This window comes from Callospermophilus lateralis, chromosome 1 (assembly GCF_048772815.1).
Source record: "Callospermophilus lateralis isolate mCalLat2 chromosome 1, mCalLat2.hap1, whole genome shotgun sequence".
Taxonomy (NCBI): Eukaryota; Metazoa; Chordata; class Mammalia; order Rodentia; family Sciuridae; genus Callospermophilus; species Callospermophilus lateralis.
The window spans coordinates 16,056,981-16,283,394 of record NC_135305.1 but is presented as its reverse complement, the minus strand read 5'-3'; the positions used below and the strand labels follow the sequence as shown (position 1 = coordinate 16,283,394).

The window sequence follows — 226,414 nt, the reverse complement described above, 5'->3', positions numbered from 1 at the left end:
GCAAGCCGTGTGATAAGACCCGCTCCCTGCTGCCAGAGAGGAAAGTCCACAGCTTGAGCAGGAGAAGAGCCACCAACAGCTGGCCCCCTCGACACACCAGGGCTGCAGCCTGGACTTGGCGCAGATATGCAGCAAGGTAACCCAGCCCTGGTGTGTCAAGGCCACCCAGTGCTCAGACAGACGGGTTCCAAACTGTGGGGTGTGGCAGTCTGTGATTCTAGAACATATCCCCTCCCCCCCAGACCATCAAAGTCAGTGCCAAAGGGTCGACCGGCCCACCTTTAGTGTTTGCTGGAGCAGACAGCAAGGAAGGACGTGGCCCAGGGCTGGGAGGAAGGCGAAGATTCCCTCCAAGGAGTAAAAGAAAGCAAGGGGTGGGGACAGGGAGGGGCTGTGGCTCTTCCCTTGGAACTCCCCCTGGAGGCCCTACGCTGTCACCTTCTGGAAGTTTCACTTCACAGCTTGCCAGATACCTGGCCTATCTGTTTCTGTCATGATAAAGACTAAAGCCCAGAGCTGGCCAGGAAAAGGCTGTGGGTCTTGTCTCTGTCTTCTCCAGCTTCACTTGTCTTCACACTGCTCCCCAGACTCCTGCATGTAGTTCTGAGCTCTCACCTACCCCAGGGCCTTTGCTTACGCTTTCCCCCTGGGTTTGGAACTTCCATCTCTTTCTCTTCATCTTTCATCCCCACCTCCCCCACAAACCTGTCATTCCTCCAGTCTAATAAGTATCCTCTCCCTGACCACCACCTGACCCCCAGTGACCCAGCCTTCCCTGACCATCACTGACCCCCAGTGACCCAAGCTTCCTCCCCTATACTGCCAGAGTCACAGACATTCGCAATTACTTGTTTAACAAATTTCTATATTCTCCTAAAAAAGTCATGAGGCTAGAATGATTCCGTGTTTTTCTACTCTAGCACCATCTAGCTCAATATTGACCACCGAGCATCTGCTTCAAAACCATTTCTCCATCTATGGAATCGAGAATAAACTTCCCCGACCTCTGGAAGCGCGGAGTCGGGTCCTGTTTTTCCTTTTGACACCAAGATGAGTCAAAAGTTTCCCCACTGTCCTTTCTATAACTAAGGCAATGTGTTCACAGAAAGAGACACGAGACCGTAGCTTCATACAGACCAAAAGCCCAGAGAAAGGCCCTGTGCTTACCCAAGTTCTCAGGGGAGAGAGTTCCACCCAGTGCTCAGGGAAGGGACCCCCAGCAGCCCCAGCCAGCCTGGGCCTCCTCCGCGGGTGTGGCTTGCCAGTGGCCCAGGGCCCAAGTGGGAGCACCCCTCCTGGCTGCTCCTCCGGAGGCGGTTCTATTGTATCAACACTGCTGCGGGTGAGGACAAACCTGCCCCACCGGCTCACCCCCACCCCCACTGTGCCCTCTGCAGTGACTTTGAGTCCCCACCAGGAAGCAGAACACTGTTTTCTGATGAGGGTGACTTGCCTTCAGCCAGCTGAGGGTTAGGGACAAAGTTTCTAGGGGACCTACAAGGGCCCTAGAAATTGTAAGGTCCAGGGCTGGGGTGTGGCTGGGTGACAGAGCGCTTGCCTAGCGTGAGCAGAGCCCGGGGCTACATCCCCAGCACCACAGAAAGAAAGAAAAACCGTAGGCATGAAATAATACTAAAAAGTGGCTTTAAAAAAGACTATGACCCACCGTCCTATTAGCTGTTTTCCAAAACATTCTATGTACTTTCAAAGGAAAAAAAAAAAAAAATCAGAGGAATACTTACAGGTGCCCAGCGTCTGAAATGGCCCGGGTAGAGAGACAGGCTGCACGTGATATCCACCCTTTCCTCAGGAGAACCACGGCATTCCTGTTTCCTTGGCAGAGAAGGTGAGGGCCAGAGTGAGACCCTCGGAGCCACTTTCTCTGGGCTCAGAGGCTCCTCCGCACCAGACGCTGCACTGACCTGAAGGAACCTTCCAGAGCAGCTTCCCAGGTGTACACAGAGCCCCTGCATGTGCTCACCCATAAATGAACCCCAAGTTGAAGGGGGCTGGTAAAGCGTTCTTTTACTTTTTGAGGTGGGGGAAATGTCAATACCTGCAAGAATGTACCAGGGCTTCTCTTGATGCTTTGACGGCAGCCCTTGTGGCTCTGGAACTTAGAGGTTTTTTCTTTGTCCCAACCTTCTCCATCCTGACCTCTCTGATCTTCTTTTCCCTCATCTCTCCTCCCTAATCTCACTTTCTCTGAATCACCTCTTTGAAAGACCCCCGTTCCTGCTGATGGGCAAACCCACAGCCTTTGGGATAGGAGGCCCCTGGGTTTCTCCTTTGGCAGCAAAGCAATAAACCTTTCTCCTTGTTCTCAGAACCGTGTCCTTGTTATTGGATTGGCATCAGGGACAAGGACAGAGCTTTGGCTATAAGAGTACAGAGAATATCCCCCCATGGACACATGGCTCCAGTAACTGTTGAAGTTTGTGTCATCTGTGCCTGCCCACTTCCTCACCTTCCCCATTACTTTGAAGCAAATTACATACATCATGTATTTCTTCCAAAATGTGAGGGTGGGGGATATGGCTCAGTTGGTAGAGTGCACGCACAAGGCCCTGGGGTCACTCCTCAGCACCACAAAAAAAAAAAAAAAGGAAGGGGGGCCTGGGGCTGTAGCTCAGTGGTAGAGCACTTGCCTAGCGCATGTGAGGCACTGGGTTCAATCTTCAGCACCACATAAAAATACATAAATAAAATTATATAAAAAAAATAGAACCATAACTTAGATTTTAGGCTGAGGATACAGCTCAGTTGGTAGAGTGCTTGCCTCAAAATATGTCAGCATATATCTCTAAAAGATAAGGATTTTTTCATAGAACACACACACACACACACACACACACACACGTCCTGGACACTCCTAAAATTCAGCAAGAATTCCTTAATAACAAATATCCCATCAGAATTCAAATCTCCTAGGTTGTTGAGTTTTTCATTTTTTTTAAACCCCTTGGGTGTTTTCTGTACATGATCATTGATTGACACTACTGCTTTTGAGAACACTGAAAAATCTAACTTGAGTTGGGGGGACAGCAGGGAAGAGCTGGGTGGGGACAGCTGGGCAGTTGTGGCCATCTTAACCCTGGCACAGTGCAGACTGGGGTCTCTGCGGAAGCAGGTGGTCTACTCCCAGGCCCTGTAAGAAAGGAATGGTTTGGGCCTGTACAGTGTCACACATCTGTAATTCCAACGACTCTAGAGGCTGAGGCAGGAGGATAGCAAGTTCAAAGTAAGCCTCAGCAACTTGGTGCAGCCCTAAGCAACTTAGCAAGACCATGTCTCAAAAGTAAATAAATAAAATGGCTGGGGATATAGCTCAGTGGTAAAGTGCCCCTGGGTTCAATTCCCAGAAAAAAAAAGAGAACAACAGCAGCAGCCCCACAACAGTTTGGGTTTCTTGAGAAACCGAGCTTGGCCACACCCACTAATCTGTCAGAGCAGATCTGCCTACAAGTCTGGATTGAACTGGACAAAGTCCTGAAGACGGAACTCAGGATTCACAAAGCAGATCAGCAAGATGAGAGCTAAGAACTGCAAAAGGAATCTCAGGGCTGGGGAGCCTCTCCCCTCTGTGAACTCTGCCGGCCAGGGAAGCATGAACTGAAAATCAATTCAAAATCAATGACGTTAGATCAATTTTAAATGTATAACTTTTAGAAGGAATGAAGTAGAACATTTCGGAACAGAGGGCTGGTAAAGCGTTCTTAGACATGACACCCAAAGTACAATCCATGAAAACAACACACTGACGAAGGACTGGGGGCGCGGCTCAGAGGCAGAGCTCCTGCCCAGCAGCAGCCCCACAAAAAACAATATATATATTGTTATTTATATTTTCTTATGAATAAATTTGCATATATATACACACATATATTAAGCAAGGGTCTTATATACAATATATATATATATATAGTTATAAATATATAGCAATATATATATTTATATAAGTGTGTGTATAAAATATATATATATTTTTTTATACACACACTTATATTTACATTTGTATATGTTTATACTTCATAAATGCATATTTATCTTTATATAAATACATATGCTGATATATTAACATACATTATATATATATATACATAGTTAAAAAAATCCTTTGGCTATTTAGAGGATGAAAAAATTCTTTAAGAGGATGGACGGACAAGCAAAAGATTGGAACAAAATATTTGCAAGCCACATGTCTGATAAAGAACTCAACTAGCATTTATGGAGTTCTCAAACTTCATCAGTAAAAGAAAATCAAACAATCCAACCAGAAAATGGGCCCAAGACACAGAGACATTTTACCCAACAGGATATACAGATGGTAATTGTATTAATTAGGCTTCTTCTGAGAAACAGGACCAACAGGGACACACACACACACACACACACACACACACTTTCTTAAGGGAATTGGTTCACACGATGAGGAAGGCTGAGAGTGCCAGATCTGCAAGCTTGAACCCAGGAGATCTGTCTGATGGCCAGAGGCAGGGGAAGATGTCTCAGTTGAGTCAGGAAGCAAATGCCTCTTCCTCCAGCTTTCTGTGGACTGGACGTTTTCCTCCAGCTTTGGGCAGGCCTAGTCTCTCCTAGTCTACTGGAGCAGATGCTAATCTCTTCCAGAACAGCCCCACAGATGCATCCAGAAATAATGCTTTACCAGCTATATGGACATTCCTTAGCCTAGTCAACACATAAAATTAATCATCACAAGTACAGCTTGGCACCCAAACACATCTTGTTAAGCCATAGTTGATGTCTATATAAAACAGTGGCTGGGGAGCCGGGGTGCAGCTCATTGGTAGAGCGTGCACTTAGCATGCATGAGGCCCTGGGTTCAACCCCCAGCACCAGGGTCATGATTCTGCCCAGTATGATATAACTAAAAATGCACTGAGCCTTTCCTGAAAGAGGAGGTGAACTCCTTGAGTGGTGTTTACTCTTTTCCTTGCATTCTGTAACTTAAACACCATAATATAAAGTTAAAGATATTTAAATACTGAGATAAAAATGTCGCATGACCAGGGAATAGAAGAGGAAAGAAAACAAAGACCCTTGCTTAATATATGTGTGTGTATATATATGCAAATTTATTCATAAGAAAATAAGGAGAGAATATTCATGACAATCACAGTGTTCTCTTCTAGTATGTGCTTTGTATTCCTCTTGTCTTCAGAAAGCACTCGGCTGCTCATGGTTCTTTACCTGGTGTATTCCTGAAGTGTGTGGCCCATTAGTGGCCCTGTCTGCAGGGGGCTGTCATGGTTTCCCATCAGCTTTAGTCTCAGGGCATGGTAAGGTTGAAAGACACCCTGAGTGACCTCCTGTATTCCAGACCTACCTTCTTTACTTTCGCTGTGGAACAGTGGTCCCTGGTCAACACTGCATCTCTCTTATTGGCCTGTCAACTCCCATGAGGACCCTAAATTGGTTATGTGTCAGGCTTAACTTCCAGTTCAACGGAATCATCGTGGTGTCCTCCAGCGGAAGTATTCTTCTTTCTGGAACTAAAACCTCAAAGCCAGCGGAGCACAGCGTCACAAGACCAAGAGGGGGATTTTTGCTAGTGGATCACTAGAAGTAATATAGAATAGTGCTGCTCCCATCTCCACCCTTGGCTCCTGAACTTGTGGGCCCTGGCTGTGGGGGAAAGGGCAATATGTATGGGATGCTGGTCAGAACATACTCAACCCCTGGAGAACCTTGCTTCCACCCTGTGAGGTCCAACTGGAGCTGTAACTGAGTCTCTAAAAGGCCACTCCACTGTTCTACTGAGCCAGCTGCTTCAGGACAGTGGAGCAGGGGAAGACGGGGAACTGCGTGAGCAGGAGCCCAGGGTGTGAAGCAAGCCCATGGTGTGAAGCGAGCCCGTGGTGTGAAGTGAGCACACGGTGTGAAGCGAGCCCCTTGCTCAGATGCGATGCTGGTTGGAGCGGAAGCTCAGTGGTATCGTGCTTGCCTAGCAGAGATGAGGCCCTGCGTTGAATCTTAGCACCACAAACAAACAAAACAACATAAAAATGCTGTGTGAAATACCACAACAGTAGACAAGGCTTTCTACCAGTCCACAGATGGTAGTTTTGGCAGAAGCATTATATGCAGAGAAGACAAACCCATATCAAGCATAAGCGTCTCTTCCAATAAGGACACAATTCTTCCCTTCCATGATGGATGTAGTCCAATGTAATCAAGCTGTCACCAGGGAGCTGGCTGATCATCCTGGAAAATGCCGCCATACCAGAGCTCAGTGCTGGCCTCTGCTGTGGCAGATGGGCACTCAGCAGTGGTCATACCCAGCCTGGCCTAGAGACTGAAAGTCAATGTTGCTGAGTCCATCCCTGCCGCCATGGTCACTCTGTTCATGAGAGTGGCTGGGGACAGAGCTGACTGGTCATCCTACCATTTTATCATTAAAATCCACCTGCACTGAGGTCACCTTTTGGTGAGCAGTCAGATGGGATGTTAATATTTTCATGCTTCTTGCCCATTCAGAGAGGCCTAGCCACACACCCCTTCCCCATATTTCTTTGTCACCAATTTTTAAATCATGCTCCTTCTGACTCCTGGATTATGCAGCCAAACCTGCCAGAGGATAAAGTCACACCTCTGGCCATTTGTCCTTTCACGCAAAGTACGGACCAGAGACACTGCTCCAAGTTCAGCCCTTCGAGATTTCCCTTCACTAATGTCCTTCAAGTATGTCCCAGAGAGAGGCTGTAGCACTGCAGCCGTCCCCTTCTGGTGATGTCTGCATGTTGTGCAGAACCGTCTGTAAACCAGTCTAGGTTATTCCCTTCCTCTGTCAGCTGATCACAGGGGACCCCCCCCTGCGAGGCCACAGGCTGAGAGGGGGGAGACAGCATTGTAGGAGTGAGGGCCAGGGGCATTTGGGACACTGCCTTGTGTCCTTGTGCCTTCAGGGCCTCTCATACCAGTCTTCACCACTTCTGTTTGGTGACGGACGTGGCGGTGCCTGCCCAACTTCATGGTTCAGCGAGTCACGTCATACTCAGGTCATTACATGGAGCAGGCAGCTTCATTCCAGGCCACTTGGTGGACCATGGTCAAACTTCAGCCTCTGCTGAGGCCTAGTAACAGGCCAAGAGTTTCTTCTCAAAAGGAAAGTAGTTGGCTTGTGGATAATGGCAGAGCCTTGCTCCCAAGTCCTAAGGGCCCATCCTGCTACTCACCTAGTGGGGACCTGCCAAAGGCTTCAGGTGGCATCCCTGTCTGCTGCTAATCTGGCTAATGCCACCCGAGTGGTGCACCAGCCTGCACAGCAGTGTGGGCCTGTCATAGAGCCTGTTCCTACTCCAGGCCCCACTCAAGACTAACGTTTACCAAATGGTAAATCAACGGAGCAACACTCCCAAATGAGGACGATTTTGCCTCCAGAATTCCAAAAGCCTCACCAATCACCGTGAGGGGTCACATACAACTTGCCCTTCGCCTCAGCTCCACATGCCCTATACCACTGGACCCCCAGAAATTTCACAGCGGTAGAAGGCCCCTAAACTTTACTTTGATTTATTTCCTGCTCTCCAATATGCAAATGCCTTATCAGTTGGTCTACACTAGGTGCTATTTCTTGCTCACCAGGTCCAGTGGGCATGATGTCATCAATGTCACGGACCAAGGCAATACCCTATGGAAGAGAAAGGTGACCAAGGTCTCTGCAAACTAAACTGTGACCCAGAGCAGGGGGGAGTTGAGAAAGGACAGTGAAGGTGTGCTGGGGGCCTTGGCAGCTGGAAGAAACTGCTTCTGGGGAGCCATGTACCCAGGGATGGGGAAAAGGATTTTCTATATAAAAATTTATCATTCCAGGAGGGTGTGTGTGTGTGTGTGTGTGTGTGTGTGTGTGTGTCTGTTGATTCTTTCAGATCCTCTATAAAGAGAAGTAATCTATGTAAACAAAGGTAGTTTAATTTCTTCTTTCGTTTTCTGGTCTGAGGGAATTGGCCAGGACTTCCCGTATGATCTTGAAAAGGAGAAGAGTGAGAGGCCATCTTTGCCTTGACCTCAGATTTTTAACAGGATAAAGGGCCATGAAGCCAAACTGGAGAACCACTAGCCCGAGGAGAGAGTGGAGGGGGTATTAGTGTACAGAGCGGCCCTGGCATACTAGAGACCGGTGGCTTAGAAAGCAGAAATGTACTGGCTCATACTTTGGATGGCTGGAGTCTGAAGAGGAGGTGTTGATGGGTTAGTTTCTCCCATGGACAGTGAGGAAGGATCTGTTCCATGTTCTTGCCTGACCCCTGGTGGCTTGCGACAATCTTTGGTACTCCTTGATTTGTGGAAACCTCACTCCAGTCTCTGCCTGACCTTCAGATGTGAGTCCCTGAGTCCAAATCCCGCCTCTTTATAAGGACACAGTCCTACTGGATTAGGGAGCACCCTATTATAGAATGAACTCATCTGACTCATTTCTTATGCGAAGACCCTGTCTCTAGATAAGTTCACATTCTGAGATACTGCAGGTTAAGACTTCAGCATAGGAATTTGGGGGACAGGGCACGATTCAACCTATGAGAAGCGGGGAAGTGATGGGAGTCCAGCTGAGCACAGGGAACTCCGAGGTTCAGGACTGCAGAGAGAAGACAGAAGACGCAGAGAAAGGAGGCTAATCGGAATGAGAACTCAGGAGAAGAGTCTCGAGAGCCACAGAGTGAGGCTGGGGTGCAGCTCCGAGGTCAAGCAGCTGCCTGCCATGTCCCAGGCCCTGGGTCCCACCCCCAGCACCATAAGAAAGAAGGAAAGGGAGGGAGAGAGGGAGGGAGGAGAAGGGAAGGAAGGAGTCATGGATGGTCCTGAAGAGGACTCGGAGCATCTGGAGGTGACTGGAGACCAGTGGACCTACTTCAATGGAGTGAAGGGGACAGAATTCAAAGAAGCCAGGAGTCAGGGAGTCAGTGCCGCTGAGGAAAAGATAGGTGCAGGAATCGAGGACAGACCACTCTCTCAAAATATCAGGCTGCAGAGAAAGAGGCGGGGAGGGCAGTGGCTGAAGAGAAAATGAAGCATCGCAGGAGGATTTGAGGGTTTCATTCAGAGGAAGAGAGAGACTGCGGATGATCCGGAAAGATCCGTGGATTTCATTTTCCTGGTAGAAAACAGGAACCCCCACTCCTCCTTGCCCATTACAGACATCTGAGACCCTCCCTTGGCACCCTGCAAAGATGCCCTCTGCTTCCTGCCTTGGCTCAATTTCGCGCGGGCCACGTTTCCTGCATCACCAACTCAGAAAGTAGGGACAGGACAAGTGTCGCCCGCTGCAATCCAGTGTCTCCAAAACAAAGGAAACCTCCCACACTCAGCACACGATCTCCAGAGGGAAGGAAGAGGGAAAAGAGGAAAAACAAGAACCAAACACATCCCGGCCCCAAAAAGGAGTTCCCGTGACTTGTGAGGAAGGAAGATCTAGCCCAACCCACTCTTCTCCAAAACCTGAGACCAAACTTGCCCGCATCCAGAGAGTACACTCCTGCTCCTTTAATTGCTTCACTGACTTTTAAAAAAGGCAACAATTCTCCTGTTAATCATTAAACACACACACACACACACACACACACACACACACACACACACATATATATTTTTCCAACTAAATCAGTACTTTGAAGGAAAAGAACAGTTAAGTCAAAGCATTAGGATTGAAGATCATAGAGTCATAGAGCTGGAGCAACCTTTTCTATCACCCCCAAAAATTGTTGGTTTTGATTTTGGGGTTTGATATCACAGTTCCCCCTCTCTAGGGAGGCTGCGGCATGCTGCCAATTGTCACCACTTCACACTGTCCTTCAGGTCTCTGTGAGGCCCTTTCTGCCCCCATGGACTTTCTGGAAAACAGATGTCGCAGAGCTGAGAGAGAGTGCTGCCCCCGCACCTTTCAAGTGACAATGCTTCACTCAGAGGGCGACTGTGCCCTTGCTCAGATGCTCATACCCAGGATTAGGAAGATACTGTGCACAAGAACAGGTTCAGCTGTACAGATCAACTTACAGGAGATCATCATCATTTAGAAAATGAAAGGGGTTAAGTAGAAAGCAAGCTAAAATGCTTGCAAGGAATTTAATCCAAAAATCATAATCCAGCTGGGCAACTTTTCTAAAAATGGCACCCAATGTTTCTGAACTCACTTCCAGCCACATTATCATTCAGATCATAAATTCTTTTTTTTTTTTCTTTCCAGTGTTGGGAATTGAACCCAAGACCTTGCACATGGTAGACAAGCGCTCAACCACTGAGCTACATCCCCAGTTCCAAACAGTGAATTTTCTCATGCACTTGAGCCTAACCCTATGCACCACTGGCCAGACACTGACCCCACCATTCATGATTCTTTACACTATAAGAAGGTGCCCAGGACAGAAGAGAATGAGTTGAGATTGCTAAAAAGAGAGGAACTCACATTCAACTTTCTCACTACTCACACACACATACACCGCCCCCACACACACACACATATTCCAATTCATTGACACTAACACTGTCATTGAGTTCATGTATCAGCACGTAGAGATGGAAATTATGTTCGCTGGAGCCAGGATCACCCCTGCCATATAAGTTGGCTCCCTCCAGCAATATGACTCTGGGCACTGGTACCATCCAGCATCCATTTGACCCTGACTTGTTTGCAGGTCTCTGTCCCTGGCGCACAGAACACCCCTGGTGGCTCTCTCCAACACCTCCTCAGCCTCCTGCCCCCTCCAGCTCCCGCCCCAGCCCATAGCTACCTGGCTTCTTAGCAGAGTCTCCTCCCGGGGGGCCCTTCCGCCAGCTTCTTGGCCAGACCTTGGTGGGGGCTGTGTCTTTCCTTCTCTTCAGAGTAGAGCTGCTTTACGTCGCTTTCATTGTCTCCTCACTTGCCACATCACACAGCAACTGGAAAAGAGATGAAGGCAAAGAACAGGTCATCCGACAGAGAGCAGAATACCTGAGCTGGTCTCGGATGGATGTCACCCACAGTCTCTCTAAGCTTCACACCTGAAGCCCTTCCCCAGTCATCTGCCTTTCCGTGATAATACTGACCGTAAACTACACTGTTGAGTTTCTTTTCAGTTTCCACCTCTACTTTATTTATTTATGTATGCCTGCTTAGATGCAAGTGGTACTGCACATCAACCCAGAAGCACTCCAACACCGAGCCACACCCCCAGCCCTTTTTCAATATTATTTTTTTTACTCTAAGACAGGGTGTCAATAGTTGCTGAGGCTGGCCTCAAACTTGTGATCTTCCTGCCTCAGCCTCCCAAGATGCTGGGATTACAGTCAACTTTCTACCTTCTTTTAAAAAAATTAAATTTCCTAGCTCATTTCTCTTTTTTACTCTATTTTACATCCTGCATTGAAGCAATGAATCCTTCTCTAATATAGACCACACTATATAAGCAATTATATATATTGGCATGCAATTGTAGTCACCTACTTAGTATATTGTCAGCATATGAAGGGTTATTTTGATAGTTCCTTTTCCATTGATGCTAATTTTTGTGTTCTTGTCTTTTCCTTGATTAGACTTGATTGATTTTTATCAACATTTGGCTGTTTTATTTCTTCTCTATTTCATATATTTCTGCTCCTACTCTTTTTTCCTTCCTACCATCTCATTTGATAATAATTTGATTGTTAATCTAGCTTCTTTCTGATACAAGTACTTTGTTATAAATGTTCATCTGTATACTGTTTTATCCCAGATATTCTGATATTTTAAGCTTTTATTGTCACTTAGTTCAAAGCACTTTTTATTTACTTTTCTTCCTTGACCTGAGAGATATTTATAAGTGTGCCATCTAATTTTGACTTTGTGTGTATGTGTGTGTGTGTGTGTGTGCGTGTGTGTATGTGTGTAGTGCTGGGGATTAGAACTCGGGGCCTTGTGCATGCAAGGCAAGCACTCTACCAACTGAGCTATATCCCCAGCCCATAAGTGTGCCACTTAATTTTGAAATAGTTGACATGTGGGGGTGGGGTTCTATATGTCTTAAGGTGATTGGTTTCTAATGTCATACATAAATCATGCAAGAAACACAGTCTGTAGGATTTCAAATTTTTAAAAAGTAATGGAAGTGCTTTTTTATATTGATTGTACTGGTTGCATACATTGTACTGGTTGCACACTGATCAAATTGCATACTTCAAATATAATATGTGCATTTTATTATACTTCAATTTTACCTCAATAAAGCTATGAAAAAAGTCCTGCATTGAGTAGGGAATTGTACCACTGGAAGAGAACTTGAGAACATCCAATCCACCTCTTCTAGGTTAGAGATGAACAGAATCCCAGCGAGGTGACATATTTACATGAGCGAACTGGTGACACAGCTGGAAGCAGAACATAAAAATCCTGACTCTTGGGGTCTTTTCATTTCATTGCTGTCCCTACCACCCTCTACTGTCAGGTGCCACACAGAACAGAGGCCCTCTGGGGGTCTCTTATCACCTCCAGTGAGTTCTGAGGACCCCAGACAAAGGTCTTCTCAAGAACGATTGGAGGCCAGGCACAGAGCCACACGCCGTAATCCCAGTGAGGCCGAGGCCGGAGGATCACAAGTTCAAAGCCTCAGCAAAAGCTAAGCAACACAGGGAGACCCTGTCTCTAAATAATACAAAATAGGGCTGGGGATACGGCTCAGTGGCCAAGCGCCCCTGAGTTCAATCCCCGGTACCCCCCACCAAAAAAAAAAAAAAAGATTGAAGACACCACTCCCCTGGGTTTTCCCCTTTGGGACTTCCCCCAACCCAGAGAGTCCCCACCATATCTCATGGGTAGTCCCATGGCCAAGGTTATGGGACTTCTCAATGGTCACACAGAAAGTGGCAAAGTGGAAACTGGAATCCAGGATCCCAACTCAGGTTTTTCTGTGTACCCTGGGGCCTGTGCACAGCATGGTCAAGAAGGTGGGGGAAAGAGAACCAGAGGGCAAAGGAAAGTCAGAGGCCAGAAAGACGCCGTAGGAAAGAAGTCAGGTGCCGGGAAGCAGGCCGGCCATCTTGAGTGGCTGTCTGGTCTCCTTTAGTTTCATGTGGACAAAACTGGAAGGGAAAACTGGCTGAGTGTTTATCATAAACATGGACCTTATTTCCCCAAAACCTTAGCTCAAAGTTACTCTTTGAGAACACACATCTCTGTTTACTAAACAAAAAATGAATCTGGCCACAAACACTGCTATGCCAACAGAACAGTTTGCCCAAATGACCAGACTGGCACTTGTCGGGAGCCCGAAACTGCCAATCACAGAGGAGACCTTCCTCAAGTGGTCTGTGAACTTCACCTTCAAATGCCCTTGCCCGTCTGATGCTAGTAACTCACTAACTTTTCCAGCAATTAAAACTGTCCCCTACAGGAACTGGCTGGCTTCCTTAAAAATCAGTGAGAAACCAGTCACCTGAGGTACTTGAGCAGCAGTCCAAGTAACAACCTGGAGAGGCAGGACCGGTCAGATGCAGCCATCCCAAACTCTAGCAGATCCCTCTCTTTCTAGGGCATTCTTGCCAGGTTAAGGATTAAGCCAGACGTCCTCTGAGGCTCCTTTCCAACATCAAGATCTGGCTGCCATTCTCCGGTTGCCTTTGGCTTTGTGTCTCATCTTTACATCCTGAACATTCCTGTATGCTCCTGCGCCTTCTGTGGTAGATCTTTAGCACCCCAAGAGCAGAGACTGTTGGCAAGCGGATTTCTGCACCATCTGCAACTTGAAAGTTAAGGGGTTTTTTTGTTTTGTTTTGCTTTTTTTAAATGAAGAAAAGATTCCTTGACATTAAAAAATGCTCTCAGACAATGAAACAGACACTAACGAGTGCCATCTACCTGTCCGAGGTGGCTGTATGGCTCTCCTGGGAAACAATCTTTTTTTCTCTCTCTCTTTTTCTTTTACATTGTGGCTTTATTAAAACACAATTTGAAATGTTTTTCAGGTTAGTCATACCATCACCAAACTTCATCACCAAAATCAAAGTCCACTGATTAGCACCAGCTCCTCGCCACAGAACCCAGAACACAAAAGGGGGTCAGGATCTTCTTCATCCTAAGTTTTACAGAGCTGGGGAGGGGCTTCTAGGAAACTATCTTTTTTAAAAAAAAATGTACTAACTTAATTTTATTTCTTTATTATTAAACAGAGGGGCTTCTAGGAAACTATCTTTTAAAAAAATGTACTAACTTAATTTTATTTCTTTATTATTAAACATTTACTATAGAAAATTTTAAAGACAAAATAAAAGTGAAAAGAAGAAAATAAAAATCACCCAAAATTGTAGCATCACATTTTGATAGGATGTTTTCCAAACATTTTTTTGTGTTACAAAAATGAAATTATACTGGATATGTAGACAAATATTTTTAATGCCTTGTATAATACAGTTTGTGTTTTCCCAATAATTCAATGTTATTCTTGATTTTTTTCCCTTTGTGGTGATGGGGATGGAACCCAGGACCCTGCACATGCTAAGCTACACCTTCACCATAGATACATTGTGTTTCAATCCATTATAAGCTGCTCCTAGGTGTGTTTTCTTTTTGTGGTACTGGGATTGAACCCAGAGCCTCACAAATACTAGGCAAGGACTCTACCATTGAGCCACATCCCAGCTCTTTTCATCTTTTTATTTTGAGACTGGGTCTTGGTAAGTTGCCCAGGCTGGCCTTGAACTTAGGATTCTCCTGCTTCAGTTTCTAGAGTAGCTGGGCTTGCAGGAAGGTTCCATTGCACCCGGGTCTAAGCTTTCATTTTCATAAACACTATAATGTTGAAATGGAGAACCTTGGGTGCACATTTTTGGTCTCATCTCTGGTAACTTCCTTGGATAAAGAAGCTCTAAAGGGCTGCACCATAGGATGAAAGGTCACCAAAATAAATTGAGGCCTGCAAAGCCTATCACTTAGCTATAAATCATCATAATTGCTGAGACTGGATTGACATGATGGCAGATTTGGGTTGCCCCCAAGCATCTGATTAAAGAACAACTACAATAAATTATTTCTACAGGAAGATCAGATCACCTTAAATTTCAAGTTAGTACTATGTACAATTGCATGGAGTTACAATTTTGAGCACAACAAAAAAATAACCAGGTTCACAAGAAAACATAACTACATGATTAAAAACCAGCAGAAATAATAGAAAATAGAAACACCAATAAGGGAGAAGGTGGCAGATGTTGAAGTTATTAGACCCAAATTTTAAAATAATTGTATTCACTCTGTTTGTGAAGATGAAAAATATAAACCAAATATCTTTGTAGATAACAAACATATATTTTTAAAAAATAAAATGAAAGTTCTGAAATTAAGAATAATTGGAATTAGGAATCCAGTGGGTGGCTGGGGGTGTGGCTCAGGAATAGAGCACTCCCCTTGCCCATGCGAGGCCCTGGGTTCGATCCTCCGCACCATATAAAAATAAATAAATAAAATAAAGGTATATTAAAAAAAAGAATCCAATGGGTAGTTACAAAGGTGGATTTGATACAGATGACAAGAGATTATCTAAAATATAGATAGGAGAAAAAATATCCAAAATAAAGCACAAGAAAACAAAAAAGTGGAAAACAAAGAATTAGAGGCAAAAGTTCTGTGTATAACTGGAGTCACCAAAGGAGAGATGAGAAGGATACAGGAGTAGAATTTGATGGCTGAGAACCTTTCAAAATTTCTGAAAGACATCAAGCTTGGGGCTGGGGATGTAGCTCAAACGGTAGCGCGCTCGCCTGGCATGCGTGCGGCCCGGGTTCAATCCTCAGCACCACATACAAACGAAGATGTTGTGTACGCCAATAACTAAAAAATAAATATTAAAAAATTCTCTCTCTCTCTCTCTCTCTCTCTCTCTCTCTCCCTCTCTCTTAAAAAAAAAAAAAAAGACATCAAGCTCCATATTCAATTGCCTACAAACCCCAGTGAGACAAATGAAAAGAAATTTATATCTGAGCACGTTAGAATAAAACTACTGAAAACCAAAGCCAAAACAAAAATGTTAAAAATGACCAAAGAAGAAAAAGAAACAAATTACCTACAAGGCTGCACCAGTCGGGCCAACAGTTCTCAACAGAAACAATGCGGAGAGAAAGAAAAAGAATGGTGGCTGGGCACGGTGGCACCCACCTGGAATCCCACTGACTCGGGAGGCGGAGGCAGGAGGATTGCAAGTTGCAGGCCAGCCTCCGCAATTTATCAAGGTCCTAAACAATTTCACAAGACCCCATCTCAAAAAATACAAAGGGCAAGGGATGTAGCTCAATGGTAGGGCCCACCTGGGTCCAGTCCCCAGTAACACACACACAAATTAGAATATCTTTAAAGCACTAGAAGAATATTTCTGCCAACCTTCAGTTCTAGACCCAATGAAAATATTTTTTAAGAGTAAAGGAAAAATAAAGAAATGCAGATAAGCAAAAACTGAGAGCACTGGGCACTCTGTGGGGGAATACAAAAAGCTGTTCTTCATGGAGAAGGGCCGCCATCACAGTTGAAAGACCAGTCACATGGAAAAGAATCGAGATCGATAAATTGATAAGTATGTGGATAGATCTAAATAAACCTTCATTTATAAAGGAACAATAATGACTTAATGGTAACTATGTATATAAATGGTGACTTAAGAGGTGTGGCATGTTTTTAACTTTAAGATGGCACATAAGCACTGTGCATTCGGTAGAAACCATCTTGGGAGGGTGCGTGCTGATCTCTTCCTGGACTATACCCTATGTCGTAGGATACTCCTGGAGAGCTGGACGTCAGGGATCCAGGCCAAGAGGAGAAGCGATGGACACTCCACAGTGTACTGTGTCCCTAAGCTAGGAAGTTCTGTAGGTTAGGGTAAAATCGATTTTCAAATTATGGTATTCTCAACTTACATGGTTTAATAGGACAGAACCCATTCAGAAGTTGAGGAGCAGCTGTTGAACGGATGTGGTAAGAAAGACTAAAAAACAGGAGTGGGAAAACAGAATTAAGTTCCAGGTCTTCAATTAATATATTAGATGAAGATGAAGAAATATATTCAATTAATATACTTGATGTCAAGGATGTATGTTGTAGCCTCTAAAAAATAAAAATAAAAAACAGAATCCAAAAATAGTGAGAAAAAAGGAAAAAGGAGCCAGGAACGGAGGTGTACACCTATAATCCTAGTGGCTCAGGAGGCTAAGGCAGGAGGATCTCAAATTCAGAGCCAGCCTCAGCAATTCAGCAAGGCCCAAAGCAATGTAGTGAGATCCTGTCTCAAAATAAAAAATAAAATGGCTGGAGATGTGGCTCAATGGTTGAGTGCCCCCAAGTTCAATCCCCTGTACCTCTACCCGCCAAAAAAGAAAAAGGAGCATAAGACAGATGGGAATACTGGAGAGCCTCTGGTAGGTTGATTTAAAGTTAAATGTGTCAGTAAATAGATTCAATATAAATAGATCAAATATCCATAAAAATCGTCAGACTGTGGGTTTTAAAAATCCAACACCATAGGGGCTGGGGTTGCAGCTCAGTGGTGGAGCACTTGCCTCACATGCACGAGACACTAGGTTCAATCCTCAGCACCACATAAATAAATAAATAAATAAATATATTTTTTTAATCCAACACTATACACATTTTTTATAAGAGACACAGCTGAAACTCCACAAAGATTTAGGAAAGTTAAAAGTCAAAAGCACTACCTGAGGTAACCTGGGGTGTTAAACGGTGATGTTTTATGGAAGGTTCAATTCACCAGGAAGGTGTCACCATTCTGTATTTGTGTGCACTTCAGTGACAGCCCCCGACACACACACACTTTTTTCCCTTAGTACTGCTCACTACACAAGGAGTCCATTTTATTTATTTTGAGAAACTATCTCACTAAGTTACTTAGGGCGTCACCATGTAACTGAAGCTGGACTTGAACTTGTGGTCCCCCTCCCTCAGCCCCCGGAGTCAGTGGGATTACAGAGGTGCACCACCACTCCCAGCGTGGCTCTTAAGTAGCAAAACAAGAAATCACTGGAGCATGTTTGCAGAAGGCAACGCAGTTCCGCTAGGCTGGGGTACAGGCCGTGGTCCCCAGCACCACACACAGTCAGAAATAACTAGAAGAGCCCCTCATGTGTGTAAAGTAAGACACACTTCTGAGAAGGCGGGGCAGGAATGAGATCTGTAGCCCAGGAGGAAGACAGCCTCAACCTCAGGAGGCTCCTTCCTTTTGGGTAATCCCTCCCTCGATCTGGGCCGCCTCCCATTGCCATTATGGAAAGCAAGTTGAATGAATTGCCCTAGGTCTGTCCAAACACAGTTCCAAATGGTCGGCTCCAGGCCTCGCTGGTTACTTTTATCAACACTCTGAAGGTCGGACTCTGGAGTTCTCTATTTTCCCTACCCAGGCATCCCTCGTTGTCTCCACATTCTACACCCATCCCTGGGTGGCAATGACTGAGGCTAAACCCCACGCGCTCAGGGCCCCACAGTCCGGGTCTGGTGCTTCAGCTCGCGGCATCCAGCGCCTGACGTTATTTTGTGAAAACACATCTGACAAAGCCACAAGGGGAGAACCATCAACCCCATCTGGGATCAGAAGGAAGAGGCAGCGTTGTGTTTGGGGCCTCGATCCTCCTCTGAATGGATTTTTAATTAAATGAAGACAAACGCCCCAAGTTCAAGGCCAGAGACGGACAGGTGGTAGAGGGGCCTATGGGAATCACAAAGGAAGTGTCTTCGTGTGGAAGAGCCTTCATAGACTTTGGCCATTGCAGGCTATGGGCTGTTTTCAGTCTTTTAACAGGAACCACAGATGACACTGGGGACAGTGAAGGCCCTGGAACCCCAACCTCTCAGCCACCCCACTCCAACTTGCACCACGGAGCCTGGTCACAGATATTATTAGCCTGGACTTTTTTTTTTTTTTTTAAGTATGTGTAACCCAATGCCAATCTCAAGCATTAAAAAAAAAAAAAAATCTTGAGAATGTTCCCGTAGAATGTCTAGCTTTGAGCAACACAACTTCCTGGTCCACCCTCCAAAGTAAACCAATGCAAAATGCATGAGAGGCTCACTGACAGAGCTAACTGCTCAGGGAGTTCTCAGCTGTGGACCTGTGGAAAACAGTTGATACTGGAGATGTTTGTGAAAGAGTCGCCTTGAGGCTCTCTTAGGGAATTAGTGAATTATTAGTGGGGTCAAGTTCAAGTACTTTCATCTGTTGATAAAGACAATGTTTGTCTTTTAATTGTTCTGCAAACAGCTAATCTCAAAGTCTCAAATCAAATAGCAATAATGAAAAGAAAGGAGGAGATACACATAATCCTTCCCCTTCATCTCCTCTGCGGGCAGAGAAGCATCCGCGGCTAGGATCTGGTAGGATGCTGCCAGCTCAGGTCACAGCTGCTATTCACACCACCTCCACAGCAGCCCACAGCAGGGTCATTTAAAATCCCTGGCTCTCATCTTTTGGGAGGGACATGCTCTGCTCACATCAAACACGTCCTGGGATTTTTTTTATGGGGCGGTAACGAGAGCTGTCGCTGTGGTTTTCATCTTGAGTCCATGAATCACCTGTGCCACCCTGTGACCCTCTTCATGCTGCCTACCAGAAGCTCAGGAAACACATGTGGCCTTCCGTGCTCTGAACTTGCTCGTGGACCTATTTCCTGCTTTCTAACCTAAATTTCTCCTTGCCTCGTTTCTTCTCATTGATCTTAATTTTATCTAGCTAGATTAATTGCAGGAACGCTTCCTTAAGTCCTTGGAGGATCCAGGTGAATAACTCAATGTATAAATAACATTATTATTCCCTAAAACTGCCTTCCTCCCCTTTCTCTGGTATTTTCAATGATGATCCTTCTATTAAAATGGTGGTTAAGGTTCCTAAGTAATTAGAATCTGCTCAACCTGAGCTAAGTGCTTGACATGAAATGCTTCATTAAGTGATTCAACAAACCCCAAGATAGGTGCTATTGTCCTGTTCCTTTTCAGATAAGGAAACTGAGACTTGGATGCATTCAGTAACTTGCCTAGGGCCACCAGGTCAATAAGACACAGGGCTAGAATTAGATCCCAGGCAGACCCCTACAAACATTGGACTCTTTCTGGATGCATCTGCACACATAGTCCAAATGTCACTTCCTTAGTGATCCCTTCCCTGCACCTCTCGGGTGCTCCTCCCTCTTTTATAGTCCCGTAACTGGGAGATTCCCTTGTTTGAGTCTTGCATCAAAATTCTTTCTTCTCTGCTTGTTCTCGCTGCTGGACAGTGCCCTCCTCCAGGGCAGGGACCATGACCCCGTCAGCTGTGAGTCCCAAGTAACTAGGCTGATGGCTTTCACACACAGGGTGAGTGTTCAATGCACAGTAGTGATCCCCACCCACCTGTGGTTTCCAGGTACCCACAATCAACTTCAGTCTAAAATACTGAATGGAAAATTCCAGAAATAACAATTCATAAGTTTTACATTACTCTCAGTACAGCATTTTGTTATAACTGCTGTTTTTTTTATTATTACTGTAATTTATAGATTGAACTTATACAGAGGGAGTTCAGTGCCACCCGGGGTTTCAGGCGTCCACAGGGGGTCTTGAGACATATCCTCCATGCGTAAGGGGAGACCACTGTACATGCTTGGGGCTGAAGGCAGAACTCCCTCCAAGTCACTACTCAGTGTAAAATCTTGACTTCGCTGCAGCCCCCAGCCCTGCATATAGAAGCTCAGCCTCCTGCTCTCCATCCGCCCAGTTCCCTCTCCTCAGCTCACCTACACTTACCTGTGCCATGGTCCCCTGAGCCCCTGAGCACTATCCTACCTTTGAGCCTTTGCTCACCTGTCACTCCCACCCCCAATGCCCTCCTCCCCTTGCCACCTCTCAAAATTCTATCCATTCTTCAAGGCCCAATTCGGATGTCATTTTCTTCAAGAAATATCCCATCCGCAGATGCAATCTCTTTACGCTGAGACTCAAAGTACTTTGTTCTAACCAACTCATTCCTGAAATGCTGCCCTGTATTTTAGTGATGTGTGCCTGTCATTTAAGCATTTTGAGGGCAAGTATCCATAGACCTGAGCAAAGCACAGTGCACATAGTAGGTGCTCGGTAAATACAAGACTGGGATAGGGAGTCCCCGCTACTCCTGCAAGCGGAAGAGGCAGCAAACTCCCCTCCAAGAAATACACTCATCTCCCCTCCAGTCCTCCCTTTTTTCTCAGTGGGGACAAATTTCATGTCAAGGAAGAAGGACATGCACTGCCCCTCCTCTGCTCCCCCAGCCAACATAGTTTGGTTTCCCTTCTAGAGAGGTGAGAGCAGGTGTGACAGGCCAGGTTTCCTTGGCTCCACCCCGTCCGTCCCTTTTCCCCCAAACACAGAGCAGAAGCTTGCCAGCTCCTGCAGCACCCGGCACTCTGCAGACATGGCCCACAGAGATGCCTCCCTCCGCAAGGCGCAGCACCTCACCTCTGCCCCGCGGGCCGCCCTGCTCCTCTGCCTGGGCTTTGCCTTCTTCCACTCGGCTTGCTGGGCAGGTAGAACTGTGAGCTTTATTCTTGGCCTCACAGAGGAAGGGGGAGGGCAGGAGGGAGGGAGGGAGGGAGGGAGCAGCAGGAGGGAGGGGGAGGGCAGAGGGGAGGGGGAGGGGGAGGGCAAGAATTCCTTGGCCAGGGTTGGTCCTGCAGGAAGCAAAGAGGAAAAAGGACTTTTTCACGGAGAAGGAGTAGGCAGGGGGTTAAGGGTGGGTGTGGGGTGGGGTGTCTTGGGTTTGCCTAAGACCAAGATCAAATACTTAACTCCTGGGCTGGGACAGGAGTAGCCACCTCTGTGGGCACTCTTCCTCTCTCTGTCTCACACACACAGAATTTGTCAGAATCTTACCTATCAGGGGACCAAACTGGTCTTCAGTGATAAATTTGGTTGCTGGTTTCCTGGTGGCTCCTCTTGCTCAGCTCCCCCCAGCTCCCCCCAGCTCCCCAGCTGTTGTGATTGGCAGTCTTCCCTCACATTCAGGTCTCACGTTCCTTACTGAAGCCCTGTCCTTCCTGGCCACTGTACTTCCTCTGCCACTTTCCCAAAGCCTGGAAGCTGCCAGTCACTGCCAGTCACTGCCCACCCGTCTCCTGCCTCCCCAGGGTACCTGTGGCGCTGGGCTAAGCCCCACCTCTCACTCTCCCAGGGGGCCTGCACCTGGGGGAAGGGGGGCCTCACTTAACTTTTGCTGTCGCCAGCTTTGATCTTGTCTGAGTTCCCTGTCTGCCCTGCACCCAGAGACTCTCCCGGTGCCAAAGCCAAGCCCCATCAAGTCTGCACCTCTCTCTCCCATCTTAGCATCTCTTGTGGCCACGGCCAGAGGGCTCAGTGTGGCTGCCCAGACCCACCAAGTCTCCCTTCCACCCTAGTTTCCCCAACTTACTAGCTGTGTGACCTTGAGCAAATTGCTTCTCTTCTCGGAGCCTGTTTCCTGTTTAGAACATGACAGTGAAACTGCTGAGTTACAGGGTTGTTTGTGAGAAGCAAATGAGATGGCTGCTTTTAAAGAATTTACAATAAGCCGGGCGTGGTGGTAACATGCCTGTAATCCCAGCTGCTCGGGAAGCTGAGGCAGGAAGATCTTAAATTCAGAGCCAGACTCAGCCACTTACAGAGGCGCTGAGCAACTTAATGAGACCCTGTCTCAAAATTTTAAAAAAGGGGGAGATGTAGCTCAGTGGTTGAGAGCTCCTGAGTTCAATCCCTGGTAGAAAAAAAGAAAAGGTAATTGCACACACAATGATTGTTAGCAAGTATGGTTAACAAGTTTGTCTTATTTCCCAACTTCCACCCTCCTCAAACATGGCTATTTAATTTTTCTCTGCTTTACCCTCACAGTTCCTTGCTCACGTTGCGGCTAAAAAAAAAAAAAAAAAAGTTGATGACCACGAGGCAGAGGCAGGAGGATCACAGGTTTGAGGTCAGCCTCAGCAACTTAGTGAGGCCCTAAACAACTTAAAGAGACTCTATCTTCAAATAAAACATAAAAAGGGCTAGGGATCTGGCTCAGGGGTTAAGCGCCCCTGGGTTCAATCCCTAGTACCAAAAAAAAATCTCCCTCAAACAAATAGAGCTCAGTGGTAGAGCACCCCTGGAGCTGATTCCTGGTACTAAAATAATAATAATAATAATAATAATAATAATAAAAAATGTAACTCCACTGAGCTGTTCTTCTTCCCAAACGGGGCAAGCCCCTGGCTGTTCCGCTCATAAGGGAGGAGGGTGATATTCAGGTACTTAGGAATTTTTACCTGAGCTACTCTGTTTGAACCATATAAAACTGCTGTTGTGAAATAATTTTTTATATATAAAAGTGGTAATTCATGGGCTGGGGTTGTGGTTCAGTGATGGAGCACCTGCCTCATACATGTGAGGCCCTGGGTTTGATCCTCAGCACCACATAAAAATAAATAAACAAAATAAAGATATTGTGTCCATCTATAACTAAAAAACATTTTTTATGTGGTAATTCATAACCTAATACTGGCAGTTAACTACATTTTCCCCCACTCACTTACTCTAGGCAGGAATATCACTACTCTAGGTTTAGAGGGGAGATGAAAGTCAGGGCGAAGGGAGTTAAAATTCCAATGTTGAGGAATAAATGTCTCCAAAACAAAGACCAAGCCCTGAGCCATTTAGTTGTAAATAATTTACAGTAACAATCAGATTTCATCAAGGTAATTTACCGTCCCTTAAGCAGGACCCAGGAGTTGCTTAGGGATTAGGTGGCATAAAGTCAGTCTGGGCAGCAATTTCATGGCTTTGGCTAAACAGCCTTCCTCCTTACTCTATGACAACAGGCACCTGAAGGACATGCTGACCCACAGTCAGTCGAGTGTTGAGAGTTTGCAAACATTTTTGTTTGGGTTTGATGTGATTTTTTACATTCCCAACAATGCAGATTGAATAGCAATATAATTTCCAGAAAGTTCTCCAAAATCAATGTCTGGGTTTTGATCTACCTAAATTAGCATTAGTGATAATAGATCTTTCTTGGATGGTGGGAATGTTCCATTACCGCATTGTGCTTCCAATATGGCGGCCACCAGCCACATGTGGTGATTGAAATCTGAAACATGGCTAATGTGAAGGGGAAGCTGGCTTTTTAACTTCTGCTAATTTTAATAAGTTTAAATAACCACAAGTGGCCAGGGGCCACTGTATCAGACAATGTGGGCCACCTGTCTTTCATTCTCAGTTGTGAAGGAACATGGCAGTGGCTTGTCTTCTCAACATGCTTACATTCATCTCCATCCCCCAAACCCAGTGGGTATTCTCTTCTGTCCAGATGGGAAAGGGTTAAACTTCCAGCTTCCTTGAGACAAAAGCGGCTCTTTTAGAATTCCTGCTTAAGTTCTTTTCTCTTTTCCTTTCTCCTTTTTTTTTTTCTTTTTTATTATTCTTTGCTTACAAGTTGAACAACAAATTTAGGCACTGCATATCTGCCAATGAGTTTGTAGGAGACACAATTCAGTTGACAACAGGGAGTTAGCTTTGTCGCATACAGACACCTACACTGGGAATTCTGTAACACTTTCACAATACTCACTACTGATTGACACAAAATCCCAAACCCTGGACTGACTTACACGACTGTTTAATTTTTGTTCCTCACCACGTGCCTGTGTAACAACTTCACCATCATCAGGAATAATGAATCAAGGTCAGATTTCAATGTTGACTTGTCAAGATTTTGAAAGGAATTGAAGTCGTTGTGAGAAGACATTCTAGATTGTTCCGTGATTGTTTCAATATAGACTGGAAAGGCCCTTTTATAGCTACATCTATTTGCACAGCTAAAAATAGAGTGTGGCAAGCTATTTATATAGCAGGCCTTTGGTCACTGAAGGGCAATGAAAAATGAAGATAAAGTGATAGGAAAAGGGGAGTGGATTCCTCGCTGGCTGGCTGGCTGCCAAAATGAAAAGCCCAGACGGGGGGGGGGGGGGGGGGGGCTTGAACAACAGGAATTCATTTTCTCATCGTTCTGGAGGCTAGATGGCCAAGATCAAGGTATCAGCAATTTGGCCTCTTGTGGTTGCAGATGACCTCCTTCTCCCTGTGACCTCACATAGCCTTCCTCCGTGCACATGCATAGCTGGAGTCCCTTCCTCTTCTCATGAGGACACTAGTCACGCTGGCACAGGACCCACCCATATGACCCCTTTAACCTTAATTACTTCCTTAAAGGACCTGTCTTCGAGTACAGTCACGTTGGGCATGAGGACATGAACATATGAATTTGGGAGGGACACAGTTCAGTCTACAGCAGGGAATTAGCTTCATAAAGCTTCAGTATACCTGCACAGGAAATTCTGTCACACTTCCACAGTACTACCGAGTGACACGATTCCAAAACCTATGCCTGGGAACAGTGTTTCCTTTTGCCTGAGACGATGTCCTGTCTTTTCTTTCAGAAGTCAGCAGCAGCAGCAACAACTCAACCTTGACCACCCACCACCCAGGTCCAGGGACCCTGGAACAGTGCCCCAGTAAGCTTCTGCCCTCACCCCAGAGCTGGCCCTGGAGCTGCGAGAGAAACTTGAGCCCTCCTGCTTTCCATTGGCTGGTGTTAGGTGACCAAGTGCCTCCCAGGCTTCCTGGGCACAGGGTGGCTCTGCCTAGTACCATCTGCAGAACAGGTCTAAAAGCTGTCCTGGCTTTGATCCCAATGCAGGCTTATGGTCTTTGGTGCAGGTGGCTGTAATGACCCAGTCCCTGGTGGGCAGTCAAAGATGCCCTGGGTTCAAATGCTTGAAAGAAGTTTGGAGGGGGAAGTCTACAAAAATCAGCTAACCTGAACAAGACAGGCACTTGGTTTGGTCCCCTTTACCTATTTCTGTTCATTCTCTACTTGAGTATTTCCAGTGGCAGGAGCTCGGTAACAAAGAAACACCATTACACATCTAATTAGTAGGAAGTTTTCCTTTAAGCCTGGTCCCTCTACGCTGCTGTCATTCAATGACCAAATGAGTTCACTCCTGGTCATTTATAAAGAAGGTAACGGGCAATCATATGAAGTGACAAGAATATGACTTTGGAGTCTATATTGGGTTTGAGTTCTCTTTCTGCCATCTTCAGACCTTGGGCAAGTTACAATATCAATTGATTCACACAAAATGGAAATAGTAATTGTACCTACCACAAGGCTGGGGGTCTAGAATGGTGGTTGAGTGCATGCCTGCTGGAGGAGGCCCTGCAGCACCAGAATAACAATATTAATAATAATAGTGCCTGTCATCTTGTGAGAAACATGAAAGGGAAATCGTAAAGACTTGGCATGGTGCATGGCATAGTCAGTGCTTATTAAATGTCAGCTCTCACGTTGCTCATGTTCTTACTGAGATTAGAGGAAGAGCTGGTGGAGCTGGGCTGATACAGCTTGCCATTCTCATCTCCCGTCCCCCAGATGTGGACTTCTGTCCCCAGGCAGCCCGGTGCTGCCATGCTGGAGTGGATGAGTACGGCTGGATCGCGGCTGCCGTGGGCTGGAGCCTCTGGTTTCTCACCCTCATCCTGCTCTGCGTGGACAAACTGATGAAGCTGACTCCAGAGGAGCCCAAGGACTCGCAAGCATGAGATGAGAGTCCCAGCCCTGAGAATGGCCTCTGCCATCACTGTGTGGGTCGCAGAGGGCGGGAGGAGGGCAGCCACCATTATTCTAAAGCCTTTCACCTTGAAGCCTCAGCTGCTTTTATTCATTCATTCATCCATTAATTTGATGCTGGGGATCAAATCCAGGGCTTTACACACTGCCACTGAGCTACGTCCCCAACCCCCCTTTACTACTTTGAAAAGGGAAGGAAAAAGAGAGAGGGGTCCAAACAAGCCAAGGCCAGCCAGCCCTCAAGTCCCACTCCAGAGGGTCTTGGCACCCCATGAACTCTGCTGGGGGAGTCCCTGTGGGCTTGCTCCTCTCTTAGCCAGGGCTTTCTTCTGGACACCCAAGGGAGTGCCCAAGAAACTGAAGACTTGGACTTCTAGAGAACACACTTGAAAACCAGGCGGTTGGCTCCTCTCTCTCCCTTCAGTCAAGGGCAGACGATGTGACAGGCACCCTGCCCCACACGCCCCCTCCTCCGTCACCCCCACCTCGGGCCCTCTCCAGCTCTCAGTCTTCCTTCCTATGTCCCCAGAGGCTGTCTGGTCCCACCCTTCTCCCTACCAGCTCCCTTGTTCTGCCTTCACGACATCTCCTGGGACATTCAGGAATGTCTCCTTCTGGTCCCACTGCCTGTGACCTGCCCGTGCTACTTGCCATTCCCATGGGTGGCCTTGGGCTCCCTGGAGCTGGGACTCTTGGACACTTTGCAATGCCTTAGGGGCAGCCACTACAAATGGGCTTCTTCGCGATTGTTTTACACATCCTTGCACTCCTAGGGTAGAGTTAGCTCTTTGTGTTTATCCAGTGGATGGATGGATGGATGGATGGATGGATGGATGGATGGATGGACAGACGGATGGATGGATGGATGGACAGATGGATGAACAGACAGATGGATGGACGGACGGACAAGTCCTTGCCATGGACAGCTATGGTCACGTCTCTGCACTCAGAACCTCCACTTCTCTCCAGGTGGCTGAAATAACTTATTTCTGAAGAAGCTGGTAGGGTCAGCACTCTGTCAGCAAATGCAGCCACGTCACTTTCCGTGAAGGGCGGACACTGCGTGTCCTGGTGAACTCTCCCAGTGGAGGGTGAACGGAGGGGAGGGAAAGGTAGTTTCGTCAGGAGGAAGAAAGGACAAATGATTCTTTATGAAACAACTCCTATTGTTTGTGAGAAAATATTCAGAAGGGATAAACATTATTTCAGAACATAGGAAAACGAGCCTCTGAGGGGAAGAGACTTTTTTAGAGGAAGCAAATAACTTAAAGCTGCTCAGTCCCTCTCTCAGAAAACCTAAGTAAACTTCCCTGAGAACAGAATCTGAAGGGACCGCCTGGCTCGTCCTGCACTCCGCAAAAGGCCCATAATTCCTGACCCCAATGTTCCATCAGTACAATGGGATGGGCTTACTGTCCCTGAGTGTCCCACAATCGTGTGGTTGAATGTGTCCATGGAGTCTGTGCTCTGCTGTGAGCACACACGTGTGCACAGTCCACTTTTTCAGTTATTCAAGGAAAAATTTCACAATGTGTAGTGGTTTATTTTCCAAGAGAGGAAAAGGTTCATTCAAGAGCACAGTCACATTTACCATCTGCAAACATTTAAAATACAGGGGCTGGGGCTGTAGCTCAGTGGAAGAGCGCCTGCCTCGCATGCATGGGGCACTGGGTTTGATCCTCGACACCACGTAAAAATAAATGAATAAAGATATTGTGTCCATCTACAACTAAAAATAAATTTTAAAAATACAAGATAATACAGTGTGACGTAGTGGTAAGAGTACTAGCTTTCAAAGAAGGGAAATTAAGATTTATGTCTGACCTGTGTGAACACACATGTCGTTGTTCCTCGCTGGGCATCAGTTTTCTAAACAGAAAATGTAAGAATTGGACCAATGCAGTATTTTCAGGTGTGGTTGCAAAAGCTTATGGAGCCATTTGAGCCACAGTGTGGAGGAGGTGGGCGGGAGGCCCATTGTCCCTTCAACCTGAGCAGACTGGCTCTTCTCTATCAGACCTGAGATGTCACAGCTGCTTGAACAAACAGAGGGGTGGAGCAGCAGTGGATGTTAGATCCTCTCCAGTCTGGAACAACATGCTGATTCCTAGACTATATTGAAGTGAAGTGGGTGTAGTCCCTGCCATATCACATTAAAATGCAGGCATTTATGGGGTACAGGGTGACATTTCAGCACAAGTATACATTGTGTACTGATCAAATCAAGGTAGTTAACATTTCCATATCCTATTTTTATTTTTTGGTGCTGGGGATTGAACCCAACTAAATTGCTGAGGCTGGCCTTGAACTTGCGATCCTCCTGCCTCAGGCTCCTGAGTCACTGAGATTAAAGGCATGAGATTATTTGCACAAGAGGAAGGACAGAGTGAATGTAAACTGCTCCCTTCTTGGAGACCGAGAGAAGGAAGACCATGGTGGATCTGAAAGGGTCCAGGTGTAAAGCAGCAAGCCCCACCCCATGGTAGATGGACTTTTCATTTTGAATTTTGTCTTCAATAGTCAACTTTACCCTCCACTCACACTCCAAACTATGATACAGCCTACACAGCATAGGGCGGATCTGTATCAAAATGTCCCGTGTAGAAAGACAATCTTAGACATTAAGGTGGAGCACAATTACCTGACTTTTAAAAATCACCATTTTTAATCCATTTCTTTTCATATGTATGATGCCCATGGATAAATAAACCATACATAATTTTCTATTAAAAGTTAAATGTTAGATACCAGGCAAGCTCAATCATAGATGATTCATAGGACAGCTTAGATTTGTCTTGTTTGGACTGTTATAAAAACTTTTCATAGATGGAGGGACTTAAAAATAGCAGAAACTGATTTCTCACTGTTCCAGAGCCTGGAAGACTGAGCTCGGGGTGAGGCTGGGCTGGGTCCTGGTCAGGGTCCTCTTCCTAGGCTCAGCCATCTTCTCACATGGTGGGAGGGACACAGGGACCCTCTGAGGACTCTCTCACAAGGACATTGATCCCACTGATGAGGCTGACCCCATGACCTAGTCACCCACAAAGGCCCCTCTTGAAATACCATCACATTGGGTGTTAAGATTTAACATGAATTTGGGGAGGGCACAACATTTTGTGTATGCCAGGCCTCATTCCACAAATGTATATGTGAGCATATTTGAAAATGTAAAGAAATAATCTACCTGATTTTGAAGAAGCTGTGCACTCACCCTCTCTTTCTCTGAACCCTGAAATCCGCATATATGTCCATGCAGTGTGATTCCAGGGGTCTTTGCCAGGCCAGGGTTGGAGCCTCCACTCTCCCACTGGGGACAGCCTCTACTCTACCTCTAGCCCACCCCCTCACTTCTTCCAGGGTGACTCTTCTCCCGCATAGTCAGTGATCAAGGTGCCCCCATTGAAAGTCCTTCTGGCTCCCCAGGCTGACGGCAGAATCCAGCCTCTAAGACGACCCCAGATCCTCACGTTTCTCTAGCTTTTCCTCCTGCGTATCCTTTAGGCAAACCCAATTCTGAAATATTCCAGTCTGTAAACATGCCAGGCCCTCTTCCATCCCTTCCCTTGTTCTTGCTGTTCCTGTGGCTGACACGTACCTTTTCCAGATGCAGATTTGCCATGAACCAAGAGAAGCTCAAACTCTGCATCTAACACTTGGTTCTAATTGCAGGCTTCCCTGTGCAAGGCACGCTTGCTACACAAACTACTTAAAAAAAAAATGATGATGACAAACAGTAAACAATCATGGCCAGACTGATAAAGAGCCACTGGTGAAGGAGGCGATACAGTCCCACAGATGCAAATGTGGAGTTGGGCGATTTCGGAGTGCACAAAGCCCATTTCTTTCACTAAAGCAATCATGGTCCATAGTGCAGTCCTCATATTTCATTTACCACATGCTCATTTCTATCAAGAAGGAAAAAGATCCAAAATTGCTGCATAAAAATAAGCAAACATTTCTGTTTTCACTGGTTAAACAAGTGGCTTCTATCCCAAATTTTGTATTGTTAGGAAGCAATATGTGAAAGACCAAGAATAAATCGGACTTTGGAGATGCTTGGATCAAAATGCTCATTTGAAAACTGATTTAAAAGCTGTGGAGCCATGAAGACACATGGAGGAAACTTATTTGCAGATTACTAAGTATTAGAAGCCAGTCTAAAAAAACTACATATCTGTGATTCCAACTATGCCTCATTCTGAAAAACGCAAAACTGTAGAGACAATAAAAGGATCAGTGGTTTCCAGGGATTGGAGGAGAAAATGGTAGACAGCAGAGCACAGAGACTGTTTAGCAGTGAAACTGTTCTGTATGATATTATAATGGTGAATACATATTATTGTAAATTTGTCCAAACTCACAGGCTGTACAATGAACCCTAGTATAAACTCTGGGCTTGGGGTAATGATTATGTATAAACACTGGTTTATCAACTGTAACAAATGTACTACTCAGGTACTGTCATGGGTGGTGGGGGCAGGGTGCATGTAGGAATCATCTGGAGTTTCCATGCAAATTTACTATGAACCTAAAACTGCTCTAAAATGTGAAATCTGCTTTTAAAATGGGATTTAAAAGCACCCAGGAGAGTCTTTTTTTTTTTTTTTTTAAGAGAGAGAGAGAGAGAGAGAGAGAGAATTTGTTTTAATATTTATGTTTTAGTTCTCGGTGGACACAACATCTTTGTTTGTATGTGGTGCTGAGGATCGAACCAGAGCCAAACGCATGCCAGGCGAGCGTGCTACCGCTTGAGCCACATCCCCAGCCCCCAGGAGAGTCTTAACACTCTGGGGAAGGGTGGAGTTTCAGGCATCAAGTTAAATATCTTTGAATTAAAAATCCTCAACAAAAGACTACAAATAGTAGGATAACTTGTATAGCTTACTGGCATCAAATTTTAATGCCTAAATTAGTTTGTCAATTCCATTCTTGAGATCACTTATTACGTCAGCGATTAGGGTAACCATGAGTGGTTCTTGACTCTTTAGGAGAACCATACTCCTTTATTTGGGGAAAACATATGGCACACCACCCATGTCAGGCTAGCCCTTCCTCCCATGAAGGTTTATTTTTTGCATAGCTGGCATTTGCCCCTAGATGCCTGTGCAGAGGTCATAGATCATTGAACCTCAGTTCATGTCACTTGGTCACACTGATCTCTGCGAGGCCCCTTTATTGTCCTGGATTCCCTCTTATCCCCATCCCCCTCATTCTCCTGCTGCCACCGCTAAGGCAATCATGGGGGTCCCTGTATGTGATCCTGTAAAAATGTACTGTAAGTTCGGGTGTTTCCACTTACCTAAATCAGATCTCACGCCGCATCTTAACTTTCATAACACTGCCTTGGAGGCCTACTGTGGCTGACATGCACTTGGTGACCTGTACTTCTGGCTGCCGTCCAGATGGTCCACTCCCCACCCCTGCAAGACAGACGCCTACACTGTCTCCAAGCCCCATTTCCACATCACCCCAGGATGAGAATCCTCACAAGCGCCCTTCCTGCATGTGCCTGTGATCAAACTTCCCTGGGAAATAATCCCACATGCAGTATCGCTGGTCCCAGGAGAAGCCATTATTTAAACTAAGCCCTATGGGATTACCTGCTTTTCAAAAGAACACACAGATGACTTCATTTAGTTGTCCAAGAAACTGAAATTGACTTTTCATTATTTCTTTCAGTCTCCCCCTTTCAAGACAATCATCCCCGTCAAGTCCACGCCTCAGCCAAGAACAACAATGCATAGCGTTGTTGGATACTGATTTATTAAATTCCATTTTACTTTAAATCTGAGATAGCATTGCTTTTCATTTGTATCAAAGTTAGCAATTTTTTTTCTTTTAATGTGAATTTTTAGAAAGATGGCTATAAGAAAATTCTTTTTTTTTTTTAAAGAGAGAGAATTTTTTAATATTTATTTTTCTTTAGTTTTCGGCAGACACAACATCTTTATTTGTATGTGGTGCTGAGGATCGAACAAACCCAGAGCTGTGCATGCCAGGCGAGTGCACTACCGCTTGAGCCACATCCCCAGCCCTAAGAAAATTCTTGAGTGTATGCATTTTAGTTGAATTAAAAAATAAAATGTGTTCCTATTACTAAGCTCCTGGATTTAGGTATATTTTCGCCTTCAGATATGCCAGGGTTGTGTCAGGTTTGTCAGGAAGAAATGAAAGAAGAAAATATATTCAAAAAGACAACTCTGTGACTGGCTCGTCTGAAATCATGAGTGAAATTGCCATATATATATATATATATATTAAATATTTTTTTAAGTTGTTGATGGACCTTTATTTTATGTATTTGTATGTGATGCTGAGAACCGAACCCAGTGCCTCACACATGCTAGGCAAGCGCTCTACCACTGAGCCACAACCCCAGCCCAGACTGCCACATATTTTTACCAGGAATAAACCAAAGGGCAGGTGGGCCTTCAGTTCTGAAAGTCTTCATGGCACAGAGCAAACAGCAGAACCAGGTTATGGGGCTGGATGACAGCAAGTCAAACACCAAACTGAGAGGAACCTTTGGCGTTGTGGTCTGTAAGGTACACACAGTGGATATTTCAGATAGACAGCAGAGTGCTCATACCAGACATCCAGGAGTTTTTAATAATTTTTAAATTATTTTTAACATTAAAATAATTTTCTCACACTTCATATGTTGTCGCAACAGCTACATTTTCTGGAAGACACACAGAGCCTCCAGCATCTCCGATTTGCAGAGATGACAACTTCCCACCTTTCTCTGAATGGAGACCACGTAAAAGGCCAATGGATCAAGAGGAGCACACAAAGCTTTCCCCTCCCAAATTTCTGAGGGCAACTTCCCTGGACAAGTCCTGGGAGGAGGTTGAGGGAGGCAGGTGGGTCACCAGGCTGATCTGTGGGGTGGGGAATTTGCATTTGTAAGGTAAATCGGAATCAGTGATGGGCCAAGAGTGATACCATTTCAAATCTTTTCCCCAGATTTGCCTTCCGGACACTACATGTCATGTAAGTTATCCTTATTTGCATCTGTGGGTTTTCATGAATTCCAAGGAGATAATGTGAGATAACAAAAGTCACATCAGTTTAGACTAAAAAGAAAAAAAAGCTGATGCTCTCTAGGATTCCAATTCTCTTCTTTAATCCTCATCAGCAAGTCTACCTTGGACACTGGAGTTGAAAGGGTCCTTAGAGGTCAGTGTGTTCTATTCTGCCTGCCCCCGCCACCCCACCCCATCTCTATCTTTCTCTCTCTCTCCCTCCCTCCCCCTACCTCCTCTCTCTCTCTCTCTCTCTCTCTCTCACACACACACACACTGTTAGGATGGCCTTAGGCTTGAGCCTAAGCAACTCCATTTTAAAAACTCCAGTTTAACCTGCAGTCTCACAGGCACACCCACAGCCCTCCCAGTATGGACTCAAACAAGTTACTTCCCCTCACCCTGATAAACAGAGGGAAGTCCTGGCAGGCTGTGAAGATCAGGGTGGAGACCAGATGATTCTGACCTCAGGGTAAATGATGTCACTGAGAAATCTGGTGGTAGCTGATAAGCACGGAAAGGGGGGGTCAAAAGCCCCAAAATTTAGTATACATGATAGAGCAAATGAACGGGGATTGAGCCAGCCGAAACAAGGATGCACTCAAGCTGGAGAGCCTGATGACATCCCATCACTTGTCATTGTTCCTGAGCCTCTGCGTGATCCTCACCGCTCTCAAACTCTACCGCCTGGACCTTGGTGACAGCCGTAACTCCTCTCTATGACCCCCTCCTCAACCGGTCTTCCACTCCACGCCAGGAAAACCCTGCTTTGGTTCCGGACATGATCACCACGGTCTGAGTGATTGTGCATCTGCTGGACTCAAAGCCTAAGGCTTGAGACTTTTGAACTTAGCATGCAGAGGAGATGCCTGTCATGATTAAGTGTGTTTGCAGTGATTAGAATTAATCTAGAATTGTTTGCTGTGAATTGATTATGTCTACTGCAGTGCCTAGCATTAAGAATTGTCCTTTTCTTGATTAAGAACCTATAGAGTGAAATTGTATTGAGTAATTTGAGTGAATAAAGCATTGAAAAGGGAAAAAGCGTGTGGACATTCTTTATTTCTCCCCTCGACTGCATATGTCACAATTTTGCCCCCTTGTCTCCCACACACATACACACACACACACACACACACACACTTTGAAATGCACCTCAAGAAGGAAGACCTGTTCATGTTTGGTGACCATTTATAATACTATTAGAAGATCTCTAAAAATCTGGATATATTGAAAATATCCACTGAGCATAGTGGCCCATGCCTGTAATCCCAGAGGCTTGGGAGGCCGAGGCAGGAGGATCACAGTTCAAAGACAGCCTCAGCAAATTAGCAAGGCCCTAAAAAACTTCAGCAAGACTCTGTCTCTAAATAAAATATATATAAAAGGGCTGGATGTGGCTCAGTGGTTAAGTGACCCCAGGTTCAATCCTTGAAAGGAAGAAAGAGAAAGAGAAAAAGAAAGAGAGAGAAATAAAAGGAAAGAAAATATCCATATTTTATGACCTATTTCTGATAATTTGCCTAATTAACAAATAATTCAAAGGAAAAATAACAGGATGATTCTCCGGAAAAATACCAGTTGCTTTCAATAATTTAGTCTTCTGGATAATACTATATACCAGGAAAAGACCCAAGTGCTAAACAAGGATATGGTCACAATGTTAATGAAAGACATCATGTGGCTATAAAAGATAAACATGAAAACTATGTGGAAACTTTTTTTATCAGTCAAATTATAAATATTTAAAAATATAAATATAGTCCTAGTGACAGTGCAGTAAGAATGTATCTTCAAACATTAGGGGTATAAAATTTCCCAGGATTTCTGAAAAGTAATTGATAATATGGAATAAAATCCTTTAAATTTATTCAGATCATTTGCCTCAATAATATTGGCCCTGGGAATTTATTTTAAAAAAGTAATCTGAAAATCAGACAATTTTATACAGAAATATTTAGTATATCATTATTTATAATAACAAGACATTGAGAACAGCCAAAGAGTTTATCATCAGAGGCACGATTAAATTATGGTAGATCCATATAAAGAAAATATAGAGAGGATATCTGTGTCTACACGTATGTAGCACAAAATGTTGGATGCCAATGTGCATTGAATGACATGAGAAAACGCTTACGACAGTGCTAAAGAAGAGAATGATAGAAAATTGTATATATAATACGTCCTCCAACTAGGGACATAAAATACATATAAATGAGATGGGATTTCACCAAGATGTTGGGGCTATCTCACACAGTCAATTTAGGAATTTTTTTTTTTCTATACTTGAACTCATTTTCCAGATTTCTAAAAAAATCATGACTCCATAATAAAATTGCATTAAAAACAAAAATTCCAGCATAATGGTATATACCTATAGTCCCAGCTACTTGGAAGGCTGGGGTAGAAGGATTACTCAAGCCCAGGAACTGATCTAGATACTGATATGTATTATATCTCTATCTATCTATCTATCTATCTATCTATCTATTAATTATATATACACACATGCATGTCTGGGGAAATGGCCTTTTGGGATATTCCATGACTTCAAAAAGTAAATAGCCTCCTTCTGAAATATTATCCTTTCTTATAAAAAGTCCCTAGGATTCCTCCTAAGAACTAAACTCCAAGCCGAGTATAAGCTTGTAATTTCAGGAGCTCAGGAGGCTGAGATAGGAAGATCATGAGTTCAAAGCCAGCCTCAACAATTTAGTGAGGCCCTAAGCAACTTAGTGAGACCCTGTCTCTAAATAGAACCCTTTAAAAAGGGCTGAGGATGTGGTTCAGTAGTTAAGCACCCCTAGGTTCAATGTCTGGTACAAAACAACAACAACAAAAAACTAAACTCCAATACCACAATGTGTAATATACATTAAAAGAGGTCAAATTATGTGCCCAAGATGGTGTGTGTGTGTGTGTGTGTGTATATAATAAAAGAAGCAAAGGTAAATTAAAACTTAGGTGCTGTCACTGCAAAGTTAATGCCTGATTCTTCTATTGTATACTGTATAATTATTACCGTTCTATGATGAAGATATAATACATTGTAATGCATTTTAGCAATTATTTTTAAATCATTCAAACAAAGCCTCCCACTCAATTCTATTTCTCAACATGTTTTTGTTTTTATCACCTTTCAAGCTGCCCAAGCCTGTGCAAACAGGAAGAAGCAAAAGTGGATGCACACCAGTCCTAACTGCAAAGCTACCACTCCATTCCACTGCTATAAACTTCATAATGTAAACCATTTCTACCTTACTGCTGCTAGGATGCACAATATCAAGAGACATTTTAACAATTATTCTCTAAGTATTCTAGCAAAACCACACCAGCTCCCCCCAGCCCCCGCCAGTAGTGGGGATTGAACCCTAATCAATGCCAACACTAATCCAAAAAAAAAAAAAAATGAAGTTGTTATTTTCATTTCTGACAAAGCTGACTCCAGAGCAAGGAAATTTATCAGGGATAAAGAGGAGCATTACATACTGAGGCAGGGGCCAACGCTCCAAGAAAATGTAACAATCCTTCATGTGTTTGTGCCTGAAAACGGAGCGTCAGAATACAGGAGGCGATCCTGATAGAACTGCAGGAGAAACTGACAAAGCCATTATTACAGTTGGGGACTTCAACAGCCCCTGATCAGAAAAGGACAAATGTATCAGGCAGAAAGTCACTAGGGACACAGTGGAACTGAAGAGCAGCAGCAAGTCACCTGGATTTGATGGACATTTATAGAACACTTGCTCTAACAACAGAATGCATGTCCTTCCCAAGCTCACATGGAACATTCATTAAGACAGAACACACCCAGGGCCATGAAACACTTAAAAAACTTAGTAGCATATCTCTTCGTTACTGTGTTACACCAAATAACACCATTAATCTAAAACGAATTTCACTAGTCATGGAAAACAAAGCAGAACTCACCTTATCAAATTAGTTAATTAATTAACGTACTGAGGAACCAGACTCAGGGGCTCTCTACCTCTGAACTACATCCCCAGCCCTATTTATTTATTTATTGAGACTGGGTCTTGCAAAACTGCTGTGGCTGGCTTTAAACTTGTGATCCCACACTCTACAGAATTTATTTTTTTAAAAAGCACAAAATCAGACAATTTCTTGTAAAATTATGTTCTTGCTTTTTGAAAAAATCGGAGTTTACAAATCCAAAGAAATAGTAACATATTCAGTTGAAATTTTTTTCCCAGAACAAAAAGTGGTGTCCATTTCTGATATGTGAGGCTGATCTCTTTGCCTGTGTTGCTTTCCTTCCTGTGCACAATGGGAAAACATTCAGATGCTAAAGGATTAATTTCTCCATTATGGGCTGAATCCCAGCCCTCTCTCTTTCTCCTGTCTTCTACGTTATCCACAGGCTTCCCCATTCCCATGGATTATCTCCCTCAGCACAAACACATCTGTTAGCTGTTATGGTAAAGTTGTTAGATTTAACAAATAAAAAATACGGATTCCTAGATAAGTTTGAATTTTGTACTGGGCATTAAACCCAGGGATGCTTTATCATTGAGCTAAGTCCCCAGCCCTTTTTCAATTTTTTTTTGAGGCAGGATCTCCTTAAGTTGCTGAGGCTACATTTTAACTTGTGACCCTCTAGCCTCAGCCTTCTGAGTTGCTAGGATTACAGACGTGCACCACCACGCCCAGCTCCAGGTTTGTTTGTTTTTTTAAGAAGACCAAAATTTGCTAAAATTTTGGTGCTGGTATCTCTGGTGGTAGAGTTATGATTGTTTTTATTTCCTGATTTGATTTTTATTTACTGATTTGAATTTTGACCAGGAAAAGCAGAATAAGGTGAAGTTCAATAGGCTAGTTAGTGTGTGATGCTCTGATTTAAATTTGGTTGTGTCTTTACAAATTTAACTTTACTTCTAATTTGTGAATCAAATTTGTCTCCCCAAGAAGCCAGAACGAACAATATCTAAGATTTAAACACACACAAGATCTTGAACCAAGTGTGTCCGAGTCAAGCTGCCATGCTTCTCTCTCTCACACCCAGCTTTAGGAAGATCCAAATCTTGTGTGATCTCATCTGGATTCTGCTAAAAATAGAATCCCCTACAGCTCTTCAAAAACAGCCACAGTGCAGACAGCAAGACCAATGCTCACTTGCACTGAACTGCAAGACCCCCATTAGTTCCTAAGACCCTTCTCCCCACTTTTTTCTTTTAAAGTTTTTGTTGTTTTGTTTTGGGTTTTTTTAAAAAATATTTTCGTTATAGATGGACACAATAGTTTTTATTTATTTATTTATTTTTATGTGATGCTGAGGATTGAACCCAGGACCTCACACATGCTAGGCAAATGCTCTACCACTGAGCCACAACCCAGGCCCCCTTCTCCCCACTTTTAAAGAACACTTTGCAGTAACAATTTATTTTAAAACATCTCAGAATTTTAAAATACCAAATGAAAGAAAACCACTGGTTTAAAGCCAGGTGTGGTGGTTCATGCCTATAATCCCGGCAATTCGGGAGGCTGAGGCAGGAAGATCTCTAGTTCAAGGCCAGCCTGGGCAACTTAGTGAGATAGTCTCAAAATAAAAGGGGCTGGTGATGCAGCTCAGTGGTAGAGCATTCTGGGTTCAATTAAAAAGGAAGGGAGGGAGGAAAGGAGGAAAAGAGGGAGGAGAGGCATACTACCACACCAGAGAGCCCAAATCCAAACACTTTCACTTAAGTGTATTGTTAAGATGCTGAGGGACCCATCTGTGACCAGGCTCCCTAAAAGAATGTCACAATATGCTTCAGATTTTACCCTTCTGAAATGCTATACTTTGGCGCCAATACAACAAATAAACTTAACTACACAAATGTGGTTTTCCTAGACTTGTGGCTGTAATTTTTCCAGGCTTAATACTAGGGATATCAAACATACACCACCCCCTATTTATTCCAGAATGGGCAGAAGGGGGCAGGAAGGCGGGGGCGGGAGGCCTGGCGAGGAAGAAAGTTACTGCATAAACAGGGTACTGCCCAGCCACAAGGCTCCATTAGTCTAGTGATCTGACTCAGGCACTGGACCAAAGGACCTCTTCCTGTTTTCTTTTTACCTTAAGCTGTGCTTGGCAGGTACAAAGTGGAAGAGGAAAGAGCAGGACAAGAAATGCCAATTGTGGTTCAAGTTCATATTCCTCCCAACTCAGAGTACTGGCTGTGGGCGTGGGACCAGCCTGACCTTTCTTCTGAGCCTCAGCTTCTTCTAGTAGCTTCCTGCTCTTCCCTCACTTTGAATATGTTTACATTCAGAACATGTGAGATCTCTGAGGGTAGTAAGTTCTAGAGTTTTAATCTAAAGCTATATTTATTAAAGCATAAAGATACATGAATGACAACCGTTATTTCTTCAGCTAGGCCTATAAAACATTGCATCATGTGACCATTATATACCAATGCATTTTCTTAATTCCCTCACTGTCTTCAAAGATTTATTTTTGGTTTTGTCAAATTTGCTTAAACTTCCAACACATCCTATTCTTGTTAGTTTTTCTTAAGCTCTTTTAACATCTCAAACATTCTTTAAGGTCTTTCTCATATTGCTTTATTTGCTCTAATTTTTTTCTGGTTCAATTTTCCTTTGGGTCGATCCCATGAGGGCTTATCTTATGCAAGACTCAAAACTGTTCATTGTGGTTTCAGTGATAGCAGGAGCTGTGTGTCCTGAGAGGTGCCAGACATTCTGGCTGTGGACAAGACCATATGATCCTGCAGCAGCCACATGGGATTTAGCCGGGACACATCAGTGAGAGAGAGAGAGAGAGAGAGAGAAAGAGAGAAAGAGACAGAGAGAGTGCACGCATGCAAATGCACACTAAAGACCAAACACAGGGCTTTGTGATGCTGGGGGTCAAACTGAGGGCCCCTTGTATGCTAGGCACACACTATACCACTGAGCTACACCACCCAAACTGTTTTTATATTTTAAAATCACTTTAGGTTTGGAGAAAAGCTGCAAAAGTTATGTACAGAGTTTCTGTACACCTCCATAGTCTCCTCTAATATTAAAGTCTTAATAACCATAAACAGAACAAACCCAGTAAAATTCCCTTTCTTCAACTGTTTAAACTACAGACGTCCTTGGATCTCCCTAGGGCACCCCCTCCGTTGGTGCCACTGTCCCAGGATCCTGTCCAGGGTTCCACAGTTCATTTCATTGCTGTGTTCTCCTGTGATCTGAGTTCCTTCTGTTTTTCTAAGTTGCCAAGGGTTCTCATATTCTCAGGTTTCATCAACAACTCCAAGTTTACCCTATAACCTTTTGAGATTGCACGGACTTTAACCTTCTCCTTTCTTTCTAAATCTTTTAATTCCAAAATAAATCAGATGCATCAATTCCATCACTGGGTAACAGGAAAACAGCCCAGAGTAGAAAGGCGTGGCACTAGCAACGTGAGTGGAAACTGATCTGGCAAACTCCATGATGAATGGAATACGTTCAACTTAATTCCTTGGAAAACAAAGGCAGCACTAGGTGTTCTCACCAGGGACACGGAATTAGAGAACCAAAAGGTCATCTCACCCAATTTTTCATGTTTTACAAATGAGAAAACTATCGTGTTGCAAAGGAAATAAACAGAAAATATCACTTTGACACCAATTCATAGCATTTATTGACATTTCCATTTAAAATGCTAGGAAAGCTGTAAAAATTGTAAACATGGAAACCAAACACTTGCATAAATTATTTCAAAAAATCTACAGCACATTAGAAAAACAGTGCAGCTAATTGAAGGGTAGAAACATAACCGACAAATAGAAGGGAGGGTTCAGTTACTAAATCATATACCCATACTGAGATTTAAGTGCCCGTTTGAGACCAGCAAACCATGATTGTCAAGTTCAAGTTGCAGTATTGATGCTACCGATAGCCCCAATTTTCTCTGCACAGTTTCATACATTAATATTCATGATCTAGGAAACAGGGTGCAGGAAGAATCAGAACAGACCTTCACTGAGGAGACAAGTGGGCACCCCAGAGCAACTCTACGGGGTGACCCCTCCTGTTAATTCTAGCCTAAGCTCCAGGTCCCCAGGTGAAGCTTCAGAGGAGGGCCGAGTGGAGAGCATTCCTACCCCCACCCTCTTTTCTGAACTGACTTCTTGGAACTTAGAGCAACTGAGCTAAGGCGTAAGCTGCAGTTCCCCTAGTACCCCCCTCCTCTTTCCCCACATTTGCCAGAGGAGCAGAACACGTGTCTGGCATGAACTTGTCCCTGTACCATTCCCAACCTGCACACTTTGGAGTCAAGTTGTGAACACTTGAAATCGGGTGGACACAAGAAAAGCGCATCCATGATGCTCCAAGTAGTCAGGGAAGGTGGTTCTGGGCCATCAGGGACAGTGAGATTAGAATCATTCCCTCCCTTCTCAGTCCCTACTACCTTTTAAACACAAAGTGGTGCCAGAGCAGAAAAGCCCGGAGTCAGAAGGCAAAGCAAGGAGCCTGGACCATTATCTACCCTGTGGGACCTTGAATTGAACTAAAGTGTTCCAGACGAAGACATCGATTGCTTATCTGTTTCCTAATTGCTTGTTTCCAAAGACACTATTTTTACCCTATACTTCAATGCTACTGTGTCCCCCACCCCTCACTGGGGATTAACCCAGGAGTGTTCTACCACCGAGATACATCCCCAGCCTTTTTATTTTCTTTCTTTATTTTTGAGACAGGGTCTCACTGAGTTGCTGAGGCTGCCCTCAAACTTGTGATCCTCTGGCCTCAGCTTCCAGAGTCACTGGAATTACAGGCGCACATCCCGGCGCCCGGCTCTGCTATACATTCTTGAGATATATGATCAAGTGTGCTGTCACACACACAGCATGGAATGAGTGCCATACCATGTCACCATCATTCTTCAAGTCTTCTCAACAGTGGACAAAGGAGTTCTAGTTCAAACATCAACAATTCCCTCCAAAAATATCAAAAGAAACCTGAAACGTGGGCCCTCCTTGCTCATTAGGTGACAAGTGTGAAGTCTATACATTTTGTGAGAATGTCACAGCAGTGGCTCATAGAAACCCCTCTCGCCAGTTACAAAAAATTCTGCAGCATGTTGGAGTACATGTGAAAACAAAGTTCAACGGACTGACCCACAGGAAGTGTTTGTGCTCACGCGGACTCTCTGTGGGCACCAAGGCAGATGTCCCTGTGCTCCTGCCTGGCGACCAGCTTTGGAGCCTTGCTCTGGAGGTAGAAATGACATGGTAAGAACTCCATGAGAGAACTCAAGTTAGCATGGGACTCTAGACCAGAGTGCCTCTGCCCCAGGCCCAGAACCTAACCAGCTGTCCTTCCAAGCGTCAAATTCATTCATATCTAAGACTGCAGGGTGCGAGGGCCATGAGCAGGGCGCTTAATGATTAACTCATGGAGTGCCGCCCACGCAGTCAGCCTCTGGGGACTGGTTTGGTTACTGGAGTGCTCTCGAAGAAGTCGTGCTAATGCAGTCAACATTGACCCTGAACATGAGAGACGGGAGACTCAGAGGGCGCAGTTACTCATTTCAGCCCAACCCTCCCCAGCAGACCTTCCCCTGAGCCCTGCACCACAGGTCTCATGCCCTGGAAAATCCGGTTAGCAACAACCCACTCCTTAAAAACCACGTGCCATCAAAATCAACACACACTCTGGCATTAAATAAAATTTGAGGAAAACGTGTAGCTATAAAAAAGGCAAATACATTTATTTAAAACCTGCTGTGCCCCACAAAGGATTAATGTTACTGAATGGCTAGCCATCAAGATCTGCTCTGAATCATTCTTAACACTATTTGCACACTTTACATTGGATCTTTAGCAGTTCTTGATATACTCCACTTCCTCCCCCTAACTGGAGATCTTCATCAGTAAATCTCCATTGGTTTGGTCATTTGCTCACTGTGTGACAGCAAATTTCCAGCACCATTTCCTCCTCTTCTGAATCACCCTAAAGAGTGCGGTTTGCCATACTGCAGCTGATCAGGATCAAGTTCATTTTTGACGCAGGCATACACTAATTTCTATATCCCTCCCCACTCAGGGCTCAGCCCACACATCTCACCCTTGGTTGGACAATTCCACTGTCTTCATCAAAGTGGGTTCTGCAGATGGTCTCTCCCCAAGATCTTATTGCTTCCAAATATGCAACTTCTATGACTTCAAGTACCCAAAGCACTTGTATACTCTGAATTTTATGGATCTTTAATCCATGTTATTAGTTTTCCCCCTCTTCCATCTTTTATACCCATCTGTACTATCTGACTTAGATTCTAAGATTTCAGAAGACCGGGCTCCATGGCTGCTGACCTATTTGGTACCGGAATCAGCAGAAAGTCAGTAGCAGAAAGATGATTAATAGATGCCCTTTGAAAGCTGGTGGGAGCAGGGAGGGGGAGTGAGTTTAAAACAAAACAAGAGTGAGGAACACAAGTCACACTGGGTTTCCAGTTTTGTCTCTGGATCCATACACGTGAACCCACCCACTGGCAGATCATGGCAGGTCACATCATCCATCCCAGGGCATTCACACAGGTAACAGTTTACATTTTCACAGTGCTTTATGCTTCCTCCTCAAGGGATGCCTGCACACAGGAACACATCATTTTCTTACAATTTGAGATCCTGGGAGGAGGGCAGGGGAGTCGTGTTCTTGTGGATTAAGAGGAAAATGAAGTTCAGAGAAGGAACCTGACACAGGGAGTTAGTTATAAAGTAGACTGCAAAAAAAATCACTTCTCTAACAATCTCCTCTAAAATGCTGACTCCAATTTATAGTTTGTTACAACTAGAATTTCTAAAACAGGAAAAAAATTACAGACATAAAATTTAAATTTTAGGGTGCTCCAATAAATGGAACTCCAAAGTTATGCATGATCAACAGAAGGACTTTTTTTTTTTAAAGTAGAAAAACACTAACCCAGTGTCTGAAGATGCACTGGGTGTGGTGCACCGCACAAGAGCCAGAACAGTGAACCTGGTGCCTGGTAAACTACTGCAGCAGGTGTTTAGAGGAAACAAGTGCAGACCAAGGGCGCTTCCCAGCAATGACCCAGTGCTGGCAGCCCACAGGACCCATCCATGCCACGCCACACACCACCAGCTCTTCGTTACATGTCATCTTTGGTCTTGACTTCTGTTCAAAGGTGTATCGGTTCTAAGAATACAGGCAGAATCCCCTTGTGGTAGTTGAAAGGCATCCATTCTGCTCTTGCAGTCACACCCTTGAAGCAGAGACCCGTTTTTGCAACGCACAGAGGAGGTAACCATTTTTAGGACACATTATATGTAAAACACTTATGACACCAAGCAGAACCGTGAGAGAAAAGGTCATTTATTCCACCTGCTGTCACAAGATTTGAACTTACTATAAAGTGTCTACCATAAAACTCTGCTTGGGTATCTAAGTCTGGATATTCTGAGTGGCATGAAAAGAGGATCCATTTTAGGGACAGTCTGGTATTAAGCCAGGACCAAGAGGTTAAGAAATCAACCCCAGAAGGGGGCCTTCTCTCCTACACTATTGGGAGCCTTTGGGGACTGTCTGACAAGAGGCTGCCAGTCCTTTATTGGATCGACTTACTGTTATGGTTTGGATATGAGGTGTTCCCTGAAAAGCTCATGTGTTAGGCAATGCAGGAATGTTCCGAGGTGGAATGATTAGACAGATCATGAGCTGAAACCTCATCAGTGGATTAATCCATTTGATGGATTAATACTTTGATTTTGGCAATACTGCAGATTGAACACAGGGGGATTCTACCACTGAGCTACATCCCCAGCCCTTTTTATTTTGAGACAAGTTCTCATTAAGTTGCCCAGACTGGCCTTGAACTAAGGATCCTTCTGCCTCAGCCCTCCAAGTAGCTGGGATTACAGGTGTGCACCTCCAAGCTCAGCATGAATTAATAACTGAAGGGACTACTAGTTGGTAACTGTAGGCAAGTGGAGTGTGGCTGAAGGAAATAGGCGCTGGGGACATGCCCTTGAGGATTATATTCTGTCCCTGGCTCCTTGCTCTCTGCTTCCTGCCTGCCGTGAGCTGAGAAGCCTCCCTTCACCACACCCATCCATCATGATGTTCTGCATCATCTTGGGCCCCCGTGGACTGAAACTGATGACCCCAAATAAACTTTTCCTCTAAATTGTTCTCATCAGGTGTTTTAGTCACAGAACAAAAACCTGACTCACGTACTTACCTTCCTGCACCCTAGTCTTTCAGTGGCAGGCAGGTGAACAATGGCTACACTTGAACTCCGCAGAATTGGCTTTCCCTGTGTCCCCAAACTCTAACTCCATACCACAAGCTTAACCAAGGATGGAGAAAGCATGATTATGGAACCAATGACTGTACTCTGGAAGCTTGTTCTAGCTGTTTCCAGGTTCTTAAAACTTGGTGCAGGTTTTGATTAAAGCACAGCCCTAAATTCTACCTTGTTATCTGTTGTTTAATCAAAAGTATTAATTCATCTGATAAAAAGAGGCTCAGAGTGGGAATCTCTTCTGTAAGCCTGCATTTCCTCTGAGTTTCACTCAGGCACCAGAAAACAGAACGTCACTCCCTTTCTAACTCTAATGTGGGATGTGGGGAAACTTCAGGAGCATGTTCTAAGAGAGATGACCCCCTCTCTCTGGCCCACAGTGCATGAGACAGTTTTAATAGTCACTCAACAAAGTAATAACACAATAAAATCAGAAATGAGGGGAAACTCTCTCCTTTCCCTTGTGGTCTCAAAACTCTTCTTGACTCTTCAGGGTCTGAATTGGACTCTGTTCCACTTCCGGGTCTTGAACACAGGGAACGCCGAATTACTAGGGATGGATTCACAATAATTTGGTGGTCCTAGGAATTGTTTTCAATAATGTCTGCTTACAGAAGACTTCTCATTCAAACATAATTTGTGAGCAGATCATGAGCAAAGTGCAAGGATCTACCAGTTAGGACTTCCTGAAAGCCTCATTCTGTAGGACTGGCCTCCATGGCATGTGCTGAAATGGAATGCCATCAGGAGTTGCACCTGCCCAATTATTAAACAGCAAATACAATTAAGAAGGTAAATCTAAATTTTGATATGTATTTTGAATAACCAAATAAATATTAAGCTTTCTCCCACCACTTGGGAGTTGCTTTTCTTTCCTTTTTTTTTTTCCCTCTAGAACAGAATGAAACCTCGACCCATTCTTCCATTGCAAAGCCAACGTTGCATTTCACAGACACAAAGGCGAAGGGGCCCTTGGGGCTGTAGCACCAGAAAAAAGGAGGAAGAACGCAGGCGATGGCTTCGTTTGGAGTCTTCAGGCTCTTAAACTATCATTTGGTTTCTCACTAGTAGCTTTTTTTTTTTTTTTTAAAATCTCCCAACAGTCTTAGTACTCTTTGTTGTTAATATTCCTATTAAAATAAGTTCCTATGGAGAAAAAGAGGGAAATCAAGCTGTTAATAAAATGTCTTCAAATCTCTTCTTAGAAAACAAAGCAGCAGGTACATCGTACATGTCAGTCTGAATCCCTTGGAATCGCTGGGTTCCTTCCAACCCGACACCATCTACACATTTTCATCTTTTGCCTTTAAAAAGGAGACTTAAACAAAATTGTTAGCTTAGGTTTCTGTTTTGTTTTTGTGAAGTGCTGCTGGCTTTTGGCCAAAAGTACATACATTTCAACTGACCCCAAGTGGCCACCAAATTGCCAATCTAGGAAAAGTATCCCGGGTGTTGTGTGACTGATGGCATCTTCTAAAATTGCCACTTGCTCCCTCACTCAGGCAGCTTGCCCAGGAGATGCTCATTCCGCTTACAAACACCCGCTCAGTTGATTTCCTTTTGGTCTTGCTTCCACGGGAAGCGGATACTTGGCCAACCTGCGGGCGAGGCCCATCAGCTGTGGAAGTTTTGCACGGCGCTCTGTTTCTGGGAGAGCCGGAGGAGCTCCTCGCGGATCGCTTTGATGAGGGAGGCTGAGGAGTGGCTGGGCTGGAGGTCTTCCGTGGAGCTGGTGGGGTAACCCAGCCCAGGGCCTTGCAGTCCCCGGTGAGGAAGGTTCCCGGGAGGAGCTGAGGGCTCCCTGCCCGAAGTCCTTGGCACCTGAAACAGCGGTGAAGAAGAATAATCTTGATGTCCAAGAACGTGAGGCTGAAAAACATGGCAAACGTTACTGCACTTCCCACGCGGCAACCAAAGGGAACATCAAGTTCAAGTTGGCATTGGGAAAGCTCATGGGCTTCCTCGCCCACCCCCCAGGGTCACTCGGCCCTCCCGCAGGGCCCTTGTGGCCTGATCGCCTGTGCACAGGGTGTGGAGTGAGTGGGTGAAGCGGGTGTTGGTGTGGGACTCGCCACCACAGGACAACAGGCAGGGACCTGGGGAGCTGGAAAGGGAGAGCAGGCAAGCACCCCATGAAGGTGAGAGGTCAGAGGGCAACACTCGAGAGCAGAGGGAGGTAAGACTGGGGCAAAGGGGTTGGAAAGAACCACTGCCTTAGCCTGGTCCGGAGTCCCAAGAGCATGTACCTGAGAATTCAGGGGGGACCACGGAGCCTGGGCCAGATCCCAAGATCATCTTGTGTCTTATCAATCTGTGGTCTTGTTGCAGTGCTGAGGTGCAAACCCAAGGCATGGGGCATGCTAGGCCAGCACTCAGCCGCTGAGCTGTGTCGCCTACCTATCTATCAGCAATCATCTACCAATCTCTCCATCCATCATCTATCTTCAGGTACTGGGCATTGAACCCAGGAGTGCCACTGAGCTATTTCCTAAGCCCTTCTCATTTTTTATTTTGAGATAGGGTTTAGGTCACCAAGACCAGCCTGCAATTTGTGATCCTACTGCCTCAGTCTCCTGAGTGGCTAGTCTTACAGGTATGTGGCCCCAAGGCCCAGTGTCTTTCCATGTCTTTTCAAGTGCAATTTAAAGTTAACTTATACACACAAAAGTAGACAATTGTTCTGCTGATGTCTGCAGAACACGGATTAATTTGACATTCATTTGACAAGAACAATTATGCTTTTCAGTGATTTTTTTTTTCATTTTTAAAATATCCTTCATAATTTTTTCAAGTGGAAGAAAAAACTTCACATCCATGCACTAAATTAGTGTATAGGTCAGTGTGGTATATCTGTGTACTAAAAACCTTAATGCTAAAAGCGAGGGAAATGTGGCCTCCTAGTCCTGAATTATTTCTTTCTACATTTCACTCCTCCATAGAGCAATAAAGAAATCCTTCAGAGTGAACATTATTGGATTTGATTGGAAAACCTGAATCCCCGTGGAGTACAATGAAGGCAGAAGAAAAAAATGTGTCAATAACTTTAAGCAAAGACCTACAATTGTAAGTTTAACAAATGTCTTTTGGGGAAAAACATACTCTAATGTGAATTTACTTTCACTACATAAAGCATCTAACCATGACTGGGATCTAGCATAGCTGTTAGGAAGGTTAAGAAATTCAATAAAAGCCGGAGCATAAAGATAAGGATAAAACCTAAAGTGATGGTTTGGCTTGTATTTTCAAACTTCATTAATTTATCCCTCGAGGATATAAAATTCTTGAGAAAAACAGAGAAGGGCACTTGTAGAAATTAGCTGTTCCCACACTGAGGGAGGTCTATGCCTTGAGACCCTGCTACCTCTGAGCTCACTCACGTCTGTCTACGCACAGGGGGCATGGTGGAAATGACATCAGCAAGCCCCATAAAGCATATGGTGAGATCAGGGAAATTCATCCAGTGATCACACCAAGACCACGTCCAGATTTAACCTTCAGGTTCAGACTTGCTACTTAAAGCCATGGAAGTTTGCCTCAAGAAAGTACGTACACTTTCCAAAAGGCTTTCCAAAAGCGGGAAAGAGTTTGCTACAAGCTACAGGCAAACACACAGCAAGGTGAAAACAGGGAGGGAGATTGAAAATGGATTCCCCAAGCAGCAGCAGCTAAATTTAAAGATTGTGTGAGAATTTTAACTGATGGCCCAAGTCCCGAATACTCACGGCCTCCCTTCGCCCTGCTTCCTCCTCCCCATATGCAGACCAGCCCGGTCCTCCATACTGGCCACCTCTGCTGGGCGGGATTTCCATGGGCTGGGCCCCGATTCTGCTAGCAATGCCCACCTGCGTCAGGTGCTGGATCTGGGAGCCTGGGAGGAACATGGTGCAGTCGCTGGTTAGCATTTATAGGAGAGGAAGGTTACGGAGGAAGATACCGTCCGCTCTGACCACTGGCCCCTTTAAGGACAGGGACGATGAGCAAGGTTCAAACAGTGCCAGCGCCAACTCCAGAAATGGCTTGTCCCACGAGAACAGCCCAGGAACTGCTCTAATTCCCTTTCAATACAGGGGCTAATGGTGACCCATCAAAGGTCTGAGGATGAAGGATTACAGAGGGCACTTCTGCTCTTGTCTATAGGGTGACACCCAGGGTGGCCCTACTGATTTTTTAATTATGCTGACTCAAAGGTTCTAGAGCCATAAAGAAGTTGACACCTGGTTCTTGTTGCTTATAGCTTTGAGATTCACAAGGAGCAGAATATCCAATATGCCTTTTTTTTTTTTTCCTGTTATTGGGGATTGAACCCAGAGGTACTTAACCACTAAGTCATATCCCAGCCCTTTTAATTTTGAGACAGGGTTTCACTACATCGTTTAGGGCCTATGCTTTTTCTTTTTCTTTTTTATTTGGTACCAGGGATTGAACCCAGGGGCACTTAACCACTGAGCCACTTCCCCAGCCCTTTTTATTCTTTAAACAGGGCCTCTCTAAGTTTCTGAGGCTGGCTTTGAACTTGCGATCCTCCTGCCTCAGCATCCCAAGCCTCTGGGATTACAGGCGTGTGCCACTGAGCCCAGCTGCTTTTTTCTTAAAAGGCGGAAATGTGTTTGAATTCAGAATGTTGAGGCCCTTTTACTCACAGTGTTTCCATAACTTAGCCATAGCACAAGCAACACCTCACACCTCACCTAGCCTGTGAGGGACACTGAGGTAGACCAGCTGACTCTGTGGCACTAACTCCCATACACGGGAAACCCGTAGCCTCGTGTGGCTCGGATGGTCAGATGTTAAATAACCTATTTCCTCGGACACCAACTTTTGGTATTTGGAAATATCCCTCCGCTGCAAATTAAAGGAGGAAAAAAGCCATCTTTATTTATTTTATCTTATTTTACTTCACTTTTTATAGCATTTAGAATGGAACCCAGGGCCTCGTGAATGCTAGGCACGTGCTCTACCACTGAACCACACTCCTGGTCCTAGAACATGATCTTCATGTGCTGTGAAATGAAATACTTATTTCCAAATGCTCCCAGGATCATCAAGTTCATCCGTGATGCTCAGGTTCTGAGAGTTCACAGAGGGGAAGGTCCCTCCATCTGTAAGCCCACTCCTACCCATGTTATCTAATTATCAGACCTTAACTCATCAGCTGCTTTTAAGAAAAGAATTCCCCGATGGTTTTATCTGGATACATATATTGGTAATTGAAAGTCAGGAAAAATTGTCCAGGCCTCTGGTGGAGCAATGAACTCCACTGGAGCACCTGTCCTTTACTGAGAACTCACAGCGGTACTGACATTATCTGGACTATCGGCACTGTCTACTTAGCAGGCACCGCCTGAGCAAATCTCGTGAGGAGCTGTGAATCTAGCCGGGTGTTCACAGTGGTTTCCAAAGGTCCAAACAACTATGCAGGGGGAAAGCACACACAGTGGCTGCCATCTTAATCCAGACATGATTCTGCTCCCTGCTTTGATCACTCAACAATACAGCACAGGCTCTCCCCTGACTCTGCGTGGAGCTCAGAGTTTGGGCTGATTCCAGCTCAGCCTCTGACAAGCCCGCTCCTGTGGGCCTGGCTTTCCAACATCTCCAATGCTGTGAAAAACCCAATCAGATTTATTTCAAGGATTGGAAGATATGAAATTTATCAAGCACAAATGTGGGCAAGGCAGCAACTGGTGATTTCTAAATTCCTCTTTTCTTTCTTTTCTTTTTTTGGAAACAGGCTGGTCTCAAGAGATCCTCTGGCCTCAGTCTCCTGAGTACTGGGACTATGGGACCTGCCACCTTGGCTAGCACTTCTTTTCTGGCTTTTTATATTTTCATCTTAAATAGCTGTGCAGTTTACTCAGTGATGCACTTACTGGGAATCCTAAAAGCGAATACTTTTTTTGCTAGTCTGAATAATGCTGTGATAAACATCTTGACACACATAATTTCCATCCAATGTTTTGAATTTAGGGGGATTTCCTTTCACTTTCTAGAAGTGAAACCACCAAATCAAAGATTCATGAGTCCTATTATCAAACTGCTTTTCAAATGTTTTAATGATTTACACCACCACTGAAATAACATAATAGTAATAATAATAAAGGCAAGTAGTATTTATTGAAAATGTATGATATGCTAAGCACTATTTGGGGCACTTTACATCTTTTATTTTATTTAATCAGCAAAATTTTATCATACCACCATCTTCAGAAAATGATTCATGATTGTAGTTATGCCTCACTGTGGTTTTAATCTGTATTTCTTAAGCTGTTTTCAAAACTGGAACCTCTTCCAAGTTTTCTTTTATAGGGTACACATATACACACACATATGCATCTTTTTCTGTTTTTTCTTTGTGTGTGTGTGTGTGTGTCTGTGTGTGTTACTGGAATTGAATCCAAGGCCTCATGCATGCTAGGCAAATGCTCTACCACTAAGCTATGACTTCAACCCTTTTTATTTGAGGCAGGGTCTTGCTAAGTTGCCCAGGCTGCCCTTGAACTTGCAATCGTCCTGCCTCAACCCAAGGAGCTGGGATTGTAGGTATACACCACTACATGTGGTCTATACACATCTTTAATTTTTTTTTGTATACTTGTAGATGGACAGCATGCCTTTATTTTATTTATTTATGTGGTGCTGAGGATTGAACCCAGTATCTCACACATGCTAGGCAAGGGCTCTTGCCACTGAGCTACAGCCCAGCCCCCACACAGCTTTCTCTTATGAATTCTTTCTTTCAATATTTTGCCTATTTGTCTTTTGTGGCTTGCCCATTTGTCAATTTATAGGAGCTATCCTCTATAATAAAAAATGACTTTTGGTTATAATATACCACAAACTTTCCCTAGGTAGTATTTCATTTTTGATATGTTCAGAAATACACATGTTTGATAATTTTTATAGCCAGAAAGATAATTATACTAGATCCCAACATATTCCCATTGTAAATTTTAATACAATTTCATCTCTTACTAGAAATTGTTAGAATAAAACTCCCTCTTCAAATGAGTGACACATAAAATTTCTATATCTACCCAGATTTTTAATAAACGATTAATAAATCTGAATTTTGTTCAGTATATATACTGGGCAGCAAGGCTCACATATGCAACATTTCACAAGAGAAATAAGACTCAGCACAAAGCATAGCATCTGTAAAGGATGAGAAGTCCCATATCATAACAGGAAACTTTTTTTTTCCTTTTCTTTTTTTTGTGGTACTGTAATTGAACCTAAGCGTGCTCTACCACTGAACTATATACCCTTTTATTTCTTATTTTGAGACAAGGTTAACCAAAGCCAGCCTCAAGCTTGTGATCTTCCTGCCTCAATCTCCTGAGTCACTGAGATTAGAGGCATAGACCACTGTGCCCAGCCATTATTTGTTTTGAGGACTAGCACACAATGCAAGATATAAAAACATCCTGAAAGACCAAAATGGAAAAACATCTCACAATTATTGTAAATTTGGAATTGGCCTAAACTACTTTCTTCTTTTTTTTTTAATCTTTATTTTGCTTATTGATTTTTACGTGGTGCTGAGGATTGAACCCAGTGTCTCACACGTGCTAGGCAAGTGCTCTGCTACTGAGCCACAACCCAGCCCCCTAAACTACTTCCTTGATAACATTAGAATGATGTATGTTCAGAAAATAAGAAAATAAATTATTTAACACATCATGGTTCCTCTCATTGAAGCCTCAGTCTTCCAAAAGGAGGGTGAAGAAATGAATGGAAAAAATAAAAGTGTGACTTTGAGGTTTTGTAATAGAACACAGTAAGATGATAGTGAACTTAAAAAATTCTCAAAGAATAGAGAGCTGTGTAAGTAATAGGGAGAGCTCAGATCTTATACTACAGATGTTCTAGAACACAGAACAGCATTCACAAATAGAGCTTACACAGTATCAACCACTCAGAAGTTCAAGTTCTATTAAATGGAATGGTCATTTGTCATTTGGGGACAAGTCTGAACCACAGGTAAACTGATGGGGCAACCCTTCCAACTGCCATGAGGAAATTCCACTCAGCCATGTTGGACACAGTCCACCACCAGCAGGTGCCCCCTAGGGGTCTGAAGGTGTTTTCTCAGGTGTTCCACTTATACTTCTATTGGACCAGTTAGGGACATTGATCATAAAGTAGAGCTGTCTTCGAAAACTGGGGGATTTACAGAGTTCAGAACAAGTTCTTCCCCAATATCAAGCATCTGCTGAACCTGAGGATGGGATCTGGGTTTGAAAATTAACATAAAACTCCCAGGAGGCTCTGAGACAAATGTATTTTTCTGTATTTTCTTCTTAACTTACTTTCTGAAGATAAATTTGTTCCTTATCTAACTGTGATTATTGAGGTCTATCGATTCAGAAATCATTTTTCATTCCTTTCTTTCTTTACTAAAATTCAGAAAGCTTCTCCTTTCTGAAAACATTTACATATGTCTCAAAACAGATAAAACCCAAGAACAGTTGGTCTATTAAAATACAGATGCTTATAATTCTTTCTAAAAAAGCAAAAATGAATACATAAAAGGAAATTTAATCACATTTCAATTGTGGTCTTTAAAAAAAAATCTGTACTAAGTAAACCATATTGTGCAAAATGCTTCTCAAATCAATGAAATAAATATATTTTAGAAGGTTTTACAATTTATTTTCTCTCTGATTTCAAAATCTCCAGAAATTGAACACTTTAGCATATATTCATTTAAGAACAGAAGTTGGAAACTTAACTTCCTATGTGGAGATATCCTGGCATAGATTTTTATTTTAATTTCATCGGGTAGTTAAAACAGATGCTGTTTTCAGGGATTTAAATTGCAATAATGGTAGAATAAGAAAACATGACTTCCACCACTGATTGATGGTAGAAGTGGTGCTGGTTACCCAGGAAGGGCATCAGAAGAACTCTCTAAACGAGGACTTAAAGAGGGGCAGACAGGCGTCCACACAGTGCCACGGTGGCTCCGACTTCCACAGGTGCTCTCTCTTGTCTGAGACAGCTGAGGGAGGGCTTAGTCATAGGGTCACAAAAGTGACAATAAGAAAAGGGAAGGAGATAACAGGGTTTGCATTCTAATCTGAAATCCAAAATGCTCCAAAGTCCAAAACTTTGACATGACATTCAAGCAGTTTCTGATTTGGGAGCATTTTGGATTGGGGATTTTCTGACCAAGGATATTCAACTAGTAAAGTCTATTAAATTATTAAAACACACGCACATGCACACACACAGAAACACTTCTGGTTCCAAGTATTTTGGATAAGGGACACTCAACCTGTACTTAAAAAGGCAGAAGGGGAAAGCCAAGGGCAGGGAGACTTGAGGAGAAAACAGTGGCTGTCTGCTCTCCAAAAGTGACCCAATAAAACGAAATCTCCCTCTAGCCACTGTCCAGCAACTCTGAGGGTGGTTCATTACAAGGCACAAATGCCCCTTCTTTTAAACTCAGTTTGATGCCGTCCTAGGGCTGCCACAGACCTCCCGTTCACTGGAGAATTTAGCCGTGCCTTCCTGGAGGGTGTGTGCCGCAGTTTCACTGTGACTCGGCTGATTCAGCCTTGGGGGGCTCTGCCATGGCCCTTCCCCTCCCCTGTCCTCATCTCTACCAGAACCTGAGAGAAAGGAGCTCTGGCCAGAGAAGAGACTACTCAACACCAAGACGCTGACCCTCTGGGAAGCCTAGCTATAGCCTTTAAATTTATTCCTAAAGTAATTCCCCCAGAAATGTAAGCTCAATCGCCACATTACCTGTGGTGCCCCCAACAGGCCGGGGCCGGGCCACCGATGGCATCTCTTCTGAATAGATCCCTCGGGCAGCAAATGGAGCTTCCGCTGACGACTGTGGCTGCTGGGGCTCAGGGGGTGCCAGCTCTGAAGACGGCAGCAACCCAGGGCCAAAACCCGGTCTGAAGGCAAAGCACAGGCATCAGGACTACGTTTCCCGAGCTGGCCTCTCCCTAGGCCCACCCCACCCTGCAGAAAATGCAGACTCCTCTGTCTACTTGCTTATCCTCCTCCAGCTCCTGGAAGGTGGGAGGCGGAAACCGCTCCCTGATGTGGATTTTATTATTCCACGGCCCTCTCTCAGTACTAAGCTGATGTTCACCAGTTTATGCTGGGTAATTGGATATATATATATTTCTTCTATTTAAAGAAAAAGAAGGGATGTTTTAGTTTCCAGACCAAAGAAAGGCACAGATTTCCAATAAAGCTGTGGTCCTCAGCCGTGGGTACCCATCAGCATCGCTGGGGGAGACCAAATCCTGGTGCCCACGCTGCACCCCAGACGCGGTGTAACCAAGACAAGGGCTTTGAAAACACTCCATAGGTGTGTCTATTGAGGGCAAAAACCCATGTTCTAAGGCAATTTGGTCTATTTTGTTCTCTGGATGTCTTTAAACTCATAAAAAGTATTGAGGAACTCCCAAGAGTTTCTGTTTATATGATTACATCTACCCACACTGATGGTATTATTAGAAATTAAAACTAAGAAAATGTTTCAATATTTTAAAAACTCATTTACAAAAACTACAAACCTATTACATGCTAGCATAACAATTTTATGAATTTAATTATATTCTCCAATCCCTCCCCGTCAGAGTAGTGAAAAGAGTGGCACTCTTATTTTATTCAGACTCTCTTAACATGGGACATCTGGATTCTCAAATATTTTACAATCAGTTGACGCATGTTATTTTAGAAAGCAAATCTGCCCTCGCAAAATATTTCTTAGAAGAGTATTTTAATAGCCTTTTTAGAAAGTACTTAAATAATACTTCAGATATTCTTCTTGAGACCACACCAAAACTTAAGTGGTAATTCCTTAAGGATTAGTTGCATTGCAGGATCTGAAACAATATCAGATGGCTCTGTCTTGACTTTGAGTGGATCTTCAACCCATGCATTTACCATTTGGAGAATACTAGTTCACTGAATTACAAAGACATTATGGACACTCACATGCCTAATTCTACAGTATCAAAAATTCCCCTGCTTCACTGGCACCACCACGCTCATCCAGAAGAGTGCTAGGATGCTCCCAAGTTCCACATGGCAGACAAAAGGTTCTAGTCTAATTTTCACTTGAAAGCTCAATTTTATCATTGACAAAAAGACTGTCAGTTGTTTTTCTTGAAGTAAGAAGTTCATTTCATTCATGTTCAACACAGTGATAAACTCCCAAGTCTGAACATGATGTTCATCAGTTGTTTAAATAGAAAGCGAGGAGGCAGTTGGTTCCATTCAGGCGCAAACAGCAGAGCAAGTGCTCTCCTCCAAGATCCCATATTCAGCACAAGGGCCTTGTTTGTCCAGTCAGTACCTCCACTTTTGCACACAGACTATGAAAGACTCAAGGGCCTACTTTGAATAAAATTAATTTTTACTACTTCATCAAGAACATACTAACATAAAACTGGCTTTAAAAAAAAACAACTGCATTTTATCTGCAGCTACCGACATGAGATTTTTCTCCTTAGTTCCCTTTAAAGCAATGTGTTACATTGCTTGATTTTTTTAAAATGCTAAATCACCTTCACATTGCTGGAATAACTCCAATTTGGCTGTAAATGATATTCTTCTGTACATGTTGCTCGATGTGTTTGCTAGTATTTGGTTTCATGGTCTTTCATGTCTATATTCAAGAGTGAAACTGGCCCTTAACGTTTCCAGTCTTGCAATGACCTTGTTCTTATGTCCTTGTCCTTGAGGTCCAATGACCCTGGTCTCATTAAGTGACTTGAGGGTAGTCTTTCTTTTTCTACTTTTTATTAGTTTGTACAACATTGGCCTTTCCCTCCATCATGTTTGGCAGAGTTCACTGCTGCAACCATCTGGACCTGGAGTTTCCTTTATGGGAAGAATTTTAATTATGATTTCCATTTTTTAATAATTATATGATGATTCAGATTTCCTCTTTCTAGAAATTTTTCCATTTCAAATTTATTAACAAAAATGTGTTTATAAAATCTTTTAAGATTATGTTAATATGTCTTTTTCATTCCTATTGATGATTTGTTACACAGATTACTTTATCAAGTTTGCCAGGAGATTTGTTTTCTATTTTACAGTCCATATTATTTCCTTCCTTCAATTGGATATTCTTTGTTAACTTCTTGAGATGTGTAGTTAGATTGCTGATTTACAGCTATTTTTTCCTTCCAAATACATGTGTTAAGGGTAACAATTCCTTCCCCCAAACATTACCATAGATGATCCTACAACTTTTGATATATCGTACTTTACTATTCATTTTAGAATGTTTTAAAATTTCTATTGTGATTTATAAGTATATTATATGTTATTTAGCAGAGTACTGAATAATTTTTAAATGTACAAGGGTTTTCTAATTATCTTTTATTATTATTTCTTAATTTTACTAGGATGAACAAATATATTTTTATTTAATTTTTTTGAAATTTAAGATTGGTTATGGCCCAAAATATAGTAAATTTTTCATTATTTTTGTGTGTATGTTGTACTGAGGATTGAATGCAGGACCACACATGTTAGGCAAGTGCTATGCCAATGAGCTATATGTCTCCCAGCTCTTAAAAACAAAATGTGTTTTAAAGAGGTATGCTGGGCATGGAGGCACATGCCTAAAATCCTGGCTACTCAGAAATCTAAGGCAGGAGGATCACAAGTTTGAGGCCAGCCTCAGCAATTAAACAAAGCCTTATTTCAAAACAAAATACAAACGTCTGGGGATATAGCTCAGAGGTAGAGCACTTACCAAGAATGTGGGAGGCCCTGGGTTCAATCCCCAGTACTACCCACCCCTAAAAAAAATGGTGTGTTGTGCAGTATTTAACATTCCATGTTTTATGTATATCAATTAGCTAAAACTGATTAATCATGTTCAAATCTTCTATATCCTTTCCATATCTTTATATTTTTGACATGTCTTTCATAAGTCAAATACCCCTTTTTAAAATCCAATATAATGATATTGGTCTTTTAATTAGAATATATAGCCATTATCATTTAGTGAAACCACACACACACACACACACACACACACACACCCTTGAATATAGATCTCTACCATCTTATATTGGCTTGCTGTAAGTTCTGCCAATTTCATGTTCTTTTTTCTCCTATTTATTATCTTCTTTTGGGTTATTTTAAAATTGTTTTCTTTCTTCTTATTATATTTAAGCATTTTTCGCACTGTTTTAGTTAACCTAAAAATTACACCAGAATTATTGACTTAACAATAGTCTAACACAAAGTGGTACTTTTATATATCTTCCCAGACAATAAAACTGAACTCCATATTAAGCATATTAAGTATAATTGTAAAATCTATGTTTGACAGCTCCAATATCTGGATCCCCTGTGGTTCTGCTTTTGTCTATTGCTCCTGATTTTATTTTCAACTGTGTTTTCTTTTCTTCTCATATGCCTGGTTGTGTGCGTGTCCCTGGGTGACATGTACTGTAGAAATAGTATAAGGCCTGGAGTGTATTAACCATTCTGAGGGGGGCACTCACATGTGTTCTGCCAGAGAGAAATCCCTCATTAAAATTCAAAGCTGAACATCAATCTCTGAAGGGACCAATCTGCCTATGACCCACCCTTTCTCCCAGGGCCTAAGGATTAGAACTCAAAACCTTGGGTGTTTATCAAGGTCCTCTCCTCCCCCCCCCCCAGCCCCCCAGGCCTATACACAGTCTCTTAGAGCTTCATCCACTTTCTCAGCATCTCAGCTGCCTCTTCTGGAGTCAGCAGATGCCACTGGGAGAAAAGTGACCCCAAAGCAGGGCTCACTTCTCTGGGTTCCCAGATCTTGGTCCCACACTGCTGCATAGCTCTGTTAGCCCTTGGAGTTTAAAAAACAATTAATATCTTATCTAGCTTTTCCAGGTGTTCCCAGCAGAAGGACTGGTTCAAACTCTCTAGCCCGTCATTACTGGAAGCAGAACTTAAATCCTAACTTTCCCCCCTCCTCTTCTGGTTAGATCAAGGGAACATATAAATCACTTTTACATCTCTGCTCATATTAGTTAAAAGACATGGGTTTACAGAGTTTAAAAAGAGCAGCCTACAAAACAAAGTCATAATACATTCTGTTCTGAAACCTTACCTTGGCAAAGGGCCAGAAGGGGGAGTCATCCCATAGTCTTCATATCTCTGGAAGAAATTCAAAAGGACATGAAGACTAACATTCAGTACTTATTATAAAGTGACAACAGCAAACTTATAAACTTGGGCTTGCAGGATCAACTTTCGGGAGAATTATTTTCTCATTAAAGCTTAGCATGCTCCTGGGGCATTCTGCCATCCAGCAAGGGTTTCAGTTTGGGGAACAGGGCTACCAGGCTTTAGAGAAGACACAACTCATTTCTAGGTCTTTTCTATATCAAAAACTAAGACTGTGAATAATAGACAGGTTTTCTGTGCCTGTTCACCCCTAGTCTCCTTCTCTATGAAATTTATCTTCTGCTAGAAGGTAGCTTAACTGGTCACGGTTAGTATGAAGCACACGCTCCCCGCCCCCAAATCCAGGGAGCGACCAGCAGCAATTCAAATATCTCCCAAACTAAACCATCAAATGCTGTACCATGTTTAGAATACTGTAAAAACAGAAAACCAGAAATTAGAAGGAAACCCAAGATTAGAGACTAGAAGATGAAGGTGGCCCCTTCGTTTCTGACCATTTCCTGGGCCACTGTGAACAACTGCTTGCCTGTAATCAGGAACTCCCAGGCCTGGCTCCTGGGGCTGTACTGATTCTAGATCTTTCTTTTTTAAGCTATAATTTTAGTTTTTCTCAAAAGTCCAGGCTTTTCCCCCCACTACGCTGTGCTGCCCAGATTTTCCCAACGGGTCTTTCCCCATTGGACAAATCTCTCCTCTTAAGAGGGAAAATAGAGGCCTTGGTGTTAAGAAGGTCATATGATATAAGGATGTCTATGATGGTTCTGGAGAGATGTGTAGATGGGAAACCGTGGTGGAACTGCGTCCCCTTCTGATCTTCTCTGACTCAATCCCCTTGGCGAGATTAGAACCTTGTAGGTTCCCAGCTGAGGAAGATAAACTAGAGGGGGTGACAGAGAAAACGGAAAGATGGCAGAAGAGCAGTTTTGATTCCTTCTCTGAATGACTAAAGAAAAAGCTGAGACTAGATGAAGATTAGCCGTGGTGCCCACCCACCTCCAGCATGGTTCAGGGTTTTAAAACACATTCATATGCATGTTTGTTTGTGTTGCTTTTTTTTTTTTTTTAATCAAGACTCATCACTTTCCCTATCAGGATTTCAGGAGATCTGAGTGATAAACCAACAGAAAAACCGTGGGGAAAAAGCTGCCCATTTTTATCCATGGTACTATTGTGGGTGAGGCATTTTAACCTACTGTCTTCAGAAAGAGGATGTTCTGTGCTGAGAGACAGGGAAAGTTAAAAAAAAAAAAAAAAATCCCTGACAGAATTACTGTGATTGTGTGTCAGGTATTTACTTTAAATGAGTCACACTTATATAAAAGGCTTGGAGGACAAAACTGAATTTTAAAGTTTTAATCAGCTATGTCAATACAAGTCTCATTTTCATTTCATTCTTAATCCATATAAAACACAGTCCAGTCAAATGTGAAAGGCGGGTCAAATGGCTGGAGCCTGGGACAGGCCTGAGGTGGAGCCACCAGGCAGCAGAGTCAGCTTGTAAAAGACCTTAGCTGGCACCGAGGCCTGCACAGCGGGTGACTCCCAGAGTGGAACTCCACTCGGGGCAGCAGGAACACCACATCCCAGCTGCCTGACTCACTGCTGCCTAACCCACACCGCCCTGCTGGTAAAAAGGAGCACAATGTCATCCAGGGGAACACAGAGGCTCACGCGGTGACTGAAGGCACCTGAAACCCACATTCCTGTGGTTTTCACTGTCAGAAGAAGCAAATAAAGGGTGGTTAGGTTCGTCCTGGCAACAAACTAGTAACTTTACCACCAGTTTATCAACATGCTGAAATGTATATGATTCTGGTTTTCCACTAGATTAAATCAATACCACTCCCATGGAAAAAATATCAGGGTGACGTCAAAAAGTCCACAATTAATTTTTTTTTTTTTAAAGTCCACAATAAGAAATATTAGAATGCATTTGAATTCATGGTTGAGATGGTAGATTAAGGCATTATCATGGAATCTTTCATCCCTAACACCCAAGAACCAGGAACAAATAATAAAAGTAGTAACACAAATCTGTCAAAAATAACTGCTAAAAATTCGTGCAAGTGAAAGAGAAGAATCATGCTATAAATGGAGAAAAGCCGCGGCCAAGGGAAAAAATGATTCTCGCAGCACAGTGTGGCTCCTGATCCCACCCAAGAGCAACCAGAGGTGCACCTCCACTCAGACAGGGGCTGACTGGGGGGCGACCTGGCAGTCTGGGGCTGGGAGCAATAGGATCAAGGAAAAGCCTGGGGGCAAGCAGAGGTGGTCAGCAGTGACCAAGTTCAGGTCAGAAAGTGAGATAAGGGCTTTCGTCTTGGAAATCTCAAGACTAAGCAAACAGGCTCTTGGCAGATCTTCCTCCTCATCCCACGAATGTCTCCGAGGTGTAAGTCCTGCAGCAGCTTGGCCTTCTCAAGACCCCAAAATACATTTCACTTGTCACGGGCAGGCGGAGCTGTCTGGACCCCTTCCAGACAGAGGCTGGGAAAGGATCAGGAAGCTCCTGAGACGATCCTGAGGAAGGTGGCGCCCACTAGTGGACAGATTGGAGAGGAAGCTCCGCTGGCTCTGAGTACTCCCAGGGCCGTTCTCTCTCTGTCCTTGTTAATGGGGGGGCTATCACATTTCAACTGCATCTCTCACCGCACAGCACCTGTCAGGTGTCCCCTTGCCTCAGTCCCCTGATAGAACCTTAATTCTGGATCAACCCCACTGTCTGCCTTCTCGGCCTCACACCTGGGTGTCCCATGCTGAACCACAAGGCCAGATGGAGAACTCTCACTTAGGCCACTATAATTTCCTGAGGGTCAACCTCAACAGGGACCTCAGGCTGTGTCTCCAATCTGTGATCTCTCATTCTCCACAACAGGCATTTTGGATCCCGACTCTCCCCCAAAACCGCCGCGCCCGCCACACTTCTTCCCTCCTTCTCAACAGACAGCTCTACCCTCCCCACGGGGAGCACAGAAGCCTTGAGATGTGGCTCCTCAGCTTCATGCCACCCAACCTCTCCTTCCTGCCCCAGTTGAGTTGGCAGAAATACGTCCCCTCGTTTCTAAACACAGTTCCTCCCCTGGTGCCCTCGACCCATGGCATCAATCTTCTTCCATGCTGGCTCCATGTAGCCAGCAATTAAACAGGTGGAACCTTCTAGATTCTTCCTCTCAACTCCATCCACACCAGTCTACTGGCTGGAGCCACTGACAATCACAAAGACTGCTCCACCAGTCTCCCAACCGTCCCCCTGCCTCTACTCTTGTACTGACATCACCCTGCAGCCCAACGGGGGACAAATCTTTCACAGTGGCTTACCTAGTTACGTCTCCCATCTGCTCAGAGCCCTTCAACGTGAAGGTGTCACCCTTGGGATGAGGTGGGCACTATGACTGTGGGCTTCTTGCTTTCTCTCTCCTGCCTCATGAACCACCCCTTCACTGCCCCTTCTGTATGAAATGCTAGAGCCAATTCCATTGTTAAGAACACATGGTGACTGGGCTACAGGGTGCCCAGATACCTGGTTGAACACTATTTCTGTGTTTACTGGGTGGACCCAGTAAAGAAAGTGGCTTCCCCCGTGCAGCTCATCTCAGCTACTCCACTGATGGCCTCAGTAGAACAAAAAGGGAGAAGAAGGTGAGGTGGCGCCCCCTCTGCCTCCTGATCCTGCTCTTGGAGATCCTGGTTTGCAGGCTTTCAGATTCGGCTCAGGCCTCAGAACACCCCTGGTTCTCCTGGTCCTCCAGCCTGCAGACAGCAGATCATGAGCTTCTCAGCCTCCACAATCAAGTGAGCCAATTCCTTATAATCAGTCACTCTTTTTATTTATTTATTTTTTCATATCGGAGATTGAACCCGAGGTCTTAACCACTGAGCCACATCCCCCGCCCTTTTTTACATTCTATGATGAGATTGGGTGTCACTGAGTTGCTCCGGCTTTGAACTCATGATCCCCCTGCCTTAGCCTCCTGAGCTGCCAGGATTACAGGTGTGCATCATTGTGCCCGGCTAAAATCAATAAATCTTAATCTCTCTCTCCACACACATGTCATAGGCTCTGTTTCTCTGGAGAATCCTAGCTAATATACATGTCAAGCACACTGGGGGAAGAAGTTTTTAACACCTTTATTGAGTTGTAACTAACATACAATAAACTGCACATATTTAAAGAATGCACTTCTATAAGCTTTGATGTAGGACTGTAACTGTGCATTACCACCACAATCAAGATAATGAACACAGCCCTCACCCCCAAAGTTTCTGGGTGCCCCTTTATAATCCTTCCAACTCATGTCCCCACCTGACACATTCCTGGGCAACCAATGATTGTTTTCTGTCACTACAGATTCGTATGCCTTTTCTAAACTTGTATTTCAACGGAATTGATTAGCATATATTCATTTTCTTTGGTCTGGCTTCCTCTACTTAGCATAATTATTTATGAGAGTCAATTAATGTTTTTGTCTGATTCAATATTTATTTTGGGGGGTGGTTCTGGGGATTGAACTCAGGGACACTCAACCACTGAGCCATATCCCCAGGATCTCATTGAGTTGCTAAGTACCTCGCCGTTGCTGAGGCTGGCTTTGAACTCAAGACCTCCTGACTCAGGCTCCCGGGCTGCTGGGATTACAGGCTTGAGCCACCATGCGTGGTTAATAGTTCATTTTTATTACTGAGTAGTACTCCATTATATGGACATACCACTTTTGTTTTTCCATTTCTATGTCTTCTTTGATGAAGTTTTTATTGGGTTGTCTGTACAATTTGAATCTTTTCTATTTATTGAGATTAGCTTTGTGGCCCAGAATATGTTCCATTTTGGTAAAAATTCCATGATTGAGAGAACGTATATTGTGCTCTTGTTAGCTGCCCTGTTCTCTATATGTCAATTATTTCAAGTTGGTAGTGTTATTCAATTCACTTCTATCTTAGTGATTTTCTGTATACTTGTCCTACCAGTTATTGAAAGAGGAGTATTGGAAATCTCCAATTTTAATTGTGGATTTATATTTATGTGTAATTCTATCTGTTTTTGCTTCATGCAAATAAACATTTAATATTTTGTCTTTATTTTGGGTTTTTTGTTTGTTTGTTTGTTTGTTTGTTTGTTTAATGATACCAAGGATTGAATCCAGAGGCACTTAAACACTGAGCCACATCCCCAGCCCTGTTTTGTTGTTGTTGTTTTTCTTATTTAGAGACAGAGAGTCTCACTAAGTTGCTGAGGCTGGCTTTGAATTTTCAATCCTTCTGCCTCAGCCTCACAAGCTGCTGGGATTATAGGTGTTTGCCACTGTGCCTGGCTGAGATTTTTTCTTCTTGATGAAAAGTGACCACCATGTTATTATGAAATGATCCTCTATGCTAGATAATATTCTTTACTATAAGATCTCTTTTGGCTGATAGTAATAAATCCACTCCAACTTTTCATGATTAGTGTTAGTATGGCATACCTTTCTCCATGCTTTCAACCAAGTTTGTACCTCTGTATTTAATGTGGGTGTCTTGTCGCCAAGCAATTGTTTGGATCTTGCTTTTTATCCACTCTGACAAGCTTTGCCTTTTCAGAGGCAAAGTAAGGGTCCAATTTCTTTCTTCTGCATTTGGAAATTCAATTTCCTCAGCATCATTCATCGAGGAGACTATCCTTTCCCCTACTGTGTCCTGGTGCCCTTGCTGAAGATCAACTGACCACATGTGTAAGGATTTATCTGGGCTTTCTGTTCTATTCCATTGATTTGTGTTTCGGTCTTCATACAGTATCATACTGCTTGGGTTACTGTAGTTTTGTCATATAACTTTAAAACAGGAGTGTGATGACTCCAGTCTTTTCTTTCTCAGTATTGGTTTAGTCATTATTTCCTTAATAATTTTTTGTCTCTCCCGCTCTCTGAGAACTCCAAATGTCATGTGTATTCGTCCACTTGAAGCTCCTGCACAGCTCATTAATCATGTTTGTGTTTTTCATTCCATTTCCTCTCTTGGTTTGACAGTATATAATTTTTATTACCATATATTCCAAGTCCACTAATCTTTTCTTCTGCAATACCTAACCTGGCGTTGATCTCACCCCGTATATTCTTCCTCTCAGATACGGAGTTTTCATCTCTTAAGTTTGATTCGTATCCTTTAATATCTTCAAGGACTCTAATTAACATGCTTGATCTTTCCTCTAGCTTCTTGAATATATGAAACTACATTAAAATAATCCTTTAAATACCCTTGTTTGCTATTTTTATCATCCATGTCTTTTTCTTGTTTCTGTGCTTATCTAGTTAGCTTTGATTGGATGCCAGACATTATTAATTTTACCTTATTGGATGCTGCATATTTTTGTTTCTATAAATACTCTTGAGCTTTGTTTGGATTCAGATTTTACGTTTGTCTGCTTTGTTCAGTAGAACTAGAGCGGCTTTAATCTGGGGCTAACTTTTCCCACTCCTGAAGCAGAGAAAAACAATACAAAGGTGTGGACACCACAACTATGAGGTATCTCAATCTAAATTGCTCCCATACCCCTTTAGAATATATGCAGTTGTTAAGTAGAAGAGCAATTACGTAGGGTGTACTCCATAAGCCTCACTGGATACAAAACAACTGCCTGACCCACTAGAAGGACCCCACTCTTGTGAGACCTTCGGAGAAAGTGGGATCATGTCCTAAAGGCACCTCTGTGAACTCTAGCTTTTCCTCCCTGGACTTCCAATCCATCTCCTCAGCTCAGGCAGACCCCTGACCTCTGCCTGGTCCCCCTCCCTGTGTGATGGCCAGAACAACAGTAGGACTCAACTTGCTGCTTGGCAATCCCTGTCCTTTGTCGCCTACTACCCAGTGTCACAAAAAACTACATATTTCATTCCGTTTTTCAGTTGTTTCAGTAAGGAAGACATCCAGGACCCATTCTTCCATCTTTTCCAGAACAGGAATTTATCCACAGGTCTTTATTTCTGTGTCTCTGCCATACTTCCCGCTATGTGAAAAATTATTCTCTGACGACCACTAATTATCCTTTAGACAGCAACTCAGATGCCATTTTATCCAGAAAAGTCTTCCTAAACTCCTCGAGATTCAGCTAGGTACTCTTCCACATTGCCTCCTCTCCATGGCACTGACAACAGTGTACTGGAATTACTGTTTTGGTTCCCACTGGAGTGCAAGAGCTAGAGCGGAGGGACCTGTGCTGTACACCACAATGTCCCCAACACCTAGCAGGGCCCCAGGCAGAGGTGCTCTGTAATGCACCTGCATGAAAATGCAAATGAGACCAGACAGCAACTGTACCCACACTTGTTTTATCACTGAGTTGTGTTCTGTATCAATCATTTCCTAAAAGATTATAATCCACCAGATGTAACCTTGAAGTAGTTTAACATCTATTATTAGAAAAAGCTAGATTTTCATATTAAAAACAAAAACAATGACACTGAATGGTACCCTCCCCCTGCCCATGGTACCAGCTACCCACGCTGCAAGCACTATGTCTCCCAGACCTGGAAGGAAACAATCTATTACCAAAGGCCTGAAAATTCAAACCAATTTCAGAGTTAAAAATTTTTTTACTGTCACTCAATAATGAGGTAGGAGTTTAAGGATATTAAGGTGATAGGGACCAGGTTATAAACCATCACACCTGAATAAGGGAAACAAAACTAGAAGGAGCCAGGGCTGGGGCTGGAGCTCAGTGGCAGAGCACTTGCATAGCACATGTGAGTCACTGGGTTCCATCCTCAGCACCGCATGAAAAATACACAAATAAAACAAAGGCCTGCTGTCCATCTACAGCTAAACAAACAAACAAACAAAAATTAGAAGAACCCATTATAACCTTTCCCAACTAATAAATTTAAGTTGTGGTCTATTAATTTCTCTCCAGAGTTAATGTTACCAATCGTCAGTCAAATCATTTCTTTTGAACTAAACAAAAACTACATGAACATTACTTTCTTGAGTGTTACTTTTTCTCCAAGTCATAAGAAGGCAAATTTGAAAGAACCAACAAAAAACGAGAAACATACACGAAGGGCGATGAAAAGGCAGAGGAAATGCTAAAACGTCAGCTCCCAAGGTGGGCGTTTGACATTTGTGAACAGTGCCCATGCCTGGACCGCTGCCTATGCTCCCAGACCCTCAGGGGGCCTCTCCAGGTGTTTGACCTCATACAAGAGGTTAAACAATTTGGATCCATTCCAAACTGCTCCAGTCTAAACTGGAGACGTGAGTGCAAATATGTTTTGACAGTTAAACTACCTCCATTTCATAACACAGCAAGGAAGATGCTTCTACAAAATCCTCTGAACTGCTCCACAAAATATCAGAGCAGCATAAAAGAACACTTCCAATATTAAGAATTAACCTAGCAGAAGATGATAAAAAGCAGGACCTATCATCCCAGTTTGAATTCTTATCAAATACAACCTGAGTTTTATGGGGAACCTGCAAGAGATGCAGTTAGGCAACAAAACTCCGTTATCTTGCCCAGGAAAGAATTCTAGCAGGTCAGAACTTACACTGCAGGGATTGTTGGCTGTCTGGGCTGGGCTGTAGAAGGACCCCCACTGGGTGGTTCGCCTTTCCTCGCGGGAAGGGGTGCTGTTCACAGGCAGGCTGGCTGGGACCCCCGACACTGCACCTGCTGCACCAGCCGCCTGGCTGCTGGGGGCCACGAGGGCAAAGGCGTCGTCCAAGAGGGAGTGCATGGTCTGGCGTGCCTCCTCGATGGATGGCTGGGGTGGGATGTACTGAGAGGCCGGGGTGAAGGGCAGGCCCGGATACCTGCCCAGTTCAGCTGAGGACGGTGTCTGCACATCTGCTGGGAGATCAGGATCAGACTACAGTGGGGAAATGACAAAGGAAGAAACAAAACACAGACATGAGCTTTTGTGGTGGCCCTGAAACAAAACCACAAGGCCCAAATGGAATCTATCGATTCTCCTGAAATTGAGGAAAAGATTTATCATAAGAAAATGTTTTAAATGACAGCCAAGGAATATGCATTACATTATATGAGGGATGCAGGGTTATATCAGAAAGAAAACAAAAATGTGGGAATATTCAACTCTTTTTTTTTTTCAACTAAACTGAACTATCTGAAATGTATTTTAGTACTTGAAAGTATACATTTTTACTGAAAGCCTAAACAGCCAATAAATATGATTCAAAGTGTACATTCTCTAAGAGACAGCACACCTGTACCACACACAACCTAATAGACTCAAACTTCATTAGTACATTAACATGAAGAACAGGAGAGACAAAAACCCCAAACCAGTGACCAGACCTTCAGTAGGAATAGTGATGAGGGGCCTCAGATCCCACTCATGGTATCCATTTCTATAGTAGTAGCAGGGAAAAATAATACAATATAATAATACAACAATAATACACTGCACCTACAAGGTATCTCCATCTAAATTGCTCTCATACCCCTTTAGAATATACAGAGTTGTCAAGTCTAGAAGAGCAATTACATAGGCTACATAGGGTGTACTTCATATGCCTTGCTATATACAAAACAATTGCCTGACCTACTAGAAGGACCCCACTCTTATAAGATCTACAGAGAAGGTGGGATTATCACCCTCCAACACAGTAAACTCTGAATCATGTACATTAAACATCACCAAAGAACCAGCAGGGAAACCATACTATGAAACACACTTGGACAACAACTCACAACAAACAGATATCCCAGAACACTTTGCCAAGAGAAAGGACCATAAGGACCTGACATAAAAGTAGAGAGAAATCCATCCCAACAGATACACAAATCTCAACATAGGAATACAATAAATATGAAAAAAAGGTAACATGACACCTAAAATTTGTAATTCAGCAGTAACTGACTCCAAAGATAGAGAAATGGATGAAATAACAGATAAAGGATGATTACAAAATAGATCAATGAATTTCAGGAGAACACAGAAAACAACTGGATAATTTAAGGAAATCAATACAGGGTATAAATGGAATTCAAAAAAAGAAATAGAGATATTAAAAAAGAACTAAATAAAAACCTTAGAAATGACAGGCACAGTGAATCAAATGAAAAATTCAGTTGAGAGTCTCTCTACATAATAGACCAAGTAGAAGACAGAATCTCAGAGCTGGAAAACAAAGTGGTTGGCCTTGAATATCCAAACAATAAAGCAGGAGTAGAAATTTTGATCAGAATATACAAGAATTCTGGGACATTAAGAGACTAAACTTGAGAATCATCAGCAGCAAGGAAGGAATAGAAATACAGGTCAATGGCATTGACAAGTATTTTAGTGAAATGATAGCAGAAATTTTTCCAGACCTTGGGAAAGAAAAGAATGTCCATATATGAAAGGTGTTTATAATCCCAAATAGAAAAGATCAAAAACATCCTCTCCATTATATGTTATAATTAAAATGCTAGATATACAGAACAAAAATAGAATTTTTAAAGCCTCAAGAAAAAAAATGTCAGATTACATTTAGAGATGAACCAATCAAAATAACATCTGATTTCTCAAAACTCTAAAATTGAGGAGGGCATGGAAAGATGTGTTTCAAGCCCTGAAGGAAAATAACTGTATAGCAAGATTACTATATCCAGCAAAGCTATCATTCCTAACAGAAGGTGAAATAAAACCTTCGAAGATGAGCAAAAGCTAAAAGAATTCACGACTACTAAGCCAGTATTACAAAAGACACTTAAAGAGTTCCTAAACACAAGAGAAGATTTCAAAAATAGCAGAGCTCAGGAAAGGATAAATCTCATTAGAAGACTATTTAAACAAAAGAGACTTAGGATTGAATTAAACAATAGAAGTAAAGCAAAATGGCAGGAAATACTAAACAGCTCTCTATAATAACACTGAATATAAATGGTCTTAACTCTAATTAAAAGACACAGACTGGCAAATTGGATTTAAAAACAAGATCCAACAATATGTGTTGCACACAAGAGATATACACCTCTCAGGCAAAGACATTCACAGGTTGAAAGTTAAAGGATTAAAAAGTGATATTCCCTGCAAATGCAGCCTGGAGCAAGCAGGAGTATCTACTCTTATATTGGGCAAAGCAGACTTCAGGGTAAAATTAATCAGAAGAGACAAAGATCACTTCATACTGGTAATGGGAACAGTCCAACAAGAAGATATAATGATAGTAAATATTGTGCCCCAAACATCACTGTACCTAATTACATAAAACAAACACTACTCAACATGGGCTCAAATCCCAAAACAATAATATTGAATGATTTCAACACACCTCTCTTACCAATAGTAGGTCATCTGGATATAAAATCAACAAAGACACTTCAGACATAAAAAAATACTATAAATCAAATGGAATGGACTTAACCCACATTTATAGAATGTCATACACAAAAGCTAAATACACTTTTTCCCAGCCTCTCATAGAACTTTCTCCAAAATAGACCATATTTTAGGCAACAAATACATACACAAAAAATTATTGACATAATTACTTGTATTTTATCAGATCATAATGGAATGAAATTAAGAATTAAGAGTAAGAAAAACTACATAATGAAATGAAATTAAAAATTAAGAGCAGAAAAAGTATATAAACACATGGAGACTGAACAATGTATACTTTTGCGGGGTCAGGCAGTACTGGGAATTGAGCCCACAGGCACTCTACCACTAAATCACATCCCTGGCCCTTTTTAGTCTTCATTTTGAGACAGGATCTCACTAAGTTGCCCAGGTTCACCTAGAACCTATGAATCCTCCTCTTTCAGCCTCTTAAGTAGTTTGGATTTCAGGCATGCTCTACCACACCCAGCTGAACAATACACTTTTGAATGATGAATGGATGATAGAAAAAAAAAATCAGAGAAGAAATTTTTAAATTCTTAGAATCAAGTGAAAATGGAGATACAACATATTAGAATCCTAGGAACACTATAAAAGCAGTTCTAAGAGGAGAGTTTATAATTGAATATCAATATAAAAAAATTAAAAAGACCCCCACATAAACAGCCTAATGCTGCATATCAAAATCCTAGATAAACAAGAACAAACCAATCCAAAAGTAATGGAAGAAGGAAACAATTAAGATCAGAGTCTAAATTAATGGTAAAGAGAATTTAAAAACAATACAAAGGATCCGTGTAATAAAGAATTGGTCCTTTGAAAAGATAAGTACAATTGATGAACCATTAGCCTAACTAACCAAAAGAAGGAGAAAGTCCCAAATTAATAAAATTAGAAATAAAAAAGGAGGCATCACCACCGACATCACTGGAATTCATGGGATCTTCATTAGGGGCTATTTTGAAAACTTACACTCCAATAAGATGAAAAATTGAGAAGAAATGGGATACATTTCTAGAAACATATGACCTACCCAAATTGAACCAAGAGGATCCCTAATGTAAAAGGTCCAGCCAACATCAAGCAATGAGACTGAATCAGTAATCAAAAGCCTTGCACCAAAGGAAAGCCCAGGACCAGATGGATTCTCAAACTCTATCAGACCTTTAAAGAAAAACGAATACCAACACTCTTCACCTTATTCCATGAAATAGAAAGGGGATGGGGGGCACTTCCAAATTTATTCTATGAAGCCAGTATCTCTTGAAACCTAAACCAGATAAGGACACCTCAAGGAAAGAAAATTATATACCAATATCCTTGAAGATCATAGATGCAAAAATCCTTAATATTAGCAAATTACATTCAACAACACATTAAGATTGAATAAAAAGATCAAGTGAGTTCATTTCAGGAATATGAGGATAGGTCAATATATGCAAATCAATAAATGTAATTCACCATGTAAATAGAATCAAGGACAAAAATCATGTATTGGTCTCAATAGAGACAGAAAACTCAGCACAACTCAGTACCGATTCATGATAAAATCACAAAAGGAACTGGGAATAGGAAAAAACTGATCTCAAAATCATTTACGTTATACACAATAAACCCAAAGTCAACATCATACTTAAAGGGAAAAAAAAAATGAAAGAACTTCCTCTGAAATAAGGAACAAGACAAACATGTCCATTTCACCACTCCTATTCAATATAGTACTTAAAATGTTGACCAGACTAATTAGTCAATAGGAGGAAATAAAAGGTATGCCAATAGTAAAGGTAAAAGTCAAATTATCACTGTTTACAGAGGATCATATCTGATCCCATACTTAAACAATACAAAAAGTTCCATCAGAATACTTCTAGAGTTAATAAACAAATTCAACAAAGTAGAAGGATACAAAAATCAACACAGAAAAAATGGTAGCTTTTTATACAATAACCTGCTGAAAAAGAAATTAGGAAAACAATTCCATTCACAATAGCTTCAAAAAAAAAAAAAAAAAAAAGCCCTTGGGAATAAATCTAACCAAGGAGGTGAAAGACCTCTACAATGAAAATTACAGAAGACAGAAGAAAACTAAAGAAGACACAAGAAGATGGAAAAACCTCCCTTGTTCATGTAAAATGATTAAAATGGCCATATTACCAAAAGCAATCTTCAGGTTAAGCTATTTCCAGCAAAATACTAAGAGTCTTTAGAGAACTAGAAAAAGCACCCCTAAAATTCATAGGATAGAATAAAAATCTCAGAATAACCAAAGCAATTTTAAGCAAAAAGAGAAATTCTGGAGGCATCACAATACCCAGTTTTAAATCATACTACAGAACTATCATAACAAAACAGCACAGTGCTACCCTGTAAACAGACATGTCAACCAATGAAACAGAATAGAAGGCACAAAGACAAACCCACAGGATACAGTTATGTGATCTTTCACAAAGAAAGTAAAAACATACATTAGAGAAAACAGAGTCTTGTTAACTAATGGTGCCAGGTAAATGGGATATCCAAATGTAGCAGAATGAAACTAGGTTCTTATCTGTCACTCTGCACAAAAGTCAACTCAAAATGCATCAAAGACTGAGGAATCAGACCATAAACTTTACTACTGACAGAAGAAAACATAAGGTCAACACTCCAACATATATGAGTAGACAATAACCTCCTCAATAGGACCCCTAAAGCTCAGGAAATAATACCAAGAATCTTAAAATAGGATGGAATGCAATTAAAAGCCTTTGCACAGCAAAGGAAACAATTAAGAGCATGAAGAGAGAGCCTACAGAACAGAAGAAAATCTTTGCCAGCTGCTTTTGTGACAGAGGGTTATATCCAGAACATAGAAAAAATAAGTTTAAAAACCTACACACACATACAAAAAAAAAAAAAACCACCATAATAAATGACCAAATGAACTAAACAGATCCTTCTCAAAAGAAGAAATATAAATAGTCAATAAATATATGAAAAAATCTTCAACATCTTTAGCAATCAGGAAAATGCAAATCAAGACTATAGCAACATTTCATCTCAGTTCAGTTAGAAAGGTCACAATCAAGAAAACAAATAGTAATTAATGCTGGTGAGGATGTGGGGAGAAAGGAACACTTACTTACACACTGTTGGTGAGACTGTAAATTAGTACAAGCACTATGGAAATCAGAGATTGGAGATTTCTTAAAAGATTAGGAATGGAACCACCATATAACCCAGCTATACCAATCTTTGTATTCATACCAAAGAATGAAAAGTCAGCATATTCTAGCAACACCTGTAGACCTATGTTCACAGCAACACAATCCACAAGATCCAAGTTACTGAACCTGCCTATATGTCCACTGATAGATACAAGGATAAAGAAAATGTAGCATATTTATATAATGGAGCTTTATTCAGCCATAAAGGATGAAATCATGTCATTTGCAGGAAATTGGATGGATCTGAAGAGCATTACATGAAGTGAAATAAGCCAGACTCAGAAAGTCAAGGGTCGTATTTTTTTCTCGTATGTGGAAGTAGAGCGGGGAAAAGGGTGGGGATCTCATGAAAATAGAAGGTAGACCAGGGAAGTAGAAGAAGGGGACCAGAGAGAGGAAGGAGGAGAGGCCAAGGGGAGGTACTGGGGAATGAAATTCACCCAATTACGTCATATGCATGTCTGAATATGTAACAATGAATCCTACTATTATGTATAATTGTAATGCATGAATAAAAATTTTAAAAACAATTAGCGTATATTCTCAAAAAACACAGTCAATCCTCCATAGGTATAGAAAACAAAAAGTGCAGCAGTTGGGGGCTGGGGATGTGGCTGGAGCGGTAGCACGCTAGCCTGGCTTGTGTGCAGCCCAGGTTCGATTCTCAGCACCACATACAAACAAAGATGTTGTGTCCGCCGAAAAACTAAAAAATGAATATTAAAATTCTCTCTCTCTCTCTCTTTAAAAAAAAAAAGTGCAGCAGTCTATTGACTATTAACAGTAAGAAAAAATTGCTCTATATATTCCCTAAAAAAGGTCAAAGTCACCACCATTTTAAAACTATGTTCATGTTCATAAAAACAATTATAATACCTATTATAACTATTTGTAAAATAGCAATAATTAAACAATTATTTAGAAGCCATTTGTCTTTAAACTGGAGGCATCTCTGGATAACATGAGTCATTAAGAAAGGTTTAAATTATGTTCTATACCCTGGGTTAAGAGGCAGGAATCCAGGCAACAATTAAGATTTTTTGAAACTAACTTATTTCTCAATATTGCACTATGAGCAAAACATGGTCATAGAAGACGCTGTGTAAATTGTAAGAGACAAAACAGGAAACCAAAGGAGAAAGACTCCCCTTTGGTCTCAGAGGCTCCCAAGTCCAAACATCATGGTTTGGCAGATGCATCGAGAGAGAAGAGGGTGTGCCCCTGAGGCCATGCGGAAGAGGGACCACCTTCACCTAGAGTGCCTTGCTCATGATGGGTCGCGCCACCTGGGCGGGTCGGATCCCTCTACTGAGGAGCCAAGGAAGACACTCCCATGTCTGTCTGGGTCATTGATCCCATGACAAGGAAAAGCTCTACTCCACACATACCCTTAAGCTTGGCCAGCTGTCTGGATACTGCTTCCTAATGATCAAGCACTGTCCCATGGAAGATCACAGGTTATTCCCACCAGCACAAAGGACAGCCACTGCTTAACTCCAAAACACAGAAAACTGAACTACAAGTTGGCGAACCCACAAATGGCCCATAGACCTGCTCTGCTAGGCCTTTACTGTCTTTATGAAAATATATAATATTACAAAAATCTGAAAACTTCATGTGAATGCTCTAGTTTCTGGATTCAGACTCACACGGAAACAACCAACTACTGTTGAGAGTTCCAGCCCCCTTGAGATGGAGCAGATGTTCTTCTCTCCACAAAGTTCCGTCAGTGACCTCACTCTTATGCCTCTTGCATGTCTGGTCTCATCTGTTTCTCTAAAACTACAATATCTCCATAAAGGCTCTACTAGGGATTCTAAGTAAGGTCCTAAAAGGGGCTTCTGGTTTATGATGGATCTTCCATTGGAGGGAACTGTGTTCTTTTCCTTATGAGGTGGGTGAAGGTCCACACTTATAGCTCCTCCACACTGGTCCATCACCATGTCCAGCCTCCTCTCCAGCCCAGACCAACAGAGTAGTCACCTCTGAAACTTTGAGCCCCAAAATAAAAATTTCCTCTTCTAAAAATTGTTCTTATTGGACTTTTAGAAAGCCTTTGTGAATCTTCCTGAGAAGGCCAAGAGCCACGGAGCCATGACCCTGGAGCTTCTCTTCCTTGGTCACCTAGCTGTTTCCTCACGTTTTCAGAACTGGAAAGCCAAGAGGGTGCATTGGTTTTTCTATACCCCAGCCCCTAGCACAGTGGTTCATATGGAGACGTTCCCTAGGAGATGAAAAGCTGGGGCCTTCACAAGTGGAGGCTCACCCAGAATCCTTAAGTCAGAATCCAAATTCCATTTTCCTGAATCCTGGTTTGATAACTGTATTAAGGTGCAATGTTGTTCCCTTTGAGCAGATACACGTTTCTCTGTCCTTCTTCAGAACTACACGCCAACCTGTTCACCTTTAGACTTCAAAGATGATGGATTTGGGTTCCTATTTTGCAATCTTTGGTAGGCTATTCTAAGTGTGACCAGACACCTTGTTTTATTCAAGACAACCTTGGTTTACACCTCTTGCCCCAGTTTAATAATTAACAGCATTCCCTTTTACCCAAAGCGTCTAGTTTGGATGATAAATAACGTCAGGGGCCAAGAAGTATTTTTTTTTCTTCTTTTTATGAGATGGGGTAACATTTTTATGTTACCCAGGCTGGCCTCAAACCCCTAGGCTCAAGAGATCCTCCTGCCTCAGCCTTCTGAGTAGCTGGGACTAGAGGCAAGTGCCACCACATCTGGCCCTGACAAACATTTTCAGTAAAGCCAGATAATAAGTATGTTAGGGTTTGCAGGTCACAGAGTCTATCACAACTCTTCAACTCTGAAAAGGAGCCACAGATAGCACACAAACAAACAAGTGTGGCTGTCTTCCAATAAAACTTTACTGCACCTCCTAAAGTATGCATCTGGCTGGACTTGGCCTGAGGGCCACACAGCAGCCCTAGTTACAGGGAGTGAGGGGTATTTATTTCTCCAGTTTTAGGAGAAGAGAGACCTCAAGGGAAGATATTTTGAAGGGAAAGTGGAAAAGTCAAGATCACCGGAAGCCATGGAGGACCTGTATGGTTTTGAGGATGAAAAGCTACCTAAGAGAAGGTGAGTTCTGAGAGAGGCAATATCTTCCTAAGGATGCATTTCAGGATTTCTAGGGAGAGAAAGTGAAAAGTAAGCTCATCTGAGGAAGAGGAGTTTCCTTTGGGGAATTTTGAAAAAGGAGCCTCAGGGATACAGGCGAGCCGTGGTCTCCAGGCTGGTGTTCTCTCCACCAGCTCCAGGAGGAACCTCTGCGCTTTCTGTGAAGGAAAAAAAATGAAGAAGAAAGGGAGGGTCCAAGCCAGGTGTGATGGCATGAACGTGTGACATCCCAGTTCCTTGGGAGCCGGAGCAAGAGAACTGCATGAGCCCAGGAGTCTGAAGCCAGCCTGGGCAACATAAAAAGAGAAGCTGTTTCAAAAAATTTTACTTATTTAATTAAAAGGAGGGTCAGACCATCATGATGGAAGCTTCATTTGGGGTCAATGAAGGTGAATGAAGAGATCAAGAGAAGAGGAACTCAGAAGGGCAGGGGAGCAAGGCTCTCCTGGGGGGGCCAAGCACCCCAAGCCGCCCAGGGAAGTGGAGGGGAAGGAGGAATGCCCCTGCTTCAGACCGGCAGAAGTTGCAGGTGGCTGGCAATCTTGGATCCCCAGGGGACGGTGAGGTCGAACACCACTGGCGTCCAGACACTTTCCAAAGCCCCTCTGCAACACAAGAGCACCATCTGCTGCAAGAAGGCCCGGCGATGGCTCCTGAGGAGTGCAGCATCCAGAAAGACCCAGAGACCAGGGGACTCAATCCCGCTGAGGAGGAGGAGAGTGGTCCAATTTACAGACCTTCCAACTCTAAAATCGCAGGATCCTCATGAGGAGGTTATGAAGGCCACAGTCAGTCGACTTAAAGGACACCAGAAACATAGTAAGTTTCCAAAGAAAACCCATTTCTTTCAGGGGATCAGGGTTCAATCACACTTGGGCTCCATGACAGTACAGTTCTCAAACATTTGTGGTATTCTACTGAGGGTCAGTATTATTTGTGCAATTTAGGAGAAAAAAAAATAGAAACTTCAAGAAATGGCTGGTTGCATAAGTATCTAGACTGGTCATGTACATCACAAATGCCTTCCCCAAGGACAAGCCTTTTGCTAACTGCTCTCTAAACAAAGGATGGCTCTGTCCTTTCGCCTGCAGAAGGAGGACAGGGCCTGGGGCAACACGGCAGGGCTGCTCCCTGGCACCAGGCTGAGGCCATTGTGTTTCCCGGCACTGCCAGAGTCAGCTGTGTCTGGCTGTCCCCCTCTTGTGTCTGTACTTCTCACAGGCCCTCAGGCAGGACGGCTGTCCTACTCAATGGAGCCTGTGTGCATGTGTCTTAATGCTAGCAACGTCTGCCTCCAACACTTCGAGCAACTCTGTGCCTCTTTCAGTAATTTGAGTGAACAAAGCACTGGAAAAAAAAGTGTTTACTTCTTCGTTTCTTAATTTCTAAGTTCATTCTCCCATAAAAATAAGAAATGCATACATTACTGGTGTGAGGTGGCACACACCAGTAATCCTCAGGTACTCAGGAGGCTGAGGCAGGAGGATTACAAGTTTGAAGCCAGCCTCAGCAAGTCAGTGAAACCCTGTCTCAAAAAAAAAGGCCCGGGGATGTAGCTCAGGGGCAGAACGCTTGCCTAGCACATGGAGGCCCTGGCTTTGACCCTAATCCCCAGCACTGCAAAAACAAAAACAAGAAATGTATATAAAGGTTGAACATCCATAATTCAAAAATGTGAAATGTACCAGAATCTGTAACTTTGGGAGTTCTGCCCTGATGCTCACTTTTGGATTTGGGGGCATTGCAGACTTTGGATTCTCAGATTAGAGATACTCAACCAACAAAGTCCATACAAATATTCCAAAACCTAAAAAATTCCAAAATCTGAAACACTTCAGGTCCCCAACATTTTGAATATGAGATACTGAAGTCAGCAAAGGCTCAACAAATACATCATCTTCTTAGCACTCTGGGAGCAGAAGGGGAGCACAACCCTGTCTCCAAGAAACCAAAAAAAACTCACAGGGAGTAGAGGGGGAGGCAAACCTGGACACCTTCCCTGCCCCCTCCCAATTAACCTCAACCAGCTCCCATTCTGAGCCTGAGGACAGGGCTAGTTTTTCAGGGGTATTACCCAGCAGCCCCAGGTTGACAGGACAGGAGTGGCCTAGCCCCACCCACGTACTTAAGGGCCCTGCTGGCCCCGACATCACATCGATGTCCCTGGGGCAGCAGCCAGCACTGTTCATCATCCTTTCCTATCAGGGTCTTTTCCTTGAGCCCCACCCCATCTCCAGAGGGTTCGGCATTACGCACTGGGCATCCAATGTAGGCTGAGTTGTGCACGCCGGGAGGCCGTTTGTAGGTGCCATCGCTGTCTGTGGTGATGAGCCTGTCCTTCTCCGCATCAGCGGGGCATCCGTTGACCTGGTGTTTCCGGCGTGGCTTAGGAGAGCGTTTTATTCGTGAGCTGCCAGAATAAACAGAAATTATCTTCATGGGAAATAAGCCTCCTGCCGCTGAGTTACCCCCTCCATACACGAAGCATCTTCTGAGGGCCTACTATGTGCTAACCACGGTAAGACGCCCCGAGGAGACAGACACCATGGCAGCCCCAGTCTGGGCCCTGCAGAGCTGACCTACCAACAATCATGTAATCAGGACACTATCTAGTGACACAGATGGTTCAGAAAAGGGAGAGGTCAGGGGGAGCTTAATACCACCATCAGCAACTGGGGCCTGAACCAGATCTTGAAGAGTGGGATCTGAGGCTGGGCAGGGCCATGGGAAGCAAATGGGAGGCACAGAAACAGCATCCAATCAACCAAGGCCAGAAACGGGAGGCAGGTGAAGGTCTGAGGGAGCATGAGGGGCGGGAGGAGCTGCATGGAGAGGCCAGCCAAGCGCTCCAGACAGATTCCACAAGGCAGGCCACAAAACCCGACTCACATTGGGCACAGGAAGACATAAATGAGAGCCGTAATTCAAGAACATATGTGAGCCAAGGGGCAGGAGCTGGGAAGACCAGGGGAAGGTGAGACCCAACGCTCTGCAGGAGGCTGTGGGAAAATAAGTGAGATCCATCTGGACAGCTCGACAGCAGTACCAGAGGGGAGGGGAGGGGAGGAAAAGGCTGGCTGGAGCTCAGTTTTGTGTGTGTTCTTAAGCCCAGAGGATCCGTGCAGAGGCAACCGGAGATGCAGAGGAGAAAACCCACGGCAGCCTTCCGCATGAAGCGCCCCAGGCTGACCTTGGCCTTCCTAGAAGCAGAAATAGCCCTCCTGGCACAACCCTCCTCTTTCATTCTCAGGAACTTTCAGGAAAAAATGGACAGGGCCTTTTGTCCTGGGCCCTACCACACAGAGGGACATCCCCATCTGCCCATGCTCTTAGGGCAAGTCCCCATGCCCACCCCCACCTCCCAGGCAGGGCCCAGGCCCACCTCTTCCTGGGCTCTATGAACACCGAAGGCACGCTGGCCGTGGGGTCCAGGATCTTGTCGATCTGCATCTGTGCCCTGCGGTACACGCGGTGCCGTTCCTTGGTGTCGCCCGAGGACAGGTCGTCCACCACCGGGAACTCGTAGTGGCCGCGGCGCTTGGCGCGCAGCCGGATCTTGTTGCGATGGTGCTCGATCTCAGACTTGTGCCGCAGCGCTGTCTGAATCTGAGCAGGGGTGGCAGGGGGCAACAGATGGGTGTTCTCAGAGGTCTCTGGACATGCTATCCACCTGCCTTTTAGGCATGCCATGCTCTCCCCAACCCTGGACTGGCTGTCTATGGGCTCCAGGCAGGCGCTAAGGGAGGTGATGGAGTGATGGTGAGACCAACACTCTGCAGGAGGCTGGGGGAAAATAAATGAGATCCACCTGCAGGAAGGAGGGGCAGTGGCGTCCTCTACCCAAAGCAGGGGAAATGCCCAAACCTTGGAGTTCAGCTAGTGACAACTCTTGAGCACACACTTGTCTGATCAAAAGTTAGGATAGCCCCTGAGAACATAATAAATATTTTCCATACTCAATATTATCACTACTTTAGAGATTCTTAAAATAAAACTGACATTCAAGGAAGGTATGTGCATTATATTGTAGAATATCCATTTATGGATAATTACCCAGCGTAGGGAAACACATTCCCTGACGTGGGATCCCCTCCTCACAAGGAGTAACATCCTCAAAAATAGCAATCCCTTCTGCACATCTGCCAATGTGTCTAAGAGTGTCCCTGACCAGCATCTGATCTTTAAAAAAATAAGAATGTTTTAAATTGAGCACAGTTGTCAGCAGCTCATGCCTTTGTGACCTTTTGACACTATATCTTACACTCTTTTTAAAGCATTGACAAAAATCAGAATGTATTTTTTTTTTTTTATAAATATGCTTTAAAAGGGGGGGAGGTATTAGCCGGATGGTGCATAACAGTAATCCCAGCTATTCAGAAGGGTGAGGCAGAAGGATTCTAAGTTAGAGAGGCCAGTCTGGGCAGCTTAGTTAGACCTTGTTTCAAAACAAAATTTTAAAAGTGCTAGAGGCTGGGCAGGGTGGCACATGCTTGTAATCTCAGCTGCTCGGGAAGATGGGGCAGGAAGATCTCAAGTTCAAGACCAAGACCAGCCTCTTCAGCAACTTAGTAAGGCCTTGTCTCAAAATACATAAATAAAAAGGGGTTGAGGATGTAGCTCAGAGGTAGAGTACCCCAGGGTCCAATCTCCAGTACCCCCCCAAAAAAGAAAGAAAATAGGGAGGGGGTGTTAATAATACCTCTTTGTTGATTTTGTTGGTTTCTGCCACTCGGTCAGCCAGGATGGGGTGCTGGACTGGGGGTGCTGGGATGGGCTGCATGGCAATCAGCTGGATCTTGTTGGGAACCCGCCGGCTGGCCTCTGAGGAGCGGGAAATCCTGTCCACGTGCTCAAAGATGGAGGCCGAGGAATGCTGCTCATTCCCTGAACTCGGCAAGGGGGGACCTAGCACAGAAAGAAAGAAAAACAAAGTCACCTTAAAGAAATTGCACACTCAAAATTATGGACCCTGCCTGAAACAATCCTCAGACAGGTCCTCCGACTAAAACTATGTCCCCATGCTGATGGTGGCATACTTAAAATTTCTCTATTTGAACTTAAATGATATGGGTTAAACATTGTCTCTTTCAGTTTCACTAAAAATTGAGACTCTTAGGAAAGATGTGATAAAATCATTATTATACTGTGTAAAAAATTACTCTGTTTTGTCTAAATGTGGTTCAAATCTTTTCAGTTAAAAAAAAAAGGGGGGGTGAGGACAGAAGGATCCTCAAGTTGCTCAGCAGGTCAACAAGCAGTTTACAGACCTTCTAGGGAAAAAGCATTTATAGCAGTTCTGAGCTGACCTGGGAAGAAGCTTCCTAGAGTGATATTGAGTACCAACAGGGATCAGTCCCAGGACCTCTGTAGATATCAGAATCTGCAAACACTCAAGTCCCTTCCATAAAATGGCAGAATGTTTGCATCAAATCTATGTACATCCTCCCGTATACTTTAAATGATCTCTATATTACCTAAAATACATAATACAATGTAAGTGCTGTGTAAATATTTGCTCTACTCTATCATTATTACTACGAATAATAAGAGACTCTACATGCTTAATACAGATGTGATTTTTAAAAAAAATATTTTCCATCTATGGTTGGTTGAATGTGGAACCCACGGATACAGAGGGCTGACTATACAATCGAGAAAATAAAAGACAAGGGGACTGTGAACGCTCAGGTATATACTATTAAAAATTGTCTCTCTTTCCCATCTTGATAAGAAAAGTTGAAGATGCTGGAGAAGAAAAACCTGCTGCACACAGGAAATCAAAAGAAGAGAGATTAAAGAGCACTTAAAAATGGCTAATAGGGTGCTGGGCATGGTGGTATATGTCTGTAATCCCAGCAGCTTGGGAGGCTGGGGCAGAGAGGTGAGGTCAAAGCCAGCCTCAGCAATTTAGCAAGGACCTTAAGCAACTCAATGAGACCCTGTCTCTAAGTAAAATATTTTAGAAAGGGCTGGGGATGTGGCTCAGTGGTTGAGTGCACCTGAGTTCAATCCCTGGTACCAAAAACAAAACAAAACAAAAAACGCTAAAAGGGTAAATTTTATACTATGATATTTTACTACAATAACTTTTACAAAAAGAATCTGTGAAATTGAAGAAACTTAAAGTGTTTAAAAAAAGAAAAAAAAACATTTAAAGAGACTGGATCTTGGTTAAAATGGGTGCCTTTCTTATATTTTCTGTAATGAGAATTTTCTCTAATGAGTATTTTCTGTAGTAAGAATAATCCCAATAAATTTTCAAGTTTAAAAAAGAAAAGGGAGAGAGAAAGAGAAAGAGGAGCTGAGTAGATGGGAAGAGCTGGCTAATGACACTAAGATCAACTGATGCCCTCCCTCTAACAGGCCAGGCTCACCTCTTGAAATTCAGACACTGCTTTAAAAATAAATGGCCAGTAGTAGGCATGAGAGCAGGGAGACTGTGTTTTTGTGGGGTTTTTTTAAGCCTAAGGTTTGAAACCTCAAGCAAAAGTGAAAAATCTAGAGGTTTCTCCAAGTGTAAAAAAAGATCAAGAGCAAAGCAGTGAGAAATAGAAGATGATTACATAAGGAATGTACATCGGTGGTAGAGAGACTTTTGTACTTTCTCTCAATTTGAATTGTATTCACGGGTTATGCCAAGCAATTAGAAATCCTTCATACAACTCTGAGTGAGCAGTGTCTCGGTGAGGAGGCCCAGCTCTCTGGACCCCAGCTGTTCTCGGGCATTCTTTCCTTACTGCACACCTTCAGGCAGCCCAACAGTTTGAACCTCCTTTCATCCAGTAGCAGCTACTTCAGTTGCAGGCTTACTGCCTGAAAGGAGAGGATTACTTTGCCAGACATTCTAACCTTGCTGACCCAAACTTCTAAAGGGACAGCAACAAAGGGTAGCCCCTTAAGCTATTGATACCCAAAGGTGAGATCTCTCTCCCTTAGGGTGGTAGAGAGCTCGGAGGTGCCTTTGAGCCTCAAGCAAAGGTGACAGAAAGAAAAGGCCTCTCCCCTTTGTTCTGTGCTCCCTACCCAGGTTCCAGGCGTGCTGCAGCCTGTGACTGGGCTCCTGCACAAGGCCCCAGCCCTCCCCTCCCCACTGCACTTGGAGATCCTTGCTTTGTCACTCACCACCTGCAACCAGAGGAGCAGAGGACGCACAGGCCGAGCTGAGGGCCTGTGCAGAGAACAGAGTGGAAAGTAGAGAGAACCCTCCAGCTTCCACAGCTGGGTCCCAGCCCTTCAAATGTCTGAAAAGTGTTTTTTAAATTATGTATAAAAAAAAAGTTGTTTGCTATGCATTACACAAATTAAAAAAACAAACTCCCTGGAAAATATGACCCATGGGGAGTTCAATGAACACATAAGAGAATAATGCTATGTGGCTTCCAGCCTGAGGGGACCCACATAGTAAGGACTTTGGATTAAAATGCCCTTTCCTTCCAACATTAGTTGGTTTTTTTTGTTTTGTTTTGTTTTGTTTTTAATGATAGAAATTCAACTAGACAGATCGTATAATATGGTGACTAAATTAACATGCTGTATACCTGAAAATAGCTACAAGATTAGATTTTAAGTATTCTCACCCCTAAGTAAAAAGGTAAATGTAAAATAAATCTTACCATCCTACAGTGTATGCAAATATCAAACATCATATTATAATCAAAGTTATATACATTTATAATTTTTAAAGGAAAGAAAAAATAAATTTCTGCATTTTAAGACAAAAAGAGAAATAGCACAATCCTGGATCACATAGGATAAGGTCATCCAAGCAGAATGAGAGAGGAAAGGGCATTACTGAAATGCTGAAGCACCAGCGATTTGTATGGGAATACTATTCCACTATCTACAGATAAACACATGTACACTGCACCCTTACTACTGCTGCTGACCCTCAGTCACACACCACCAAGTGTGGTCACACTTATCTCACCTTCTCCATTACACCCCATCACCCAGCAAGCCCTGTTGCATGCATGACCAAGTGAGTTGACAGGATGTTTCCTTGAAGAGGCATCTGGGGATCTGCTTAGTGACAAGAGGAGAACTATATGATCTCAATCATTTCATAAATGGGCACTCTGATACTACTCAAAAAATCTCCATGTTATATGTAGTTGATCTGGTAAAGACTATTAATTTGCTTGGTGAACTCATTAGCATGTGCAAGAGTAAATATTGGCTTTGTTCCCACATAAGATTCCAAAACTTGGAGTTTGTGGAATTTAAATAATAAAGCTATGACTAGTTAAAAGTCACACACTTACACAGATGCAACCTAATAAGGACAGCATAAAAAAAAAAAAAAAACACTCAGCATTTCATAGTCCTTATCTACTTAATATAATCCTGACAATAAAGGGGCAGAGAGAGAAACTAGTCAGGCAGGGACACAGGACTGCAGCCCTGACCACACCCTGAGAATAGCTGCTGTCTCCCATACAGAGTGCACAGTACCTCCTGCACCTTCACACCCTCAATAAAGGTGGCCGCCGTGCTAATGATACGGCTGATCTTAACTGCAGATCTGCCTGTACGTCATCTCTGAACGGTCCCTGCACAGCAGTCCCCTTCCAAACAGCTGCACAGGAAATAAAGCACACCTCAAATTTATAAAAACCAAAGAGGACTTCTCTGAGCTTCACTGCAAGTTGGGCCTCAAAATGCCAGATGACTTGGGACAGCCATCAAAAGCCTTGCCAAGAAGCCTAAAGAGAGCCAGTGGCTACTGAGGGGTGAGAGGCAACACTGGTCCCAGGACAGCAGTTCTCAAACAACCTCCCACCTTCATTACTTTTTAATTTCATTTGACTTAGAAAAAGAAGATTTTTATGTGACACATAAGATAATTAAAAAGCTATGATATCAGCTCAGACTCTTTTTTATATTTAACAAATTTCTTTCTTTTTTTTTTTTTTTTTTTTTTTTGGTACCAGGGATTGAATCCAGGGGCACTTAACCAGTGGATCACAACCCCAGCCATTTTTAAAATATTTTTTTAGAGACAGGGTGTCACTGAGTTGCTAAGTGCTTCACTAAGTTGCTGAGGTTGGCTTTGAACTTGTGATCCTCCTGCCTCAGCCTCCCAAGTCACTGGGATAACAGGTATGCACCACTGTGTCCAACTTAGTTAACAAAATTCTATGCAAGCAAGAAAGTACCTCTGTAGAAAGCTATCTTATGATTCCTTTCAAGGAGAAACAAAGTTTTTAAAGTGAATTGCTATTGGTAGTGAGAAAACCATCTTTCTAAAGCATGAAAATAATGCACAGACTGGTGTCCCTTCCAACTACGGCAGCAGCATCTGAGCATCTGCTGCTCACAGGGACATCTGATCCACTCCCTCCATCCAGCCAGCTCTCTGTCCCTCAGCTGAAGTGCTCTCCACTTGGATTCGTAATGCATGCTGAGAGTGGTGTCTGATTCTTATAGAATTCACTGGATGTGACACTCTTGGAAGGAGTTAAATGCAGGAACTAATAGCAAGATTTTCTGAGGTAAGCAATCAACAGAAATTGAGGGAATCTAGAGCTCTTTGATTTCTCTCCCCAAATGTTTCTTTCACAGAATCAAAACTAGATTTTAATCCTTTCTGAAATACAGCACATGTTACCATGGTGCTAAATAATTTTTAAGATTCTGTAAAACAGAATCCAAAGGAAAAAAAAATCTCTTCCCTTATTCTGAGGGGGTATTTCTTTAACATTATACGAAAACCAGCTGACAGGCATCTCAAGGATTGACTGCTTTAGTCCCACAGGAGCCTCAGGGCCTAAGGGACCTGCAAAGTCACAGACATATCAGAGATAGCAAAGGTCCTTGGGCTTCCGTCCAGAATCTGTTGATCTACCAGTGCAGATCACTCTATGCTACATTTTCAAACAGAAAAACATGTGATTTTTAAAAATATAAAAATTACTATTGAAAATAGTAGCCTGAGGCTTCCCAATCATGTCTGCATTACTGAAACACAACGATAAAATATAAGTAAGTCTCCAGGCAAGACAGAAGCTGAATGGGCACATGTATTTAACAGAATCAATAAAACTAAAGTTAAGCTGCCTTGCCATCATTCCAAAAACTGTTCTCATGGCTGGGAAGGCCTCTGGGCACAGGTTCAGATAGAGTCTCATGGCACTGCCCCTTGGAATGGGAGGGAAATTCACTCCATCCCTGGTCTCCAAACCTCTATCTGACTTCCAGTGCAAGGACGCTAACACGGAGTCTGATCATACAAAAGGTCGAGGCACCGGACAAACGGAACGGACAGGGACAGCTGTGAAATCCTTGAATCCTAAGAAAGTCACTGAATTCTGGGGACACTTTTTTGACTATGATTTCTGTGCAGTTCCTCCTTGTGCTTCAGGCAGGAAAATTGCCTCCCTTGCCTCAAAGCAGACACCACTGTAATGTTCAGAGGTGACAATTAATGCTGAGAACTGCACCCCATTTCACGGGTCTTTTTTAAAGGTTCAGCATTTGAAGTAGGGTCACACCCTGGCCTGCGGGAACCCCACGACTCCCTGTAACATGGAAGAGGAGGAGAGTCACAGACCACTCTGTGGGGCTCTGTGGGCCTTGCTCTCGTGGACCGCTGCTGGCGTCTTGTCCCCCACGTCCCTCTCACTGGACTCCTCGCTGACGGTGGAGTCGGCATCCGAGGGGGAGACTCTGCAGGCACAAAAAAAATTGCAAACATCAGAAGCAAGAAGGAACAAAAGAAAAAGGTCACATTAATTCAGTCATGGAAATCAGGCTTCCAGGCAAAACCGGGAGAGAGGAAACCATCCAAGGACCGGGACAACACTATCCAATCACCATGTGCTGAAGACGAGGGATATGTTTACTAACGGGCTTGGGAGGTTGCAATTCAACAAAGGCTGGAAATAAGTGCCACAGTGGAGGACAGTCCCACAGCTACTGAGGCCTACGACTAGCTCCTGGCCCCGGGTCAGTTCTAGACAGGCAATCTGGGTCTAACACAAGTTGGATCAAAGAGCATCTGGGGTTTGGTCCTGGTTTGGGGTCCACTGGGGCTGAGAATCCCTAGGAGGCCAGGGTAGTTCTGCAGCTGCCTCAGTTGACTCTAGAGTATGTAAGACTCCTAAACTCACAACAGCAGGATGACAAGAGCTACTGAGATTGGTTCTAAATACAAACATCAAGGGTATCACAGCACCCAGGCTGCCCCAGGCTGGGGAAAATCCTTAACCAGTTAGCACCCTGCCTCTGTGGGCTCCCTGGCTTCTACCACAACATGAAGTGTCAAGACATCCTGGTGCCCTGAGGGATGCTAAGGGGCGTTGCTTATGGAATCCCCATGGACACCAAAATCCATGGTACTCAAGTCCTTGACATCAAATGACACAAATCTATGTCAAACCTATGCACATCCTAAGTTACCCATAATCCCTCTTACAATGTAAATGCTATATAAATAGTTGTCATACTAGATTTTTTTTTGGGGGGGGGATAATGACATGAAAGGAAAGCCTGTACAAGTTCAATCTAGATGCAGTATTTTTTCCTGAGTATTTTTTTCCTGAGTATTTTTGATTCATAGTAGTTTGAATCCATGGCTCTAAAGCAACTGAGATGATAGGACTAGAAGTTTATGAGGAGGCTACTGGGGAGAAAAAAAATATCCTGCCAAGCTTTACTAGTATATTAAATCATTTTTAATAACTCAATTCCTTCTTAGCCTGGAAAATAATGAAGCAAGTAGCATGTCTCTGCATAATTCATTTTCTTTCACAAAGATCATGCACTTACATCCGTTACATTCTTATAACCAGGTCAGACACCTGGGGTGGGTTTTCTGATCAGATGGAAATGATGGCATTGTTTTGAATGTTGGTGTGGCCACACGCTTTTTCACTCCCCACAGCTAACTGGGAGTTACAGTCCGAAGCTCAGAGGCCGGCTGGTAATCTGAGGCGTCAGTAGCCAAGTCCTGGTGGTGCTATGACCTCAAGTCAGTTCCATAAAACCTGAGTGTGAACTTCGTCTCCTGTTACATGACTCCAGCCCATCTCACAGGATCAGAGGGCAGCCATGGACTTACTGGTAGTTTGGAAAAATAAATAATGCTCCATATGATTTATTTATTGATTGATTGATAGGAGATATTGGAAATAGGAATGGTGAGCTGGGAGGCTATGGAGAGTCCTGTGCATTGTGCTAACAAAGGTGACAGCGTGGGAAGCTGGAGAAAAACAAAGCACACTGGAGGACGTGATGAGGGTCACCTGCAGACAAAGCGGTGATGCAACAGCAATGAAGCCTGCGCTGGCCAAGCATGTAGGATGAGCTGTGCGCTTTGCGCTTTGTATCCATCCTTTGCATATGATCACCAGACCGCCTCCCACGCTCACCTAGAACAGACACGCTGGAGTTGGCCTGTCCCTAATCCAATCTGAAGCCACTACTGCCAAAGTGTCCCAGGTGGTGATTCCTAACCCTGAATAACTTGAGGAAATAATTGCACAGCCTCCTTTGGTAACCCTGCGGAGCAGGCAAAAGCACTCCCAAGTCTGTGTGTGCCTCTGGGCAAGTCATCAGGATCCCAGGCTTCAGACACTGGGCGATACTCACCCTCAGCCCTGCTGATACTGGCAATGGACAACCTGAGAACAGAAACACGTTCTGCAACAGAGAACAATCCAGAAAGCCCAATAATAACCTTCCTCTGTGGCGGACGTTCTTGGCAGGGATCTTTGACTTGGGGCTTGGCACGTCTCCATTTTCAGAGGGCGTGGTGTGGTCCTTCACAGGTCCTGGCAGTGGTGCTGGCTCATGAATAATCAAGATGTCATCTTTATTGTGCTGACCCAGATGCTGCTTAGCAAAATCGAAGCCCTTCACGCTAGGGATCTGCAGCTAAAACACACACACACACACACACACACACACACACAGGCAGACACACAAACAAGGTGGTTACTGTGAAATCTGAGCTCTGTGAAGAGAGGTTACGAGGGCTTGACAAGACGAGCACGACCCCAACCCGAGACTGTGCCACCCATTGCCACCGACCCGACCCAACAAGCGTCTCTATGACATTGACTGTGTACAAGGTTCTGTTTATTCCTAGAATTTGTGACAGATGCCAGCAAAGGATTAAACAAGAGTACAAGGATTGAATAGCTAGACCATAATAGAAAAGCCATTCCAACACAGCACCTGCCCCCTTGTCACAGTGGACTAGCAAGAGAGAGACAAGGTGACACACTCTTCATAGGGAAAGAGGGACTTAAGGCAGGCCCTGAGGACAGGCAAAACTACAAAGAGCATGTTCCTGATTATGTCAGGGCCAGAGAATCCTGAGGCCCAAAGAGGTAACATCAGCTGCTCTAAAGGGGCCAGGATGTAGAGCGGGGAGAAGGAGAGAAGGCAACCTGCGCACACACATCCCCAAGTGCCAGCTCCTGGGCAATCAGGAGACCACGAAATGTTCTAAGATCCAAGCAGACAGGACCCAAGGGACCAGCAAGAGGGCCCCGTGATGCCGCGTGCATGAGACCACAAAGGCTTGAGCCAAAATCTTTACCAAGAAAATGGGAAGGGCTAGGTAGCAGCAGGATGCAGACGGAAACCAGACGGACACAAGAGACAAAGGGAGAGCCAACAGACCAGCGATGGCCGGAAGTTTCAGACAGGGCATCCCAAACGGCAGGGGCGAGCGGCGAGTCCTGCGGGAATGACGACGGGGGGGATAAAACGACGCGCCTCAAAGGGGCTAAACTGAGATGGCAGAAAGGTCCTGGAGGAAAGCAGTTCGGTGCAGCTGGAGACGGAGGGCAGTGGCTTAGGGACCCGTGGGCTGAGAGGGAATGCTGAACGCCACCTGTCCAGAGGTGGCATGCAGGGGAGCTGGGGCCTTTCAAAATGAATCCAGGCTCTACAGATACAGGGTTGGAGAACATCTCCTAGCATGCGGCTAAGAAGAGAGAAGGAAGCAGGCAAGAAAACAGAAGGTGGCTTCCGAAAAAGAGAAGAATTTGGAAAGTTCAGTGGAATCGAAGCCAAAGAGTAAAAAATCTCTAGAAAGGAATGGTCGACAGAAGTAATGGGAGCACAGAGCTGAAGGAGAACGGGGTCTTCAGGAAGAGTCCACTCTCACACCGGTGGGGACACGAGCCCCCCCCCCCCAACCAGGACATATGGTAACAACGGACCCAAAACCTACAAACAGACCCATGAGCCCACACCTGCAGATCCGGGCCTCAGTTTCTGGGCCTGTGATGAGGTAGGAAGGGCACCTGAGGTACCCAGAGATGTGGGGTATGCTTTCTTTTTCAGGGCTGCAGATGGAACTTAGCCTCGGGCAAGCTAGGCAAGAGCTCTACCACTGAGTCGCACCCCTAGGCCCAAGGCACCATTTTTGATGACCCTATTTTCATGATACTCAAAGAGCCACCAGGATTATAGGAAATAAACTGCCAGAAGAATCACCCTGAGCAGGGTCCTCAGCAGGAACACCACAGGAAAACCAAAGTCCTCCTGGGCAGACTATCCACACCTGCAGATAGTCCTAGCAGTCAAACGACCGTCAAAGTCTCCGGAGTGATTTTAGACAATATACTACATGTAGAAGCAAAAAGTTTTGTCATATTTGTGTTAACTTTAAGCACACCAGTGGCTTAGGGGTGTCACCTAATGTCTTTCTTTCTTTTTTTTCTTTTTTTTTTTTTTTTTTTTTTTTTGTGGTTCCTGGGGGTTGAACTCAGGGACACTTTGCTACAAAGCTACATTCCCTGTTCTTGTTTTTATTTTGAGACAGGGTCTTGCTAAGTTGCTGTAGTCTTACTAAATCGCTGAGGCCAACCTGCAACTTGTGACCCTCCTGTCTCAGCCTCTGGAGTAGCTGGGATTACAAGCATGCATGTGCACCTTCTAATGCTAGAAATCTAGGATCAACGGTAGAAGGAAAGCGGCCTGCAATAATGATTTCTGCCAGCAGAGGGTGACAAAACTTACTGTAAAGAGAGTTTACAAAGAGTTGCTTGGAAACAAAAGGCGCAAAGACTGACAGCCCACATTCTATAATTAATAAGATCCTGTTACAAGACAGGCCCTGGGCACCACACGCCTAGGCTCAGGAGCACTGCTTTGCAAACCATGAACCCAGACCCACCACTCCACAGCCTCCTCCGCCCCCATAAATTATTTTCCTCATCCAGGAAACTGGGTTAGCACAGCAATCTTGAATTGGTCTACCAGGGGACCCCTGCGGTGGACAAACGTTTTCCTAGGAGCAGGCTTCCCTTTTCTCCTACCTCACAGGAGAGACCCCTGCCTCTAACCCCCACAGGGGCTTCCTGGGGTGCTCTGTGTAGAGGTGAGGACATCAAATGAAAAGACAACAGGGTGCTTAGCAGATCCCTTTCACTGAAGCACAATAAACCTGTGACACGGCTGCCTCATCCCTGTTTTGTATGTATTTCTTTAAGGGAGAAATGCAGACAAGAAACAGGATCATCAATCCATGTCCAGGATGCTCTGAATTCAGACATTCTGCAGAGGGGGCCGCAGGTTGCTTCTATTTAACAACGTCACCTCTAGCACCTCCCAACCATCAAAGATGCCTCCCCCCAGTGGAGGAGTCAATGAGAATCAAAAGGACAGCAGGAAGAACTCCTGAGGCACTGTCTCATTTTGTCCCAGGGACAAGCTCACGGCCAGGCCCTGTGTTTTATGTGTCTAGCTTAGAAGAAGATGCTCAAGATCTATTCAACGTTCTGCAGGGAAATATGGAAGCGCCCTGGGGTGCATGCTGGCCACAGCTCACTGTCCTCAGAATTAAAGAGCTCCCAGCACCTGTGCACGGGCTTTCCGGGTCCCAATGCTGTGTTTTGCATCAAAAGACAAAGGAGTGAAAATCTTCACATTCATGTCTGAAAGATCAAAATTACAATTTCAAATTTAAAAAAATTTAATAGAGCTAAGAGAGGGCTGTACACCTTCCTGAACGTTTATTCAGACTTGCAGATTAAATTTTCATTAACTTCTTTCAAACAACTAGTGGATACTGTGTTCAGCTCACCAGTGCAAGTCTCTTGTTCACTGTGCCTCGTGATCCCTCCCTGCTTGTTTGACATGCCTGTGTGCTCATTTAGATTAACTACACAGCAACGTGTTTGGATTCATAAATAATGTACTTAGCAGCCATCAGCTACATGCCTTTGGAAACCCAACAGTTACCACCAGTCTAATGCTTTTTCCTCACATGCTGTGAATTTCCATAAAGATTCAACTGTACTCTTAAAAGTGAAGCATCTATCTATGGGTGTATAGATACATAATAGATAAAGAGGAAAAATTAGGAAAGCCAGAAGTTAACTTCTAAACTTTAAAAAATCTAGTCCATTGATTAGGATGGAATTCCCTCTCTTGGGCTTTGAAATATCCTAATTTATGAAATACATAATTATAAATATTGTTTTCATCTTGAAATGAAAGTACAAATCCACCTATATAATTCCTGAGCGTCCATCTGTCGAGCCTTTTTAAGATAGCCAGAAAATTGAAATTTGACACCGACTGCTCATAGCTGATGATAAAAATCCTAACGTGGGCTTGGGATTTTATGGGGTTGCTTTACTCCAGCTGCACCTCCTTTTATCTCCTTAAACAAAGTGCTCCTAAGTGAAAGAGTAACAGCATCAGCAGTCATCCACCCGCCACTGCCATCATTTCATAAATCTTGCTAAAATCCTTTTTGGTATATTTCCCAGTAAGAAAGTGCATGCCTCTAAGAACTGGGCAACAATCTCTTTTACACATTCCGGGGTTTGCTGTAACAAAGCAAGGGCCTCCGAGGGGACTAATGTAAAACACAAACAGGGCTGGTCTCTGCGTGCTGCATGCACAGCCCCAGTGTAGGCTCTAAACGCCTTCCCTGAGAAACTGCCAGGCTCGTGCAAGGAGCAACCACGAAAATAGATGTGAAGATACTTCGTAAATGCCAAAGTGCCAGGCGAGTGAGACTGACAGCATTATTATAGCTGTTGGTTGATGAAATGTCAAGTAGTTAATGTAAACAGTCGAGTCCTCAGGTATCAGATAGTTACAGACATAAATTTGGATATAATGTTTTGTTAGGTCAGCAACAGGATGTGACACAGGATAGACCCTCAATAAATATTTGATGACTTAATGAACTTTAGAAAGGACAGCTGAAGCACCAAACTTTCTGAATTTTATGAGGAATCAAGAAAAGGTTATGTGTCATAAATGAAGTATACAAATCCCACTGGCTTACTGTCGAATCCAGCTGACATTTTTAAATATGTCCGTTAGATCCTTGCACTTCTCACCAGCTGGGCAAGTCACCATCTTCAATGACAACAGAAATGGGACAACTAATCCATACTTATACACAAAAGCCATCCTCACACAGAAGGAAAAAATTAAGAGGAGACACACACACATACCCAGTATGGTACTCACTCCTTTTGTTTCAACCCTATTTTCTGGATCATTGTACCTAGCTTTTTCATTTCTCTTTTTTTTTTTTAAGAATCTAGAGTTCAGTCTGGCTGGCACTGCATGCCCAGCCTCACATACCAAACAGGCTCCACTCCATGTTTTATGAAAGAGGAGTGGAAATTAATTAATCTTCAATATGCATGTTAGGGCTCGGCTCTTTCTAAAGAAGGAAGGCTCTTGTTCTTTCTTTCTTTGCTATTTTATGGAGGGAACAAGCCACATTGTCTGTGCCCCACTGGAACACATCACCAAGGAGTCAGGGAGGTCTGGTGGAGCAGGTCAGCCAAACAGCGAGACGCCTGATGAATCTCAAGACACGTGGGTCATAAATATAATAAGACCCAGATGTAACAAGACACAGTGAAGGCCCCAGTGCTTGGGTTAGCCTGTCCCCCTGGGAAGGGGCAGTTAACATGACAATAGAAACCACAGAGCAAATCCCAAAAGTGTCTGAATAAAAATTTGCAATCATGTAGAGAGTGCCATTGCAAGCATTGGTTATTTGACTTATATAATTTGGGAAAAAAAAAAAACCTAACCACCATGCTGTTTCCACTTAGAAGGCAAAGATGTTGCCATCTGTTTGTCTTCAGCGTAGCCAGCATGGGGCCATGGAAACCCTGGGCCTAGGAATTGTTGGACGGAACCCAAGAGTCTCCCACCCAAGCCCAGGACAGGTCACACTCGGCTGGTGGGGTGAACTGAGTACCTGTGCACAGACTCCAGGCCACCATGGGGCACGGGCTGACCAGCAGGAGGGAAGCAGCCCTCAGACAGCTCCTCCTCAGGTCACTGACTCTACATTGCTTCCCAAGGGACCTCAGCTAATGGGAGCTTGTCTAAGCTGCTGGTCCTGCTGAGAGGCCTAAGTCGCTGCTGACTGTCTACGGTACCTGATACCTTTTAGAGTCCCCTCCACGTCCTGAAGCCCCCCAGCCTTGACTGCACCACCTGGGTCTGAGTGGCTTTGGGCTGTGCCTTTCCTTACAACTTTGCTCCGGCTTGCCTGAGCTGCTCATATTCCTTCTGCAGCCATGTCCCCTCTGTCACCTCACAGCTGCAGCCCAGCGTCACCTGCTCACAAAGGCAGAGGCAGCCACCTGCTGGAGTGGTCCCTCTACAGGACCTGCTTGTACTGTCGTGTGTCAGCTTTTGGGAGACTGCTCCTCTCCCTCACCAAGGCCCTGGAAGGCAGTGATGACATGTTATTTGTGTTTGTAACTTAGCCTGGCCCACCTGGCCCAGAAGTTTGGTGAGTGTACAGTTATGGTCTGGGGAAGCTCCCTCCGGCTGCCCCTAGTGCAGACCTTAGGAGCAACCCAGGTGCCAATCACTCAGGAGCTAGGATCTGGGCAATAACTAGGATCTGAGCTAATAACTGGGTGTGGCTTGTCCCCATCAGAAGGAACAAGTTTCCCTGAGACCCTGCAGCATCTAGCCAATGCCATTCAGGGTGGAGAGGATCTGAGCAGCAGCTTTTCAGGTGGTAGTGATAAATGATGACTTAGGACTACAGATTAAAGAGATTACAGATAAAGGACAGTTAAATGCATTTTTCCCCTTTATTATTAGAATCAAGAAAGGGCCCTGCCTCAAAACACAACAGAACAGCCTCTCCCTGTTATCATATTTCAAAAATAACCTACTCCCAGACAATCTGAAGAGGTCATCTTCTCATTATAGGGGAAGGGGGTGTGGATTGTAGATCAGTAGATTTATTGTCTCCAGATGTTTGCAGTTCTGGGATTTGCTGGAAGACTCTGGAGAGCTGGAGCAATGGCTGAGTGAGTAGAATGGAGAGAGAAAACAGAAGGCCACAGGAAAAGGAACTTGAAGTACCAGGGCAGGAGAGTGCCCCACAGGTCACCCAAGGAACAGGCTATGGCCATACAGGCTTAGAAGGAGCACCAAGGAGGTAGACGGGTTTGTTTTTAAACTAAAGGAAGGTCATGGTTCCCCTCTTGCAAATCCATGACCACATCGGCAAGGTGGGTCCTTATGCCAGCAAAACAAGACCCACGGCCTGGCCTCCCGACAGCCTGGGCTGGCTGCGACGGTTCTCCCCGGCTCCTCCCTGCAGAGGACCCTTGTCACAACAAGGCTGGTGACTTGGATCACACGTCCTCTAACCACCCAAAGGGAAAGAGCAGCCCCCAGGGCCAGAAGTTCTATCTGAAACTCTGTCCACTTGATTCACAATATGGTCTGACATGTGAAAGTATTTCAGAAGTAAAATGAGGGAAGGAGAAAGCTGGGGGACTATTCTTTTTTTAACCCAAGATGCGCTGACCTCTCAGTTTATTGAAGTAACAGAGAACGGTGGGTTTCCACAAGGAGTACGTGCGTCAGGAGATATGGACCAGGAAAGACCTACACACACAGCTCCGCTGCTGAAACTTCCCCATTATAATCCTTTTATGAGAAGAACAACACCTCCCAAACCATTGGTGAACTTATTACAATGAAATTCACACTATGAATCATTCAGGGTGTAGTGTGTTTTTTCCATGCCATTCACTGGTATAACGACAGAGCAACCCAAGCAGACCATGTAAATAATACATGGAGATGAGTGGAAATATAACATTTACATATGAAATGATTCTAACATAGCCATAAGCTTGATATCTAATTAAGATTTTGCATTTTTTGCTGAACTCATAAGGAAAAAAATGGACGATTTTCATTCACTTTTACAAAACTAAAATAAAATTTAAAATAAAACCTGTTTTTTCTTTCAGCAGGTCAAGGTTTACAACAGGCAGAACTACACTGAGATCATTAGAATGAAGTTAAAAGGTTCTCTTATTCCTTTTCTTTTGCCTTTTGCTTGACTGTTTTAATCAGAAGAATAAGTACCATCAAAGTGGGGTGAGTCCTCTAAATTTGTGAGATCCACAGAGGGTAAAAGTTAATACAGTAGACTGATCACCACCTTCCACTCCCTAACACAAAGATATTCATGCTGAGGTGAATGTCTGAGGTGAGTTCTTCCCTAGGACTCTGGCATATGAGCCAGACACTGACCCAAAGTCAATTTCTTTGCTCTGAACCTGATGTGACTATGAAGATAGTATAGAAACATACATGTAAAAAGAGAATTGCTATTTCTATGAAAACTAAGTTGAATGCTTTGGAAAAGACACTTGTAAAATGGGCTGCTAAAAAAAAATTGCTGTCGAACTAGGTGTAGGCGAATCAACTTTTAAAAACTGCAAAGTGGGGTGGGGGGGTGGAGGGAGGCATCAAAAAAAAAAATCAAGAAAATTCTGCGCTCAGGTTGCCTTGCTCTTCTCAAAGAAAAACCAAATTGGAAACCACAGCTGATACATTATGGATATTGTTTATTGCAAGAAAAATCATATAGTATTGCTCTCAGCAGACCAACACTCAAAACAACAACAACAAAAAGAACTGATAACACTGAAAGAATACCAAATAAATGTCTGCTCATATATTTGAAGTTAGACGTTTAAGGCATGTATTTATAATTCTGAATGATGGAGTGGATAGATGGGCATCCAACATGGTGGACAGAGAATGAAGGAGCTGTCTGGTGGAGTTGTGTATGAAAGAAAAGACACACTGATGTGAGAAAAATTCGCTTGGCCCCTCTTCTCTGAAAATATCCAGGGGTGAAAGAGATACAAATTCATACAAAGGATGGACATGATCCTCAACTGATAAGATCTCCAACTGACTCAGAATGAATATGATCTTCAACTGACTCTCAAAAATGAAACCACGGAGCTCACTTGACCTCTGAGCCTCTGCAGCCTCACCTTCCTGGAATGTGTCCACTATAGAAGAACTGGGCTTTCGGTTATGCAGACACTAAGGCAGAGGACACCACCCCTGAGCCAGAAGATTCCTTTAATAGCTCTCCTCCCACCTTTCAGTATCTAGAGCCTGGACCCATCTCTGTCCCACAAGGTTGCTCAAGTGATCCCGACCCTTACCTTCTGCCGCTGCTGAATGTTGGCCACAGTGTCAGGCTGAAAGTCCAGCTTGTCCGTGCGACAGAGCTTCCAGTAGAGGATGATGATGATCACCATCACCACCAGCACCGGGATGACCACGCCAACAGTGACCCACAGGTTGCTGCTCTGGGACTCCGGAGATGGCCTCTTCACCCTGTCCAGAGCTGTGGACAGGAAGACAGTCTCTCAATAATGCCTTCTTAGCCCATGCACCAGACTGAATGTGCCTTCCTCCACGAGGAACTCAGAAAGTCCCCAGACCTTCTACTCAAGACAGTAAGTTATAACTTCCCAATGACAGGAACCATGAGCAGGCAACATGCAATGCCCCTGCAGGGGACATCAGCAATCACGATGATACATCGGAGGTTTCCAAAGGCCTGGGGCTAATTCAATGGCAAAGCTCGGTTGGATCTAGGTCTCCTGACTTCTAGTTTATAGAATTCATCTCTGAATTCTCATGGCAGTAAATTTCTACACCAAAAATGATTCTGTAAAACTTTGATCAAAAGTGAAAGGCAGGGTTAAGGCTATAGCTCCGTGGTAGAGTGCTTGCCGTGCACATGTGAGGCATTGGGTTTGATCCTTAGCACCACATAAAAAATAAATAAATATATATATTTTTTAAAAGTAAAAGGCAGCTGCTTGTACAGAACACTGCTGTGCCCACAGAACTGGCACAGCTGGAATTCACACCCTCCCAGGTGTCATGAGAGCACAGGAGCCCGACTAGGAGGCTCCCCATCTCTTGCCCATTCAATAAGTTTTTCCACTTATTCACAAAATTAATTAATTAATTTATTTATTTAGTATGAGGGATTGAACCCAGGGACACTTCACCACTGAGCTACATCCCAGCACTATTTATTTTTTATTTTGAGACAGGGTTTTGCTAAGTTTCCCAGGCCGGCCTCAAACTTGCCATCCTCCTGCCTCAGCCTCCTGAGCCATCACAGGCATGCACCCCAGCCTCTGGCTCCATAAGTGCTTATTACATGTGCCAGATGCAGTTCTGGAGGAGGACACAAGGATGGACAAGAAGACAAAGCCCCCAAGGAGCACAGGTTCAATCAAGTAAATGAATCGCGAAATAATGTCATGTACTAGGAGTGCCGTGTACCGAGAGAAATAACTCATGAGACACAGCGAGAGCACACAGGCCCATGGTAACTTCTCCTTCAGCAACTGAAAGGTGATACAGATGGTGCTGTTCATAGTGGCATCAATCATGACAGCCACAGGAGGAAACAACCCAAATACCCATCAACAGGTGAATGGATAAGCAAAATGTGGTACATGGATACAGTGAATATCCTCAACTGTTCAAAAGGAAGGGAAAGTTGGCACATGCTACAACTGGATGAACCGTGAAGACACACTAAGTGAAAGAAGTCAGGCCCCAAAATCTAAGTGTCGTGATTCCACCCAAAATGAGGCTAGTTTATAGAGACAGACAGAAGAACAGAGCTTGCCTGAGGATGGGGGTGGCAAATGAGGAGGGATTATTTAATGAGTAGAGTTTCTGTTTGGGATAATCAAAGAGCTCTGGAAATGGGTAATGGAGATGGTTGTGAACACTGTGAATCTAGTTAAAGTCATTGAATTATACGCTTAAATATGGTGAAAATGCAGGACTGGGGAATGTGGCTCAGTGGTAAGGACTTGCCTAGCATACACAGGGCCCTGGGCTCAATCCCCAGCACCAATAGAAAAAAAAAAAAATGGTAAATTTTATTCTACATATATGTTACCATGATTTTTTTTAAATGATAAAGATGGTTCTCAAGTTTTTCTAAGGTGTGCACCACTGTGTTTGGAAACTGAAGTCCTACACATGGTTATGCTGCCTTTCCTTCCTCATCTGGACCCTCCTGAACCCTTGGGTCTTCATTAAAACTCCTTTATTTAAGCTATCAAGTGTCAATTTTTTAAATCATATTCAAGTAAATCTTACACTTTGAATGAGCCACCTCAGCCTCCTCTTCTTTCACACCTTGGACCATCACACTTCAATTCCCCTGGACCCCCAGTTTCCCGCAGTGGCTCCTTGCCGGACCTAGACTATGCTCGATGCTTCTTCCACTCAGATCCAGTCACGGAGACCCAAATGCCCACCCCTCTCACCCCAGAGAGCTGCCTCCTAAGGACCTCCCCATGAGGACACTAATCTCTCCCTGGTCTAAGTTCTTTTGTTCTTGTTGTCTTTGTTTTGCAAATGGTGCCTCATTATTCTTTTAAAATGCCTCTTGTTATATAAATGTACCAACTTAATACACTGCACACTCTGCTCTTCAATCTGGCCAGGATCTAGTCTTGTCTTTTCAAATCCATCTTAGTTGATGTGGGCAGGGACTGAGTCCTAGGCTCCTTCATATCATATAACTGCTAATATCTGTGGTGGGATCTAAAAGTATCTGCTCAAAGACGTAATAACAAAAGATTCTTGGGGTAGGTTTATGTTTGGGTTAGACCCCTGACAGCAACAGGGAGGGAACAAACATTCTAAATCAGATGGACTATGAAAAAGGCTCCGGCAGAGCAGATAATGCAGGTGACATGGGGAAAGTAACAATGGGTCAAAACTTTGGATTTTAAGATTTAATGTGAATATAATTTATATATGTAGCTCACTTTGCATAAAAACAACTGTCAACAGAGAAGCAATGTCAGCATCTACCAAGGAGCTGAGAGATCTGGACACTCATTTATCTCCTCTGAGATCCAGCCTGGTAAACCACTGGAGAGGCAGAGGCTGAGCAAAGCCACGTCAACACCAGTGTCCCAAGGTCCCTGGGCTGGCCCTGGCTTCAGCTGAGGCCTCCTTCACCAACTCTGAAATCCTGCTGTACTCAACCTTGTTTAAAATGCTAAGGGCGTGAGCCGCCCCTCCTGCCACCACAAATGTCACATGTAAAGCCACGTCAGCAAGTGCTTTTGCTCCCATTTTCTCACTGCCTTGAAACAGAAGGCACTAGCACGCAGTCACATCTCAGGTGTGCCAGCACAGCCTGCCCGTGGTTACGGCTCACTCCGTCCCACCATCTTCCATCAAATGGAAAATGTATGTCCAGAGCCCTGTCCTGGTTAGAAACCAGGGACAAGATAGACTTCACAAAGGACAATTTCAAAGCCATCACTTTTTGAAACTGCTCTGCCTCCCATCTACACTCTCTAAGGAGTTTTTCAGCATCCTCTGGTGCTAAAACACTTCCTGATGGCTTTAGTGCCGGAGCAAATCTCCCCAAGCTCTTAAAAGGACTCTCTGGATCACAGAGGAAAAACATCCCCACTAAAAGAGTCTGATTTGTAAAGGTCTATTTAGAAAATAGACCTCTCCTTTATTTTTGCCTCTCCTTTTCCTTCATTTTAAATATGTACCCAAAATATGAGAGTTGGAAAAGAGACACCAAGAACAGGCACGGCCAGGGAGCAGGGGCCAAGGACTTTCCAACAAAAACAAAGATCAAAATACCTCTTTCTACACTGTGCAGTGGTGTGAGGATAGGGTGGGAGAGAGACGGGATTGAAAAGGGTAAGGATCAAGGACTTCTTTGTGTTGAAAGACCCTGAAAGGAGCCAACAAATCCAGAGGGCACCTCCCTGCTTCCTGTGTGACTCACGGTCCCCACCAACGTTCAGAACATGACATAGGAGATTTTGGAATAATAACAAAACAAGCACACGGATTTGCCTAAGTCAAAATTTTTAAAAAGAGAAACAGCACAGGAGAAGGGAGAAGGACATTAGCATTGATGTAAGGTGCCGTAACTCCAACACCAGGAAGAGGAAACAGGCAAAGCAGCAGTACCCGCCACAACTAGAAGACCCCAGAATCTAGAACAAAGGGGGTCTCGGCAAATGAGCTTTAACAACTGGCATCTTATATAAGTGTCGATTCATAATAAGGGCTTAAGACACAAAATCTACTGCCCCACATTGGAGCTTATGTCAAGAGAAGCCTGGTCTGGGGCCCCAACACAGTTGGGACTTACGCTGGGCAATTGCGCCTTGGATTCGGTACCCCAAGATAATCGCAGCTCTCTGAAGGTCTATCTTGTTAATCAGATCTGAAGACTTGACGGCACTGAGTCTCTCCCCATCTTGATCCTCCACAAAGTAGATGAGCTGCACGGGATTGTCATCTCCCTCCAGCCTGGACACATTGACCACCTGAGAGAACAGAGACCATTAGCATTGCAGAAGCTCACGTTTCCATCCTCAGGCCACCTACCCCTGACTGTGACTCGGGAATTTACTCCTCACAACAAGCCCCTGCCGCTGCCCAGAGCCCCACATGGCCAAGGTGCTCTCTCTTGATGGGAAGTGGGATTAAAATGTAAGTTCCTGCGTGCAGAATGACAAGTGTGCTTTGTTGTGCTCAATATCTCTGAGATGTCAGGGCCAGCACACAGGACTTAGGGCTTGCAAGGCCTGGCAGTCCAGAAGTGTTGCCAACAAATTCTAACAGGCTCACCAAGCCCTGGGGGCCACTCCTGACCTTCCTGTGAAGTCCCTTCTTGAGTCAATTAGCATTCCCTCCTCTCAACCTCAGCACTATCGACACTTGGGGCCAGTATTATAGGTTGGTTAGCAACATCCCTGCCCTCTACCCACCAGATGCCAGTAGCAACTGATTCTTGGCCTGCACCACACAAAGTGACAATCAAAAATGTCTCCAGACATCACCAAATGTGCCCTGGAGTGGGAGTGGGGCAAAAGCACCATCCACTGAGAACTGCTCATTTAAGAATAATAAACCTTGTAAATCTGTGATCTTCCAGATCAAATAAAACCTGGATATGTCCCAAAATCTAACTTCTTCTGTGTCCTAGGTCACCATCCGCACTTGAGCATCTTGTCCACTTGAGGTATCAGGGTGTTGCACTCATACAGGTTTGTTTCGTTGCTATTTCTGTTAATAACATGCAACTATTTTATTGCCCTCTTTGCCTTCAGCAAAGCACTAGGTTCCTATCCTGAGAAAAAGTTCAATGAGGGTTTTGTTCACTCATGCACTTTGAATTTTTGCTCTGTACTTTTGCCATTGGTAAAATGCAGCTGCTACTTCTCTATCCACGTGTGTGGCTTTGTGACATTGTCCTATGCTCTGGGTACCACAGCTGGACTCCTTCACCATAGGAAACTTCTGAAAAACCAATGATTTCATAATTTCACTGAAAACCCTTTTGTCTAAATCATCTCTAAAGATCCTTAACAACCTGGGTCCAAACTCTCACCCTCTAAGAATATCTGTCAGGGCTGGGACTGTACCTTAGTGGCAAAGTGCTTTCCTAGCACATGTGAGGTCCTGGATTCAATCCTCAGCACCACATAAAAATAAACAAATAAAATAAATAAAGGCATGCTGTCCATCTACAACTACAAAAAGAAATTTTATAAAAAGAACATCCATCATATTTGATCCTGAGAAGACTTGTCTGTCCTGCCCTCTGCCTGTTGTCTGGAGGCCTGCTGACTGAGCACATCTCCTCCCCTGTCACCTTCTCCTTCCCGATGACCATACTGTGGTGACTGACTTTTTATTAGCCTGTAGTATGGTAATGCAGGGCTGCAGAAAACCATGCAGATTATGTCCACCCGTCCCTCTTATCTGTATAAACTTTATAAAAGTTTGATAAGGGGCCCGGGTTCTGGCTCAGTGGCAGAGCACTTGCCTAGCATGTGTGAAGCATGGGCTGGATCCCCAATACCACATAAAAATAAAAACAAATAAAATAAGAGTATTATATCCATCTACAACTAAAAAGAAAACTTAAAAAAAAAAGTTTGATAAATTTAGCATGATTTCTTCTTGTAGAAGAATGTCCAGCGATGTCCAAATGTCCAGTGATGCCACCCTGATGCTTGGCCAGTCTGAATGTAATGGTCAGAAGGTCTGGCTCCAGCATCCCTCATCCCCCAGCTGATGGCTACTTGGACTGGGTCTGGAACCATGATAAGCCTGGTACCATGAGGCTATCACTTTGGGTAATATTTTCAACTTCATTTTAAAAATTAGTTTCTGATTAAAATCACATGTACAGTATAAAAATCATATGGCCCATTGGCAAAATTTCAAAATACACATGTAAAAAAGGTAAAAAATAAAATTCGAATCTCCTGAGATTCAACCAATTGAAGAAAACCAGAATAAACTTTTTTTTTTTTTTTTTTGGTCCAGGGAGGATTGCCGGGGATTGAACTCAGGGTCACTCAACAACTGAGCCACATCCCCAGCTCTTTTTTGTATCTTATTTAGAGACAGCATCTCCCTGAGTTGCTTAGGACCTCACTAAGTTACTGAGGCTGGCTTTGAACTCTTGATCCTCCTGCCTCAGCCTCCTGAGCCGCTGGAATTACTGGGATGCACCATGGCACCTGGCTCTGAGTAAACATTTGATATATTTCCTTCCATCCTTTTTTCCCTTGAATTCTGTATTAATATTTGGATTATATCATATAGGTCTTTTTTTAGTCTCTTTTCACTTAAGCATCCTTCTGTATTTCTAATTTTAAAAAATAATGGCGGCATACTATTCCAACAAATAAATATTTGCTATTTATCCCCAAATACTGGACATTTAAGTTTGTTCAACTTTTTCACATTTACAAATTAAGTTCTGGTGAGGAGTTGTATACTCCTGGCTACAAATCCTTGACTACATCCTCACTGTTTGGCCACTTGAAAGGGGACGAGAAGCAGAACGTGGTTTATAAGCCACCTGTATCAGACAGCACCATTAGCATTAGGTAGACCAGTTAACTTCCACAAGTTGATATTCCTACTTCAGGACCTTGCGTGTCCAATTTAGCAACTTATTTTTACAGTTTTATGGTGCTCCTAATTGCTTTGTGTGCATAAATCAACCCACACTCAAATCTTGAACTCTATGAAGCCAAGGGCTATAGAACAAGGCAAAGGTTTTATAACTCATTTTAATTTTTATTCTGTTTTATGCTTATTTAATTTTCATTAGTCTTTCAATTTCTCTCTAGTTACTGCAACTGACAAAGGAAGCGCTTTAGAAACCTAAGAATCACATTTCTGGAGGGTACACAGCAATGCCAGGAGGGAAGCACTTGGTGAGAGTGTCAGGGACCAGGATGCCATTTCTCAGGAAATACGCCACCCTCATCCTACCCAATGCCATGTGCACATCTTCTCTGATGCCTCCCACCCCGCAGACCAGCCCCACACCTGCACCCCTGAGTGTCATCCTAGTTCCCTTTTTCTGAAATACAGTCATTCTAAACAGCCCATTTTCCTAGCAGTTGGTAAAAAAGAAAAAGCCCACATCATTCACCTAGAAAAGGAACAAATAACAGCCCAACTCCCAGTGTCTTATGAGTCTGGGCATTTAAAATGGGTCACCCTTCAGTTCAAACCAATCTGTCTTTTGGAATCTGTCTGCAGTTCACCAACGTGGAGGAGACTTGGGGTAACACAAGACAACCATGTTGGTGGGAGACAGAAAGAGACCCTCTCTCCATCTCTTAAGGTCTCTTCCAGATAAACAATTCATGTTTACAATGTCGTCAATAACAACTTTCCAGCCATAAATATATTTTTGGTAATTAAAAAAAAAAAAAAACACTCTTCAAAAAAGTAAGCTCTTGCATTATTATGGCAATCCAGTAGCAATCCTTGTGCTCTGCTCCCCTGGGTCAGTGCTAGACCACCCACGTACTAGGACTCGGTCAACGCTACTTGGCCCCCAGTGCTGCCGCATTAGTTGCGGTCCAAAAGAATAATCAGTTGAAATCAGAATTTTTTCCTTGCATTTCCCATTTGCACATGAAGCACAGGGTTTTCAGTGGGCTCCCCCTGTCCCTCCTCCCTCCCTCCCTCTAAGAGTACCTGCACCACGCTGTTCCCTGCAGCCACAGTGGCCCTTCTCCACATGCGCCTCCTGGTGGGAACCTCACTGAGCAGCTGGGCCAGCTTGCGCTCCATCTCGGCTTGAAACACCTCGTTCTGGAGCTGCTTCTCCACAACGCCCAGGAGGACTGCATGCAACAGGAAACACGCAGCCCCCAACAAGTCAGAGGCGGAAAGGGTGGGATTGCATGGGTGTGCATGTGTGTAAGGCTGAAATTAACACAGATTACTATAAATGCTGATCCTAGAGAGGAGACGTTAGGAGTGGGCAAAATGGACACGAACCGGGTGAGGGTGGACCTGGCAGTGCTCTGAGTCTTATCTAAGTGTTCTGCAGACGGGTGGCCAGAAAACCTGGGAACGCAGCACAGTAGGAGCTCTGGAGCAAAGAGCATCTGTGCGAGATCCAACCTTGTTCTGTCTGCACTTATCTCAAAACTTCTGGAAACAGTGTGCATCCTTATCTTATCTTAAGACTTGGACTTACAAACTCACTTGAAGAAAGGGTGTCTGGCTGCCTTCTGATATCTACTTTAGAGGAGATTATCTATACAGACAATCAGCTTATCAGCATGGTCCAGAGGGACCATGTGCTTTCCAGCCAGAACTAGTTTCAATCCTCTGTGAGATACAACCTTAGGCAAGTCACTCAATCGCTACAAAAATCATCTAGAAAACAAGGCCCCATGCCATGCAAACAGTCAGGTCCTTGCATGGCATACTGCATGTTCAGTAAGAACTGGCATCCCGTAAACGGTGATGACGCTGCTTGACATACTCCTTACCTGTGCCAATCACATACTGCTTGTGCTCTGGCACCAAGGGAGTGTCTAACTGTTGGTTAGACTCGTGGACCTGGTTAGAAAGTCTCTCTCTGCGATGCCCTCCCTCTAAATAGCTGCCGTGGGCCCCGGTGGCAGTTTAACTATCTTACTTGTCTTTCTAAACCAACAAATAACAATTTTAGGAAAAAAAAGATCCTCACTTCTGAACCTCATCTTGTCCAGGTCGGGACATTGTGAGTTCTGGTTAGATTCTGCCCCGGACTTATGTATAAATTTTAAAGAAGGCCAATCCTTTTTGTGCCACAACTCAGTGGGACACTTTCCCATAGCCCAATTTGAATCCCTTTCTCATTCATTCTCTGCCAAGAATTTAAAGTACATTTTGTCCTCAATTTAGGAAACAGGAAAGGCGTCTCATTCTCAATATGCCCACACAGACTTCTCATTCTTACAGTTCCCAAAACATTATGCCAGCTCTACTCACCTGTTCTGACCCAGGAGGACTTCAGTAACTGAGATAAGTTGAGCTGTGGGTACTGGAAGGCTACAAAAAGGAAAGAGATGGGGAGGAGAGACTCTGTAAGGAGCACGTTTGCAACAGTCAGAAAGGCCAGCACCCTGGGAGCACCGGGTGAGCCTTCTGGAGCATCCCTGCCATGCCACTGCGCTCTGAATAAGGGAGGACACGGTGCCAGGCCAGTGTGATGACCGGATGGGAGGCAGATTCTGGGCATGGTGTTCTCTAGGAGAGAGAAGGACAACAGAAACAGCGGGCCTTCCCCAGCCCCAACACAGGGCACTGCTTCCCAGAGAGACGGCCCTCAAGTTCCGTGGAGGTCACTGTTCCAGGCGATGCGTTCCCACTGCGCTCTCAGAGTCCCGGGCTTTCCCAGCAGTGGCCCAGGGCAAAGTGACCGTGTGTCCTGGCTTGCCTGGAACAGTCTCAGCGCGCCCCTGCTGCCCAGCACACTTATTATTTTAGCTGCTGTATAATATGCACAACTGGAAGTTGCTATATCCCTGTCTACTTCTCATTTTATACATTATTCTTTTGAACTTAATCACCAATAATCTGAAAAATGTGAAGTCCTTAGGCCGCTTGGCTGCTCCATTTTGAAAAAGAATCTGATACTTTTTTTGTCTGACTTCAACTCTAGAATGTATCATTTTTGAGGTGAACATTCTCCCTTTCTCACCATCACCTCCAATGGCTCTGTGAACCTTATAGCTTCAGTTTTGTTTTCACTTATTACATTGTATCTTTTGTTTTGTTTTCACTTATTACATTGTATCTTTTGTTTTGTTTTCACTTATTACATTGTATCTTTAAATGAACACACAGTAAAATTCACTCCTTTCAACGTCCAAGTTTATGCGTTTTGATCAATATGCAGTCACGTGGATACCAGGGTGGGGTACAGACAGTCCCATCACTCCCTCAATCACCTCCTGCCACGCTGCTACAGTCAGACTTCCTCCCACACCAGCCCCAGACAGCCACAGACCTATTCCCCATCACTATACTGCTGCCCTTTTCTAGAACTAGAGTACTCTTTAATGTACCCCTTTACTCTCAAAGTCACAGAGAAGCCCAGCACATGAGGAGGGCTCTGGAGAGCCACCTGGTTGAATTCTGAGACGTTCTGATTTTATCTGATTTATACTCTGGAGTTCAGTCAAATATTTCCTTTGAAAAGGAAGTCCCAGTGAAACTACTCTGTGTGACATTACAATGGGATAGACTTATCACTGTACATTTGCCCAAACTCAAGAACACACGTCACCAAGAGGGAGCCCTGGCTGCAAATTGGTGCAATCACTCTGGAAAGCAATACGGAGATTCCTCAGAAAACTCAGAATGAAACCACCATTTGACCCAGCTATCCCACTCCTTGGTATATACCCAAAGAAAATCAGCACACTACAGTGATGTGGCCACATCAATGTTTATAGCAGCTCAATTCATGATAGCTAGACTATGGAATCAAGCTAGTACCCTTCAACAAATGAGTAGATAAAGAAAATATGGTATATATACACAATGGAATGTTATTCAGCCATAAAGAAGAATGAAATTATGGCATTTGCCAGCAAATGGATGGAACTGGAGACTATTATGCTAAGTGAAATAAGCCAATCCCAAAAAAACAAAGGCCGAATGTTCTCTCTGGGGAAGAATAGAAGTTCACTGGATTAGACAAAGGGGAATGAAGGTGAGGGAGGAAGGATGGGAATGGGAAAGACAGCAGAAAGAACTCGACATAACTTTCCTATGTTCACATATAAATACACATCAGTGGAACTCCACATCACATACAACCACAAGAATGGGAAATTATATTCCACGTATGTAAAATAGGTGGAAATACATTCTATTGTCATGTATATCTAAAAAGAACAAATAAAATTTTTTTAAAAAAGTCAGCTCAGACATAAATTATGGAATCTAGATGGTAATGGTGTGTCGATGTAGATTCCTTGACTATAACAAATGGACCACTCTGGGCCGGTGTTGTCAGGGGAGAGGCTATCCATGAAGGGAAGGGGTATGATAGGAATCTCCATATCTTCAGGTCATATTTGCTGTGAACCTGAAGCTGCTCTAAAAAAGTAGTCTCTTTTAAAAGTTCAAAATATTTTTAAAAACTGGTCCACCAGCAAAAATGTCAGCAGCCACTTCCCCTGAGCCTCAAAAGCATGCAGTACTCACGTTCTGCGATCTGCAGCACCGGGTACCCCAGGTAGAAGCTGAACTCCACCACGCTCAGGTTCCTGAGCAGCTCGCTCACCTCTGACCCATTCAAAAATCCTTGTGTGTTTTTAACAGCAAAGATAATATTCACCGGGCCCCGCCGAGAGGCCATCCTTGAGGAACCAACAGTGACGTTCAAGATCTGAAAGAAGAAAAGTCAGAAGAAGCTTCTAAAATAAATTAAAACATCCATCTGCAAGCTGGATGATGCACTCTCTCTCACAGCTCTGACATCAATATTTTTAAAAGAGGTAAAGTTATCAAAGGAAAAATATCTGGCTTGCTAACCTGGTTCCCTTTTGCAAGACTTTAAACACTCCGTTTATTGAAAATGCTTTTTACATTAAATGATGCACTGAGCTCATGTACTTATAATCCTTCCCCGGCTCTGCCTCCCACCCAAATCCCACTGAAATAACAAGAAGCTGAACAAAGGGGAATAAATCCACAACAGCACGGAGAAGAGGGGAATCCCAGAGTCTGTCAAATTTCTGGAAGGTGAAGAAAGGACAGGATCATGTTGAAATGAACCAGAACGGAGGGAACTGAGACCCAAAACCTACACAGGCAGAGCACACAGCAGAGCCATTCCCCAAGGAGGACCTAGAGAGACAGAGAGACACCCCGGGGAGAGCAGAGGAACAGAGAACAAAAGCAGGCCAGAGAGGTAATCAGGATGATTAATTAAAAGATCTGTGCCAAAGAGCTGCCGGATCCCTTCCTCTCTCACTTCTCAATGCCACACCCAGGGCCAGCACAGGCCAAAGAACTGCTCCCAGAGGAAAACAAGTCCCTGGGAAACAAAAGCCCCTTGTGGGTTTGGACCCTATGTAAGACAGAGGTCAGAGACAGGTAAGTCCAGGGCATGCCAGAGAAAAAAGAAAGAAAGTTCCGTCCTGCCAAGAAAAAGAGGTCAGTGTCTCTCTGCCTCATCCTGACAGTGGTCCCTTCTGCCCACCTCTGACCACGTGCTGCGCTGGGAAGCCCACACCAGTATGTTCTGCCCAGCTGCCAGCACCCTGGGAATCCCCCGTTAGGAGGCAGGGCAGGCACATGGCTGTAGGGATCTGGACCAGCCGCCAGCATTAGCAACCTGGGCACCTCCAGAGACAGTACAGGGCCAAAGGAGCAAGACCAGCACGCAGAGCAAGGACTGCAGAGAAAGCACACACAGCGTAGGAAACAGGAGAAATTTTTAAAATTCAAATTAACATCCTCAGAGACTCTCAAGGTGACCCTGCACTGTTGTTCAAGACGACCTGCATGGTGGAAGGAAAGGCTACTGTGAAAAAGAAGCAAAGGAAAAATGGAAAAAAAAAAAGAGAGAGAGAGAGAGAGAGGTTTGCTAAAGAAAAAGTCTACTGGAGGACCGAATAACGCAATGTCCAGAGAGGATGACTGTGTTAGTGACCTGGAGGGACAGGTTAGACAATCTGTAAAAAATAGAGAATAAACAGACATGGAAAATGAGAGGGGAAAATAAGAAATATGGAAGGTGAATCCAGAGGCACCAAGATCTAGATAACAGGCATGTTAGAACAAAGAATATGAAGGGGGAAAAAAAATCAAAGAAATGTGAAAACATCAGCAGTTTCCATACGATCTGTACAAAGCCAGTCCTGGGATGCAAAGCCACCGCCTCAGCTTAGACTGAGGTGCTGCACTCCGGGATCCAATAACACAGGCAGAGCCTCCCTAGCCTGAAAGCTCAGGTGCTCCAAAATCCAACACCGTTTAAGCACCAGGTTAGGACTCAGAAAGTTTTGGGTTTAGCAACATTTCAGATTTTCAGTATCTGGGAAACTCAATCAGTAAAGTCTACACAAATATTCCCAAATCTGAAAAACTCTGGAATCTGAAACACTCCTGGTCCAAGCATTTTGGATGAGGGATACACAACATTTAGGAAAACACCAGTATGTTGAGGCTCTCCCCCTCGGCTGTTTAGAGGGACAGCATTGTTTTTCAGAACATTCTTGAATTTCCTGCCCATGGTCATGTCCTCAGCTCACCACACCCGAGCTCCCCGGTTGTCAGCTTCTCTGCAGTCTCCAAGACGCTCAAGCCGTGCCTACCAGACTCGTGCTGTACTGTAGGGAGATGACCCGGGGACACGTCACCTGGGTTTCCCCCACTGGGGGCAATAAGGGTTGAGCACATGAAACACTGGGGGCAGTTTCCCCTCTACAGGATTCCCATTCAGTTCTGCATCCAGGGACAGTCTCACCTGCACCGTGAGGTTGTACGTCCCCTGGTGCTGCTTCCTCACTTCAAAGAGGGCCGTCATCAGGCCTTTCTCAATGCGCTGGGTGAAGTTGCAGAAGCCAGTATCCACATTTGGAGGCACAAACTGAAGCACTGAAAACAAGGACAGCAATCAAGTCCCATGAATGAGGTGTTTTTTGAGGATTACGGAATGAAGAGAGTGAAAAAAATAGTACCCAAATCAACAAATTCACCCATAGAATGCGATCAAGTGCTGTGGTGCTTTATTTCTCTATTTTTCAAACATTCTTTTAAAAAATTTTTTTATTAAATTTATTTATTTACTTAATTTTTGGTACCAGGGATTGAACCTAGGGGTGCTTAACCACGGGGCCACATCCCCAGCCCTTTTTATTTTTTCTATTTTGAGACAGGGTCTCACTAAGTTGCTTAGGGCCTCACTAAGTTGCTGAGACTGTTATAAACTCTTGATCTTCCTGCTGGGATTCCCGGCATGCACCACCACGCCCAGCTTATTTCTCTTTTTCAATATAAACTTTTTAAATAGATTTTTGTTTTTAATTAACACATAATGATTATACATATTTGGGGTAGGGCATAACATTTCCATGCATGTATACAGCATATAACTATTAGATCAGAGTGACTGGCATGTCTCTCCCCTTAAGCATTTATCATTTCTTGGTACTGGGATCGTTCAAAATCCTCTCTACTAGTTATTTTAAAAAGAGACAATTAATTGTTTTTAACCATAGTTATTCTGTGCTACGGAACATCAGAAGTCCTCTCCAGCCCTCCTTCCCCACCCACATCCCTTCCAGGCTCTGGTAACCACCAATCTACTCTCTACTTCTTTGACATCAGCTTTTCAGCCTCCATCTGTAAATGAGAACATGTGGTGTCTGGCTTTCTATCCCTAACTTATTTCACTTAATGTCCTCTAGTTCCATTCACGTTGCTGCAAATGACAGAATTTCATTCTTCTTTCTGCCCAAATAATATTCCATTGTGTATATATATCACATTTTCTTTATCCATTCAACTGCCAATGAAGGTCTAGGTTGAGTCCCTGTCTTAGCTTTTGTAAATAGAGCTGAAACTAACCATGCAAGTGCAGGTGTCTCTTCAACATACCAATTACTTTGGACATATATCCAGTAGTGTGATTGCTAGACCATATGGTAGCTAACTTCTAGTTTTTGAGGAACCCCCATGTTTCCTCAAATGAATATATGAATGTTCTTTTCCATAATGAATATACTAATTTACACTCCCACCGACAATGTATGAGAGTTCCCTCTTCTCTTCATCCTTGCCACATTGATTTTTTTTTTTTTTCTGTCTTTTTGGTATAGCCATTCTGAAGTGAGACAATCTCTCACTGCAGTTCTGATTTGTGATTCTCTGATGCTTAGTGAGGCTGGGCAATTGGTGGCCCTTAGTATATACCTGTTGGCCACACATATATTTTCTTTGGATAAATGTCTCCTATAGTCATTTGTCCATTTCTTAATCAGGTTGTTTGGGGTTTTACTGTTGAGTTCCTCACACATTGTAGAAGAGAACCACTTGTCAGATGCAGAGTTTGCAATTACTTTTCCCCTCTGAAGACCATCTCTTTGCTGTTTGACTCCTTTGTCTTTCAGAGACTTTTGAATTTGATGCGACCCCATTTGTCAATTCTACTTTTGTTGCCTGTACTTTTTGGGTCATATCCAAAAAACCTTGCCCAGACCAACGTCCTAAAGCATTTCTACTATATTTCATTCTAGTAGTTTCATAGTTTTCATATCTACTTTGAGTTGATTTTTTTCCTTTTGCTGTGTATATGTGATACTGGCAATTCATTGAACCTAGGGCCTCATGCATGCTAGGCAAGCAATTTACCACTAAGCTACACTCTCAGCCCCTTGAGTTGTTTTTTTGTAAATGGAGAAGAAATAGGGATCTAGTTTCTCTCTTCTGCATGGATGTCCAGTTTTTCCCAGCACCACGTATCGAAGAGAACATCCTTTTTGCCAACGTATGTTTTTGTGAAAAGTCAGTTGGCTGTAAATACGTGGATCTCTACCAGGTTATCCATTCTGTTCCACTGGGGTACAAGTCTGTTTTTGTTTAGTAAAGCTGCTTTGGTTATTATCACTGTGTATGTTTTGAAGTCAGGTATTATAATTCCTCCAGCTTTGGGGTTTTTGTTTCACACTGAGGATATAACCCTTGAACACAGGGTCATCTACCATTGAGGTACACATTGTGCTAATTTTGTGTTTCTTACTTTGAGCTAATTTTTTATTTCTTATTTTCACACAGGGTCTAAGTTGTTGTGGCTAGCCTCAAGCTTGCAATCCTCCTGCCTCAGCATCCTATGTAGCTGGGATTGTAGGTATATACCACAAGCCCAGCCAGTTCTGCTCTTTTTGATCAGGATTCCTTTGACTGTTCTGGTTCTTTCATGGTTCCACACAAATTTTATTATAAGTTTTTGTTTGTTTGTTTGTTTGTTTACTTCTGTTAGGAACATCATTGTTATTTTCATAGGAAATGCACTGAATCTATAGATTGCTTGGGTACAATGGACGGTTTTTTTTTTTAAATATTTATTTTCAGCCCCGGGTGGACACAATATCTTTATTTTATTTTTATGTGGTGCTGAGGATCGAACCCAGTGCCTCACACATGCCAGGCGAGCACGCTACCACTTGAGCCATATCCCCAGCCCCATGATGGACATTTTAACAGTATTAATTCTTTCAATCCTTAGACACAGAATCTGTTCCCAATTTTACTGTGTGTATGTCCTCTTTAATTTCTTGCATCAGCATTTTATGCTCTTCATCATAGAGACTATTCACTTCCTCAGTTAACTTATTCCCGAGTGCTTTGTTGCAGTTATTGTTTTGGGGGGTAGCTATCGTGAAGGGGATACCTTCTTGATTTCTTTCTCAGTAGTATCAGTACTGGTGTATTAAGACACTACTGATTCTTGCTTGTTGATTTTTGTATCCTACAACCTTGCTGAATTCCTAAGATCTAACAGGTTTTTTTAAGTCTTCAGGTTTTTCTAGCTATAAAGTCATGTTGCTGAAAACAGCGACACTTTGACTGCCTGGCCCTTTGGCATCCGGCTGCTCTTTATTTCCTTGCCTGTCAGCTCTGGCTAAGACTTCCAGTACTGCATTGGATAAGAGTAGTGACAATCGACAGTGTTGTCTTATTCCAGATATTAGAAATGACAATTTTAATTTTTCCCATTCAGCAAGAGGTTGGCTATGTGTTTCTCATATGCAACCTTTACTATGTTAAGTATTCAGTGTTTAATTTTTGAGGGTTTTTAATCATGAAGGGATGTTGACTTTTATCAAACACTTTTTCTGCACCTGTTGAGATGATTATATGGTTTTTGTCCTTTATTCTTTTGTTTTGATGTGTTTATTGATTTGCATATGTAGAATCTTCTTTTCCTCCTTGGGATAATCCCACTTGATGATGGTGTGTAATTTCTTAATTTTTTTTTCAATTTTAATTTGTTACATATGACAACAGAATGCATTACAATTCATATTACACATATAGAGCATGACTTTTCATATCTCTGGTTGTACATAAAGTAGGGTCACATCCTTCATGTCTTCATACATGTGCTTGGGGTAATGATGACCATGGCACTGCACCGTCTTTCCTACCCCATACCCCCTTCCTTCCCCACCCTCCCCTTTTCCCCTTTACCCAGTTCACTTAATCCTCCCATCCCCTGTAATTTTTTTTTACATATTATTAAATTCACGTCACTAGTATTTTATGGAGAATTTTGGCATCTATGTTCACCAGAAATATTGGACTGTAGTTTTTTTTATTTTTTATCATTGTCGTGTCCTTGTCTGGTATTAGTATCTGTATAAGGTGGCGTTGAAGACTGTGTTTGGAAGAGTTCCCTCGTTTTCAAGGCTTTGGAATAGCTTGAGAAGAACTGGCATCGGTTCTTCCTTAAAGAGTTTATAAAATTTGACAGCGAAGCCATCTGATCCTGGACTTTTTTTGTTGAGAGACATTTTATTACTAATTCAATCTCATTACTTGTTATTGGTCTGCTCAGGTTTCCTTCATATTTTTGGTTCAATTTTGTTAAGTTACATGTGTGTAAAAATTTATCCATTTCTTCTGAGTTTTCGACTTTGTGGATATACAGTTGCTCCTAATAGTCCCCCAGGATGATCTCTCATATTGCTGTGGTATCAGCTGAAATGTCTTCCTTTTCATCTCTGAGTTTATTTATTTGGGCTGTGCCCACCCCCACCTTCTCTCTCTTCCCTACCTATCTACCTTCCTTCTTCCCCCTTCTTCCCTTTCTCTCTCTCTCTTCCCCTCCTTCCCCCCTCTCTGTTAGACTAGTTAAAGATTTGTCAATTGTATCTATCTTTAAAAAAAAAAAAAACTCAACATTTCATTGATCTTTCTAATTGTTTCTTTCATCTGTATTTATTTCTCCTCTGACCCTTGTTATTTCTACTAATTTTGCATTTGGTTTGTTCCAGCTTCACTGGCTAGTTCTTTAGTTGTAACATTAGGTTGATTTGAAATTTTTCTTTAACTTTTCTTTGATGTAGGCACTGATTGCTATAAATTTCCCTCTTAGCACTGCTTTTGCTATATCCCATTGGTTTGGGTATGTCGTTTACATTTTCATTTGTTTCAAGAAGATTTTAATTTCCTTTTGATTTCTTTGTTGATCCACTTGGCCATTCAAAAGAATGTTGTGAGGCTGGGGGTGTGGCTCAAGTGGTACGCGCTTGCCTGGCATGCGCGTGGCGCTGGGTTCGATCCTCAGCACCACATACAAATAAAGATGTTTGTTCACCGAAAACTAAAAAATAATATTAAAAAAATTCTCTCTCTCTTTCTCTCTCTCTAAAAAAAAAAAAAAAAAAGAGAGAGAGAGAGAGAATGTTGTGAATGTTCATGTATTTGTACAATGTCTAAAGTTGCTCTTATTGATTTCTAGTTTTATTCCTCGGTAATCAGAGAAGACATGAGCTATGATTTCAATTTTTTTGAATTTGTTGAGACTTGTTTTGTGGCTAGATGTATGGTCCATAACGGAGAACATTCCATGTGTTGACAGAAGAATGTGTTTTCTGCAACTGGTGGGTAAAATGTTCTGTAAATGCCTATCAGGTCCATTGGGTCTGCAGTATGGTCTAACTCCAACGTTACTCTGTTGATTCTTTTGTCTGAACCACCTGTCGGTTGATGAAACGAGGGGCTGAAGTCCCCAGTGTTATTGTAATAGAGTCTCTCTCACCTTTAAATCTTTAAATAATGTCTGCTTTACATAACTGGGTGCACCAGCATTGTGTGTCTAAATAATTGTTGTTTCTTCTTGTTGAATTTATCCCTTTATCATTATAGAGGACCCCTCTTTGTCTCTCTTTACAGTTTTTCACTTAAAGTCCATTGATCTGCTATAAATATAGCTTCTTCAGCTCACGTCCGGTTTCCATTTACATGGTATATCTTTTTCATTGCTTTTCTATCAGTCTATGTGTGTCTTTTTTGGAGAATAGAGTTTCTTGTAGGCAGCATAGTCATTTTTGTTGTTTTGGTTTGATTTTTTAAATACATTCAGTCTATCTATATTTTTTGATTGGTGAATTTAGTTACCATCAAAGTTGTTACTCATAAGTAAAACCATATTTCTGTCATCTTCTTGGTTTATTTCTGGGTGTTTTGTAGATCTTCTGTTCCTTTCTTCCTCCCTTGCTGTTTTGGAGGTCTGGGGGCTTGGTCATTTTGTGTACTGATTGACCTCTTCTGTGTATCTGCTCTACTAGCGAGTTTTAGACTTTCACAGGTTTCACGGTGGTAGTTATTACCCTTTCATTTCCAGCGTGGGGCTCTCTTAAGCATTTATTGTAGGTCCAGTATGGTGATTATAAAATCCCTCAGTTTTTGTTTGCCTTAAAAAGAGTTGATTTCTCTTTCCTTTCTGAAGGATAGCTTTGCAGAGTGTTCTTCATTGGTAGGGGTTTGTTTCGTTTCTTTCAGCATCTGACTGTGTCATCCCATTCTCTCCTGGACTATAAAGTTTCTGCTGCAAAGTCTGTTATTAGCATAATGGAGATTTCTTTAAATGTGACCTAACTTTTTTTTTTTTTTTTTTTTTTTTTGCTATCATTAGAATTCTACCTTTGACTTTTGATGATTTGACCATAATATGCCTCAGAGAGGATCTGTTTTGGTTGAATCTGCAGGGGTTCTTTGAGCTTACTGGTCCTGAATATCCATCTTTCCTAAGTTTTGGAATATTTTTAGCAATTATTTCATTGAATAGATTTTTCTATGCCTTTTCTCTTTTCTTCTCCTTTGGAATACCCATACTGTGAATGTTTGCTCACTCAATGGTGTCTCACAGTATCAAAGGCTTTCTTCATACTTTATTTTTGTTGTTTTTTGGTCTCACTAAGTTATTTTAAAAGACCTGTCTTCAAGTTCAGAAATTCTTTTCTTCTTCTAGATCTATTCTCCTGTTGAGGTTCTCTACTGTATTTTTTATTTCTATTGATTAAGTTCTTTAGCCCCATGATTTAGGTTGGGTCCTTTTTTATGAAATGCTAACTTTTTACTGAATTCCTCATTTCTATCAGGAGTTACCTTTCCTGATTTCACTGAATTGTCTGTGACCTCTTGTATCTTATTAAGTCCTTAAAAAAATCATTATTTGGGGGCTGGGGTTGTGGCTCAGAAGTAGAGCGCTCACCTAGCATGCATGAGGCAGTGGGTTTGATCCTCAGCACCTCATAAAAATAAAATAAAGAGAGCTGGGTTGTGGCTCAGTGGTAGAGTATGTGCCTCACAGGTGTGATGCATTGGGCTTGATTCTCAGCACCACAAACTGATAAATGAATACAATCAAGGTCCATCAACAATTTAAAAATAAATAAATAAAATACAGGTATTATGTCCACCTACAACTAAAAATAGTTTTTAAAAAAGTCATTATTTTGTATCTTTTTCAGGCAGTTCACTGATTTCCTTTTATTTGGGGTCTATTGCTAGAGCCATGCTCCTTTGTAGGTGTTGCGTTTTTTCATGCTTCTTGTGCCCCTACATTGACATTGGTGTATCTGGTGGATCTGCTGCCTCTACCAACTTTACACCATGCCTTTCATAATAAAAGACTTCTCCTAACCGCATGTCCTAGGATGGCGGTTGGAAAGGCTGCACTGGCTTTGGTTCTAGGTGGGTGTTCAGTGAGCTTCTTCAGCAATAATCAATATCAGCAATATCTGCATAAGTCTCAGTGGCCCAGGCTGCAGGGATTATAGTCTTGTACCACCATCTGTGGTGCACATGTCAGTTTCTCTGCACATTGTGTAGGGGCAAGACCATTCTGGTGGGCCCAGATGGATGCACTGAAGTGCCTGGTAGTGGGGCAGGGTACCTATTAGTGTCTGTCAGTGTCTAAAGTTTGCCTGGGAGCCACAATATTCTGGTGGGATTGCACAGGGCACCCATCATTGTCCAAGAGCTGTGCAGGGCCTCCAGGGGCCAACGTGCTCAGCTGCTTCCCAGAATTGAGGGTGGGACAGCATGTCTACCTGTCTGCTTCTCAGGCCCTCAGGGGCCACACTTCTGAGGACTGGCAGTTCAACTGCTTCTTGGGGCTGCAGAAGGATAAGCAGAACATCAAGTTGCTTCCTGGGCCCAAGGGCAGGTAATATTATTTCTATGGATCATGTCATGGAAATGCAGAAAGCCAAATTTGTACCAAATAAATATATGCAATATGGGGTGACTGGTATTGTCTTAAAATGGAAAAACACCTAAGATAACAATTTGAGCATCACAAGGTGCTACTGACAAAACACTTCAAAGGTATATAAATTCATTAGAGATAATTCTTAAGTATTTATGGGCAAAATGACATAATATCTGTCATTGTCTTAAAACACTCTGGGGTCCTCATAAAAGCTTGTGGAGGAAAGATAAAACAGAACTGGTAAAATGTTTACTTATTTTAAGCTCAGGATGAGCATATGTAATTCTACTTTAGTATACATTTAAAAATGTCTATAATAAAAAGAAAAGTATGATATTAAGGAACCACTGTTAAATTTAGGGAGTGTGATAATTTTGTGGACAGATATATACGTATGTGAGTGTGAGTGTGTGGGTGTGAGCTTGTGTGTTTAACAGGCCTTGTCTTTCAGAGGTATAAGCTAAAATATTTATAAGTGAGATGATACAATGCCTGAGATTCACTGCAAAATAATGTGACAGGTGGGAAAGAGAATGGGGGTATAGATGTAATGAGTCTGGCTAGAAGCTGAACGCTGTGGAAATCATATGGTAGGTACACGGGGGGTATCAAACTAGTCTGTGTACTTTTATATATGCTTGAAATTTTTCCATAATTTTAAAGATTTTCTAAATTAAATAACAGAGTCAGGTGCAATAGCACACACCTGTAGTCTCAGCCACCCGAGGGGCTGTGCAACAGGAGGATGGCTTGACTAGAAGTCAGAGTCTAACCTGAGCACACAGCAAGACCCCGTCTCAAAAAATAAACAAATGAATGAATAATTTCTAAAATAATCTCCCATTTTTAAAAAATATAAAAATAAAATGAAATTCTACTTACAAATCAAAACAACTATGCTCAGTTGTCTCACCTGTTTGGACTTGGAACCTGGACTCTGGCACGAAGAAAGAAGGTTTCACAGACAGGATTAAAGGAGTTTGGTCACGAACAAGTTTACTATTAATAAGCACATTAATGACTGATATTGCCGTGTAAACAAAAGGACCGGATGTTACCAGAAAAGTGAAGTCAGTGAATAGTTCATAAACCTAGGGAAATGAAAAATACAAACGACAATTCAAGCTGAGAGGAAGTTGTACTGGGCAGAAAGATAATACATTAAATTTAAAAATATATATCAGTATTTTAAATGAAAGGGTAGTGCTTCACAGAGAATCAAAATTTTTAGTTATTCTTATATTCTTTCAATCTTCTCAAAAACAGCTCAAAGTTACCAGAGCAGCAGGAAACAATAGCCAGTAATATGAACTGAATAACGAGCTACAGAGAATTCAAGGTGTTCGTCATGTTTAAACCACACAGAAAAGAGCACTTACTCTATATTAAGCATTCACTGTCCAAAATACAACTTTAAGATTTCTAGAGACCACATTAAAAAACATAAGATCACTGGAAATTCATCTTAAATACACCTTACTTAACACAACACAATATCGTTCAATATGTGGTCAATACAAAAAAAAATTATAAGGGAAATATTTCCATTCCTCTTTTCACTCTAAAAATCTTCAGCTCCACCACATGGGAGCACATCTTAGGGCACATCTCAATTCTGACAAGAGCCCCATTTCGTGTGCTCCCAGTCACCCTGTGGATGGCGCAGGTCTAGACAGCATGACTCCCTCAGCTCATCTAGGAGAAGGGGCACTGGGGGGACTGGTATAAAAGACTCAGAAATCCATCTCCGTCTCACTCAATGTACTGAAAGATGCATATGTACTCACTCTGAGATTTAATTTAAACTCAAACCCAAGTCCTTGAATGTAAATCAAGGGAAGCAAAAATTGTTAAGGTCATCACGAAAAGTGTCACCTCTGGTCTGAGAGACCCTCTGTCCCAACTCTGCCAAAACGTTCCCCCAGTGAACTCAACTTGACCCTGTCTGGCATCAGGAGAGGCTTCCCCGATGAAATGACATTGAGAGGAGATGGAGAGGATGAGCGGGAAAGAGCAGCAGAGGGGTTAGAGGAAGAACTGGCAGGGCGTCATTGCGTGCCGTCGGACTCAACCGCACGTCCAGCCGGCTCACCTTCAGCTCCACCGCACGGTTGAAGTGAATCCTCAGCACTTCCTTGATGGAGGTGATGATGTACTCCTGCACTGCTCTTCTGGCCAGCACTAGATCAAAGACAACCACCGCGTGCAGCTGAGCATCACTAGGAATACCAAGCTATGCCAAAATGTGTTAGCCAGGGGACAAAGAGCTTCCAGTTCCCGTTTTTATCCCAACAAACAGCAGGTTGTCCCCTGGCTATGGCCCTAATGGCAAAACACCAGACTTTAGAAGCTCTCAGAAGCAATGTTTTTAAAGGCTTTAAGATGCTGCTCGACAGAACTAGAAGACTCCTCCCTTCTAGGGACTCCTCCCTCTTCAAAGCAGCAGGTGAAGAAGGTTAACCACTGAGGGTGGGGAAGAAACGTTATCCCAATTCCCATATTTTAAATTTTTGTGCAGGAAATAAAATATTTCTCATACTGCAGCCTAGTTAGCCTAGTTCTGTTGAATTTTTTTCACATCTAAAAAGTTCCATTTAAAAATTCATGCATTTGTGTATGCCTGCTGCCCTGTGTCTACTGAGTATTTAGTAAGCTTGCCCTCCCTTCCCCCACCATTTTTTCCTTCCTCTTCCATCAACTTGCCATAGCACAAAATTAGGATGCAGTTGATATTATTATTCCATTTTTCATTTCCCTGATCTTAATTTTTAGAAATGGAGAGAGAATCATTCCACATTCTTTATTCTTAAAAAAGTATGCCCATCAATAGATGAATAGATTAATAAATTATATGTGTGTGTGTGTGTGTGTATGTACCCATATATATATTTGCAATAGAGTTCTACTCAGCCATAAAAAAGAATGAATTATAGCATTTGCTGGTAAATGGATGGAGATGGAGAATATCATACTAAGTAAAATTAGCCAAACTCAAAAACTCAAAGGTCAAATGTTTTCTCTCACACTTGGAAGCTAGAGTGAAATAAAGGAAAAGAGGGGGAAGGATAAGATTACATAAAGAATCAACCAAATATAAATTAATAGGCAAGCAAAAGGAAGTCTAGCAGAGAAAGAGGGATGGGAGAGGGGAGGGGGCATAGGAGAGAAAGGGAGGGATCATGAACTGAAGCCGACTTCCATGTAGGCGTGAGTTTGTCAGGACCAACCCAGCTACTAGGTATAACTATAAAGCTCTAATAATAATTTTTTTAAAAAAATACAAGTTACATTTGATTGTTTTTCCAACAAATCAGTGACCCAGATATAAAATGGTAAGGGGGACCACTCCTTTAGCTCATGAGACGATTAGGACAAATCCATTACTCGGAGCACCTTGCTGGGTCATGCCGGTGCCACCACGGTCTGCACAGGCTCCAAATGGATCAGAGTGGATCCGTGGATCTTAAGAGAAAGACAGAATGAACAGGAAGGAGAAGGGGGAATGGAAAGATGTCGTATTTAAGAAAGGAAATAAGGAGGGAGAACTAGAACAGACTGGGGAGGGAGAGTGGAGGACAGGAAGGGTCTCCAGAGCTAAGCTTGGGGAAGGACAGAGGCAGAAAGTCAGAAACAGAAGAACCATCAGGGGAAGCAGAAAGCATGTACTGCATGTGACTCCAGGTGCTGCTCTACGTGGTCCCACAGCCACCATAACTGCCACCACTCTGAGGAAGATATTATAAAATGAACATTGAGATGTGAGAACTACGGTCTCTGGGGAGAAAAAGAATCATCCAGAAACAGCTCTTACAGTTATTTTGCCAACTATCTATAGTTTCCCCAGAGCCAGCAGAAGAGAGGTGAGGAGCCCTCCAGAAGAGGGCATGGGTCAGGAAGGTGCCGGATGGGAAGCATGGTCATCCCCGCTGGACACCTGTGGTCAAGGATCTCCCTGCAAGGCCACCAAGGATCAAGAGCACCTAGAGTGGTTCTACCTTCTTACAGAACGCCACTGCAAAGAACCACCTCGAACCCCACTCCAGACTCTCTCGTAGATAAAAAGAAAGCAACCAAGGTCAAATCTAAACCAGCACTGGAGATGAGCTGATCTGTCCTCCCGTCAAAGGCCTTACTGAAAGCGAGAGATGGCATCTACCTCCCCTCCAAATGCAAAGTGACAGCAGGGTGCTCTACACAGCTGACAAAGCACACTCATAAGAGGTGAATTTTGTTCCAAAAGGCAGTTTAAAAACATAGATACCTAAAAAAGGGCACCAAACGTCATGAAATGTAGACCACATATGAGAGTTAAATTTATCCTATATGATGCCCAGTGTTCTCAGAGGTACTTCTAAAATGGTTTCCAGGTCTATGCAGAAAAATTCTAAAAGATACAACATTGTATCATAAATATCCTAGTAACTCAGAGATAAAGATGCTTTCAGTAACTCTTTTAATAAGCTCCTGACATCCAGCCACTTTAGAAAAAAAAAAAAAATGAAAAGATTTTTGTCAATGAGAACCTCCTCTCACGGCTCAACGGCCTTCGTCCTGCAGATCAAAGTGTCTAATCTTGTTCCAACCTCATTTCCTAACAGTCACCTCCTCCTACCATTATCTAATTTCCAGCCATGGCTCACCACCTGCCCTACCAGGCTCTAAGACTATGTCTTCCTTGACTCTATCCCTCACAGCCTCGAGAAGGATACACACTTACGAGGTGCTCAGTCACGATTTGTCACCTGAACTGCAGAGGTTACTGTGGGGTGAGGAGAGCAAAGGCTGCCAGGGTCCCAGCCCACTGAGAGGACGGCGGCACTTCCTGGTGGTGGGCAGAGGCTCCATGGTCCACCGCACTGGGCATGGGGGAAACGGACCAGGCATGCTCTTCTCTGTCCTCGCCTGCACCTTTTCCCGTTCCTCTTCCTCTGTCCACTCCACTCCACTTTTCTTCCCTACTTCTCCTGCCCTTTTTCTCTCCCTTCTTCAAAAACTATCCCCACCAAAACCAATTCACAGAGCCAGGATCTGTCACGTTAGGCTGGAGGCGAACACGCACTCATAGTCCACCAGACGTCATGTACGTCCAAGTCACTTCTCATGGAGAGCTGATCGAGCAGGCCTCCTCCCTGGACACTGCCCTTGAGATAAGTCCACCTTGTGCAGCATGTCCCCAGGTGGGCTGCAGCCCAATGTGGCTGGAGCAGCCACAATGCTCAGGACCCTGCAGCTCAGCTGGCCACCGACCGAGGCTACAGGCGGGGCAGAGAATCAAAGTCTGTGACTATGTTCAGAGGACATTTATTCATTCCATTTTTCTTTCCTTGGGATCCAAATGACATTTACAGGAAAATATAAAAGCAAAAGCAAGAATAGTAAATCAGTATAAAATTGCAAAGGTTACCCTTATGCAACTGCCCAACTCTGCTTGAACTAAATGAGAACGGGCTTCCTTTCAACCATGTCATCCATGTGCCCACTGAGTTACGAGCTTTGAAGACAAAGACCCTACCAAAAGCTCCATGGTTCATTTAAATCCTCTATTTGCTTTTATTGCAAGTACTAATAGGTAATCTTCAGGGTGCTTGCTCAGTGCCAGGTAATGGGCTAAGTATTTTACATACATAGATGCATTTCAGGTCTCCCGTAAGCACTGCTCACGAACACCTTAGGAAAAGCCCCCTCCCCAGAGAGGCAACCGGACTCGGGGCCTTACCAGTTGTGATCAAGTAGGCATCGGGGACTGTAATGTCACACACATAAGGTGGCTTGGTGGTGGCCGGTGCTGGAGTACTCACTGCCGCTTCAAGAGTGGAGGTGGTCACAGGGTGGAGGGATGGCAATGGAGGGGCCACACTGCCCTCTGGGGGGCTTGGACTCCCAGTGCCACTGCTCAGGTCAGTGTCCACAGTATGGGCAGCAGTGCCGTTGGGTGTGCTCGGCTCGGGGGATGTGTTCCACGGTGAACCTGTGAGCGTGGACGGTAGCTCTGTGGGCAGCGGGGACGAGCTGCCCTCCGGGACGAGTGAGGATGCTGATGGCAGATATGCGTCGCTGACTGACACTGGACCGGTGGGAATGACTTGGGAGGAAGAGGGTGAGACAGACGTGTGATAGTCTGTAGCTCTGACCGGGTCCTCCGAGGGTGTCAGAGTCGAGGACAGAAAAGCCTCGGTGAAAACAGGCGTCAGAGGGGAAGCAGGGGACGATGACCAGGGGTGAGTCGCAGCAGTCGAGACATCGGGGGTGGGCTCGGAGCCGGAGGGCACCAGCGTGGCGACTGCAGAGCCGTGGCGGGTGGGCAAGAACTCAAAAGAGGAGGTAGTTCCAGTGAGAGCCGAGGTAAAAAGGGCGTTGGAGTCCGTGGGCGCGACTGTGGATGAGCCAGCAAGCTGGAGAGGATCCGAGGAGAAGCTCGGCAGCACCGGCACTTCAGAAGGACCAGGGAGAGAGGTGACCGTCCTTGAAGGAAGGTCCGCACTCGGCCAGAGCTGAGGAGACGCCAGGTCTGTGGAACTCGGAGCAGAAAGAGGCGGTGAGTGCAGACTGGCAGGGTCAGGCAAGGCCAAGGTCGCCACCCAGGCAGAAAGGGACTGGGACACGATGGGGGACAGGCCACTTGGCATCAGAGATGGGGCAGCAGGGACCTGGGAAGAGGAGGGGGCCAGGCTGCCCAGGTCCAGCAGAGGCGTGGAGGGGAGGCTGGACGCCAGATCCAGGACACTCAGCCACCCCTGGGCAGAAGCCCCCGCGGGTTCCTGGTGGGAGAAAAGTGAAGGCTCTGCCGGAGGAACCAGAGTCTCAGAGGGGGACAGACTCGCGTCTCGGACCCAGAGGGACGGCGTGCTTTCCTTTACCGTGACAGAGAAAGCTGAGTCAAGGAGGACGCTGGCAGTGGCTGAGAAAGACACAGCGGTCACACTGGATGGCGTTCCTCGAGCGTCAGCCACCGGGGAGAAGCCAAAGGCAGGCCCGAGGGACACTGGTGCAGAGAGGTGGTCAAGAGAAGAGTACGTCTGGGCGCTGCTGACGCTGCTCGTGCCCACCTCGGCCGACACGCCTGGGCTCGCTTCCGAGACCCTCAGGGATGGAGAAGCGAGGGAGACCACGGGCCTGGAGGGGAACAGGGTGTTATATTCTTGAGGATCTTCCTCGAACTCAGAGAGGTCGGTGGCCTCGCTACTCCACAGAGAGGGGCTGCTGGCTGCCAGTGTGGCCACCGTCAGGGTCTCAGGCCCATCCCCCGACCCCACGTCTCTCTCCACAGAACCTGTGGCCAGAACGTGCCGAGGAGATGCCACAGCACACGACGCGCACCAAGTGTAGGGCCTGAGGGAGGCCGCGGGGCTCAGGACGAGGGTATCCGCCGTGTGGCTGGGGACCACAGGACTGCCAGGCAGCTCTGACGTGTCGCCGGCATCTCCAGGAAGGAAGGGGTCGTGTGAAGCATCCACTGATGGAGTAGAAAAAGACACAAATGCAGGAGGGGCGGAAAACGAAGCAGCCTGTGTGCTCCAGGAAGCAAAGGCTGTCTGTGACAAGGTGACAGTGGGGTCCAGCCTTGGAAAGACAGTTTCTTCCAGACGCTGACTCCAAGCCGTGGTCACATCAGGGTGTCTGTCTGTGCCTGTGGCCAGGACCTGCTGTGGAGTCTGTGAGACCTCCCCCGGGGGCAGAGATGGCTGTTGGGGACCGCCATCACCTAACGGCGGAGGCAAAGAAGACCAGGAGCCCAAGGGCGGGGCCCCTGCGTCTTCTGTGACTGGAGCCACTGTCTCTGGCCAAGTCCTACTTGGTAACTGGCTGTAGGTTCCGGTAGGATAAAGCACCAGGTTCCCATTAAGAGTTGGAATTATGCCCTCGGAGGTGGGAAAAGCTGACCAAGAGGTGCCAAGATGACTGGGGGACTCCACGTAAGTCGCTGGTGGCTGGGCTGAGCTCTGCCAGGCTGATGTCACCTCTTGGTCCTGTAGGGAAATCGTGGGTAGTGATGGAGTGGGCTTGAGCTCGGGCGTTTCTCCAGGCAGCTCTGGTGGGCTGACCACGATGGACTGTGTTGGGGACACCATCCGTGCAGAAGTCCAGGGAGCATCTGGCAAAAAGTTATCCATGTCATCGTCACCGAAGGCCACCTCATTACTCGTCACAGATCCATAATTTACCACAAAGACACTATGATCTGCTGTACTTTGGGTCTGCTTTCCATGGTTTAAAAAGGCCGTATCAAAACTAGTGGCAGATGGAGAGGACGTGGGGACAAGAAACTGGCTCGGCTGGGACCCCGCCACAGTCTCTGTTAAGGCCACATGTGCAGCGCTGGACATGGTGCTGGTCTCCAGCAAGAGCTCCGCAGGGAAGGAAGAGAGACCGTGCTGCTCCAGAGGGAGCTCATCTAGCAAGAAAACCAGAGCTGGGTTAGCTGCAATGCCACGGAAGTCGGACTGCTATGGTTTCCTTTCAGGCATCCACAGTTACTCATTCAGCAAACATCCACTTGCGGTAGAGAGCTACCATTCACAGCTACTCGGAAGCCAGATATGGCCAGAATCGCCACGGGAAATGAATCTTCAAGTACTCAGAAACCTGAGCACCACCTTTACGTAAGCTGGCCTCTGTGTGTACACATTTACACGCTTTCTCTTGCTTTCTGACAACAGACACTCATACCCACAAAACCACACCACACAGGAAACAGGCCCTGGGAGGTTGTCTGGCCATTCTCCCTCATTTATCACACAAGGAAGAGGTTAGAGAAGGTGGACAAGTCCACTACAAGATCTGCCCAGAGGGAAGCCAGCCTCTAACACAGGGCTGCCCTGACCCCGAAGCCCACGGTTCTCTCTTCCAATCACAAGCTGACTCCTGCGAGGACAGAGTGCCTCCTGGCAGCACCACTCAGGTCCTGGTGACAGTCCCAGGCTTTTCCAGTGGTGCTTCCAAACAGTCACTGGGCCCTTCCCAGGCTGTCCCCAGAGACCTCCAGGCCCACCTTTCACCCCTGTCAAGCTCCACAACTATGCTCTGGCCAAATAAGCACCCTGCGGTTCCCCAAACCCAAATCTGCTCTGGCCTTGGTGACCTGCATCTTGTTGTCCCCATTCCTGGCTCTCCACCAGGTCTTTCCAGTCCTTCAGATAGCACACAGCTCTGGCCTCCTCCCTCCAAGCTCTAGTTATGGGTCACTGCCTCCCCTGGGCTTCTACCTGTCACGCCCCTTACCATCAAACTACCTGCCTACTCATTCAACTGTGAGCTTCTGGAAACAGGGACACTTCCTGTTGCCTGGGAGCCAGCGCAGTGAATGATATCTGGTAGGAACTCAATTAAACACCTGCTCAAATGAAGGAACGAACAGTGTCAGAGGATACCAGGTTCTGACATGTGTCCAAATCATCCCATCATCTGCTCAAACTCTGCTATTCTTGATCCTGGGACAGCCATCATCATTTTAAAAGTTCAGGTGTCTCCACCTGTAATTTAGATACGTTGCCCAGAGAAGTTAGGTGAGTGACAGCCCAGCCACTGACAGAGGGCCAGAGTACTGTCCACTGCAGCACAGCTGGGGACAGGGCAGCAATCACAAGCCAGGAACAACACCTTCCACTTGTCCCAACAGTGTGTGAAATACTATAAAAATTACCCTTAACTCAATCTTCCTTATGACTCTTGTCCTCATTTTAGAAAGGAAATTTGGACACATACACACACACACACACACACACACACACACGGAGAACACCTGTGAAAGTGAAGGAAGATCAGGGCAATCCTCCTAAAAGATAAGGAATGTCAAAGACTGCCAGCAAACACCAGCAGCCAGAAGACCCCCTGGGCAGGGCTCTCCCCCACAGCCTCAGAGGGAACCAGCCTGCTGACCCAGTCCTTGGACTGCTGGCCTCCAGAAGTGACCCAGCTAAGTTCTGTTGTTCAAGCCAAAAATGAAAGAAAAAAAGAAGGAACGAAGTAAGGAAGGGAGGAAGGGGGAGAAAAGGAAAGAACAAATGTCTATCTCAACTCTGGCTTTGTGCAGCAATTACACAAGTCTCTCCAAGTTTAGAACCTATATTATTTATATGGTCCTAATAACTCTATGCTAAGGGACCTAATTTAAAGTAGACCCAGTCTAGCTGGGCGCAGTGGCACACACCTGTAATCCCAGTGGCTCGGAGGCTTAGGCAGGAGGATCATGAGTTTAAAGTCAACCTTGGCAAAAGCAAGATGTTAAGCAATTCAGTGAACCCTGTCTCTAAATAAAATACAGCTCATCAATCCCTAGTATCCCCCCCAAAAAATGAGCCCAGTCTCCAATGTCTGTCAGAATCTAATATGAATGATCCCAGGTCAGGTATGGTGACACACATTTATAAACCTAACTACAACGAAAGCTGAGGAGGCTGAGGCAGAAGAATCAGAGCCCAGGAGTCTGACACCAGCCTGGGTAACAGAGTGAAACCCTGTCTCAAAAAAAAGAAAGGAAAAAAGAAAAAGTTGTCCTCAGAAGAACACACTCCCAGATCAAATATTCCCACAGCTACAGTTCCAACAAATATGAGCACAAAATTCAAATGAAAAACACACAGGAAAATAAGGTACCATGAAAAGTCAAGCAAATTCCATGGAAAAGCCAAAAGAAACTAAATCAAAGTAATCTCAGATCTCAAAGACTTCAGATATTCTGGGAGACATTTTTAAATATGTTTAATTCATCTAAAATAATAAGTGGGGATTAAAAACATGAGTTCTGAGCAAGAGACTATGAAAACTGACCAGAAATATTTGAAAATCAAACAAAGAACACTGAAAAATGAAAATATTGTAATTAAAATTTAAAAACTTAACACACACATCAAACAGCAATTTAGACCCAGCTGAAGTAAGATTTAGTGAACTGAGGTGCACATCTGAAGAAATCACCTAGAAACAAAGAGAAGCAAACATAAGAAAGAAGACAGAATGAGACGTACCTTTGATCAAAGTTTTAGAAAAACGTAATAAAGGGAGTCACAGAGAAACAATATTCAAAGAGATAACACTAATAATTTTCCAAGACTAAGGAGACACAAATCCTTCAATTTAGGAAAACCAGGATATCCCAAACAAGGTGATTTTTTTTTAAACCCATACTTATAATATTGTGCCACAGGTCACCAAAGACAAATTATAAAAGTAAAATAAATGAATAAATATTTTTTTTAAAAAAAAGACAAATTATAAAAGCAGTCAGAGAGAGAAGGATGTCGATTACACAAGCAGAGAACTAGTCACAGAATAGAAGCCAGAGAACTAGGGAACAAACTCTTCAAGGAGTTGAGAGAAAATATCTGACATCTCAGACGTGAGCAAAAACTCCTCATCAAGAAGACACATATGGTTTGGTACATGTAATTCCAACTAGCCAGCATGCTGAGGCAGGAGGATCACCATTTTGAGGCCAGACTGGGCAACTCGGAGAGACTCTGTCTCAAATTAAAACTGGGCTGGGGATGTAGTCCAGAGGGAAAGTCCTTGCCTAGTGTGTGCAAGCCTCTGGGTTGGACGCACAGTACTGAAAGAAAAGAGGAGGCAAGGGGAAGAGGAAGAGGAGGAGGAAGCAGCAGCAGCTACCCCCACCACCTCTAAACAAGGACATCCTTCAAGAACAAAGATAAATTATCTCAGACAAAAGGTCTGGGAAGAGGAAATAGAGAATAAGTAAATGACAAATAGATGGTAACTCTAAACAAACATTAATGGTACAAATGAATAATAATACTGCTATTTAGTTTGTGAGTAAACGAAAGATGCATAAAATAGTACAGCTGCCTAGAAGGTGAAAGGAGGACAGCAGAGGATCTGTGACTCACCAGTCGAGATGAGAATCAGAGTTAAGACAGGGGCTGGGGCTGGGGCTCAGTGGTACAGAGCTTGCCTAGCACATGTGAGGCACTGAGCTCGATCCTCAGACCACATAAATAAATGAAGGTATTGTGCCCATCTACAACTAAAAATATACACATTAAAAAAAGTTAAGACAAAACTCTGTGAATAGATTTTATGTAAATATACTACAATCTGTAAATAATGCTTAGTCCTATAGACAACATATTTCTAGCTGGTGCCTTTAGCATATGAAAGCCACAACCTCCATTCTCTTTTCTCTGTGACATGACTTAAAAGATGAACACAGGCTAGGGATGTAGCTCAGTGGTAGAGCGCTTGCCTAGCATGCCCAAGGCCCTGAGTTCAATCTCTAGCACTGCAAAATTATTTTAAAAAAAGAAAAGAGATACTCGGTAAAAGGACACAATTTATTAAATAGAGATTTTAAGTTGTTTCATATGATGTTATTAAATGTTTTTTGCCTTCAATACAACCTGGCACTTGGATTCCCTGTGTACGTGCCTTTATGACTTACCTGTCTCAGTCCAAACACGGGTGAAAAAGAACATGATACTTAATACCAATCCAGTAAAACAACAGCTGTTCTTCTTTGCAGTAAAGGTTGAAAGGCACATATTCAAGAGGTAATACAAATCACAACTCTGTCCAACTGTATAGCATATAAATTTGAAAGTTTTCCTAAGGATGAGTCATTTTATGTGTCTGTTTTAAAACTCTGCTATGATATAACTTGTTTTGAAATGTAAGAGCTGAACAAGGAGTGAGATCCCTTTTAAAAGAAATCAGAAACACATTTCAAGTGCACCAGAAGGCTGAGAGAAAAGTGATGTTGAGTGGCTAATTTATCAACCAGATCTGATGCTACACTTGATCTTAGCCAAAAGACCAAGAAGAGATCCAGATCTGGTGCAAATGAGAATTAAATCCATCCTGCCTTCAGAGGATAAGGGAGCAAGAAAGGCAAAGTCATCAAAAGGACCCCCCCCCCAAAAAAAAAAATCCCCTAACTAGGAAAGCACAGGAACAAAAAAACACAAAACTTCACATTGAGAAATGTCAAGCGTGCCAACCTGGGATTTTTTTTTTTTCCCTTTCTGCCAGGCCCTGGGGGAGAGACAGCAGCTGCAATACCATGGGGAATTACTTCTGTGGTTAATTCAGAAGAGGTTAGAAAACCCAGGTGAGTCTCTTTTTCAGCATAAAAGGCATCAGGGACTCTCATCTCAAGCCCTGGGGATCAATTTCCGAGCTCTAAAGCACTAGATCACAAAAGAGTAAAAGGTTCTCTCTTTGACAACAGAGAGAAAGGAACGGTGTTGGGGTGAGATCAAGTGCTTCTCAGACAGTGACATGCCCGCAAATGATGTGGGGACCTTGAAAGCATGCCACCACTGCCCAGCAGTTCTGCGATGGGGCCTGGGCTTCAGCTTCGCTCCAGCTGACCCGGGTGTGCCACCCCACTCTAAGTAGCCAACATTGAGGCACCTTCTCTCCTTGAGCTTACATAAACACATATTTATCAGGCGTCCCCGCCCCACACCTGGCCATGCTATATGTCACAGCCCAGGAACTGCCCAAGTGCTGCCTCAGAGTGATTAAAAGTCAGTGACGAGGATCCCCAACTATCTAAGACTCACACAAATAAGTATCTGTTTAAGTATCTATTTTTCTATCTGGAACGCTTCCCTAAATGTAGTGATCAATCATGGACTTTTCAAGCTAAATGGATCCCTTAAGACCAAGGCCAATTTCCTTCTGGTGCACATGAGACTCAGAGTTTAAGCTGACTTGTTCAAAATAGCACATGGGGCAGAGTCAGCCTGCAAAGACAGGTCCCTGTGTTCTCAGAGGTGGAAGGCTCTTCACACCTTGTTAAATTAGCCCATTTTCTCAAAATAGTTGATAAAGTAAATTGAAAAACATGCCAGATTATGTCATACAATAAATGAGGTGAAAGCACACACTAAATTTGGTTAATGAAACCCACACAAAGGCATTTTGGACTGTGAGACCCCAGTGACCACCTAGGGACTAGCTCAAGGGTGCTGGAAACACAGGAAATCCTCTGAGGACCGGGGAACCCCGGGGAATGGCAGTGTCGAATGTCTCTAAAGAGCTTCAAACCAAATGGAGCTACTATTTTTGCTTCTCTGCTAAATTGTAGTTTTCAAAACACGATGAGTCATTTCAACTCTGTGGATATTAAACCTACAAAACAAGACACCCCCCACCACCACCACAGAATTTTGAAGAGTTTAAAAATAAAAGCAGTCAGATAATAAACTGCTGCCCAACTTGGCAAATCTTGTAACAACTTTTCTTCTTCTAGTGCTCAGAATGTCCTATGGAGGTTTTTGGGGCCATTATTAAAACTTCCCTTCCCCAATTCTCACCTTTCATTTTTCTACCTGGTTTAAAAAATAGCATTTTCCCTTTCTTTCTCCAACCCCAACATACGCCAGTATCTTCCCCCGGGTCACCCTCTCCTCCACCTGGTACTGGTGTACAACTATAAAATATGGTTTTCTTTATATGGTTTCCTTTACAGGTACTTAGGGTAATGATGCCTAACTCATTCCACCATCATTCCTACCCTTTGCCCCATCCAAAGTTCCTCCATTCCTCCCATGCTCTCCCCCACAATCGCCATTATGTATCAGCATCCTCATATCAAAGAAAATATTCAGCCTTTGGTTTTTTGGGATTAGCTTGTTTCACTTAGCATTATATTCTCCAACTTCATCCATTTACCTGCAAATGCCATGATTTCATTCTCTTTTAATGCTGAGTGGAACATTATGTATATGTACCAAAGTTTCCCTATCCATTCATCTACTGAAGGGCTCTAGGTTGGTTCCATAATTTAGCTATTGTGAATTGTGCTGCTATAAACATTGTCCTGTGTCCCTGTAGTATACTGTTTTTAAGTCCCTCGGGTATAAACCGAGGAGTGAGGAGTGGGGATAGCTGGGTTAAATGGTGGTTCCATTCCAAGTTTTCCAGGGAATCTCCATACTGCTTTCCAGATTGGCTGCACCAATTGGCAATCCCACCAGCAATGTATGAGTGTGCCATTTCCCCCACATCCTCTCCAACACTTATTGTTGTTTGTATTCTTGATAGCTGCCATTCTGACTGGATTGAGTTGAAATCTTACAGTAGTTTTGATTTGCATTTCTCTAATTGCTACAGATGTTGAACATTTTTTCATATGTTTGTTGTTTGATTGTATAATTTCTTCTGAGAGGTGTCTGTTCAGTTCCTTGACCCATTTATTGATTGGGTTATTTGGTTTTTTGGTGATAAGGTTTTTGAGTGCTTTACATATCCTAGAGACTAGTGCTCTATCTGATGTGCTTATGGTAAAGATTTGTTCCCATTCTGTAGGCTCTCTATTCACCTCACTGATTGTTTCTTTTGTTGAGAAGATGCTTTTTAGTTTGTATCCATTCCATTTATTGATTCTTGTTTTTAATTCTTGCACTACAGGAGTTTTAATAAGAAAGTTGGGGCTTAATCCGACATGATAGAGACTTGGGCATACTTTTTCTTCAATTAGGTACAAGATCTCTGGTTTAATTACTAGGTCCTTGATCCACTTTGAGTTGAGTTTTGTGCATGGTGAGAGATAAAGGTTTAATTTCATTTTGTTACATGTGGGTTTTCAGTTTTTCTAGCACCATTTGTTGAAGAGGCTATCTTTTCTCCAATGTACATTTTTGGCACCTTTGTCTAATGTAAGATAACTGAAGTTATTTGGTTTAGACTCTACATCCTCTATTCTGTACCATTGGTCTACAGGTCTATTTTGGTTCCAATACCATGCTGCTTTGTTACTACTGCTCTGTAGTATACCTTTAGTTCTGGAATAGTAATGCGACCAGCTTCACTCTTCTTACTAAGAATTGCTTTGGCTATTCTGGGTCTCTTATTTTTTCCAGATGAATTTCATGATTGCTTTTTATATTTCTATAAGGAATGCCATTGGTATTTTGACTGGGATTGCATTGAATCTGTATAGTGCTTTTGGTAGTATGGTCATTTTGACAATATTAAATCTACCTATCCAAGAACAAGGGAGATCTTTCCATCTTCTAAGGTCTTCTTTAATTTCTTTCTTTAGCATATTGTAGTTTTCATTATAGATGTCTTTCACCTCTATCATTAAATTTATTCCCAAGTATTTTTTTTTTGAGGCTATTGTAAATGGGGTGGTTTTCCTAGTTTCAGCGGATTTGTCATTGATACACAAAAATGCCCTTGATTAATGGGTGTTGACTTTATATCCAGCTACTTTGTTGAATTCAATTATTAGTTCTAGGAGATTTCTGTTGGAATGTTTTGGGTCTTCTAGGTATAGAATCATATAATCTACAAATAGTGATAATTTGAGTTCTTTTCCTATCCGTACCCCTTTAATTTCTTTTGTCTGTCTGATTGCTCTGGCTAAAGTTTCAAGAACTATGTTAAATAGAAGTAATGACAGAAGGAATCCCTGTCTTGCTCCAGTTTTTAGAGGAAATGCTTTCAATTTTTCTCCATTTAGAATGATGTTGGCCTCGGTCTTAGCATAGATAGCCTTAACAATGTTGAGGTATGTTCCTGTTATCCCTAGTTTTTCAAGGATTTTGAACATGGAGGGTTGCCATATTTTTGTCAAATGCTTTCTTAGCATCTATTGAGATGATCATATGATCTTTATCTTTGAGTCTATTGATGTGATGGATTACATTTATTGATTTCTGTATGTTGAACAAATCTTGCATTCCTGGGATGAACCCTACTTGATCATGATGCATTATATTTTTGATGTTTTTATATTTGATATGTTTTTGCCAGAATTTTATTGAGATTTTTTGCATCTATATTCATTAGAGATATTGGTCTGAAGTTTTCTTCCTTTGATTTGTCTTTGTCTGATTTGGAATTAGGGTGATATTGGCCTCATAGAATTGTGTTTGGAAGTGTTCCCTCTTTTTCTATTTCATGAAATAGGTTGAGAAGTAATGGTGTTAGTTCTTCTTTAAAGGTCTTGTAGAATTCAGTCGTGTATCCATCCGGTCCTGGGCTTTTCTTGGTTGGTAGGCTTCTGATGGCATCCTCTATTTCCTTGCTTGAGATTGTTCTGTTTAAATTGTGTTTAGGTATATCATATGCCTCTAGAAATTTGTCAATATCCTCAATATTTTCTATTTTATTGGAGTACAAATTTCAAAATGATTTCTAATTACCTTATTTTTTATAGTGTCTGTCATAATATTTCCTTTTTCATCACAGATGTTAGTAATTCCAGTTTTCTCTCACCTTTTCTTCATTAGCATGGCTAATGGTTTATCAATTTTATTTATTTTTTCAAAGAACCAACTTTTTGTTTTGTTAATTTTTTTCAATTGTTTATTTTGTTTCAATTCCATTGATTTCAGCTCTAATTTTAATTATTTCCTGTCTCCTACTGCTTTGGGGGTTGATTTGTTTTTCTCTTTGTAGGGCTTTGAGATATAATGTTTGGTCATTTATTAGTTGACTTTTTCTTCTTGGAAGGAATGAACTCCATGCAATGAACTTTCCTCTTAGCACTGCCTTCATAGTGTCCCAGAGATTTCAATATGTTGTATCAATATTCTCATTTATTTCTATGAATTTTTTAATCTCCTCCTTGATATCTTTTCCAACCCATTGTTCATTCAACAGCATATTATTAGTCTCCAGGTTTGGACTAGCTTTTATTTTTTATTTTATTCTGACTTCTAATTTCATTCCATTGTGATCTGATAAAACACAGTGTAGTATCTCTATTTTTTTGTATTTACTAAATTCGCTTTGTAGCATAACATATTTTAGAGGATCCACGTGCTGCTGAGAAGAAAGTATATTCACTTATTGATAGATAATATACTCTATATGTCAGTTAAGTCTAAGTTATTGATTGTATTATTGAGTTCTATAGTTTGTTTAGCTTTTGTTTGGTAGATCTATCTAGTGGTGAAAGAGGTATGTTAAAGTCACCCAGAATTATTGTGTTGTGATCTATTTGACTCTTGAACTTGAGAAGAGTTTGATTGATAAAAATAGATGCTCCATTGTTTGGGGCATATATATTTATAATTGTTATGTCTTGTTGATGTATGGTTCCATTAAGCAGTATGAAATGTCCATCTTTATCCCTTTTGATTAACTTGAAGTCTACTTTATTTGATATGAGGATGGAAACCCCTACTTGCTTATGTAGACCATGTGAATAGTATATTTTATCCCAGCCTTTCACTTTCAGTCTATGGGCGTCTTTTCCTATGAGATGAGTCACTTGAAGGCAGCATGTTGTTGGGTCTTTTTTTTTTTTTTTAATCCAATCTACCACCCTAAGTCTTTTGATTGGTGAGTTTAAGCCACTAACATTTAGGGTTATTACTGAGATATGATTTGTATTACCAGTCATTTTTGTTTATTTTTGGTGTTTAGCTTGATTTAGTTTCTCCTTTGGTTGGCTTTTTCTTTTATTGTAGTTCTTCCCTTTGCAGATTTTCATTGTTGTTTTTCATTTCCTCATCATGGAATATTTTGCCAAGAATGTTCTGTAGTGCAGGCTTTCTTATAAAATCTTTTAGCTTTTGTTTATCATGAAAGCTTTTTATTTCATCATCAAACTTGAAGCTTAATTTTGCTGGATATAAGATTCATGGTTGGCTTTCATTATCTTTTAGAGCTTGGTATACGTTGTTCCAGCATCTCCTAGCTTTGACAGTCTGGGTTGAAAAGTCTACTCAGATCCGAATTGGTCTTCCCTTATAAGTAATCTGACTTTTCTCTCTTGCAGCCTTTAAAATTCTATCCTTATTCCGTATGCTAGGCATTTTCATTATAATGTGTATTGGTGTAGATCTGTTGTAATTTTGTACATTTGGCCTCCAGGGACCTTGATGATGTCTTATCATGTCCTTATTGTTGTTATATTTGATTTTTCCAATTCATTCTTCATGCTAAGGAAATTTTCTGATATTATTTCATTGACAAGATTGGGAATTCCTTTGGTTTGAATCTCTGAACCTTCCTCTATCCCAATAAATTTTAAATTTTGTCTTTTGATGGTATCCCATAATTCCTGGATGTTCTGTTCATGATTTCTTACCATCTTCTCTGTAAGGTCAACTGTATTTTCCAGATTGTATATTTTGTCTTCATTGTCTGAGGTTTGTCTTCCAAGTGGTTTAGTCTGTTGGTGATGCTATCTATTGAGTTTTATAATTGGCTTATTGTTTCTTTCATTTCAAGGATTTCTGTTTGATTTTTTTTTTCAGTATCTCTATTTCTTTCTTAATCTCTTGCAACCTGTATTTGCTCTCTTAACTCTTTGTTGGTGTGATCAATGGCTGCCTGAATTTGTTCTCTTATCTTTTTATCTCTTTGGAATGATTGATTTTTGTGTGTATCTGCTTACTTAGGTCATTAATTCCCAAATCATTTTAGTTATATACATTCTGAACTCTTTCTCTGACATTTCACCTACTTCACTATCTATGGATTCTATTGTTGTAGTGTCTTGGTTTGTTTGGGGCACTTTCCTCCCTTGTTTTTTCATGATGTCTATGTGTCATCCTCTCTTACAGTGTAATCTCAAATATTACAGTTTCTGCCCTATTGTCTTATAGTGTGCCTACGGGTTACCAATATCTCACATTTAAGGGAGAGGTCAATATTATAACACTCAATGTACCCAACATGCAACCATATATCAGTTAGCTTCTATTTTTACATTTACAGTTTTGTCACTACACTCAGAAATGATTATATCTTATACTATATAATCAATAGGCTTGCATGATGGTTTAGTTTCTGATGGTGGAAGGGGAGACTGGGTGGCAGGGGGCGGGGGTTGGCTGAGATGTTTATGATGTAGGATGTGAGAATATGGAGGAATTAGATTATATGACTAGTGAGAGGATAATTATAACAAGTTGGCTGTTAGTAGGAGAAACAAGAGATAGGCAACCTCTTGTAAGACTCCTTGTTACCTCAGCAAGAGGGTAACTGTTAGCACCCCTAGTAGAGATACTTTTGGTGCAGCCAGGCCCACAGGAACCTTGATGATGTCTTATCATGTCCTTATTGTTGTCCCATGATACAAGTGGTGATATCCCAGTTTCGTGACAGCCTCAAGACTGTATGTTTCCTGATGTTGGGCTATGGAGCCATGCTTTGGTGAATAAGGAACCCCAGCACAGGGTGGCTCTCCGCACGGGCACAGGAAGTGCGGGTGGGCTCTGCCTCCAGAACTCTGGGTCATGGTCCTGCTATGGTCCTGCTCCTATCTTCTATCATCACTAATTTTTTTTCACTCCACATTCTTTTTTTTAGATTCATTCCTCTTTTCATGTAGCTATAAGTCTTTATTTTCATTTCAACATAAATTCCATCACAAGAATAGATCAAGTTCATTTATCCATCTACTGTGGATGAACAGTTGGACTAGTGCCAATTTTTGTTAGTGAAAACATTTCAGACATGAATTTTCTTACCCATATTCTGGTACACATACATTCGTGAAAAGTATGTATGTATGTACACATTTAACTCTGTGGATATTAAACTTACAAAAGTTGGGTGTGTGTGTGTGTGTGTGTATCTAGGAATAGGAAACTGGCTCAGAAGGCATGTTCATCTGCAACTTTACTAAACACCACCAAGAAGTTTTAAAGTAGTTGAGCCAATTTACACTCCCACTAGTAATGCAGGAGAGCATGACTCACAAATCCTCACCAATACCTGACACTTTAACCAATCCTGCTGGAGGGAAACCTCATGGTCTTAATTTGCAGAGCATTTTTGCATATCTGCTGGTCACTCATGTGGCCTCTTCAGTGTCTTGTCAGTTCTGCAGACCATTTTCCCATTGAGTTGTCCATCATTTTTATTCTGATTTAGAGATTTTGGCATATTTTGGATCCTAATATCCTGTGTTAGTTATAATTTCTCCTAATTTGTATCTTGTTGCTTGGTTCTCTTTATGGTATCTTTTGGTCTCAATTTTAATAGAGTCAAATTTATCAATTTTTACCATTATTGTTTGAGATTCATATTCATATATCATATCATACAATATGATACATATTCATATTCATATTGTATCTTAAGATGGAAGTTTTAAGAAATCATTCTCTGCACTAAAAACTGTGAAACTCTTCTGCACTACTTCTTAAAATTTTTTAAAATTCTGCTTTTTAAATTTAGGACCAAAGTGCTCATGAGTGCGTGTGTGTGTACATGAGGTATGATTGTAGACAAGAGTGTCTTAGATCATTATTTCTCAAAGTATGGTCTTTAAGGTTTTTGTCACTGGTTTGCAGTACTGAGATAAAGTGCTTAAGCCTGACTATCAATCAAGGCACCAGCAGCAGGCACTGTGGCCTGTCTGGGCTCTGTCTGGGATCTCCATGACGCCCAGTGGCAGAGGGGCAGGATTAGTGATAGAGCCCACAGAAGGCTAGCATGTCTGGAAGCAGGGGGGAAAAGCTTTAAAAAAGCACCAAGAAAGCTGGGCATGGTGGCACACACCCATAATTCCAGCAACTTGGGAGGCTGAGACGGGAGGATCATGAGTTCAAAGCCAGCCTCAGAAACTTAGCAAGGCCTTCCGTAACTTAAGAAGACCCTGTATCAAAATAAGAAAATAAAAAGGGCTGGAGATGCGGCTCAGCAGTTAAGTGCCTTTGAGTTCAATCCCTAGCACCCTCTTCAAAAAAAGAAAAAAGAAAAAGAAAAACACCAAGAAGGGATTAGGAGGAGACAGGGACCAGAATACAAGCAGAGAAGCCCTGATGTTGAACAACACCAGGAAGGCCACAGGAAGCCATTGAGGAAGTCATTTAAAGCATGAGAACGACACAATCAGAATTTGTGTTTGGGTTTATTTTTTTTAAAGCCCTTCTCTGTGCTGCTATGTGAAGAACAGGTTAACAGGGACAAGAGGAAATGAGAGAGCCATTGTGCGGCCACAATAACTGAACTTGAGATGACAGAAGCTTAGTTGAGGTGGAGTATTTGAACTTGGCTACCCAGGCTGGTCTGCGGACCACCAGCTTCACTTGGGAGAGTTTCGGAACTGTCACATCATTTCAGGCCTGCGTGAAGCCACTCAATCAGAAACTGCTTCTCACAAGATCCCCAGAGAACTTGAGTGTCCATTATGGTGTGAGAAACTCCAGAAAGATGTGTTTTAGGGAAATCCACGTGGTGAGATCAAGTATGCAAAGGGATACACGAGCCTGGGATAAGCCTGCAAAAGTGAGGAGAAGTCAGAGGAGGGGGAAAACAGAACAGTAAAATCAGGAAGGGGTCACCTCGGTGAATGAGCCCAGGAGGGCTGGAGAGCAGCTGCGAAACATGATGGCAGGTGCCACGTGGTGGCAGGTGTCTCGTGGTGGCAGGAATTTCACAGGCCAGGCTGCCGTGAGTTGAAGAATGATGAACTATGCCACACAACATTTTTGAGTTTAGTTGTGTGGGTCAGGGAAGAATGAGAGCCAAGTGCAAGGGTCCAGGGTCATGGTTCTTAGAGCTGGTTAAAGATACAGTTTTATAAAAATACAAAATCTCAATCTAATCAGGAGAAAAACATCAGACAAACCCAGCAATGGTATTTTATATACCAACTCTCCAAAAATGTCAAGGTCAGAAAAGACCAGAAAAGACTAAGGAGCTATCACAGACAGAAGACTGGGGAGGTATAACAACTAAACGTGCAGTGAGATTCTGCCTGGGATTCCAGAACAGAAGCAGAAAAACTGATGAAACAAGTAAAATCTGTAGTTTAGTTCACAGTATGACACCAATATTGATTCCTCAGTTTTGATGACTCTTGTGAGGGCCACATATGAGGTTAACAGTGGGGACAGCTGAACAAGGAGCAGGAGGGAACTCTGTGTATTAATTTTCATAATTTGTTAGGGTGTCTAAAATTCTTTCAAAACAAAAACTAAAATAGCTGTGTGCACGCACGTGTGCATGTGCCCACGATGTTACTTTGGAACCTATGTTTTATCCAACACCAATTCAAATGCAAGTACAAGAGCCTTTCATTGAGAAATGCTGGGCTAGAGCAAGGCCGATGGAAAATCCAGAGGAGAGGAAGACATGAAGGTGGACAGGATGAGGGATGAACCCAGGTGGAGAAGGAAGAAGGAAGTGGAATTGAGGGCGCGTACAGAGACCAGCAAACGGTACAACTTAATGGTGAGAACTTAAGGGAATTTTGACCAGAGGGGCTTCTCTCTCTTCTATTCCTAAAAAGAAAGAAAACAATGAGTTCAGGTCATCCACTGAGAACAGGGCCCAAGTGGGGAGGAGGCAAAGCCCACCAGGAGGGTTGGGGTGAGAGAGAGACCTAGGGAGCAGGGGGAGGGAGCTGCCCACAGAAATGAAGCCAGAGGGCCAGGTTCACCCTGACAGCTGTACCCCAACCAGAAGGCAGGCTTCCCTATCATCCTGCATGAACAAGACCTGCTGTCCCGGAAGGTTTCAGGATCAGCTGGATGTGGGGCCTGCGAGAGCCACAGAAAAGCCTCAGCCTCAGGGAGAATGACAGTAACCGATTTTCCCCAATATTTTAAGTTCACATCTATTTAAACACTTCTTTTTGAAATCTTCCTTTGATATCTTTTGTTACTTGACTTTTACTAAGTCACCGGTGACATGAAAACATCTGTTGCCCTATTTCACGTCCCTGGTTCCTGACTCACACAGGAGGCATGTGATGTAGCAGAGACGGCTGGACACACGAGCTTCGGGTCCTGGCTCTCACCTGGCTTCACCGTGAGCTCGTTAACTGCTGGCCTTGAACAGCTCGCTTCACTCCCCCAGGTCTCAGTTCTCTCAACTGCTAACAAGAGTCCACACTCCAGAAAACTGTTACCTGAAAAATGGGTGTTGAAGTTTGCTTTCCAAGTAGAACTGAAATATGACCCCATATTTATGCTGGAAGGTTCTCTCAGCCAGGGTCCTCTAGTGTTTGCAACGGAGACAACTCTGGCTACAGAGTTCAAACAGCAGCCACGAGCTGAGCGAAGCTGCAGCTGGAGAGCCAGCTGGGGTTTTGTGCCGCGAGAGTCCTGGACGAGGCCTGAGCCGGCTCGACCCAGCACAGCCGGCTGCACCCTCAGATCCAAAGTCCAGGTGGGGTGTCTGACTGGCCAGGCCTAAGTCACATGCCTTCCTGCTCCATCAATCCTGTGGCCTTCTGACCATCACATGGTGAGAGGCTCCCCAGATCTAAAGAGGGGCTTCCCAAAATAACAATGGCCGCTTCATCAACAGCTGGGGGAGCTTCATTTTTAGCTAAAAAGTCCCAGCTAATAAAAAGCAGGGCTCTTTGGCACTGGTGTAGCACAATCCCTTCCAAACAGGGAGATAATGGGGCCAACGTCTCCAGAACATCCCACAGAAAGAAGAATCAGGCACCGCTCTATCTCCAACTTGCACAGGTCCCCTGGAGAAATCCCCAGTCATCAGTCACACCTTCCACTTCCTCTAGAGATAGGGGCCCAGATACAATCAGTGACTTCACCAGAAAGAATACAACAAGAACTAAGAGGAATTTGAAAAACAACGGCCACGACCAAACAATACTAAAATAAGGGTACTGCAAAGCTTTTTGTAAACTCAAACCATTATGGTTAAAACATCAGCATGGGCTTCGTGGTTGGGATGTGGGGAGGCTCTTTGCATGACGTGCTCATTCGAAGAGACGAGATATTAAAATGCTGGTGTGATTCAAGGTACAAGAGTATCATTTGGAAGATGCTGTGCTTTCTCTTTGCTTGGTTTTATTCTTTCCTAAATAAAATTCAGCCCTCTCTTACCAACCTGGAAAGCAAGACTGTCAGCACTTTAAGTAACCAAAATAAACTAAATACTCAATTCACTAAGAACAAAGGCAAAAAAAAAAAAAAATTCTCTGTCAGCCATCTGTTTCTAAAATAATTTAATTCAAAACACAGTCCCACAACAAGAGGGAAAAGGACACCATCATCTTCAAGATAATCTTCTGTCTCCAATTACCCTGGAGCTCGATGGCACACGACATGCCATGACGGAGCATGAGGCGGCACTTTCCCTGGGGGACCCAGGGACAGCAGCACTCATTTCCACACCAGTGCACCAGCTGGAACAAGGCGACCAGCAGACACTGCAGCCTCCCCAACTGGGTCTAATTCCAGCAAACAGTAAACAGCTTATCTACAGGCTTAAGACTTTAATTCAGCTCCAAATTAAGCTTTTCTCTGATATCAAGTGAGCAAGGAGGCTTAAAAGAGAGAGGGGTCACACTGGTGGGAAGCGCCAGCAAGGGCCAGGGCCCCCAGCCTGGTGGATGTGGGATGCGTTTGCATAACACCCAGCAGCAGCTCCATTTGCTTGGGAAGGATGCTAGAAAAGCTGGCTCAGGAACCAAAAGAGAATGTCCACAGACAACCGGGTGCTGCTGAACTTTCTGAGCAAAGCAGCCCTTTTAACATCATTACGGTGCAGGGTGGGAAGAAGGCCAAGCAGACTCCACCCTACACCACATGGACAAAGACCAAGGGGGCAATAGTAAGAAGGAAATGGAGCAGAGTCCCAAGTTAGAGACCACCCAAAGTTTAGACCACAAAATTCGGCAGCTGACAGTATGGTAGGGCAAGAGAGAACCATCAAGGTGACCCGAGGCTCGGCACTGTGGCACACCCTATGGTCACAGCTACTCAGAAGGCTGAGGAGGCTCACTTGAGCCCAATCTGGGCAGCACAGCAAGATCACATCTCAAAAAAAAAAAAAAAAGAAAGAAAGAAAGAAAGAAAAGAAAATGTGACTTGGAGTCACAGTTCCACCACTACTAGACAACTCCACAGAGTACCTACAACAACCCCACGCTCTCCCTCAGACCCATCAACGAAGCATGCTCACAGCAAGTTCCCTCTGCTGTCTCCCCTCCTTCCTCCCCACCACCACGCTGAATCTGCTGAGAGCCCTGCCTTGCACAGCTAACAGGAGATGGGCTTCCCAGGGTGCTGAGCACAGGAGGTACTTCTTGGCCCACTCTGGGTGCAATTCAAGAACCAGGAGAGCCCAGAGCACCCAGCAGCGGTCCTTCAAATCTCTTCTACAGTTTCTGGAGTGGACCTAAGCCCAAGTGCAAAGGGCAATGGCATGAAACTTCCGAACTCTGTACTCAGTCACTGGAGCTGTGGGGCCACCCTCCATGTGCCCCAACTCCTGAGACTGAGAAACTCTGCAACTGCCCTGGGCCTCATCAGAGGTGTCTGCTCCTGGCCATGAGCATGAGTCAGGGCTGTCTCTCGCCATGAGCCCTAACCCATCTAAACTCTGATCCACCTCGAGTTTTCTAACATGCAGATCTGCTCAATTCGTGTCAGTATGTCTGCAATTTACCTAAAGGGAAAAAGAGAAATGACCTTACCAGGTCATCTCATTCTTAAAATCCTTCATTGAGGGCTCAGTGGCAGAGCACTTGCCTAGCATGTGTGAGGCACTAGGTTCAATTCTCAGCACCTCATATAAATAAACAGAATAAAGGTGCATCAAAAACTAAATATATATAATATATTTTATATATATATATATATATATATATATATATATATATATATATATATATTTTTTTTTTTTTTTTTTTTTAATCCTTCATTGGTTTTTAATGGCCTCCAGAAATCCAAAGCCCTCAGCTGGTGGACAGGAGCCCTCATCTGCCATTTACTGCGTGTCCTGCTGGGCACCCTTCCCCATACAGCCTGCCCCTTCCAGCCACCCCACCGCCATGGTTTCACAGAGGCTGTTCCCTCTGCCAAACCTTCCTCCTATCAGATCCAGACTCCCCAGTGCCGTCTTCCCCAGATGCCTGCCCATGCGTTTCTCTCAAACTTAACTTTGTTACTGGTTTACTCCCAGCTTCCATAGAAGGCGCTGAGCTTTCATGGGTCTGTCTCCGGGGCCCAGCCCAAGGCCTAGAGCATCTGTTAGAACATTCTGAGTCCCATAATTCCCTCCTGACCAGGGTAGCTACAGGCAGGGTACAAAGAGTTAACCAAGGCAGAAAGGTCCCCTGCTTGTGGACCTTACTGTGGAGGAGACAGATGATGACAGACTGAGAGGACTGCCTAGGAAATGAGCAAGGGGAACGACAGAGAGGGAAGGTCAGGAAAGGAGGAGGAGCCAGGAAGACAGCAGGAGGCTGCTCCATCAGGGGGCAGCGTGGGCAAAGCCTGAGGTGGGAAAGCATCTAACAGATGTGTGAACGGGGTGTGGCCGGTGTGAGGGGCGTGGCCGGTGTGGAGGGCGTGGCTTGTGAAGGGGGTGTGGCCATCAAGGGAAGCCTGATACAGCAGGGCTTGTGTGGAAGGCAGGGAGCCAGCTTGGGGTGGATGGAAATGGGATTCTAGTGCCCAAGAGAGCATTTGGGCTAATGGTAATGATCACTGAAGTCGACAGATACCATATCAAGGTAGAAAAGAGGGGAAAACTTGTGACTTCCAAACCCCACAATGACACGCTCACTTGAGGGTGACCTACCGCAGTAGGAGGGGAAGACTCAGCTATGCAATCATATTGCTATCCTCAGAATGTTTGTGCCACTTCCCAAAATTCCTGTACTGAAACCCGAACTTCAACGTGACTGAATTAAGAGGTGGGCCTTGGGAAGGTGATGAGGGTGGAGCCAAAGTGCCACTGTCCTTATAAGGGAGGCCTAAGGAAGCTTATTCCCTTATTAGCCCTCACCAGATACAAACTCCTGGCACCTTGATCTTGACTTCCCAGCCTTCAGAATGGAGAACAATAAGTTTCTATTGTTCATAAATTACCTACTCAAAGGTATTTTGTAATAGCAGCCCCAAAGGACTAAGACACTATTTACATATACTTCTATGATTCAATTCAGTCAGCCGCACAAATTATTCTCATTCTTACTTAATTTATTTCCATTCACTGGCAATTTTTCCCAAACCCCCTCTTCTGACTGCTTATTGGTATGAAAAGCCTCCTGATTAGCAATTATCCATAACATTAACTTCTAAGTATCTACAATTATGACTTTTCTTGGTTTATTTAAAGGCTCCTTGGGACTCCAGGATGAGGAATAACACAAAGTTAATGTAAAGACTAATTTGCCAAGAAACTAACCAGATCAAATGTATAAATAAATAAGCCAAAAGGCAATTTTTCTAAAACAGAAGTCCTACCAGCACAGTGGATTCCATGTATGTTTTTGCTGTTTACAGTAAAACATTTAAATACTGCCAACAAACAAATTTTGGCATTTTAAACTTTTTATTATGGAATGTTCAAACATATGCAAAGGCTGAAAGACTAGAATCCATTGCCCAGCTTCGACAATTGCAATGTTTTTAATGAAAGAAAAGCAAATCCCAGATATTATTTTTCACTTCAATGAGCACCTCCATTAACTCTGATAAGAACTCATTAACGATCATAACCACAATGTAATTATCACACCCAACAAAATTAAAAATAATTCCTAATATCTTCTAATTATCCACTTGCTTCTTAGTTTTCCTTGATGGCCTCAAAATATTTTTGTACAGTTGCTTTTTCAAATCAGGCTCTAAACAAGGCACACGCCGCTCTGGTTCATGTGTCTCTTAAGTCTCTTATACTTTATAAGTTTTCCTGTCCCGTTCTTTTTTTAAGCACTCACTATTTACTTGTTAAAGAAAACAGGTCATCTGTCCCCACAGACAACCTACATTCTATATTTGGCTGGTTATAGTCTCATGGTGTCATCTAACATGTTCTTCTAACCCCCGAATTGCCCATGAACCTCCAGTTAGATCAAGAGGCTCCCTCAGATTCAGGATGGATGCTCTGGGCACAACACTTTTCAGGTGGTCCTTGAACTTCCTATTGCATCGCAGCAGAAGGTGCCTAATTCCTGGCTGTGCCACTTTGAGGAGTGACATATATACCAGCAGCTTGTGTAGTGACAGCCTACTCCATCTATTGCTCACCTAGTGATGAGGCCATCACCAAGCACCACCACTGACATCCGGTATGACATTAGGGACATCGGGATCTTAAGCTCAGGTTAAGGATATTCCAAAACTCAAAGATACAATTATAGAAAGAACAAGAATTATTTGGAATCCGAATGATAACATGTCTGTGCTTATTTTAGAACATTTTTAAGTTGCTTAATGAAGAATTGAATACAAAGTTGCTGAAGTCTGTTCTGTTCTTTAGAAAAATTACAGATTAACCACTGGCTCTAAGAATGTATTCTAGTAATGCTCTTCTGTCTCTAGCTCTCTCCCTGAAGTTCAAAGTTCCCAAAATAATGAATAAAGAATAAAGCAGATCTTGGAAATTATGACATTTATAAAGAAGGAGGGGAGGAAATAGATACGTTAGAATATTTCCAAAGCAGTACATTTATTTTAGTCCCTTTCCAAAGGACAGATTAATGAAGTACTAAAATTACCTTAAAACATGATGGCTAAATAGTTTCAATTTCCTCTTCTTCCCATACCCCTTAACTAGAGTTTCTAGAAAAAGGCAAGAAGACTCTGAATCCTTTTCTCCCCTATTCCATACTCAGAGAAGTGTTAAGAGACAGCATAACACCTGTGTAAAACAGAAGGTAACTCTCCCCCAACCTCCAAAATCAGAGGCCGTTTAATGCCTTCTGCATAATCACCTAATGACCTGAGAAAGCCTCTATTAATAGCCAGGCCTCGGGGTGCCCGCAGGTCCCCAGGGTTAAGGAAACTCCAGTTGGCAACAGCTGGGAGCCCCACTGACAGGCACCAGCCTGGTGCAAGCAGAAGGTGGGCAGACGGCAGGGTAACCTTCAGGGACAGTAAGAAGAGGGTGCCTGCACTCCAGGAGAGAAATCTGGGTACCATAGGGTGGTTTCATCTATGTAAAACATGGAAAGATTCAATCAATACACAATTCTTATTAAAATTAAATTTTTAAAAATTAAGGACACATTACAATGGATGCCACTCAGCTGTATGTTTAAAAATGATTCAACAGCTAAGTTTTATGTTATGTATATTTTACCACATTAAAAAAAAAATGTGGGCTGGGGGTGTAGCTCAGTGGAAAGCACCTGCCTGGCATCTGTGAAATCCTGGTTTTCACCCCTAGCACTGGGGGGACAAAAAGGAAAAGAAAAGAAAAACAATGTTGTGATGTTTAGTTTCGAGGTGTGCAGGCTCATCTGCACAACACCACCCTGCCAAGAGTTGGGCTCTGTTCTTCTCACTTTTTATCAGTGAAGAAACTGAGGATCCAAAAGATTAAGAAACTTTTTCAAGTCCCACATCCTGTAAGTGGGGACCCAAGATTTGAACCCAAATCCCTCTGCTATCAAAACCTCTTGCTCTGACCATAGTATCACACTGCCGAGACCTCACAGCACCACCAGGAGAGGCTGCTGAGAGCTTTCCAGGGAAATTTTAGAAAAGCGTTCTTGAGTAGTTATGCACAAAACTTTTCCTAACTACAAGATAAACAAAATTCATGTGCATATACTGAAATCGGTTTCAAATTTTAAAATCTATGCTCACTACATCTCGCTGCAGACCCACCAACTTGGAGACTTTAAAACAGCATTAAAAAGAGCAATACATAAAAATAACATTGACTACTAATTCCAAAGGAAATTGACAGCATGCGGGTGCTGCCCCCAGAGGACCTCAAACCCAGTTAAGGGTGGGTGGCCCCAAGGGAGGCCCAATGAGAACTATGAACATGCAGGGACTGTTGCCAGGGACCAGCTCTCCAGGCAGCTCATAGGAACACATCCACTACCTCGCCTGCAAGGGTAAGTTGAAGGCTGGGCTGGGAGCAGGAAAACTCAAGTGAGGAACACAACAGAGCAAAGGACCTGCCTGCTACCCCAGCGACCTCTTAATGGCTACCCAGGGCGCTGCACAATGGACACTGCCACAAGCACAGCTCCATCCTCCCCAGCTGAGGAATCTTAAGGCAGCCTGAGAGACCCATAAGCAATAGGGATGTAACAACAGATCTCCTTTGTGTGACAATGGCTTCATGCCTGGATGCCTCTCGGATCGCCTCAGGTCTCACAAAGCTCCTAGTAGACATGCTATTCTTGACACATGCTGCGTACGACAGGGCGGGCAGGCACAGTGAGTCCTGGTTTGCCCAAGGCCTGGCACCCTGGGCTGCCTGCCCCAGCAACTGCAGGCTCCGCCACGCCATACAAGACCAACTGCTATGGTAAGAAACACCACTTATGGGAAAAGTGTTTACTGTTCCTTTCCTTATTCTTTCATTTTTAAAACTGATAAATAAATAAAATTGTACCTATTTGTAGTGTACAACATGATGTTTTGATACATGCAGAAATTGTGGACTGGCTAAGTCAAGCTAATCAACCTCATGTAGTTATCGTTTTGTGGTGAGGACACTTAAAATCCACTCTCTTAGCATTTCTCAAGATTAAAATAGATGGTTACTAACTATAATCACCACGTAGTACAACATATCTATTAAACTTGCTGCTCCTAAGTGCAATTGTCTAACTTATGGTCAACATGTCCCTACCCTGCACCCACCCCCTGCCCAGCACCTAGATAACTTCTAACTCAAGAGCAATGCAGTTGCCAACCAGCACATGGAAAGATGCTCCACATCATTCATTTTTAGGGAAATACAAATGAAAACCATTGTAAAATGTGAAATCACACCCACAGGATGGCCACGGAAGAAAGAAAATGGGAAGAGCTGGTGAGCAGGTGGCGGGGTCAAAGCTCTGACCCCTGATGGTGGGCCCACTAGGGGAAGGGTGGGCAGTGTCTCAACAAGTTGAACAGAATTATCAGGAAACCCAGTAATTCCACTCCCAGACAGATAGATACCCCAAGCCCTTAAAACAGGTGTTCCAGAAATGTTGCTATATTGAATATTGATAGCAGCACTCTTCATAACAGCCACCAGATGGGAAAAACCCAAATGTCCATGAACTAATGAATAAACAAAATGTGGCATATCCATTCAATGCGCCAGTATTCAACCATAAAAAATAATAAAAGACCAACCCATGTTCAACAGAGATAAGCCTTGAACACATTTGCTAAGTGAATACCACCAGACACACACACATAGAAATTCATGATTCTATTTATATGAAATATCCAGAATAGGCAAACCCATAGAGACAAAAGCAGATTAGTTGGGAGCCTGGGGGAACGTGGAACTAGGTGGTGTGAGGGCTGCAAAACATTGTGAATGTTTAATGCCACTGGATTATACACTTCAAAACAGTGACTGTAGGGCTGGCAGTGTAACTAAGTGAGGGACCACTTGCCTAGCACAGGGGGCCCTGAGGCCTCCAAAAATTACATTAAGTTAAAAATAAATAAAATGGTGTTATGTGTATTTCACCAAGGAATTTTCTTCCATAATTTTATTGGTGCATGGTGCATTACAATTGTACATAATGGTGGGATTCCTTGTTACATATGCACACAATAATATAATTTTCATCAAGAAATTTCTAAAGACAGTTAATTGAAGGACTCAAATACAAAAACTCCTCAGTACAATTAAACATGCTCATGTCCATTTCATTTGGGGAAGCTATTATTTTTCTAAAGTTGACTTTGGTTTTCACCAGTGCAGTGTTTCTTGAAGAGGGTTCCTTACTCAGAGCTACCTGAAGATCTTTTTAAACTATGGATTTTCAGGCCTCTCCCCAGATTCTGTAAAGGAACAGGTGAGGAGTGCACATTTTCAACCTTTCCCCAGGTGTGTTAAGGATAGGCTGCGTTAAAGCTGTCCCCTGGCTGTTCTCGTACCCCATTCCCAGACCTCAGGGAAAGGAAGGTACCATTCCGCCTCCTTAGTGCCTGATGCGTACATGCTCACAGCTGCTGTCCAGGTTCAGCCCCAGCACATCTCCAAGCTGAGCACTCCACCTGCCAGGACTGACCTTGGCCCCATAACTATCCTGCACCTCCCTACCACTTCTGGTCCACCAAGGTCACGACTTGTCCTGGAAATGAATTAGACTTGTTGGCTTTCTCTGTTTGTGTTTCATCCATCAATTTCAGGTATTGAAAGCATGAAGTCACTCATGTCATCTTGCCCAAAGACTGTGATTGACTTCTGACCCCCTCCTCTCTCAAATCAGGTTGCTAACATGCTTTTATCTAGGCACACTGAAATCATCCACTAGCATTTTTCAAGAATACCATACATGGTCAGCCAGGCGTGGTGACTCACATTTGTAATCGGCTCAGGAGGCTGAGGCAGGAGGATCAGGAGTTCAAAGCCAGCCTCAGCAACAGTGAGGTGCTAAGACTCTGTCTCCAAATAAAATACAAAATAGAGCTGGGGATGTGTGGGCAAGTGCTCTTAAGCTCAATTCCCAGTACAAAAAAAAAAAAAAAAAAATACATGCAAACACGGTCATTAAATACAGTGACCACTTTTAAAATTAGATTACAAAAGCATTGCTCTTCATATGATAAATTTTAAAATATATCCACAGGCTAAGTCAATATCAAGTTTGGCAGAGAAAGTATTTAAGCTGGATCTTTCCTCTGGGTTTACTAACTCTCCCCTTTCACCTCCCTCCCCACCTTCAATCTCCTTCCATCCTTTGCCTCTTCCCAGTCCCTGGGCTCTGATCTGTCTTCTCCCTTTCCTCCTTCACTGGTTTTAATGTATCATGATAACATAAATCAAATAATGCACTGTATTTATTGTTACATTTTCAGAGGGAGGCTTTTTATTCTCTACTTTTAAATGCCAGTTATAACTTGTTCTTTAAAAAAATGGACTTCTGCCTGTGTGTAAGCCTTAGTTGATTTCTCCAGAGAATCAGTGGCCTTTACCAGAAAAAGGCTCTTGATAACTGAGGCTATTTAAGTAAGAAACACAGGGCATCTTCAGCAAGAACTTGAAACCACTCTACTGTCGTGATACAATTACTCTTTCTTTTGCTTGGCTATAGGGACAGGAAGAAAAATCGCTCACAGACCAAAGATATTCTAAAACAGAACTGTAACTTTAAAAAAAAAAAAAACGCCTAACAGCAGTCCTACACGGAGGCCTCTAGAGGTCCCCAGGTCCTTGGACCCCTGACCCCACCCACTGTCTGTAATGCCCCCAACACACAGACAGACAGACAAACACACACACACACACAGGCAACAAGTGCCCCTCAGGCATTCAGAATGACCCTGGTGAAGAACAGTGGAATGAATCTGACTGAACTTTCGTATGTCCACACATGAACATACCACAGTTTCCAACATCAAGTCCAGCCACCAGACACTAACTTAAAAACAAAACAAAACCATAAATACACTGCAGAAAGATCAGTAGAGCAAAGCAAAGGGAGCTGAGGCTGCAAGTGCTGGGACTGAAATATGAGCAAAGTCCATTCCATGCTTTTGTGACTATGTAAAAATGTATCCTAATGTTATACAAAACTAAAAAGAACCAATTTTTTAAAATGACCCTGCTCAGCTGAGAACCACCGGGGCTCACGCATCTTTACTGGGGCAGCCCAGGGAGAGAGATCTGGGGAACAGGTAAATACCCCAAGTCCCCGCGGCACCGCACTGTCAAGGGGTGTAGGAAAACTTCAGAGGTGCCTTCACGTGGATTTTACTTATCAACATGTTCACACAGAGTGGGAGAAAATAAAAGTAAACTAACTCACACCCAGTTCCACACCCATCTTGCTGTTTACTTAGTCCATTCCTACAGAATCACCGTACGTCCAGCTGAGTTTCTTGTCAAATCTGTGGCCCCAAACTGAACAATTTCCCCAAGATGAGACGGTAGATAAAATAAGCTACTGTGGAAAACAACAAAAGCCAACCTGCTAACATCCACAATAATTTATATTTACTGACTGCCTACTATAAGCCAAGTTCTACACTGAGCATTAAATCACTTAATTTTTCCCAACAACCCATTTACAAATGAGGAACCCAACCACAGAGAGGGAAGGGAACCCACCAAGTCCGTGAGTTAATAAGAGGTGGAGATGGGGCTTGGACACAGATGACCCCACTCCTCAAACAGCCCAGGTGCCATCTCCAAGCAGATTGGGTCATCAATCAGCAAAAGCATCCCCAAGCGCACCTCCAGTTGCTTTGTTTACAACCTACGCAGCCTACTGTTCCCACGTTGCGAGTCTTATAAATCAAACACAAAAGCAAACTCTAAAATAATGAAGTGGCCGTGCAATAAATAGCTCAGGACACTTGCTGAACATCTAAAGGCAAAAGCAGACTTACCTGAGCTTCCCTGATAAAAACTGGAGGTAGGAACGATTCTTCCAGCCGTCCTGATGCATTCCAATACTCAGAGACCCAACTTACCACATCGGATTAGATGGTCTTACGAAAGGAATTTTATTCCACACACACAAAGAAAGATCTGTTGAAGTCCTAAACTGCCCTTGCTGCCATCTCAGTATGTGGCCTTATTAGGAAATAGGGTCTTACTAAAGGCAGTAAGTTAAAGCGAGGTCTCTAGGGCGGGCCCTGATCCAACATGACCAGTGTCCTCATAAAAGAAGGACAGATGGACATACACAGAAGAGGATGGAGACACCAGAGGGAGATGACGAGCAGACAGCCATGTGGCGGGGGTGATGGAGCTACAGGCCAAGGAAAGCCAAGAATTGCCAGGAGATGTCAGAGCGGCAGGGGACAAACAAGGCCTCCCGGGAGCCATGAGAGGGCGCGGCTGACTCAGGACTTCTGGCCTCCCAAACCCGATGCAAGTCAACTGGCGGTTTTCAGCCACCCAACACGTGGCACTGTTACACTGCCCTCACGCCCTCACACAGGCGCGGTCACGGCTTCCCGATGCACTGAGGCCAACAAGAGCCGCTACAGGAGTAAGAGGGCCGCCATTTCTCCCCAGCTGGTGGCTGCACTAGTAACATCACCTCCGCCCAAGGGCTTCTACCCCCTCAAAAAGAAAGGGAGAAAAAAAAAGCCATCTTAGGTCATTTGTACGCTAAGGGAAATTTTGTTCACGTGAAATTTCAAAATATTTATATTATTTGAAAATCTGCAAAATGAAACACTCATCACCTCCGTCCATCCCAAGTCCCTGAAAGACAACAAACAGGTGACAAACTTCCTGTCAACCCCTCCACATCATGGCATTCCTGCTTGTCCTCAGGTCTCTTTACTCTCCGTAGGTGACACAAAACCTCTGTCCCAGAGACCAACTGAGGGTGTCAGGGTCAACCCATATACTAGATATTAGTAAAGCAATTTTTATTTCTATATACAAAATAGATTTTTCTATAAAAGTACTGAGAAATTCTAATGTTTTCACACACCCCACTGTGGGGACCAAATGCCTATTCCGCCGTCTCTCCCATCACACAGTTAATAAAGAGACAGGTTCTGGTGCAACCCTGCAGAACCTTGCTAACAACTTACCAGTACGTAAGGGTCAACTAAATTAACCAGGCTCATCAAATCATATTTATTTATTATCTACTAGGTCCCAGGAAAATGACAAGTGCCACAGAAACATAACAGGAGAGACACAAGGAATGTATCAATTTGGGGGACGATGCTAGTTAAGTGTGGTTGCAAAGGCAACGGGGTTTCCTCTGGATAGCATGAGACACGCTGAGGAAGGTCTTCCCAGGTGAGCAGAACTCAGGTCAGTGATGGATGATGGCTGGGACCAGCAGGGCCACTGCTGTGCTCCAGGACCCAGCAGGGAGCAGCATGAACATCAAGCAACTGAGAGACAGGCTCTGGGCAGCAGCGGAACGCTGGGTGGACCCGAAGGTGCACACCTGACCCCGAGGGCCCAAGTACAAATTATCTTGGAATTCTCTGAGAAGCACTAATATACACAACAGAGTGTGAGGAAGCTCCTTAAGTACCGACATGGAACAGCGTCTAAGAAATGTTGTTAAAGGAAGAAAGGAAGGCCAGGGAACAAGAGCACAGTGAGCTGACACTTTTTGTTTGTATCTGCATTAAGTATTTTGGAAGGCAAATGAAGACCCTGAGAAGAAGGATTAGGTGGTTGGGGAGCAGGGTAGGGTAGGAGGAATGCTTCACTATTATAATTTTGTGCCTTGTGTACTTTAAACAATAGGAAAGTCTGACCTATCCAATAAAAGATGAATACATAAAAATAAAGACATAATACAACCTACGGTGCCTCTGATTCTGGATGGAAACTTGAGAGCCCTGTCTTAGAGAACACAGTTGCTGGGTCCTGTAAAAACCCTAAGGCAGGGAGGTCTATGAAGTCCTGGCTCTGTGGGAAACTCTTAAGACACAAAAGCTGAGAGGTTGGGGAGGGAAGAAGCCCGGGAGCAAACTTTGCCAGTAAAGGCCCACATTCAAGGACAACAAGCTGTAGGACGTCAGCAAGTGGGCCCCAGGGGCCGGGTATTCAGTTATTGCAAAGGAAGACTCCTCATTTTTAAATGTTGGCAACTCTATCAAATTAAAAATAAATAAAAGACTGAATCTGTAAGCCAAGTGACCCACTTCTCCAGGCTCAAGCTTCAAAGAAGAGTACCAGGATGAGTCTGCCTCAAGAATAAGTCCCTGAAGTCACCTAGCACTGGCTTCATAGCCCAGACTGTCTGAAGGGTCCAGGCACCCTGAGGGCCTTCCACAGATCCCAGGATGGCCTGCGACCCACTAGGTGCACAGGGATTCATGGGTGGGTCACGCACATGGAGACAAGCAGATACACCTGTGCCAATCCCCAGAGGGCACCAGGGCATCTCGAGCAGAGCCACAGAAGCAGTGAACACCCCTGACTTCAAAAGACTATGCCAAGTACCACCTTCCCCAGGAATCCCATATTTTCAAGTAGATGACCATGGCCATCTAACTCCAAGATCTGCACAAGAACAAGCTGCCCCAGCAACCAAAGCTACTGGTCAAAGTCTGTGTACACCAGGATTGCACACACTAATTTCATGTTTCAGCTGTAGAAGCCAGGACAGTCACTACCCTGGGGGAGGTGACTGGCTTCTAAGGGGCAAGTAGCATTCTACCTCTTCATCTTGGTGTCACAGGGCTGTAATCAGTTGGTAGAAATTCATCACAGAGCATCCTTACAAGAAGTTTTTTTTAATTTTTTTAATTTGTCTTAATTAGTTATGCATGACAGTAGAATGCATTTATGCACTTTGATGTATCAATATAAATAGGGCATAATATCTCATTTTTCTGATTGTACATGTTATAGAATCACATCAGTCATGCTGTCATGTATATAGATAAGGTAATAATGTCTGTTCCATTCTACTAAACTTCTAGCCCCATATCGCCTCCCAACCCTTCACTCCCTCTAATCTAAAGTAACTCTATTCTTCCCTAGCATCACCTCTACCCCAGTATTGGGAATTACCATCCACATATCAAAGGAAAACATTCAGCCTTTGGTTTTTTGGGATTGGCTTATTTCGCTTAGCATGATATTCTCCAGCTCCATCCATTTACTGGCAAATGTCATGATTTCATTTTTCTTTAAAGCTGAGTAATGTTCCACCAAATATATACACCACACTTTCTTTATCCATTCATCTATTGAAGGGCACCCAGGTTAGTTCCATAGTTAAGCCATCCTGAATTGAACTGCTATAAACATTGATGTGGCCACATCACTGGAGTATGCTGATTTTACATCCTTTGGATATAAACCAAGGAGTAGGATAGCTGTGTCAAATGGTGGTTCCATTCCAAGTTTTCTGAGAAATCCCCATACTGTTTTCCATAGTGGTAGCACCAATTTGCAGTCCCATCAGCAATGTATGAGTGTGTCTTTCCCCCACATCTCCACCAACATTTATTGTTCCCTGTATTCTTGATGAATGCCATTCTGACTGGAGTGAGATGAAATCTTACAGTAGTTTTGATTTGCATTTCTCTAATTGCTAGAGATGTTGAACACTTTTTCATATATTTATTGATCGATTGTATTTCTTCTTCTGTGAAGTGTCTGTTCAGTTCCTTAGCCCATGGATTGATTGATTGTTTGTTTGGTGTTTTTTGAGTTCTTCATATATCCTAGATTAATGCTTTATCTGAGGTTCATATGGTAAAGATTTTCTCCCAATCTATAGGCTCTCTCCTTTTTAGTTTGAATCCATCCCATTTATTGATTCTTAATTTTACTTCTTGTGCTTTAGGGGTCTTGTTAAGTCAGATCCTAGGCGGACATGATAAAGATTTGGGCCTACTTTTTCTTCTAGTAGCTGTAGGATCTCTGTTCTAGTGCCTAAGTCTTTGATCCACTTTGAGTTTCATACAGATGAGAAATAGAGGTTTAATTTCATTTTGTTACATGTGGCTTTCCATTTTTGCCAGCACCACTTGATGAATAGGCTTCCTTTTCTCCAGTGAATGTTTTTGGCACCTTTGTCTAGTATGAGATAACTGTATTTGTGTAGGTTTATCTTTGTATCCTATTCTGTACCACTAGTCTGTATGTCTATTTTGGTGCCAATACCGTGTCATTTTTGTTACTATAGCTTTATAGTTCAAGATCTGGTATAGTGATGCCTCCTGTGTCACTTTTCTTGCTAAGGATTGCTTTGGCTATTCTGGATCTCTTATTTTTCCAAATGAATTTCATGATTACTTTTTCTATTTCTATGAAGAATGTCATCAGAATTTTAATAGAAATTGCATTAAATCTGTATAAAGCTTTTGGTAGTATGGCCATTTTGACAATATCAATTCTGCCTATCACGGAACATGGGAGATCTTTCCATCTTCTGAGGTTTTCTTCAATTTCTTTCTTTAGTGTTCTGTAATTTTCATTACAGAGGTCTTTCACCTCTTTTGTTAGATTGATTCGCAAGTACTTCATTTTTTTTACAAGCACTTTTATATAAATAAATACATATGCTTTGATTTTAAAAGTTAGAAATTATTTGTCATGTATATTTTCAAAACCTAAATGTCTATCAAATTCGCAAAATTCTTAAAACTGTTTTCCTAACAGATCCCCACCGCTGGTCGCGAGGAGAACCTCTCCTCTGCCCTGAACCCTTCCTCATCTTGGAGAAAGGAGCACGCCCGCGCCTCCGAGCCTGAATTGTGTGATGAGAGGAATTCCTGAAAAGCTGCCTGGAAACCGCCTCTGGAGTCTGAGTTATATCCAAGTGCCTTAGGGGACCTTTGTCATTTAAAGACTATTTGGTACAAGAATAATCACTTCTAATATCTGTTCCACACGAGCGGCAACCCTCTCCAGAAGGGACACATCTTCCCCAGCTGCTGCCAGGCACTGCTCAGACGAGCAGCAGCCACGGGCTCCGGCCCAGGCCTGCTGTTCATCCCTGACCACACACTCCAGCAGTCTCTCTCCTGCTTTGCTGAAGTTATCAGCACCGCCTCACACAGGTCCTCAAACACCTTCATTCTCATTTGTCCCCTCCTGACACCACCACTGCCTCCCCACCGGCCATCCCTTTGTCCCCTCCCCCACCTGCACGCACACCTTCTGTCCTGAGTCTCCCAAATTCCACAAAGGAATCGCAGAATGCAGGGTTCACAGATGCTTCCCCCCACCCTTGTCTGTCCCCCTCCTTAGTTTCTTCCCTCTGGCCTTCAAATATCAGAGTCTTCTCTCCCCTGATCTCTAACTCAGCCTTCCCTGGGTTCCTGTGCTGGCATCTCCTCCACTGCACAGCTGGCCTGCCTTCCCTGCGTATCCCTGTGGAGAGGCTGGACACAAGAGACTGTTTCTGTCCCCTCTGCAGCTCAATGAGCTGCCCCCAGATGAGGGGCTCTGCCATCCATGCGCAGGGTGGATGGGAACACCTGCTTTCCCCACAAAGCAACTGATTCAAAATGAGCACAGACTTTCATAAAGCACCCCAAACTGAAGACATTCACCAGGATCATTCTTCGACAAACCTGAGTTCACAGAATGCTAATCCGACAAATCCTCCTGAACCAGTGGAAATTCTGACATCATGATAAACAAACGATGTGAGAAGAGTACCCCACAGACATGTCTGCGCAGGAGCCAGGGATTTAAAAGCGCTTCCTGACCTGAGGCAGCACTGGCTCTAGAAACTTTACAGAACACCCCTGCTCTGCCTCCCCGCAGCAGCCGGGCTCCAGGGCAGCACAGGCGCATGGAGAGGATCACCCCGGAGCGTGCACAGACTAGAGAACCTCCTCGAACCCCAGAGCAATCAATCCTGTCCTTGATGTGCCCTTCTAGAATGAGGCACATCATGAGGAAAAAAGGAAAAGGACACGAGATAGTCCAGGAAAGGGATGGCTGCATCAGAGCTTTCCTGACACATGGACCCCACTCCAAGAAACCCTGGCTCAATTTGGCAGGGGGTGATGTGGATTTCCAAACTGCCCCAGTGATTCTTTCATGCACGAGGTCAAGAGCTATCAGGCGAACTAGGAGTGAACATGGGAAAAAAAAAAAAAGGCCAGCTGTTAATGTAATCATCAATAACATTGTTCAGAAAATAAGAATTTGGGGTTCTAGGACGAAACAACACGGGACTCGTGAAAGACATCAGGTTAAGGCAAGTGAGTAGTGTAATAATCAGAAACCAGGGCACACAAAAGTATGCATGCCTTCACGCTTCCGTACTTCTCAGCTAGTGAAAAGAGGAGAAAATGCGTTCCCAGGAGTGAACTGAGGACGCCACATAACAAGGGATGTTCAGGGAAGTCACTCATAACAAGCAGCGTGAGTCGTGAACCGCTGATGTGAACTAACAGGACCTGACGCTCCGATCAGCTAGTATAACAATCGCCCAACAGGCCTTCTCTAGCAAAATATTTATACTCTGGCTCCCAAATGTATTTTCACAGGTTGAAATCTGCAATTGGACTTGGAGACCCTGGCTCTTGCTCTTATCGCTTCTGCTATTTTTGTGATCATCTTGAGAACATCCCAAGGAGCAGTTCCAGAGGTTCAAGGAGGTCTGTAAACCACTGAACTTCCCTAATGAGCTGAAACTGTTGGTGAGCAACATTCAATAAGAGAAAGGAGAAAGCCTGGCGAGGAGAGCACGTCCACAGTGCATATCTGGGTAGAAACCAAGGACCAGAATGATAGGAAGAGCAGGACCCATCAGGGCAGATGATGAGGAGACAAGATCAAAGGTTGCTGCTTTGAAGTTCCGCTCAGAATCACTCTTGTTTGGAAAGCAGCTTCGTCTTAATTTCTTTCAAGTACAATGGTAATAGGAAAAACAATCATAAAAATAAAGAATTTTAGAAAAAAAAAAAATTTTAAAAAACCAAGGTCACCCTCCTATATGAAGCATGGCCAAAAAACAGCCCAACAGACAAGCTGAAAGTCTTCAGTGAGAAACAAAAACATGAAAGGAAATGAGTGAAATAAAATGAATAAAGCTGCTTTAGATGCATCAAATAACTTTTCATTACTCCCTTAAAAAATAGAGCATGACCACTTTCTAGACAGCATTTACACTGCATTAGGCATTTACAAGTCGTCTGGTGAGTGTTTGAATTTTTCAGGAGAATGGGCATAGGTTTGTGCAAATAACTTGAGAATCTGGGATTTGGGTGTCTCGGGACTCTCGGAACCAATACCCTAAAGATACGGAGAGTCAGCACGTTGCACGTGCACTATGTTAGCAAGGGCTGATGATCTAGTTATCTAGTATGTATAAGAAGTCAGATTAATAATAATAAAAATCAGCTTCTGAGAAGAAACAAATGAGTGGAGTAGAGAGAAACTGCTACAAGGGTGTGAAGCAGAGTATGTTTCTGCTCTTGAACTCTATCAGTAAAAATAGCAGCTGAACTTTGTTCAGCAGAGGGCCAGAAGTTAGGAAACTGGGGACCTGGGCAGATGCTGCTCCCTTTGGAGAACTAAGCATGCATAAGATGTTAAACAAGAGTATAGGCAGGCATATAGCACATACCTGGGATCCCAGGAGCTCAGGAGGCTGAGATAGGAGAATCATGAGTTCAAAGCCAGACTCAGCAATTTAGCGAGGCCCTAAGCAACTCAGCAAAATCTTGTCTCTAAAAAAAAGGGTGGGGCGGGGCTGTGGATGTGGCTCAGTGGCTTAGCACCCCTGGGTTCAATCCTGGGTACCAAAAAGAAGAAAGAGCGCAGAGGGCCTGACGGGGCATGACTGCGGTGCAGAGGGTGCAGCCGTGGAGGGCTACTGGATGGTAGGGGGAAAGACTACAGAGGACAGGGACTGCCCCTCTCAGGATCCTGGACTGTGTTGAACAAACCAGACTCCTTCACATGCCCCCTGCTCTCTACAGCCAGGGCAAACTGCCCTCTGTCCAAAACGGTCACTTCCTTCCCCACGTCCTTCAGGTAATTCTTCTACCTCAGTGTCCCCCACCCCCGGTGGATGCCACCGTCCTCTTTCCGCCTCAGGCTGCTGTCTCAGCCCACCCTCCCTGGATCACCGGCACCTCGGCCTCTCGGGAAGGTAGGTGGACCCAGCCAAGCTCCAGCAGCTTTGGGTGAGGGGTGACACAGTGCCACAGCTGGGGGAAGACCTGTGTGCTGCAGAGCCTGGCGGTCAGGACTAGGTGATCAAGACTGAGGTGGTGGCAGAGAAGAGGAAAGCAGCAGATGGGAGACCCAGGGACTGGAGATAGAGGGACAGAGAGACAAGCTGAAGTCACAGTGTGTTGATGGCACCACAGAGAGCAACAGCATTAAGTCACCACACACAGCCCTCCTCTGAGGTGTCCCTAGGTGACTCAACTCTATGTGCCAGAGACGGCACTAAATATCCAGGACCCAGAGACAACAAATTGCTGTCCCTGCTGTTCATAGTCAGGTAGTAAAAATAGAATTAAAAATAAATTGCTGGGGACGTAGCTCAGTGTAGAGTATTTGCTTGACATGTGCAAGGCCCTGGGTTCAATCAGCAGTGCTACAAAATAGATAAATGAATCACTGTAATGCATAATTGCCAAAAGGTGAAAACTCACACGTCCATGAATGGATGAGCAAAATGTGGTCAGACATACAACAGAATATTATGCAGCCTTTAAAAGGAAATTGTGACTCATACTACAAGGGTTAACCCCAAAGACATTTTAAGTGAAATGAGCCAGTCACAGAAGGACAAATAGCATATGATCCTACTTATCCGGACTTTTGGATCCGAAAGTCCAATGGTGGTTCCCAAGGGGCTGGGTAAGGGAATAGGGACTTGTTTTTTAATGGATACAGAGTTTCAGGTTTACAAGATGAAAAGACCTCTGCAGGCCGGTTACACAGCAATAGGAATGCACTTAACACCACTGAAACATATACTTAAAAATGGTTACGATGATAAATGTTATGCTATATGTATTTAACCACAATTTTAGAAATAAAATAATCACTGTAATTCAAGTTGAGAACAGTTAGTATAAAGACACTAAATACAGTTGTGGCATAAAGGGGGGCCGGAAAAAGGCACTTCACAAAGCAAAGACAGCCTGGCTGGGCTTTTACAGAGGAGCAGACTCCATCCGGACACGCCAGGTCCCTGGCCTTTTGCACCAGGTCATGCCACCAGTCTCTAGGACATGCAGCTAAGATCCCCACTTGCATCCACACCACCCTCCTGGCTCTAGATCTCCGAAGGCTTCCAGAGGGTGGCGAGCCTTCACGGCCAAATGTGCTCACACAGAGATGAGATGGGACAGAACCAGACCCCAGGACTGGGAAAACCACAGTCTGACCAGGTGTTCTAAGGAAAATTACTGAAATACGCAAACTATAAATCTATTTCTAAAATCCTAACACAGGGCAAATCTTTGAATGCTAGAAAGCATTCTGATTCACACACACACGGCTTTTTTTTTCTTTTCCAGTCTACCCTTTTTCAACTTAGCTACTCTTCTTCTTTCTACCTATCCTAAAGGAAATAACTGGAAGTTCCAAAATCTATGCATAAAGAGGTTCATCACAGCATTGCATAGAACGCATGAATGAGGACCAAGAAAGACACCAGATAATTACAGAATGGCTTAGAAATTCTGCTCTACAGATGAATTTTTTAAATTAAAAATATTTTAAGGAACATGGAAAATGCTTATAGGAAATAAAAATAGCAAGATGCAAAATTTTATGGATAGTATGATCCCATTTTATGAAAAAGTAGAGTCAATTATATATGCATATAAAAAGGAGTACTTTTTTTCATAAAAAACAGTCTATTACATATGTATATTTTTTAAAAGACCAGAAAGTCAAACTGTTGATGAACAGTCATGGCTACGTGGTAGAAATAAAGATGGTTATTGTCTTCTACATATACTTTCATATTTTCTGAAGTGTCCACAAACGAGCATCACTTATAATCAGAGACTAATAAACAGAGGGAAGTGCAGGGAACTCGGTGCTGAGGCTGACGGCTAGAATGACAGCTGCCTGTCCACAGAGGCCGAAGTCCACGGGACAGGTCTGGAATGAAGACGAGTTTTGAGGTCCAATCACACGAGGTGACTCCAGAGACCAAGAGAGTGACTCAGATCTGAAGAAAGAAGAGCGGTGTGAACCAGGCATCTGAGCTGGCATTTCAGGGGAGGTACCAGAAAGGCACAAGGATGACAAAAGAAGCCAGCCTTACAAAGCAGCCGAGTCCAGAGAGACGCCACCGACACCGTGAACTCCCCCACTCGGAGCTCCGGTCCTTCCATCGTCACCGTTATCGACCCAGGCCACGTCCCCACGTGTGGCCCATTCCTTCCTCACTGGTCCGTTCAACTACTCAACCCATGTTCACTGAGGACCTGCCCTGAGCCAGGTGCCAGCTGGTGAGGACACAGGGCCAAGAAGGCAAGACCTGCCGCTCTCGAGACGTCTCCAACCTAGTTAAGGACAATGACGTAGAGTGGCCAGCACCAAAATAAGACGCACATGGACAGAAGGCACGGAAACCCTTCTGGGGGAGCCCGAGTCTTCCTGGAGGAGGTTATGCACGGGTGAGATTCTGAGGAAGGCACAAAATCAGGCAAATGAGGAGCAGAAAGGGCATTCCAGGAATAAGGAACAGCAGGCGCAAATTAACAGTCCAACAGAGCTCCGTGGGGAACAGCCACCCCCAGAGCCCTGCAGGCGGAGGAGAGGAGGCAAAGAGGCCGGAGGGGAAAGAGGCTGTTCCACTCATCCAGGCAGATGGAGGGAAGTAAAGACAGAACAAATCAGAGACAGAGATCAGACTGGCTTAGTGAACACACTGGCAGGAACAGAGCCAAGAGACCCATCATGGAACACAAGCGGGGACCCAAAATCTCATCATGAATCTTAGCTACTACTTTGTTAAAGCATGTGGACCCAACTGGTGCCCCCCGGTCACATGCTGGCCCCTCCTGATCTCTATACCCCCTAATCTCTCCTTGATCACCCTCTACTATTTAGCCTTCCTCTGATTCAAGCCCAAAGCATTATGTGGAGTCCACATGGTTTTATTTGCATTGTAGTTGATTATTACAGCAGCATGATATTATTATATTGCTCTCTATATTGCTGTTAACCTATATGTTTGTGCACACCATACTTCTGTATACACCATGTCTTTGTGATTTGTAATTTTCCGTGAAAATGTCTGTGAATACGTATTTCTGCCTCTCCTCTCCCTTGTACATATCCTCCAGACACATGCAGGTTTATCAGTGAGTGTGTGTATGCACAAGGCCCTGTGCTGAGCACAGAGGACACGTGACCCCAGGAGCAGGCTGTGGAGTGCACAGCTGCAATCCTGCCTGGTGCCCACTCCCCCAAGTCCTGCTTTGGGGAACACTGCCTCCACCATAGCATGTGATCCAGATACCGCCCACTGTCACTCAAGATGCCCACTCGCTCCTGGGTAAGGCATGGGCACCATTCCCAAATCCTGCTCTCTTCCCCGGAGTTCTAATCTCAAACAGAATAATAAAGAGGGTGAAATTCACCCTGTTGGTTATGCACTGATGAAACGGTCTCCAACTCAGACGGAATCCTGAAGCTATGGGCCCTGGGGCATCTTGTCAGAGCCACAGAAATAGGAACTGATATGAATATTTATATAACTTCTCGGCTGTAAAAGTTGGTATGATTCAGGAGTTAACAGTCTCTCACATACCTCCCAGGACAATAGAGTTGTTGCCTGAGATTGTTGTTTAAAACTGTGCATCTCTCCAACTCAAAGTCTTGCTGTTCTACTTTACCATATCAGCGACTCTTCCTCTCCCAGTCCAGAGATGAGTGGCTTCCTCCTAACAGTGGATGGCAGATACTTCCCCCGGATCACTCAGCAACAATCCAAGATAATCCAAATAGACTAAATGGCACAGAATCTGTTCCTGTACAAGTAGGCACACATATTACACAACCTGAGAAATAACCTTTTTTTTTTTTTTTTTTTTTTTTGCACTGTGGCCCAGAGTTCTCATACATAATGTGTTTCTAACCTCACGACTTCATATTGGGTGCACATTAATTCATTCTCTCTTAGCAATTAATCCAGTGCCAAAACTAAAAGACCCATCACAACTAGAAAAGACTTTAAGACTTGAAGAGTACCTTAAGAAACACCCAATTAAAGACAGATGGAGTTGGTGGTGCACACCTATAATCCCACCCACTCAGGAGGCTGAGGAAGAAAGATCACAAGTTAGAAGGCAGCCTCAGCAACTTAGTGATATTTTCAAAACAGATGCAGCTCAGTGGCAGAGTGCTTGCCCTCTACCACTCACGTGAGGGCCCTGGTTTCCAACCCGACTACCACTTTAAAAAAATAAAATAAAACACAAAGTCTGTGGGGTCTGTGCAGGAAGACTCTTGATGTTCTTCTTTTCCCAAATCTATTATAAAAATGCTACTTTGGGGGAGCTACTTGGGGTAAACTGTGACACAGAGGCCATCATGGAAGCTGAAAAGAAAACAGATCTATCAGACTTTTGTCATGGGCTGAAGGGGCCGCTGAGGGTTCAGCCCCGTGATGGTCATGGGGCAGATGGACCTTTTCTGCCCTGACATGGGGCAGCCAAAAACCTATAGCTGAATCCGCCACAGGGCGAGGACGGTGCTTATGAACGGTCTCCAGCTCCTCCAGGCTCTGGACACTCAATCATCCTTCTGTTGTTTTCTGCTCTAGTCCTTCTCCTGAGCCCCAGGTACTAGAATTATAAACCCCTTGTCTTCATGGAGCCCAATCTCTTGCAAGTCCCATCTCACATAAGAGATGACATGTCCTCATCAAAAGAAAAAAAAAAAAAAACAGAAATCACCATCCTCAATTGCAGCCTCCTCCCATCCCTACCTGCATCAGCCCACACCTGGACTCATTCCTCCCTCCTTCCCACCTCCAAGAATGCTCTGGAGTTTGAATTCCTCCTCTCTCAGTTACAAGCTATGTGACTTAAAGTCAATAAAGTGACTTACTTCCTCTCCTGATATTATCACTTTCCTCACCTGTATGAGGTTAATAACTGCACCTGATAGATGGGGTTGTTGTCAGCATTAAATGGCATAAAACAATTACTACATGCCTAGTGCCTTAAGAATGCCTGGCTGGGGGTAAGTGCTCATCCCATTTTAGTTAGTATCACGATGCCTATTATTATCATGTGTTCCTGCCTCCTCCAAGAACTTTCTCCAGTAATTGCATCTTTCTTTCCATTTGTGATGTATCTATCTGTAATTGTATATATCTTTCTTTTGGAACATTTTCCACTCATGGTGGCAAGTCTCCAAAGATGACCATCATCCAATCCTAAGTGCATACTATCCCTCCTGCCCCTTGGAAGCAGGGCTGGCTTTGTGATTGGCTCTACCAGAGTCACCGTTCCGGTTGCTTCTTTCAGAAAACTTCAAACCCGGGATCTTAAGAGGACTAGCATCTTCTGCATCATCCCTCTGGGTAGCCATCTGCCCATCACCAAGTCCTTTACCCTGAGACCACTTTGCTCCAGGGACGCCCAAGCTGGCCACATGGGAAGAGAGAGGGTGGACCTGTGGGAGAATGCCAGGAGACTGGACATGGGAGGGAAACCAAGTCAGACCCTGTGGCCCAGGTCAGGTACCAGCCCAACACAGCCATGTGAAAGACCCCAACCAAGTTCCTGACCCACAGATTCATGAGAAATAATAAACCACTGTGGTTTCAAGACATTCCATGTTGGAGCAATCTATTCCACAGCCATAAATAACTGAAACAATGCTCCCCTGTGGCATTGAAAGACCACTCCATCTTACCTCCCTTCTTAAAGTATCTCCACCCTGCCGTCTTTTTATCCTACATCTACTGCCAGTTCTCGGTCCTCTTTCCGTCACCAAGGCAGTCCCCTTATTATACCACAAGGCACACTGTCGGGCAGTTACTTATATATGGAATGCTGTGTCCTGTGAGACTGAGCTCCTTGAGGGCCACGTTCATCACAATATCTCAACATCCAGCACAGTGCTCAGCACGCGGAAGGGAGCACTCAACAAATGAACGACACAGGCGCGTGCACACAGAGCTGCCACACAGCCGCCTGCCTGCACGGTACACTCTGGAGCTAGAAAATCCAAGATGACAACGGAAGAACAAAGCACAGGTGCCAGGTTAGCGAAATTCCAGAAAGAGACAAAATTCAAAAGGCACAAGACAGACCCACACAGGGGAGTCAGAAGCCACCAGCTGCAGGAAAGCCCCTGGGACTTGGTTGTTCTGTGCAGCACTAGTTGACGCTGCCTGACACAGTGCAGATGCCACAGCAGGTCAAGTTCTCCTCTCACGGGAGAGGGACACTGAATAGGAGGAGGGAACAGGGGCTGGGGATGTGGCTCAAGCGGTAGCGTGCTCGCCTGGCATGCGTGCGGCCCGGGTTCGATCCTCAGCACCACATACAAAGATGTTGTGTCCGCCAATAACTAAAGAATAAATATTAAAATTCTCTCTCTCTCTCTCTAAAAAAAAAAAAAACAAAGGAGGAGGGAACAGAGGAACGTGGAGGCTGTCAACGAATAAAGTCAACGTAAACTGCAACAGAAAAATCAGAACAGTTACAGGAATAAGATTTCTGGAAATTACTGGGCAGGTTAAACTTGAACACCAGATTCAGGCAAGAATTCAGAGCATTAATAAGCTGTGTTTTACAGAGAACTGAGGAAAAGCTCAAGAGGCACAGAAAGCCACGGAAGTAGGACAGCTTCCTCGGCTGGCTGGGTTTTGAACAAGGGACCTCTCTGAAGGCACTGCCTTCCTCCCAATAAAATTTCTAGTTAATGAGAAATTGATTTTAAACCAATGGCATACGCTAACTTACGAACAAAGAAGATGAAGTACACCACACACTCTGCTGCCAGGAACAAACCACAGAGAAACAGAGCCATCAAAACAAGACAGAAATGTTACCAAAGCCACAAGCATACGATCCAGGACACAGTGAAGAAGAAGCACAGAAAAGAAAATGTCACACAGCATTAAGAAGAAGATCACCTTCCATGCTGGAGGAAACAGAATATGGCTCATAATATGAATCTTAGCTTTCTGCCATCTTTTATTTATGTTAAAATGTTTTATCTGCTGAAATAAGGCCAAATGGCACCTCCATACAACTTTCCAAAATCCACTTCCTTCACTTCTCTTAAATAAAGTTTGGTGAGCACCTTCTCAGGGCCAGTCCTGAGGGTGCCTTCAGTTAGGGCTTCTGCGATGGGCAGGGCTTTGATCTGGGGCCACAGAGCTCATTTGCCCAAGCAAGCAAATCTGTGAGCAGGCTCCTCAGTGGGAGAGACCATGAGGTCATTCTCTAATACGACCCAGACCAGGGGAACCATGGCTGCGGGTGGCACACTCATCCACAGAGTTAGGAGGACTCCTACTAGCTGTGTCTCCTTATGCAAGCTAGTGAACCTCTCTAAACTTTGTCTTCCTCATCTATAAAATGGGTATCATAGTAATATCCACCTCATATGATTGTGTAGATGAAACAAGAGACACTAGCCTCACAGGGTGTTTGGCACAAGGCAAGCTCTCTGTCACTGTTAGAATTCTTCCCAGGTCAGTCCTGAGATTTCTGCAGAAGACAACTAGAGAAAAAAATGCAAAGGAGAGCTCAAATGAAGGATTAAATGCCAATAAACAATTGAAGAAGTGCAACTGTTAAGGAGATAATTCTTGCCTAGGAGTTTGGCAAAGATAATAAAGATCAGTAACAGGCTGTATTATGGAGGGTGGAAGCAAAATTGGCACTCTGATTCATTGCTAGAGAGAATATAGATTGCTTCAACCTTTCTTGAGAGCAATTTGGCAAAATATATCAAAATTTAATATGTGCACACTGCCTAGTCCAGCAATTCTATTTCTGGGAATTTATTCTATGGCAATAATTAGAAAAGTGTGTAAAGATGTATGTACAGTGATGCTCAGAACAGCAGAAAGCGATACAATTATTATCCATCAACAGAGAACTAATTAAATAAAATACAGAACCTCCACGGTGTCGAATAATATCATGATGCGGATCTATATTTCCCGACAACATAAAGATTCTGTGATAAAGTGCGAAGTGAAAAAAAGCAAGTTGCCAAACCACAGGCAGAGTGTGATACTACTGCTGTGTGTGTGTATCTGCTTCTGTGTGTAAAAAAGTCTGGAAAGAGACACCAAAATGTCACAGCTGAGTGGCAGGATCGGGGGTGATTTTTGCTTTCTAAAAGCCTTTATACCTTTGTGTAATCATCTACATTCATTCAACGTGCAACGGATTTTACATTCCAAGTCTCAACACATCACCCTCTGATCAAAACCCCTGGTACCCACTTCTTTCACACCTGAGGCCCCTCTCCTCCCTGCACTCTGGCCTCCTCTCATCCCCAGAGCCAGGTGCCCTTATACCTTTCGAGGCCTCTGACCTGGCTACTTCCTCTGCTAGGAACATGGATGCCCCCTTGCCTCCTTCAAATCCTGGTTTAAATGTCACTTTTATGAATCGAACCAAATATTCACATGAAGTCCTATCCCCTATAATCTCAGAATAGGAAGTTATGTAGAAACAGGGCTGTGCAGACGTGATTAGGATGAGGTCATTCAGAAGAAGGGCGGGGTCCTAATCCAATAGGACTGTCCTTATAAAAAGGAGAGATTTAACCTGACACACAGAGAACACCATGGGAAGACTGCACCACAACCCAGGAACTACAGAAACTGGGAGAGGGGCCCGCCAGGCACTGTTCCTCAAGGCCTTCAGAGGGAGTAAGGTCCTGCCACGCCTTGATGTCAGACTGCAGAACTGGGAAACAACAGATTCCGGTCCGTTAGGCCACTCCATTGGTGGAGCTTTTGTTACAGCAGCCCTAATCTCTCTCAATGGGGCTTCACAAACCCCCAGATTAAAACTGCAAATCCTGAGTCCCAGCTACTTACCTACTCTCTTCACCATGGCACGTCCCATCTAGGAACACATCATGTGATTAATGTTGCTCAGGGATGGACTCAAGGGCCCAGCACAGAGCAGGCACTGGAGGAAGACTCACTGCCTTAGTGGGCAACAGCACTGAACGAACCCTGCCCTAACCGAGCCTACAGTCTAGTGTAGGGAGACAGAGTAGACGGTCAGAGATACATAAGATGACAAGAGTGGCCAGGCAAAATTAAGGAGGCAGGATCTTAGGGATGAAGGCAGCTCCTCACTTTTTAAAACAGCATTAGAGAGGCTGGGGTTGGTAGCTCAGTGGTAGAGAGCGCTTGCCTAGCACTTATGAGACACTGGGTTGATCCTCAGAACCGCATATAAATAAATAAAATAAAGATATTGTGTCCATCTATAACTAAAAATATTTTTAAAAAAATAAAAAGCATTAGGGAATGCCTCTCTGAGAACACCAGATTTGAGCAGAGACCTGGAGGAAGTGGAGTAACCCATGCTGATAAAAATCTGAGATAAGAATGTTCTAGGCAGAGGGAACAGTAAGTACTAATTATTTCAATGAATGCATATTGTTTTTCTAATCTGGAAAAAGCCAATAAAGTTATTGTAACCCTCAAAAGGCATAAAAATATTTAAAAGTCCAATTCCAAAGGCTAGGAAGAAGAGTCTGATTTTACAAATTCTTAAGTCTCTATCAACTCGGGAGACTGAAAGCAGGAGGATCACTTGAGCCCAGGAGTTCAAGGCCAACCTGGGCAATATAGCAAGACCCTGTCTCAAAAAATAAATAAATAAATAAAAATTTAAAAAATAAAGACCATACAAGGAAAAATCAAAAAATCAAAAAAAATAAAGATTCTCCTCAGCCTCCATTCAGGCCCAGGTTGAAAACCTTAACCCCTTTCTCCAACTGCCTTCCCCAGCCCAGACCCCAGCAAATAACCCTCGACAACATGAGGCCTGAGAGAGGAAGGGAAGGGAGGAAGCAAAGCTGTCCTGAGGGGGAGAGGCCTGGAGAGCCTCGCTGCTGGACCATGGACACCCACTGAGACCACCATCCTGCCCCGCACCCCACACTCCATCCAGACTTTGCCTGTGCTGGACCACATAGGTGTCCCTCCCTCCCAGCCCATCACCTGCCTCAGCCGGCCAGCTCCCAGGACCAACACCTGTCAGGGGCTGCTTCCTTGCACCTTGACCACTGGCTCCCAGCTCTGACCAAAGTCCACTCCTGCTACCCTACCAGCTAGTTCTCACTCCACCACGATGGTTATTCTTTAAAACAACTGTGGTTCAAAAAAAAAAAAAAAAACATAAAATTTTCTCTCTGAACCATTCCCAGTGTACAGTTCAGTGGTGCCGAGGAGATTCACATTGTTGCGCCACCAGTGAGCTCTTGTCACCTTGTAAAACTGAAACTCTGTACCCATTAAACAGCCCTCCACTCCTCCCTCCCCGGGCCCTGGCAACCACCATTCCACTGGCTGCCTCTGTGGTTTTGCCTATTTTAAGTACCTCGTGAAAGCAGCAGCATACGGCATCTGTCCTTTTGTGTCTGGCTTATGTCACTCAGCATCATGTCCCCAAGGCTCACCACGCTGCGTGCATCAGGATTCCCTTCCTTTCTAATGCTTCATGAATGTTTCATTGTATGTCTGGACCACATTTTGTGTATCTGCTCCTCTGCTCCGGGACACCTGTTTGCTTCAACGATCTGGGGTGCTGTTGTAATCCTAGGTAGCTAACCACCCTGACTCCTGCTGAGATCAGTTCAGGAAGACCAGAATGGGACAAAAGGCTTGGGGACATGAAGGAGCCTGTGGGGAAAGTTCAGAGCAGGAGCAGTTCTGTGAGCACATCCAGACACCAACTCAGCTCTGAACCTGCCCTTGGTTTTCCCAGTCAACTTGAAACCTGGGCTAGAATTTGACACGTTAAGACCCCCACTAATTAGGTAGCAACCAAAAATCTTTCAAACACACCCAAACTCCATGAGAAACTGCCTAGGCCAGAGTTTCCCAAATCCTAATGTGCACATAATCACTGGAGAGGCTTTCTACAAGTAAATTCGTTCAGGGGACCGGGGCGGGGCCTGGGGTGCATTTCCAACAAGCTCCCAGGTGAAGCTGACGCAGCTGGTTTCAGGAGCTCACCTGGGGCACAGCAAAGCCCTAGCAACTTCCCACCAGTTCCCACCTGTCTCCCAGGCTTTGCCCACACACACACACACACACACACACACACACACACACACACACACACAGTTGGCTCCATGAGAATATTTGTTTTTGTATGTTTTAGCCTCCCCCCCTCCCCTTGCCCTGCTTTAAAGCTCCCAGCAATACTTACCCAGCATTTTTAAAGCGGCCCTTCAGACTGTCTGGCTCCAAAGTTAATCCCAGCACCCAAAATGCTAAGTGATGAAGGGCTCCTTCCACAGGCCCAAACAAGAGGCCAGAGAAACAGCAGCAAGGAGAGTTTCCAGATGACTGCACAGGACTGGGAGCTCCCAGCCCATCACCGGCAGCCAGGAGCCTCCCAATGTCCCTGCCCTCAACAGCCCAGGACGGCTGTCGCCTCTCATTCTCCTCCAAGGCTCTGGGCCATCCAGGGTGGCTGGAGGAGTGAACAGAGTAACCCCTGGGCCACTACCAAGACTGGCCTTCCAACTCCACTGGGCCCTGTCCACTGCCTGGCATCTCTTTCACCCTCTTCTTGCTCTCCTCCAGAAACCTGCTGAATTTTCCCCAATTCCCAATTCCACCCATGCTGACTATATACACCTTTATTTTATTTATTTATTTTTACGCGGTGCTGAGGATTGAACCCAGTGCCTCACGTGTGCTAGGAAAGCTCCACACTGAGCCACAGCCCAGCCCCTGACCTGCCACCCTTCACAGTCACAAGCTGCCCCTCCTGCATCTCCATGGCCAGAGCTCCAGCCTGTTCCGCCTCCCTCCTCTCCAAAATCATCCCTCCACTCTTGCCGTGAGTCCCCATCCATTCAAACACAGGAGGCTCTGCCCTGCGCTTTCTGCCCCCCCTCTCAGCAACACCTGTCTCCTGCCACCCCACCCACAGGGGCTTCTGCCTACTTCCTCACCTCACAGGGGGCCTCCACCTTACTACTCCCCCTTCTACCATCCCTAACTCAATACTTGAACTTCACTCCTTGAACACACACAGCACCCCAAAGGACACAGGCCCTCTGAAGGGCTGGGCCCTACTCTTGTCATTGCCATGTCTGTCAACTCAAACCCACACTTCAGGGCTGAAAAACAGCCTCTCCACTGCTAGGCCTCAGTCTGGGGTGGGCCAACTCGGTGTTCAGCCGTCCCCCACCTCCGCTGCTGGAGGGACGGTGCTGGCCCCCTCAGCACCAGCATGCTGAAAACCTGGCACCCACTGTGTCCAGTCTCTCCCATCCCACATCCCTCCTCCCACCTGTCCCACACACAGGACGACAGGGCACGGGCTTGACTCAGGTGTGGAATGCGATGAAAGCCACAGAAGCTGTGGCAGACTCAAGCAGGAAGGAAGCATGTGACCCACTGGTCCCTCCAACTGAAGGTGGAGGATGAACTGGATGGAGCCAGGCCACATCAGTGGCCAGAGAAAAGATGATAGGAGCTGGGGTGGGGACAGTGGGAGTGGGAATGGCAGGGAAGAGTGGACAGCTCGAGGTACTTCCTCCCCATGGTGCACGATGCTCGGGTCTCTCCCTTCGTGCACTGCAGGTTTGAGGCCCAGCTTACAGCCCTTCCCACCCTGCTCCTGGCAAGTTCAACATACTTGGATGGTATTATCCACCCAGATCATTCCAATTCCACTTCAACAACTAACTCCTGAACTATACCTACCTTGGTCATTACCCAGGACCAAAACCAGAGTCGATGCACTCCTGAAACACCACTCACCGACCCCTCCCGCCCTCTCTCCGCCTCCCTCCTCATACTTCTGCCTGGGGTGCCTCCTGGACCCTTTCTCCCAGTCCTTTTCCCACTGCTCCATCCAATGTTCACTTTCTTCCTCCTCCAGGCCAGACCCCACACAGTGCCCTTCATCCACCTTGGTCAGCTTCCTTAATTCCCACTGGCGCTGCGCACCTGCCCGATGTCTCAAGCCACTCAATCACTCACCTTTCCCTGGTCACCACGGAATGTCAAGTGCTACAGGACAAAATCATGCAACATGGGTCCTGACTCATTATCGATGTCTTCCAACCCCTTAGACTTCACTCCCAGGCCCCCTCCAATTCCTTCTCCCAACCCCCTTCTCCTCAACCCTTCTTCTGCTGATCCTGCCTTCCCACCTGAACTCCCCACTTCAGGTGAGTTGTGCATCTGTCATGCCTGCCCTTCCTTAAATTTTCAACCACTGTCTCTTTACCGATTCCTTCTTGTAGCTTATAAACATGGTCAAGTCTATAATATGTTTTAAAACTTAAATCAATTCCATGCCGCCAGCAGCCTACTCTCAGGAATAACTCAAATCTCTCCAAGCACGAGAAAATCTTAAAGAGCCTGTTGAACATTGCAAAAATGCAAACACTGCTTCAGCAGATCTAACTTGACCATGCGTCAGGGTGTATGACAAGTATCCCAAGAGATATGGATCAGGTGGCCCTGGTAACCCTCATACCCTTGGAGGGCTGGGGGTACAGCTCAGGGGTAGAGTGCTTGTCTAGCATATAAAGGGTCCTGGATTCACACCACACATATAAAAAAGTACAGCAGCACAGCATTTGACATGATGGATCACTCACCCAAATAAAAACTCTCCCCCACCCCCATGCTTTCATAGCACCATCTAGTCACAACAGTCCCTGTTGCTCAGAGGCTCTTCTTTCTCCTCCCCTTTCATCATTAGTTTCCTGGGCCTTGTCACTGGTGCCTTCTCCTCTCATGCTCTCCCTGGGTGGTGTCTTCCACATCTGTGATTTCAGCTACCATCAAATCACCAGGTGACAAACTTTTTCTAAGGACTGAATCTGGGATGGATGAATAAACAAGTGAATGTCCACCACAGGCAACACAGTTCTCAGCAGGTGGAGCGTGAGCACTGGCTAACAGAAGGGGAGTTGTTCTAAGTTCATGGGCAAAAGGACTTGAAGAGAAAGATATAAAAAAAAATGAAAACATACAAGTGACCAAGAAGCACATGAAAAAATGTTCAGCACTGCTAATCCTGAGGGAAATGCAAATTCAAACTACAATGAGATGCCACCACACACCTATGGGAATGGCTTTTATCAAAAAGACAAAAGCACAGTCCTTGAAGCAGCTGCTAGACTGAGCATTAACCCTCCAGTTGCTGGATCTTGGAGAGGTAGGAGAGAAGAATCCTGAGGGAGGGTGGGGAGGAGAGGGAGGCTCGGGGCACTAGGGGATGGGGGCAAGGGAAGTTCAGCACAGCAGCTGTCTACCAAGGGCATGGCAGTATTTCAGGCTGTAACCATTAGCCAAATGTTCATAATGAATGAATAGGTGGCAAATCAAGGCAGCTCTGGAGAGCCATCCCATACAAAATGGAATAGGGCTTTATCAGTCCTAAAAGCAGGTATGTCTCAGGGTCTCTTGAACATCTGGATTAGCCGCAGATTTAGACTCGGACTCCAGCATTCCAACACTACTTAGTTCCAGAAGGCTGGGTCAGAAGGCCTGGCCTCACCCAGGGCTCCTCACCAGGGCTTCTCAAACTTAATATGCATGTGAAATCACCTGGGGATCTTATCCAAGGCAGATTCTGATTCAGAAGGTCTAGGGTGAGATCTGGAAATCCGCATTTTCAACTACCAGATGATAATGCTGATGCAGGTGTGTGGACCAGTGAGGGTGGCAATATTAGATTTTTACTAATAAAGAGAAGTAACACCTGAAGCTGTAAACCACAGCACACTGCAGCATTATCAAAGGAGATGGAAAAATGGAAGAGACAAAGAGTGGGGAAAAGGAGAGAAAGCAAAGGATGTGCCCTGGTGTAGGCATGCAAGAGGAAAGAATGGAAGGGTTTTGTTTTTTGATTTTTGCAGTTCTAAGGATTGGACACACGGGTGCTCTACCACTGAGCTATATTCCCAGCCCTTTTAGTTTTGGGGGGTTTTATTTGTTTGTTTATAACGTGGTCTCAATTGCCCAGGCTGTCCTTGAACTTGTAATCCTCCTGAATAGCTGGGATTATAGGCATTCCCTACCATACCTGCCTGGAGGAGTATTTTAAAAAAGAAGAACTCAATGCAATAGCAAGAGTGAACCACTCCTCAGCAGGTCACCAGCATAAACAATTACTGGGCAAAGAGAACTGACAGGTGCAGAAACCCTATAGGAACAGAATCGATGCTGCCTATAGTAAGCATCCAAGGCACCCAAGATGAGGCTTGAAACAGCACTGAGGGCACTTGGAGGCAATCTATCTCTTTCATCCCCTTTTAACACTGATGGGGAAACCCAGGACAAGGCAACTTGCCTGCAGTCACAGAGTAAGCTGTGGGCAGAAACGTGCACACCCAAGTTCTCTAACTCATTATCCAACAGATCCTGCTGCCTGAGCACTGGGAAGAGAAACAGCATCCTGGAGAGCTCCAGATGAAGGGTGGGTGGGCACAACTTGAAATCAAGTGAGTCAGAGCAGGGACTTCCTATCTGGGAAAATTCACCTGGTGTAACCATGACAGTAATGAGCCGGCTCCATCACCCAGGGCACTGACAGAAAACCCCTGGCTCTCAGATCCCCAGTGACTTTCAACCACTCCCTATGGGGCTCTGCATTCAGGCCTCAGGGAGACACTCCTGATCCAGGCTGCAGAAGGCAGACTCAGCAGCAGGCTCTGCACTTCTCCTGGCAACCCTAAGAAAACCCAGAAAATCACAAGACCAAAAACATTTACAACCAAACAAAATAAAGCAATAGTTCTAGCAATGAAAACACAACAGCAAGATGCTAAATGGTGCATCTCCAAAGCGCTATAGTCCTCAATTACAGGGTGCACAGTATCCACCTCAGTGGTTTTGAAGTATAAAATTTTGACTCTAAACTTGTCAAAATGAAGTTCCCCAGGCACCATTACCAAACATTTAAATTTAGGACAAGAAGGAACCCTGAAATCTAAATTCTTAATAAGCACCCCCAATCCCAAATGATGTCGATACTGGAGGCCCCAGACCACACTTGCCTAACATTTATCTAAGTCTTTGCTCACAGGATATGAAACCATCACAAAGTATAAATGCAATGAAAAAAAATTGTAAAAAGAAAAAACAGACTTTGATACTCAAAATAACTCCAAATTCGTCATTTCAAAATTTTATAAAATTTAAAAGAAAAATCCACTGGAAGGGGGAAGTACAGCAAGTAGAAACAACAGTGGATGCTATCCTTATGTTTAATATGTAAAGACTTAAATACATACCCAAACTGACAAATGAACAAAAATACAGAAAAAAAAAATCACAGGATATAAATACAAAATGAACAACAAAAAAAGTCCAACACTAAAGAAATTTAAAAGATGCAAATTAAAACAATTATTACAAACATACCAACACGGGTTTTAAAAATGATATTCAGTGCAGGTGATGACAGGATGCAACTACCCAATCTCCAAGGGTTTATTTTATAATTACAACTTTGAAAAAATTGATGCATTCACCCACAATCTGAGCACTTACTACACACCCAGCACTCTACACAAAACATGAAGAAACACAGCCTGATTGGTCTGACAGTTTAATCACATTCTAATTCCAAAAAAGACCCACACATGCAGAAAAAAATATATAGACAAAGCTTATCTCTGCAGCTATTTATCCATGTCATTTTTTATAGCCACTAAAAAAAAAAGAATGGAAATAGAAGAATAATTAAATTATTAGGCAATTTAATAATATCTAATGGATAGGAAAATGTTGAAGTTAAACGTTTAAAAAGTCATAAGTACAATTAAGCATATAATATGATTCTCACTTTTTTTTTAATGTTAAGAAGATTAACCTAGGGGCTGGGGTTATGGCTCAGTGGCAGAGCGCTTGCCTAGCATGCCTGAGGCACTGGGTTTGATCTTCTGCATCACATAAAAATAAACAAATAAAATAAAGGTATTGTGTTCATCTACAACTAAAAACAAAAAAAAAAATTTAAAAAGACATTAACCTATTTACAGTGTTATTGATGGGTTGTGGGATTGTGAGTAACTGTTTTGTGTACCTTTTAGTAACTTCCAAATTCTGCAGAGCTATCTATCAATTTCATAATGACTATTATTTTTAAAAAAAGATTTATCTCTGAATAGGGCAAAGGATCAGGACATGATTCTTTCTTTTTATATTGTGGATGGCGAATTGCCTAAAAGTACTGCATTCAAAAGAAAGTCCAAAGTATTACAAGTTGTTTCCACAACAGTGAACAGTCAAAACCAAACTTATGAATGTTTCTTTAAGGAAAAAAAAAATCAAATTCAAAATGATGAATGAAATAGAAATAAACAAGAAATCAATAACACAGAAGTTTAAAGATCATAATAAGGATGTCCCCTGGAAAGCAGACTATTGAACAGAAGTTCTAGAGAAAAGAGAAACCTACTAAAGGAGGGAACCATGGTCAGATGGCCACAGAGGGTACTGCTTCCTGGCAGAGGGACTCCAAAACAGGAGCAAGGCACACCATCTTCTAACTAACACTGCTTACTCTTCAGAGAAAATACACCACCACAGCAGCATTGAGCAAAGCTTCTTCCCACTGCCGGTCAAAGTCCAACACTCAGGACTTAGCAAAGAGGTTCTAGTGGCAGAAAGAAGACACAGGCCAAATAACTGTGATGCCACCTCTTCCAAAGATGAACAGCTGTTGGCCAGGCCCAGGCATCCCACAAGCAGCCCTGCTATATCAGGACACTACCCTCCACCAAGGTCATCCCCCACATGGGGATGGGGGTTGAAAGAATGGGGGATGTAGCTCAGGGGCAAAGAGCTTGACTAGCATGGGAAGGTCCTGGGTTCAAGCCCCAGCACTGCAAAAGAAAAAGAGAGAAAAACAAAAAGAAAGAAAAGAAAAGGAGGATCAGGATCAGGGGCCACTTCCATACTGAGGAACCCTGCTAGTATGTCCCTCTCTGCCTTTTGCCTTTCCTTTCGCCAAACAGTGCATACAAGGGTCTGTGCTTGCTCACATACTGCTTTGTGTTTCCAATTGGATCCTGGAGGACCAGGTCCTTGAAATTGGGTCCTCTGTTTCTTAGTTCTTAGTCTACCACCCAGCCCCGAAGCAGTTGTGCAAACCAGAGAAGTCCGATACACAAATTAGTGAAAGGATGACGTCTCTGCTTCCATGACGTCAGCTCTAGGTTGGAAATGTAATTTCAGGTCACTGTTTGCATGTTTGGATTGGGGGTGGAGGGGAACAGAAAAGGGCTTCTAAAGAAGAGAAATTTCTGGAAGGATAGTCCCAACTGCTCTACTATTTAATTCACTATTTATATTCACCATTTAGATATTCTCTACAGAATATCTAAATATCATATGTACATGGGGAAGCTATTGAGGACAGAGTCTGAACTAACCACACCTCAACTCCTAAAGCCTTAGTCTCCTCCTCTGTGAAGTGGGAACAGTAATGCCTAATTACTAGCATGATTGGATTGTGTATATAAAATGTAGCACCTGGCACACAGGACACTCTGTAATGGAAACAGTTTGCTGTGTCCCATGACATGAATCCATTAGTATCACAGGGCTTTCTTTGTTGACTAAAGCCAAGCACTCTTCAGGATTATCACCTCTCCTCTCTTCTCTCCTCCTCTGAAGGAAGAGAAACTCAGGGTTGGAACTAGCAGGCAGCAAGACTGGAGCCTGGTGGACTACCCTGGATGAAGCCATTTGCACTAGCTGTATGCTTCCTAAGAGACCCACTCTGTCATTGCCAACTATGGTGTGGCTCCCTGAGACAAGGCCCCACCCAGCTAGGGGAAATTCTTATGGAGGCTTCAGACGTGGACCTGTCTGTGGGTCAAGAGCAGTGGGGGAGGGAGGTTTAAAGTGATGCCTCTGCACCAGCTAGCCTGTGACCTTGAGCCAGTCACTTCTCTGCCTTAGTTTCCTAATACATGCAGAGTGGTCCCATTCTATGATCCCTAAAGTCCCTTCCTCTACTTCTATTGCACACACCCTCCATCTCACTAGTTATAATGCTGTCAGGCCCAAAGGAACACCTTCAAATGTTCCAATTTTGTCCAAAGCCACTTGGCAGTCCGTTGGCCCCACTCCCACAAGAAGGGAGGATTCTGAGTAGCTTCCATGGCTCTCTGTTTTTTGTTCAGTGTGCAGAAGCTCTCCACCCCTAGCTGCTCATTCCACCTTCCCTTTTCCACCCACAAAGTGGCCAAGTGTGTGTGCTGGGGCAATCACTGGTTTGCAGTGTATCTGCTCAGACCCCGTCTCCAGGCGGTCCTGTGTGTACGCTCAGGGTGGACAAATAAACATTTCAGGGAAGCAATATGAATTAAATCATTTCCTCAACAAACAAAACCCACCCACATGCTTCTTCATAAATCATGCCTCTTAATTCCATGCTGATGAACAGTCACTAAATTGCATCCATTATAAAAATAACCCTTACTCCTTTCATGCCCTGACACTTAAGAATCAAAATATTTTCACACTCCATTGTACTAATAATGCCTTTGCAGAATTAATATCAATAGCTATTTCCCTGGAAAGACCCATAGCCAGGGCGCTTTCCAAGAGATTTTCTTTGAATGTTCTTTGTGTCCTGGCTCACTGGGGGACACCACCAGCCTGCCTGCATCTGGGGGACGCTGGCTGCTCACGGCAATGCAATACTGTCTTAAAGCCCATTCCGAAGGTACTCCTTCGCCCCGACAATAAAGTATCCCCAAACATTCGACATGTCACATTCATACAGCCATGCACACATACAATTTCAGTGCCTGCATTCTGCAGAAAAAAGAAGGCACATTCGGTTGATGGAGCCACCAGACCCGCCTCAGGCTCCACGGTTCACAGAGGATGGCTTTGCAGACCTTTAGCAAGACTGGCCAGAATCCGCTCGCTTTTTCCTTTTATTTATTTATTTCCTCCGTGCCTTTATTTGCTGGGCCCGAGAAGAATGGGAAAGCATCTCCAGAACGGAGGGCGAGGGAGCCGTGGAGAATAAAAGAGGATGGGCGGGGAAAGCCGGGGTTTGAAAAGAACGGCAGTACCGGCCGGCAGGGTCGCGGCCGCGTCCCGGGGGTCTCGGCGGGGCTTACCTGGGGCGCACGAGGCCGGCGGGGCCAGCAGCAGCAGCCAGAGGCCAGGGAGCAGCAGCCCCGGGCGGCGGCGGCGGGCGCGGCGGGCGGAAGGCCCGCGGCCGCTCGGCCCCGGGACCAGCGCGACCCCGGCGCGGGGCTTCCCCTCCATGGCCGCGCCTCGGCGTCGGCGCCGCGCCCCCGGCACTCCCGGCCGGCGCCCCGGCCCGGCCTCGCGGCTCGGCGCGCTCAAGCCGTGGAGGGGCGGCCGCTGCGGCTGCGGCTGGGACGGGGCGCCGCGCACCGGCGCGGAGGGAGGCCGGCGAGGCGGGGGCGGGCCGGGGGCCGGAACCGCGGACAGGGGCCGCCAGCCGCACGCCGGCCTCGCCGCTCCGCCCCCTTCGGAGCCTCGGAGCCGCTGCCCGGCAACGCGCGGGCCCGGGCGCGGGGAGGCGAGCACCACCTCCCGGCCGGCCCGGCGCCTGCCTGCGGGGCGGCCCAGGCGGCGGGCGCGGGCGCGGCGGCGGGGCCGGTGCCCAGCCCTCCCCCAGGACCCGCCTCCCGGGAGGGGACGCGGGGGACGCGGGAGGCCTGGGCCGGGCGAGCTGCGGGCGCCGCCCCAACCCGGCACCTAGCGCTGGGTCCCGCCGCCCTGGCTCCCCGGGGCGCCGGGAGCGGGGGAGGCCCGCGAGGAGGGGTCGGAGCCGGGGGACCTGGCCAGCCCCGAGGGCGGCGGGGCTCTCGCTCCCCCTCTGCTGCCGACTCGGTGCGGGCAGCAGGTGTGTGCCGAGCGCCGGCCTTCGCGGGCAGCCTTCGGGGCTGCAGAGCCGACAAAGCCTGGAGAAGTCGGGCTCCCGTCCCGAGAGCCCAGCGTTCAGTAAAAGGGTGAGGAAGCGCGCGCACAGCTCTGCCCATCCTTCCTTTCTCCCTCTCGGGTCCTGAGGAAGACCCTGGCCCTCCACTCCGCACCCAGCAGGCCTTTGGGAAGCGGCTGGTGAACCTAATTGATGCAGAGCTGGAGAACCCCCACCCAGCCGGGCCCTTTGGGGGATAAAACAGCCCCCATGGGAGGTGAAGGCAGAGTTTGGTGGTTAGATTTCTTGGGGAAAGGAGAACTTAGAGAAGGAGGCTGACGTTTGTCAATCCCCGTGTTTCAGGCTTCTAACTCTGAGGACACGGGGTGATTGGAAAGACTTGGGACGGTTGCATCCTGTTGGAGAACTTACACCAGCCAGGGTCCTAAAGCTGTGCATGGGGGTTGGGGCGGGGAGGCACTATTTTATTGTCCAAAAAACCCTCCAGGTTGCTCTTCAGCCAGGTTCCCCCTAATAAGCCCTGGGGCGGGGAGGTCCCATCCAAGACTGGAGCACCCTGTTCTAAGTATCAACCTGTTAGCTTTCAGGAAAATGGGTGAAAATAAAGTTTGTTTTGAGGTCCTTGATTTGGAGGGGTGTTATGCACATCATGAACAATCCCGGAGTGGCCCCCTGTCCTGGCCCAAACGGGCTTTGCATACCTTGTCTCCAGCATACACACTCAGGTGAATACCTAAGTGGAGACACTGTTTGTCAGAGCATGTCTGGTCCCTGGATGTGGTGGCCCTGGTTGTGGGACCTCTTGTTCATGGTTCTCATGGTTTTTCTTTTTGTTGAACTCATTGTATAAACACCTCCTTTTGTCCCCTGCTCAGCCAGTCCTTTAGCTCATGCAAGAGAGAAATCAAACCAGCTAACAAATAGAGGGTTAGAAAGACTCATTCATTGCATTGATTAGTAGTGTCATAGGCAGAATAGTCAGATAGCCAAGCAGCCATTCCACCGAGTGGCAAGGAAGGCAAAGGGTGAACAATGTTTATAGAGTTGTGGATCAGGAATTTGCATATTCATAGTTATGCAGCAATAGTCATGATTATGTTGCCGTCTCTTACTGTGACCTGTGCACCATCTTGCACAAGATCAAAGATGTGTCTAAAATTGGGTTAGGTCTCCCCTTGGCTGTATCTTTTAACATGGAAATGAATTTAAATGAGGGTCCCATCCCCTCTTACCTTGGGTTTAGAGGTTACTTCCAGGCAAGGGGGTGTGGTTATACCTGCTTGCATAGGGTTTCGGTGTTTTCTTGTTGTGTCTTGAACAGTGGAGGTAGTTGAGGAGGCCCTTTTACCATTCACTTTAAGCATACAGCCAGCACTGATTTTTCTGTCACCAGCTTAAACTTGAACCTGAGAGTCCTGCCTCAGTTTGACCACAAACCACTGCCTTGAGGCACCCTTTTATTGCACACTGAGCTATTGGGGAAGGGAGCCTGACTGGTTTTGTCATGTTGTATTATTTTATCCTTTATGAGTTTGTGCTTTGTCTCCCCCATTAAATTAATATGAAGTTCAAATATGGTGTCATCCTGCCTTAGGATTTCCCATGGTACCCGTAAGCCCTCTGTTCAACCCAGGGCTGCAAAAGCCCTAGTGTATTGTTTGTGATCCCAAAGAAAGAACCTGGAGGACTCATGGAAACGGTTTAGAAATTGTATTACTCCTGTGCTTCTCCATGGCAGCAGAGGGGGAAAAATGTAGAGGGCCACACTCTGCCTACAGACAGATAGGTTGTGTGCCAATTGCATGTATGGGTTTCTTTAGATGTTTTATGATTAAATACGTTTACTTCTCAACCAAGGTCATTCTGCTTTGATCACCACCATTTGGAGATAAGGGAAATAATGGTCAGTTTCCCTCTCCTTATCCTTTTTTTTTTTTTTTTTTTTTTTTTTTTTTTGTCGATGGACCTTTATTTTATTTATTTACATGCAATGCTGAGACTCAAACCCAGTGCCTCACTCATACTAAGCAAGCGCTCTACCACTTAACTCCAGCCCCTCTCCTTACCCTTGCTAACACATTCTTAGAAATTCTTAGTTCACTTCCAGAAGCAAGTCTTCCTAGGCACTGACCCATGTTCAATGCCAGCACCCTCATTATACATTTATTGGGGAATATCCACTCCCCAGTGAAGAGGTATATCTTTCAGATGTGGCCTCAGTCTTCAGTAAGTTTCCACTTGCATTAGACCTCAGGAGGTCAGAGAAAGGAGCCTCCCTCTCCCTCCTCAGCCAACTCAGACAGTGAAATGTTTGTCCCACGGTTAAGGAGTTGACATCAGTTAGAAATAAAAATGAAAATGCAACTTTTAGCTAATAGAAATGATTCATGGGCACCAGCTGTCTAGGGTGAGACCTAGGGTCTTAGTCTCCCCAGTCTTGAAGACGGAACACCAGGACCTCTGTTAAAATTCAGAGCATTCTATTGCAGTGTCTAGGAAGATGTCTCCTAGGGCTCATCTGGTAGGTGGTATGTCAAAAAACGAAACAGGCTAGGGATGTAGCTCAGTGATAGAGCATCCTTGGATTCGATCCCCAGTACTGGGGGGGGGGGGGGGGAGAGAGAGAAATAAAACAGGAGCTTAAAGGGATGTAAGAGAAAAGAGGGAAGCTGAGGCAGAACAAGAGGCCTTAACTCTAGACTCACACACCTACACACATTTGTATCTGCAAAAAGGGATTAAGATGAAGCTTTGAGGCATTTGTAGCAAATTATGCAACAAATAAGTCTAGTAGACTCTTGAGCACTTACTACAACCTGTTGTAGTAGGATGTAAAGAAGATAAAAAAAATCAATTTTAGAGATTATATCATCCAATTCTCATTTTATAAATAAACAAGCCAGAGAGATTAATTTCTTCCCCTAAGGCTCAACTCCCAAGTGAAATTCTCCTGTTTTCCATCTGATACTACACAACCTCTGGGACAAGGGAAGAATTAGCCTGGGTCCTCGAGAGGTTTCTAGTCTGGTTTGGGAAGGGGGAGAGGTTGGATGGGGTTTCCTTCTATACCAAGCAAAATGGGCCCCATCTGGGCCCCCTCCGACTGCAAGGCCAAGGGAACACCACATTTTCCCCAGGCTGGAGAGCCCAGGAATCCTGAATTCTTTCCCCTTTGGCCCCAGGCTCTTCCTTAGGTGTCTCCACTGTTGTGTCTGATCCTGAGGAGTGACCAAGCAGTAGCTGCCTGCAGGGGAGTATGGAGCTTGCACAGGCAGGTAGGGTGGCTACAGACACGCGCGTGGAGTCTGCTGGAGCGAAGCAAAGAACCACAATGGGAAGAGAAGGCCAGGAGGGCTCGACGTTCACAGGGCAGCCGGCTGCCACATGCCTGCCCACAACTCCAGAGTCTGAAATTCCTCCTTGGAACCCAGCCCGGCAGGTCATTAGGAAGGTCTGTATGGTCACGGAGGAAGCTGGGTGCCTCTCATTTGATGGTATGCTTGTGTGGCCTATCCCTGCTGACCCTTCTCTGCATTGTATGTGCACATACGCTTGCACACTTGACTTGGGCCCCTCTACCCTTAGGGCTGGGCCCGGGTACAGATGGGAGGGAAAGACTGACCAGCAACAGCTAGAGGGTAGCTGGAAGGCAGAAGAAGGGCTGAGAGCCCTGGAAGAGGAATCGGGACTCCCCAGTTCTGCACTCCGATCTGTCACATGAAAGTTTGTGGATGTGGACTGAAAGCTTATCCCTATTCTCAAAATTCCATCTTTCTTCTCTGATGATGGGCTTGAAATGCCTACCTCAGCTAACTAGGGGTTGTTATGAGAATTAATAAAATAAGATAAAATGTCCATGAAGTTAATTCGCTAAGTTCCATCAATATTTCTTGAGCACTTATATGCCAGGCCCTGTAGTGGGCTGGGGGGGGGGGTTTACAATAGCAAACAAAAGAAAGGCCTCTCTTGGTGGAGCTTATGTTCTGGGGAGAGATACACAGCTGATGACAGCTATTCAGAAACTAAAAAAAGGGAGAAAGGAGTGAGGTGGGGGACAGTGATACCGTGTTCACTAGAGCAGTCAGGGTGACCACTCAGTAAGGTCCAGTGGGGACAACTGGAGAAGAGGGCCCCAGGCAGGAGAAGCAACTGTACAAAATGAAAAAGCAACTAGAATAAACATCCAAAAAAACATTTACTGAGCTCCTATTGAACAAATGTCCCATAAAGTGCTAAGTAATGAGTAAGATTAATTAGCTACAGTTGTTTCAAAGAATTTAACAATCTTACAGGGGGAAAAAAGTAAATAAAAAAATTATGGCAAAGCAGAACATGAAAAATGTCCAGAGGGAAGTTATAAAACTGATCAAAGGAGCCGGGCACAGTGGGGCACACCTATAATCCCAGGTGTGCCTCCCAGGCTCAGGAGGCTGAGGCAGGAAGATCACAGGTTCAAAGCCAGCTTCAGCAACTTAGTGAGGCCTTAAGAAACTTAGTGAGAACTTAAGAAACTTGGTGAGACCATGTCTCTAAATAAAATACAAAAAGAGCTGGGATGTGGCTCAGTGGTTAAGCACCCTGGGTTTCAATCTCTGGGTTAAAAAAAAAAAAAAAAAAAAGATCCAAGGGAGCAGAAGTGTTTGATAGAGGGGCTCAAGGAAAGCTTCACTGTGGAATCGCAAAGGAGCTGGGCCTCAGGGGGTCCTCGAGGGATGAAGTGGATTGGGAGGCTATAGAGGACTGACAGGTATTCCAGGTGGAAGGACAGACAGCCTCAACAAAGACATGAAGGCAGGAACATGTGAGACTGTTCTAACTAGTGTCAGAGTAACTGGAAAGGTGAGTGGGTCACACCCCTGGCTGCATGTTAAAATCACCCGGGCTCCAGAAAACAAAACAAAGCAAAGTACCCCCCAACCCAGGCCACACCTCCAACGATTAAATCCAAATTTCTGCAGGCAAGATTGAGCAATCCTTTCTGTAGAGCGCTCCCCAGGGTTCTGCTGTGTAAGCACATATGGAAACTCTCAAGCTGTAAATCTGAATCGGAGATAAAAACAGTGGTGCACCTGTAATCCCAGCCACTGGGGAGGCCTAGGCAGGAAGACGGCAAGTTCAAGTTTAGCCTCAGCAACTTAGTGAGGTCCTGTCTCAAAATAGAAATTAAAATGGGCTGGGGATATAGCTCAGTGGTAGAGCACCCTTGGGTTCAATTCCCAGTAGCAAAGAAAAAAAAAAGAGAGAGACAGACAGACAGACAGACAGACAGACAGACAGGTGCTTAGAGGGGTGTAAGAGAGAAGAGGGAAGCTGAGTCAGAACAAGAAGACCTTAACTCTGCAGCCAGAGAGTCTGGACCTAATTTGTTGGCAATAAAGTGTCAGTCAAGATCTTTTTGAGATAATAATAGGACTCAGCACAGAAAGATTAACAATATATAAGATTTAGATTTAGAGAGAGAAAAGTCTAAGACCAATTGAGACAAGATCTTAGTACCACATGCATGAAGTATCAAGGATCCTAACATTTCCCATCATCATATAGACAAAGCTTTTAAAATTTTGATTATATCCATTGTGCAAAAGCATGGAGAAATAGCCACTTTCAAATTCTGCTTGTAGGAGTGTAAATTGGTGTAGCCATTTTGGAAGACAATTTGGCTTTATCTATCAAAATTTAAAGTCAATTCGCTATTTTACCCTGAAAATCCACTTGAAATATATATGCTCTTCCTTTCTTTCTCTCTCTCCTTTCTTTTTTAAATCGAGTTTATTTCAGCCAGATAAATTCAGCCAGGTAATTCAATCAGAGAAATTCACCTTGTTAAAATACTCAATGAGTTTGACAAATCTGTGAAATCTTATATCGCCCACCACACTTAAGATATGAAATATTTCCATTGCTCTAAAAAGTTCATTTCTGTTTCTTGGTAGAATTTCGCTGAATGGATACATAAAATATGTCTACAAATTAGGTCCAGATTCTGGCCACAGAGTTAAGGCCTCCGTTCTGACTCAACTTCCCTCTTCTCTCTTATACCCCTCTCTAAGCACCTGTTTTGTCTCTCCCTCCTCCCCCCCCACACCCCCCCCCAACTCTTTGCTACTGAGGCAGACATCTTGGTTCACACCTGTAATCCCAGGAAGCTGATTAAAGAGGATTACAAATTCAGAGCCAGAAACCTAGTAAGGCCCTATTTCAAAATAAAAAATAAAAAGGCTGGGAATGAAGTTCAGTGGTAGAGTACTTGCCTGGCATGTGCAAGGCCCCAGGGTTCAATCCCCAAGAACACACACACACAAGTTCCTTTGCCATCTATCCCTTACCCCTTCCCACCCCTATTTCTGATAACCAATGATCTGATTTATTTTTCTACTGCTTTGCTTTTTCCAGAATTTCATATAAACAGAATCATGCAGTATGTAGCTTTTTGAGTCTGGTTTCTTGTAGTTAGCATAATGTCTCTGGTTCATACAAGTTGTTCCATATATTGTTCCTGTGATCCTTTCTATTGCTTAGTAGTATTTCACTGAACAGATATATAAAATTTGTTTACCCACTTCACCAATTATAGGCATTTAAGTTGTTTTCAGGCTTTTGGCTATTATGAATATTGCTGCTAAAACTGTTTCCAGGCTTTGTGTGAACATTTTCATTTCTCCTGGGTGAATACCTAGGAGTCAAATTGCAGAGTTGCGTGGTAACTGTATATTAAGCTTTTAAGAAACTGCCGAACTATCTTCCAAAGTGAGTTGTATTTTGCATTTCCACTAGCATTGTATGAAGGTCCTAATTGTTCCATGTCCTGGATAACACTTGATTTTGTTGGTCTTTTTAATCAAACCATTGGAGTAGCCGTGGAGAGTCAGCTTGTCGTAGTCTCGTTTGCATTTTCCCAATGACCAGAAAGGTTGTGTACCTTTTCATGTGTTTATTTGCCATTGATGTATCCTCTTTGGTGAAGAGTCATTCATATCTTTTACCCATTATATGTTTGGGTTAATTCTCATCTTATTACCAAGTTGTAAGTATTTTAATATATTCTTGATAAAAAAAAATCCTTTCTCAAATATGTGTTTACAAGTATTTTCTCCTATCCATTGTTTGTCTTATTATTTTTTTTCTTTTTGTACCAGGGATTGAAGTCAAGGGCACTCAACCACTGAGTCCCATCCCCAGCCCTATTTTGTATTTTTACTTAGAGAAGGTCTCACTGAGTTGCATAGCACCTCACTATTGCAGAGGCTGGCTTTAAACTCACAATCCTCCTGCCTCAGGCTCCTCCTGCTAAATTGCTGGGATTAGAGGCATGTGCCACCGTGCTCAGCTTCTTTTCATTCTTTCAATGGTAACTTTCAAAAATAAGAATTTTTTAACTTCTATAAAAACCAATTAATTATTTATTTTCTTGGTTGGCTCATGCTTTCTGTGTCCTGAGAATTATGTGCTTAGGAGAGGCTGGATTAGGAGAACCGATGAAGCATCTAGCATTAAAGGTGTGGGCTGTGATGTGCTGAGCACACATCCTGGGAGCTCTGTTAACATGAGCAGGGGTAAAGAGGAGCCGGGGCTTGGAGGATGGGGCTAGAAGGCTAAAGATACAGATATGGAAGCTATTGGTGCAGGATTATTAACTAGAAATGTGAGAAGACATCACTGTGCCTAGAAAGAGAGGAGAGAAGGAAAGAAAAGAGGACCGGGGAAGGGCCCTCAAAAAGACCAACCTTTTGGAGAATCTGAAGAGGAGTCCGTGAAAAAGGTGGAGAACCATGCAGAGAGAAAATAGAGCATCATGCCAATGAGATGTCACCAAAGGCCTAGAAGAAAGTTTTGAAACAAAGGGAACAGTCAATGTCAAGACAAAGGGACCGAGAAGACCTCTTGGAACTTGTCGATCTAGTTATTAACAGGAGATTTTTCTCTCTGTGCCTGGCTTATTTCACTTAACATTATGTCCTGCGGGTTCATCCATGTTGTCATGAAAGACAGGATCTCCTTTTTATGGCTGAATAGTATCCCATTATAAACCCCACATTATTAATCCCATATTTAAAATTCCATTATAAATCCATCCTCCCGTTGATGGCCCCTTCGGTTGCCTCCGTGTCTTGGCTGTTGAGAAGAGTACTGTCGTGAACCCAAGCGTATACAGATGTCTTTGGCATATGGATTGAGTTTTCTTCAGATATGTACCCAGTAATGTCATTGCTGGATCACATGGTGATTCATTTTCTAGTTTTTAAGGAACCTCCACACTATGTTGAAGTGGGTGGGAGACAAATAACAAGGAGCAGGTTGGGAAACAGTGGAGGCCACAGAGAATGACACGCAGTAAGGCTGAGATGCTGTCAGGATAGACAAGACTGAACATCCTTCTAGTTTTAAGAGGTGTCCAAAGGTAGTGAGAGAATAAAATGCAGAAGGTCATCACCAGAGTACACTCTCAGAGCTAAGAGGAGATGGAACTGAGAGCAACATGAAATTCTTTTGAAAAGGTGGAGTTCGCAGCCCACGGCCTAGTGTCAAGAGAGGTGCTTGATAAATCACAGTGGAGTAAGAGGCGGTGTTGAATTTCTAGTGCAGTAACTGAGAACACACACAGGAAGGGTTTGGGTTATGTTAAGTGGGGAAAACTAAAACCAAATGATTTATGAGCTAATATATAACACTATATGACTGGAAAGGAAATGTGACCATCTTAAAATGGTTGCATGAGGATACTGGGCTTACAGGCATTCTTCCTCTGGGTAATGCCACAATATTCATCTTTTAAAATTTTTTCTTTAAAGAGAGAGAGAGAATTTTAATATTTAGGGTTTTTTTTAGTTTTTGGCAGACACAACATCTTTGTTTGTATGTGGTGCTGAGGATCAAACCCGGGCCGCACGCATGCCAGGCGAGCGCGCTACAGCTTGAGCCACATCTCCAGCCCCATCATCTTTTTTAAAAAAAAAAATGGACACCAATGCCATCCTCCCAGAGAGGAGAGAAGAAGCAGATGAATCAAGATAGAGGCCTTCAGTAGTCTCTAAAGTTGTTTTCCCCCTCTTTAAGATCATCAGTCACAGCACTAGATGGCAGGACTTGGGCTATGAAAAAAAAATCCAAAGAAGGAAAAGATCAGCTTTTCAAAGCATTTCTTCTAAGAGATTAAGGTAGTTCAAGGTCTTTAAATTGCTGTAGACTTAAACATTAAAGAGGAATGAGAAAAATTAGTTTTTCTTCCTTCTTGAGCTGGGTCCTAAACCACAGAAACAATGGTAACGTTGGTTAAAGGAAGGCGAGGAGGAGGGAGCCTTGCAGAGAAGACAAAGGTGGGAAGATAGGAACGAACAAAGCCAAAGCCTTCCGCTGAACCGGGCTCTTGCCTAACTGGAAGAAAAGCTATATATTGGGGACAAAAGAGCAAATTAGTAAGACAAGTTCAGATTTTGACCTGCCTCAATCTCAACCAAATAACTACTTCAGTTTACCTTGGTCCCTGGGAAGGACTTTCTGTCCATCAGAATAAAAGCCAGTGGAGGGAAAGACATCCTCAGAGAGCCCATGACCACAGGTACAAAGGTCAACCAGGATCCCTGCCTAGATGGATTGGCAGGGAGATGTCCGAGACTCTCGCACAGTTTGGTAGCAGCAATGGCGCGTGAGAATGTTCCTTAGGTAGGTTCCAGGCTTGTTCTCTGTTCTTGCAGTTTCCCTCACCGCCTCTTCCTCCAAGACTCCGCCTCCCATCACACAAGCTGTGGAGATCCACCAGCTCAGTCCTCTGCCTACACTTTCCAGGGTCGCCTCCTACGGAGCCCCAAACCCACGGCAGCTCTCTTGAGGCAGTCAGAAACCCACATCAGAATCATGGCAACAGTTGGTGAAAGCTATTTTTAGGATCTTTCTTCTCTGGCTTGATACTAACTCCAGCTCATATATAACCATGTTCTAAAATTCAACCCCGGCTCAAGCTCAGAATAGCACCGTGATCATAGTCTTGCTCAGTTCCTCACTCTTCCATCTTGTCACGAGTTCAGATCAATTACATGAATAAATGAAGCCAAACCCAGAGAGTAGCCATCTATCTGTCTAACTGCCTTGATTCTCTAGAAAACTCCTCTACTGCTCAAATCTCGAGAGGCACATCTTTCCTAGGATTGAAACCCCTGGTGTTGAGCCCCCGGGTGTCTTGGGCATCAGTCCTCCGAGAAGCCTTCCCTGACCTCACCAAGGCTGGGCCTGCTGCACTTCCTCTGGGTTCCCACAAGTTCCCAAGAGACCTCTGTCACTTCATTTTCACATGGAATTAATTCTTCAAGTGTCTGCTCCCCCACCAGCCTGTAAATTCTGCAAGTGCAGGGACCTTGTCCTTTTCATCTCTTCCCTCCCCAGTGCCCTGTGTTTGTTAAATGAATAAGTGGAAGTACAGAAACAACAGCCAGTTTCTTCTCTCAACTCCTCCTCCCCTCTCCCCAAAGGGAGTGAATTAACTTAAGAGAAGCATGAGGTTGTCCATCATTTTTTGGTACCAGGCCCAGAAAGAAGGTACCTTGGCATGAACTTTTCCATCCTCCCACTGATAGAGTAGCTGATCAAACATCAAAGGATGTCAAGAAATGCTGGATTCCTCTGCCATGCACTATGAACACCAACTAGAGATCACTTGAAAATATAAAAGTCTGCTTCAGATAATGACATTGGCTTGGCCTTCTAAGGAGCTGGGGAAGCTGTACTAGTTGACACCAGTAAACATTTATTAAATTCAGTGCACTAAGGCTCTTGACAGAAATAGAGGAAGAACACAATCTCTGCCCTTTAGGAAATGGCAATCTCCAAACAATAAAATAGGCTTGAATAGTGAATCTTGCTCAATATGATACAAAACTGAATTTTATAGGCTCTGGGTGACAATTGTGAGAAACCAGATGATAAAATTACCTACCATGAACAACTCTGTGTGGAATCCACCCACCATTTTAAAGGGAAAATTTAGAAATTTCTGCACCAATATGATCCAGAACTTTCTAGAGTGATGGATTTACTCTATAAATCTGTGCTGTTCAATGAAGTAGCCATTAGCCACAAATGGCTATTAAGTGCACAGAGTATGGTTTGGACAACTAAGGAACTAAATTTTTAATGTGATTTAATTTTAGTTAATTTAAATTTAAATATCCACATGTGGCCAGTGGTTTCCATATTGGACAACATAGCACTAGACCATGAATAAAAGTGTGATCATTGCCCTGGGGATCTGGAGAAACTGGCAACTTATAATGCACCATGTACCCCATGTAGTAATAAGCACCTCGCCAAATATACAATGATAATTATCATTGCTCAATTCTTTGCTGGAATTTCATTTAAGAGTTTTGTAACTATGTTCATAAGTGAAATTGGCTTCTAATGGGATTCTTAAGAAATCTTCCTTATCAGTGTTAAGAATAGCACCTACTGAACTCACTGAATAAATCTGGGACCATGCCATCTTTCTCATTTTTCTAAAAAAAGAACTTTAATTTTTTATCACACATTGTAGGAAAAGCATAAGATGTAGAGCAGCAAAATTTTGAATATTAAAATTATCTGTAATCTCACCTTCCAGAAGAAGTATTATTAACAGTAGATGAATGCTCTTCCCAGACTCTTTAAATGCATAAATTTCACACACACACAAAATACTGATTTTAAAAATGGGGCCAGACTATATGAAAAATTTTGTTTCACTCAAAAATATATTATGAACATCTTTCACCTTTATAAATGATACTTCCAAAATGTTCCTTTTACTGGTACTATTGTATACCAAGATATAAGCCTATCATACGTCTTTAGCATATTCCCTAATGATAGGCACTTAGTGGCTTCTAATATTTTACCATTCTAAGCAATGCTACATAAAACATTGTGCTAGATCCTTTTTTTCTTTTCTCTTCCCCCCCCCCCTCCAGTGCTTCACACCCGGGGCCTTGCACATGCTAGGCGAGTGCTCTACCACAGAGCCGCACCCTGCCCAGTACCAGGTCTTTCAGTCAGCCCTCTATCCATCCACTACCCTTCTGCTCCAGGCCGTCTGCTTGGGGAGGCTGATCTTCGTAATCACTGGACCGACTCTAACATCATTAGGCTTCCTCTCCGCTGGCTTCCTGTGGGTTGAGCCCAAGACAGACATCAGTGAGAAATCTGATGATGGGGAGAAAAGGGGGATCCAGGGACCAATTCCCTTCACTCCCTCCCTGACTACTGGCTGACTGAGTCCCTGAACTGAAGACCCCACACCTAGATGGGGTTGTCTCCTGTGGCCACTTTCCTTGGGCTCTGGGAGCCATCTTTTGCTGGCTTCCTTTAGCCCTACCCAGACCTTTATAAATGGTCCTTTATTCAACTGTTCCTACTCTTTCTGTTTGTGTGTGCTATTTGCTTCTTGCTAGGGACCTAACAAATATAAAAACTTGACAGGTAAAGTTCTCATTTTGTATTATTATTAATAATTACCATTTTAATAATCATTTTATTCTCACATGATAAATCTCTGCGACTGGAATTATTTGATCAAATGGCATGCATATTTTTAAGACCTTTAAAATCTAGTCTTCCAGTGTAGTCTTCCTCCAGCAGTGTATGAGAGTTATCAGCCTTCAGGCCCTTTATCCAACTGAGTATTCTCATTTCTTTTCATCTTTTTTTGTGTATGTATAAGCATGTCTGTAATATGAGGAGCATCTAGTCTTTGCAAGTGTTTCAGGACTGGGGAGACTATTAATTGTTGCAATCTCTTTGTTTTAGTGTTTCTTATACAACTTTCAGCTTTCCTCTGCTATTAGCTGTTACAAATTGACTTGGTAGCTCATACTTGGCCTTTAGGAATTCATTAGAGCTATAGTGTGCACCTATATTCCCAACAACTGGGGAGACGGAGGCAGGAGGATGGCAAGTTTGAGGCCAGCCTCAGCCATTTAGAGAGACCCTGTCTCAAAATAAAAAATTAAAATAGGCAGGGGTATAGCTCTGTGGTAAAGCACCCCTAGGTTCAATCCCAAATACCCTCCCCCACTGAGAATCTAGCCAATTTCATCTTATTCATTTGGATGGAGGCCTTCTCTTTTCGCCATGCTCAGCTAAAGGTGATACAGTTTGGTATCACATCGCTGCCTGCACAGCACTGTCACTCTTCGGATTTCAGTTAACTTGATTGCCTTATGATCACAGTTCTTTTATGGACTCAATAATATGATTTTGTAGATCATCTGGTTTGTCCTTGATTTTCTGCATCCTGAGCTGATGTGAGAATTCCTTTTTAATTTTTTAAAAATGTAATTAAATCTTAAAAATATTTTTTAAAAATATTTTATAGTTGTCAATGGACTTTATTTATATGTGGTGCTGAGAATCGAACCCAGTGCCTCACACATGGTAGGCAACACTCTACCACTGAGCCACAACCCCAGCCCTTAAAAATATTTTTTATAAAACACAAAACCATATTAAATTCCACATGCAGTGTGAAAGAAATTTATATCCTATTCTGCATCTCACATGTTCCGTGCTTATATACTTATATACTTATCTAAATTTTTTTTTAAAAGAGAGAGTGAAAGAGAGAGAGAGAGAGAATTTTTTTTTAATATTTATTTTTTAGTTCTCGGCGGACACAACATCCTTGTATGTGGTGCTGAGGATCGAACCCGGGCCGCACGCATGCCAGGCAAGCGTGCTACCGCTTGAGCCACATCCCCAGCCCAATATACTTATCTAAATATTGAAGAATCACACGAATTGTTTCATGGCACAGAATACTCCACAGCTGCCTTGACCACTGTGGCAAATGCTACTCAATTTGTGACTATGTCCAGAACTACTGATTGAAAACAGAAAGAAGGAAGGCCAATGGACGCTGGAATGACTGAGAGAAAATAATTCATCTTGCAAAGCTATCTGAGGAGTTAATGTTCTTCTGCCTACCTGCATGTTCCCACCACTGACATCCTCTGCAAAATCCAAACCCTTGTTCCTACATCACACAGACCTGCAGCACATTTAGATGCAGCCACTTTGGTTTAGAGGACATACAATAGGAGATGTTGAGAAGCATCTCCCTGAGTACGGAGTGGTACATGTCATGAGCAAAGACAGCCCTTTAAAGCACACTGATGTCTATCTTGGGCCAAACCCACAGGAAGCAGAGGAGAGAAAGCCCAGTGATGCAAGGGACCCTCTTGCCCAGATGTAAGGGCAGGACCAATCTACCTCATGTCTGTCTTGGTAACTCCATGAGGTGGTATACCTAAAGGACTTCACCCAAGCCTTGTCTCATTTAGTAAAGCTGCAAGAAACAGAAGCTACTATAATTACCAATATTTCTCATCATTGATGAGTAGTATTAAGTATCTTAAAGATACTAATTTCAGTCTCTATGCCTTTTCATTTGGATTACAAGTTCCAAAGTAATCTTAGTTGTATGAAGTTCTGGATCAATGGTAGAGTATGAATGAATTTAGCATATACAAGGTCCTGGGTTCAATCCCAGCACCAAATTTCTTTTGAGGCGGGGATACCAGGGATTGAACTCAGGGGCACTCAACCTCTGAGCCACATCTCCCCTATTTTGTATTTTATTTAGAAACAGGGTCTCTTGGGGCTGGGGATGTGGCTCAAGCGGTAGCGTGCTCGCCTGGCATGCGTGCGGCCTGGGTTCGATCCTCAGCACCACATACAAACAAAGATGTTGTGTCCGCCGAAAACTAAAAAATAAATGTTGGAAAATTTTCTCTCTCTTTAAAAAAAAAAAAAAAAAGAAAGAAACAGGGTCTCATTGATTTGCTTAGCGCCTCACTTTTGCTGAAGTTGGCTTTGATCGTATGATCTTGCCTCAGCCTCCCAAGCTGCTGAGATTACAGGTGTGTACCACCACACCTGGCCCCAGCACCAAATTGTGTGTGTGTGTGTGTGTGTGTGTGTGTGAGAGAGAGAGAGAGAGAAAGAGAGAGAGAGATCAAGAAAGCATTTAGGTTTCTTGTGATATTCAGCTCATTTTTCATTACCAATTTTAGAAAACACCCCTCTCCTACAACTCTGATTAAGCTATTAGTCTACTACACTTCCTTTCAATGTACAGTTGTACTTTGTGCTCCTTGCCTAGGTCAGAACAATATGATTTTGCTGCTAATGTTATAATCCTCTACTTAATCTTTCTGGTTTTTTGTTTGTTTGTTTGTTTGTTTTGTTTTGTACCAGGGATTGAACTATTGAACTCAGGGGCACTTGACCACTGAGCCACATCCCCAGCCCTATTTTGTATTTTATTTAAAGACAGGGTCTCACTAAGTTGCTTAGTGCCTCGCAATTGCTGAGGCTGGCTTTGAACTCGAAATTCTCCTGTCTCAGCCTCCTGAGTCGCCACCTCACCTGGCAATCCTTCTGTATTTTGAATTTGATTTTTCAATTAGTCTTTGGTATCACTGATTGGCTACACTGTAGATTTGATTATATAGTTCTAGACATTAAACAATTAAGCATAAAATAATTAAGTATTATATTAATCTCTATAGCACTCACAAATGCATTTTAAATAGTTTTCATCCTAACCTATTTTCCTATAGTATTTTCGTGAGATCCAAGGAGCCCTACAACTTGGAATTTGTATTTCTACAATTGGTTGTGGTTGCTCTTTGTGCTATAATTTCTAGAATTGCTTTTAGGCTAGTTTTCCCCTTTCTTCATTATTCTTTAAATAATCCTTTTTCTCCAGATTGTATGTGTTTCTGGAGCTTTGTGCATGCTAGGCAAGGACTGTATTGCTTAGGCACACCCCAGCACTCCCCTGATATTTTTGTTTGTTTGTTTTGTTTTCTTTTTTCTTTTACTCCTCTGATTTCTTTTAAGTTTTATTTTATTTTTAGTTGGTGGACAAAATATCTTTATTTATTTATTTATTATGTGGTGCTAAGGATCGAACCCAGTGCCTCACACTTGCAAGGCAAGCGATCTACCGCTGAGCTATAGCCCCAGCCCCACTACTCTGATTTTTTATGTTTAACTTTTTTGTTTCAGATTTTTTCTTTAGCATTTTATCTGTCCTGTATATAAAACAAAAAACAAGCAAACAAAAATCTTACATTCTCAAATCATTCATCAGACCTTAGAGACAAGCTCAGAAAGTGAAATATAAGCTTAAAGTGGTACATGCCTGTAATCCCAGATACTCAAGGGGCTAAGGCAGGAAGGTCTCAAGTTCAAGTTCAGGCTGGACAACTAAGTGAGACCTTGGCCTGTCTCAGATTTGTAACAGTGCCGAGGCATAGCTCAGTGATAGAGTGCTTGTGTAGTATACACAAGGCGCTGGGTTTGATGCCCAGCATCACAAAAAGAGTAAATAAAAAATAAAACAATAGTAATATCATTAATGTATTTTTCTTCTCCATGACACATTAATTATGTTAGTATCTTTATTTATAAATATTTTTAAATTAAATGAAATATGAACCAAGAAGCGAAGCTTAACAGTTATCTTCATTTTGGTAAGGAAAAAGTTTTCAGTTCTTTGTAAGACGGAGTTTCCTAGATAATGTTTCCTAATTATTACATTAGCTGGCTTCTCATGCAACCTACTTGAACAAGAGTCTTACAACTGAGAACTTCTATCAGCAATCATTCAGCTATCAGATTGGTCGGGCTGAGATAAATCTGTGTGCTATTTGTGAATGTCCAGCTCAACGTGCTCAGGAAACAGACTGCCAGCCTCACCAGAATTCTGGTGGTTTTGTTTTTTTCAAATATTACATCATTTTAAATTTTTCTTATTATATTATCAAAACAATATATGTAAGTAGTAGTTTTTTAAAAAAATCATAGAGATCCACAAGCCTTTAACAAATAAACCACCTTAATTCTCTATAATTGTTTCTTTGTGTGTGCATGGACGGGAGTGCTGGGGATCAAACCCAGGACCCTGCACATGCTAGGCAAGTGCTCTATCATTGACCTACCCCAGCCCTTCTTTTCATTTTCTTTTGAGACAAGGTCTCCCTTAGCTGCCTAGGCTGGTCTCAGCCTCCCAAGTAGCTGGGATTACAGGCATACACCATTACCCGAGCTCTAATTGTTTCTTGCTTGAGGCTGTTGAGATTATCACAAAGGAGGGAGCAATCCTCAGCACCTGCATTGGTTTTCCTCCGCTAGACAGCTGAACTGTTCCCATCACAGCTTTCCTAATTGAGCTATGACTCATTTTTATATTCCAGTATCAACTCTAAGGATTGTCAGTCCAAAGTAATTTCAGCACTTCCATTCCCATTATTATTTCATTTACTTCTCATGGGCTTTCTAAATATAAAAACTATTTCTATTCTATGTGATTTTACATATTCATAGATTTCTCATCCATGAAGCTGCATTTTCATAAATATTGACAATCAGTTTCCTATTATCGGGGTATATTCAAAGTGTCATCATTTTCCCTTCATCTGCTTCTCCCTGCTCTTTTACATAATGAGCTTACCTTCTTGCCAATGCTCCTGGCTCTGATGTCCATATTTCTTCTGTCCCAACATATCCTCTCCACATTCCTCAGGCTGGCTCTAAAAGTCTTTGGTTTTTTTCAAATGGTAATATTGCTGCATCTCTCTCTACCCCACACAATTTTCTTAGGCAAATATTTACCTTCTTTCTCAGGACATTTGATTGTATTACAGTTATGTATATAAAATACAACTGCCATCTCTGCTTTTGTCTTAGACCATTCGTTCCCTATACAATCTTAAGATAGCCTAGACTTCTAAGAGCAGGTGGAATTAATTCAACTTTACACCTGATAAAATGACTCAAACAGACCACATGAACCATCAGAAGTTATATGATAAACTGAAGACAGAACCTCATCAAACTCCCAGTCCAGTGCCCATTACATTAGACTATATTCCCTTCTATCCACTAACTAACTTTACAGGTAAAAGTATTAAACTTGTGTTGTGCCATTGAAGTTAGTTTTCCTTGGTCTTTACTGAGTTTGCCCTAACCAGAGTGATGAGTGAAAATACATACAACCCACAAAAAGGTTTCTTGAGAATTCATAATTCCAACAAAATTTTATCTGATCCCTTGAATTCCAAAGATCTTCAATCTGTAGCCACCTGAAAAGAATTTACTAATACACTTTGACAAGTACCACGTGAAAAGTAGTCATTTCCCTAAATTTTATCCAGTACTCAGAGTTTTAATTAGAGTGATTTAGTTAGAGTTTTAGTTAGAGTCATGTAGAGTGATTTTCAGGATAAATTGTTGAGTGAAAACAAATGAAGTACAAAAGAATAGACAATAGACACCCTTATTCATGGTTTTGCTTTCTGGGGTTTCACTTACCTATGGTCAGCCTGAAAATATTAAATGGAAAATTCCAGAAAGAAACAAATTGTACGTTTTAAATTACATGCCATTCTGAGTAGTGTGATGAAATCTTGCAATGTCTCAGCCTGTGACTCCTCTCTTTGTCCAGCATATCTACACTGTATACACTACCCATCCGTTAGTCACCCTCTTGGTTATCAGACTGACAGTCATGCTATCATAGTGCTTGTGTTCAAGTCTTATTAGTTTACTTAATAATGGTCTTAAAGCTCAAGAATATAAACGCAAAGGAGGCTGCAGGGTATAAATCAAGGAAGGTATAAATCATTGATTCTAGATGGCAATGCTGTAGGGCACATTTGGTGCTAGCTAAAATTTTAGGCACCCACTGGGGATCTTAGAACCAATTAGGGGAGACTGTTATCTTTTATTATGTTATATTTTATATAACAAAGAAGGGAGATAAGACTTTAAATATATAGACATCTATTTACACGTATATGTATTACACTTCATAAACACGTATGTATATAATGTTATATGTATCTACCCATTTAAACAAACAAACAAAAACCATAGGAATCTCACCAGGTGTGGCACTCCCCAACTACAGAGGCTGAGGCAGAAGGATGGCAAGTTTGAGGCCAGCCTCAGCCACTTAATATGACTGTCTCAAAATAAAAATTGGAAAGAGCTGGGAAGGTAGCTCAGTGGTAAGGCACCCCTGAGTTCAATTGCCACCAAAAAACAAACAAACAAAAATCCTACAGCAAACTAAAACAGAGAATTTTGAGATTGGTTCTACAGTTATGGACCAAATTAGGTCCCTGAGAATTCATATGCTGAAGCCCTAACTCCCAGTGTGACTATTTTGGAGATAGTAATTAAGGCTCAATGAGGACACATGAGCCTCTAATCCAGCATGATTAGTGTCCTTATAAGATGAAGAAGAGACTCCAGGGATGTATGCACATGGAGGAAAGACCATGTGAGGACACAGGAAGTAGACAGTCGTCTGCAAGCTCAGGAGAGAGGCCTTGGGAAGAGCCAAAGCTGTCCACACCTTGTTCTTGGACTTCCAGCCTCCACAACTGTGAGAAAATAAATATCTGTTGTTCAGGCCACTCAGTGGGCAGTGCTTGTTACAGCAGCCCTCGCAAAGGAACACAGCTACCTACAGAGGGTGAGTGGGAAGAAGAGAGGTGGGTGAGGACATTTTACTGAACAACCATTTTTGTTTAGTCCTTATCCTTGAAACCACCTTTATATTTCATATCATACAAAAAAAGAAAAAAGGAGAGAAGAAAAAAATCAAGGACAGGGGCCATCCCCAAAATTAAAACAACAGAAGCAAATTAATTAAACCATATTTCAAGTGAAAAACCTAACTAAACTGACCATGGGTGGAGGTGGGGAAACGGACCCAAACCTAAGTAACTTTTTTTTTTTAAATTTTAGGTAGACACAATATCTTTATTTTATTTTTATGTGATGCTGAGGATTGGACCTAGAGCCTCACGTATGCTAGGCGAGCCCTTCTACCTCTGAGCCACAACCCCAGCCCCCTAAGTAACTTTTGAACATGCTGTTTGGTTTGTATGACCCCAGTTTAAGGATAAAATAACCACGAATCCAATATTAACTCTAGTTAGTAGAATTCTAGAGGTTGTTTGGTAATTTTGAAACTTCTGTACATTCTAGAAGTGAACAATTACATAAATATTATTGTGAATAATCAGAGTGTAGTCTAATGTCGTGGGCCATGGACTGGGAGCCTGAGTTGAGGTTCTGCCTTCAATTAATTGTGTAATTTTTGATGGATCATATGGTCATCTCATTGTTTAAGAAGCAATTTACAAATACGGACAGGAAGTAGAAGAGAATGAAGCTTTTGGAGTTGCATTAGATCTGAAGGATTCAATGTGAATTCAAGGGTTTTAATGTACCTATAAATAGCACCATATATAAATAAATATTAGTTGTGCAGATATGTATATGTGTGCATAAAGGTATACATGCATGTCTGTGTGTGCACCCATTTCTGGGTCCGTAGCCCAGTAAATAAGTGTCCTCTCCCCAGCACTCATGATGAGCACACCTTGCTTTTTATATGCAGATCTTGATTCTAAATGTGATTTTCAGCCAGGGGTCTAACTCAGTGGTAGAGTGCATGCTTAGTGTGCAGGAGGCCCTGGTTTCAACCCCCCAGCACCAAAATAATAAATATATAAATGTTTCTGCTAAAGATCAACAGGGTGGAGAAAGGTTGGAAGTGGTTGATAATGTTTTGTATTTAATTTTTTTTTTAGTTGTAAATGGATCTTTCATCTTATTTATTTATTTATATGCGGTGCTGAGGATCAAACCAGGGCCTCACACATGCCAGACAAATGCTCTACCACTGAGCCACAACTCCAGCCCCTGTTGATAATGTTTTTAAAAAACAGTAGCTTCCAGGGCTGAAGCAGAGAGAGCGTAAACGAGCCACACAAAGTAAAAAAATGCCCAAAGAATGAAGAGGACATGTCAAAAGGACAGAGACGCTAGCTTGAATGGACTCCTACTGGACAAATAAGAAACAATTTGTGCACCAAAATAAATGAAGATAGAGCTGAGGATGTAGCTCTGTGGTAGAGCACTTGCCTAGCAAGTAAATAAATAAGAGAAAACGCTTCTCTCCCACTAGGAAGCCATCCGCTAAAAGTATCATAAATAAGGGAATTAGAAAATAACCCCTTGACAACCATCCCCATAAGTGATTCTGACAGGAATCATCCAGAGATGCTACAACAAATAGATGAAAGTTTGAAGAGGAATGGAACTTTTATATTATCTCGAAATATTACCCCAGAAAATAATTAATGTGTACTTAACTGACTTGTTATCTGAAAAAGGAGTATGAAAATCTGTAGGGCTGGGATTGTGGCTCAGCGGTAGAGCGCTCACCTAGCACGGGTGCGACCCGGGTTCGATTCTCAGCACCACATAAAAATAAAGGCATTGTGTTATGTCCATCTACCAAAAAAAAAAAAAAAAAAAATTCTTGTGCTCTATCTCTCTCTCTCCCTTTAAAAAAAAGAAAGAAAGAAAATCTCTAAAATGTCTCATAACCTGGGTCGGATGAGTAACCATACTAACAGAACCTTATTTGGGAACTGTGTATTTGACATAGACTTATCAGGTAAAGAGATGGAATCAGAGCCTGTTGAAGGCTCCTGGACCTCAGGTCTCCCTACATAAGTGGAATGGCAGAGGTGGTAGTGAAGAAAGCAGGCCCAGGAGTTAGATTTCAAAGGCCATCTCTACCACTCACAAGGCACGAGATTTTCTATGTTAAGTACTCCATGCCTCCATTTTCTTATTTATAAAATAAGGATAATGTTAATAACAATACCTATCATATTGGTTGTGTTCTCGCATGTAAATGAGATAGGTATTGTATCAGTCAGCTTCAGCTGCGTAACAAACCACCCCAATCCTGGTGGCTTACATCAATTAGCATTTATCTGTCATGAGGCATCCTTGCATAGTAGCCTCCTGAGGGGATAGGCCTGGCGTTGTGAACTCCCTGTAGCATCCCCTCAGGGACTGATCACCTGATGCAGGTGAACTTCCCCCTCAAGCTCTGTCTGAGATCCCACACAGCACCTGAGATGGGTGTGACCTGCCAAGATGTCAATCAATCTACTGACCACAAGACATCACAAAGCAAGACTCTGCCCTTGAAACCTAACCCTTACCTTTGATGTACTCCCTTAAATAAACCACCAGAGCCATTTTTGGTTTTGTCTAGTTCAAGAACCCATGTGGACTAGATCTATCAGGGGCTTCATTTTTGTAAATATATTTCTGAGTGTGTTTTATTATTTTTTAATTATTTGAAATATTAAGATTAGAGTGGCTATTTAGGGTGGCTTGGATTCCACTAGGCAGAAGAACCCTCCATCTTCCCCTTGAAATTTATCATTGCTCATAAATCCGCAGGTCTACTGGGCAGTTCTGTTGGTCTCAGATGAGCTCACTCATGCACTAATGGTCAATTGCAGGTGCAGGAGGTGACCCTGCTGAGCCCTTGAAGTGTTTGAGTGAGGGACAGCAAGCAAGAGGCTGCCATAGGATGCCCTCAGCCTGGACAACTGGACTTTCCTCATGGGAACAGGCCAGCCTGGGCTTCTTCAAATGGAGTTCAAGAGAATGAGTGGAAATGGGAGAGGGCTCTCCAAGAGACTTAGATCTGGCATACCTTCACCTATCCTGCATTCCATTTGTCAGAACAAGTCACAGGGCCTTCAGGGGTTTAGGAAAAGAGGCTCCATCTTTCTATAAGAGAAGCTGCAAAGTCACCCAGTTAAGGCTGTGGATATTGTGCAGGGTATTGAGCTACTTCTGTAGCCAACATGCCATTGAAGGTGACTCATACAAAAGGATGACCAGACAGCACATCCAGAACCCAGAGACTACCATGGGGTTTGGATCTAGGCAGTGGTCAGTGCCAACCCAACCCTGCCCAGGACAGGATGGATGTTTAAAACATGGTATCAACCACATGTTCCAGTTTCTGTATCTGAGGTTTTGACGCCTTGGTCCTTTCTGACTAGAGAGGGACTGTTCCTCCCGGAATTATGAGATTCTTAGAGACAGAAAATGAGTGAGCCTTTCATATGCAAATTAACCAGTCCAGAGAGTCTACTCCTCCTCCATCAGCCTTCCCAGGCTCTTGCACTGCAGGATGCTCTTTGTTCTGCTCTCATCTTTGCAAGACTAGGAACAGACAACTAGGGGCAGCCTCTGCACCGGACCCTGCTCAAGCTCTTCTAACTAGCCAATCCTAAACCCGCTTGGCCTGCTTACCCTGCCTCACCATTCCCACCCACCCTCCCCACATCCCACCTCCTGCCATTTACCTGCAGGTGGCCCTGCCTGGCATGGCATGGGCCCCTCTTCTCAGGAACCCTAATAAACTGCCTTCTCAGTGACAATTGTCTGCTGGTTTGCTGGTCTGCTCACTTCCCAACACCTGATTGAATTAACAAATGGTGTTTGCTTCACGTGCAGAACAGGGCTGGCTCAGTCTTCAGATGGGCAGGCACCTGAGTGGACTTCAGGTGTGGGCAACCAAAGAGGCTGACATTGATGATAAATTAGAGGCTGAGCAGAGGCGGCTAACAGGATCACTATGGGAAACAAGTAGGAGTTTGATCCGCACAGTCAAGGATAACAGGAGAATGACTGATAGAAGTTAAGAGTAGCTACCAGTTGGAATAAAAGTTATCAAAAGTTAGGAATGAAGGACCCAGATCAGGTGTAGAGCATCAGGAGCAAGTAATGAGGATTGTGTTGTGAGGCAGCTTAGCTTATCCTGGCTAGTTGCTTCTCATCTGGGATTTCTTGAATATAGCTACCAGCAAATTCTACCTGAAGGCTCTTAGAGACATCTGGTAAACACAGACAGAGGCAAAAACTAGGAGGAGGGGTTGGCAGGTGAGTGAAGTTGTGAGCAGGTGGGGTTTAGCGCTTTAGTTGAATTCAAGATGTTCCAGAGGGAAGAACAGATACAGATGATCAGCCTTGGACCTGAGGGGCGTAGCTCAGCGCAGAGCACTTGCCTAGCATGCCCAAGGCCCCGTGTTCAATCCCAGCACCTGGGGGAAAAGAATGCTAAGAGGACATAATTTGGCTGGTTTTGTTTTGAGCATTTTTATTGTGTTTTGAGTGGGTTTTGCATGCTGGTCCACTAAAACACTGATGCCACCCCAGGCACAAGATGCTATGACTGTCACTCCCACCACAGTAGTGCTGGGTCCCCAAAACTGAGCTGAAATACTTTCCAGAAGTGAACACTATTAATATTTTTCCTATTCAACTATTCTTTTGTATATCTGATGTCATATTGAGGATGAAACTTTTTATTCTAGTTTTCTTTACCCCATTTACAAATATTGTAAGAATATTGTAAGCCCCTCCCTTTTATTTTCTTTTGAAACAGTTACTGAGTTCCTTAGGGCCTTGCTGAGTTGCTGAGAATGGCCTTGAACTTGTGATGCTCGTATTTCAGCCTCCCAAGTGGCCCTCATCCCTTTTAAAAGTAAAAATGGGGGAAATGTGCATAATGACATTGGGATGCTAAAGTAATGGAATACGGAATGTACCTGTCATTCTAAATCCTCCTCATGTGTTGGAAAAGCCTGTCTCACGTGAGGCAGAGCCCATTTCTTGCTATGGAAGCAACAAATCCAGATACTCACCCTCCCATCGCCCCCTGTAGCTGGAGCATCAACAGGTGACACAGATTCTTCCCCCTGAGGCTGCACTCTATAACTTCTCACTTTGAATCAGAAGCTGGTAACCCAGAGAAACAAAGTCTGCACAGAATCCATCTGGATGGTGGGCGGCATCAGTTCAGTTTTGGGGACCCAGCATTACTGTGGTGGTGGTGACAACCACAACATCTTGTGCCCGGGGGAGGTGGGGGAGCAGTGATGTGTTCATGGACCAGTTCTCAAGCACAATTAAGGGTGTGGTTCCACGTGGCACAGTCTCCAAACTTTCTTCTGCAGTTCCTTCAGAGCCTGTGAACTATCCTGTACTCTTAGAAATTCCTTTACTTCCCTGTTTTGTTGTAGAGATAGGGTCTCACAATGTTGCCCAGGCTGGTTTTGAAATCTTGGACTCAAGTGATCCTCACACCTCAATCTCCTGTGTAGCTGGGACTACAGTCATACACTAATGGGCCTGGCCAAATTCCTTTACTTTCTTAAACTAGAATCACTTTCTATAGGTTGCAATTAAATACTGATTGATAAAGTGCATAACTAGGACATTGTTTGATCTCGTTTTCTAATGCAACTGGTAGTAAAGTTTTATATATACATATATACACACTAACATAACTGGGAGATGCTTTAGTCAATTTTCCATGACTATAATAAAACACCTTAATATAGGGAGGCTTTATAAAGAGAAGGGTATTTAGCTCACAGTTCTGGAGGTTCAAGGGCATGGTGCCAGTATCAGCTTGGATCTGGCAGACCTCATCACTGAGGGCATCATGGCAGCAGGAGCCCATGTGAAAGGAAGAGATTATGTTGGTCAGAAAAAAAGCCAAAGAGCAACTGGAGTCCCACATCCAAAGGCATGTCCCCAGCTGATTTAAGGACCTCCTGCTAGGTCCTTCCTCCTAAAGGTCCCACACCACCACCTTGGGACCTAGTTTTCAACACACAAACTCTTGAGGGACAAACTCAAACCATAGTTATGTTCAGTCCTATTTGTTACCTTATTATTATTTTGGTACTGGGGATTGACCCCAGGGGTACTTAACCACTGAGCTATGTCTTCATCCCTTTTTATATTTTATTTAGAGACAAGGTCTCGCTAAATTGCTGAGGCTGACTTTGAACTCGTGGTCCTCCTGCTTTAGCCTCCTGAGCCTCTGGGATTACAGGCCTACGCCACCATGCCCAGCATCTGTTACCTTATTTTGGATGTTCTGTTTAGTTCTGTCATTGTTACTAAGACTGTATGCATGAAAAAGGCTAAAAAAGAAAAAAAAAAAAAGACCCTAATAAATTAAGTACCTTTATACATTGGTATTATGGGTGATTATTAGTTCCTTCTTTTTAAAAAAAAGTTTGGGGTATACAGAACCCAGGGCCACTCTACCACTCCCTGCATCTCCAGCCACCGCCCCCCCCCCCCCCCCCCCCCGCTTTTTTTAGACTGAGTCTCACTAAGTTATTCAGGTTGGCCTCAAACTTGTGATCCTCTTGCCTCAGCCTCCCAAGTTGCTAAATGACAGAAGTGTGCTGCCATGCCTGGCTTATTAGTTCCTTCTTAATATATTCCTACATTCTCTTAAAACTTCCACAATGAAATTATTGTATTTAAAAAAAAAAAAAACTCTTTTGGAAGAATATTCTCTACTAATGACAGAGAGAGTAATTTAAATAAGAATAATTTTTTTTAAATATTTCAAATCAATTTACAAAAATGCTAAACAGTAGTTAGAATAAAATTTACACTTTAACCATATAAATAAAGAAAAAGAAAATTACTACATACACTTATAAAATATAAATGAATTTTATTTATGAATTTATAAATGTATACCAAAGGGGAAAGTACATTAAAAGAACATATACCATAATCAGGTAGAGTTTATTTCAGGAATTTAAGGGTGTTTTAAAATTATGAAAACTTTTTATATAGTCAATCATATTAGGGATTTAAGTGATAAAAACAGGATTATATTAAAAGATACCAATTCATCTTATCAAGCTTTTAGCTTCAAACAAAGAAGAAAAGATGTTATTCCTCTTATTCTAATAAAGAACATTCATTTAAAACCAACAATCAACTTTATATTTAATGAAGAAATACCAAAGAAACTTTTTAATCACATTTTGTTTGTACTTAACACAAAACAATAAAAATACATAAAAAAGAAATCATTTTACAGCTATAGCTTTATTTTTAGAAAAAAAAAAAAGCATTCTACCACTACTGGAACAAAAACAATTCAACAAAAGATAAATATTTTTAAAATTAACAGCCTTCTAAAGATAAAGATTTCCATGCTGAGTAGGAACACAGATATAAAATACTCAAGAAAGAAGTAACATAATAAGACCTAGACAAAAATAAGAACAAAGTATAACAAAACAACATCAAGAAACACATTAATAACAGACAATCTAAATACTTGATGGAAAGAATTAGCATCTTAAACAAAAGTGTTACAGAGTGATAAAAAATTCAAATTGAAGAACTGAAAGAGATGTTTACTTATCCCCCCCATGGGGGGGGCTGCAGTTTTGAATATTAAAGAATGTAAGTGGGGGTAAGAAGACCAATGAAGATATAGACTGATTCAAACAGATTCCAATACAGCATTTAATTCATTGTATAATTTTAAAAAAAAATAGGTCTTAACTTCCAGATGGAAGTTAGAATTAACAAGAACGATTCTCCTCAAAGCCAGGGACTAAAAACACAAAGCACGGTGATGTAATGTGGTAAGTACTAGGGTAGCGCTACAGGAAGCGGCACAGAGGCTCACATCTGTGATCCCAGCTACTCCAGAGGCTGAGGCAGGAGGATCACCAGTTCAAAGCTGGCTGGAGAGACTCAGCTTCAAAATGAAAAATAAAATGGGCTGGGAATGCAGCTCAGTGGCAGAGCGCCCCTGTGTTCAATCCCCAGTACTGCAAAAAAGAAAAAAAATTCTACAAGTGCTTCCTCTCTAGGGACCAGGAAACGCTAACATTTTGAAGATTGTAACTGCCAGGTTCTGAGGCAGGCAGAGGGAAGAAGGACCGGCACTTGTAAAAGAGGAAACATCTTTTACAAATACAGAGTCACAAGACAACAAAAGAGTACATTTCAAAAACTTCAAGTGGGTCAGCAGAAACAGTCTTAATCTATATTTCTAAAACTCAATTAGAAGCCAATATTTAAAAATCAGAAAATTTCTCACACACACAAAAAAAATCTGGATTTCTGGCTTCTTTAGAAAAGCAAACTATATGACAAACTGGGTCCACATTCCCAGATGGAAATCAGGGCCGCGCACATTGCAGTTGGGAGAGTTTGCCACAGGATTTCCTCTGTGCCCCCTTTCCCTGCAGAGAGTCCACTCCATCTATTTAACTCACCTTCCTGGTCCCTGTAGGGGGGTAGTTTATGACTTGCCTCATGTGAAAACAAAGCAACAGGATTAGATTTGCTTTTAAAAGATCAACCCGACAGCTAGGTGCAGAAGAGAGGGACAGTGGGGAGATGGATGGAATCCACAAAGGTCTATTATATTAAAAATTAAAATAAAGCTACCAAAACTGAAGTGGGGGAAAGGAGCCCACCTAGCACCTTCTACTAAAAACTCACACATATAACTTGAAAAACACTGAGTTAGGTCCCTGTGGGATACATAAGAGGGTGATAAAGGGGTGAGCCAAGGAATTGTGTAGGGATGGGAAGAAAGGGGCAGAGAAGGATGAGCCTTTGAGAGGCTCCTTAGGAGCCAAACATCTCCAGCGCTGGGTGACTAATGTGACACAGGGAATAAAGACAAAGAAGAGTACAGGGCTTAAGTCCAATGACTGAATGGGGATAAGCATCCAAAAATAAGGAAATAAAAGGAGAAACAACCCTGGAGGAAAATGAATTCATTCAAGTTGCGGTATGTTGAGGGTGGGGAGCCTGGAGACGTGAGGCTTCACCTCATGAACCCCAATAAATTAACAAAGAAAACCTATCTCCAGATCTGACATGAGAAGTCTAAGAGCTGGACCATCAGACGGAAATGAAAGAAAGATTAAGAGGTGTGATTACGAAGCTGAGCTTAAGGATGTTTTCTTCCATTATCGAAGGTTTATAATAAGTAACTAATTGAAACCTGTTTTCACCAGGAGTTTGGCAATCACCAAGAGAGACTAGTGGCAAATACCCACCTCGAGCCTGTCCTTTGTGTAATATGTAACTCATCAGTGACAAGAAGAGTCTGAGGAAATAATGATCTTTGCTTTTGAAATTTGCAGAACTGAAAAACATCTCATGACCAGGCAATGAGGATCAGATGTGCCTCATTTGGCCCACCCACTTGGTGAGACAGGACCCACCAATCAGGGAACACCCATCATCCGGCTACATAAGCCAACCCCAAGTCAGCTTCCCAGGAAGATGAGCTTTGGGACAGAGTCCCTATCTTCTCATCTAGACAGCTTTTTTAATAGTCAGACTCTTTGCCTCCATATCTTGTCTCTTGACTTTACTGGTATGCAGTGGGATAAGCAGTCGGACTTGGTCCAGTAAATTACATAAGATAATTTTATAGAATGATTATCAGCAGAACCAAAATTGAAATGGAAGATGACAGAACTGAATAAAACATTGCAACAAAGATTACAGAGGGCCTTTACTTATGTAAGATCACAATTATAAGATATATAAAAAGAACACAATGATGTGAAAGTCCACCAAGTCTCTCAAGGTAAAGGATACGCCTTTAGACTCTCATTCTCTCCATTAAGGGTGTAAGATGGCTTAGACAAAAGTATACATGGTAAAAGGATAAACTGGAGATAGTCATAATGATTAAATGTAAAATAATGATTTTACATTTAATCATTATGTAAAATAAATGTAAAATAAAATTTAAGTTAGCACCAGGGCTGGGGTGTAGCTCAGTGGTAAAGTGCTTGCTTAGCAAGCACAAGGCCCTGGGCTAGATTCCCAGCACCACCACCAAAAAAAAAAAAAAAAAAAAAAAAAAATAGCACCAGGAAAAATCAGAACTAGGAAAAAAATAATAAAGAAAGAAAAAACAAAATATGCAGAACATCAGGCTTTTCAGAAATACTGTCGTTGACAACAAGAGTAAAAAAAACTATAAGTTATATAAATCATATTGCCCTTTTAGGAGAAAACACAGAAATTTATCACCTGAAAACATTTTTGCATTCCCCCATCTCAAAAGAAGAGCATTTCAGTTTTTCTCAAAATGAAAACGTAAGTTTTCTCAAAATTAAATAAATTTAGTTTTACAAAAGCTACTACATTGTCCCTTTTTCTCACATTGTGTTATTGCAAAAAAAATTTTTTAAGAAAGCACTTTACACAAGGACATTTGGAAATATGACTACAATACACACAGCAAAGGATTCATACATCTGCCTCTGTGGTACCCCTTGATAAAAACAAAGAACGTGACATCTACATGTAACTTGATAAAGACAGCAGGATACACAGGAGAAGACAGAAGAGGGAACGGGGAGGAAGAGGGAAGTCCACATGAAATGGGTGAAGCAGGTAGATTTCTCTTGGTCCATCTGCATCCACAGAAAGAAGAATTACAGAGTAATGGATGAACTACCCATCCTTCAAACTATAGCAGCTGGGCTTAGCAAAAGCTCAATAAAAGATAAAAAATAGACAGGCTGAGGTAGAAATCTTTGACAGAAACCCAAAGGTTACATACTCTTGGTGCAGGCCAAGGATGGATGCACAAAACTTGGACATCCTGAACACAGTATGGATGACATTCTTTTATGAAAATCACGGAGCTCCATGTCGGCCCAGAGGGCCCAGCAATAAAAGGCCACATATACAATACACAAAAGAGAACCCACACAAGGCAGTTAATACTATTCACTCACATACATTTAGAGAAATGCAAACCAAAACACAATCATTTAGCACCTATAAGCTAAGCGAAAGTAAAGCGTGGCTTTATAAATTCAATACTGTGTATATTTTATAGAAAGATAAATTCAAAATTTGTTAGAGTTGAAATATCCCAGAATAAGGGAGGTAGTTAAACTATGATATATTAATGTATCTGTGCAAAAAAAAAATGATTATATGTGATCAATGTGAACAAAATGGAATGATACTTATGAAATGCCTAAGTAGAAAACCGTGCAAAGCGTATGGATCTATGTAAACTGATTACATGGACAAAATCACTGGTCAGACCACAGAAGTCAGCATAAATTTACCACTTGAAGAGTTCCATCCACCCAGGCTGGGGAAGATGCTCAGGAACTGCAGAAGCTGCATCTTCAGGATTTGCCCTGGACTGACCCCTCTGCGCTCAAATTTTACCTTCTCTTTGCCTGCTTCATGTCTAACCTTATCCCCAGCCACCCATGCCAAATTTTATCCTCCCACCTTTAGCTCTCACAATAAGCTGTGAGGTAGCTATTAATGACCATTATTAAGAAATGACTAAAAGAACGAATGGTTACAAACTGAAGCTCAGCAGAAGACTTGCTTTCAGGTCTTCCAAGATGAACAAGCTTCTTGCTTCACTGGTGCCCTTTACGGTTTACCTGGGCAGGGCTTCCTGGCCGACTGGGCAGTGTTGGGGACCAGAGGCCTGCCTTCTCCAGCCCCGGCCTCCTGTGTTCTCTGTTTTTCAAGGCCCTGTGAACACTCAGTAGCTGAGTTATCTAAAAGAAAGAAGAAAGGAATAAGCTTTCCAAAAATATTCTTTGTATTACTCTTTAAGTTTCATTTTACATTAGTAACCAGGTCTCAGACAAAACTCCTAATTCATTCCCAGGGTTTGGAGAGTTTGTGCCTTATGAATTAAAACAGGTAATTGTTATATTAAAAATATAACAATAGCAAGCAGAAAGTCAGTATTCCATAGTGAGAAGAGTCCCAGTAAAAAGGACCAGATGACAATAAAACAGGCACTACATCAGAAACAGAGTAGAAGGTCCCTTCTATCCCTGAGAGTTCCCTAGACAGCCTGTGACACTGGTATTCCGGAGTCCCCCTTACTTTCAAATTCATAAAGTCTGCTACTAACATTCCGACAAAAAAAACTTCAGGATGTCTCAAAACTTAATTTTTGTTTTTGTTTTCACCAAAGAGCTGGGGAAGTTTCTCAGTGGTAGAGTATTTGTCTAGCATGATATTCAATCCCCAGGACTGGGGGAAAAGAAAAAAAAAAGAAAGAAAACTGCACATTAAAGGCTTAGTACTGGTGGCTGGGTGTGGCTCAGTGGTAAAGCACTTGCCTCCCACACGTGAGGCACTCCCACAATCCTCAGCACCACATAAAAGTAAATAAACAAAATAAAGACACTGCATCCACGTACAACTAAAAACTATTTAAAAATAAAATAAAAGCTTAGTACCTCTGACTTTGGCAATTAATTAATTACCTTTTCTCATCAACAATTCTAAAGCCACCACTTACTGATTTTCAGCTGTAAGCAAATTTAATAAAATAAATAAGCAAAACACATTATAGTTAAAAGAACATTTACACAGTAACAGGACTGAATGGCCTACAATGAAGTGTAACAATATTACCGTTTAGAGTAAGGGGAATCTCATGCAATTTTTATTTCTAGTTTGTGCTCAAGTTTTTCTATAATGTGATTAAAATTTCTAAAAAAAGAAAAAAAAGCAGACCCTTTAAACCAATTCATAAAAGAAAGCCATCCCTATGTTATCCTCACCTTTCTCCCTCCCCATCTCCCAGCAAGTTGTTAAGACTTCTCCTGCCCCCAAGTGGCCCAGGAGCTACTCTGTTCAAATACTATAAACTCAAAAGTCTTCTGAAACCCTTCAATATTGCCACTTGTCCACTGTCCTAAACTTTCTAACAACAAAGCTGCAATTAACATATGAAGTGGTTTGGTCCTCAGACTCACTTTCAAGTCACTGTTATTTCTTTACTGTGAAGATTTTGAAACCACCTCACCATTGACGGTTCTTGTCTGCCTCTGCTAGGCCTACCTTTGTTTTCAAGCATCTTGTGCAGCTCCATATGCTTGTAGGCAGAAATGATCTGAAAATTAACGACACTTGGAATACTCAGTCCTTGCTCCTGGAGCAAATTCAGGGCTGTAGCATGAATGAGCTGATGGGACCGTTTGCAGGTCTGCAGCTTGCACTCTCCCCTGACGAAGGCTTTGCACACGTGGAACTTGGTGCATTTATCCTTGAGGTTGCAGTAACCATAGAGGGGATCCCCACCTTTGTTGTACAGCAAACAGACCTGGTACAGAAAGAAGGCAATACCTGAAATATTAGTTCTCACCATATCTTTATTTACTTTGTAGTACTGGGGACGGAACCCAGGAGCACTTCATCACTGAACTACATCCCTTGCCCTTTTTTTAATTTTTATTTTACTTTATTTTTTTTAGTTGTAGTTGGACATATTACCTTTATTTTATTTATTTATATTTATGTGGTGCTGAGGATCAAACCCAGGGCCTCGTACTTGCTAGGCGAGCACTCTATGCTAAGCCACAATTCCAGCCCCCACAGTCCTTTTTATTTTATTTCAGGATGGGGTTTTGCTAAATTGCCCATGCTGGCCTTGAACTTGTGATCCTCCTGCCTTAGCCTGCTGAGGTGCTGGGATACAGGTATGTGCTACCACACCCAGCTATTGTATCTTTGCAGCCAATAAACAACAGTTCCTCCTACAAAACTGGAGATTAAATGGTATCTTTTTTAAATTAATATTTTAATTGACACACAGTAATTATACATATTACTATACCCTGTATTGGGGTATAGTGTGGCATTTCAATACATGTATACAATGTGTATTATACTATGTATAAAGATCAGATGAGGGTAGTTGCCATATCTGTCACTCAGACATATGTTTTTTCTTTGTACTGGAAACATTCAAAATTCACTTAGATATTTTGAAATATTCAATTAATTGTTGTCAACCATTGTTATCCTACAGTGCCATAGAACATTAGTAGGTTACTCTTGCACCCCTGGCCCCATCAACCATCCTCTCTCCATCTTTCCCTGCTTCACACTGTTCCCAGGTTCTGGTAACTACTATTCTATTCTCCACTTATTTTTTTTTAATATGTATATTTTTAGTTATTGATGGACCTGTATTTTATTCATTTATTTATAAGCAGTGCTGAGAATCAAACCCAGTGCCTCACACATGCCAGGAAAGAGCTCTATCACTGAGCCACAAACCCAGCCTCTATTCCCCAATTCTTTGAGATCAACTTTAGTTTCCACTTGTAAAGTAAGAATCTGTAGTATTTGTCTTTCTGCATCTGACTTACTTTACTTAACATAATGTCCTCCAGTTCTAACCATGTTGCTGCAAATGACAGTTCATTCTTTTTAAGACTGAATAATATTCCTGTGTGTGTGTGTGTGTGTGTGTGTGTGTGTGTATCTTTATCTATTCATCCATCAATGGACACCTAGGTTGTTTCCATATCTTGGCTACTGCAATCAGTGCATAGCAAAAATGCCATGCAGATGGCTCTTCAACATACTAATTTCAATGCCTCTGATTATTTACACAGTAAAGGAATTGCTGGTTCATATGGTAGTTAGATTAGCCTTTTTTCCTCTATAACCTGCTTCCCTTCCACCCCTGAAGAGCCCTCCTTCAATAAATCACATGACCCGAATCCCCACTTCAGGTCTACTTCCAATGAAACCCATCTCGACTGGTTGCACTACCATATAATATGAGAGTCAGGCAGAGAGCGGGGGGAGCACTGTTAATGATTACTTTGGGACAGCTAATGTGAACTGGTCTGCTCCAGGCAAACCAAGGACATACTCTTGGGGAGCTTTATAACGATGGATCAGGCTGTCAGCTCTGAAATGACCAATCAGACTTCACCTCACACACACAAAAAGATGGCAAGATGTCATATGATCCTCCAGGTGATACAACAAGAAATACCATTATGAAAGTCTGACATTCCAAGACACCCCTCCACTCCCAGGCAAACTGGAATGTTAAGTTTCCCTAATAATGTACCACCTATAAAAATATTCTTGCTATTAAAAAAAAAAATCAAACCCAAATCCCATCAAACCTCCAGATCTATTAGTTTACCACATATTCAAGAAATAGAGGAGCATGTTAAATGATACAACAGGAACACTACCAATCAAGCTAAAACATGGGTAATTTTACAGGACACACATAACCTGCTTTAAAACAAAAGAGCATCCCTATCTATAATTGTGGTGCCAATTTTCTAAAATGAATTTATAATTTTAATGCAATTTTGACCCTCCTAGAGTCAAAGAGTTCCTAGAAAATAGTTTTAGAGGGCTGGGGATGTGACTCAAGCGGTACCACGCTCGCCCAGCATGCGCGGGGTGCTGGGTTCGATCCTCAGCACCACATAAAAATAAAAGATGTTATATTCACTGAAAATTAAAAAATAAATATTAAAAAATTCTCTCTCTCTCTCTCTCTAAAAAAAAAAAGAAAATAGTTTTAGGAATTTAACTGATTCTAAACTTTATCAGAAAAAGGAAACAAGAATTGATTAAACAAACAAAAAACAGAAGAGTAATGGGTATAGAGACTTGGATTATCATATATTAAAATATATTATAAACTATTTTAAATAGTAGGATGCTGGTTCAACAATGTAGGTCAAGGAAAATAGACCCCAGACCTAGTCCAAATATTAGAACAATCTGTTCCTTAAAGATGTGTTGGAACTTGGGGGGAGAATGGGGAGATGCAGGTTAAGGGGACTGAAGTTTCAGTTAGGATGAATCCATTCTGGAGCCCTTAGGTACAGCACGGTGTCTGAAGTTCAAAATAACATACTCTATGCTTATAAACTACTAAGAGAATAGATCTTAAAAATCCTCATCACTGGGCTGGAGTTGTGGCTCAGTGGTAGAGCATTTGTCTGGCGTGTGTGAGGCCCTGGTTCAATGCTCAGCACTACATATAAATAAATAAATAAATTTTTAAAAAATGCTTTTAAAAAAATCCTCATCACTCAAAATTTTAAAAAAGATAACCTTATGAAGTGATGATACGTGAATTAGCAGGATTAAGTTAATCGTGTCACATGAAAGCATATGTCAAAATATCTCATTGTATGCCATTAATACATAATTTTATTTTTCAATTATGCTTAAGATGCAAAAAAATTGATAGAAATCAATGATAAAGCTATGTAAGCCTGATGTTTTCTTATAGAAAACTTATACTTCAGGGTTTGTTTAGTGCTTTTATTCTTTAAAAAAATATAAGACTCTTTTGGCTTTCCATTTCTTCTTGAATCAATTTTGATTTGCCCTAGTCTCTAGAAATGTGTCCATTTCATCTAAATTTTCGAATGAGCTAGCATGATATTTCACATACTATCCCCCACTGTCTTTTTTCTTATGTGCTGTGTCTGGATCCTGCACTGTATCTTTAGGAGAGCAGTGAAAGGAATCAACCAGGCACCTTCATACAAAAGACAGGAGGCATCATTCTCACTCCTCCTCTGTGCTTGCTGTGGCCCCTGATGTCTAAGTGGCCATGTTTTGTGCCACACACACCTCTAGGTCCAACTCTGGGCCAAGGGCAGCCTCCCACTATAAGGGCTAAAAGAACACTGAAGCCGTCTAATAGGACAAGATGAGGCTGGGCCCAGGTCATCTAGGAAGAGCCACTGTTATGGTTTCCATCTGAGGTATCCCCCAGAAGCCCATGTGTGAGACAATGCAAGAAAGTTTCGAGGTGAAATGAATGGGTTGTGAGAGTCTAAACCCAATCAGATTACTAATCCCCTGCTAGGGATTAACTGGATGCCCACTGTAGGCAGGCAGGATGTGGCTGGAGGAGGTGGGTCCTTGGTGGCATGCCTATGGGGTCTATATTTTGTGCTTGTTGGGCAAAGTGAAGCTCTCTGTTTCCTGATCTGCATGTCCTAAGCCACTTTTCTCCATACAGTCTTCTGCCATGATATTCTGCCTGACCTCAAGCCTCCAAGGAGATGGCTTTCTATGGATTGAGACCTCTAAACTGTGAGCCCCAAAATAAACTTCTACATTTGTTCTTGTCAGGTCTTTTAGTAACACCAACAAAAAAGCTGTCTAACATAGCCATAAAGAAAAAGATTCAATGAGTTTGACAATATAAAACCATTAAACTTCTCTCTCTCTTCCCCCTCTCCTCTTCTGCTCTCTCCTCTCACCCTCTCTCTCTTCCCCCTCTCCTCTCTCCTCTCTCTTCTCTCTCTCTCTCTCTCTCTCTCTCTCTCTCTCTCTCTCGACCCCCTCCTCTTCTGTGACTGGCCGCTATGGTCCTGCTAATAAAATCTCGGACAGATAAATGGTTGTTTAAAAAAAAAAAAAAAAACATTAAACTTCTGCAAATCAAGAAATACTGTGAAATTAAAGGGCAAACAGCAGCTGTACTGCTCCTTCCCTCGAATAGAGGAAGATCTGGCCCCAGCCTCACAGTTGATGCCACCTTTCAACCCTTCCTGTCAATAATCTGTGCCAGCTTCTGGGTGAATCTACTTTCTGTAACATAGAGGGATGCACCTCGCTCACAGAAAACCTGCTGCAAAGGTTTCAGGCATTTAAAAATGAGATGGATGCCAAGAAGAAGGCTTGCTTGGTAAGAGCCCCTCCAGGACTGCCTTGGGTACAGATTCCAATGTACTCGAGGGAGGCCTCTGCCATCTTCTGCACCAAAAGCTCCAGCTCACATGTTCCTACCTCACAACTTTCTTTCCCTTTGGACCCTGTCATACCCTAGTATCATCCTGGGCTGGGGATATAGCTCCGTTGGTGGAGTGCTTGTCTTGCATGCACAAGGCCCTGGGTTCAATCCCCACCACCACCACAAAAAAAAAGAAAAACAGGGCCATCCTGAATGGTGGTCTCCTCACTCCCCCACCTTCCTCCCACCCCTTTTCTGGCACCATGAGAAAGTCTATGATAGAATCATGGTGCCAGATTACAAAATTCTACATTTAATTGGTGGTCTCATAATATTTTCTCTTGGGATTCTCACTATTTTGTTTAAAGCAATTCTTTATGTATGGCTAAACAGAAACACACATGCGAATTTTGTCATTATAGGAATTATAAAGGGTCCTTTTAAGAATCCGAAACTAAATCATACTACTTCAAAGCTATTACGCTATAAAGCCAGAGAAGGCAATGAACTCCATGGCCACTCACCTCTGGCAAAAGGCAGGGGTCATTCTGCAAAAGCAGGATCCGAAGCTGGGCTTCATTGAGGCCAAAAATCCCGTGGTTTTTCAGGACTTGGATGTTGACAGGTGTGTGGATATCATGAGAAAGGGAACAGGTAGACCTGGGGAAACACAAAGCTCTGGGTCAGAAGCCCAGGAGAGAAAGGGCCAGTGGTGGAATTCTTGCCTTAGACAACTTTCAAGTTACAGGTGGGACAAACAATTTCCCAGGCACTGATTGATAAAAAGAAAGTTGGGTTGAAACTACTCCCTTCCCAGGGTCATTTTCATATTCATTAAGGATGCTTTCAAGCCAAGCGTACCTCCCCCAGGCACCTCCCTGGACAGGCCGCACATCTGTTCTGCCCAGGAGGGCACTTGGCCTTCTCCACCCAGAGAGGGACCGTCTCCCACTGTCTACTAACGTTAGTTAAGAAAGCGCCTTCACTTAAACTGGGGGTGAGGGTGCGTCAAGAATGCACCACGAAAGAGCTTCAAACTCCCGCTGAGGGGGTGCCGAGGGTAGATCCTCACTCACAGCCTCCAGCCCTGTTTCCGGGGAAGGGGGTGGGTCAGGCCAGACCAGGATTTTAAAGCCCGAGAGCACAGACCCGCTCCTGTAAAACTGTAGTTAGTGGGGAGTGGGCGCAAAAGGCCCATGGATCTCACGGGATCCTCAGATGTCCCCCGGAGGCCACTTTGGGGGGGGGGAGTCAACTCAAAAGTTCCTGCACGATTCAACCCAGGCGCGTAGCGAAGGACCTCGGCAGGACAGCAGTTTGGGGGGCGCGGGCGACTGAGGACTCTGGGCCGAAGGACCTCCCGCTTCCCCCCCCCCCCCCGCATCCAGCCGCGAGCGCAGACGAGGCCTCCCCGGAGGTCGCCATCCCACCCCGCGCCCGACGAGGACCCGCCTCCGCCATTCTCTGGGCTCCGGCTTTCCGCTGGACCTACAGACCGCGGCCCTCGCCCCACGCCCTCCTCCCGGCCCCCGGCGCCTTCCCCTCACCAGCAGTCGCGGTGGGGGCACTTGCCCAGCATGTGCCGTCGGCAGAAGTGCAGCTGGTCGCAGGCCTGGCACTCCCCGCGCTGGTAGCGGGCGCAGAGGCGCGCGGAGGACACGGCCACCACCCTCCAGGCCGAGGCGCCGCCGCCGCTGCCCGCGCCGCCCGCGCCCGCCGCCGCCTCCGCCTCGGCGTCCCAGAGGCCCTCCTTCATCTCCACCTCCTGCAGCAGGAAGCGCTCGGGCCCGGCCCGCTGCAGCACGTCCCGGAGCTTCGCCTCCGACAGCTCCACGTGGCCGCGCAGGTCCTGCAGGAACATGCGGCCGCCGTTGGCGCACAGCACCTTGGTGAGGAAGGAGCACACCGTGAGGTCCGCCATGGCCGGCGGCCGCGTCCCCGTGCGCGCCGCGCGAAACCCGAGGAGGCCAGACTCCTCCCAGTCACGTCCAAGGTTCCCAGCCACATTCCAGGGACCGGCCTGGGAAAGGAAGGGCGAGGGCAGCCCCGGAGGGTGAGAGGACGGCCCAAGTTCGCGATGCCCGCTGGGCACGGATTCAAGAAGGGATGGACGCTTATTGAATGTCTGTCCTGTCCTGGCACCTTTCAGGGTGAGTCCTTGTCACAAAAGAGACAGGCAAACCAGAGCTTTGCGAATAAAACTAGTAGGGACTGCAACGCAGATAAAATAGGTAAGGCGGTAGGAGGTGAATGGCTGGGCTGCTTTAGGCCCTTGATAGGGGACCGTCGCCAAGGAGGGGGCCGCAAGCCACATGTGGCTGCAGAGCACTTGAAATGTGGCCAGTCCCAGCCGAGATGCGATGTGTGAAATACACACACTGGATTTGGAAGATTTCAGATAAACAAAGAATGTAAAATAGCTCAATATCTTTATATGAATCACAGGTTAAAAGGATACCACTTTGGATATGTTCCATTAAATAAAATGTAAAGACAGTTGCATCCCTTTCATTTACTTTCCTAATGTAGCTATGAGGAAACTTTACACACGTGGAATGCTTCTTCTCTTGGAAAGCACTGATCTAGATCTGTACATTTACATCTAAACTTTTTGCCCAATATGCCATTTAACAAACATTTATGGAGCTGACTCCTAATGCAGAGACAGAGTACAAAGATGAATAAAGGTAAGGGGGACTCAGCCAGTCTACTTGCTGTCTTCGTGGTGCTTGTAAGTATGTAATGAGTTGATGTCATGTAATGTAAAAAAAAAAAAAAAAAACTAGAGGAAGATAGCTGGCCTCATGCTGTAAGACTTTTCTCTGCCCTGTTCAGAAATTTGGACTTAGATCCTGAAGTCTTTGGAAAACCATTGAAAGAAGCATTTTTCAGCTGGGGAATGAAGTGGCCTGTACGTTTGCATAGATGTGTCCTTTGTGTCATTCAGTTCTGGTTTTCAATGTGTTTTTTTCAAAAATGCCTTTCCTGACCTCCCAATCTAAAGTAGATCTCCAGTCTACATGAGACATATTTTTCTTCTTTCTTGTTTATTTCTGTATTTGCAAAATTCATGCTTATGAAAGCAGGAATCCTCTGTCTTGTTCATTATTATATCCCCACCACCTAAAAGACTGTCTGGCATATTGTAAGATAGGTATTTATTTATCTACTTTTTTCATAATTTTTTTTAGTTGTAGATGGACACAATACCTTTATTTATTTATATGTGGAGCTGAGGATCGAACCCAGTGCCCCATGTGTGCAACGCAAGCACTTTACCACTGAGCCACAACCCCAGCCCCTATTTATCTAATTTTTATGCATGCATGCATGCTGGGGTCAGACCCATCACCTTGTGTGTGCTAAGCTAGCGTTTTATCACTGAGTACACCCCCAGCCTAGGACAGATGTTTTAGAAAGACCTCTGGAAACAATAAGAAGGCCAGATTTTAAGAAAGCAAGACAAGGTAGGGAATAACAAGAGAAAAGGCTTTAAGAGACCCTCAACCCAGAGCTGGGGTTGTGGCTCAGTGGCAGTGCACTTACCTAGCACCCGTGAGGCATGAGGCACTGGGTTCAATACTCAGCACCACATAAAAATCAATGAATAAATAAAATAAAGGTATTGTGTTCATCTACAACTAAAAAATATATACATTTTTTTAAAAAAGAGAGACTATCAACCCAGTTTTTATTGAGTTTTGTTTAGAGTGGACAATCCAAGGTAAGGTGCTCAATACACACACACACACACACACACACACACACACACACACACACACACCTTAAGGGAGATGAGAAGGGAAGGGTATAGATTTGAATGACATCATAGTGACTGAAGCTGTGAGAACTATGGGAGGGTAAGATCTTGGGGAATACCACCATTAAAGAAGCAGGTAGAGGAAGAGAAAAATTAGAAGAAAAATGGTAGTAGCTTGTGTCCTTTTGGCACTCAGCATTTTTACCAGGATTCTCTGCCTAAGGTCTTTTTCCAGCAAAAGGAATGAGCTTGCTGGCAATAGACAGGCTGGAATCCCCAAGGAGTTCAACAGGGATATTAGGGAATTGGTGGTGTGGGGACCCACCTGGGCCCAGAGTATATGTGAGGACTGTTTTAAACTAAAGATATTTGAGATTCAACAGATACAGAAAGAAATCTTGTTGGAGCTCTCCTTATCTCACTGAAAGCAGAAGCTTCTGAAAGTGAGCCTATATGGATCCCCTCTCTGTGGGACTTTTATGGCAGGAAAGAAAGAAAGGGAGAAAACCCTCCCGCACTTACATAAACAAG

The 226,414-nt window shown here is 43.6% G+C and overlaps 3 protein-coding genes across 4 annotated transcripts; 1 reads left to right on the top strand and 2 right to left on the bottom strand.

Annotated features, from left to right (window-relative positions):
• The first annotated feature begins 21,377 nt into the window (after window positions 1-21,377).
• Tmem213 (transmembrane protein 213) lies at window positions 21,378-26,569 on the top strand. Its single transcript, XM_076853192.2, has 3 exons — window positions 21,378-21,489; window positions 25,411-25,482; window positions 26,400-26,569. Exons 1-3 carry the CDS (start codon window positions 21,378-21,380, stop codon window positions 26,567-26,569), a joined length of 354 nt encoding a protein of 117 aa, XP_076709307.1.
• Window positions 26,570-46,776: 20,207 nt separating this feature from the next.
• Kiaa1549 (KIAA1549 ortholog) lies at window positions 46,777-184,255 on the bottom strand. Of its 2 annotated transcripts, none has more exons than XM_076832779.2 (20): window positions 184,075-184,255; window positions 126,287-128,962; window positions 122,663-122,751; window positions 121,484-121,661; window positions 112,816-112,946; window positions 110,547-110,730; window positions 108,321-108,380; window positions 107,031-107,179; window positions 103,165-103,342; window positions 99,152-99,336; window positions 90,385-90,581; window positions 88,258-88,373; window positions 82,408-82,613; window positions 81,091-81,314; window positions 79,965-80,118; window positions 68,564-68,884; window positions 59,974-60,020; window positions 55,635-55,792; window positions 49,607-49,752; window positions 46,777-47,753 (listed from the first exon to the last, which is right to left on the bottom strand). In XM_076832779.2, the coding sequence occupies exons 1-20, from the start codon at window positions 184,223-184,225 to the stop codon at window positions 47,499-47,501; spliced, it is 5,805 nt and encodes a 1,934-aa protein (XP_076688894.2). In that variant the 5' UTR covers window positions 184,226-184,255; the 3' UTR covers window positions 46,777-47,498. The 2 variants fall into 2 exon arrangements, with proteins under 2 accessions (XP_076688894.2, XP_076688900.2); XM_076832785.2 differs by having other exon boundaries at window positions 46,777-47,705.
• Window positions 184,256-215,630: 31,375 nt separating this feature from the next.
• Zc3hav1l (ZC3HAV1 like) lies at window positions 215,631-224,044 on the bottom strand. The gene is made up of 4 exons (XM_076860220.1): window positions 223,671-224,044; window positions 222,648-222,783; window positions 217,446-217,707; window positions 215,631-216,142 (listed from the first exon to the last, which is right to left on the bottom strand). Exons 1-4 carry the CDS (start codon window positions 224,042-224,044, stop codon window positions 216,012-216,014), a joined length of 903 nt encoding a protein of 300 aa, XP_076716335.1. The 3' UTR covers window positions 215,631-216,011.
• Window positions 224,045-226,414: the final 2,370 nt, after the last annotated feature.

What these genes read in the sequence shown, in the direction of transcription:
- Tmem213 (XM_076853192.2), top strand. Translation starts at nt 21,378, where the DNA reads ATGGCCCACAGAGATGCCTCCCTCCGCAAGGCGCAGCACCTCACCTCT. An exon ending in CCACTCGGCTTGCTGGGCAG is followed by an intron (nt 21,490 to 25,410) that starts GTAGAACTGTGA and finishes TTCTTTCAGAAG; the next exon opens with TCAGCAGCAGCAGCAACAAC. An exon ending in GACCCTGGAACAGTGCCCCA is followed by an intron (nt 25,483 to 26,399) that starts GTAAGCTTCTGC and finishes CCCGTCCCCCAG; the next exon opens with ATGTGGACTTCTGTCCCCAG.
- Kiaa1549 (XM_076832779.2), bottom strand. Translation starts at nt 184,225, where the DNA reads ATGGAGGGGAAGCCCCGCGCCGGGGTCGCGCTGGTCCCGGGGCCGAGC. An exon ending in ACCGTGCGGTGGAGCTGAAG is followed by an intron (nt 121,662 to 122,662) that starts GTGAGCCGGCTG and finishes TCATTTCCCTAG; the next exon opens with GTTTATGAACTATTCACTGA. An exon ending in CAGCCAACAATCCCTGCAGT is followed by an intron (nt 60,021 to 68,563) that starts GTAAGTTCTGAC and finishes AATTTCTTCCAG; the next exon opens with AGATATGAAGACTATGGGAT.
- Zc3hav1l (XM_076860220.1), bottom strand. Translation starts at nt 224,044, where the DNA reads ATGGCGGACCTCACGGTGTGCTCCTTCCTCACCAAGGTGCTGTGCGCC. An exon ending in ACCCCTGCCTTTTGCCAGAG is followed by an intron (nt 217,708 to 222,647) that starts GTGAGTGGCCAT and finishes TTTCTGTACCAG; the next exon opens with GTCTGTTTGCTGTACAACAA. An exon ending in CAAGATGCTTGAAAACAAAG is followed by an intron (nt 216,143 to 217,445) that starts GTAGGCCTAGCA and finishes TCTTTCTTTTAG; the next exon opens with ATAACTCAGCTACTGAGTGT.